Source organism: Xenopus tropicalis, chromosome 1, assembly GCF_000004195.4.
Source record: "Xenopus tropicalis strain Nigerian chromosome 1, UCB_Xtro_10.0, whole genome shotgun sequence".
Classification (NCBI taxonomy): Eukaryota; Metazoa; Chordata; class Amphibia; order Anura; family Pipidae; genus Xenopus; species Xenopus tropicalis.
In genome coordinates this window covers 130,283,328-130,571,685 of record NC_030677.2, presented here as the reverse complement: position 1 = coordinate 130,571,685, position 288,358 = coordinate 130,283,328, and the positions used below count along the sequence as shown (strand labels likewise).

The 288,358-nt window shown below is 38.5% G+C and overlaps 5 protein-coding genes across 9 annotated transcripts; 3 read left to right on the top strand and 2 right to left on the bottom strand.

Moving 5' to 3' along the window:
- Nucleotides 1-30,012: 30,012 nt before the first annotated feature.
- Nucleotides 30,013-46,944, top strand: zfand5 (zinc finger AN1-type containing 5). 3 transcript variants are annotated; one of them, XM_012963336.2, is made up of 6 exons: nt 30,013-30,427; nt 34,634-34,790; nt 39,057-39,165; nt 41,580-41,683; nt 43,532-43,657; nt 44,672-46,944. In XM_012963336.2, the coding sequence occupies exons 2-6, from the start codon at nt 34,643-34,645 to the stop codon at nt 44,818-44,820; spliced, it is 636 nt and encodes a 211-aa protein (XP_012818790.1). In that variant the 5' UTR covers nt 30,013-30,427; nt 34,634-34,642; the 3' UTR covers nt 44,821-46,944.
- A 7,562-nt stretch (nt 46,945-54,506) lies between these two features.
- On the bottom strand, nt 54,507-77,866 carry gda (guanine deaminase). Of its 2 annotated transcripts, none has more exons than XM_031890864.1 (14): nt 77,549-77,866; nt 74,427-74,502; nt 73,398-73,569; nt 69,898-69,985; nt 69,236-69,341; nt 67,277-67,304; nt 65,582-65,689; nt 61,851-61,958; nt 60,956-61,053; nt 59,259-59,326; nt 57,423-57,665; nt 57,008-57,126; nt 55,975-56,002; nt 54,507-54,759 (listed from the first exon to the last, which is right to left on the bottom strand). In XM_031890864.1, the coding sequence occupies exons 1-14, from the start codon at nt 77,601-77,603 to the stop codon at nt 54,689-54,691; spliced, it is 1,368 nt and encodes a 455-aa protein (XP_031746724.1). In that variant the 5' UTR covers nt 77,604-77,866; the 3' UTR covers nt 54,507-54,688. The 2 variants fall into 2 exon arrangements, with proteins under 2 accessions (XP_031746724.1, XP_004910825.1); XM_004910768.4 differs by having other exon boundaries at nt 74,427-74,515; nt 77,549-77,865.
- A 33,493-nt stretch (nt 77,867-111,359) lies between these two features.
- c9orf85 (chromosome 9 open reading frame 85) lies at nt 111,360-124,483 on the bottom strand. Its single transcript, NM_001016681.2, has 4 exons — nt 124,372-124,483; nt 122,005-122,111; nt 114,710-114,823; nt 111,360-111,792 (listed from the first exon to the last, which is right to left on the bottom strand). The coding sequence occupies exons 1-4, from the start codon at nt 124,471-124,473 to the stop codon at nt 111,600-111,602; spliced, it is 516 nt and encodes a 171-aa protein (NP_001016681.1). The 5' UTR covers nt 124,474-124,483; the 3' UTR covers nt 111,360-111,599.
- Nucleotides 124,484-124,847: 364 nt separating this feature from the next.
- Nucleotides 124,848-147,646, top strand: abhd17b (abhydrolase domain containing 17B). The gene is given in 4 exon segments (NM_001005065.1): nt 124,848-125,271; nt 136,433-136,907; nt 144,471-144,650; nt 145,476-147,646. Coding segments are annotated over 3 exon segments (867 nt in total). The 5' UTR covers nt 124,848-125,271; nt 136,433-136,440; the 3' UTR covers nt 145,696-147,646.
- An 11,618-nt stretch (nt 147,647-159,264) lies between these two features.
- Nucleotides 159,265-272,156, top strand: cemip2 (cell migration inducing hyaluronidase 2). 2 transcript variants are annotated; one of them, XM_012971706.3, is made up of 24 exons: nt 159,265-159,305; nt 229,754-230,096; nt 234,972-235,112; nt 236,047-236,602; nt 236,999-237,168; nt 237,910-238,098; nt 239,011-239,180; nt 243,615-243,824; nt 244,463-244,668; nt 246,437-246,506; nt 247,943-248,071; nt 248,335-248,423; nt 253,217-253,348; nt 253,970-254,005; nt 255,742-255,897; nt 256,298-256,475; nt 263,320-263,535; nt 265,196-265,404; nt 266,056-266,235; nt 266,410-266,629; nt 268,723-268,824; nt 269,774-269,922; nt 270,766-270,872; nt 271,557-272,156. In XM_012971706.3, the coding sequence occupies exons 2-24, from the start codon at nt 229,766-229,768 to the stop codon at nt 271,751-271,753; spliced, it is 4,143 nt and encodes a 1,380-aa protein (XP_012827160.1). In that variant the 5' UTR covers nt 159,265-159,305; nt 229,754-229,765; the 3' UTR covers nt 271,754-272,156. The 2 variants fall into 2 exon arrangements, with proteins under 2 accessions (XP_012827160.1, XP_002935631.1); XM_002935585.5 differs by lacking the exon at nt 159,265-159,305 and adding an exon at nt 207,097-207,622.
- Nucleotides 272,157-288,358: the final 16,202 nt, after the last annotated feature.

Below are 288,358 nucleotides of genomic sequence, written 5' to 3'. Positions count from 1 at the left end.
TAGTCGCAGCCGGGGGGACATAGCTTAAGGTGATCAGGGCGGGAGGTTAGACGGAGGCTAGGGATTACAGCGTTAGGTTGGTGGGAAATGGGGCTGTGGTGGCTAGAGATAGGGGGTTCGTAACCTCAGGGAACTGATTACGGTGGGGACAGATACAGCTTCCACAAAGCAGCCTTCAGCGGCTTATTGTTATTATGTTACCAAGAGACTGTTATGTTATTTATTCACATTAATATGTTATTGTTTAAAAAAATTGATAATGTTGCAAATAGGCTGCGGCCTTTTCTATCCACAAAAGGTTGTTGTGTGAATGTTTTGGTAGGAGCAGAAGAGGTAAGCAAGAGGGTGAAGGGTTGTTCGGGAGGGCCACAAAATTGACGCTGCCCTTATCAAGAGTTAGAAATACTACATTCTGCAGCAAATGCTGAACTACAAATATTGTCGCCCAATAAAGAAAACTGATTCACAGAGACACCAAAGAAATTAATAGGTATATGCTATATTGGCAGTACTTATAAATACACTGAAAAAAAAAACATTTCATGGGATATAATCTATTATCCAGAATGCTTGAGACCTGGGGTTTTCCAAATAAGGGGTCTTTTAGTAATTTGGATTTCCATATCTTAAGTCTGCTAAAAAATAATTTACCCAGTAAGTGTTTTGTCACCAATATGGATTCATAACTATCATTCTCACAGCATTAGACTGATAAATGCTACTGTCTCTCTACAATTTTTCAATGAAATTTTAAAAAATGACAAATGTATACCCATGTTACTACATGACAACAATTAATTTACAAATACTTAGAGGCATACCAATTTTCACTTTTTTTAAATTTAAAAAACTTGAACATGACTCCAATCTCAAAAACTTTCAATCAATCAATTATAAACATGAAACTTGAATGCAGCAAAATCACATTCTACTGATCTATCAAAAAAATTCTGCTAAGACACCACCCCATGATTTTTCATGAACTCACCAACTTTTAGAAGCTGAATTTTTGCGAGCTTTTTGCGCTTATTAAATTGCAAACACTTGAGTTTTAGAAACTTTAATTTGTGTTTGTGAGTTTTACCTCAAAAAACCTTGAATCCTCATAAAAACTGGAATTTGAATGTTGATGTTTTAATGCTCTGACTCGCTGCAAGATGATTATAGCTCTTTGCAAAGTAGATGGACATTGACAAACATCATCATCATTGCTGTCATTTATTTATATAGTGCTAGCAGCTAACACAGCACAATAATTTAGAACAAAGAGGAGGTCTTAAAAAATTTAACAAACAAGAATTACAGAATAAAAATGGGATCAAGGGACCTTGCTCACAACCTAAAGGGCACATACAATAAAAAGTAATTAATTACCATAGACACTAAAGCTGTGGAATTCTCTTTCTTTGAAGTAACACACGGCCTTGGTGAGATCTTCCTTTCTTCCATGGAGACACATTTTAGAAAACACACAAATGCAATAAACAGTAACTAGGGTTAGGATGAACTGTACTTCACTGTTTAAGTGACAGTCATTCCAATATATAATTTCGAAACATGATATCAAAACAGCCTTGTGCAAAAGGAACATGTAGTTGCATTGGTATTTTGATGTCCACCCACAGGCTGAATCAGTTTTGCATTGTGCATCCTCCACTAACAGATAATAATGACAACAGTTACCAATAGATTTAATGCAGAGTTAGCAAAGAATGGCATATCAAATCCCATTGATTTCGAAAAACAGGGAGGAACAGGGTTCATACACTGTATTAGCATGATTTAGGGTATATGCTATATTGGCAGTACTTATAAATACACTGAAAAAAAAATTTTTAGTAATTTGGATTTCCATATCTTAAGTCTGCTAAAAATCATTTACCCAGTAAGACTGTTTTGTCACCAATATGGATTCATGCAGCTTAGTTACCATCAAGTACATGGTACTGTTTATTATTACAGAGAAAAAGGAAATCATTTAAAAAATTGTTATTATTTGACAGACTTTATAGGAGATTTATATGCAGTTATTCTGAGCTTACCAGATGATAGGGTTTCTGCATAAGGGATCCCAGTCCTGTAGTAATAAAACGCTTGCTATTAAATTTTTTTACAATCAAATGAGTGTAATATGATTTCCTCAGCAGTGCAACTTTTTACTCGTTGTATAAGGACAGGTGTTTTTTCCCACAAGGTTTTTCCATTAGAACAAAATGAAGTGGCCAGTGTTCTCAGACTGAAACATGTTTTAAACAGATATGGGGTAATAAAAGAAACAAAGTTTGCAAGTTTGCGCTTGCTTTCAGCCAGGTAAATAATAAATGTTTCCTGCTGATTGGTTGCTATGGGTTGCAAAAAGTGGAGCAAATGTTTCCACTGTTATAAACCCTATACTGTCAGAAGAAGGATCAACTAGAAAGAACAGCTGCTCTATAAAAGTATATTGATTTTTTTTTTTCCTCCTTCACTCTAAAATATCTAGTTTTGTTGGATTTCCTTATAGCTATTAGCTTAATAACTATAATTTATGATACTTAAGGCAGCTGTGTCAGTTCTGGAGGGGAGAGGGTAACCTGTGCTGGGGCTCTATGTTGGCTAACTGGGTTTAGTTTTCCTTTAATTTAAGGAGTGAGTGCAATGGGTAAATGTCAGGATGCTTAAAGAATTATTGAGCCAAAACAATATTAGCAATATAACACTGATAATGACCTTAAACCCCTTAAAAATATAAAATTAAAGAGTACCCTGAATAACTTTCCTTTCATTTTATATCCCCTTTAAACAACGCTTTTCCATTTCTCTTCTGGATTGGTCATGGTTACCATCATTCTGGCCCCCTTCTGGCACAGGAAACCTGCTGGCAGCAATTTGATGTATTGTGGCTGGCAGTTTACAAAGCTTCTATTGTTTAAGTACTGTTCTTTAACTGGAAATATATCAATGCATTTTCTTTATATACACGAATCTAAAAAAAAAATGGTAAATGACACATTTGGCATAGACCCACATACACACTTGAGGTTGCAGGATCTACATACCATACATAATTACATGCTAAGTGCTAGCTGCTGTTGTCTTATAAAGCAAAATCCTGAGATATGTTGTTGACATGCCTGGAAAAGAGAACTCCTCTACATGTGCATTTCATTTAAATAACTTGTTACATCTGGTTTCTAACTAAACCACTCATTGTAGTGCTGTATATATCTCATACTGTAGCCCTGGAATACAAAAGCAGCTTTAGCTGATTCCCATATATAGTTAATTAAAACAATTTCCATGGGTTCCCCCAATTTATAAATAACAGAAATTAGCAAAATACCCAGTTAACAGTAAAAGCTCTTTTTATGCTGGCTTTACATGGGCCTGATAAAAGCTACTGACTTGGCCCCTTGGGATAGTCAGCACTCATTGGCCCATATATGAGGCCCTAGTGAGGTCCTGTCTGGGATTTACCCATAAATCACCCCAATTTGGCCCACTGCATTGGTGTATAGAATGTGATCCACACCTTACAAGATTTTCAAACTTGCCAGATATCTGTCAGCTTGGCAGTCCAGAGCACCCCATACTGGGCCAATAAGTCTCGATTTGGATTGGCCAAGTAGTCATCTTGAACATCTAAATGTTAGGGTAAATTTCATAGAGTTAAAGACTATTTAGGTGCTGCTCAAGTAAAAGGGAATTGATGCTGCGGCATGATAAATGAAAATATAATCAATTCAATGCAGATAAATAGGGCAATGCAATTCAAAGACAGAATATCTATATATAAAAATAGATTTAGAATAAGTAATGAAAAGATTTGTGTGTGATAGGCTGACATTCAATCAGATTGCTGTACCTTGCTTCTGTAGATACATTTTTAAGTATTCAACAGGATTATTCAGATCTTTTTACAAGACAGGTACGACCTGTACTACCTCATAGTGTGGAATGGAGCTGGACGGGCTAACTTCTGATGTCCTTTTAGCTTCATTTGATATCTTTAAAAGGCTATTCAGTTTACCCAAAAAGTCAGCTATATCTTTCACGCAAGAGACTGACTTTTTTAATTAAAATGCTTGAAACCTAATCAAGCAAGGAATCTAAGGGGAATAATCAAAATGAGTCCCATTCACAATGAGGCATCCTGCAGGATGATATTGGTCCTTATGGATGTTGGGTAGGGTATAAAGGTTTGGCACCTGTGGGAACCACACTAATAAATGTTCCCTCATCTATAAAACCTTTGTTAAATACTGCCTCCACATCTTCCTTAAAAGGTTGTGAGATACGCTGAACTGGGTCATAATCAATCTGTTAATAATATTGTATGAGTTGCTATCTCAACAATTTACATCCTGATTATCTTCCCGATTGACTTTAACCTTATCAAGTAAAAAGTGTTTTGAAAGTACCTACTGCTCATCATTCTATTGATAAGAATAGATACTGTAACAGGATTCCTTGTCCTTTGCAAAGATTTTCAACGATCTTCTAAATCATAGCATTTTTTTATTATTACTGCATATTTGGTTATAAAGAAATGTAAAATTTTTCCACTTATGTGCCTTAAGAAGAAATCCCAGTGTAGCTGTTAAGTGGGCATTTAAAGGAGAACTAAAGGTTCACTAAAGAAGTATGGTAGATATTGTAAATTATGTTTTGGGCTTCTGTACCAGCCCAAGGAAGCCACAGGAAGATCTGTGCCTCCAAAGATGCCCCAGTAGCTCCCCATGCTCTTTTCTGCTGATTCCCTGCACATACTCTGCGCTGCTGTCACTTACCTGAGCTTAGGGGGCCGACACACAATATACTGTATATAGAGAATATAATTGTCATAATATAAGGCTGATTAGTAATTTATACATACAATTACTACATGGCAGCTCAGAAACTAGTGCAATTAGCATCAGAATTTAATAACCAACCCTGTACCATCAGCTAATATTACAAGCCAACCTCATTTTCTGCTTGATAATTTGCAACTACGTCTAACCTTAGCTTTTCAACAGCTTCCCAGAGCGCACTGAGCATGTGAGTGTCACGGACCCTTTCCAAGATGCGAAGCTCCTGTGACAAGTTTGAAGTAGTCATTACTACTATTGAGATTCTGAAACATTAAGCTGGTGCAGTAAGTACAGTATATAAAATATGGGCATGGGCACACTAAGTAGATTCATGCATACATTAGCATTTTTGTGCCAATCTGCACTCTGTGTACCTCCACACAAGCTGTAGTCTGGCCTGCCAATGGGAATACGGTGGTGTGTGCATAAGAGCAGATCCAATTTCTTCCATGTTTATAAAAAACCGCCTGTGGACGAAAGGTGTAAATCTGCTTAGTGTGCCTTTGCCCTAAGACTGGACTGTTAGAGTGCTGCTGGATTTTTAAGCAATCTAAAAAGGTACTGTAACTCTTATAATTTGGCATTCCAACTCTAAAAGTAGGAGATCAGCAGAGGCACTGCAATAGGGAGAGTTGAGATACTAGCCCCAAGCAGCAGCACCCCTGAAGTTGCCAGGGGCTGCAACTAGTCGCTACTGGCAACTTAAAGAGCCAAAACTCTGATTTTTTAATTGGAATTTTGGCTCTGCTAATGCTATTGCGCTCTCTGCACTAGCAGTACAGCCCCTCTTGGATCCAATCCACTGCGAAAAAAGAGGGGGGGCAGAATCTGATAAGCCGCCTCAGGTCATTAAGGCTGGAATGCCCCTGGGGATCAGTCCTAGAAAGGGACACATTGCTCTGTTTTAGTTACTGCAGTTGTGACAGACTGGACTCAAAGGACTGTTTGTCCACTTGACCCTGCTTAAAGAAATAGAGAAAGAGAGATAGAGACAATATATATATGTAAACAGAGAGAGAAAGAGAGATAGAGAATAGTCTATTATATATATATATATATATATATATATATATATATATATATATATATATATATATATATATATATAGTCTTTTAGGAAACCGGCACTCACGTTTAAAAGTCACTGGATGGCCGGGTGCAGTATTGACAAATCAAGATGTGTACCAAGTGAAAGATACCGCACTCACAGGACTTACTTGAGAAAATTAGTGGTTTTTATTCACAACATAGCACTGACGTTTCGGCTGTCTCCACAGCCTTTTTCAAAGTGGCTGTGGAGACAGCCGAAACGTCAGTGCTATGTTGTGAATAAAAACCACTAATTTTCTCAAGTAAGTCCTGTGAGTGCGGTATCTTTCACTTGGTATATACAGGTATAGGACCCATTATCCAGAATGCTTGGGACCAAGGGTATTCCGGATAAGGGGTCTTTCCGTAATTTGGATCTCCATACCTTAAGTCTGCTAAAAAATCAATAAAACATTAATTAAACCCAATAGGATTGTTTTGCATCCAATAAGGATTATTTATATCTTAGTTGGGATCAATTACAAGGTTCTGTTTTATTTCTACATAGAAAAAGGAAATCGGTTTTAAAATTCTGAATTATTTGATTAAAATGGAGTCTATGGGAGACAGGCTTTCCGTATTTCGGAGCTTTCTGGATAATGGGTTTCCGGATAAGGGGTCCGATACCTGTATATATATATATATATATATATATATACATGCTGTATAATGTTTGGTTATTCATGTACTCACTGGCATTTTTTCTTTGCTAAAATTATCAGTAGTGCTTAAAAAAATATGGTAATGTAAATTCACCCAATGAAGCACCAAATGACCTTATCTAATGTGTTATTTTCATCATCAACTGTTTGCTTCTGGTCAGATGACAACTGGCATGCCTGGATGCATTGACACCACCAATACCTCTGCCATATGAGTTTGGGCAGCTGTCTCTGCTTGCTAATCTCGTTTGTCAAGTATCTCAGATTTATGACTAGCAGGCATGGTCTGATTTTTTTTTTCCTTTATCCTGATGTTACCCAGAAAGGAGTCAGAATGACATGTTATTGAACTTCTGCAAATGTTCTCAAGCGTTTCTTTGCTAGGTAGAAACATTATTATGGTACATTCTGTTCAAGGAACACATGGGGGACAAAAATTAAACAACATGAAAGGAATATCTAGCTCCTGCTAGTCTCTGTTTTCATCAGTGTTTATATAATGTCTAATACAATGCAATAATTGGCTCCCAAAAACAATCTATCTTAATTTTACAGGGAAAATGTACTCTTCACTGGTCCAAATTGTGTTGTGTTACAACCTGGAATAAAACGCATTTCATTGGGATATTTACCATTTGATTAGCAATACATATTTAAAACTTTAAAGATGCAAAATATTTTATACTTTAGTATAAAAGTTGATTCAACAAAAACAACCCAGACATTTGTCAGTTTCTAGTATTCATCCTGCTATGTCATTACTTGGTAGAACAACTTTTGGGGTAAATACATTCCAGCTTCGGGAATGATTTTAGCCCATTCTTCTTGACACTTTATATACTGTATGTATATCTTACAGCAAAAATAGTAAAAGTTGTGCTTACCATTAAACAATTTTAAACCAAAACAAGAGGCCCTCTGCACTCATTCACTGTCAATATATATAGGACATTAAGACATTATGAGCAATTAGCTACTAAGAAATGTCCTCCCCTTTAAACAAAACAGGGATTGTTTGTCCATTTATTGCAATATATTTTCCTAGGCTTGTCGCTTGTATCCAATCTCTGCCCACACCCCCTCCCCACCACTCAAAACCCCTCTCACCTACTCTACGCTACACTCCTAACCCCTCTCTACACAGCTTTGGTTCCACTGGTGACTGGGCAGGAGATTTAAAAGGACAGGTGGGTGCTAGCAGAGTAGGAATGTGCAGGAAGCAGAGGGGAACATACTATAGGGAAATAAAGAAGAAGACGGGGTTGTTGAGAACCTAGAGCAATGGATACGAGCTCCAGGAAGACAACTATTTAAATATAGTATTGTATATAATAATGAATAATGTACACCCCTTTAAAATTAAGAGGCACTTCAGAGTTATGTGACCTGTATTAAAGCACTTAACTTCTCAGTGAGTTGTAAAATCATTAAAACTTTCAGTAGGGATTACATTAATTGCATCTTGAAAAAAAAACTGTTTTAAATATTTGCACTTTTTTAAAAACTATTAAACTCTTTGTACTGCTATATTAAATATAGTGGAGTAGGACAATCTTATAAAATACTATATTAATACTATATTACTACCGAAGACAGAATACTAACATACAGTATATACAGTGCCACTAATGATGGGCAAACATGTGTGTGAATTTCAGCTAGGGGTCATAGATTTCCACACATCTACAAGTACATTTTCAACTTCAGAGCTGAAATGAAAATCTTGACACTTAGCTGCAAGAGACAGGGGAGCACAGGGAGATGGATACAGCGTAGATGTTTGTCGCTAAAAATAAAAGACATAGTACACAGAGTTTATAAATATTATCCAGTCATGTGATATTTTACCCTTCTCTTTTAAACCAGTTAACTGCAAGAGAGAGTTGATGTTGACATGTGATCAGTGACACGGTTTCTTTCAGTTGCTGGAATGTAAAGAGTTAAAATAATTTGCTTGTTTTACCTTACAGAATGTTTTAGAGCAAATATATTTATTCCTAAATTTTTTTTTTTTTGGTAAACAGCAGCATAAATGGAACTATGTTCCCTATTCTAGGAACAGTCAGTGACAAAAATGGGGCAGGTGCGACTGATTTATGGCAGACTTCTGCAAAACACTCTTCTCTTTGTCTGGCAGTGACACTTTGTACTCCCCAGGAACTGACCTTAAGTTTCTACCCAGCTTTCCTTTAGTAAATAAAAAACAAGCCAAGAAAACAGGTGCTAATCTGATGCTGTAAAAATCTGGTTTCCTATTGTACATTATGGCATTCCTACTGTTACAGCAACACAATGCAATTTCCCACAATAACAAGTTAGGTACTGAAGGTTTTGCCTTTGTTTCCATACAGCAAAAGTGACTAAGCATGTCACAGTGTCCTCTGTGCATTGTCTGTTGGAGAATGAGTAATTTAGTGCTAGTCACAGCAAATATCTGATATCATAAAAGAAAATGTTAAAAAGATCATATTGTGGGATGATAGAACGGTATGCCTATAACCACATTTACTTCACAGAAAGGATAATTAAATGTGATTTGTTGTGTGTGGCAGTTGTGTTCTGGCATAAAGTGAAGATGCCAGGTGGTAGATTTCACATTGTTTTGCCTCAGAACACACACAACCTTTAAAATAAGCCCTGCAACTGTCATACAGTGGGTTGTGGATCCACCTATATATAAAAATATAGATATGCAAAGAAGGAATGTTCTATTCAGTCAATAAATTATGCCCTAATACTTTACTGAAGGTGTGAAAATAAATTCATAAAAATCTACTTTTCTAAGGGATGCATTTTCCCTGTTAAATGTATGCAGTAATATACTATTGTTGGTATACTATATTTAAATGATTGTACCCTAAGTGATGCATTGAGGGAGGTGTTATTATATATAAAAAACATGGCAATTATCTAAATAGAGGAATATTAAAAAAAAAAGAATAAGAAATCTCCCTTGACATTATTTCATGATTTACTATTACAACACAACCTTCTATGTCTGTTTACAGTATTCCCTTTGACCACCCCTATTGGCTCATTCATGCTACTGACATTTACTAACCTAGTAAGAGCTGCATCTTCCTGTACGGCTTACAAGCTGCCAAAACCGATCACTCCTTGCACAGAATCACGCGCACTTCCAAATGTTTATCCAAAGTGCACATGATTTGATGTAGGAAGTCAAGTAACTTGTAAGCAGCACAAGGAAATGTGCATATGTTCCTGCCAGTAAACTCGTGCACCACAACCTTGCTGCAGCAGCAACTTCGATCCATGTGGTGATAAGAAGAATTTAAGTCCTTTAAGGGTGAAAACACATGGAGATACTTCATTGCAGTTAGTTAGACGTAATGAAAGATATAGTACAGAAAAAATTTTTCTAACAATGCAGATTTAGGATGTGTCTGTGAGGGTACCTGGGGGTCGGCGGGGACGCCCGCCGCTTCCCGTGCGGGGACGCCCGCCAGCTGCTTCCTCTAGGCGCGCGCGCGCATCTTCTCCGTCCTTTTGATGCGCGCGCATGCGCGTTCCTCTTCCGGGTTGCGCGCGCATGCGCACTTGCGTCTATGGTCCTTCTCGGCGTGTGACGTCACTATGGCGCCAAATTTGAATATATAAAGCGCTTCCTGTAGCAGAATCATTGCCCAACGTAGGTTTTCCTCCTGTGAGTTCCTGGGTGTGTTATTCCTGTTCTGCTGATCTGTTTTGACCTCTGCCTGTCCTTGACCTTCCTGTACTGCTGCCTGAACCGACCCTTGCCTGTATTTTGACTACTCTTCCGGATTCTGTTTGGTACCGCGCTGCCTTTTTGTTGTTGACCCCGGCCTGACCTCTGACTACCCTTTTGGACTCTGATTTGGTACTTTACTCTCTGTATGTTGCTGACCCCGGCCTGATCTCCGACTGTGTTTTCTTGTGCCCATTCTCCCTTTAGAACGGTTCTGGTTCCCCTGCCTGCTCAGAACTCTTTCTTTGGGCTCCTCACTGTAAGACCTGGCGGCATCCGAGTAGCGAAGGGCTCCTCCCGACGTGAAAGGCGGCGGTTATAGGCAGAAGCGTGAGCCGAGACCAAGCCCTTGGAAACTGTTCTGAGTTTTGGGATACCGACCGTGACATTACGTTGGGCCAGATATGGATGCTGAAGGGCCTGCTGGGTCTCCTACTTCCTCCAAGGCATTTCGGGCGAGCCTCCTTCAGCGTATTGGGCAACAAGAGATTCAACAGGATCAAATCATCCAATGCCTTCAGAGACTCTCTGCGAGGTTAGATGAGCTCCAGCAACAGCCGTCCGCTGCTACTTCTGCTCTTCCTGAAAGCCGATCCCCGTCTCCCGCTCCAGGGATGCAAGTAGTGGAGCCAAAGGTACCGTTCCCCGAAAAGTTTTCCGGGGAGCGAAGTAAATTTTTTGCCTTCCAGGAGGCTTGTAAATTGTATTTTGGGTTCCTCCCTCGCTCTTTTCCCACTGAGGAGCTTAAAGTTAGCTTTGTCATGACTCTTCTTATTGGGGATCCTCAATTATGGGCATTCTCCTTATCCCCTTCTGATCCAGCCCGTACATCCCTAGACTCCTTTTTTAAGGCCATGGCAATAATCTATGATGATCCCGATCGTACTGCCTCTGCTGATTCGGCTATTCGTAACCTCAGACAAGGCAAACGACGGGTTGAGGATTATTGTTCTGAGTTCCGCCGCTGGGCGGTTGAAACGGGCTGGAATGATACTGCCTTACGTAGTCAGTTTAGGATTGGGCTATCTGATGCTGTAAAAGATAGTCTGGTAAATTTTCCTGCTCAACCTTCTTTAGACTCCCTGATGCATCTTGTCATTCAGATCGATAGGAGACATAGGGAGAGACGTCTAGAGAGGGTCCCAGGAGTCGCTCCCCATACCATTCCTGCAGAGTATATGCCCAAACCTGAAGCGGTTTTCTCTAGGTCCTCTGAAGAGCCTATGCAGTTGGGTTCAACCCGTTTATCTTCTGAGGAAAAAGCTCGCAGGCGGTCTAATGGGTTGTGTCTTTACTGTGGGGATAGGGGTCACTTCCGTGGTACCTGTCCCAAAAGGCCGGGAAACGACAGAGCCTAAGCAGGTCTGGGGAGTTCTGCTTGGGCAATGTCATTTCTACTCCCCAACAATGTTCTTCTAAAATCATGGTTCCGGTCCTTTTGGGATGGGGTACGCACTCTGTGGAAACCCTAGCTTTCATTGATTCTGGGGCAGAAGGGAACTTTCTGGATGGTGATTTTGCTCATAGGTGCAGTATTCCCACGGTTCCTTTATTCCCTTCAGTTAAGGTGCTTGCTATTGACGGAACTTCTCTAGGCTCCGGTTTTATTTCCTCCAAATCAGTAGAATGTTCTATGTCTTTGAACCCTTGCCATGCAGAGTCAATCTCTTTTTTCATCATTAATTGTCCCATTACCCCTGTGATTTTAGGTCTCCCCTGGTTACGTAAGCATAATCCACAAATCGATTGGCCAACTAGTAAAATACTCCAATGGGGAGATAAGTGCCAGTATTTTTGTACCCAGCCTTCTCAAATGCTTGCTACTACCTCTATTGAGGGATTACCTGCTCATTACTCCCCTTTTTCGGACGTCTTTTCCAAAAAAGCAGCCGAAACCCTTCCCCCTCATAGACCTTACGATTGTGCCATAGATTTGGTTTCTGGTTCTACTCCCCCTAGAGGTAGAACCTACCCCTTATCTCTTCCCGAGACTCAGGCTATGGAAGAGTACATTAAAGAAAACTTAGAAAGAGGATTCATAAGACCCTCCTCTTCTCCTGCTGGCGCAGGCTTCTTCTTCGTGGAGAAGAAGGATGGGGGGCTCAGGCCATGCATCGATTACAGGGGTCTAAACAAAATCACTGTCAAAAATCGTTATCCCCTTCCTTTGATTTCAGAACTCTTTGACAGGGTGAAGGGAGCCACTGTCTTCTCTAAACTTGATCTTAGAGGAGCTTACAATTTAATACGAATTCGGGAGGGGGACGAGTGGAAAACGGCCTTTAATACCCGTGATGGGCACTACGAATATCTAGTAATGCCCTTTGGTTTATGTAACGCTCCCACGGTTTTCCAGGAATTAGTAAATGACATTTTCCGTGATCTCTTAGGCCGAACTGTGGTAGTTTACTTGGACGATATTCTGATTTATTCTAACAATTTGTCTGATCATCGTGCCCATGTCCAGGAAGTTTTATTTAGATTGAGACAAAATCATCTGTATGCTAAAATTGAAAAATGTGTTTTTGAGGTCTCGTCAGTTCATTTTTTGGGGTATATTATTTCCAAAAGGGGTCTGGAAATGGATCCTGCTAAGGTTCAAGCTATTCTAGATTGGGTGCAACCTTTGTCTTTGCGTGCCATACAAAGATTTTTGGGTTTTGCTAATTACTACAGACAATTTATTAAGAACTATTCCTCCCTCATGGCTCCAATCACTGCCCTTACTAAGAGAGGTGCTGATCCGACTATGTGGGCTGAGGAGGCCTTGCTTGCCTTCAAAAAACTAAAGGAAGCTTTCATTTCTGCTCCTGTACTACAGCATCCAGATACTACTCTCCCATTTTTGGTAGAGGTGGATGCTTCTGAGATTGGGGCAGGAGCAGTTCTGTCCCAGCGTCACCCAGTCACCAATAAGGTCCATCCTTGTGGTTACTTTTCTAAAAAATTCTCTCCTACTGAGACGAATTATGATATTGGTAATAGGGAGTTATTGGCCATAAAGTTGGCATTTGAGGAGTGGAGACACCTTCTGGAGGGGGCTAAACATATGGTTACAGTGTTTACAGATCATAAGAATCTCCTATATATTGAGTCTGCTAAGCGCCTAAATCCTAGGCAGGCCAGATGGGCTCTATTCTTTTCTCGTTTTAATTTTATCATAACTTATAGACCAGGGGACAAAAATGTCAAAGCAGATGCCCTGTCCAGGAGTTTTGACTCCAACCCACGGGAAGAGGGGAACCCTGGTCCTATTATCTCTAAAACTGTGATTATTGCAGGCCTGAGTCCGGATTTACATTCTTCCTTGTCCAAAGCCCAGGGTAATCCACCTCCTAATTTACCTCCAGGAAAATTATTTGTGCCTGAAAACCTTCGTGAGGCGGTTTTGTTGGAGACCCATGATTCTAGGGTGGCCGGGCACCCGGGTCGCAACAAAACCTGTTCTCTCCTATCCCGTACCCTCTGGTGGCCTACTTTGAAACAAGACGTTGGTAATTATGTTGACTCCTGCCCAGTCTGTCAACGTTCCAAACCATCCAGGTCTTTGCCCCAGGGTCTGCTACAGTCACTTCCTATTCCTGAAAAGCCATGGACTCACATCTCCATGGATTTTATTGTAGATTTACCCCCTTCCAATGGGAATACGGTCATATGGGTGGTAGTAGACCGCTTTAGTAAAATGTCGCATTTTATTCCCCTTCCCGTCCTCCCATCTGCCAAGTCCCTTGCTGAACGCTTCTTGTCTGATATTTTTAGGCTCCATGGTGCCCCGCTAAATATTGTCTCTGATAGGGGGGTTCAGTTTGTTTCCAGGTTTTGGCGGGCCTTCTGCTCTTTGATGGGTACAGATTTGTCCTTCTCCTCTGCCTATCATCCACAGACCAACGGGCAGACGGAAAGGACAAATCAGTCTCTGGAACAGTACCTCAGATGTTATGTTTCCGGTAACCAATCCCTTTGGGCAGATTTCCTTCCATGGGCTGAATTTGCGTTCAATAATTCCACGCACTCATCCACTGGGGAATCCCCATTTTTTATTGTTTTTGGGTACCATCCCAGGGCATTCTCTTTTTCTACCGCATCTTCGGATGTGCCTGCGGTTAATTCCTTAGTCGGTCAGTTCTCCAACATTTGGCAAAAGGTTCAAGAATCATTATCCACCGCAATAGCTGCTCAAAAGAAAGCCTTTGATAAGCATCATAAAGCATCGCCCGAATATCAGGTTGGTGATAGAGTGTGGCTTTCCTCAAAAAATGTTCCCTTAAAAGTTCCATCCTCCAAATTTGGTCCCAAATTTATTGGTCCTTTTTCTGTGTCTGAAGTTATAAACCCCAACACTGTCCGTTTAGAGCTTCCTCCTGAACTCAAAATTTCTAACTCTTTTCATGTTTCTTTGTTAAAGCCCGCTAGAGTAGTTCGGCAGAGAACTCCTCCTCCTCCTATTTCAGTGGAGGGTCAATCTGAGTATATAGTACAAAGGGTAGTGGACTCTCGCGTCTCAAGGGGTAAACTTCAATACCTGGTGCATTGGAAAGGGTATGGTCCAGAGGAGAGGTCTTGGGTGGCAGCATCTGATGTTCGGGCTGATCGTCTTGTACGACAGTTCCATACCAGGTTTCCTCATAAACCTAGGGGTCCGGTGGCCCCCTCTGGAGGGGGGGGTAATGTGAGGGTACCTGGGGGTCGGCGGGGACGCCCGCCAGCTGCTTCCTCTAGGCGCGCGCGCGCATCTTCTCCGTCCTTTTGATGCGCGCGCATGCGCGTTCCTCTTCCGGGTTGCGCGCGCATGCGCACTTGCGTCTATGGTCCTTCTCGGCGTGTGACGTCACTATGGCGCCAAATTTGAATATATAAAGCGCTTCCTGTAGCAGAATCATTGCCCAACGTAGGTTTTCCTCCTGTGAGTTCCTGGGTGTGTTATTCCTGTTCTGCTGATCTGTTTTGACCTCTGCCTGTCCTTGACCTTCCTGTACTGCTGCCTGAACCGACCCTTGCCTGTATTTTGACTACTCTTCCGGATTCTGTTTGGTACCGCGCTGCCTTTTTGTTGTTGACCCCGGCCTGACCTCTGACTACCCTTTTGGACTCTGATTTGGTACTTTACTCTCTGTATGTTGCTGACCCCGGCCTGATCTCCGACTGTGTTTTCTTGTGCCCATTCTCCCTTTAGAACGGTTCTGGTTCCCCTGCCTGCTCAGAACTCTTTCTTTGGGCTCCTCACTGTAAGACCTGGCGGCATCCGAGTAGCGAAGGGCTCCTCCCGACGTGAAAGGCGGCGGTTATAGGCAGAAGCGTGAGCCGAGACCAAGCCCTTGGAAACTGTTCTGAGTTTTGGGATACCGACCGTGACAGTGTCTTATCGAGATTTTTTATGTTTCCCTTAGTTAACTGAAATGTTGCCAGTAAAACATTTGGATATGGTATGCCTACAAACCCAACTTTTTATGAGTGCATTTTTGGAAGCAATATATCAATACAGGTATGGGGGCTGTTATCTAGAATGCTCAGAAACCTGGGGTTTTCCAGATAAGGAATCTTTCCACAATTTGGATCTTCAGTCTACTTAAGTCTACTTATTAATCATTTAAACATTAAATAAACCCAAATACAAAGTACTGATTTATTAATACAGAGAAAAAGAAAAATATATTTTTTATAAAATGTTAATTATTTGATTACAATAGAGTCCATGTGACTACTAATAACTAGTTGTACCTCTGGTCCATCCAGAAGAATTGTTGAGAAAAATGGAGGGCTAGGACTGGCTTTACAAGGGTATAATTGAGGTCAAGTGACAGTGAACAGAAAGTTTTAACACATGGGAAATATAATAGTTAGGTCAAAGTTGCAATTGGAGAACCTAAAGCAGGACCACCATGAGAAACTCAAGCGGCCTTCTATAGAGGATTATTTATATCTTCTGCTGCCCTAGGAGGATTATGCCCCCTAGCTTTTGGAATGCACCATCAAGTTCAGAGATGTCTCTGTGAACTCTGTGACCCTTGCAAGATATTAATATTAGGTGTATATTAGGTGTTGAATCTATTTTAATTCAGGTATGAGAACTGTTATGCAAAATGCCCGGGCACCTGAAGTTTTCCAGATAAGGGGTCTTTCTGTAATTTGGATCTTCATACCTTAAGTCTACTAAAAAAATGTAGGATTAATTTGCCTCCAATAAGGACTACTTACATCATAGTTGGGATCAGGAACAAGGCACTGTTCGATTATTGCAGAGAAAATGCAAATCATTTTTATCATTTTGAATTATTTGATTAAAATGGAGTCTATGGGACACACCATGCAGTTTTAAAGAAAGTTTCAGTAGTTTGTATTATTTCTTAAGGTTGATGCCATAGTACCTTTCCTATTTGGGTTTATGGTAATATGCCAATGGCCTTTTGGAACCCATATGGTATCTGGGCCATATTTTCTGTAAAGACTTCCAAGGAGGTTGTGGCTAGGGTAGCAGATTTAATGTGGTAGCCCACAGGTACCTATGTATAAGAAAAACCTCCACTATTTTACTAGCCTCCAGATCATTTCTGGACACTTACTGCAGAATCCAGCAGTTAGGTAGTCTACACCTTTAATAGAAGGAAAACTTTTGTTTATCTAAATTAACAAATTTAATTTGGAATATAAAAATGCAGTGGTGGCAATAAAATGGCTGCCTTGGGCCCATAATTTCCAGGTGTGCCAGCTGGCATAGGGTGGCATAACTGCAGGAGAATGGGGGAGGGGTGCTGCCAAGGACCATCCCACATTTGAATCCATCCTTTCATAAGTTTTCAAATATATATACAGGGCTGATATACAAATATGTGTAAATATATACAAGGTTGAAATTAAAAAAAGTTTTTTTTCTGAGTGCATCAGAAGGCCAGGGCCCATTTAAGGTACTTATTGGTCCAGGGCAATAATCTATTAGTGTACCACAGCATTAGCCTAAGTTATTAGTCAAGTTATAAAATACAAAACAGCTGAAACGTCAATGTCTCTGTATGCAACCCAGCTAGGGCCCTGCTGCATCAAGAAGGGGCAGCAGATGGGGGGGGGGGGAGAGCTGGCCAGACATGGCCCAACCATAGCAACAAATCCAGAAAGATGTACCCCCTTTTCAAGCTGTGCACATTCTGTTGAGAATTAGTTGCCAACCATATTTCCTATGGTCATTTTTGATACCATAGCATCAGAGTTTAGTGAGTTGTACAGGGGCCTCACACATGAACCACTGGTCTGCCAATTCATTTGTAAATAAATTTTCTCACCCTTCCTTCTTATTATCAAGCACAATTTTTAACAAGACACTTAAAAACACATAAGTAAATAACAGAATGCAACCATGGGTGTTGATCATTTCACATTTGTAGATGGAAAGGCATTGCTGTGAGACACTTCAGTCATTCTTCTATCTCTGTAATAAATCTGCAAAGGCAGCTGTCCACAAGAAAAATATTTTGTTTTACTTTCAATGAGTTGGTTACAAGAGAGCATATGCTGTTGAAGCCGATAGATACCTGACTTCAGCTGCACATGCTGTAAGGTTGGCGAAAATGTAACAACATGTAGTCAAACCTGCTGGGCTACTCTGATTTTTAAGAACAGTTTTGGCAAACGGGGCACTAAATGGGGGTCCGCAGAGGGGCAGTTTGGGGAGGGAGAAATTTAGAGATGGCCTAAGGTTTTAAACTGGCTTTAGACTTCCTTTAAGCATGGGGCTGCATTTACAGTAGTATATGCCCCCAAGGCAGCTGCAGCTAGAATCAGTATGATTGCAGTCAACATAACCTCGTAACTATCCCATCTGCCTGTTGAATTTTACATCTCATAGCAGTGCTAGCTACACTGCCACAAGTAGGAGTTGCTACTGCTCTGTGACTCAGCCTCTTCCACTGAGTAGTGTTTATGTACAAAAAGTATTTATTCGATGGATAAGGTTAAAGAAGAATTTCACCATAATTATCTGGTTTCTGGGATTTTTAAAACATTGTGAAAATGGGGGGGATAATAGGTCATCCCCCTAATGCTGCCAACCCTAATCACATGCCCTCTGAGACCTATATAGAAAATATGGCCCTGAGTCCACCAAAGGCTGTCAAATACTCTTGCAGTTAGTTTCAGACTAAAGCAAATCAGTCATATTATATAACAGTTGCAGTTGTCATAAAATCATTTGTTTATTAGTATTCTTTGCATGTATTTATCTTTCTTATCTCCTCACACTTCTGGTATAGAATGCTTTCTTCTGTCAGTAGTACCAAAACTGCCTCTCACTTCTAACCCATTCTCTGGTAAAGGGACATAATAATGATCAATAATTTTTGAGAAGTAAACCAAGGGTACTCCCAAATGTGAAAGGTGTGGCCTTTAGTAGTAATCTCTTGTTTATTTAGGCAAGCTTTTCTCTATGTTACATTTGAGTTTGTGAAAAGTGCAGAAAGGGGGTCGTATAACTGATATGCATAATACTCCAACTGATATCATGATGCTTTTTAAACACCAATAGTCCTGTGGTGAGTAACAGTTTATCAATACTGCAAAATGTACAATACTACGTACTCCAGTATTAAATCTGAGGTATTTATTCTTATACTTTAAGGAGTACTCACAATCTACTCCTTCTATTCATTCAGGTTAGCCACGGTAGCTGCCACTACACTACTGGCCACATTACTGCTCCTTTGTGAAGCTTTTGCTACTCACTAGTTATGAGCGAATTTTTTCGCCAGGCATGGATTTGCAGTGAATTTCTTCATTTCGCCATTGGCGAAACTTCCCCGAAAATTCCCTACAGAAAAATTCAGCGCGCTGAATATTTTGACGTACTTCAAATTGGGCGCAGTCGCGTAAAAAAAGTATGCGGTCATGTAAAAAAAAAGTGTGCGATCGTGTCAAATTGGGCAACAAAAAATAGACGCTTGCGACAAAAAAATCGCACAAAAAATGCGTTCCGCAAATTTTTTCACCAATTCACTCATCACTACTACTCACACTACATAGTGTAAATATTTCATGCTACCACTGACTCTCCACAGTACATCTAGTACTGTCATTCACTTGGTTGCCCAAACCAACTTCCGTACTACTTTCTTTTCTCATTATGATGGTAAGACAAAGAGGTTAAATAACAATTTATAAAAACAATGGCTCCCATGCAATATGATTCAGCAGATCAATATCTCTTGGGTACCATAATCCCAAGGGCAAGTAATCAATGCCTGATTATCTTCAGCAAACATAATGTGCTGCAGGCATAGTTGCTGCAACATCAGCACATTAAAGAGTAAAACAGTGTTCCTTAGAAGGCTTGACTGGCAGGCATAATCAGAAACTAAAACTATTTTAGTACCTTGCTTCACAGGAAACCCAAGTACCTGCTTCAAGAAAAACTCACTGGATAAAAGATCAAATGACAAAATATTTAAGAAACTTTAAACACTGCTCTACTTTACTAAACATTACACACTGCTTTAAAGGATAATAGTGTGCAGTGTCCAATGACAACATATGCCTGGCAGAAAGTCAACTATGCTGTTATCGCTATCTCCCTAACTACTTTATTTGCTGCTTTAGGGCTCCCAAACTAAAGCTGGCCAAACACTGAAAGATCTGCTCTTTTGTGGACCTCTCCAAAGGAGCGAATCTTACCTGATATGCCCACCTTGATATGCCCACATCTCAAACGTACACCTGTGTGTAAGAGCTCTAACACTCCTTGCTGGGCAAGTGGAACTTCTGAGGTACTGAGCTGTTAGGGCTCTGGCACACGGGGAGATTAGTCGCCCGCGACAAATCTCCCTGTTCGCGGGCGACTAATCTCCCCGAGTTGCCATCCCACCAGCGAACATGTAAGTCGCCGGTGGGATGGCACACATGGCACACACGAAAATGCCTCGTGAGGCAACTTCGGCGATTTGCCGAAATCGCCTGCGCAGAGTGTACCATCCCACCTGCGACTTACATGTTAGCCGGTGGGATGGTAGTTCGGGGAGATTAGTCGCCTGTGACAAGGGAGATTTGTCGCGGGCGACTAATCTCCCCGTGTGCCAGAGCCCTTAGGCAAGGGGTAGGAGTATGTAGCACCTTGGATCACCTAAGTTGTGACTTTCATTTAAACAGTTTAGGCTAATGCCAGATGGAGCTGAGAATCAGCCCCTCCACCAGCATCAGTCTTCTTTTTTGCCTACACCTGAAAACACTGTCGGCCCAGATGCAAGTACACACTTAAAATCTGGTAAATGTTTTTTCTGTTTAGCTGTTTATCAGAACAGGGGTTTAAATAAAAAAACAAAAGTCTAGTCTATTACTAGGTAAAGAAAGGTTTTCGCGTAAAATACTTCCACTGCAGAATACACATTTCTTGAATGCATTGAATAGAATATTACTGAAAATTATACCTAGCAGGGCCACTAGTTAAAGGCTCCAGTACAGGTATAGGACCCGTTATCCAGAATGTTTGGGACCAAGGGGTCTTTCCGTAATTTGGATCTCCATACCTTAAGTATACTAAAAAATCAATAAAACATTGATGAAACCCAATAGGATTGTTTTGCATCAAATAATGATTATTTATATCTTAGTTGGGATCATTTACAAGGTGCTGTTTTATTATTACAGAGAAAAGGGAAGTCAGTTTTAAAATTCTGAATTATTTGAATAAAATGGAGTCTATGGGAGACGGGCTTTCCGTAATTAGGAGCTTTCTGGATAACAGGTTTCCGGATAAGGGGTCCGATACCTGTATATCACAGCTGGGCTGTTTGATTCTATTTGTATCAATGATTAAGACAATCCTTATGGGCTATGCCATATGGTGTGTATTTTTTTTACAAATGTTCTGAAAGTGGACACTTGGGGCCTGATTTGTGACAGTTTGAACCTCTTTTGCCCAAAGGCATAAGCCTACATAAGCAACAAGCAGAGACATTTATAAATGATAAACAATGACCCCCCCTCCCCCTTGCTAATGACCTACCTTCCTCTGGCTAGGGTTGCCACTTCTGCAGGCGTTTGTCACCAGGCAGGAGGCAGGCAGTGATGTCACAGGGACAGGGAAGAGGCGGTCCGTGACATCACAGGGCAGGGAAGAGGCGGCCATTTCATCACTGGGGCTAAGACACAGTGATTGGCACTTAGCCAATTACCGCGTCAATCTCAGAGGTTTAACGTACATTAAAAGTTACCTATAGGTCATGTTGATCATTTTTCGCTGATAGCACTGCTTTTGTAAGTGTTACTTAAAGTTCCTAAACCTGACTGTTTTGCCAACATGACTGTCCCTTCTGAACCTGCCAGTTATAGCGTCTAATGCTAAAGGACTACTGCTGCACAAATATGGCAGCCCCCTCATAGGAGAACTTGGGGGATCTATTAGGTAATGTAAAAGCACCAGGAACTAGTTGTTTGGCAAAATTATAACACAGAAATTATAACACAAAGACAAAATTATAACACAAAGACAAAGTTATTATATATCAAAAAAACTGTTTCATTTTAGGTGTCAGTATCACTTTAAACAAGTCTTAGGTCCCCCACCCCAATCCACACATGCAAACTAGCGAGCAGGGCCATGCTAAAGACGGGGGAATGGAGGCATTTATGTGGTCTTGGGAAAATGCAGGTGGTGGGGGAACAAGAAGTAGGTGAAAGTGGTACATGCCTAGCGCCCCCCCTGGTGTGCCCTAGGCATTTGCCTCTTCTGCCTACCCCTAGTTCTGGCCCTGCCCCAGTGAAACAATGTGTTTGACAACTTACACTTACTGTGTTTATATTTAGCTGTATATATAAGTGTAATGTATTTTACAGCAGTGTTTTTTAGAGTAATTCTCTGAAAGATTTGAACTAAAGTCCAATTTAATAATCTTTCAAGTAATTCAAACTAATCTAATTAGCTATTTGTTCTCAATTATATAAAACACAAATGTTTAAAAAAATAACCACATTTCTTCATAAAGAAGTATATATATATATATATATATATATATATATGTACAGTATATATTATTCAACCATGTGTCACACAAACAGTTTCTGGATACAGCAGAAAGACAGCTGTCCACCATAAATGACTAAGTCATGACGATACAATATAGTAAGACAGCAACGTGCTGCAAAAGGCCTTGTAACCCCTAAAGCACAACAGTAAGCCCGCCTCCGATAGGCTTCCTGTTGTCACGTGATGTTTCTGCGCTTTACGCAGAGTTTAATATGAAATGTCCACAGGCACACCCTGTCAGGGCTACCCTGTGCTGTAGTGCTGGGAGAGAATGGCACCCTCCGCAACATCTATCCACAAACAGGACCAGCACACAGAAACACTTGCCTGGGATGTTTCCCTCCACTTTATTAGTCAAAAGTGGAAACACAACATTTTGGGGGGCATACACCTTCATCAGGTGTACAGCAATCAATTACTGAGTACCCTAAATAGGTGGTCAAATAGTAAACAATTTCCATATAGTTTGACAGTGGTTTGTTCTTCAGCAACACCCTTTTAACACCAATTTCAAAACAAAGTGCATTATAATTTGAGTCCATTATTACAATATCCATAGGCATACTGTATAGCTGTTGTTAATAAACAATTTACGTATAGTGCTGGTGGTTTGTAGTCCAACAACACCAATATAATAGAAATTCCAGTGAAAAAGTGCATCATATTTAGAGTCCATTATTACTGTTTTCATTGGAATCCTGTACAGCTGTTTTTTAATAACACTTTAGGTATAATGTGGGTAGTTTGTAGTGCAACAATAGTCATTATAATAATGGATTCAAAATATGATACACTGTTTTCGCTGGAATTGCTGCTAAGTTTGTGTTGTTAAACTACAAACTACACACACTAGGGGGCACATTTACTAATCCACGAATGGACCGAAAGTGTCCGAATGCGTTTTTTCGTTAATGATCGGTATTTTTGTGACTTTTTCGTCGCCGCCGCGACTTTTTCGTATATTTTCCACAACTTTTTCGTCGCCGTCGCGAAAAAATCGGATTGGTTATAATGGACTCTTAACCCTTTTACTGCCAGCCATTTTGGTCAAAGCGGAACTTGTATTGCCAGACAGTTTTTGAACATTTTGCACTGTTTCACTTTAGGGGCCTTTCCTCGGGGGGACTTTTAGTTTACCAAGGAAAACAATATATCGTTTTTTTCAGAACAACCTAAGCTTTCAAAATATGGTAGAATTTTTGTGTAATTCCAATTCTGTAACAAGATATAGGCTTCTAAATGTCTAAAAATGCAAAAAAAATCAAATTTTCCATAATATAATCACACATACTAGAAACAAAAATTATTTTATGCACGAATATACATCTGATTTGGAAAGTCCCATGTCTCCTGAACGTGCCAATACCAAATATATATAGTTTTATGGAGATTTCTCACTTGTATAGGTCAAAAACTCCCAGCAGTACACTACCAAATTCCCAAAGCACTGCTCCAAAAAAACTGCATACTTTGGATTTCAAGGCCAAAATTCCACTAACAGAAGGTTTATCCCAGAAAATTGTACATTTTTGGAAAGAACAGATTCTGGGGAATACAGAATAGGCACAACTGTCTGTCTACTCCAAACTATCAAGTCGCAATGCTTTCCTAAAGTTATTGGTTTTTATCAAAATTTGTGATTTTTTTTAAAAATCGCTTCAAAGCTTCCAGTCTATAGTATCTTATCTCCTACAGGTCATAAAGTAACCAAATAAAACACCCTAAATATGAATGCCTGGGGTCCACTGAACAGTTTGATGCCCAATATGTATAGGTTTACCTAAGTATGTGGCATGTAGGGGCCCCAATGTGAACATACCCCATATGAACTGTCATTTCTGTCATTTCAGCTTCTGCAAAATCAACACATTTACATCATTATATGTGGGATAAAGCTAGTAAAAAGTATGCTCACCCCAGAAAGTCATATATTTTTGGAAAGTACACATTCCCCCGAATCTAAAATGGGTACCCATGTCTTTCTACTCCAAAGTACCAAGCCGCACAGCTTTTCTAAAGTTAGCAATTTTGATGACATTTCCAAAAATCCCCTCAAAGCTTCCACTTTGAAGCATCTTATCTCCCACATAGCATTAGGTACCAAGATAAAACACCCTGAATTTGAACACCAGGGGTCCACTGAACAGTTTGATGCCCAATATGTATAGGTTTACCCAAGTATGTGGCATGTAGGGGCCCGAATGTGAACATACCCCCATATATACTGTCATTTCTGTCATTTCAGCTCCTGCAAAATCAACACATTTACATCATTATATGTGAGATAAAGCTACAAAAAAGTACGCTCACCCCAGAAAGCCATATATTTTTGGAAAGTACACATTCCCCCGAATCTAAAATGGGTACCCATGTCTTTCTACTCCAAAGTACCAAGCCGCACAGCTTTTCTAAAGTTAGCAATTTTGATGACATTTCCAAAAATCCCCTCAAAGCTTCCATTTTGAAGCATCTTATCTCCCACATAGCATTAGGTACCAAGATAAAACACCCTGAATTTGAACACCAGGGGTCCACTGAACAGTTTGATGCCCAATATGTATAGGTTTACCCAAGTATGTGGCATGTAGGGGCCCGAATGTGAACATACCCCCATATATACTGTCATTTCTGTCATTTCAGCTCCTGCAAAATCAACACATTTACATCATTATATGTGAGATAAAGCTACAAAAAAGTACGCTCACCCCAGAAAGCCATATATTTTTGGAAAGTACACATTCCCCCGAATCTAAAATGGGTACCCATGTCTTTCTACTCCAAAGTACCAAGCCGCACAGCTTTTCTAAAGTTAGCAATTTTGATGACATTTCCAAAAATCCCCTCAAAGCTTCCATTTTGAAGCATCTTATCTCCCACATAGCATTAGGTACCAAGATAAAACACCCTGAATTTGAATGCCAGGGGTCCACTGAACAGTTTGATGCCCAATATGTATAGGTTTACCTAAGTATGTGGCATGTAGGGGCCCCAATGTGAACATACCCCCATATATACTGTCATTTCTGTCATTTCAGCTCATGCAAAATCAACACATTTACATCATTATATGTGGGATAAAGCTACAAAAAAGTACGCTCACCCCAGAAAGTCATATATTTTTGGAAAGTACACATTCCCCCGAATCTAAAATGGGTACCCATGTCTTTCTACTCCAAAGTACCAAGCCGCACAGCTTTTCTAAAGTTAGCAATTTTGATGACATTTCCAAAAATCCCCTCAAAGCTTCCACTTTGCAGCATCTTATCTCCCACATAGTGTTAGGTACCAAGATAAAACACCCTAAATTTGAACGCCAGGGGTCCACTGAACAGTTTGATGCCCAATATGTATAGGTTTACCTAAGTATGTGGCATGTAGGGGCCCCAATGGGAACATACCCCCATATGATCTATCATTTCAGCTCCTGCAAAATCAACACATTTACATCCTTTATGTGGGATAATGCTACAAAAAAAGTACATTCACCCCAGAAAGCCATATATTTTTGGAAAATACACATCCCCCCGAATCTATAATGGGTAAATATTTCTTATTGCTACAAAGTACCAAGCTGTAAAGCTTTCCTAAGTTTGCAGATTTATATGACATTTCGAAAATCGCATAAAAATGTTGCAATTTGCCGCATTTATCTCTCACAATTTCTTGATAAAGATCAGATAAAGACAAATCACCCCAAAAAGGAACACCAGAGGTCTACTGAACAGTTTGATGCCCAATATGCATAGATATACCAAAGTCTGCGGTATGTACTGAACCCAAAATGAAAATAGCGCATAAGGATTTCTCGCCTGCCAGCTCAGCTTTTGCACACAGAGCCCCCTGTCAGTGTATTATGTGCCAAAACTTTCCCTAACCATACAGTGACCCCCACAAAACCATATATTTTTGGAAAGTACACATTCTGACAAATCCAACAAGGGTAAAGAGTCCTTTCTACACCAAAGTACCAATCTGCAGAGCTTTCCTAAAGTTATTGGTTTTTATGACATTTCAGAAAATCGCCTAAAAATGTTGCAATTTGTCGCATTTATCTCACACAATTTCTTGCGTACAAAGGCAAGTCACCCCAAATAGGAACACCAGAGGCCTACTGAACAGTTTGATGCCCAATATGCATAGATATACCAAAGTCTGCGGTATGTACTGAACCCTAAATGAAAATAGCGCATAAGGATTTCTCGCCTGCCAGCTCAGCTTTTGCACACAGAGCCCCCTGTCAGTGTATTATGTGCCAAAACTTCCCCTAACTATACAGATCCCCCACAAAACCATATATTTTTGGAAAGTACACATTCTGACAAATCCAACAAGGGTAAAGAGTCCTTTCTACACCAAAGTACCAATCTGCAGAGCTTTCCTAAAGTTATTGGTTTTTATGACATTTCAGAAAATCGCCTAAAAATGTTGCAATTTGTCGCATTTATCTCACACAATTTCTTGCGTACAAAGGCAAGTCACCCCAAATAGGAACACCAGAGGCCTACTGAACAGTTTGATGCCCAATATGCATAGATATACCAAAGTCTGCAGTATGTACTGAACCCTAAATGAAAATAGCGCATAAGGATTTCTCGCCTGCCAGCTCAGCTTTTGCACACAGAGCCCCCTGTCAGTGTATTATGTGCCAAAACTTCCCCTAACTATACAGAGACCCCCACAAAACCATATATTTTTGGAAAGTACACATTCTGACAAATCCAACAAGGGTAAAGAGTCCTTTCTACACCAAAGTACCAAGCCGCAAAGCTTTCCTAAAGTTATCGGTTTTTATGACATTTCAGAAAATCGCCTAAAAATGTTGCAATTTGCCGCATTTATCTCACACAATTTCTTGCGTAGAAAGGCAAGTCACCCCAAATAGGAACACCAGAGGCCTACTGAACAGTTTGATGCCCAATATGCATAGATATACCAAAGTCTGCGGTATGTACTGAACCCTAAATGAAAATAGCGCATAAGGATTTCTCGCCTGCCAGCTCAGCTTTTGCACACAGAGCCCCCTATCAGTGTATTATGTGCCAAAACTTCCCCTAACTATACAGATCCCCCACAAAACCATATATTTTTGGAAAGTACACATTCTGACAAATCCAACAAGGGTAAAGAGTCCTTTCTACACCAAAGTACCAATCTGCAGAGCTTTCCTAAAGTTATCGGTTTTTATGACATTTCAGAAAATTGCCTAAAAATGTTGCAATTTGTCGCATTTATCTCACACAATTTCTTGCGTACAAAGGCAAGTCACCCCAAATAGGAACACCAGAGGCCTACTGAACAGTTTGATGCCCAATATGCATAGATATACCAAAGTCTGCAGTATGTACTGAACCCTAAATGAAAATAGCGCATAAGGATTTCTCGCCTGCCAGCTCAGCTTTTGCACACAGAGCCCCCTGTCAGTGTATTATGTGCCAAAACTTCCCCTAACTATACAGATCCCCCACAAAACCATATATTTTTGGAAAGTACACATTCTGACAAATCCAACAAGGGTAAAGAGTCCTTTCTACACCAAAGTACCAATCTGCAGAGCTTTCCTAAAGTTATCGGTTTTTATGACATTTCAGAAAATTGCCTAAAAATGTTGCAATTTGTCGCATTTATCTCACACAATTTCTTGCGTACAAAGGCAAGTCACCCCAAATAGGAACACCAGAGGCCTACTGAACAGTTTGATGCCCAATATGCATAGATATACCAAAGTCTGCAGTATGTACTGAACCCTAAATGAAAATAGCGCATAAGGATTTCTCGCCTGCCAGCTCAGCTTTTGCACACAGAGCCCCCTGTCAGTGTATTATGTGCCAAAACTTGCCCTAACTATACAGAGACCCCCACAAAACCATATATTTTTGGAAAGTACACATTCTGACAAATCCAACAAGGGTAAAGAGTCCTTTCTACACCAAAGTACCAAGCCGCAAAGCTTTCCTAAAGTTATCGGTTTTTATGACATTTCAGAAAATCGCCTAAAAATGTTGCAATTTGCCGCATTTATCTCACACAATTTCTTGCGTACAAAGGCAAGTCACCCCAAATAGGAACACCAGAGGCCTACTGAACAGTTTGATGCCCAATATGCATAGATATACCAAAGTCTGCGGTATGTACTGACCCCAAAATGAAAATAGCGCATAAGGATTTCTCGCCTGCCAGCTCAGCTTTTGCACACAGAGCCCCCTGTCAGTGTATTATGTGCAGTAACCCCCCTAACTATACAGTGACCCCCAGAAAACCATATATTTTTGGAAAGTACACATTCTGATGAATTCAAAATAGGTAAAGTTATTTTTGTACACCAAAGTTACACCTGGCAAAGCTACGCTAAAAACAGATCAGGAACACTTATATAGGGATAAAATGTGATAAAACCACAAAAATTGTGCAAATCAGTGAAACAACAAAATAAGTTACATGACAGTGTAATTAGTGGCCAGAATATCTGATCCAATAGTTACGCTGTCAAAATAAACAGTTTTTAGGTAAAAGAAAATAAAAACAAAGTGGTAAAATGAAAAAAAAAAAAAAAAAAAAAGCAAAACAAAAAAAAACCAAAGTGTTTGTGTATACATGTGTGTACATGTGTAAAAGTTGTGTGATAGTGTGTAAGTGTGTATATGAGTGTAAATAAGTGTATAAAAGTGTGAAAAATGAAAAAAAAAAAAAAAAAAAAAATAAAAAATGCTAAAATGTGTGCTGTAAGTGTGTGTAAATGTATGTAAGTGTGTATAAATGTATGTAAATGTGTGTATAAGTGTGTAAAAGTGTGTAAATGCAAGAAAAAAAAAACTCCTTACCTGTTCCTGAAGACCCGATCGCTCCTTGCTCAGTTGGGCCGGCGCTGGGGGAGAGGGAGGAAGCAGGAAGCAGCAGACGCGATGCGATCGCGTCTGCTGCTTCCTGGAGGGTCCTGCGAGCGATCGGCTCGCAGGACCCTGATGACAGCCCCCCCTGGCACATTGCCCAGGGGGGCTGTCATTGTTAGAAGCCCTCTGCAGCGGCGGCACATGCAGAGAGCAGCGCTTAAACGCCAACGACGTATGAGACACGTCGTTGGCGTTTAAGCCCTTTTACTGCCAGCACGTATGCCATACGTGCTTGGCAGTAAAAGAGTTAATGCCCATATAGATTGTAAGCTCTACGGGGCAGGGACCTCCTTCCTCTTGTGTCCTCGACTCTTAACTTATTGCAGCTGTATTTATCTGTATTTATTGTTATACTTTGTATTTATCCATTATCTTATTAACACCCTGTTTGTATTAATGTATTCTACTGTACAGCGCTGCGTACATAAGTAGCGCTTTATAAATAAAGATATACATACATACATACATACAATGAGATGCACTTTTCCCACTGGAATTGCAGTTATGTCAGTAATGTCGAACTACAAACTACATACACTATACTTAAATTGTTTATTATCAACAGATATACAGTATGCCTATGGAGATTGTAATAATGGACTCTAAATATGATGCACTTTGTTTTGAAATTGGTGGTAAATGGGTGTTGTTGAATTATAAACCACTCACACTAAATGGAAATTGTTTACTATTTCAGCTCCTCTTTTAGATACTCAATAATTGATTGCAGCACACCTGATGAAGGAGTAGCCTCTAAAACGTTGTGTTTCCACTTTTGACTAATATAACACAGGGGAACATCCCCAGGCAAGTGCTTCCGTGTGCTGGTCCTGTTTGTGTATTACACACAGCTTATTCAGAGCCTGCCTTCTGGGGGTTTCGCCTTCGTCAGCAGCCCAGGCCTGGCTCCACCCTCTGTGACTGTAAAGACAGTTCGAGTAGCAGGCAGCAAGCAGAGAGATAAGCGGCTGGTCTCCAAGGATCAGAGACAGGGGAATAGAGGACGTGTCAGTGGATCCCCGATATTGTTACCTGAATCGGGCAGGAATCACGGAGGCTTTCTGTTTGTTGCTGCCTCGCCATTTTCAGAGGAGGAGGAAAAGGATTTAAGAGGGAGGGAATCTACTAAACAAGAGAAGTGTTGTTTCGGCAAACAAAGGACAGCACACAGAAGCGAGAGAGAGAGAGGCTTTAGCTCCATATCCAGTCCCCTCAGAGTGAAACACCGCGTAAGTATTAAACCCTAGGCAACTGCTTCATCTCTATGGCATGGGATTAGGGAATACGTAACTAGGTAACCTTCAGCTCTCCTGCTGTCGTGGAACTACAACTACCAGCATTCCCCTACAAGCAGAGTTGGTTAGGGGTATGATGGCAGTTGTAGATTCCCAGGTGAGAGAGCAATGAAGGTTGCCTGTGCCATTGACCTGAAAATATTAAGTGAGTGGGGGGGGGGGAGAGCATTTTGTCCCCCAGACTCGGCCATTTCGGTAGAGTCTCCCATATGAAAGTTAGGTTAAAGGTTACTTACTCACCCATAATGGTGATAGGAAAATCTTTAATTGGTTGTAACAATGGCTTTGGCAGCTTAGGGGTTAAGTGGATGTGTTTTTCACAGGGAGAACCTTATAAGGCCAAAACCATGGGCAGGAGGGAGGGAGGTATAGGAGCAGGGGAAGGTGGCGTTACCGGGAGAAGGGGGGCAGTGAGACAGATCCGGCCCTTGTGCCTGTGGGTGTCAGCCCCAAACTGTACAACAGAGTGACAAAGGGGTCTGTCAGTCTCTAATAGGATACGCTTCCAGCAAGCCCTGGTTAGATTGGCTCAGGTCTGTGTGTGGGGCTCAGTAAGCTGTATGTTTTGTGACTGAGATGGGAACAAAGGGCAGGTGGTGCTTGCATAAAATGATCGGTGCTCTCTATTCAGAGGGAGCCGCCATTGCTCTGTTAGTCTTCTTATGGCTAATATTGATATATTTAGGTGTCTCGGGTGGTGGTGCCTTCTCCTTGGTTGGTTACAATGACTCAGTGCTTTTGTACAGGCCTGAACTGCCTGAGGCCTTGCTGTCTTGGGGAAGGGGGGAGGGGGAGACAAGTGAGGGAGGATCAGAGGGGGGTGGAGATAGAGGAGGGGGAAACAGATCTTTTTATTTTTCCACCTACCAGTACAGTTTGACTTTTTTCTCTGTCCTGTTTTGCACTGGGTTTCCTGTCTCCATGGTAGAGCAAGGTCTGCCTCCTTTGTTTCCAGCACACCAATCCCATGCTCCTCCTTTTCTTTGTTTTGGAGGACAAATAGTGTTACTTCAGGATGTCAGCATTGGGCTGGAACGTCACCATTGCATGTGATTTACCACATTTGGCTCTTTCTGTTAACATTTTGTTTTGTACTAACCCAGAAATACTGTTACACATGTCCATGGCTTACTCCCTAGTATCTGAAGGGTATTGCAATTCCCCAGCAGGCTTAAGCTATATAGTAACTGCACTTCAAACATTGGGAGTATATTGTGAACAGACCCCATGCTACTTTTCATACTGACACTACAGTGTAAACCACTTTAGAAGTGGGGCAGTGTGCAGTTTTACAACATTGTGTATAATTATGCTGCACACTATTTTAAGAGCAACTTATTCCTGTGGTAAGCCATTTGAAATATACATGTATTCGAGAAACCCTTGGGTAACAGTTACCTTCAGGAAAGAGCCACTTTAGCTTGAACCACTACACCCCTGTACTATCTATGTGGCTCTTTACTGGTTCCCAGTATCAGTTCAGGGCTGAATGTCTGTAGAGCATATGCCTTGGGGACCCTGTGGCCCAACAGGAACAGAACATGTGCTATACCCCTGATACTCACAAGGAAGCTGGGCAAACAGAGCTGTACAGGACTTGTATTCAGGGTACATTATTGTCATAGATCTGCTGTGCCTCTGGAGGGCTGAGGGCTTTAGCAGCCAATTTAAATGATTGAATGACATGTTCTTGTAAAACTCATGTGTTAATAATTCTAATAAGTCCTATTAACACAAAAAGAATGTAAATTATTACAGCTTGTGGTTTTTTTAGACATATTACATTAAGTGATAGTGGTTGACTTTGCATTATTGACCCTTTTATGTCAGTTGGTGATTAGGTTCTTCAGATGACCAGGGAGGTTAAGGGCACCAGCTCATGTTACAACTGCCTTTAAAATACATTATATATGCACAAAGACTTGCACCTTTTTTCATAATTCCACTTTTAATATCATGGGTTATTTTATCTCTAAATCTGAGCTTATATTTGAATATATATTGTGTTAAAACAGACACATGCTCTTTACTGGCTGGTTAAGAGACAAGTGGTTGTATTTATACAGTATCTTATGTTCCCTATGATGCTGTGATAAAGAGACCTCTGTTGGCAGTCTGTAATACAGTAAGTGTAAGTGGTGCTTATCCTTGCTATATAGGAGTTGGCAGGCTCCATTCTATTAATAGAAGCTGATTTCAGAGGCCCCTGTTGACTAGGTTTTGTGTCTGAGCTTGCAGATCAGCCTGTCACATTGCAGCCTTGTGACAGGCGGAATAAAGTACCCACCCATGTGACATAAGCTGCTGAGAAATAACGCAAGCACGACCCAATGCATTATCGTAGGTTGCTTTAGAGTAAGATAGGTTAGAGGATTTATTTATTTTTGCCTGTGTTAAAGGTATCCTCCTCTATAAACCAAGCGAGGTAAATATTTAGGGCATTGCAGTGTTTGTATGTGCTTTACCCTGATTATTACAGCTACCTTCCTGCCCCCCATACACACCATGTTTTTCACTTCGGTAGTGGTTGTTATTTGATTGAAGGACTATTTGCTTGCACTGTACACAGAAATAATGTGAAAACATGATGTGCAAAAATAAAGCTGTCAAGCTTCAGTCAGTGTGTAATACTTGCTGTATGGTGCACAGTTGGTTCTTTCTTTTATTCGTGCATGACTTATTCCTATTTTCTAGAAAGTTATGGGGTGTTCATTCATGGCACTGACTAAGTTCATTGGTGTTTGGTAACATCTCAAGCTATATCTTTCTTAGGAAACAATGTAGGTAAACTTCTTGGTTTAAACTTAAGTTCAGAGCTTAATTGCATTGCAGAAAAAAAAATAAAAAAATCACCAGTTACTCTATTTAGAGCATGGCTGCTATAACATAAAAGAATTCCAGTCAAAGTGAGGGTTGGCACTGTGGTGAGCAGTAAATGGCACGCATCCCTGAGTATTTTACATATGAAGGTTGCTCAGAATGTGGCAACTTTAGCTTTTGCCTAAAACTTTGCCCCCTCCCCCACCCAGTGATTAGACTTTTCCTTCTCCAGTGATATCTCTGCTGGAATGGGATACAGCTAGCTGCATGTGGGTTTGCACAACACAATGGGTGCACTGTAAAATAATATGTGTACACACATTTACATTTTATTGTCTTGACATGCAGGGCAATTTTAAACCGCCTGTTATCAATGCTACCTGCTATTAGTTTGAATGTGCATGCATGATTTTATGGCTGAAAAATGCCAGTCCTGGTCTTTTCAGGTGTATTCCATTCAAGTGAGGCATGGTTCAACTCAATTTTAAGCCTCATAAAGTTAATTTGACATGGTGTATAGCTTGTGATACCGTTCAGTATGTTTGTTTTTTTAAAACGTGTATGCAAATTATCTTATCCCATGTAGATGTTAATTACAGATGAGGGTTGCCAGTCTAACCATATTCCTTATATCAATGAATATATCTATAGGAACTCAAATATTTTATGTCCTGCTTGTTTCAGGACTAGACTACAGTAAACTGATTACACCAAACAAAGTCTGTGGAGTCCTTGAGCAGATAGGGGACCACATCTTAAGGTGGCCATACACATGATTCGGCAGCTTATATGTCCCTGACCAATTTTATCTGGCCTAAAATTTGCCAGATCTTGATTGGGCAGGTTTGATTTTCTATCGGATTGAGGACCGCAACGGGCAGCACCGGATTTGAGTTTGCGGCGCCCAGAGGTCGCCTTCCCTCACCTGGATCACGCACATGCGCATACAGAGCACTGGGAACTGGACACACTGAAGTTTTTTTGCACACCCTGTCCCCATTGCTCCGTATGTGGCATGCCGCCCTAGGCCTGGGCCTTTGTGGCCTGACCACAAATTCAGGCCTGCCAACGATTGTTGGTCTCTACCTAGTCAAAACCAACCCTTTTTCCAGCAGCTTAGCTTAATCCTATTGTATGCGTTATTGGAAGAGAAATGAGCTTGCATCCAAAGTTATTTATGTACCTTGTGAACAGGGATATATACATGTTTAAATTAGAAATCCATCAATGCATGCTTAAGTGCAGTTATATTTAGATTAGCGATTGATTTTGGCTTAATTCCATATTTTAATGCTTCCTTTCTTCTGATTGTGTTAACAGCATAGAAAAATGGCTCAGGAGACAAACCAGACTCCAGGACCCATGCTGTGCAATACAGGATGTGGTTTTTATGGGAATCCTAGAACAAATGGAATGTGCTCGGTTTGCTATAAAGAACACCTTCAAAGACAGAACAGTGGCAGAATCAGTCCAATGGGTAAGTGGCTAAGTGTGTTAAATGAATAGATGCAGAAGGTGATGGCAAAAGGGTTGGAAGAAGTCCTTTTTAACTTTTTGCCAAAAATACAGAGAAATTGCATAAAGAAAATATCCAATAAGGACATTTTTAGTAAAAAAAAGGAAGTGAAAGCAGTCATTTGAGTATCAACATATACAGTCCCTTGTGGAAGTGCAAAAAAGTTATGGAAGTATTAAAAGTGCACAAGCGTTCTAGGCTTCTTTGGTCTGCTCGTTATAATGGTTGTCGTCTAAAGGCTAGAATTAAAAAGTAATCTCTTGATTAAACAGCAGAATTTTAGATATAGAAACTGGTATCATTTAATGAGTTAGACTGCTACTATATCCTAACTGTGCTTTGCATAGCGGATGAACTTCTTTAGCAGAGAAATGTAGGTCCCATTACAGGGTATGAGCTGTCCCTTGCTATGGAACTTGCCATTTACAGACTTTACAGAATTTACAGAACTGGACATGAATTCTGAGAATTTACACCACACCCTCTGTATTTCTAGTCTCTTCCTATAATGGCATTATTAACACAATCTAAACCCTGTGGGAGGGGAAAAGTAGTTGTGGTGAGCCCAGTGGGGGATAAAGGTTAAAATTGGAAGCTCAAGCAGCAATACCTTCAGAGAAGCTTGAAAAAATAAAGCATGAGGAGAATTAAAAAAAAAAAAAAAAAAATCAGGGTTACTTTTCAAAATAGGTGTTTTGATTAGTCATCAAGTTGGGAAAAGAAAGCACTGATTGCTATTGGCAACTGCAGTCATATCATTAGGTGCCTTTGTTTTCAAATCAGCCCCAGACATTCAATTTAAAAGCTGCATGTTCACTATATTATAGTTCTCTTCAAAATCTAGTGATGCAGGAACTAATGATTGTAAATGCATTACAGCAATTAGAATCTTTTCATTCTTCTCTTTATCCTACCTAAAAGGCACACCCGGTTTGTGTGCTTAAGGGCTCTGGCACACGGGGAGATTAGTCGCCAGCGACAAAACTCCCTGTTTGCGGGCGACTAATCTCCCTGGATTGCCATCCCACCGGCGAAAATGTAAATCGCCGGAAATCGCGCCGCCGCGTATGCCATCCCACCGCCGATTTACATTTTCGCTGGTGGGATGGCAATCCGGGGAGATTAGTCGCCTGAGACACGGGAGATTTGTCACGGGCGACTAATCTCCCTGTGTGCCAGAGCCCTAACAGTATTTAAACACACTTGTCTATGATGCCATACAATGTCTGTATCCAGTAGACAAGCTGTCCTTTATTAACAGATTTAACTTTATTAACTATTTTTTTTTTTTAGCCACCCCAATAGAAGTCTGTTGAGTTCCCCTTTTAGCCTATCTCTGGGCAGTGTTTACTGTAAGAATATCCTGTGCAATATACAATAAAAGAGTCGAGTGTTGTTAGGTCTCAGTATAGCTTACTATGTAATAGACATACCTCACTACTTTCTAATTCTTTTAATGCTATATAATGAACAAAACACAAAACATTTTATGTGTATTCCTAGAAAATGGCTTGTAATTGCTTTCTAATGCTTTTGGCATTAATCTAAATCCCTAACTGTAATGTCAGTTTTTTCTGTTAGCTGTGTTAATTTATGGACTGCTTCTGTTTGTAGGGCACTTTCATACTGGTTTACTATTGGTAGCTCCTCCACTCTTTTATGTTTCTATAATCTAATTCAAATAATTGTATTGGTCACATTACAAGGTCTTCTTGTTTGTGTTAGATTGGAATATCTATAGTGCTCTCCATAATTTATGGTACAAAGATATGTTTTTCTTTGATTTACCCCTTTGATCCTCTGTGTAAAATTTTAAAATCAAACCATTCAGACGTTAAATGAAGTGTACATTCGACACTTTAAAGTTATTTGCATACATTTCGGTTTTACCATGTAGAAATTACAACACATTTTTTTTACATAGTCTCCCTCATTTTAGGGCACTATAATGTTTGGGACAATTGGCTTCACAGATGTTTATGATTACTTAGGTGTGTTGCATTGCTTCATTAGTGCAGGAATAAGATACCAAGGCTGCTTCTACCATTTGGAGTCTGTATTTGCCATTGTTCAACATGGGGAGAAAAGCTGGGCCAACGAAAGTCAAGGAAACTATTATGAGGGTGAAAAACAATAATAAAACCATTAGACATCGGTCAAACCTTAGGATTACCAAAATCATCTGTCTAGAATATCATTAAGAAGAATGAATGCACTGGTGAGCTTTCTTAATGCCTGTCCAATGGAAAAGAGACCCTTTTCAGGAAACAGGTGTGTCTTTGTCAGAGAATTTTATCTGCAGAAGACTTCATGAACAAAAATACAGAGAAGTTTACTCCAAGATGCAAACCACTAGTTAGCCACAAAAATGGGCAGATTACAGTTTGCAAAAAAGTACTGGCACACCTATCTTCTTGATAATGTAATTGCTGGCAGCAGTTGCACAATTCAAACTCATTGGACGGCACTTCATCCTGCAACAAGATAATGACCCGAAACATACTGCTAAGGCAACACGGGAGTTTTTAAAAGCTAAAAAATGAACAATTCTTGAATGGCCAAGCCAGTCACCTGATTTAAATCAAGTTGAGCATGCCTTCCATTTGCTGAAGAGGAAACCTAAAGGGACAAGCCACCAGAACAAGCAGGCGTTAAAAGTGACTGCATTAGAGGCTTGACATCACTAAAGAAGATACTCGGCACCTAGTGATGTGTATGAATCACAGACTTCAAGCAGTCATTGCATGTAAGGGATATACAACAAAGTACTAAACATGACTGTTTAATATACCTACCATTACTTTGTCCCAAACGTTATGGTGCCCTGAATTGACGGGGGTCTATGTATAAAAAGTGTTGTAATTTCTACGTAGTAAAACTGACATTTATGCAAACAACTTTAAATTAGAGTCTGGAACGTGCACTTTAATCAAGTTTGAATTGTTTAATTTAAAATCTTACATTTTTCTTTGATCTACCCCTCTGCTCCTCTGTGTATCTTTTGCCCCAAAAATTGAGGCACTGTTTACCCAATCTTTGTTGCATTCCCCAAGGTAAAAATAGAACGAGATCACAATGGGAAATAAGACGCACACTGCAGTCCAAACAGCTGCATCAACCATGGGATTAGGACCTGGGTCTAACAGCATGGGATTAGGACCTGGGTTTCACAGCAGAACATCTTTACCGCTGTTTGTACTGTTTTTTTGGGGGGGGGGGGGTTTCTGTGCCTGTAGTGCATCACTTCTGCCACTACTCACATTAAAAGCCACATTCTTTTTTTAAAGAAGTAGAGAGGGGAAGCCTAGCTCTCTGGTATTTGAGGTCCTTTAGGGTGAAGACACATGGAGCTACTAGTAGCAGCTATTTGTCAAAGCTACAGAAACAGACAATGCAAATCATTTACTGATAATTGTCTGTGCGTTTTAGCAGAGGCAAATCTCAGTCTTGTCTATAGCAGGATATTTTGTGGCATTTAAAAAGCTGCTACTAAGTAGCTCAGTGCGCCTTCACCCTTAGCGCTTTGGCACACGGGGAGATTAGTCGCCTGCAACAAATCTCCCTTGTCACGGGCGACTAATCTCCCCAAACTACCATCCCACCGGCGAAAATGTAAGTCGCCGGTGGGATGGCACTCGCTGCACAGGCGATTTCGGCAAATCGCAGAAGTTGCCTCGTGAGGCATTTTCACTGATTAGTCGCCTGCATTAGCAAAGATTTATCGTGGGCTTCTAATCTCCTTCTGTGCTACGGCCCTAAATGCAGCTATAAACTGACCACTCATTACACTTTTTGGGTGACCGGCCCACAGACCAAACAAGAAGAGAGCATACATGAGGCTGCACACAATATGGCCACCCTAGTTTTGTTCCAGTATGAAACTGGAGAGAAGCTGTGATTCTTCATGTTCTTATCTGCCCATGCTTCATGCACTGGCTGACATGGTTTGGGTAGGTTTGAAAATTGAATCTGCTGACGCCATAGTACATCAGGATTTTTGATTACCTCTGACTGTAGTGGTGATCCTTCAGGGAGATATAAACAAAATAACATTTTGGAAGCCTCTTGTTATTTCCTAAGAAATTATGTAAGCATGATTTTTGCTTCCCAAACAGAGTTTTTTGGGGTTTTTTGGTTTTTTTTTTTATCATCGTAAAATGTGTTATTGAAAGTCAGTGTCGGTTTTTTACCCCATATGATAAAGATTTTATTTTCTGTGTTATCTAGGGGCAGCCAGTGGTTCAAATAGTCCATCTGCAGAATCTGCAACTGTACAGAGAGTAGAAACTTCCTTGAACTGTGAAGGTGCTGCAGGCGGTCTCTCTGATAAATCAAGGTAAACCATGGGACAGTAGTAAAAGAAGTTTGATTTTTCCATTCATATAAAATTAGTATGGATTGAAAAAAAAAAACAAAAAACTTTAAGGACATGTAAAGCCTACATTTGCCTACAGTGTATATCAGTTGGGCACCTCTCCCTTACCCTAATGGCATCATTTGTACTGCATATATCCCTTCCGCTTGCTAGCACCATCACATTTTCCTAAAGCAAATAGCAGCTTTCACCTGGTGGCCATTTTTCCTGATACATAATCAGATACATTTAAATCTGCAAACAGCATACATACACACAGACCCTCATTCAGCATACATTTCATCAAAAATACAGGCTCACATAGGCAGAACTGTCTGATAAAAGTTCTGCTTTGTTTGAGCTGAGCGCAGGAGAGGAGGTTGGGAGAAAAAAAAACTGAAGCAGAGAGCTAGAGCTGAGTTTCTATGGGAGCCAGCAATGCCATCTCTTCACTGGCTGCTAGACTGGGGGGCGTGTTTTAGTTATCTGAGCTTAGAACAATTGAGCATGCCCACAAGCCAACAGCCAAAGCAAATTCCTGAGGGAGGGGGCCGAGTGGGTTACAGGAGGAGAAGCAAATCTAAGTAATTAAGGGGATGTTGCAGCCTTATTATTAACCTCTGGACAACCAGTGTGGCAGGTATTGAAAGATTTCAAATAGGTCGTTCAATTTTTGTGTGTGGGGTTTACATGTCCTTTAAGAAAAATAAGGAAGAATACTTAGCCTATGAATAAGTGCCCTTGGGTGGCGCAAAACTTGGTAAGCGTATAAGCTTTCTGTATTGTACTGGTAGTACTTGAGAGAATTTAGAAATACCCCTGGCTAATATATACACTTCCAAAATCTCTTGCATTTTCCAGACATGTTACACTGCAATATAATTATGTAATAACATGACAATAGCTCTGAGCTTTGAGTCCATTAATAGTAACTGGTCTGTATGGTGGCCCTGAGTCTTGACAAACAAAATGCCTCTGATGACAGCTATTATCCTGTAAGCACCATTTTCTTTGGGACAATTCAAACTGAGGCAGCTAGTATGAGCCTGCTAAATCTTCTGTTACGTAGTTTCTCAATGACAGCGGCACGCATTTATGGTTGGCTTCCATCTATTCTTGCATGGATAATATGCCATACAAGTGCATTTCATGCCATTTTATGCATTTTTACGGTTTGGATGTCCTGTGTTCATGCAAATCATTCTTTGTAAAAGTCCCAAAGGGTTTGATTAGAATGGCTTTGGTTATTCTGATCAGGCAATCCCTGGCTAGTATAGATTGTAGAGGTCCCTATTTGGCACACTTGTGGGGTTCTTAGTCAGTATAGCATGCTTGTATACATACCTGTTTATAAATGCAGACCTGTTTTGAAAGCTCCACAAACAGCTAATTGAGGGGAAGTAAAATGATTTCACTATTGGTGCAGAAAACATGCAGTGTTGCATTACTGCACCACTATGGCAAATGTAATAAAAGGCAAATTTTGGCCAAGGGCAGTAACCAATAGCAAACCAATAATGTTTGTTTTTAAACAGGTGAACATTAAGTACTGCCTACTGATTGGTGGCTATAAGTGGCAAGACCTTTAACAAACTTTGCACCTTTTATTTTTATATTATGTAACCCCATTTTTTTTTAAGACATCCTATGCTTACTTTCAGTTCCTGTGAAGCTTAACAGTGTTGAATCTAATTGAAAAACACCCCCACATCACTTCTTAGTCTTGGAAAACCCAAACATTTAAATCCAGCCATTGACTGAAAGATCTACTTAATTGGCAAAGTCACCAAATGAGCATTTTCTCTCCTGATATGCCCACCTTGAAGTGCACCAATATTATCGTACAAAACCTAGTTTTGTACAATATTCAGTGCATGTATGGTGGATCGACAAGACAACCGGTCATGCAGGAGCATCGGATATCGGTCGTCTTGTTGATTGGGCGGGACAAAAGATTTTGCTCGGGCGCCATTGAAGGCAATCAATGGTTGCAGGAAAGATCATTATTGTAAGGTATATGGCCACCTTAAGGGTAAAGACACGCACAGCTACTAGTAGCGGCTACTTGTCATGGCTACTAAGATAGACGATGCTGATTATTTACTGATAATTGTCTCTACGTGTGTTTTAGCAGAGGTAATTCACAATATTGTCTATGGCAAGGTATTTTCTGGCATTTAGTAGCCATAAAAAAGTAGCTTCTACTAAGTAGCTGTGTGTGTCTTCTCCCTAACGGAGAGAAATGCAGTTTTTGGGTTGGGTATCCATAGTGTTCCTTTCTAATGTAAAGCTCTATGAATTTTTAAAACCAATAAATGAAAATACTTAGTCACTAAAGTAATTTTGATATTGTATAAAAAAAAAAAAAAAAAAACACACTTTATTTTGCGTTTTAGAAATACACCCTTGGCTGCATTGCCTGTAACCCAGCAAATGACAGAGATGAGCATTTCAAGAGAAGACCACGTTGCCTCTCCTAAAACAGAAACGTCTGAGCCTGGTATGATATTTTTGTCTGTGTATATTTTAACTTGTTTGACATAATGTACTTGCTGATGTGATGGGGAAATAGCAGAAATGTCTCATTTTGTTAGAAGGAAAAAGTTAAGCGTGTTCTCTCAAAGAAAATGTTTTAATAGTTGTAATACAAGGCTTTGAAGAACTGTTTAAGCATAGCAGAGATAGAGAAAAACGTGTTTGTATGGAAAATTAAGGTGTACACGTGTGTAAGACATTGGTCTTTGTCCTTAAATGACCCTTCTATCTGTTTGGTAATCCTGAAGTACATAATTAGGCTGGGATTATAAAGGTGCCCTTTGCCCTAAGTGTATAGGGTTGAGTCATTCTGTAATTTATCTCCTGCTGAAATAGTAAGAACTAATATGCATTTTGAACATTATATTCAATATTGTTTTATTATGTTTATGCTAATGCTTTTAGTTCCTTCTATCTGCATTTTACTGGGTAATAAACAGTGGAAGGAGGAACAATCACTCCTGCCTGTTGACAACATAGTTTGGTGCCATCACAAAGCATTATGTGATTGTCTGATGTCTCCATAGCTTGATTTTAAAATGCAAGCACTTTTACTACATTTTTCCCCTTTCAGTTTAAAATTCAGAATGCAAATACATTCCCATACTAGAGCATGTACCATGCTCTAGCCATAAATAAACAATATTCACCTGTATTAGACATTTACTGTTTATTTAAATTTAATTCTTTATTATGCTGAAGGCAACAGAATGGTAGGAAGAATGCTATACTTCCTGCATGCAGAAGGAGAAAATAGGGCCAGTTTATCACTTCCACAGAGTTTTCATAGCTAAATATGTATAATTTGCTTTTCATACACACACTGCATCTTATACAGCAGATCACTTGCCTATTGGACTCCAATAGAACTTGCAAAATGCATCTTTGTTAAAATGCACATTCACAAGAAATTTGACAGTCATGTGCCATAAAAAGCTTTTGTTACGAGTGCAGGTAACTTTCAGTGGCTTTGCATAGCAAATTCAATTTAACAAAGATCCAGATTTGTTTACATGTCCGTGGAGGTTGGACCCAGGGTTAGTTGTATGTCTGGAAATGTCTTGACTAAAGAATTCTCCATAGAAACACATCACAGAAGCACAATAAAATGTGTAGGCAATGCAGTTTATGCAAGCTCCAAAGCAGTTCATAATCAAATAGAATTATAAAGCCAAGTAATGTATACTTACAGTGCACTATGAAGACATTCAATGTACAGTTGTGTATGTAGGGATGCACCGAATCCAGGGTTTGGGATTCAGCCTTTTTCAGCAGGATTCCGATTCCACCAAAGCTAAGTGCCTGGCTGAACTAAATTTGCACATGCAAATTAGGGTTTATATTTGTTTCGGGATACAGCTGGATCTTTTGTGCAGTATTTGGCGTTCAGCTGAATCCCAAAATGGATTCGGTGCATCTCTACGTGTATGTACTTGCATTGGGTTCCAGTTTACTTTTTGCCAATCTTAAAAAGCTTTCCTCTTTAATTTATACAGTAAACACTCCTTAAATCCTTCTTCTAGATGGCGGATTGAACTTACATTTGCTTTTGCTCTTCTGCTAAACAAGTGCTGCCAAAATTGACTGCACTGGCAACAAGGCAGTTTAAGCAGGTCACCATTTGTACAAACAGCACAGGATCTTACTTGTTTCCTTTGTTGTGATTTAATATCGTTTTTGCTGAACAAAACTAAGGAACGCGTAACGATAAATGGATGCTTCTTTTTTTTGTGTTTTACTTTACTGTATTTGTTTTAATGCTTCATGATGGCAAAGGACATTAACATTTTTTTTTATTATTATTTACTCTAAGTTGTGACTCAGCCAAGCCCTTCGTTATCCCAACCCAGTACTTCTCTGAATGAGGAAAAGGCACCAGAGCTTCCAAAGCCAAAGAAAAACAGATGTTTTATGTGCAGGAAGAAGATTGGCCTTACAGGTAAATATGTTTTGTGTGCAGAATGAAAAGCAAAATATAAATATATTTAAGGAAACTCCCAGAAGGAACACAAGCTGGTCATGACTAAATAGTACGCTGAGCTGACTATGTGCTATGAAATAAGTAATTGGGTGCGTGTATGTGCCTTTACCAAAGAAGAGTTTGTTCACCTTTGAGTTAAAACTCTTAGTATAATGTAGAGAAAAATATCCTGAGACAACTTGCAGTTGGTCTTTTTTATTTGTTTTTTAAAATATATCACTGTTTGTAAACAGCTCTCCAGTTTTGAGTTTCCGCAGGTATCTGGTTGGAAGTGTCAAAATTACCTTAGCAACCAGGGAGTGGTTTGAATAGAAAAATGAGTTTTATAAATAATTAATAAAATGTAGGCTGACTGGGCTACTGGCTGCTGGGGTCAGTGACCCCATGAAAACTGGAAAGAGTCAGAAGAAGAAGGCAGATAATTAAAAAACAAATAATAAAGAGACCAACTGAAAAGTCACTTAGAATTAACCATTCTATAACATTCTAAAAGTTGACGGTGAACCACCCCCTTAAAGAGAAACTGACACTAGAAATTAAACTTTGTTTTACATCTGTCATAACATTTTCTTTGTATGAACTTAATTTTGCCATAAAAGCATTTGCCTGATGCTTTTACATTACCTGTTTGATCCCTCATGTTCCTTTTTGAGGGGGCTGCTATATTTGTGCAGCATTAGGCCATTAGCATTAGAAGCTATAACTGACAGGCTGAATAGGAACAGTTAGGTTTCGGAACTTCAAGTAACAATTAGTCACAAAAGTAGCACTTTCAGCAAAAAACAATCAACATGACCTATAGGTAACTTTTTATGTACATTGATATTTTAAAGGTTTTTTTTAAGTGTCAGTATCACTTTAATCTTAATATGCGTAAATTAGAATATTATTTAGTAACTGCAAATAAAATTTAAAAAAAACTTCCGCAATCTTCACATCTAATCTGAGCTCTCCGTTTATTTTTCCTTTAAGGTTTTGACTGCCGTTGTGGGAATCTCTTCTGTGGACTTCATCGTTATTCAGACAAGCACAACTGCCCATATGATTACAAAGCAGAGGCTGCTGCAAAAATAAGAAAAGAAAACCCTGTTGTGGTGGCAGAAAAAATACAGAGAATATAAACAATGATACATTTTGTGAAGACAGACTATTATATTTTTTTCTGGGTTTCTGATTTTAATATATCCTAGGGAAATATGAAAGAGCAGATGCATGTCCATTTTTTCCTACTGATGTTATCCACAGTTTCTTTATGTGATGTTCCCCTCCCCCCATCTTATCTTGAACTTAAAGAATGTTTGGGTGTTTGTTACAGACAAAATTGGATGAATACACACAGCCCTTTTCCAACAGAAGCACCTGAGCCCAAAATACATGGATTGTCGGCATTGGACTAAGCTTCACATTTATTGCATATCTGGTGTTATGTTAACAAGCGAATGTGCCAAAAACTGTAGGCTTTCATTCTGCATGCCTTCACCTGATCCTCTGCTTGTAGTAATATATTTGGCAGCTGGCTTAGGGATATGTTGAAAGGGAGATCCTAATACTCCAGGATAAAACCAGTAATGCATCTCCCTTGTTCTAGAATACTGACTTTTAACTCTACTGTATGGACTGTATCAGACTGTTTTGCAGTAAGATGTTCTTATTATAGTAACTTCAAAAAACTGCTTTGTAAAACTCTTTGCATGCCATAGAAGAATCCAGGTGACAGCCATTCTTTATGTTTTCTGAATGGTGGAACTTTGAATTGGTCCAAACCATAGCACTCCCAAGTAAAGGTCAAGAGTCAAGCAACTGCACCAAATAACCCAGGAAACAAATAGGATCCTTTTATACATACATCTGGTGTCATTCAGCTTTCTCAGCCATTCTTTAGCTGTTGCTTTGAAACAGAACTTGCAATATTTTGGTGTTTGGGGGGGCCTATAAACAATATGCAATATTTTACTGAAATAATGGCTGCCCCTTTTCCACCTGTTCAGTGTCGAGTCACACTACAGTTAATCACGTGCTGTTAGCCTTTGTTAGTTCTTGTGAGGTTTATGGGCTTCACACATATTTGCACAAGGAGTATGTTGTCATTTTTCTGTAGCTCGTGGATAATTCTAAAGATCGTATGCGGCGAGCATTAACTGTACTAATCCATGCATCGTACAGATGTTGTGTCTTTGTCACAAGTGAAAGACCCTTCACCATTAAAAACTAAGGATACCTAAAATAATGCCAACTGCTATGTTGGTATTATTATACAGCGTACTTTGCTATAGCCACATCGTCTCTTTTGCTGTGCCTTTTTTTCCCCCGACTTTGGCCTATGAGAGGTGTTCCAATAGTAATTTCCTTGTTTTGGTAAAATTATACAGCAGTGTTTTTACAGGACGGATGGCATCACCTGTTATAAGAAGCAGCCGGTAGCAGTTCTCAGGGGATGGGGCTTCATTTCTGGTATTCTTGTCTTAATAGTATGTGTGGTTTTGTTTAGATGTACTGGGGTGTGTGTGTCTGGGTCCCCCCCCCCCCTCCATTTTTGTGAGGTATTCAAGAAAATGGTTTTTTGACCATTGAGACTGAGGTTTTACAATGTGATTCAGTTGCACAGATTTGCATGTAAACTATACCTTACATAGCTGCTGATTGATTCTTGGTTTTGGGTGTGTCTGATAACTTCCATGAGTGGTACCAGGAACCACGCAGAGGGCTGCTCATCTTAACTCTTCTCAGTTTTACTTGGGTTTAGGACTTTAATGTTCTTGGTTGTATTGCATGGGCTGCAGTATATACAGCTTTGTACAAAACCAACTCTACAGAAGGCAGTATACTTCACTGATGCTTGTCTGGTAATATCACTTCTGTGTTCTAATGGAAGGATTTCTTATGTATGAAAATTTTAACTCTTTTCTTTCCTGTTTTAGATGAGAGAGTACAATTTTTAGAGTAGAGTTGTGGTAATCCTGTTCTCGTCTGTAAATAGTTCTGTGTTCACTCAGACTCACTTTACGCTTTTACTTTGTGTGTTCTGTCTCTAGTTTATTCTTCACTTTCCACACTTTCCAAGCATCAGTTTTTCTTTTTTTTGTTTTTGCTTTTTCTTTGCTTTAAACCTTGTATTTCTGTTCTGAGTTATTAGATATGCAAATGTGTACAGATAGTTAATATTTATGTATTGCACATAATCATGCTATTCAGCATTTATGCTATATTGTATTATGTAAATAATAAAATTATGTACAGTGGGAGCATTTTCTTGGACTTTGTTAAAGTTCCATTGATTCATAATATTTATCAGCTAATTTGGAAAAGATAATATTGAATGTTTGACATGGGCAACAACTCTCCACATATTTGCTGTTCTTCTGTTTTAGTCTGCATTGGTGCTAATTTTGCCCATCACTGTCTTCGGCTGTTTTTAAAGTCCTTGTTGATTGCTGTTTGTATTGGGCTTTGTGAGATCTAAAATGTTATTACAAGGTACTTAAGCAATAATCTGATATGTGATTGCACATACAGGTATGGGTACCGTTATCCACAATGCTCAAGACCTGGGGTTTTCTGGATAAGGGGATCTTTACATAATTTGGATTATCATACTTTAAACCTACTATATAAAAGCATTTAAATGTTTATTTAACCCAATAGGATTGTTTTACCTCTAAGGATTAATTTTAATATCTTAGGGTTAAGTACAAGGTACTGTTTTTATTACAGAGATAAGGGGAACATTTTAAGAGTCGGTGGGAGAGGACTTTCCTGTAATTTGGAGCTTTCTGGATAACCGGTTCCTGGGTAAAACATCCCATAACTGTATAAAATTAGCATTGCTTGTATACATACATAATTCAATTTTAGTACTCTGCCTGTATGGCTTAGACATTCAAGACCTACAACACTCACATTTAATAGTATTTCTACCATGGACTATGGATTATGTATCGCATAAACCTCAACTTGAACATCTTGATAAATCGAGAAAGCCTGTCCAGGAGCTTGTATTGCTGCTAGAGTGCTTTGGAGCTATGGGACATGTTGTATTTTGAATGCCACTATAAAAATCACAAACATGAAATATTTAGACTTCGAAGTGCTGAAAACTGCCCTTCATAGTCTCAAAATGCCATGTGTGCCGTTGCATCTAAGCCCATTGTGCCTATCTATTCTGCAATATTTTGTTTAAGTAAATACAAGGGTAAGCAGAATATAATCTTAGAAAAATTATGGTTATGGTTATCAGACCTGCAGAATTGCCATAGAGTATAAAAGAAAAAACATATGCTGCATCACATGATGGCAAGGCAAAGCAAAGAGTCAAGCTGGCTTCTGAGATTGCATCCTTATATGTTTTGCTAACCTAATTCTTGTCATTCCCAGAACCTTATGAGCTTGGAATTACTTGAATGCATAGCCAGCTGAATTTATATACCCATCTCATTTTATCCAAGCAAGAGATGCTTTTATCCTCTTCTACAAACAATTTACTTGGGTTAAAAAAAAGACAGCTGTCGTAAGTTAAACACTTCCGAAAGATCTCTCTGCATCACTGACCCACATAAGAGGAGGAAATTAAAACATTGAACACTTTGCAACTAACTGTCCAAAATGTCAGCTAAGTCAGTCACTCTTAAGGCTAATGTCACAATGGGCAGACAGAAAAACAAAAAAAAAAACCCTAATTTCCACCTGGTGCTACACACAAGGTGAATTTTGGATCAAGACGCATTCCTGTGAAATCTATGCAAGTGTATAGTCAGGCAGATACTATTTCTACATGGGATGTAAGCTGCCTGGCGTGACATTAGCCAAAGGGCATTAAGGGAAGCTGCCCTCATATCCCATCTCCACATTCCGCATTGTCTTCATAGTGAAGAAACAATTGCATTATATCAGGTGAATACTCCTCTAAAAAGTGGTGTCCTTTGTTCTTTATGTAAAAAATGAGCTGTACGTCTAGAACTATATTATTGTGTGTCTTGTTGTAACGTAACATTGTGTGAATACCTTTAAAGAATGACAATAGTTAAAGGAAATTGTTAATGACTGGGGCACATCTCAGAAGATATAATGGTCCTTATACAAGCTGTTTATTTACATGATGACTTTAATATAATGCATTTCACTGCACCAGAATGCATGAGCAAATAGATTTCATGAACTGTGGAGCACAGAGGAGATCCAAAATACATTGCCATGGTTACAGTGACAGTTGAATGGGGAAAAAATAAATAAATGTCCATGTGAGAGGGCCCTAATCGCTATCAGCATGATGGTTCTACCTAAAAACATTCTGGCCTGGGATACTATTCTGCTGAGCTCAGCATCTCCATCTTGTGTCGTATCCCAGGGATCACTTGTGTGCAGTAAAGTGAATTTAGGATGTCACTCTTAGGAGCCTATTTGTTATACTGTGTAAAATTAAATTTGCCAAAAAATGGTGTAAAATATATGAAGTTCACCATATGAATGCCAGATTTAATTCCCAGTATTTCCAGTGGAAGAAAAAATGCTTTACAAAATTATGCTGATTTTATGTGCTGTTTTTTATGCAGTGATGCGTGCCAGATTTTGTCACTGCATAAGAAACACAGCATAAGAAATCTGCCTCTTACAGTTCCAATATTGCTCTGCAGCGCATGCTTTTACCATTATATTTACATTATATTATTCCCCTCCCCGGGGGTGATGAACTCTTTAAGGCTGATCTTGCTGTGCAATCTGACAAAATCCAAAGAAGACAAGTGCTACAGTAATTGTCTACCTGTCAAAGTTGTATTGTAAAGACTGAACAGAGCATGGAGTGTTTATTGTCTGCAATCCTTTGTTCTTGACCCAACTATAGGAGCAACAAACTAGAATGGCTGCCACTTGTGGTAAAGCTATAATAAATTGCAACTCTTATCTAACCATCATTGCTGGATCATATAATGGCAATATAGCGTTCAGTTTTCAAAGACAGGAATTCATTTGATATGTTTATGCAGATACATAAGAATACCAAAAGAAACATAGTACAAATACATAAATCATGGGGTGTTGACTGTAGAGTTTCTTTCCCTAGTCATCTTGCCCTCCACCCCTTCTTCTTTCACTCTCCCACCGACCCCTGCAGTTGCCAGTCTGCTCTGTGGTTTGCTGGACTTTTTCCTTTTGAAAAACACCCACTGTCTTACTGTAAGAACGTAATGGGGAACATACTGTGCTTGCTACGCAGAAGGACTGTGTGGCCAGATCTTGAAAGCTTACAACATCCCAGCCACAGAACAGCGCAATCACAGCAGATCTGCTTTTCCCCAGCTAATTTTACAGCTCCATTCATGTAGGAGTTTGCATAACCCAGCATGAGAACTTTGAATTTCTGGCATATGCAATTGCTCTGCTTCATGCTGGGCTTGCTCAGTAATCCCACAGTAACTCATCATCTAGTCACTTTAAAACCAAATCAGACTGGTTGCTTTGGGTGACTAGACCTGGTGCAAATATGGATAAACCATATCCTAAGAAGTCACATATTAAAGATAAGTGAAAATAAATTTTGTTGTCGTGTTTTCTTATCCTACAGGGCTATACTCCCTTGTGGATCCTCCTACCTGTTATAAGCTTACTAATTACCTGGAAAAGTGCATGTTTATGCATGTACATTATTATGCATGAATTTTCAGCCTGTGGATTAGCGCAGAAGACTTTTTAAGCATAGGGACGACTTGTCAGCTGCGCTTGCTAGTTTTACTACTGATTGTTATTCTTAATTTGTATTGCTTAGTGTTCTGTTCAGACTCTCTCCTATTTCTACCCCAATCTCTCAGTTTCTATCTCAAACCACAGTAACAAGATAGCTCCTGAAATTGCAGGGCAGCTGGACAATAAATTAATTTTTTAAAAACCACAAACAAAAAAAATGAAAACCAAATGCAAATTGTCTCCATGTCTCTGGAGGCACTGAAAAAAGATATACATTTCAGAGAGAGGTATATTAATAATAATAATAATAACAATATGACAGTCATCAGGCTCCTCTTATGCAAGTAACTAGTAAAGCTTTATGATTACATTGTAAATTCTTGTGTGAATTGGGGGCTTCTTAAAAGCCAGATGTTAAGTAGATGCCCTTTGAATCTGTTTTTTTTTTTCATTTCTATATACAGGCGAAGATATATAAAATTGGAAGGAACTGGTGGGGTCACATAATGACTCACACTGCCAACTTCTACCTAGGCTGATACGTCTGTGGAGTAAAGTTCTGCTGTTATTGTTAACCACAATCTTTGTGGCTTATGGACCAATGCAAGACCACCTGCTGCCCCTGCCAGAGTGTCACATAAGCAAAGGTTGTCACTCTCTGTCTATTTGACCTCTGTATACTCAGTTGGGCTAAATACCCATTCGTTGACAAGAGAGAATTTGCTGATTGCATTGGACACTCTGATATTTAACACAAGTTGAATCAGTAAATGAATAAATCTGTGACATGCCTGCCATTGCTAATACCTTCTTTTGTGCTTATGCATTTACCCTCACAGTTTGCATTATCTTAAGAAGAGAAAGTGGACAATTCTGGACCATAGAATTACTGTTACAGGAGTAACCTAAGCTGTACACACTTATCCCCACCCTAGTGGGGAAACAGGCAGCTCAGGTGAGTCAATCAGTAGCATATACACCTTCAGCATTAGGTCTTTGTGCATGAATACTGTGTGGTTCAGTTAACTTTTAGTATGTCATAGAATAACCAACTCTAAGAAACTTTTCAATTGGTCTTTATTTTTTATTTTTTATAGTTTTTAAATTATTTGCATTTTTCTGACTCATTACAGCTTTCAAAAGGGGGTCACTGACCCCAGCAGCCAAAAACTATTGCTCAGTAAGGCTGCAATTTTATTGTTATTGTTACTTTGTATTACTTTTCTTTACTGGAGAGTTGCTGAACAAAAAGTGAAATAATTACAAAACCACAAATAATAAAAAATGAAGACTAATTGCAAATTGTCTCAGAATATTACTCTCTACATTATACTACTCAAAGGTAAACAACCCTTTTAAAGGATTATAGCCACATTTTGGTTAGGCAGATACTTGGCACTTAAAATAGATTAAATGGTTAATATGCCCAGTAACGTGTGTTCTGATTCAGAAATCCCATTGCTACTTATATTTCAAATTACCTGTTGTATTGCCACCCTGTATTGGTACTTTTTTTCCCGAGTGGGCCCAACCATGGGGTACTTCACCATACAGTTATTCAGAAGCACTGTGTGTTGCTTCTCTAGTCTCCTTCCATGCAAACATTTTGCCCCATGGCAGCAGCTAAGCATATACCATGGAGTTGCAGGGTTGTTATATATTTAGAAAACACTGACATGTAACATTTGACTTTTTCTGGCGGTTAAGTTATCTCTGGATGAAAAACTCTAGCAGGCCATGTGAGTGCCAAGATAAATACAGTAGATAAAAATGTTTTTCTTTAAAAAAGCATTGGGCTTGTGAAATATCTTGTTCTTATCACTTTCTGCTATTTCTTGCTACAACAGATTACAGTAGTCATAAGCATGAAAGCGTCACTATGCATTCATTTTTTTATCTTTCTTATTTCCACCCACGGGACTCCTGTAATGTCATAATCACCTTATGAGAAACCAGCATCCAGGGGCTGCCTTTTTCATGGAATATCAATATCAATGCAACAGAGTCTAATTTCGGTTCATTGGAATATTCATTTATTATTAGGGTGTCAAAAGGGATTAAAGAAAATATATATATGAATCGATCAATATTTCAAAGTAATCTTAGATAAAGGCTTGTTTCACTTACACTGTGATGCAATGTTTCACCACCTCATTACATTTGATTTTAAGTGGGTAAAGAAAAATTGTAGTGTCTCACTACAGCCTGTGGCCTTTTTTCTTTAAAGTGCAAGTCAAGCTCAGAATAAAAATAACCCAGTTCTCTTTGTGTTAGGGCTAGGCCATACAGCGCCAGATTTGTTATTGGGGCACCCTGAGGCTGCCCCCATTCGCACCCCCCACCCCCTGCGTGCGCATGCGCATTCACGCTCCTATTTAAACTCACATATGGAGCAGTGGGGAGAGGTCCCCATTGCTCCATATGTGAGCAAAATTTCAGTGCAGCTTGGGCGGCATGCTGCCTCTAAATTTGTGCCGCCCACTGGCCTTTGTGGCCTCGCCACAAATCCGGGCCTGTGGCCAGCAGTGCATTGAACGCACTCTGTGCAGCCCTTACCTTTAGTTTCTTTGTAGCAGATCTAATCTTTCTCTGAGCCCCAAAGCATATGTGTGCAGTTCAATGCCCATTAAGTTCACTGTACCTGATGGACCTGCATGTGTACTGGTCCCCTGACATTGGACTGTGCATAAGCTACTCCATGAGATAATTGAATAGTCAAATCTGAGGAACCCAAATAGCGTGGCAATTTTATAGGGGCTGTAATGTAAAAGGCATTGAGCTCCTGGCTGTCAGTATAGAAGATAGAATTATGGGTAACTGGGCACATATGGGCAAAGCTGTTGCTGCTTGACCATGCACATCAAGCCTCTGGTCTATGTCCAAGCAGCATATGCAGTACATCTCAGCTCAAACTGATGATCCATTTAAGAGGAAGTATGTAAGTGCAAACAATGTTTTGGGGTTGTCTGTAATCACCTCAAAGTCTTTTATCCACAAAAAACAGTCAGTTGCCAAAAGATACTGCATGCCCTATAGTGTACAAACTTTTGGCCAAAATTTTGATTGGGGAATAGATTAAACAGCTAACTGGATTATATGTGGAGCGAATATATATTTGCTTTTCTGGGTGGTATTGGGATACTGTAGGAAAGTAAATATATTCTCTGTAAAGTGAAACATTTCAAACCTACACTCCAATGTAATATGATAAGGCTTGTGAGTGTTTTAGGGTAAATAAACACTCAGTTATGAAAACAGGGCAATTTAATGTTATTGTGTCATCATTATGTGGATGATTCATTTTGTATATGTGATGGGCTGGTAAATAAATTGATGTAATGCTACAGAATCCAAGCAATGCCCTTCACATAATCACACTATGAAAAGAAAATGTCTACCAATTTAGCTTCCTAAATAGCTGAGTAGTGGGTTGTTTCACTAGTCTACAGACAGCAAAGTAGAAATTGACTGCCATCTTCTGGTTAATATTGAATCATGCATTTAGCCTGTTGGAATACATTTCTTAAAAGGGATGTAAAGTCATTTCTTAAAAACACATATATATATATGTTCTCAGTACACGTTATACAACTTTGTAATGTATGTCTGTTAAAAATGTTGTACCTGTTTTGAGATACAGGCAGCTTTCTTATCTCTCACTTGATTGCAATTCCCCTTGAAGTTCAGCGGCTGCTGTCCTTCCCACTCGCAATTGATTTATATATTATCGGCAAAGCAAATTCAAGAGTAAATAACATAGCAGGTATTATAAGTTATTCCCTTTATTGCTAGTGCTCTATAACATGAACATGTCTCTTATTTCTTGCAGAAGGATAAACTGACATTCAGGGGCTGTTTTATTACCATTCAAGGCTGAGTTTTTCTACGTTTTGCAGCAAAAATTGTGTTTTTCTTGTTGATTGTAGGTTTTTTTGGTGTCAAGATTTTTGGGTGTTTTTTTGCAATTATTTTATGGGAAAAAAAGTGATAAGAAAAATGGCCACATCAGGAACTGCAAAACCCAAAATCAAAAGTTAATAAATTGGCCCCCTAGTGTTTAAAATGAAGAATGTAGCTTTTAAAGTGTAGCTTAGTTGAATACAGTAAGATTAAAAAAATATTTCTCATAACATTAGTAAAGTAGTAAAGTTTAATAATGGATATTCAGTTGGCCTTGTTCTGGGAGAAAAGATTGTTGGTAATATTGGTAGTATTATTAACATGATTGCTTATACATTTATTATCATGATGTTACATTATGACATAATTAACATATGTTATAATGCGGTCCTTTAAAAAATAAGTATTGTGAAATCATGAATTGTTCTGGAAAGGTACCACGCGTCTTCCTGCGACATACACTGCTTTGATGTTACGGTCATCACCTTAAACAACAAAAAATAGACTATATATAAAGTACTGAAATTGTTTATTTTTATAACAAGTTCTATAACTTGTTTAATATTTTAGCTAGATAGCACTGGAGCTTCAATTGTAAAAATAGGCAAATGTCCAGATTTACCGTTTCTATTGTTGTGATGTAACAAAATCTTTACAATGTGCCACCCTTGAGTAAACCTTAACCTGACTGGCCCGAGAACTGTGTTATGCAATGCCTCACTGACAAGTTTCTGAAGGCACTGGTGTAACCTGTCACAACAGAGGCTTGCATTCTGTTGGCTGGCTTGCCTCTCCAACAGGAGACCATTTTGAATGGAGAGGAGCAGAAAGCATGGGCTATTCCTAGTAAAGGGCCTGGTGGACAATAGAGAGTTTGCAAACGATCTGAGAGGAAGTGCTGCTACTAGAAGTGTTGGATGGATCAAATGCAGTTGGCGCATGGTGTGCTCCTTGCCGTGCACTGTCCGGGTGTAGTAGCCTGGGCAGAACTGGGGTCTGGCAGAGCATCTATGGCCAAGAGGCATGGCTCTAAAGGAAACCAGGTTAGTATTTATGTGTATGGTACTTTTATTCCATAGTTTTGCTTTGGTTCTTGTTTTGTGTCTCTCTTGGAAAACTAAGCAAAAAGTAGTGTCTGGGTGTTGCAAAAGAAATGTTCCTACTTAAAGTCAACAATCACTGGGGAGGAGGTGAAAAAAGTAACCCACACCAAACAATCAGTTATTAGCAATGGTTAGTTATAATAACCAATGCTGGGATAAGCTGACCCGGCAGCCTAGGCAACCTGGTCAGTTTGGCCCTGCCCCAACCAGCCCCCATCCACCGTGTGTGCACTCGCGTGCGCAAATGAGCGCACAATGCACACAGGGTGGCAGGGTTGCCAGGGCCGCTGCAGTGGGGGGAAAGGGTCCGAAACAAGAGGTAGGTAAAAGAAGAGGTACCTGCCTGGTGCCCCCCACCGTTGCTCCCTAGGTGCCTTTTTTGCCTACCCCTAGTTCCGGCCCTGATAATAAATAGGGATGCACGGAATCCTGGATTTGGCCAAATCCAAGCCATTTTTAGCAGGATTTGGATGTGGCTGAATCAGGAAGCCTGGCCTGGCCACCCAATTCTTTTGTTGAAGATTCAGTATTTGGACAAATATAACAAAATATGGATTCACTGTATGCCCTGAAAATATATTTTAATAAAATACTTACCTAAATACAAAAACCTCTGAACCATGTCCTGGAAAAAAATAAACATGAAATGTAATCATTAAATCACTATTCATATAATTGTACTGCAAACTTAATATGCAGTATATAAATCAGTAACACCAAAAAACTAAAGTGTATTAAAATAATTGAAATAAAATGTACAGTTGTCCTGCACTGGTAAAACGGGTGTGCTTGTTCCAGATACTTTACTATGTCATTCAAACTGGATAAAGGAGAAAAGGCACAGGTTACACAGCAGATAACAGTTAAGTCCTTTAGAATACAATGGTGTTTTATTTGTAATCTACTATGTCACCTGTGCCTTTTCTCCTTTTTTCCAAATTGAGTGGCTGCCCCCATGGCTACACAGCAGCTTATGTATATTAACTATAGTAGGGTTTCTTAAGCAAGCATGCAACTTTTACCAGTACATGGCAACAGTACATTATATTTAATTACTTAAATAGATTTTCATTTCCTGGCATTACTGTTCCTTTTAAAGGAGAAGGAAAGGTAAAAACTAAGTAAGCTTTATCAGAAAGGTCTATGTGAATACAGCCATAATTTCTTATCGAACTGCTGCTCCTCATTGAAAAGAAACACCACATTTCTTTCCCTCTATTCTGAATATATGATCTGTTCTCCCCTCTCTGCGGTGATCTGAGCCCAGAGCACTGAGATACAGGCATGAAAGTGAAGTCAGACCAAGTTTAAATGGCAGCCATTGTCTTTAACAGAAGGCACTTCTAGGGCTGTTAACTCAGGTATGGTAAAGCATGTATTAACTAAGGGACATTAGGCTTTAATTACAGATCTAAAACTGAAGAATTCAGGCTGGCCCCCATGCACACTTGAGCTGCTTTTTCACATAATAACAGGCAAACTATTTCTGCAAATCTAAAGTATGACAAATGGAGCAGGAATTAAGTTCTCTGTGAGTCTTGCTCCTGGATTTTAATGTCATAAAAACAACAATTTTATAATATATTATTTGCAGATAATTCATTTAATAATATATATTAATAGTAAGTACCTCCTTGGAGAATTGAGAAAACACATCAAATGGGCTGTTGTGGATTTCAGGACTGATTAGCAAGGCATCAAATTCCTTGTTAATTTCAAAGTTTCCAGTTATGTGGTCAATATTCAAAGCTGTGGGAATAACAGGCTCATTCATTCAGTTATTTTGCTTTGTACAAAAACAGATCTCATGAGAAGATATTTATTCATAGATACAGAGAGATTGAATTAACATTGATACAGAGAGATACATGACTGTCTGCCAGAACATTCTTTCCAGAGGAACAATGCCATCTTGCCATACAAAAGTAGAGTCTGTGCTAGACACCCATATACATATGGGTCCATACATATTTTAGCCTTTTTCTCTTATGTTCCACATAAACTCAAAAACCTCAGTGGTGGTTAATGAACAGATGTTTAACTACCTTGACTTCCTCCAAGGGTTGCAAGTCGGAATGCTTCCTGATCACTTAATACTTTTTTTCCATTGTTTTTTATTCTGCAGTTGCATTCTTTCTCTGGTAGCATGCCATTCTCCTCTTGGAGGTGATTGTGTATTGTCTTGCTTTCTTTTCGTCTCTTCTCTCGTTCCATGAATAAAATTTTTGATGTTTCTATTGCTTTGCGAATAGCATCAAGCATGGAGATTGAGTAACCTCCTGCTATATCTATTGGAGAGAGATATATGTTTGGTTTTATGGTTACTGTTTATTCAGTGGAGAACAATCACAATACTTATAATCTTAGAGTTATACTGACACTTTCCTGTGCATGTTAGATTTTTTTTAAATATTGTAAAGGCTGTTAACATTTCCTTAGCTCTCTGGTATAATAGTGCCGGGCCTCATTCGCCTATCACTCTAACTGCTACTCTTAGCATGCAGAATTCATAACAGGCTAGTGGTAGTAGAACCAAAAGTATCAGATCTCATTGTGCCTTGGCAAGGCTACATCCTTATAGCACAATAGCATGATGAGCCACCTGTCCAATTTTCACCTGGTTTTCAGAAGAGCTGTTCAGGTGAAAATTGCCTAATTTCCAATTTAGTGAATGGAGTCATAACCTGCACCATACCCCCTGTCAGAGCTTTTCTAAGCACTTTTGCATTTTTCATTTTGTTTCCACGATATAGGCAATTTTTGACTATTTTGATCTACTAATATAATGAATTTTGTAACAATTCTGTACACAGTTAACCAAAATGACCAGCAGGTGCTGTTGTTACAAAATTGATTATACAGGTATCGGATCTGTTATTCAGAATGCTGGGGACCTGTGGTTTGCTGGATGAGGGATCCTTCTGTAATTTGGATTTCCATCCTGCTAATAAATAATTTAAACATTAATGAAACCCAACAGGATTGTTTTGCCACCAGTAAGGATGAATTACTGTATATCTTGGTTGGAATCAAGTACAAGATACTGTTTTATTATTATAGAGAAAGAGGAAATACATTTTAAAAATATCAATTATTTGATTAAAATAGAGTATATGGGAGTTCTCCTTCCCATAATTTGGAGCTTTAGTATAAAATTGCCTATATTTTGGGAACAAAATAAAAAGATAAAGTTAAATAAAGTAATTTGCAATTGTAAGTAAATTGCAAAGGTGCTTAGAAGAGTGCTCTGAGCAATTGTACAGCAAGTTGTTTTAACTGTTTACACATACAGGTGGAGACAAATTCACTCTGAATATCACAGCACAACATGTCACAGCATTCATTTCAAAGGAAAAGGGTATGATAATTAGTGAAATTGGTGAATTGTTTCATGAAACTTATGCAAAATTTTGGTGCTAAAAATTGTGCAGTCTTGTAAAAAAAAAGTGCAGTCGCGTCACAAAAAGGGCATAGTCACGTCCACAAAAGTTGCGCATGTCAAAAAGTTATGCAGTATCTGCATTTTGCAAATTTTTTTGCCGTTTCGAGAATTTTGTCGCAGTTTCATACATTTTTCAACGAAGTGCAACCAGACAGATTCACTCATCACTAATGATAATGATTCCTTTAAACTAAGTGGCATAATGAGCCAGGTTTCCACCAGAGTGCTGCTCCCCTGACCCAAACTAATACATCTATACCAGAATCCCAGTTGTACAGCTTGAATTGTATCAAAATGGATTTATTTGAATATGTTGACATTCCATCTCTTATGAAGTTCCCAGAGTTTGGATTAAGTCATTATAATTCTGTAAATGTAATATTTTGGTGCAAAGAGTAAGGATTGTGCCCAGTTAGTCACAAACACATATTCAACTAACCTGTTCCAAGACCCACTTTAACTTTCTGTTTTATTACATTGCTGACATCAAGATGACCACTGCACAACCTATGATAAGCAAAAAGATGGCATTAGCTACCTAATATTCCCTTTTATCCAAATACATCAGCTTTATAGAAAAAAACATAGTTTGGTAAAGTATTTCTTGCTTATTTTAGGAAAATATTGATTCAGCCAGAATGTTTTACATTTTGTCTCACCATGTCCAGACACCATTTTTTGAATGTTAAATCCTGCCTCTAGATGGTGCAAAGACTTGCCAGCAAAACACAATAGGAAATGTCATAACTTTTGGTATTCTTTCCCTGTGTTAACTGGAAGAGACATAACGCAACAACATGGTAAAGGAACTTGTCTGCGTCTGTATATTGTATGACGTCTTAAAGGACAAGGAAAGGTTAATATCTAAAGGTTAATGTCTAAAGGCATTCTTTTCAAGTACTTACTGCATATCTAAATTCCCAGATCCCTGCTTGCTTCTCTGAGATATGGTGCTGGCAGCCTACAGCAGTGTGAAAACTACAGTGACATCACTGAAATCTCTCTCCTCTTCCTGTAGGCTGCCAGCTGCAGCCTTCAGTAGCAATGCACATGTGTGTTACCTGTCTCCTGTTCTGAGCTACACATGCCCACCGGCCAATAAGAAGCATATCTGCCAGAGGTGGGGGGGGAGGGAATGAAACACATGTGCAGTATGAAGCAAGGAGGGAAAGGAAGGGAGAATACCTTTTTAAAGATAACAGATCTAGTTGGACAGACTACACATTGTCCCTCTGACCATATTATTTCTACTGCAAGTAGCCATCTAAAGAGAAAAATGAAAAGAATGCTAAGAGCCTTAAAACAAAGGCAGATGGAGGAGACCCTGCCAGAAGTGCTGAAGCAGTAGCACAAGATGAATTCTGGCAGGAAGAGGACCATAGCTTGAAGGCCTCAACCTGAATAGCAACTGGGAAAGGCAGCAAGAGCAGCTGATCAAGAGAGGTTCCAGAAAAAAAGAGTAAAATATGTCTGTATCTGGAGAACTGACCCCATCAAAGATTTTCAGAAGGGCTGATAGCCCTGGGAAAGGGAGCTTGTTCAGTAGGCATGCCTTAATATTGAAGGAGAATCTTAAAGTGACTGATTAGTAAGTAAGTACTGTCATAAGAGAGAGAGAGACTGAAATGCTATTACCTACAAGTATTCATTAATGTTCTGAGAAATATTGTAATATTGATTAAGTAACTTATATTCTTATGTGAAATTACATGTAGTGTTTTTTGTTGGGATATTTAAATGGCATATGTAGATCTAGTAATTTAAGCCCCAGTCCCTGTTTTAGGTGTGATAATCTCTGTATTAACTGATATTTATTGTTTACCTGCAAAGTTTCTGGTTGGCTATTTGCAATAATTGTAATTTCTGTCCAACCATATCACAAGGCGCAACAGACATTATCAAACACTAGCACAAGAACTTTAATGGATGGAGTTTTCATGTGTGTTTTAAATGGTTCAATTTACAGTAGCAGTTCACATCACCCAGTAATACTTTTATATTGTGTAGTTTTTTGGTATGTGTTGCACCTATGTTCATTACTGGGACCAGTCTACAGTTCTTGTTGGACAAAAGCATGTTGGATAAATATCCTTGAATGTTTTATAATCAAATATTTGAAAAAAAAGCTCTCCTTACGAAATGTTTGAATTGGGGCAATGTGATATTGCAGATCCATTGCTTCTAAACAAATGCAGTTCTTCATCTGTGAGATAGCAGCCATGAGCCATCACTGTCTATGGGTAAAAAAACAAAACATTATTTATTGCAATGAAGGCTGTTGTGCAATTCCTAAATCTAATGCATGTTTCCTATGCATGGGTTGCAATTTGGCAATAAAAAATGCCTTTGTAGCCATCTTAATTCAAGTTAAGTATTTTATAGAAATATATGTCAGTATTGCTGTTAAGTAACCTAAAGAGCCTAGCCCACTGGTAATGCCAACAATGAGCAAGGACCAGATTTATGATTGCTTGAGCGTTTGGGCTTGAGCAATTATATAGGAAACCTCACGGGTATTAAGATACTCACTCTGGGTTTTAGGGGATAATAACTTTAAGGTGCCAAACTTTGTTTTATTTAAGATGGTGCACTCAGGGAAAAATACCTCAACTAATGTGTTTTTTTCCCCAAAACCTTTCCTTAACCAAAAGTCTTGAACAATCATAAATCTGCCCATTTAGTTATTTACCTTTTTTTTTATTGCTATGATATTAAAAATGGTACAATAATTAGGCAAGGAAAAGTAGAAATTAGCCAAACCATATATATATTTGATTAGCATCATCTTATTTTTTAATCAGCATATCTGATCTAAAGATTTCTTAAAAGAAGATGAGTTTCAAAAAGCATGAACTGAATGATACACCTAAATGCATTTATTATGTGTACAGAGGGCAAAAAGGGCTCTCTATAGCGATGTTCAATAGTGATGTATCAGGGTTTTGCCTTCAATATGAACAATTGTTTTTTTTTCTTATACACAATTATTATGAGTAGATACTAATATTGTCTCAGATTAGACGTGACTCACCATGTTTGTCAATAATTTGTTTTTACTGTACACTTCAGTGTAATTATTGTATTCAGGGAATAAATTCAGCACCTCTTGAATCTCTGCCACAGACTCACTTATATGGCTCTTAAAGAAAAATATGAATGTGTTGATAAAAGGCTAAAATAAAACATAGACACAGAAGAGAATGCAGTAATAGACAATTGAGCAGGATGTGATCAGAATCTTCTCACTAACTAATCTCAGCACTGAATAACCAAACAGCTGTGCACATACATGTCAACATTATTTCCTTTTTTGTTAGTCTCTTTTGCTTTTATAGAGCAGGCTCTATCTAAATTCACAAATGTAAACAATGCATGTACATTATTAAATATACTGTATATGCAATATATAGGTAATATTATTGACAGCCTGTTGTAAAATATAAGTATATTAGTAGTCATCAAGGGGTTCCCTAACCATATAATTGCACAAGGCCTCCAGCTAATTGCCTTTATACAGGTCAAGAAACTCCAAGATGGTACCCTAATATTCTTGTAGTTTATTCTGGGTTGCATGTTGTGGTGCTCGAAACCTTGTAATTACTAGACTTTTCAATTTTCAAGTATAAATGTGACCTAAATGTGACCTAAAAATTGATCTGTTTTTTTAAGACCCCAATTGAACAAATGAGTCAAAAACGTGCTTGTTTTTTTTATTGAGGAGAATGATCCAAAGTTACTTATTTGTGTGTGGCAAAGTATGTAACCCGCTAGGATTCTTGGTTTATATGAGGTGTTTCAGCCAATGGGATGAGTGTGGAAGGCCCTACCTTATTTATAGGAATCTGGATCTTCACTATCCATGCCTGATTTTAATAACACAATTTTGTAGAAGTGTGTGTCATGGCTTGAACAAAGGAGAGGACCTGGATGTGGATTCACAGATGAGACCAAAATAAAGATTTTTTGGTTGAAGGAAAAGCATTAAGTTCTATCTCTGAAATATGTGACTTGCCATCATTAATAGAACTATAAATTCAGAATTGTACCAGCAAATTCTGCAGTAAAATTTTAGGGTATCCATCCGTGATGCAGCAAGATGACAACCATAAACACAGAAGTTGATCTACCAAAGAATGGTTGAAGCAGAAGAAAGATAATATTTTGGAATGGCCTGACCTAAATCCTATAGAAATGTTGAGGAAAGACCTAAAGCAGGCAGTTCATGTGAGGAAGCCCACCATCATCTCTGCTTTGAAGCTGTTCTGTAAGGAGCAAGGGGTTAAAAATTTCTTCAAGCCAAAGTGTAGGACTGATCAGCAGTTACTAAAAATGTTTAGTTACAGTTATTGCTCCCAAAAGTTCACATACTTTTGCCACACATAACTATGTATTTTCGACTCATTTGTTTAGCTGGGTTTTCATTATGTATTTTTAATGCTTGTGTAAAAAACAGATTAGGTTTTAGGTCATATTTATGCAGAGGGTTCACAAAATTTCTGGCACCACTGTAATTTCTTATAACACACACATTTTAAATTGTCATGTGACTTAAGTGACATCACTAAACATACATTGTTAACTAGTAACATTACTAAGCAACATTTATAAGATGAGCATTTACAGCATATCCAAAAGCAAATTCTGTCCAATAAATTTTATAAGTTTTCATATTGCATTAATAATATTTACAGTTTTTTGTTTGTAAAGATTTTTTGGTTATGTTCTCATCAATACAGAAAGGTCAAACTGACCCAGCAACTGATTAACTCTCCAGTTTTGCATTCCTGTTTTGGCTAGTTATATAGCCAAAAATTTTTTTACTTTCATACTTTCAACCCAGTTTTACAGTTTAACAGGCCTTGTGCACATAAAGCTATAACATGGGCTCACTCTTTGCTCACAGGATATAGCTTATTTAGGTGTGGGGATCTGTTTCATGCAACTTGGGATGATAATGTCTACAATAGAATTTTTAGCTTCCACAACATCCGTCTATACATCTATGACTAACAGGATTAGCCAATCACAGAAACCTAAGGAGAAAAGGTATAAATAAAATGTTCTCTCTGATTTTCACTTCAAGACTTGCTACAAGAAACAGAATGTTTTGCCAACCTGCGTGTTCTTCTCAGTACAAAACATGCTAGATATTACCCAAGATCCCTTGAGTGTGTGCAGAAGCAATTTCAAGTCAGGGCAGTGCCAGTAGAAGGAAGGAATATAGGTGAATTTTAACACATTTTTCTCTCCTACTAATAAACAGAAACTATGGGGTTAGACTAGACAGGTTTAGTCCAAAATTTAGGATTTAGCTGTCATATCCCCCTCTTTCCTCCACAAGGTTTTTAGCCAGGGCTACAGTTCCAATAAAATGGCAATGACGCCTTGAGTGGCAGCCTCTCAAATGAATTCTCTTACACAAACAGAGGCTTCACATTTGATACTCTTTAAGATCTGAATGATTATTGTGATTTATCCAGCAGCAGGGGATGGGAAGTATCCAGCAGCAGAGGATGGGCCTTTTTTTTTTGGAAACTTTAATTTGCAATATAGGCATCTGAGGGCCACCCCCCCTAAAGCTGCTGCCCTAGGTTACAATGATCACAACCTTGTAAATAACAGTATAAGCATGAATACAAGCTGATAGTGGCAATGTAAGTGTAGCCCACTTTAATGGATTCAGTGCTGCTACCTGCTGATTACTTGTTACTTGGCGCTACAGGAGTCCTGAGCCCCCGCTTACTATGGGGGTTAACAGGGATTTCTCCCTTAAACGCGTGGCTCCACCCAGGGATGATCTTGTGGAACTATAATCCACCCCCTGGGAATTTACTGGTATTCAGTACCCCTCAATGGGACGCACTTACTCCTGGCTGATTTGCCCCACCCTGGGGTAATTCCTTACCAGCATGTAGTGGTCCTGGGTTATAGAAGATCCAGACACAATGATATATGTAGTGAAACAGATGCGTTGGTTTATTTTGAGCAGAACCTCTCCAGGAGTGGCATACAATTCATTCACAGCAGGGCATATCTCCTTACTTCTCATTGAGAACCTTTTCTGGTTGGGTAACCTACGGTACTCCCACCAAGTGCTCCCATCTAGGTGATCTCCCCGGTACTCTCGCCAGGAGACACTCTCTGTTAGAGTTCTCCCCGGTACTCATGCTAGGCAGACTCACCACAGGGACCCACCCCGGTACTCACGCCCAGGCACCCTCAGATCCGGACTCCTTCACTAGTAGTGACTTGATCCACCTACCTAGCCACTTCGTGCCCTGCACTCCAGCAGATGTAATGCTGGGGGGTCTTAACCCCACTACCACTCCTGGAGAGGCAATTTTCACCCATTCTAGCTTAGTCTTCCTACATGGCACTCCTACAGTGTCCTATCACATGAACTTCTGTCTATTAACTGTGCCAGGGGTACTCCTTTACTGGAGCAGTCCCTGGACTAAAATGTCTGCCAGCACATGGCTGCTTCCCTTTATATAGTGCTATACACCACCCTGTGGGTATAACCCAAACTGCAGGAATACTCCCTCTTAACTATTGATAACCTAGTCATCCCAATGTCCCATTAATCAGCACCACCCTGTGGTCTGTCATAGGGGTGTCTATCCTAAGGGGCCCATTTTTGGCAAACCCCTACACTAGTTCTATTTCTGAAAGCTTATGTTGTATATAAATGATATATGAACAGATACAGTACCTTTAGTTGTGTTCAAGCTGTGTTTATTGTAAACAATTCATTTGACATACCTGAATGTGAAGCCCATAACTGTCTGCAAGCCTACCAAGTTCACACAGCAATCTTTCACTGCAAGAGACTGCAAAGCGAGGCGTGATTATAGGCTTAACCCTGTCATACTAAAAGAAAAAAAAAAATTACGAACTATGACATTTGAGTAACAAATAAAATGTGCAACTTTCATATATATTGTAAGGGGCTGATTTACTAACCCACGAATCCGACCCGAATTGGAAAAGTTCCGACTTGAAAACGAACATTTTGCGACTTTTTCGTATGTTTTGCGATTTTTTCGGATTCTGTACGAATTTTTCGTTACCAATACGATTTTTGCGTAAAAACGCGAGTTTTTCGTATCCATTACGAAAGTTGCGTAAAAAGTTGCGCATTTTGCGTAGCGTTAAAACTTACGCGAAAAGTTGCGCATTTTTCGCGTAAGTTTTAACGCTACGCAAAATGCGCAACTTTTTACGCAACTTTCGTAATGGATACGAAAAACTCGCGTTTTTACGCAAAAATCGTATTGGTAACGAAAAATTCGTAAAGAATCCGAAAAAATCGCAAAACATACGAAAAAATCGCAAAGTACCGATCATTACGAAAAAAACGCAATCGGACTCCATTCGACCCGTTCGTGGGTAAGTAAATCAGCCCCTAAGACTCAACAATGTATAGTTATGAGATAGCTCTGACATAATTATTGAATGCTCTCTGCTGTCTCCACATCCTACTTCACTACTGTTCATCTGCCTACCGCCAACTCAAAGGCAAGCATTTTCTATTAAAAAAAAAGTTCTTGTATCAGGTTCTTGCATCAAGCCAATATATATTCTCTTACAGAAAAGTTCAGGCTAATAATGGCTAACCCTAATGAAAGGTGCCTCTTAAGACTTACTTTAATTAAAAAACCCAGTATGGGACATTACTGTTGCACAATTCAGTGTCCAAGTTCATTGAAAGCTTGAATATAGGTGTTTAGCAATCCTTTATATCTCCTTGAATAAAGGTGTTCAGCAACCTTTTATCTAAGATAGAGGAGGCATGTAGGTGCCCCCCCTCAACTTGTGCATCATTCAGTGTTTTATGTAAAAAGCACTACTGGAAATTGTATTTTTGCTATGCTTTTTACACCATTTTTCATAACAGGCAAAAAAAAATTGTGTATAAAAACTGCTGTGCAGGGTTGGGCCAAGCCGGCTGGGTAAAGTGCGCTGAGAAGCGCTGGTGCAACTAAGGGAGTGCAGTCTAGGGGTAGACTGAAGAGGTACCTGCCTAGCGCCCCCCATCGCTCCTCCCTAAGCAGGTGCCTCTTCTCTCTGCCCCTATAAAGGTGAAGATACATTATTAGAGCAGGGGTGCCCCCTACAGTGTCTTGTTTGGGGCCACAAGCAGATGGCAACTCCTGGCAGAGTCAGCGATGTTGCAACAAATGCATGTAAACACTCAATAGGGTCCCTGGAGCCAGGATGCTTACTAAATATGCACAAGTGTGTACATTTTTGTAATTATAGCATTAGATTAGTGAATCCAAGAACAGAATGCTATATGTGGAGGATAAGTAAACATTTATTTAACTGAAATGTTTTCAGATAGCTTTAACACTAAATAAAATTCCTGGGTGTGGCCCATGGCAAATGTGACAGGCCTTGGGGGAAAAACTAATTCAGTGTTCTGAGAAAATGTTTCACACATGACTGCATCCTTACCTTCATATTTTGCATTGCTTCAACAAATCTATAAACAGGTATAAGAAAAAGAAAGAATTAATCATCTGTATCTCTATATCACTCCATAAAAAGTTATTAATTTTCTTGGTAGGGACTAGTAATGAGTGATTTTTTTTGCCAGGCATGGATTTGCTGCCAATTTCTGCATTTTGCCATCGGCAAAATTTTATGCGAAAATTCGTGCACATCAAGAAAGTCGTGCAGTAGCGCATTTCTCAAATTTGTCACTGGGACAGATTTGCTCATCACTAGTAGGGAACAGAAATAGGTTTACTGGCATGAATTGCAGTTAAAAAATCATATTGAGTTCAATGCAACATGTTGCATTTTTGCGGTGTCAGATAAGGCCCCATCCTTCCCTGATTCCCATTAACTGGTCTAAATGTAAAATCCCTCTTCAGGTCAAAAACATCCCTGAATTCAGTCCCAGACAAGTACTCAAAACTAATTACTAATTTGTTATTATGGACAACTACGCTTGTGGAATTTAGCACCTAATATGATTATGGATTTATGCAGCTTAGTTACCATCATGGACAAGGTTTACAACAAAATTAATCAAACTAGTGAAAATATAACAATTGTTTGTTTAAATATACTGACATTGCAAGTATTGCTTTATGGATAATGTGTTTCTGGATAATAGATCCTATACAAACACTAATACTCCTCCAATTTAATATCCACAAGGGCCCCATACATAGGCTAATAATGACATCATAATAGATAATTACATAATCATAATGACAACCAAACCGAGCATCAAGTAAGGTACTCATTTATGGAAGACCAATGTCCCTTCCATTTATTTCCCTTTTTTTAAGGGCACATAAATATAATTTACATCTCTAAGTAGCATTTCAGATCTGAAATAGAACCAATGTGATAAGCCAGAATTCTCACTTAAATGATGGGCAGATATTCTTGTCTAATCTCAATCTAACAACAACGATCAATGTATTGGATTCAAGGTAGCATTTGCATGGATATTACACCAAAAAAGTATAATATACAAAATAATTCCAGTGTGAGCTTCTGTAGGGAACTCAAAAGTTTTATACCCCCTATTGCTCAGGAAGTCCTATGCAACCAAATATCTGTGGGATGGAGGTATTCCGCATCCACCTAGAGATTCCTACCTAATTCTTGTCCATAGTTATAAGGAGAGGGAGCACAGGGCTTATTGTCTTTGCTCTCTACCTAGTACCAGGGGTGAATGTGCTGGGAGCCTGGAGCATAAGGCCCGCTATTAAGCTTTAAGCTCCAAGGTGACCAACACCTTAGAGAAGTAGGGTCCCATGACAGAGATAAAGGCAGTGGGTAGCAGGTTCTGTGAAAAAGCACACATAGGCATTGTAAATCAGACAGGCCAGCTTAGCAAGACCAGCTTCCGCTCCATCAAGAAGACATAGTATTGAGTTAAAACTCCACAGCTGACATCTGTCTAAGCAAAGGGACCAGGCTATTTTCTTCCAAGATAGGCTTCCATATGAGAGGATCCATTTCACTGAGTTGTCTCTTTACTGGTGAAACTATTTCTTCTTAAACACATTCAAGCCAAGACTAGTTTGTTCTTCTGTGGCTCCACACACTTGTTTCCTTATTTTCACATAAAGGCATGCTTTATAGATAACCCTTACAAGTTCATGGTTCAGCCCATGCTCCTCTTTGTCTAGTATATACTGAGAAGACAGGGCCACCTTTAGTTAGGAAAATTCATTTAAAAAATTAGTACTTATACTTGGTGAAAAGATATGCAGAAAAGTGCAGCATATTTCTCAGCCATAGATCTCTTGCTACTGTAGCACTGAACCACTGTACTAACTATGATTTAAAGTGATACAGTAGGCTGTATTTATTCAGCTGTGAAAGTGACTCTTTCACTTTCCTGATGCTATTAGTAAACAAGAAAGAAGTAATTTCCTGTAAGAATAATACCTTTGTGTTTCTGCAATGGACTCTTCTGTACTTTCAATATATTCTGGGTATGCTGTATTGCTATCCATGCATACTTTTCCAATAAATGCTCTTTGACCATAGCGATCTGTGAAAAAAAAGGCATATATAGCACATGTGAACATAATTTAGCACCATGCAGTATAAGGTTTCATTATAAAATATTGCAGTATTTGAGAATTTTGCAAATAATATATATGTATACATACATTATATATATAGTCTTGAGAAAGTTCGGGGTTTGAGAGCGAAACGTCAATTTTTTTGCACTAAATAAAGGATTTTTCCTGTGAGTGCTGTGCCCATCCGTTGTCTATAGATAGATATAAAACCTTTCAAACGCTAATGTGTTTTCTAAGTCTGTATCCTTCATGAATGATGCCATAAATATCATCATTACAATAAAATCATGTAAAAAAGTTGGGTTATGTTAGGTTTAGCCAGCAGGTGACACCAAACCCTTTTTGGTTAGTCTGCAAGGCAAATGCCCAAATGGTGTAGAGCCACCACTCTGCTGAAAAAAGTATGCCTGGTTCATGGCATCCCTGTGTATAATGACTGCTTTTTACATTAAAGGCCGGGAACATACACCTGACAGTAATGGGTGTCTGCCAGCCATGGGTAGCCTGTTATACCCTTCTTACCTGCAATATCGGCCAGCACAAGAGAAGCATCTGTGTGAATTGTTGCAAAGTAGCAAGCTGTTGTTGTGCCATTTTTCAGTGTTCTTCGCTATAACAAAAAAAAGTACAAAGTAATGCATATTGCAGTACTGCACAAGATGAATAGGATAGCTTATATGGGAAAACAATATATATATATATATTCTTTGCAATAAAGGGGAAGTCCACATTTGATATAACTTTTAGTATATCATAAAGTAACTTGTTATAAGAAAAGTTTCATTTGGTCATCATTATTTATTTTTTATGTTTTGTTAATAATTGACCTGCCTAATTCCAGCCAGCAAGTGAGATTCTCATTTATTGTTGATCCCGCTATAGGATCCTTTATCTGGAAACCTGTTATCTAGGAAGCTCTGAATTACGGGAAGGCCATCTCTCACAGACTCCATTATAAGCAAATAATCCACATTTTTAAAAATTATTTCCCTTTCACTGCTATAATATAGCAGTACCTTGTACCCAACTAATATCCCAACTAAGATATTTTGAATAGTATATTTTTGAAATTATTTGCGAAAGAACGAAAATGACGCACATCAAAAAAAATTGTTGTGCGCTCCAAAAAAATGACACACATGACAATTTTTTGTTGCGTGGCGAATTTTGTGACAGTGAATTTTTGCACCTGTTTCGCAAAAAAGTCCGCCAATGAAGAAAAGTGGAAATCCATGCCTGCTAAAAAAATTTGCTCATCACTAATAATGCGTCCTTATTGGAGGCAAAACATCCAATTGGATTTATTTAATGTTTAAATAAAGACCCCTTATCTGGAAAATCCCAGGCCCCAATCATTCTGGATAACAGATGCCATACCTGTATTATTTTTTTCATATTTCTTTAAATTCAGGTATTTTGCTTTTCGACCGCTAAACTGGTTTCTGGCTGCTAAGTTAATTTAGCCCTAGCAACCAAAAAGCAGTTAAAATTCAAAGAGAGTTGCAAGACAAAAAATTTTATTATTTTAAAAACCATATATTAAGACCAGCTGTAGATATGACTTGTTGGTGTAATGAATTATGCCATATTACACATTACATTGTTGATATAGTACTGCTGACATTGACCAGTAAATGTGCTCAGTAAATGATCTCAGTAAGGGCCACTTTTATATTCTGCCCTGGGCTCATTAAGGCAGGGGTGGCCAATACGTCGATCTTGGTCCACCAGTCGATCCCCCGTGGATTTCTGGTGGACTGCGATAAAGCCGCGGATGCTGAACTGTTGCGTGAATGCATACGTACGCGACGCAGCGTACATACACATTCACGCTGCACTTCCGCGTTCCCCGGTCATCGGTCAGACAAACTCTTAAAGGTTGTCTAAAAACTATGCTTGTCAGTTGCTGGTTCCCTAATTTTTTAAACGTTTTCAGATGGGATCCAAAACCAGGCTTTGTGTGGTTAAGAATAAAAAATGTACAGGATCTGGACAATTTATGAAACTTCCTAACTAAACAGTAATGGTGGCTACTGCTAAGTATCATGATAACTGAAAACAAAAGTTTCATATAATAAAATGTATTTTTATGCTAGAGCAAACTTCTTCAGCATGAAAGAAATGTCCTAATTTTTAATTCCTGCTTGGAATTTGCAGTGGGGATTAATTATTCAGATGGACTTGCTGCTGATCTGTAACACCCCACAGAGCAGAATGGTGCTAGACTTCTTGAAGCAATTTAACACATTCTTATGCATTTCACTAAAATATTTTCCTGATTGGATCCTACTAGAAAATGTTTAATAAATGGGGATTCCATTCCACACCTATTTCCTTTAACACTGTCTGCTATTTTTTGGCCCCAGTTCACAGGTAAGAAACCCTTGTTTTAAAAGCGCATTTTAATTCTTTCTAGTTTCTAATACCTACTGAAAACTGAATATGGTGCATTTAAACAGCAGAATACTATAGCTAGGGTTTTTTTCCAGACCCATCCTTGCCTATAGCCACCCCAAGCCTACCCACCCTCCGTCTTTAAAAGGAACTATTACTTAGACCAGTGCTGTCCAATTTCTGTGGTACGGAGGGCCGTAATTTTTCCGGCCTACATGATGGAGGGCTGATAATGGAAGCCAGTTTTGACCACTCCCCTTTTTTAAACCACACCTACTTGAAACCACACTTGTTATCACATGTCCATACTCATATTAATGGTGGTAGTACAGCAAAAACCTGCCACACTCTGCCTTCCCTACCCTGCCTGTGTGTGCCATACTCTACCTGCCCTATGTTGCCTGTGTGCCATACTCTGCCTGTCCTATGCTGCCTGTGGGTGCAATACTCTGCCTTCCCTACCCTGCCTGTGTGTGCCATACTCTACCTGCCCTATGTTGCCTGTGTGCCATACTCTGCCTGTCCTATGCTGCCTGTGGCTGCAATACTCTGCCTTCCCTACCCTGCCTGTGTGCCATACTCTACCTGCCCTATGTTGCCTGTGTGCCATACTCTGCCTGTCCTATGCTGCCTGTGGGTGCAATACTCTGCCTTCCCTACCCTGCCTGTGTGTGCCATACTCTACCTGCCCTATGTTGCCTGTGTGCCATACTCTGCCTGTCCTATGCTGCCTGTGGCTGCAATACTCTGCCTTCCCTACCCTGCCTGTGTGTGCCATACTCTACCTGCCCTATGTTGCCTGTGTGCCATACTCTGCCTGTCCTATGCTTCCTGTGGGTGCAATACTCTGCCTTCCCTACCCTGCCTGTGTGTGCCATACTCTACCTGCCCTATGTTGCCTGTGTGCCATACTCTGCCTGTCCTATGCTGCCTTTGGGTGCAATACTCTGCCTTCCCTACCCTGCCTGTGTGTGCCATACTTTGCCCGCCCTATGCTGCATGTGTGTGCCATACTCTGCCTGCCCTACCATGCCTTTGTATGCCATACTCTGCCTGCCATATGCTGCCTAGGGCAGGCAGAGTATGGCACACACAGAAAGCATACAGTGACACACTGCTGGCACTGCTCCTACGGTCTGCACAATAACTGTATATTAAAAAAACTTTTTAATTGCAGTACCACCTCAGTTTATTTTCTTTTTGTAGTGTAAATGGTTTATTTGTGGGTTTCTACAGCTCCTACAGCCTGTCTGAGGTGTGAACAGGTGAACAATGTGGGTGCTTATAGTCTGAGCCTGAGGTGTGAACAATGCAGTGGATGAACAATGCAGGGATTAAAAGGTGTGAACAACACAGAGGATTACATTTTTAAACAATACAGGGGAATTACATCTTGAATCTGAGGTGTGAGCAATGCAGGGGGCCAGTTAATCACAGTACTGATACCATTTAAAGCTTAAAGGACAAGGAAAGGCTAAGTCACTTGGGGGTGCCTAACATTTTGGCACCCCCAAGTGACTTTGCCTTTCCTTCTCCTTTAAACAAAGGTAAGTCATCAAACAGCCAGACAAGTGCAGGGGCCACAGAGAGGGGGGTAACGGGCCGCCAGTTGGACAGCACTCACTTACCACAACTGTTTCATAAATGTTGCTAGCAAGATCTAGATCAGAGAACTTTTCTTCTGTTGGGAACGTAATGTGTTCTAACCACTGCAGAAGTGGTCGGTCCATTCCTGATCCTATGAATGAGTACTGAGGGGCATGAATGTGAGTGTCTATCATTCCAGGCATGAAGAACTCACTAAAAGTAAAAAAATATGCAGGTAAATTAGTTTGATGGATAGATAGAAGATCAGTTTTTTTTTTTTTATCTAGCAGCCTCTTTATAAGTAAAAATTATGTATTCTGTTCTAATTTTTGTTTTACGTACTTATGTTATTACTTTCTTATGAACCTCATTTGACTCCAAAGCCAGGCCAAGTAGTACTGGCGCCTATAAACTGTCTGCCCTTTCCCCAGAAGCAAAAATATATTCTGAACAATTTGAACAAGACTTTCCTAGAGATGGTAGCTTTTTAATGCAATCATTTTTGCTGGAAGGCTTCTTCTACTGTTGCCATCTTACATGGCATAAACCATAATAAAGTGTTAAAACTGATAAGTGCTTCAGTAAATTGCAGAAAAATTCAGAACTACATTTTATAAAATTGAACACAAGGAGAATATTCCATGGGCTACAGCTCTTTCTACTGCTCCTTCTGTTATGTCTTGGAGAAGCAGGGAAGACATGGCAGACTGTGTGTCAGTGTAATATTAAACAAAACCTGATTATTTATCATTGTAAACATTTTATCTGACGATATGCATTACATACATTACATACATACATCAAATTTGCACTTTACTAAATGTTTGAATTTGTCAAAAATACAAACTGCATCTTGGAAGTACACAATTGATTCTGTCTGACACTAAAAAGTGCATGATTATTTCTGTTTAATAAAATATATTGGTTTTTGTATAGAATGATGAAACGTTTACTTTGAATTTGTGCTGCAAAAAGATTAATGTTGATGTAAATAAGCAAACATTGATAATCCATTCACTGTAACTGGGAAAGATGTGACAAGTAATAAATGTAAATATAGAGAAATTTACTTCTTGCCAAGGTCTTCAATTTTGCTCTCATCAAATTTCCACTTCAGAGCCAATTGCGCTTCCTTTTCAGCATGTTCTATAAATAAAATCTAAAATTAAAAAAAGAATCATGAATATACTGCCATATATCACAGCATAGTGAAAATTAATAGGGAATAACCTACCCCTATTGTACAACATAAGGAAATGAAACAAGTGCTTTTATAAAAGTTCTCAGGAGCCTTAAAAACCTTATAGGTAAATAGATGTAAATATTGCACTTATTGACACCATTCAATATAGGAACTTGGCATCCAATCACACTTCTTGCACTTTTCTCCATCCCGAACAAATGTGCAAACATGCGCATGCACAGTTGTGTTAGTTTTGACACATCAGCTGCAGTTGCAGCAGAAACAACTATCCCTGATAAAAAAAACAGCATTTTGGCCATTTCCCTGTATATGTAAATGAAATGAAAAAAGAGGGAAAGTAACAAAGGTGAAGGTGAAATGGGAGTGGAGCAAAATGGAAACAGGAATGAAGCAAAGAAGAGATGAGGAGGGGGCACAGAGGAGGGAAACATACCCTGAATGAGAGAGGAAGGGAATAGAACCAGAGGCCCACACCCATAGGACCCCCGTAATGCACATTAATGGAGCCTCTGCTTCATTTCTTATTAAACCCCCTCTTTGTGAGACTCCTAGATTATAGTGAATGAGACATAAACTTGAGCACAAGAAAGCCCTGTTCTAAACATCTGCCTTGACCCAGTAAGCTCTGTCTGCTTATTGTGTGTATCAGTAAAAGTGAAATTGTAATTTAAAGATAGATATACCATTTTTCTACGTGAACTGACAACATTCTTTTTCACCAGGAAATGTGCATAGATCTTTTTATACATTTGTGGTAAAACTGGCTATATCAGTTGTACTTTCATTGTATTTTACTTTTAATTTAATTAATTTTATTTGCCCTGGAGTTCCATTACCTCCTTTGTGTATTTTTGTACTTTAGCACAGTTATTCTGCAACCATGTTGCAGCGCCCCTACACCCATCCCTTTAATGTCAGTCTTATGCCTTTAAAAATCTGTATGACAACAATTTTGTAACTAAAAACACCTATTTTTGAAAAATGCATGCATTTGCACAGACTAAATTTTTAATAATACAGGGGGGCTGTGAATTGATTATCCCCTATCTTCCTTATACAAGTAACTGAATAGTATAAATACAAAAATGTTGTGATGATTATTGATGTGGCAACCATCTGTCTAAAATATTGCTCCTGTGTGGCCTCAGGGGGCATTAATCATATATACAAACAAATGCCAACTCCATATTTCCATAAGTCATGCAAGCTGAGTCTTGTATTTGGAAAAGGCATTAGTTTGTGCCCTGCCAAAGCTCTATTGCTGCCCTCTGCAGTCATGGAACAAAATATTAACCAAAAAGAGATCAGCACTGATTGTAGTAGGAAGCATATATCATAGCATCATGCTGTGAGCAAGGTTCTTCTACAGAAATCTGATATAACCTGTATCTTGTTAGGAAAATAATGCTTTTAAACAGTTGACCTAATTAATAAAGTTTGTTAAATTAATACTATAAGCTGCATACTTCATATTTTTAAATAAATGCTCCAAAAGCAACAAACCCTGCCTTCCATAGCACAAGGCTGCATGCCATGTGTATACAGTATGACCCTTTCTATTCCTGCTGCAGTTGGAAGTTGCTGCATGGCTGTGACCCAGCCACAGATGTTCCACCATTCTGAATACAAAACTTGAGAGTCCCAAACTGGATGTGCCCCCCTTATTTGATGTGCTAGTTATTTGTGCAGGCTGAGCCTGTAGGCTCTTGGCTGAGTCAAGAATTCTTTAAGCAAATTCATGTATTAAGCTAAGCAAAATGCTTCTGCTTTACACTAACTAAGGGTCAGGTTTAACATCTGGGGGCTGATTTACTAACGCACGAATCCAAATCCGAATTGAAAAAATTCCGATTGGAAAACGAACATTTTGCGTCTTTTTCGTATTTTTTGCGATTTTTCCGTCGCCGTTACGACTTTTCGGAAATTGTCGCAACTTTTTCGTAACCATTACGACTTGCGCGAAAAGTCACAACTTTTTCGTGGCCATTACGATTTGCTTGTATATTGTCGCGACTTTTTCGTATTGAGCGCTCGTAAGCGGCGGGCGAAATTTTCGGAGACTTAGCATGATTTTGGAAGCCTCCCATAGGACTCAATGGCACTCTGCAGCTCCAACCTGGCCCAAGAAAAGTCTCCATACTGAAGCTTGAATGAATCCGAAACTTTCGTACTCGGCGCGAAAGCTGCGAAAAAGTCGCGACTTTTCGCGCAAGTCGTAACGCTACAAAAAAGTTGCGACATTTTGCAAAGCAATCATAATGGCTACGAAAAAGTCGCAACAATTTCCGAAAGTACCGATCATTACGAAAAAAACGCATTCGGACGCCGTCGGACGATTCGTGGGTTAGTAAATGTGCCCCCTGGTGTAGAAACACATCAGATACAGAGTTTAGAAACATAGGGGATGAACGCACAATGAGAGTCCTTTAAAAATGCTCAAATGACTATCCTTGTCTAATAGTAAGTGATAGCCATGATGGCCATGGCATTTTATATCATTTTTTGGATTTTTTTTTTACACTGCTTTTACTACACATGGGCACATCTAGATGGATCACCAAATCTGTCTTCAGTTTGGCCAAATACATGTAGAGTCAGAATAATAGTGCCAAAATGGTTTTACAGGAGTTGCCTGAAATAATATTGAGGAATTGGAATTTTAACTTGCCTATTATTGGGCAGAAAGAGAGTTTCTTGTGTGCCCAGGTTACAACGCTCTTCTGGAATGACATCACATTTTGGCATGAACTACTGACAGACAGCTGCAAAGGACAGATACACTTTGGGAGAAAACCAAATCTAAAGTCTACATTCTCATGCTGCAGAAATACAAAATGTTTTTTTCTGCAAATAAATTATAGACTATAAGGAGCAGATAAATACACCCAATCACACAAATCAGATCAGCTCTTAGATATGCTACAGTTCAGACATTTCTTAATGCATTATTGCATACAGGAAAAACAACAATAAAACAAGCAAACTTACTTTTCCAGTGCTGCCAACCCCCAGTATATGGTTTTCTAGGACCTCCATTGGACATGTCTGGGTTGAATGTACAAAAGTGCCTCTGAAGACATGCTGCACAGTGTCCATGGCTCAGCAGCAGGTGTCTGTGCTCTGACTCAAAGTGAACGAAGAAAGCTGAACGGTATTAAAAAAGAATCTGCCTTTATACAAATATATGAAGGGAAGATGTCTGGCCACACCTGCTTGAAAGGCAGAAGCCAAGCCATCATACAAACAGTACTTCCCTTTAATATTCATTGCTTAAATTGTCAGACCCACCCACTTTTAAAAATTGCACTCGCAATATCAGCTTTCAGCTGATACTTTTTTTGTCCAAGATACTCCACAGGAATATATCTCTGTAGGGCTAACTTGTTAACCTGTATGCTGATTAATTATTAGCACAGTTAAGGCTAGGAGTGACTGACACCAGCAACACTAGAGACATGCATGAGCCAACATGGAGTACATGCAGTCCAACACTATAAATGGTCACAGAAATAATTTTACATCAACATTCATTATACATTTCCTACATTAAATAACATTGATGAAGCTAATTTTATGTAAAATGAAACACTAGTTGAAGTGAAACCCAGGTCATTGGCAATTAATATATAGCAAGTCAACCATAACATTTGCTTCAGCTTCATCCACTCATCCAGCTCAGACTATCCGCACCCCATATAAACCAAATTATTATTATTTATATAGCGCCATCAATTTACGCAGTGCTTTACAGAATAGAGGGGTACAAAAGACAGAACAGTTAACATGTACATATAAACAATTCACAAGAATGGTTTGCAGTTACATTGGATGAGGATCGGAGACACTAGGGGGAGGGCCCTGCTCGCAAGAGCTTACATTATAAAATCATACTGCCCAAGGTCCCCTCTTGCCCCTTTGAGTGGTTTATTCCAATGATCATCTCTTTCCATTAACTTACTTCTTTTGCCAAATCTATATCCATCTTCCATAGCTTTTCCTCATTGCCATGGATTGCCACTACTTTAAAGACAGCCTTTTCTCTCAGCTGTAAAATGCCTGGGCACCAACTGCCTGCATTAGGTGATGGCCAAAACGCTGCCCATTTCTTAGCACAATAGTTTTATTAGAGTTCGGCTACAGTTATTTTCTACAATTCCATCTCCAGTTACACAGTCCTCTAAGTCTTTTAGTCCTACAATATTTCTAAATACTCATCAAACTGATATCTCGCCTAGCAGCAAATTACAGCATCACATGCCAGTGAGGCTGGTTTGCAGTTCTGTCACATGGCCAGCCACAGTATTAATAAACATCTTTATATTTAGGCTTGCTGAAACCTTTAGTAAAACCCTTCTGCATTGACCTCTAAGACAAGTAGGCCTCACATTAATATTGCTTACTCTCTTCTTACATACAAGTTAGCATCCAGGAACCATAAAGAAGAGGCTGAGTGCAGTGAATACAAAAGAAGCCCCATAAGGGCTGTGTGGCTAATAGGCCGGATGAAATCAGTCTGGGGGGGTTTATTAACTGATGCACATTGGGCAATGGGAAATAAGAGGCTTAGTGCAGGGTCTGCAAAAGAAGCCCCATAAGGGCTTTTTGTTGATTTAGAAAGAATAGGGTGCTGGTAAGGCACTAAAATAGGGAAACAAGTCTGGGGGTTAGTTTTGTTGATTAGAAAACAATAGGCCCTTGGGGGAGCACTAAAACAATCAGACTAGTCTGGGAGGTTAACTTTGTTGATTAGGAAATAATAGGCCTCTGGAAAGGCACTAAAGCAATCTGGGAGTCTGGGAGGTTTTTTAACAATAGGCTGTTTAGGAGGCGGGGAAAAATCTGGGGGAGGGATTTGGTGTATCAAGGGTGCGTAAAGTGGTGGCACACAGAAAGGGATCATAACTAACTTGTGTTTTTTCTGTGCAGACACATGCATCGACCCAGAGCTAAAAACTACCTGAAGAATGGAGCAGCAACAGCAATAAATCCAGTTTGGTCAGAAGCTGAATGTAAGTTCTCCTTAAGAACAAGCAAGACAGTGGATTATAAAGAACACAGGAATGTCCCATCATTTCAAGGAAGCTCCTGGAATCCCAGACCATCCAGTAGGCATAGAAGGATATGGTACAAAGTGTATGTGTAAGTCTAGTTATCATGTTAACCCCCTTTTAACAATAGCATGTGTACTTGCCAACACATAATATAATGATTACTATAGCCTATGCATGGTAGTTGGTGATTTGTATTAATAGACATATAAGATTTTGTGTGCAACTGTGGTTTTTATGTGCCAGCTTACTTTTTCCTATAGTTTGGACTGATTTATATGCTTACATTGTTCTGTAGTGAATAGTTTGTTAGGCCATTGTATAGAAATTGGCAAATTATGTTTATAGGCATATCAAAATGTTTGCCATGGCAGTTGCTCTATCAGAATGGGTGTGGTCGGCTTACATGTTATATATTGCTATATAGTTAAGATGGTTTTTATAACCGCCTCAGTTGTGTGTAGTATAGGGCTGCGCATAGGAATCAGTTCTTTTAATTACAAATATAAAAATGTGTGTCACTGTGGTTTTCATGTCTGAAAATGTGTGGCCAGGTTACGTTGGCTGTACAGTTAGGGTTTTTTATAATTGCCTCCATTGTGTATAGTACAGGACTAGTTAGGGCTATGTACAGCAGTTTGTGACTTCCATTTATTGGACATCAAAAGCGTATGGCCACAGTGATTGTATGTTGCACTGGATCTGGCGAATTTGAGTTATGCAACAAACACATTTGTAGGTCAGCAGTGGTTTTGTATTTATGTATTATACATTTTATTTGTTATACCAGTCTTGTAGGCCTCATGATCAAGCTAGTTAGCCCCCAAGTAGGAAAATGTGTTGCTCCAAATGTCTTGTTATTTGCCAGCATGTTGGGCTGCTTGGGGTCCTTAAGGAACACAATGGCCTTAGCTCACCACTGGGCATGGAACCCTTATACACAGTCAGTGAATGCAGTCAGGCTTTGAAGTCCTGGAGTGGTGCTTCTTTTCCCCTCCCTAACTCTCATTACAGGTCCAATCCATACAAGCGTATTGCTCAGAAACATTCAGAACAGCAGGTTGCAGCATTAACAGGACAACAGTTGCAGCTACAAGCAAGTCCTCAGTCATCGGTAAACAGTAGGACAAGTGAGTGGTCCTGTCGAGGAGAGGGAATTTAGGCAGTTTAAAGGAGGGTTAAGGGCCAAAGGGCAAGACTCCTCACGCAGTGAGAGTAGAGCCACTGCAACAGTCTAAAGTCTTTTTAAAAGTATGTCTGGGGCATCTGTCCCTGCACATAAGGCAGGCAGATATTTTTTTTTTCCCTCAAAAATGTTTGTGGTTAAACCTACTAGAGATGTCAGAGCGGCTGCCAGATTAAAGGGATGGGCTGGGCAGCTAGATGCAACCAGAGAGGTCAGGAAACCCTTAACTAGAGACAGGCTGGCAACTTTAGTTTTACAACAGGTTTGTAGCGACACTTTTAGGTAACAACTCTTTAAAGCTGTTTTTTGGGGGGTTTTTTGCATAGCATATCCTTGGCATATTGCAAAAATGCATTATCAGCTGGAACACAGTTGGCCAAGAGAAACTGCCACTACTTGGGGTATTTTTTTCATAGGGAAAAGACTGATGAGCTGAGTAAAGGGTTTTGGATTAGTTTAAAAGCTACTGGCAACATATCCGTTTTAAGCAGTACAAGACCACTTAAGGTGGCCATACACGGGCCGACTATAGCTGCCGATATCGGTCCCTTGGACCGATTCGGCAGCTAATCGGCCCGTGTATGGGGAGAGCAGATCGGCCTGGCCGACCGATATCTGGCCTGAAATTGGCCAGATCTCGATTGGCCAGGTTAGAAAATCTGGTCGGATCGGGGACCGCATCGGCTCGTTGATGCGGTCCCCGATCCGACTGCCCCATTGCCGCCCACATAATCCGATCGTCTGGCCCCAGGGCCAAACGATCGGATTATTATTTTTTTTACCTAAATGGTCCCCGATATCGCCCACCCGTAGGTGGGGATATCGGGGGAAGATCTGCTCGCTTGGCGACATCGCCAAGCGAGCGGATCTGCTCGTGTATGGCCACCTTTAATGTCCAGGCCAATGGTGCAAGGCCCCCCTTTTTGTTAGTATTTCAGGAGGAATCACCCCTAATAGTAGAATAACTACAAAGTCATTTAGGATAGGAGCAGCAAATAATAAAAAAAAACACTGCTGCCAAGAATGGGGCATCTGAGTCGCAGATAAAAAGGTTAGGGCTTTAGTGCTCAGGCAGTTTTTATATCCTACATCAAGCATTAGTTTTGTATTATAAGAATTTTTTTTATCATCCTTTTAAATTGTAATAAGAAAAAGGAATTCTGACATGGGGTGGTGCTGTGACACCTGACAAGTAACCACAGAGAGCACAAGAAGGGAAAGTAACAAGTCAGTGAATAGGCTCATTTGTTCTGGTTGGGGTTTCTCAAAAAAAAAAAAAAATCATGAGAGTTAAGTTCCTGGATTGTATGAGATTGATGAGATGGTGGCCACCTTTTAAAATTAGAATGATTTCTTTATCCTAACCATCATGGAGCATGTGATAAAAAACTTGGAGGTCATGTATAGGCGTTACTTTGTTTTGGGGCTCAGAGATGGAGTTTTTGGCAAACTCCTCTCTGTTGGTGGCGGCAATGCAGGCCCCATATGGTGGTTGGCAGGCCCTGGAACTGTGTGGGGGCAACCGCTGGGAATCCACCTGGCACGGATTCTGCTTTCTGGCCTTGGGGATAAACCAAGCAAAGCCCATTTTTAATGGAGGGGCAACCACTGAGGGGCTCACTGGCACTGGTTCTGCTTCCAGGCAGGAGCTATCCCTACAGGAGAAGCCCAAATGTGTTTTTGGAGGGGCAACTACTGAGGTGCTCACTGGCACTGGTTCTGCTTCCAGGCAGGAGCTATCCCTACAGGAGAAGCCCAAATGTGTTTTTGGAGGGGCAACTACTGAGGTGCTCACTGGCACTGGTTCTGCTTCCAGGCAGGAGCTATCCCTACAGGAGAAGCCCAAATGTGTTTTTGGAGGGGCAACCACTGAGGGGCTCACTGGCACTGGTTCTGCTTCCAGGCAGGAATCCCTACAGGAGAAGCTCATATATGTCTACTATGACAACTGGTGGTGGGCCTGCCCATTTGCAACGGTGCAAATTGTGTTCTCCCTTAAATGGAAATGATTTGGGGCCCCCATTTTATTCGGTCAAAAATTTTAATAAACACGACCTCCCCATTTTTTCCAAAAACTAATTATGTTGTCTGAGTGGTTATTATGATTACTATCATGTGATAGAATTTGGTAGTTGGGGGTTTTGCTTTAGTGACAGGAGACCAATTACACGCTACAGACCTTATTAGTAATAGATCTTCTGTACAATGCAGGACCAGAGCTAGGGGTAGGCAGAAGAGGCACATGCCTAGGGTGCAACCATGGGGGGGGGGGGGTAGATCCACCCTAATTTGCTATACAGAATGAAGTGTTTAGTTGAATAAGATACAATTCCTGGTGTTTATATGAGAATGCAAATCATTTAGAATTTTTGTGGAAAAAAATTGTAATTTTAAATGCAATACTATTATGAAGACACAGGAACAGAAGGTGGTTAACCCTTTGTATGGCAGGCTAGGGTACAGCATTGGCCACACCTGCAACTCTCACTCAGGGCTGGGTCTTCTGTTTATAGTGAGAAGATCACCAAAAAATATTGTGGTCAGATGGGAGAAGCAATAGAATTTTTCTAAGAAATTGTCTTTATCAAATACTCTGGCCCAAGCACTGAGAGGGAGCTCCCAGTGCAGACAGCTTTGTTGGGACACACACACAAATTCATTGAATAAGTGCCCCAGCCCACTTGTTGTGTGCATGCGTGTGGCAGAAGATTTGGGGACGTGCTGTATGGGCTTCTGTTTCCTTAGGTCTGGATGGATGACATTTGCGGTCTCAAACCTGCCCGCATTCTCCACAAGAACTGTCTGGGAAATTCAGTTACTAAAGGCCACTTAAAGTTAAAAGATAATGAAAGTTTATTTGACAGTTTTTTGCATGGTCATAGCACACATAAACATGCTTATAAGGAACTGCTCTCAGAATGTTACACTGTAGTTCAGAACTTAAGCACTGATCATGGGCATCTTGAAACCGCAATAACTACTTTAGGGGTGCTGCAAGTGAACTCTGCCTATACAGAATGCCTTGGTCACCAATAATATAAAGTCCATAACACTTTACATAGTAAAGAAATACTATATTTGTTGGTCATTACAAAGGATGTGACACCTTTACATATGGCTGGCTGACATAATTTCTTACATATGTTGATTTCCTGTGTCTCATTTACCAGCAAGATCACTTTCAAATACCATAGCTGCTCTAGTTTAGCCCTAACATGGCCAATAACATTATATAAGGGTACTAGCTGCAGAAGTATTGCTCAGCTAGAAGGATTATAAAAGGGGCAGGTCTTGATTAGTAGCTGCATTGCAGCAGCTTCCATTATTCATGGGAAAGGGAGTTTGGAAAAAGGTAACTACCTATTTGCTGTTACATGTTCTTTGTGTAGGACATAAACCGAACTTTGCCTTTACTGTTACTTTTCAGAGGTAAATGACCTGTGTTAGACAGACAGTCAGTTTACTTTTTGGGTAGACTCAGTGCTTCCCTATCTATCCAGATATTTTTTTAGGGTTAAATATAGATTGATAAAATAAAGTCAAGCAAAAGGTTTAGAAAACTGTGACAGAATGGTGGAGAGTTGAATTAATTCTGTATAATGCCTTTAGATCCAATGTATAATGTTGAACTGTAGGTCCCTATAACTTTTACACACAATAGTGCTCATATCATCAGGAGCCAATTAACCTGCCTGTATGTTTGTGGAGTGTGGAAGGAAACCAACACAGACAGTTAAAAAGATTATCTTTATGATTTTTTAATCTGTTTAAATTTGTTTGTGTGACCCCTATGTTGACACTATCTTCTGATTTATAGGTTTTCACTTTTTATTATTTGTGTGTTTTTTTAATTATTAAGCCTTTTGTTCAGCAACTCTACAGTTAGGAATGTCAGCAGCTATCTGGTCGCTAGGGTCCAAATTACCCTAGCGACCAGACATTGGTGTGAATGAGAGACTGGAAGGTAAATAGAAGGACTGAAAGATAAATAAAAAGTGACAATAACAATATAACTGTAGCCTCAAAGAATAATAGTTTTTGTGTTTCCAGGGTCAGTAACCCCTGTTTGAAAGCCAGAACGAGTGAGAAGAAGTAGGCAAATAACATAAAAACTGTAACAAATAAAAAAGTTGCAGTTCATGGCAAGCACAGACGATCCATCTGTCAAAACACTTTATGCTGTCTGCGTGTATAGCCCCATGCCTCGAGCTATATCGCTTTGGGGCCACCAGCAATGTTTGTAGATAATGTTATTCCATTACCCATGTATCCCCAGTCACTGGTACAGCAATACATACTCATTATCTATATGAATATAACTTATCATTTATTTATTATAAAATAAAACCACATTGCAATTCGTTGGCAAATCAGGTTTACAGACACACATTTTTCAATTATGGAATAGTGTGCAAATAAAAGAACACTGTTTTCTGTGACAAAACTACATAGATACCAATAAAGCTCTTAAAGTGTAATGCAGAATGTGTTTAAACAAGCAAACCTGAATTTATAATTCAGTGAAACAAGTACAAGTGAATATTCAAAGTTCATGGGATTTCATGCTTGGTGAATTACTTAATCATTAATTAACTTTTTGAACTTAATTTTCCTAGAGTTGCAATACCTTTGTGCATTTTTAATTGCCTTTCCTAAATTATATTTGTGCTTTTTGAATTGCTTAGGCCTGCAAAATGGTAAAAGGGGAAAAAATGCAAGTACCTTGGGCTTCACCTTTCCACAGATCAACTGCAGTGCTGAGAACTAAAGTCTTACATTTATTTTATATTCAGATATTGTGCTGCAGGCAGCAAACTAGCTAGCAAAAACAAACTTGAATACTGACAATACAGCATATCATGTGGCTTAAAAAAAAAATGTGAATTGGGTGTGATCCAACCTGAAGATATTTAAGAACACATAACAAAAGATCAGTGACTATTCTGAAATCTATAAATCTCTGAGAGAAAAAAACCACAAGCAATCTAAAAAGGGCTCCATTAGTGCTGTAAGCCAGGCATAGAGTTATATAGGATAAGCACATGTTTGTACTAATTATATTGGGTGTACTCAGTAGAATATACTCATTACTGCCACACAGTTAGCAGTTCAACCATATAGCTCCATTAAATATCTATATGGAAGCAGGAAGCTTTTTATATTCATACACCACTCACTTCATTATTTTGTTGACCTGGGTGCATTGCTAGGAGTCCTTCTCTATGAACTGCGTGTAAAGTGTGCAAAACGCATCAAGTGTGCTTTGTCCTGAGATGAGATTGGTTTTTATTCTGGCCTTACAAGTGGTCCAGTTTGTTAGCCAACTAAGAACTTTGCCAGTGTGAAGTGTACTCTGTATAACATTTTTTGGTTGTTTTTTGCCTCTATAAAATCATCCAGGGAAACTGGATCAAAAAATCTACTAAACTGCAGTGCATATTAATACATCTCTTTCAAAAATAGTCTTTATAATTGTTCTTATTGCTGTTTCTTTATTTAATACAGGTATGGAACCTGTTATCCAGAAAGCTCGGGACCTGGGGTTTTCTGGATAAGGGATCTTTCTGTAATTTGGATCTCTATGCTATAATTCTACTAAAAATCATTATAACATTAAATAAACCTAATATGATGGTTTTGCACCCAATAAGGATTAATTATATCTTAGTTGAGATCAAGTACAAGGTTCTGTTTTATTAATACAGAAAAAAAGGAAATCATATTTAAAAATTCAAATTACTTTATTATAATGGAGTCTGTGGGAGATGACCATCCCATAATTCGGAGTTTTCTGGATAATAGATTTACGGATAATGGATCCTATACCTGTAATTTATTTGTACCTTTCTCAACCTAATATTATTTTTCTTAGCTGCAAACACACTCATGCTGTGGGTCATTGACAGATTTCACTTGCTCCTATTGGCTGATTTGAGCATGAGTCCACAGTTTGTAATGCACTATGGATAAGAAGCATGTTTCAGTTAGTTGTTGGGTTGAGGAAATACACTATCAAACCATTTATATCTCAAAAGAACAAGGAAAAAGTAATGAAACTTCACTGCAGTTTAGGTACTTGTTTTACACCTCCCTTTGAAAAAAAGCCTGATTTAATCCATTAAAAAGGAATATTTTTCTGCCCTACAGTAGCATCAGCTTTGAGTTCAGTCTGCTGTCATTAATGTCAAACTAAGCAGAGGTCAATGGAAACTTCAAAATAAACTTTAACTTTTTGAAAAATATTATCAGGAACATTGCTTTAAAGAATGAAGCTTCCTCTTTTTCAAGGTCCACTGTTTCTACAGCAAAGTTTAATCAGTAAGTAGTATTTGTGTCCACAAAAGCTAGCAAAAGCAAGATGCAAAGTTCATAACCTGGGCCAAAAGTACAGAGGGCAATGACTTCTCCATGGCTGGAAACTATAGGAATTTCTGGAATAGGGCGATGGGTTATGAAGCGCAAATAAAATGGGCTTATTCTGAATATTGCGTCTATTTCTAAATAAAAATGATTTAATTCTAGGTATGTACATTAAAAACAACTAGTCAGCCTAAGCTGTACACTGTACAGTTTGCAAACAGCTTCACACCACAAGATATAAAATAAACACTGTAACTTACCTGGCTTTGTAGAAACCTAGGAAAAAAACTGATGATTTATTTAGCAATGAAAGAATTAGACAAATATTTTATATTCAATCAGAAAAAAAACAAATATCAAGAACTTACTGAGATAGGTGCTAAAGATGTTTGGATGAGATTCATTCAATATCTTATATCTGGGATACTTTCCTAGTCCTTATAGTATATTTATTTATTTATTATTATTATTTATATAGCGCCATCAATTTACGCAGCGCAAACAATGATTTATAAAGATCAGAGGTTGTCAGCAGGGCAGTTTAGGTTTGGTGCTACCCTAGGCACCGCCCCCCCCCTCGCTGATCATGACATATGTAAACTGAAGAAAGGGTTAACCCATAAGCTCCACTGCCAGATTTAAGTGCAAGAGTCTGGCATTTGGCTGGGCCAAATTTTTAGCACCCAAAGGCAAACCCTTAAAGCTGCTGCCATAGTTACAGTCCCTCAGATGCCCATATAGCAACATAGCCCTGGCTCCACATAGTGTAAATTTAAATCTGACCGGTATATTATTACATTATACAAATTAACCTTCTCAAAAATATATTAGCAGTTAAGGCCTTAATACCCATGCACTAGAGAGAAACAAGCTTGTCTAGTATAGAACATAATATGTGTGATCAATATGCAGAAAAATGGCAGCCATTGATCTGCCTGATTAATTATAACAGCTGCTGAAACAACAACCAACTAGTGTTCTCATCAAAAGAAATAAACATATCATTCAAGGTTAAATCCCCTCTTAGAATAACCTTATAATAATTACAATAACTTGGTTAAGAAAAATAGTGAATACAGTACTATGAACAAAGCGATAACAAGTTTAGACAATCTCGCTGCTACTCTGCATCCTCCTACCCCACCTTCAAACAAGTTTAAACACACCTAAATGTTACTGATCAATGTTTTTTTGTAATTTTTTATTTCATTTATTGAGCACAAGATTGCTAGCACTAGATTACTAAAAATGATTAAAATGTAGCTCTATGCACTGTCATTATTAGGTGTACATTAGCCACGAAATGGCGCATCCTGTTAGTACCGGGACCATCACCCTGGTTCTGCCTCTATCTCTGGTAAATTTAAGGTATTTATTTGTGTTTTAAATGGTGGGTTAAAATTGATTCAAACTATAAGAAGTGGTAGGATAGGCTGTTGCTGCAGGATATTAGAATGGGGGACCTTTTAATAGTGCTATTAGGCTTTGCTGGGGTTTCTCTTCCAATGTGTTTATGTTCTGGGCTTCGTGACATCACCCCAGTAGCCTTATTGGCTAGGTGGGGTCAGCCAATCAGGGCTGACTCTGCCCTATTTAAGCCCAGCCCTCCTCACACACTTTGCCTGAACATTGGTTAACGTTAAGTACTGTGGCTTGCCCCTAGTTTGTGTTCCCTGTTCTGGCTCCTTTGTCTTGCTTCCTTGCTCCTTTGCTACTTTGTCTTGCTCCTCACTCCTGCCTTTGCCTTCACTCCTTGCTTCACCCATCCTCTCAAGTCTACACCAGCTCCGTCCTGTCCGGTCCTCTCAAGTCTATACCAGCTCCGTCCTGTCCTGTCAAGTCTACACCCGCTCCGTCCAGTCCTCTCAAGTCTACGCCCGCTCCGTCCTGTCCTGTCTGATCCTGTCAAGCCTACGCCCGCTCTGCAGTGTAACAACCCCTGCCTCAAGGACTCACCTTCCAATCTCCCACTTGTAACAACTTCCTGGTCAATTCTAACTTGTGCCAAAGCACACTGCACCTTGTGGTAGAATAATAAGAGTAAATCTCTTGTTAATATGGTTTCTCCACTAATGCAAATGATTACAGTACATTTTGAAAGTACTTTATTGGAGTTTATTCTAATGCAACTTCAAAACTTTTTATGACATTTTCATAAAAAAAGATAGATCCACAAACAAAGACTGTAAAAACCTAGATCCTTTTTTATTAATGTTGTCTACACAGCATAACAGCCAAACAAAGGAATGCATAATACTGCATGATGAATCATAGTCTACTTGAAATGTTAACTATTCACATGACTTAAATCCAGAAATAAATTTGTCATTTTATAAAAAGGGTCAATGAACTACACATTTCTCATTTGCAAAGTGCAGGACACTTTACACCACACTTTTTCCAACAATAAAGGAGACCATGGATATTGAGGGTATCTGCGGTTATTAGAATTGCCTTTAGTCCTGCCTGATTATCTGTAAAACTTGAAAATAGAAAGGAATGTATGGGTAAAGGGAAAATAAATAGTAGAAAATCTGAAGCAGGATGCCGTTGCACCTGCCTGAGGACAAACAACCAGATGTTGAAAGCTGACTAGATGGTTGGCTCCATCTCTCAACCAGACAAAAAAAATTGTCCTTTCAAGGTTTGTCAACTGTTATAGGTAAGGAAACTTAAGATTTTGTCTCTATGGCCTTCCAAAACACATGGATCCAGGGTAGTTTCTGGGGTCTATGCCGCCCCCCTTGCACCCCACACCTATCATTACGAGTGATGCAGAAGGGTAAGGGGGGGCCCATCTCTAATGCAGAGAGCATAATCAGCTCTCAAAGTTACCACTAGTGGCTTTTTGCTGCCCCTGGTAACTTGCAGGCTGCTGTCGCTCAACTCCTCATGGCAGCAGCATTCCTGCATGGGTCTATGGAAAAGTCACTAGCATTTAGGTCAAAGTTCTGGGATATATCAAAAAGCATAAGAGAAGACAACTGCCCCACTGCAAGTAGAATAAACTGTTGACGTGTTGCTACAGGGATATTAAAAAAAGTGTCTTTGACAAAAGACAATCCATTTTCTAAATCACAAAGATTATTATATAAATCAATTTTATTTTTAACTGAATTAAAAATTATTGGTCTCCATATTTTGGGTACATTTTCACAAGTGTTTCTCCTAGAAAGAGCAAATGAGATACAAAATAGAGGAACAGCTTATAATATTTATTTTGACATACAAGAAAGTTGCAAAAGTCAATGATACAAACATATATTAATGGCAACTAACCTTCTGACCAAGAATTGTGGTGATTCAAGGGCGATAAAAGAAATAATAAATCGCCTCATCAGAAAAACGGGGAGAAATTTACAGATAGAGATGAAGCTGCATCAAGTCTAGAAATTGCAATTGAGAAACTGGATGGTTAGTGAAATTTCTATGGGTGGGACAGAATAATTATTACTTACCTAGTTTTTTTTTGTCATTGTACCTCATTTTTCAGTTGTTCCCCATTTCTTTGTGAATTTCTTGCCTCTCCTTCTGGTTTTCTCATGATGATGGATGTAAATGCGTTATTAATTGTGGAGGTCAGTACTATTTGATGCTGAACTTAATGTGCTGTTTAATATTGAGTGGTCAATGCCATTTAATGTTGGACATTATGTTGCTGTTAAGTGTTGGGTAAGTGTTGAGGGCCCACCAGGCTCACCACATCATCTAGAGAGTAAGTAAACAGAAAAGCATATTCACAGCAGTTACGACAGCAAAGAAGGTAAACGTTAAAAACATTGTTACTAACGGAGCCACTGCATTGTGCATCAGAAGGGTTCATGTGGCAATTCTTTGAAACTGACTGAGATGGTGATTTGTTCCTAAATGCAAAAAGATGTCTGGAAAGATTTTTTGAACTTTGTATTTAATGGACACAAAATGTGAATCTACAATATTAAAGCTACAAGTGTTAGCTTTCTAACAGCTCTTCCTTCTTGGCTGATATAGCACCCATCTCTGCATTCAGGAAAACGTTACACTCGCCAAAATGTTTCACACTTTAAAAGTTGCCAGGAAGTGTAGGCAAATAAAGAGATTTTAAAATTCAGTCAATTTGTTCCCAAACTAGACATTCTTACTGATCAATTTAATAACAGATTTCATGACTTTGAGGCATGAAGGATAGTTTCAGATTATTCAATGACCCATTTAAAGGAACAGTAACACCAAAAAATTCAAGTGTATAAAAGAAATTCCAATATAATGTACTGCTGCCCTGCACTGGTACAACTGGTGTGTTTGCCTCAGAAACACTACTATGGTTTATATAAAGAATGCAGCTGTGTAGCCATGGGGGCAGCCATTCAAAGGAGAAAAGGCACAGGCACATAGCAGATAACAGATAAAACACTATTGTATTCTACAGAACTTATCTGTTATCTGCTATGTAACCTGTGTCTTTTCTCCTTTTTTCCAGCTTGAATGGCTGCCCCCAGGGTTACACAGCAGCTTATTTATATAAACTATAGTAGTGTTACTGTAGCAAACACACAACTTTTACCGGTGCAGGGCAACAGTGCATTATATTTCTTTTACTTTAAAACTCTTTAACTTTTTGGTGTTACTGTTCCTTTAACACAGGTTCTTCAAACTGCTTTCCAAAGACAGATATCCTGTCCTTATAGTTTTTTGAATGAAAATGGCATCAGTGTTTGGCAGCACATTTATCTGCATGATGGCACATTCATACATGGGCTTCATAAAGGCAAAATACTGTAGAATATATTATATATATATGTGACTCTACATTGCAGCAGATTATGCGTATTTTCACACCATCGATTGCAGTAGACATGATGAACTTGTTGTACAGCAGCTGCCCCAGCAGGCATCCCATTAGCAGCTTTATGCTCTGATATTCATTTGACTGGTTTTGCTGTATGGTTTGTGGCTGAATTTTTTCTCAGTGCTGCTTTCCTTGCGTGTCCTGTTTGTCCAGCTTATCTTCTGCAATAGTAAAGAAAGGGTGCAAGAGGATGGAAACTAAGTTCAAAAGATGGGCAGAAATAAGGAGACCACATTTGCTCCATGACTGTTGTCCTTCTGTTTTGCTCCCTATTTCAGGTACACATTAGCATTTCCCTATAAGATGCTGCAAGATTTTGCATCTGTAATTTTGGTTTTGGTTAATGTTTGCTCTCTGTGCACATACTGGTTGCTGTTACTACTTACGTCTGAAAAATTGTTTATCGTTTTGATCATGCTCCAAAAATGTGTTTATTTTTTTGTTTTAAAAACTGGGAGTGGTCAACACTTACTTCTATATTTGTCTCTTCCCCAAATACATTCCAGGCCTCAGTACCACAGATGTTGGATAGCACTGTCACCACCAGGTGACTAATGACTATGTGACCACATCCTGCCTAACCTAGTTATCATACGACAGTATTGTGTGATACTGAGGCACAATTTCATATGGAGTATTCTATTGAACTGTATCTGACCTGGGACACGAGGAGAATACACTGAAAATTGTTCCTATTTATATTTGTAAAAGTTGCTTTTGGTGGTACTAAGTGTAAAAATGTATGCATTTAGACACAATAAGAATTATGATATGGATGATATATTTGGAGAAAGTAATGGTAATGACACTAGTAATATTAGTAATTTGGTAGATATTGAATTGTATGATACATATGGGGAATTAGAGAAATTAATGAGAATTGAAATTATGATGGGACCAACAGACATTGGTGAGATATTTAGAGAAAGGGCACATTCCTCGAGGTCTGAGAGTAACAAAACAACCCATATTCACATCCAGATCTTGGAGGAATGCAGCTTTTCTCTTATGACACTACGGTAATCATTAAACAACATGCTAACAACTTACAAGAGGTAGATCAGAAAATAGGAGAAATGAACAGCAAAATAGAAGAATACAAAATGGAAGAAAATAAAGGTTTGGAGAAACAAATAATAGAAAGGTTAACTGAAATGGAAAATGAGATAATTTTAATAAAGAGTAAAACATTTTTAAGAGATAAATAGGATTATAAAAGAGGGAATATATTTGAAAGAAACACAAGTATTAAAAAAATTACAGTGGAAAATTGCAGTGGTGACAAACAGAGGAGGGAAGAAAGGAAAAAGGATAGGAATGGGGAGGAAAGAGGACGGAATAAAATAGTGAAGTGGGGTTTGAGGAGAGAAGGTAATGAGAGAAATAATCAAGAATGGCGAATAAATAGTGTAAGTAATTTTTTATGAGTGGGACAAAAAGGACATCAGAACAGATGGAAAGGGGGAATGGCAGAAGGGAGGAGAGAAAGGGAAATGAGATTGAGTTGGGAAGAAGGGAATTGGTACAAATTGGAAATGACAGTAAAATCAGAAGGAAGAAGTAGAATCCCGACAAAAAGAAAAACACAAAGAAGAAGATAGAAGAAGTAGATCTCCCCCCCAATGAAGTACAGATACTAAACAAAGGATTAACCTTTGCACCTACTAATAGGGTTAACCCTTTTAACTTTTTAATCGATGATCAGAAATTCATTCAAGGAAATTAACATTGGAAACAACATTTCATGAAAAATGATGGAATAATTAGAAATTATGACATAAAATAAGGGAGGGGGGATTGTAATAATGGATAAGGAAAAGTATGTTGCAGAATGTGAAAGACTATTAAGTGATAAAGAAACCTATCAAGAATTAAATCGAGGTCCTATTAATGTGTTAAATTAGAAAAAATGGTAGGAGAAGCAGAAAAAGAGAAGGTAATAACAACAAATGAATCACAACACATCGTAACGAAATACCCTAAGCTATCGGTATTTTACACAATTCCTTAAAAGACCCTCCAGGACGCCCAATCATCTCTGGAATTGAATCACTTACAAGTAATTTATCCCACTTTTCTACCTTCGACACTCTACCCAAATTCTAAGGGGTATATTTATCATGCATGTGTAAAAAGTGGAATGAAACGTTACCAGTGGACATTTTGAACTGTGGGATATAAAAGTATAGCCATGTAGTATAGGATGTAGTGAGGTCATTGCTCAGGAGGAAGCCGGAAGTGGCGAAACGCTTCAGCGGTGAGAGAGGACGCAGAGGAGGAGCACTATACAGGGCAGGACTGCTGAACCCAGGAACAACACTGCAGGTCGCGAACAGGGAAAGAGAAAGGAGCAGCCACCTGATCCATACCAGTGACTCCTAACACATGCATCCCATATGAGTGTAATAGGAAGTTTTATTTGTATTAAAGTAGTTAATAAGGGGAAGGGAAATAAATAAGTCGTAAAATGAACCTAAAGTTGCTAAAGTTGGAAATTTACCTATGTGAAGTGGTTCCTAACACTGCCTGAAACTAAGAGGTGGGAAAGCAGAGATTCATGAGCTACAAGGGAACCAACTGCATGCTATTTAAACCCAAGGGGGTCTGTAAGTAGATTGGCAATCAGAAAAGGATATCACAACTGGGCACAAACGGGTGATGCAAGTAAAAGTTATCACTGGTGTTAAAAAGCACATGGGAGTGCACATTGCAAAGTAATAACAGTATTAAACTATATATTTTTTTTTCTATTGTCCCTAAGTCTAAAGCAGAAGAGGGCACTTTGGAGTATTCTATTGAATTGTATCTGACCTGGGACACGAGGTATCTAAAGTAAGGAGCATACACTGAAAATTGCACTTACTTATATTTGTAAAAATCATACCACTGGATGACAAATCAACAGTGTGATACTGAGGCATAATTTCATAGACATCCATGTGCAAACCGCCAGCCCATGTGCTTGCCTGAATGTCAGCAGAAGAGGTATGATCCTGAAGAAACACAGAAGAAATAGCAGTTATTAATCCTATGTAAATCTTATAGATTTTTGGTCACAGAATTAAACCTTTATGGTAGCTCACAGGGTAGACACATTGCCAGTAACGCTGCAGGATAAACCACTTAATTTGGAACACAATATCCAATGTGGTGCAAAACCAAACTGATCTTTGCCTGTGGTTCTAAACTTGTCATGCACTGGCTTCTTTCTAAACAGCTGCATTATCTAGTGCTTCTAGAACTTCTAACTCCTCTAGTTACAGTAGGTCTTGTTCATGGGTATATCTTGCCCTGATTTAGTGCTCCTACCTCAACACACAATTCTGTAGGTCCCCCTACTACAGGTCTATACTACATCCTCTTTCACTGAAGATTTCCATGGCACTCATCTCCTCCTACCTTTTATACACTAAGGGGTCACCTGATACCAGTGGGGCCTTCCTAGCACTCTCTTTTCTTCCACAGGGAAGTACTGTTCTGGCAGGAAAGTTTTATCACTTTTTACTACAAGGAATTACATGTTAAATTGAGACAGGTATCTGCTATCTTTAGAAATGTCTTGAACAATTAACAACAGAGGAAAAGGATGTTAAGGAAGAAATGAACAAAATTGCATTTCTTGGTTACCCATTATAGATAAGTGCTCTGCTATCTTATATTATTGATTTGAAAGGCTTTGATTTTTAATTTGTATCCATGTGGTAAGTAAACCACATAATTACAAATGGGTTATTATACCATTAAAGAATATCCAAACTCAATTCAGTTTTAAAAATAGCAGATTTATTACTGATGTATCTATTTTACAATATGCTGTTTCCTTTTTTTCACTAAAAAAGTATAAAACTCAATCCATGAAGGTTTATAAAAATATGTCCTTAACTTAGCTCAGCTTACTATGGTTGAAATCTGTTTCATTCTACTGCCACCTAGTGTCCAGCGCATTACTAGAGGTTATCCTTCAAAATAAACGTACAGCATATAACATAACATTTATCATCCCTTGTTTTATCACTTAACTAATACATTTTAAAAAGAGTAGTGCTTTCTATTAACTATGTTTCTATTACAGCATACAGTAAAACACTCAATAACTGCAGAGGTTGCTGTCTGGCAACTCATAGTAACATAGTAACATAGTAAGTTGGGTTGAAAAAAGACATACGTCCATCAAGTTCAACCATAATGCCTATATATAACCTGCCTAACTACTAGTTGATCCAGAGGAAGGCAAAAAACCCCATCTGAAGCCTCTCTAATTTGCCACAGAGGGGAAAAAATTCCTTCCTGACTCCAAGATGGCAATCGGACCAGTCCCTGGATCAACTAGTACTAAGAGCTATCTCCCATAACCCTGTATTCCCTCACTTGCTAAGAATCCATCCAGCCCCTTCTTAAAGTTATATAATGTATCAGCCAGCACGACTGATTCGGGGAGGGAATTCCAGAACCTCACAGCTCTCACTGTAAAAAATCCTTTCCGAATGTTTAAATGGAACCTCCCTTCTTCTAAACGGAGTGGGTGCCCTCGTGTCCGTTGGAAGGACCTACTGGTAAATAAAACATTAGAAAGGTTATTATATGATCCCTTTATATATTTATACATAGTTATCATGTCACCTCTTAAGCGCCTCTTCTCCAGTGTAAACAGACCCAACTTGGCCAGTCTTTCTTCATAACTGAAACTTTCCATACCCTTTACCAGCTTAGTTGCCCTTCTCTGGACCCTCTCTAACTCAGTAATGTCCCGTTTGAGCACTGGAGACCAAAACTGAACAGCATATTCTAGATGGGGCCTTACCAGCGCTCTGTAAAGGGGAAGAATAACCCCCTCCTCCCGTGAATCTATACCCCTTTTAATACAGCTCAAAACCTTGTTTGCCCTTGCAGCTGCTGCCTGGCATTGCTTGCTACAGCCAAGTTTATTATCTACAAGGACTCCAAGGTCCTTCTCCATTATGGATTTGCCTAGTGCAGTCCCATTAAGGGTATACGGGGCTTGCATGTTTTTACATCCCAGGTGCATGACCTTACATTTATCCACATTAAATCTCATCTGCCACTTAGCTGCCCAGATTGCCAGTTGGTCAAGATCCTGCTGCAGGGATGTCACATCCTGGATAGAATTGACTGGTCTGCAGAGTTTTGTGTCATCTGCAAACACTGATACATTACTCATAATACCCTCCCCTAAGTCATTTATGAACAAATTAAACAAAAGTGGACCCAGTACAGAACCCTGAGGGACCCCACTGAGGACCTTATTCCAAGTAGAGAATGTGCCATTAACAACCACCCTCTGTACCCGATCCTGTAGTCAGTTTTCTATCCATGTGCAAACGGCTTCACTAAGACCAATAGACCTTAGCTTAGAAAGCAGTCGTTTGTGGGGAACGGTATCAAATGCTTTCGCAAAATCCAAATAGATGATATCTACTGCATCCCCACTGTCCAGCTTCTTACTTACCTCATCATAAAAAGCAATTAAATTGGTCTGACATGACCTGTCCTTCATAAAGCCATGCTGATTACTGCTCATAATGCCATTCTCCACTACATAATTTTGAATGTGATCCCTTAACAAGCCTTCAAATAACTTGCCCACCACGGATGTCAAACTTACAGGCCTATAATTGCCAGGCTGAGATCTTACTCCCTTTTTAAATATGGGAATGACATTCGCCTTCTTCCAATCCCTAGGTACCATACCTGATGAAAGAGAGTCTGAGAATATCAGAAACAAGGGCCACTGCAATTCTGCCCCTAGCTCTCTCAGTACCCGAGGGTGTATTCCATCTGGCCCAGGTGCCTTGTTTACATTTATCGTGTGTAACCCTTTAAGCACCATATCCTGTGCCAGCCACTGTGTAGTTGGAGCTGAGGCAACAGTGCAGCTATTGGGTGGGACTTGTCCCACTGGCTCCTCTACTGTATACCCAGAAGAAAAGAACTGGTTAAGCACATCTGCCTTTTCTGTATCCGCTGTAACCATATTGTTATTATAACTCAATGGGGCCACACCCTCAACCTGCATCTTTTTACTATTAATATACTTAAAAAACTTTTTGGGGTTAGTCTTGGCCTCGGCCGCGATGCGCTCCTCATTTTCTATCTTTGCCTTCCGGATTGCTGTTTTACAACACTTGTTATAGTGTTTATAATCATTAAACGCAGCTACTGTCCCCTCTGACTTATATTTCTTAAAAGCTTTCCTTTTTCTCCCTATTAACTTCTTTACCTCAGAGTTAAGCCACATAGGGTGATTCTTAGTAAACCACATAATTACAAATGGGTTATTATAACTCATCACTTTGTACATTCCCAAGGACTCATGGAACAACATCTGAAAGGTTAAATATGTGCATCTTTGATTTACATACATTTATTTTCTTTTAAGTTGCCTTGCAAGAGCCAAGCCTTTCTGTAAAGCGCATAAGAGCCTGTTTCTATAAATGCATGTTTTACTATTAGGACTGAGTCAGATGGCAAAGCTTTTTTGCGTTGACTAAAAAACAGTGAGAAAATCTCCAAAATTGGATTAAAGTGGCTATTCTCCTTTCGTTTTTAATTTTTTAATGGTTTTTAAATTATTACTGTTCCTGTCCTGCCAACTTTCAGCCTCCAGCTGACAATATTGTCAGGGTCACTGACCCCACAACGACAAATCAAATGGATTAAAAGAGTTCAGTTACATTGTAATTGTTTATATTTCTTTTCAGGATCTTCCATTCTGACTTTTACACTGACAAGGATAATCTTTTCATACAAAATCATACTAAAAAGTTCAACTTAAGGTGAACTACCCTTTTACTGGCAGTTCTATGGGGAATACTGCAGGGAACTCCAGTAAATGAACAATAACCTGCCCTGTGATACTTGGCAGTGCAGCCTGTCACATGGCATCAGCAGCATTTACATGTGGGCTCTTACTGAGTCTTTTGATGCAGTACTATGAAGGATTATGGTATACTCTCTTTATAAGTCGACCTAGGTGGGTATTATACATGTATAGGTATGGGATCCCTTATCTGGAAACCCATTATCCAGCTCCGAATTACGGAAAGCCCGTCTCCCATAGACTCCATTTTAATCAAATAATTTAGAATTTTAAAACTGATTTCCTTTTTCTCTTTAATAATAAAACAGTAGCTTGTAATTGATCCCAACTAAGATATAAATAATCCTTATTGGATGCAAAACAATCCTATTGGGTTTAATTAATGTTTTATTGATTGTTTAGTAGACTTTATGTATGGAGATCCAAATTATGGAAAGACCCCTTATCCGGAATACCATTGGTCCCGAGCATTCTGGATAACGGGTCCTATACCTGTACAAAGACAGAGAGAAACAGAGCAAGTTGCATGCATAACCTTAATGTCTTCCTCTAATTACACTAGGGAGGTGACTATAGAACATTATAGAGACAGCCAGGATCAGTAATTCGATATATGTGGCACAACATGTGGTTCTTTATTTCTGGTGTTTCTATTAACTTTCTGCTGCTCTCCAGTTTCATATTTGTTATCATGACACAGAAGCCAGAGGCCAACGTCCCACTGACCCTAGTCGCATTTTAAACAATTATAGTAAATATCATTAATCTGTGTTCTGGTCACCAAGGTCACTGCCCCAGGTATTGGCAGCAGGCAGAAGAGAAAAGCAATTTATTTAAAAATCTTTAAAAACAAAGAATGACTACAATCTTCTCAGATTCCTTCATACCACAAAGTACTAAAACTGTGAAAGTGAACACTAAAAAGTAACCATCACTTAAAAAAGACGTGCTTAAGTTATCTGTCGTGGAGACTCAGGGCTCATTTAGTTTCTTTAGAGACACTGCTAAAGGGGTTATAGCTACTCATTAGGCACTCCCTGAGTTATTTGCCCTGTCAGATGCATGGTAGATGGTGCACATAAGCAATGCTTTTTGTTCTGTATTACAGTACAGGTATGGGATCCCGTACTGTATGGAAACCCATTATCCAAAAAGCTCCAAATTACGGAATGTCTGTCTCCCTTAGACTCCATTTTAATCAAATAATTCAGAATTTTAAAACTGATTTCCTTTTTCTCTATAGTAATAAAACAGAACCTTGTAATTGATTCCAACTAAGATATAATTAATCCTTGTTGGATGCAAAACAATCCCATGGGGTTTAATTCATGTTTTATTTATTCTTTAGTAGACTTAAGGTATGGAGATCCAAATTACAGAAAGACCCCTTATCCGGAATACCCTTGGTCCCGAGCATTCTGGATAATGGGTTCTATACCTGTGGAAAAAAAGTAGGCCCAAAAATTGTTTGGTACAGATTTGGTTGGTTTTAATTAGTGAAGTATACTAATGTGAGGCAGTGACCCACCAAGCAACAGCAGCCAGATAGATCCCTCAGGTCTTAGGTAACTGTGCAACTAGATTTTTCTCTGGTAAGAGAATGACTCCAGCAATAAAACATGATAGGAGTCTTCCTTATAATGGTCTCTCCAAGGTATGTCCTTATTTGCAGTGCCTCCTCTTGGGTCTTATGTCTCCAAGGTATAGTCATCCCATAAAACTATATGTAGGGATCATTAGCAATGTTGTTAATTTGGAAAATCTAAAAATTGTTAGGGTTATGTGTACTACTGAACCATTTTACAGGTCTGCAGTCGCTTCCCCTGGGGGCCCTGTGCAGGCACCTGGCTCCACCCCACCATCCTCTGCCTCCCCCTTACCCAGCTCGTCTGTATCTCTACCCATGCAATTCTGAACTGCACCAGGCAGCTCCTCTCTCTCATCTGATACTGGAGCCCCCACAGGAGCGGGCTGATTCCACCAGGCACACTGGGACATTCCAATGTGACTGAGCCACCACGTATGGTTCTGGCTCCCAGAAAGGCAGCAGTACCCCTCTGTGTTTGGATGGTGTTGTTATAGGCCCAAGCCACATTGACCACAAACTCCAGCCACCTCTCATGATAGTCCTCACCCAGTGTCCTCAACAAGTTTAACAATGTTTGGTTGAATCATTCAAATACCCTGTTGCCCGGGGGTGATACGGGGAGGTATGTGACCTCTGCACACCCCTTGATAACTACACAGTTCGTTTAGTAGCTGGAGCTCAAGATTTGATCATACAAAACTGCTGGGTGCACCTTATCTTATCACTTGGGTCCACATCAGATGGTTTGGTCTTTAGTGAGGACCACTATGGTAAACCAGTGGCCAATAAATACCAGGGCATACTTATACCCTGCTGGGGCCCCTTGTCTTATCACAAAGTCCATGGCCACTAACTCAAAGTTCTCTCTAGTGTGAATATGCATGGGGGCAACACCATCTGGCAGTGCCGGGCCAAGCCAATCGGGCACTCAAGGCAACTCAACCAGCTTGCACATGCACAAGTGAGCAGATGCACGCGCATGGGGAGCAGGGTTGCTGGGGACACTGGAGGGGGGTGATGCAAAGGGTGGGGAAGGGCCCGGAACTAGGGGTAGGTGAAAGAAGAGGTACCTGCCTGGTGTCCCCACACCATTGGGCCGCACAGAACTGGAGGGTTCCATCCTTCTTCCGGAAAAGGACAATAGGAGCGGGCCAAAGACTTTGGCTATGCCTGATAAATAATACAGACATCCAGCATCTTGTGGAGTAACCTCTTCACCTCTTAGTACAGTAGCACTGACTGAGGGGCCTAGCGCTCAGCCTTGGTCAAATCAATACGGGACAACCTCAAATGCTGCATAATGGCCTATTGCGCCTGCTGGTGTGGGCAGCCCCTGGCTACTGTGGGCCTATTCACGCAGTAGCTCTGCTAGGCCGGGTTTACTACATTGTCTGCAGTAACGACATATACTTCAGCCACTTCTCTGTTATGGTTCTGTAAGGATAAATTCATACATTTGAATAATTGTGGGGGAAATGCTTATTCAGGTTTTATTGTCCAAATTCATTACACTATCAATAACAGTTCTCTTTCTCTCCCCTTTCTTGTGTAAGTTGGTCTGTATCTGATAGATCCTTTAACTGGAAATCTATTATCTATAAAGCTCTGCATTACTGGAAGGCCATTTCCCATAAAGTCCATGAAACCCATACTAGTGACAAAACAAACCTATTGGGTTTATTTATTGTTTAAATAGTTTTTTTTAGCAAACTTAAGGTATAAAGCCCCGGGTCCCAAGCATTCCACATAACAGATCCCATACCTGTACTACTTTACAAGGCTGGCTCTGGTATCCATATATGATTTCTTATGTACAAGAATACTATACCAGTTTGTTATTCTTCACAAATTAAAGTTAATGTCTTAAACCAAAACCAGCTATGAGTAAATTACATAAACAAATGCCTTTTTGCCAGTCTAGACAGAAAAGTGCTTCTAATCTGTTCTTAAATAAAAAAAATTCCGTGTGTATCATAATACATGGAAACGTTTTTCAGCCATGAAAATAGTTAAGCAAAAAAATAGTTAAGCAAACTGAAAATGCTGAAAGTGGAGCAGTTTTTTTTAACATAATTATAATTTTTTTTAAAAGGCAGCAAAATATTTTGCAAGGTATGTATAAAATAAAAATAATAAACAGGTCATTTACATCATTTCAGTACAGAACAGTTATTGCTAAAGCAGCTGTCTTCCTGTATGGTAACACTGTTAGCGTGTATATATACGGTTCATTTCAGGACAATGTACAGTACATTCAATATGATGCAATGTCACTATGATGTATATGCACCTGCAGAATGCATCCTGGAAACAAAGGGTATTACTTCTAGCACATGCTTGATCCAAATGCCCCACTGACTTCCTGAAAGGAAAGAGTTTAGGTACTCCCCTGTAGCAGAAAACAACATGCATATAGTGCACACTTTATTGGGTATCAGAGTGATGGGTTTGACAAAATATACTTTATATAGCAACTGTGACTATTTGAGCCTCTATATGTCCTTATTTGGCCATAATATTGTGCTTACTATGTTTAAAAGGAGTTTGAACGATTTGTTTGTAGGGTAATGGTACTTGTATCATACAAGACTGATTTACTGTGACACCACAGTGAAGGTATACAATATGCTGGAGGTCTACACAGTTCTGCAACAGATTTCTGGGACACTTTATTAATTTTACAGAGTTGTCAGTAGCTTCACTTTACTCCACAGTTGCTCACACAGCCTTAGTGGAAAATAAAAAACAAGGCAAAGGTGTCCTGCCGACAACAGTTTACCTTTCTAGTCCTGACCTAACTAATTGGTGGATTTTTAAGAAAAGGATAGGAAAGACTAACCTCCCCTAACCAAAACCTATGTAAATTACAATTGGCTGGACACATCATAATTGCAACCCCAGATACTGCACATGTTGCAACACATTTACTCAGGTGGGCCTTGCTGCAAAGGAAGAGAAAGGGATAACCACGCTGTATCACTCACACACAGAATGTCATAAATGCTTCAAACACTTTCATCCCTTGGATGAAAGTTAGAATTACCTTTACTGGCCTATAATTCATTAATTACAATAAGTCATTGCCATAATTAAATCATTACCTATACTGGCAGGTGATACCCCAAGGTACTAAACCTTAAATCCAGCCTATTTCGGCTCCACATGCTTGAGTGGGTGAATAGTGGGCGTGAAGTATGGGCATGAAGACCTATAAGTTGGTAGGACTACTAGTGCAATGGGCTTCTGTAATAACTCTAGGAGCATCCACAGCAGGGGCAAGGGGGGCACTGAAGTCTTTGTTTCTCTTATACAGGGTAGGGGTCCCAGGTCGCTAAAATGGTGTTTAAGATCTCAGTAACTGCTGATTACATGCATCTCAGCTGGTAACACTGCTGCTCTCTTTCTGCCCAGTTCCTGCCTCATACTTGTTATATTGTAACTAGTTTTAGAATGGCTGTGGTAGAATATGGCTCTGCTTTAGTTTAGTGGAGAGGAGGCCCATTTTCATTTTCGTGGTTTTAGAGTTTTTTGAATCCATGACCAAACATGACCTCGACTGCTTTTAGATGGCAAAGGTTTGCATGAGTGGTTTTTATATGAAATGTGAATAGTGAAAAAGAAGAAATATGCCCCCAAAGCTGATTGAAAAGCTGTTGAAATTTTGCTCCGATACAGAGCAATGGGGACCTGTCCGTATGTGAGTTTAAACTTCTGCCCACTCACAGGGCGGAGGAAAGGGGGGAGGTGCTGTTCCTTGGGGACGATGAATAGGGGGCCCTGAATACCCCTAGTTCTAGCACTGGATATAATTTACAGGATATTCATGGCGTATTATATATACCGTATACATATGTATAAGCATCTGTGCAATACATCTATATGCCCTCTTCTTCATCTTTGTTTGCAGAAAGTGTGGTTGTAATATTCTATATAGAGTTTGCAATTAAAGGCATTACATTTATGCCGCAAATATTTTGGTTTTTTTTTAATCCTGACACCTATCAGGAGAACAGTGGGCGGTGAATGGTGGTTGAAGGTTGAAGGACCCAGTAAATAAGAACTAGCAAGTGTGTGGTGTGGTTGTACTGTTTGAGCTACTGCATCAGCACGAGATGGTTAGTGAGAATACATAGGGGCTGATTTGCTAATCCACAAATCTGAATTCCGAATGGGAAAAAATCAGATTGGAAACGAACATTTTGCGTCTTTTTCGTATTTTTTGCGTTTTTTTTGTCGCCGTTGCGATTTTTTTGTGAATTGTCGCGACTTTTTCGTAGCCGTTACGACTTGCACGAATTGTCGCGACTTTTTCGTAGCCGTTACGACTTGCGCGAATTGTTGCGACTTTTTCGTATTGAGCGCTAGTAAACAGCGGGCAAACCTTTCCGATTTTTTCGCACTGGCTATGAAAAAATCACGACAATTCGTGCAAGTCGTAATGGCTACGAAAAAGTTGCGACAATTTACGAAAAAGTTGCGACAGCGATGGAAAAATCGCAAAATACCGATCATTATGAAAAAAACGCATTCGGACGCTTTTCGGACGTTCGTGGATTAGTAAATCAGCCCCATAATGTTACCTAGTAGGACCCTTAGTAAAGTTTTTTTCTTAGAGTATGGCTCCTCTGGATAATCTGAAAATGTAAAGTGTGTTAGACTTCCCTTGAAAATCAGCATTAGATTTCAAAGTGAACAAAATGGTACTGGTAATCATTAAATAATGTCACATTTAATTGTTCTTTAAACTGTATTGCTATGTAATTAAACTACTTAATCCAATAATGCATGCAGCTGTTGTTTAAACAACCAATCCCAACCTATCCCAATATTCCTCAACAGGATTTGGATGTGGATGGGTGACTGGAGTTGTACAGATTTTACAACAGTAATGTATGATTCTGCCCTTCCATACCAGCTATAACATTTACTTGCCAGATACTCTTTTTCCCCCTGCTCTAGGCAATACTTGCACAGCCAACATTTGTGCTGTGTTATATGTCTTTAGTAGCGCTGTTCAGCACTATTGCTTATTGGGTAACTGGGAGTTTAATTCCAGCCTGGGTATTTTCATTAAGTCTGTATGTTGTCCTTGTTGTACCACATTCCAAAAACATATTGTAAACGTGTAAGCACTATATAAATAACACAGTGATCCCCAACCAGTGGCTCGTGAGCAACATGTTGGTGCCCCCAAACCTGGTAGCTATTTTTGAATTCCTGACTTGGTGGCAAGTTTTGGTTGAATAAAAACAAGATTTACTACGAAATAAAGCCCCCTGTAAGCTGACAGTCTAATCGCCAATCTTAGCCCTTATTTGGCACCTCCATGAACTTATGATGCTTGTGTTGCTCTCCAAGTCTTTTTACATTTGACTGTGGCTCACGAGTAAGAAAGGCTGGGGATCCCTGAAATAACAGATAATATATAGGAGTCTTCATCAACTGATGCACAGTGGAGTCCTGGGATGTCCAGTTACATGGATCCAGCAAAAGGCAGCTTTGAATAGGCTAGCTGACAATGAGGGGCATTTTCTAAATGCTGGAATGGCAGTACCCTGCAGTAAGGACAGGGATCTGTTTTCTGCCTCTACCTTATATTAAGACATATAAGTTGGGGTGGTGGATGCCTAAATGCCTGCCCTCTCTTCATAAATACAGCGCTGCTACAGGTAGTGCTGTATTCATCAGAGCCAGCAGAGGTATCTGTGCTCCGAAAAGGCTATTTGTGAAGGGGGGAAGGCATTGTGCATTGTGCCTATTTTTTGCACTCTGACTTTCTGTTGGTAAATGACCCATAATATCTTAAAGGTTATCAGTCAGAGAGCAAATGAGTTTAAGCAATTTGCAGCTGAGTTAAAGGAACAAATAGGGGTGAGGGAGCAGATGCCATAGAGAAGGGTGAGCACATAGGAAGGAAATAAAAAGCAAGTGATGATCAGTGTCTTGTGCCAAACATACACATGACCTATACGCCTTGTTTTTGTTGCTATAAAAGTTCTCTAGTGCATAGATCATTTCCACGTGACACTTGACAGTATCCTTAATAATTTATCTCTTGTTCTAAATACATTGTATAAGCTGACAAACATAAAATGTATGAATGAAAGGATATGAAATAAAAAAAACGTTAACTTCTTTGAAACACTTTTCTATGGAGGAAAAGTAATTCCAGTAGGATACGGGAAAGTAAAATATGAATCATGTAACAAAATCCTTCTCGTTGAAAGACAGGTCAAAGCAATAAAATAAAGCCAGTTCCAAAAAATATTCAAAGGTTTCCTGTTTTCTATATTCCTTAACGTCATCTATACATTGTGTCCAGCACTGGTTAAACCTGGAGAAGATTAAGTACTGTACTTTGTGTCACCACCCCACTATCAGCGGAGATTTCAACAAACAGGCCGGACAGCGAGTATCAGTCGCAGACAGCTCTGTGACATCACATCCTTCCTTCGGATTTTTTTATGTGCCCTATGATTTCCTCTTGTCCCTGTGGTATAAGGGCTAATCAGCAGCTATTGTGTACCAAGGCCTGCGCTTAGACGTGGTTTTGCAGATAATATCCCTGTGCCCGGTGCCAATTTCCAAGCTTCCATTTCCCCTAGCAATGTATAGTGACACATTAAATGGCCCAGATCTGTGATAAGGGAAGCACTAATCAACTGCATGCAGGCAAGGCCACTCTGGAAGCTAAAAAATATGTGTAGTTTGTACTGTTGTATTTTACCTTATAGAGAGGCATATGCTCTCTCCTCTGTTTTGTGTTGTACAATGGAATACAAGGGAAATGAGGCCCCTCTTACTTCTGGAACAGCCCGTATCAGCTCAGTGTGCTTTCCTCTATGAAGGTTTTCATTCATCCAGATCACGGTATATCTAGTAGAAGTTAATCTAGAGCAGCTGGACTTGCTGAGTAATCATTGAAGACATTTCATTACTCATCCCCAATCAAAGTCCATTTGCTCTAGGTGTAATTCTACTACATTCTTCTACATGCTTTTATTCTGGCCAGAATGTGATCTTGTGGTCTAGTCTGTCCACACTGTCAGCCAAGGAGCATGTTTCCTACACTGGCAGTCAGACAGTACAATCAAAATGATAAAAACACCTTTGCAAATGTGTGCATGTATGGCCACCTTGAGGGTGGCAAAAGTCCCCTTCTTTTCTCACCTCAAGGTGGCCATACATGCACACATTTGCAAAGGTGTTTTTATCATTTTGATTGTACTGTCTGACTGCCAGTGTAGGAAACATGCTCCTTGGCTGACACTGAGAGTGTGGACAAAAAAAGCAATATTTTTTTCTCACTGTAGTTTTAAAACCCGACAGGGGTTTTGTATTAATATAGAGAGAGTTTGGTCAATGTACTCATAATTAGGGATGCATAAAATCCAGGATTTGGTTCAGCTAAGATTCTGCCTCTTTCAGCAGGATCCGACTAAATCCACGTGCATGGCCAAATCCTTAAAATTACATGACATTTTTGTCGCATAAACACAGAAGTTGAAATTGATTCACCACGCGCTTTGTGCACGCGGATCTTTTTAGCCCCTTCCTGGCCTAATTTACATTTATAAATTATGATTTGGTTCAGTATTTGGCCAAATCTTTCACAAAGGATTCGGGTTCGGTCGGATCCCAAAATAGTGGATTTAGTACAAATTGGGGGCAAATTGTGCTTTTATCACTACATAAATACTATGTACTATATCACTGCTGTCTAATATTTTCCATGCCAATCATTGACCAGTCGTGCAATGATACTTTGCACTAATATTTGCTATATGTGCATGTTCTCTTATACAACAATTTTAAAAATCCTGTTTTTCTAAAATTCTTTCAATAGTTTGTATTACATATGGCAAATATTACAAACCAATTTTAAAATCGATGGTGTGTTTTTGATGGGATATTAAGCGAACACTGAGAAGTGCGCCAGGTTTTGAAAATAAGAACAGTAGATTTATGACCCAGGCACAGAAAAAGTCATTTACCTGCCATTTGCCACTAGATGGTGCACATTGCTTAGAACAGTCTTATTCCATCCACATCTTATTCTAAAGTTACAGCTGCAGTAAATTGAAAAAAAAAAGGATGTATTTAAAATGTAGAGTTTCAATTATTTAGTTTACTGTTAATGATGAGTAAATTATAATTTATATAATGATAGTGTATATACTATAATAATAGTTTATATAGCACAGTTTGGGTGTGAATTTTAGTATACATAATAAAGAGAGCAGCCACTAGCTGCTTTAGCCAGCAGAAGAAAAAAAGAATGGGCACTTGGTAACATCTATTGCTCATTTATGTTAGAACAACACAGAGACAGGGTTGGGTGCGGCTAACATCAAAGGAATATTTTAGACATGGAGATGGGAAATACTCCTTTAACGCAGAGCTGTCAACACAGACCACGTATGTACTGGGGGATTGTGGGCATGGCTACTACAAGTTAGAAAATGAAAGCAAAATCTTATTGGTTGCTATGATACAATTTAGCCCCATGTTTATAAATCAGCCCCAGGTATGTGTAATACATATTTTTTCCACCATTTGCACTGGTGTAGAGATTCACTGTGCCCCTGTGTGGTATGTGCATTGGATCCAGGTCACAGAGCAAGGACAAAAGGTACTGGCGCCCCAAGCAAACTTCTCCGCTCATCACCCCCCCTAGCCCTGTCCTGAAGTGTTTGATCCTGCCTACGTGTCTAAAACACTGCAACAAATTTGGGAACACCCCACGTTTGAACTTTGGGGATTGTTGCCTTCATTTTTGATTGATACTTGTACTGACGAGAAATACCCTTATCATCATACCTGCATTTTTCTATAGGCTCTAAAGCTCAGGACAACTGAATATGACAATTTTATGTGCACAGATAATACAATTTGTTTGCAAATTAGAGCCCCTTATGTTTGGATTTTTCATGCAGTTGTTTTCCAATAAAACAGCATGATCACCTGTCTTTGAATGACCTTATCAATGCACACACAGTTGGCCAAAGCATAAAAACACAAATCAGAACTGATGACCCAATTTGGATCACATATCAGGTTAAACATCCAATGCACAATTCGTGCTTCTCATATGAGTAAGACAACATATTGGCCTACAGTACAGACAACTGCAGCCTAAGCTGGCTATCCATTGTAAGGGTTTTGGGTGTGGTCTAGTGTCATTGCCAGAACTAACCATTTTTATAGAACTGATATCTTTGTATATATCCCTCCCCCCCACCCTTGCACTGCAGCTACGAAGCCGCATTGTGCAGTGCCTCTATTTAGGAAAAAAAAAAAAAGGTAGGAGAGGAGCAGGGAGGAAGTACTGCAATACAGCAGACCCTGTGGTCTGGCCCCCCTGCAACTGTGGTGTCTGCTGTATAGGTAGTTTCACCACTGACTTTTAGCATTTCACAATGAAGACACTTTTGCAGCACTATACACATTGGCACAGGACTGTAAATCTCAGTCTGGAGCAGTCATTTTTAAACATTTATTGGTTTAATCTCCCCCCTGAGCCAGGGCCCTGCTTAGCAAGTATATGCTCAATCCCAAATATCACCCTACCTGTCTTTTACACTAGGAAAGTAAGATTTTTTTTCCCCAAATAACCTAATTTTCCTTCTGGCTGGCACCCCTCATCTAGGGGTCTCAGAACTAAATTTGGAAACCACTTATGAAGGGTAAGAGAAAGCAGTGACATTGAGTCCACCAAGGATATCAAAGAGTGCACTAAACAGGCTTGGTTTTGGTAGTTGCTGTAATGCTGTGTAAAGTTTGTAAAAAGCAGCATTTTTGTTTCAGATACCTGTAGTTTACTATATGTTGTATTTTTTATTTCAGAGAGGGGCCTGCATGCTTACATTTAAACAGGTTTGCCAGTTTCATGCCTACATGCTGTTTGGTTTGTTACTTTGCCGAAATGAATGATGCAGAGAACACAAGCACTTTGTGGTTATGCTATGACAAACAAGCTTGCATAAACATCCAGTTTGTGTAGTAAAGGATACAGGCAGATGTTAAGTCAGCTGTAAAAAAAGGTGGTAATTTACCATGCCATTGGTACCCTGTATAGCACGGGTTCTAAATTGAGCAACCCATAACAACCACTCAGCACTTTACTTTCATTTTCTGATCAAAACTAATTGCAGATTGGTAGTTATTGAACTGCAATGGGGGAATTTAGGACTTATGTTATCAGATCGATCTCTGTGTTTTTTAATTATTAGGCACCAAAAGTATAGAATCCGCACAATTACAATGCAATTCTCTTTCTAGGTTAAGGAGGCCAAATGTAGGCAATATATAGGGGGTCACGGGCTAAACATCATTATGAATGAGTGACTTTTTCACACAAGCCAAGATATGATAAACCAATGTGAGCGAGCTGGTCAACTTGTTAGATTGTAGCAGATATGTTGTGTTTAAAATGTGGTACGTATAGCAAAGAGTAACGTTCTGTGTAGTAAATTTCATATTACCTTTTGTCTCATAAACCAGTATTTGGATTTCCCCATAAGTTTGATCGAAAGGAGGGTAAATGGGTACATGTGATCTGAATGTACTAATACAACACTAGCATAACAATAAGTTCCTTATCCTCCAGAACAATGCTCTTTTCATTAGAGCTGTTTTTTTTCGTTTGTTCAATAAAATGTTCTACTCATTTTTCATGCACATATTTCCTTGTATCTATATTGCTGCGTGCGTACAAGTATATTATATTTACAGACACAAGGTTTGTAATGTTTACACCACTGGAGCTTGAAGAGACCTTACTAGAAAAATAATAGGAATAACAGTTAAAAGGGAAACAATACTCTCTCCTCAACCCTAGGCCCACTTTATTGGCTTCCCTCGACACTAACTTTTACTGTCAAAAGTGTCCCCATCTTTGTACCTGCTATAAAAATGCGGCTACACACATTAATACACACATAAGCACGACAGCTGTACAAAATGTTTATTTAAAAATGTCCTTTTTAACCTGTGGCTAGCACCATTAATAAGGAAGAAGGAAATAAGCCCAAGGGTTTCTTAGAATAGCTGAAAGAAGCATCACTTATAAAGAGTATGTAGGATTCAAATAACTTATTATGTGATGCCAAAGTGATATTTTGCTGATGTAAGTGTCCACAAAAAGAGCCATCTTGTCAGATCTTCTAAGTGTCACAGCTATTAAAAGATGCTAGCTTCCAGTTGGAGCCTTATTTTTAGAAGGCTTTTTATTTTTATTCTTCCCTTCTTTGAATTCATCATCAGAAGCTTCCAAATCAATGTCAAAATCTAAATCACTGCCCGCTTCTTCTTCTTCTTCATCACAACTCAAATTCTCTCGATTGCTAGCTGTATTGTTTGAAGCCTCTTGTCCTGTGCCAATTCTAGATATGAAATATAAATTTAGAAAGTATAAATGCAATGTAAAATCAATCTTTATTTATACAGTGCTTATGTACAAGCAGTGCTGTACACATAATTGAATGAATTATATACACTGTTACTTTTTTAGGACTGTATTTAAAAAGTTGTATGGTTTTTGGCACTGCATATTACACGGCACTTCATTGATTTAAGGCAAGCAAACTTATACTGAACTGAAACAGCCAAAGTAAAAGATTCAGAAAAAAAATTACTAACTATGCAGGTTTTCATGCAGGATTACTAAACATGGAGAAGTTCATTGAAAGTCCACTAAAGAGAATGTTTTTGGTGTCAAATTCAGTGTTTGCTTCTTTTATAAATATTGCACCCAAAACCTTTATATGGGAATTAACTTGGCTTCAGTACTAATGCTGCAGCTTTATAAACATTTAAAACTATACAGCCCTCACTTTATAAAGGCTTGTACTGCATTCCTTCAGGAGAAAACTTTGTACTGAAAAGTACAGGTATGGGCCCTGTATCCAGAATGCTTGGGACCTGAGGTCTTTCAGTAATTTGGATCTCCATAACATAAGTCTGCTAAAAATAATTTAAACATTAAATAAACGGAAAGGATTGTTCTGCCGTCAGTAAGGATTCATTCTTAGTTGGGATTAAGTACAAGGTACTGTTTTATAATTATAGAAAAAGGAAATCATTTTAAAAATTAGAATTATTTCCTTATAATGGAGTCTATGGGAGATGGGCATTCTGTAATTCGGAACTTTCTGGATAATGGGTTTCCAGATAAGGGATCCCATACTTGTACAAAGACTGAAGGAATGCAGTACATATAAAGAAGGTGTCTGAAATGTGGTATAAAAAAAAAGGGGGGGGGGCTTTGTATCCAGTTTTTGCACTTTGAAAACTGTCTCATCTTTCTTAAATGAGCCCATAAGTGTTGTAGGCAAGGCTAAAGTAGTATAAATGTATACGTCCCCCTGCTGCGCACTATAATATACTCCTCAGACTCCTATTATATTGCACCACTACCCTTCATAAACTCCATGGGAATGCAGTGAACCCTGGAACTTTTCATGCCTAATTCCTTTATTTAAATGCTCTTTTTTGTTTTCATATAATATACAGTGGTGTGAAAAACTATTTGTCCCCTTCCTGATTTCTTATTCTTTTGCATGTTTGTCACACTTAAATGTTTCTGATCATCAAAAACCGTTAACTATTAGTCAAAGATAACATAATTGAACACAAAATGCAGTTTTTAAATTAAGGTTTACATTATTAAGGGAGAAAAAAAACTCCAAATCTACATGGCCCTGTGTGAAAAAGTGATTGCCCCCCTTGTTAAAAAATAACTTAACTGTAGTTTATCACACTTGAGTTCAATTTCTGTAGTCACCCCCAGGCCTGATTACTGCCACACCTGTTTCAATCAAGAAATCACTTAAATAGGAGCTACCTGACACAGAGAAGTAGACCAAAAGCACCTCAAAAGCTAGACATCATGCCAAGATCCAAAGAAATTCAGGAACAAATGAGAACAAAAGTAATTGAGATCTATCAGTCTGGTAAAGGTTATAAAGCCATTTCTAAAGCTTTGGGACTCCAGCGAACCACAGTGAGAGCCATTATCCACAAATGGCAAAAACATGGAACAGTGGTGAACCTTCCCAGGAGTGGCCGGCCGACCAAAATTACCCCAAGAGCGCAGAGACAACTCATCCGAGAGGCCACAAAAGACCCCAGGACAACATCTAAAGAACTGTAGGCCTCACTTGCCTCAATTAAGGTCAGTGTTCACGACTCCACCATAAGAAAGAGACTGGGCAAAAACGGCCTGCATGGCAGATTTCCAAGGCGCAAACCACTTTTAAGCAAAAAGAACATTATGGCTCGTCTCAATTTTGCTAAAAAACATCTCAATGATTGCCAAGACTTTTGGGAAAATACCTTGTGGACCGATGAGACAGAAGTTGAACTTTTTGGAAGGTGCGTGTCCCGTTACATCTGGCGTAAAAGTAACACAGCATTTCAGAAAAAGAACATCATACGAACAGTAAAATATGGTGGTGGTAGTGTGATGGTCTGGGGTTGTTTTGCTGCTTCAGGACCTGGAAGGCTTGCTGTGATAGATGGAACCATGAATTCTACTGTCTACCAAAAAATCTTGAAGGAGAATGTCCGGCCATCTGTTCGTCAACTCAAGCTGAAGCGATCTTGGGTGCTGCAGCAGGACAATGACCCAAAACACACCAGCAAATCCACCTCTGAATGGCTGAAGAAAAACAAAATGAAGACTTTGGAGTGGCCTAGTCAAAGTCCTGACCTGAATCCTATTGAGATGTTGTGGCATGACCTTAAAAAGGCGGTTCATGCTAGAAAACCCTCAAATAAAGCTGAATTACAACAATTCTGCAAAGATGAGTGGGCCAAAATTCCTCCAGAGCGCTGTAAAAGACTCGTTGCAAGTTATCGCAAACGCTTGATTGCAGTTATTGCTGCTTAGGGTGGCCCAACCAGTTATTAGGTTCAGGGGGCAATTTCTTTTTCACACAGGGCCATGTAGGTTTGGATTTTTTTTCTCCCTAAATAATAAAAACCCTCATTTAAAAACTGCATTTTGTGTTTACTTGTGTTATCTTTGACTAATAGTTAAATGTGTTTGATGATCAGAAACATTTTGTGTGACAAACATGCAAAAGAATAAGAAATCAGGAAGGGGGCAAATAGTTTTTCACACCACTGTAGTTATTGTTCAGCCCACCTTCCCTTTGCTCAAACTTAACAGAACATATTGCACACACTACATCACGTCAATCTCAAGCAAGAATGTAGATTCAAATCAATCTGCCATTTAGACTGCATTCAGCTGCCGCCACAAAAGGTATGTACAGTAGCTCGCTATTGTTTACTCACGGTAAAACAATCTCCTCCTTTTTTCCACATTTGGCACAAAGTTCGTGCTGAATGGCACATGGCTTGCAGATAATATGATAGGAATCCTTCACGGTCTTCTGCAGACATTTCACACTGTTAGAAATAAGGAAGAAATTAAAAAAAATAAATACATAATGTAACCTAAAGCTACACAAAGAAAATATTAGAAATGTTAATGTAATTTATGGCAAGGCGCTGACGTTTCACTATACACAGAGGTATAATTGTGTGCTAAGGAACATAAACTTTGACTAAAGCTTATCACTTTTACACTTCTCAATTCTAGCACCCAGTCTAAACCAGCCCAACATTTCTTGGATATTTTCTGACCCGCAACTATTCCGATCCTAACCAGAGACATCACTGACGATTGAGAATGGCATGTTAACATCACAGGAATGCATGATGTTTGGCTCACTGCACCTACGGCAGCTTCTTGGCCCGACGCCTCTCTACCTGCGTGCTTCAATGCGACCCACTCACTACTAAACAGCTACTGTTGAAGGAAATAAAAGAGATCAGAAAATCCATCTTGCCATAAAGAAATCACAACATAACAATGCTACTACCCAGTATTCTGTTTTCCTTTATAACATATAAAACTTTCGACAGTTAGCTGCACAACTACAAATATCATATATAATAGTAACATGCAAAGAATCTGTCCTCTGTCTACTATTCAACATACTCTTCTTCAAGAAACACACTGGAAGATTATTCTATCCCTGAGAAAGAAAATACACCAATGTAGTTAGCCCTTGTTGCACTGCGAGTGATATTTAGTATGCAGAACACACCATCAGCAATGTATTGTGCTTATGTCAAACATTTATCAGCCCTTTAATTAGCAGAGACATCACAGAGTGAAAAATAAACCTAGCAGCAAGAGAGAAGTTAATACTGTTAAATTGGCTAATCCTTACAAGTAACATATTATTCTCCCTCTACAGATGCTGCTATTGAAAGTGCAAATGTTTTGTTTCTAGGATTAAAAAATTGTAATGAAACTCCCTCTGAAGAATGGAGAGAACAAAATGTGGATCACTCTGTAATCTTCCAAGATAAAAAGCAAGGATGGGGATGCGGGGCATGCTTTAATAGTGATTTCATTATCGTTTAAAGAATTAAGTACAATGCTTTGATTCATAATCTTACTGTGCCAGATGACACCCTAATTATTATATACAGAAGCTAAATGGCAGCTGTAGCTGTGGAGAAGGATTTACATTTTTTGACATAAATAGACCAGAATACAAAAAAATCATCTTCGTTTTTAAAAATGTAGTGTTTTATGTAGCCTGAAATAAAGTGTATGTGCATTTAGCTGTGGAACCACTTCTAATGGTATCCAAGTTATTTCCCTATCACCTCTGCTTACCTCCCATGTATCCTAGCCAAGCGTTTAAGTAAGGTACGGTATGTAGCAAGTGTTACAGCAGCTTTGAATTTGGCAAACAAATTAGGCATAAATCTTAATAAGATTTAGTTTGCCTTTAGAGCTATAGCACACAAAGTAGTTATCAAATACAGTACTATACATTATTGCAATAAAAACAAAGAAAACCATTTCTCATTGCCAAGAAATGACAACCTTCCAATTGGTATAGGATCAGCAATTACCAAAGCAGGGTGCAAAACACAGGCTGCATGAATTCCGCAGGCGCATGTACGCTGTGTACTCTTTGGACACCAGTGATTGCATTAATGGCATTAATAAATAGGTTTCATAATTATGCAAATGATAGCCAGAGCAAATATAATGCTGGGAAAGAGGTTGTTTCTTCAGCATCTAAATAGGACACAAAATGTCCTGCCTTACTATGTACAATCTACAGTAGGCTATGGAGGCTCAAAAGTTTGCAAACAAATCTACATTTAGAGCAGATGCATGAGAATAGCAATGGAAAAAATATTGCTTTTATTTTGCACTAACTGCCTATCGCAAATGTGCCCCCTGCCACCCCAAGCTCGGTTCCTGGCCTTGGTCTGTCACCAACATGGTTTCAAACAGCATAGTCTTGTGAATAAGATCAGACTTGGAGAGGCTGGTCAAAGTCTTTATAGGCTGGAGAATTAACATTTATTATTCAGCCTATGGGAACATAGCCCTGCTCTTTCAAACCTAAAGTCACTCCGAAGACCTTAGTGTTATAAGCTTTAAGAAAAAAATCTCCAAGCAATCATCTGCTTGGGGCAGTTGCTGTTTAAGCCTCACAGAAGGCTTCCAATAAGGACAGAGAAGATTGCTTTTATTAAACTGTGAGTCACAGTTACACCAAAATATGAGAAGGGTAACCACTAATCATGTACATTTCCCTGTGTTTAAAAACTGGAAAACCAGGCAGACAGTTTTGACCCTGACAACCCTAGTTACAGTCTGATTTATGTAAAACCTTAATGCCTGAGTGCCGTCAACTGCTTTCTCTTGCTATATGTTCCTACATAAAGACATTTATCAGTCAGAAAGTTGGCTAATATGTCCCTGTGCTTTACCAAGAAAGAGTTGAGTCTGTGTGTTTTGGCATAAGTATTCAGGCAAAATAAGATAATAAGTCCCCAGCACATAATCAAGCCAGACCAACTCAACCCCAGAAAAGCACACCAAAGAGAGCTGCTGCTGCTGCTTACCTGCCAATGGATTAGGAAGGAAAAACAGTAAAGTAATTTTGCAACTTGGCTTCAAGTTAAACATTTGATCAGCTGCCATGGGTTACTGCCAAGATGGCAATTTGGGCAGTTTCAGTAAATAAGACCCACTACACTTGCCAACCATCATATCACAGTATCCTGGCTGACATACAGCAGCCCAAGTCCACTATCCAGGAAAACCATGGGCTACTTTGTCCCTAGCACTTTATTGAGGCTAAGGATAGGAGGCTTCTTGCCTCCTTACCATGTCAGTATCAGGACAGAACTAGTACTGCTTACCCTAACTTTCCTGTAGCACAATATCCTCCTAGCACAATTGGCTATCTCCCTAAACAGATCCTCTCCTAATTTCTACTCTAGATATTTATTGCTTTCTGGTATAGTTGGAAGCCCAGAATAAACATACCAGGGTCACAAGTAGAAAAGATTACGGTTACATAGAATGTGATTTGCTGTGAAATATTGACATTAATATTGTCATTATCATACAAGCTGTTTTCCTATACCAATCATAAAACTGTAGTACAGACCAGTACAGACCTATTATCCAAAATGCTCAGGACCTGGGTTTTTCCGGCCTTTCTGTTATTTAAAGCCTACTAGAAAATTATTTAACCATTAACTAAACCCAATAGGATTGTTTTGCCTCCAATAAGAATTAATTATATCTTAGTTGGCATAAGATACAAGGCACAGAAAAAAGGAAATAATTCTTGAAAAATGTAATTATTTGATTAAAATGGAGATGACCTTCTTATAATTCAATACGTTCTGAATAACGGGTTTCCAGATAACAGATCCCATAGCTGTATAAGTAGTGTCGTTTTGGAACTACACTACTTATTCACATTCTAGGGATTTTTTGTTCCACGAGAATGGAAAAGAAATCCCTAGAATGCAAGTTTTAAAACACCTTATTGATAGGAAATAAACAGATCACTCTTCAAACCTGTATAACAAATAAAATGGCACTATGAAAGGAAAATAAGTCAATTACATGTTGACAGTTCCCTGTTAACTTCATGGTAAGCTTAACCTATAGCAAGTGGATAAAAGTGATGTTAAACTGTGCAAGATTTAATGACAGGCGTGCCAGGTAGTGCCAGGGAGAGACCCAAACCCATGGGAACAGCATGGAAAATAACTGAGGTAACCATCAGCCTGTGAGCAGACATGCTATTATGGCATTCCCTTTGTTTGTAAGTATGCTGTAACAGCTTGTTATATATTATTTTGCATAAAAAGAGCTGTGCCAAGTTTTTTATCTTTAAAATGTTACTTTCATAGGGAATGGAAAAAGAATAGCATATAGTCCCATCTAGTGCAGAAATGGTTAATGTGCATATCATTATCAACACTGAATAAATGCTAACCTAAGGCACTGTTTGAACGCTGCCTTGTTTAAACTGAATTGCTTTTATCTATTATAAAATTGGTCAGTTGGGGATTCCAGTCCTAGCATATCTCTGTCTGTAATGTGCAATAAGCAGATTTCACCCGATTGACCTTATCAGGTTAATCCACACTCATGCGATTTTGTGCAAAAGGCTTTACCTACTGACACACTTAATCACTTTACAAAGTTTATACGGGTCCGGGATTATGCTACTTGCACTATCCAAACCAGGTTACCATTTCCTTGTTCTGTTTTATAGCCTTAAACAATCAAAATGGGCAAATGCATTTGCACAGCTTAGAATTAAGCATTAATTGATTTGAATAAAAAATGCAATGCTAACTATCAAAGCCAGTTATTTTTTTAATTTATTAAAACACACATATAACACAGATAAATACCCTGTAAATGATGTCCTTATAAACGGTCAATTGTCTTACATGATTCACTCAAACTAGTGAATTGTAATATCATGGATATAAGACTTCAGACTTCAATTACCTGTAAAAAAAGGTTATTTACCCTTTATATGGCCATGGTCTCCCTCTCTCTCCTGTGGTTCAGCGGGTTCGGGCTGACCTCGCCACATCAACTGCGGGTGGGTTCGGGTTGAGCGCTTCCACTCCCCCACCCTGCCCACAACCTAACACTGCCGGCTTCCTCTTCCAGTTTTATTATTTATAGACCCCGTCCCCTTATGTGACGTCATTTTGGGGCGGGGGGGCACGGGCCTATAAATAGAGGGAGGAAGCCGGGTCACATAGGGAGTGGGCAGGTTAGGGTCGGGTTTTTTTCTCGACCTGCACATCACTAGTATATTTGCATATAATTGTCTTTGACTCTTACTCAATTGTCTTGAAATAGGTTTCAAATTGAAAGAACACAAACCTTAATTTGTGCTTAAATGTTGTGAATGGCTGGTAAGCAATGACAAAATAATGAAAAAAATTCTAAATGACTTAAAGGGGCTGTTTACCTTAAAAATGAACTTTTAGTATGTATGATGTAGAGAGTGTTATCCTAACACAATTTGCAGAAATACCATCCCACCGGCGATTTACATACTCGCTGGTGGGATGGTATTTCGGGGAGACTAGTCGCCTGTGACAAGGGAGATTTGTTGTGTACTAGTCTCCCTGTCTGCCACAGTCCTTAGAGTCTTGTAACCATTTCCAGCTTTATGGGTATCAGCAACTCTTAAACAAATGTGTTGTATATGTGATCAGGCTTTGCTGGATCCCCGTTCTGTAAATAAAAAATGGTCTCTCACTCACACCCGATTGTCATCCCATTGACTTAAAACAACAGACGCTGATTTCACTTTAAATTATGATAATCCTAAGGATTATTTGATAATTGTTTTTTTCAATAAATACATGACCATTTAATAATTGTTGTTTCATTTGTTTAACTAGGTTTTCTTTATCTACTTTTGTTTGAAAAGCAGATGACGTTTTACACATTCATATAAAATATAGAAAATTTCAAAGGGTTCACAAAACCTTTTTGGGGTCTGCCGAACCCCCGAACCCACCCTGATTCCTGCCGAATACTGAACCGAATCCAAATCCTGATTAGCATATGCTAATTAGGATCGCTGCGCGCGGCTACAAATCTACCCCCCTAAATTTTAACCCCTTCCGGATGCTAATTTATGCTAATTAGGATTCGGTTCGGCCGGGACCGTGGATTCGTCCGAAACCGAATCCATCAAAAAAGGGCTGGAATCGGCCCGAATGCCGAACTGAATCCGGGATTCGGTGCATCCCTAGTACAAACCTTATCGCATCTGTGAAACATGGTGGGTGGGAATGTTTTGGTTTGGGTCTGTTTTGCTGCATCTGGGCTTGTATGGCTTGTCATCATTGATGGAACAATGAATTCTGAACTATACCAGAAAATTCTAGAATAAAATGTCAAGATATGTGTCCGTGAAGTGATCATGACAGTGGGTTATGCAACAAAACAACGATCCTAAACACACAAGTCGTTCCACCAAAGAATGGTTAAAGGAGAAGGAAAGATAAAAATCACTGGAGGATACCAAATGTTAGGCATCCCACAATAACTTTAATCACTTACCTTAAACCCCCGGGTCGTGCTCCTGTTAGGATAAAATTGCACCAGCCCAGGGTAGCTGCAGCATGTGCTTCCTACTGTCTTCTGAATCCCGAGGCCGGTGCATGCGCAGTAGAGTGAAACAGCTGACTTTTTTTGTTAAAGTTCGACTTTTCACTCTACTGCACATGCGCGCAAAGACAGAAGAAGGAAGGAGAAACTCACTTGCAGCTACTCCGGGCTGATGTGGTTTTCTTCTCACATGGTTCATTTACTTTTGCTTCATGCAGAAATGTTATTGGATCTTTTTTTTTTCAGTACATAACCAAATATAATATTTTTTGCTTCATTTGGTTAACTAGGTTTTCTTCATCTACTTTAAGGACTTGTCTGAAAATCAGATAATGTTTAGATCACATTCAAATAAAAATATAGAAAATTTTAAAGGGTTCACAAACTTTCAAGCACCACTGTAGTTCATTAACACCGTTTCTTGTGCAGATTAAAACTTCTCTTTCTGGTATTTCAAAGCACTTATTAGAACAGGGTGTTTTATGGTGCTTAAACAGGGATAAACCTTCCCCCCCCCCACATGGGAGAAACTAGGAACTTAATAATACAGGCACAGAGGTTAGAATACTGCACTGGTGGTATAACACTAGATACTAAGAACCAGTACTTTAGTCCCACCAATTTATGATGCCAGACTTCCCTGTTGCTCCTTCTTCCTCTGCTCTCTTGAACACAATTAGTTGCTCCAAACTAGTTTTTAAGATTGTTACTACTGTCTTTTCACACTATAATAAATATGCACCTTAGTGTATCAAAAACAATTTTTGCAGCTCTTTGCTTCTTCTAAAAGTATTTTAAGTGTAAAATTGCCAAATGGGCTTTATTTATGGGTATTAGAAGTCAAGGATTCCACAAGCTTATAAAGGTGTGGAGGGCTGCAGGTAAAGTATCTCTGAGGTGTCATTAAATATTAAATCTTAGAGAAGAGGGTACATTATTCTTATACTCAACGGCACAAATGACATCACTGAGCATCAACTGTAACAGGTTACATCACCTGACCATTTACATGTGTGTATTTTCACCAAAGAAACATATTAATCGTATTCTTTTATGTCTCTATTATAGTTACGTTTTCTTCCAGTCTTAAATAGCTTACCATTTTTTAGGCTGAGAAAGGGGCTTATATTTGCTAAACTTTACACGCCATTCTAGCACATCCTTGCAGTGCTGACAGACACCATCATGTAGCTTTGCATTAATTTTCTAAAAGTAGAAAAAAAAAGTAGAAAAAGAATGAGTAATGTGAAACTTAACTCAATGCCTAAAACAATATAGGGCTAAAGTAGTTATGTCTGCTAAAAGTTTACACTGAAAATACAGTAAATCGGTTTTTTACTCCCATTTGCATTTCCTCCTATATGGGGCATTCCTTACTGCTTGAACAAGTCTTTTAGCATCTATATGAAACTAGCAGTCAATTGGGCATTTTGCTTTGGCCAAGAGATTCTCTCACTTAAATCCATAGCCAAATAAATGTTCATAAATAGTTGGAGCAATTACTGCTGATGTCTGAGCAGATGTCTGAGCAGATGTATGCATTTGCCGTGTGTTTTGATGTCGAAATTTGTAGGATGTACTCAGCATTCAAAGAACAGTGGTAGCTGAAGAAATAATACCAAAGATTTTCCTTGATTAAAGCAATAGGCAAAAAGTATGTTCAGAACAAGCCCTGTTCACTGAACTCGTGTTAAACAAGGGGTTATACTGCCCCTTGTGCCCCAGTAACAGGCTAAACCGACAAGGTTGCCTAGGGCGTCTGGCTGGCATGGCCCGGCACTGCTGGATGCTTATCCCCTGCATGAGAGGAGATCTTTCTGCCTGGCAATGAAACACCCAGCTCGACAGGGCCCTTAAACTACAGTGTATTTTTTATTCTAAGCTAAAGACCCCTCTTCCACATATATTCCAACTGCTGTTACTAAACCTTCAACCCCTGTAGTTACAACTCTGGTGTCAGTACAATAGTTGAAAGTTAAAATTGAGGAGGAGATTCAGGCATGCTACAAAGCAGTTTCTATAAATAATAATTGTGGCCTATCAGTTTACATTTAAATAAATTCAAACATCTCAATTAACCAGCAGAAATGTATTTCTGAAATTGAACTTAATTTCATAACAGTAAGTTAAACATCACCTCTATGCTGTAATGGTGGCTTTGGGTACTCAATTGCTAGACTGAAAATATAAGTAGAGAATAACCAAAATATCACTAGTAAGATCAAAACTGGGAAACAACTTATTATGTTGTTGCGCTTCTTTATTAGTTCATGGTTTTGTTTATTTTGTTTGTGTTGCATTGGTACCCTTATTCAGTACATACAGCCTTGCATTAAAAACTGGCAAAGGAATTTTTGGAGGCATTTAGAGTTACAAAATGTTTGAGCTACACAATAGGAACACATCATACGCATGACTGGAACTGTATAGCTGATTCATCTGGGTGATTCATATGGACTGCTGGTGCTAGTAAATGTACTGTGCCAACCTACTGTTTCAAGTTTTATATTGGAATATGCAGCAGTGCTTTAGAAACTTACTAATAAAAAAAAAAAAAACCCCCATAAATCACTAGGTTGAAGAATAACTGTCCCATGGTCAAGAAGACTCTTCCTATTGAATGCAAAATCATTGGGAGAGGACACGCTAAAGGACAAAGAAAACATAATACTAAGAAACGTTCCAGTGTTGAAAAGTCAGTCTCCTTCAGCAAGATAGGTCTGTCAGTCTGCTGGCTTGTGTTACATGGTTTCAAATGCCAGAGCCACCAGGACAGAGAATAGAAGGACAGACACATATTGCTTTTCATAGCAATTATATATACAAATCACTAAAAAAAATGTTGTTTTCTTTTATTAGGCGAAAAATTATATTTTGGGTTGACTTGTCCTTTAAACCTTTGAAATGAAAACATAAGCAATACTGAACAAATCACATCCCTATTCAACATTGCAAGTTTAACTGTGGAGACAAATTTTACCATGTGCCAGCTCCATCACATAGGCTGTTACTGGGGTTTGTTTATACATATCTCCGTATTTCTCTTTTAACAAATTACCTTGTCAGCAATCGGTGGGTAGCCATTTCAATAAAAAACAAAACAATTTTCCTTTAGTGCTTTATTCCTCATATGTAATAAAAGGCTCAGGTGCTGTATCCCATAGCAACCAATAAGATATTTGTTTCCAGTAAATGTTACCTGCTGATTGCTATAGTCGATTAGACCTCTAACAAGGTTTGCATCTTTTATTACATATACTGCTATAATGGCAAAAAATAAATGGATTTTTGTCAAGATTAGGCAGAACACATTCCAAACTCAAGTTGTATTTGCTAAGCTCATGTTTATCAAAGCTGTATAGTTGTATACTGTCCCTGCAAATGAACTCTAGTCCCAAACATGTGAGTTTCCAAGGCAATACTGAATGCCTTAATATTTTGCTGCTTTCCATAAGCAGCCCCTCACCTTGGTCCGGCTGCTGCTGTCATACTTGTCATTTTTAAATACCGTCGCGTTCTTATGCTTTTGTGCCCGTGATCGATTCACGTTGCCCCTCTGGGAACTCATCTTCAGACTTCTGGCTCATTACGGCTTCCGTACATAGGTTCCAACCTCTTTTTCTCCATTGGTAACTGGTTTTCGCATACTGTCTGCTGATAGGCTCTTGCACCTGTCCATAAAACATTGGCAGTGGCGGAATTCACAAGCCGCCTAAGGCTTCTCTAATTGGATAGCGGCTGTTTCCTCCCTCAACTGGTTGGTTAAAAGAATGAAGGCCCCGCCCACGTTGCTTTTGTTCACAACCCCCATGCCTGTTGTAAGGCTTGGGTGATTGGGTGACGTCACCCTGGTTCCCATAACCTGATTGGTAATTAGAGACGCTAGTGTTTCTCCTTGCGTTGGGAGTAGAGTTTGAGCTCGTGATCGGCTCTTCCCCGCACCGCCTTCCCTTCTGTCCCTGTGGCTCACTCGAAACGGCTTCATATATCGGTTGTGTCTGTGCTTTGTTCTGTGTTTGTCTCTGCAGTGCGTCTTCTTCCTGGATGGACTCCGGACTGATCTTACAAACTGAGAGAGGGGATTGCGTTAGAGCGCAGCTGGGCGTGAACAACTGATTTATATACTGTGTGGGGGCCCGTCGGCTGATTGCAGTGCCGTGCCGTGCATGTGTTCGGAAAAGGGAAAGCTGTCATTCGGGCTATGACGTTTGCTGATGTGAGGACTGAGAATCATTGCTGACGTCATTGTTCCGCACGTAGTGGCCTTACGTTTGTTGCCTAAGACCCCCACGTACTGCGTGAGAAGCAGCTGAAGCCAGCCCACCCTTCCCTTCTCTGTTGTTTTTCCTGTGCCCGGGCTCCTCAGGTCAGTCATAGTATTTGCTGCTAGTACACACGGAATCGCATAGCTTTCTGCTTCTGCATCTCCCTGCCAGGGGGGACCCTCTCATCCAATAGGGAAATCACAAGCCTTGTGTGGAGGCTGCTTGTCAGCATTAACCTCTAACCTCTATTCAGTTCCTTGTTTTATTGTGTAAGGTCTGCTACATGCCTTCAACTAAACGATCGTGGGTAGATCATTTTTCAAGCAGAGGGATACTGGGAAAGAAACCCCATATTGTTCAAAAAAATTTCATTTTATGGAATACTATGTAAACTAAAGGTTGCTCACTGCATGCCCAAGGCAGCAACTGATCAGCTATAGACAGGACTATAGACAGGATTTGCCTTTATTGTCCTGATCTGATAAGCGACTACCTTGACTGTCCTTTAAAACCCTGCTCTGGGTTATCCCTAGGGTATTCCATAAAATGAACATTTTAGGTTTAAAACTGGGCATTCTTCTAAGGATTCTTTAAACTAGGATAGCATAAATCCATGTTGATGGCAAACCAGTCATATTGAGTTATATTCATATTAAGTTATATAGAAAGAAATGTCTAGAAACCCTTAGGCCCCATGCATGTCGAATAATAGATAACATAATACAAGTATTACATTAACATCTATTTATAAAGCGCCAACATATTCCGCAGCGCTGAATATGGTATGGTATGTCTCCAGGTACAGTGTAATAACTAGCATGCATGCCAGTGACACCAATGAGGAATATTACAGCATTATTTAAAATCGTTGGCATTACCTAGTATGTATCCTAGTATGTATTGCTTTTCAGACATGATATCATCTTTGGTTTTAATCTAATAGGAAGAGGAAAACCTGATTTTTTTTTAAGTACCGCTTAACTAGCAGAAGGGAAGCAGTGCTGGTCACGGTTTGAGGGCATCAGACTCGCTAAGGTGTGGTGGTATAAGCATAGTTGGCAATTTATCACCAACCCCGATAGGCACCCGGTTTTATTTTGGACTAGAGCTTAATTTAAGGAAGAAAAAATAGGCACAGGCACTTACTAAGTACAGGTATGGGATCCCTTATCCGGAAACCTGCTATCCAGAGGTCTGAATTACGGAAAGGCCATCTCCCATAGACTCAATTATAAGAAAAAAAATTCTAATATTTTTAAATGGTTTCCTTTTTCTCTGTAATAATAAAACAGTACCTTGTGCTTGATCCCAGCTAAGATATAATTAATCCTTATTGGAGGTAAAACAAGCCTATTGGGTTTATTCAATATAATGATTTTGAGCAGAAGTTATAGAGATCCAAATTACGGAAAGATCCCTTATCCGGAAAACCCCAGGCCCTGAGCATTCTGGATAACAGGTCCCATACCTGTTTAAGTTAGAAGTATAGGTATCAACTTACAGATTAATATCGCCAACATCTAACACTGCTTTATAGGGTATGTTCGATAGCATACATTGGTCTCTGTCCTAGCTGAGCTTGCAATCTTATTTCTCTATCATAGTCACATGAATGCACATACTCAAGGTTTAATTTTAAATAGGAACCAGTGGTTTACATTGTTACCTTGTAGTGCTGGGATCCTAGGTTTGATTTTAGTCAGGGCACTATCAGGAAGTAGTTTGAATGTTCTCTCTGTGTTTGTCTGGGTTTCTGCCAGATTCTCTGGTTTTCTCCCTCATGCATATGTAAACATGTACATGTATGTATGTTTTGAATAACCTATGTAAAGGTTAGTGGAATATGTTTGTGCTATATAAATAAAGCACTATAATACTTTATCTAACATTAGTTTTTTGGAGTTAAACTGTAGCACCATGAAGTGCAAATAGTGCCTTGTTCACGGACAAACCCTGCACTCCAAGGTAGTAAAATTAACCTCAGTGTACTTCCATAGTAGCAGGAAGGCTGCAAGTTGGTTTCTTTTGTTATTGTCACAGGTTAAAAAAACAGTCTATTGCAGTGTAGTGCAATAGATTGGCACATAAACATAACATAGGCATACCAACCGATATAGGAGGTAAAGACGGCCTGGATTTTGAGTTTACTTTGTTAATGTTTTAGAGTCTTGGTACCCTTACTTTTTGCTGTTTTTGTGGAGGTCACCATAGCCTTGTGGTGTTTTTATAAGTTTGAGTTTGTGTACTTTTAACTGTTAGGGCTGTGACACACGGAGAGATTAGTCGCCGCGCGACAAATCTCCCCGAAATGCCATCCCACTGGTTAGAATGTAAATCGCTGGTGGGATGGCAAATTGTGGCGCCGGTATGGTTTCATGGACGATTATAGCAATATATTGACTGTCCTGACTTTGTTCTTTTTGTTCTTCAGACTGTCCAAAAACATACTGTTATGTTTTCCTAGAATCCAGAGTACTTTAAAAAGTATAGATTGAATACATTTAAAAAACACTTGGAACAACACTCTGCCTATGAATGCTAATGCTTTAAAGGGGACTTTTTTTTAATTAAATTGTTCATACCCGTTTTAAATTCATTTAAAAGTCTGAGCTGTCAATCCTATATTGCCCGCCTCGCCTCTATGCTCAGGTTTTTAATTACAATTACTTTAACTTTCCATTCTGCACTTCCTAGATATCCCCTAGATGGTAAATGCATAAGATTTTGCAGTGATACAAAGCTTGCATTAATACCAGTGACCACAAAATGGCCCCTGCTTGCTGTGACTGTAAACTCCAAGACTGATGGGAAAACAAAATTAAATAATTGATATAGTCTAAGTAAAGTTTATTTTGCTCAAACTAACATGATGGCAAAGGATTTGGGATTATTCCTTAGGATGACTGGTCTCCTTTAAGGTGAAAACACCACCTTTAGGGTCCTTTGCCAATATGAGGCTAGTGGCACATGGGGCATATTTATTACCACAATGCTCTTAGGGTCAATCTTAGCAATCAGAATACCATTTCCTGCCTGAAGCTACTTCACAGGAACAGGAAGCATGCTGCCAGGATGGAATCATTTTGCCTCACTCAGTTCAGTGTTTCTGAGTAATCCAAGCCTGACTATGCTGACTACGGTGCAGGCAGCACATTTCCTATTCTTATGAATGGGAAGTAGCTGCAGACATGAAAGAAATCTGGCGCAGCCCCAGAAGCAGCATTGATCTCCTTCCACTGGTGCTGTGTTGGATTTCTGTATAGGCATAGAGTACTGCTCTGATGCAGCAGATTTTGGAGGCAAGCTCCTCTTACTGTTCTGCTCTGGCCATCATATTAAAGTCAGATAAGTACAATAAGCAGGGCACTTGTCTCCTGTAGTTGGGGGCAAGATCTATACATTAATGTAGTAAACAATCAATAATTAGCATTTCTCTATTATGAAAATGCTAAGTTTAACCTGTTAAAATGTCTAAAAGTAAGTTTGGTTATGGTTTGCTTCTTTGACTCCAGAGTAGTTTCTGCATGTAAGAGTAACTTTTCTTGAGCCGATGCTTGCAGCTGGAGTTAATTCCCAGCCAGACACAATAGGAAGCATTTCTGCCCCAGGCAGTGGAAAAATATGCAAGACAGTTTGTTCCTGTGGCGTAAAAAAGCTAGGCTCTCAATGCTTTTCTGCATCTTGCTATGATATTTTCTCTTTTGTCTTAGCTCAATCTCCATTATTATTCTAATCATAATTATTAACCACATAGAAAACCCTGGACATTGCAAACTACACAAGAATCTTCTTGCCCCTTAAAATAATCTTTATTACATGCAGGTGCTAGGTATTTTCCAAATCTTCCACTGAGCTACTATTCTCACATGAGAGTGACTGAAGAAGCTGTTTTTTTGTGTGATCAGTGGCATCTGTCCAATATGTTTTCTGTTTTCCGGTTGGGTCAGGTCAACCTCTTTTGTATGTATATATTGAAATTCAGAATTCATTGTTACATTGACACTTTAAAGTACCAAATGTCTGCCTTCTATTGTACAGATGTCTCGTTCAAGCTCTTGGCATTGTGTGCTTGCAAGTTATTGATTCCTATGTTTTTATATAGTATTGATGAAGTGTGGTCTCCCTTCCCCCATCGCTGTTTTCTGGCATGATTATCCATGGGATGGGATGTGGGGGTGGGTGAGTTGTAGGTGGCAGGCTCAGACTGCTTCAACCTCTCCTCTGTCTGGCTCATAGCTTGCAGCAAAAAGATGCCAGTAAGAAGCTGGTCCCTTAAAACCATTATTATGGCTTGTGTGATTGTAAACGCTTATCTGAAACCCCCGGCCGGTGCTCCTGTTTAGGAGAAAACTGCTGTGGCCTGGGGTAAATGTGGGTGATCCTCTGCCCTCCTTGCTTCCTTCTCTTTTCTCAGTGATCCAGGGGCTTACACATGTGCAGTTGAGTAACAAAAAAAAAGCCAGCTTTTTCAAAGTTCGGAGGATCGCTTACTTACATACACTCCGGCCAGTGCCGTTTTCTTCTAACAGAAGCACTAGCCGGTGGTTTCAGGTAAGCAATTACAATCACTGGGAGTGACTAATATTTTGGCATCCCCCAGTGATTGTAACTTTCCTCCTTTAAAGTGTTATAAAGTATATGCTTCTTTATAGGATAAATATAATTCCTTTCATTGGCTGATATAGTGCAATTTTAGTCCTTATGTTTCTGGTAATCGATTAAACTAAATAATCTATCCTGCAAGAAAGCCAAACAGCCATGTATTTTTTTATTTATTTCCCTGTTACGGTAACAACACATTTCCACTGTGCTTTACAGAGATTATTCATCATTCACAACAGTCCCTGCCCCAAAGGAGCTTACAATCTAAGGTCCCTATCACATTAACACACACTATGGTAAATTTAGTTAGAAGCCATTTAACCTGGCTGTATGTTTTTGTAGTGTGGTATGTGGCTGAGATTGAACTCAGGACCACAGTGCTGCAAGGCAGATTACCGAAAGATCCCCAATATTTAGAATCAAGTTAATACAGGTATAGGACCCATTATCCAGAATGCTCGGGACCAAGGGTATTCCGGATAAGGGGTCTTTCCATAATTTGGATCTCCACACCTTAAGTCTACTAAAAAATTAATAAAACATTAATTAAACCCAATAGGATTGTTTTGCATCCAATAAGGATTATTTATATCTTAGTTGGGATCAATTACAAGGTTCTGTTTTATTTCTACATAAAAAAAAGAAAATCCGTTTTAAAATTCTGAATTATTTGCTTATAATTGAGTCTATGGGAGACGGGCTTTCCGTAATTTGGAGCTTTCTGGATAACGGGTTTCCGGATAAGGGGTCCGATACCTGTACCACCCTTTCCATTGTAGCAAGGAATTCCATTGTTTTGGACCATAGAGACCCACTATAAACAGCATGGGGCTCAACCCATAGGTTAAAGATCCCTGGTGTAATGCAGCAAATTTGTGTAGGAAGAGATCCTTTGTTCTGTTTTAAACTGGTTGAGAATTTCGGCCAGCTAATAAAAAAAATGTATGCTTGTATTTTGTACAATACGATACGATATCCTTGGGGGACCTACAATGGAAGTCCCTTTCATACGATTGGTGTCTGCCAACCATTTCATGTTCAGAACATACTCCAGTTTGTATTTTTAGGGCTACTATCCTACAATTTCAGTCTGAATGTTGGTTTCATTAGCCAACCAGATAGATATCATGTTAGATATCATTGGCCAACCAGGCATGATATCAGAACAGTTGGCAAGGGGCCTGAATGGATGAATACCAGATGACCAGCTGTACACCTATATGAATGTCTTTGTATTGCTGTGTTCACACAGGCTGATATGGATGTGGTTTTGTACTATTTGCGCACCTCTGTTTTTATATTTCTTTTTGTAAATTGGGTGACATGGTTCTAAATGTGATTTTTACAATTCATCTGGCATACATATTCAGTGATCACTTTCAATAAGGAATTGGAGGCAGTGGATTTTTACTTCAGCTATAGAAAGCAATGCCCCAAGACATCTGAACAGTAAAGATGGACATTCTAAGTTTTTAAGAAGTCAGTGGTTTTGTGAGTATTTCTGAATGCTTAATAATAGGCTCTGTGCTTTCCCTGTGAGAGTGTGATCTCACAAAACAGTTTTTTTCAGAAGTGAAGGAATTCCTGAGATGCTGGGATAATAGTTGTCATTGCAACCTGGCAACAAATTCCAAAGATAATGTGCAGCTATGGAAAACAATCCCTGCCATTTAGCTTGCCTACTCAGGCGTTGGGAACAAATGCAGCAGGCTTTTTTTTGTCTGCTAGTGTAATTCTCTTATTTAAGATATTAACTAACATGTTTATTTGAAAAACAATGCATTTCTGCGTTTATTTTCTTGGCTGAGAAACTTATTTGGCAGTGTTGTTTCAGTCAATAGTTGTATATAATCTGTATGTATAATGTGGACACCCTTTTTTCCTACTGCTTTGCAGAATGTTGGTACATGTTGTATAAATACATGTTAATGGAAACCTATTCTGCTGAAATTGTTTGCCATTACACCATACTCACCTAAATATAAAAGGAATGTGCCTTTGAAACTTGCCTTTTTGATTAAACTGTTTTTTATCTGTAAAGATATTATTATATGATCAAATCGCTCTGTGGACTCCAAACTTCCTTTGCCTTCTTGTGTTACGCATATAAACTTACATGATACTTGTCCCCCCCCCATGACCTCCAAGCCAGTGCTGCCCAGGGAAAAGGTCTTATTGGTGGACCCCAGCATCAATAAATTTGTGGCAGTACTATCCTTAAGCAGAGAAACTTAAATACAGTTATTGGATTCACCTTGCTATAGTTTTTGCTAGCTTTGTGAAAACGTTAGTGAATCAGTCCATAGTTTATATGTTCTTGGACACAACCGTCTTATCTCCTAATACAGCCGTTTTATACTGGGTGGTGTGGCTTGACACCATTGATGGTGTGGCTCCAAACCAGATACTGTTCTTAGTCCTTGCACAGCTCTGAAAAAACCTTCTTGGTTTGCTTATACCACAATATGCATAGATAATATCTGGGTACATCACCATTCTTAAACTAAAACTCATCATTACAGTGTTGTACAGGGAAGAGGTACAGCGTTTGGACACTTGCACATTTTAGGGCTGTGGCACAGGGGAAGATTAGTCGCCCGCGACAAATCTCCCTTGTCGCAGGCGACTAATCTCCCTGTGTGCCACAGCCCTTATAGCCACCAAAAGACTTTGCACTATATTTTAATTTATATAATATTAAATTTGAAAGTCATAGGCAGAATACTCATTCCGTTGGTTGGCTCAATAACGTTAAACTACGTCAAGTGACATAAGGTCAGATACAGGGTTAGTTGTAGGAGCTAATTTATCAACCCTTTAGTAAAATATTAGCAAGCGTTATAGACTAAATAGGTAACTTGCAGCACTGGAATGATCTGTTCCTGCACCAGAAATAATTTTTTTGAATCCTTTTATGCAGTACACAAGGATTCAGAAGGGTGATAGTTCTCAACAATGCTATATATATTACGCATATGCAACACTGGCACCTTGTCATGTGTACTTATACACTAGTCTTGTGTATTTTTATGTAATTTCTTAAATTTAATAAGATTATTACATAACTTAATGACGATATTAAAAGTTACATTTATATGTTTTCATATCCTGCACACTTTCCCCTTTTGCTATTAAAAGTACAGATTGCATTCAGCAGTCTGGTTTTCTTATGACCTATGTCACCATAGGTATTTCCTTGTAACACAATCAGTTTGCGTGTTGTTTCCCTTTAAATACTGTATTTTAAATATTCTTCTTCAGATGTGTTTATAATGTGGTACTTTATATGCAAATCATGGAATGACTGTTTATGTATCAACTTTTGCTCACTGTATTTGAATACAGAAGCAGATAATGCATCTTAGAGACTGGAGTTGGTCTCGGTGCAATTACCATGTGAATAAATAGTGACAGCAGATTTCTTAGGCTTGTCACACTATAAATAGGTAGAGAAAGCCAGAGAACACATGCACACTGCACTGATCTAACACTTGTTTGTAACATGTTTCTTTTGAATTGTTCTCTTATCCTTGTTTTGCATCCCACTTTATTTCAAGTCCATGTAAGAGATCAGTTTAAGAGCTGCTGATTTTTGGATGCCTTTTTAGAGTAATGTTATCAGATATACTTACAAATTAATCACATTTCTTAATTTCAATTGGAATTGCATGTTTAGCATGTGATAGGTATGTTTGCATTATGAATGCTACTGTATACTTTTTGAGGGGTAATAATAGCTTTCATGTGCTATTCTGATTGATAACTGTCTACGAAGTGATGTTTTACATTTTAACTTTTTGTTGAAATCTCATGACACAGTACCTTAAAGGGCCTCTATGCTCTATACTTTTTGTGGAATTGTGTTTATTACAAGAGAATATATGTGTTGGCACAGATCTCTGATTTCTCTCTGTATAGCCTGAGAGAATCGGGAATTGTCCTGTGCCCCATTGATCTCAAAAAAGTTTATATTCCAATTATTAGAAAAAATAAGGACATAATGTATAATACAAGAAAAATGTCAGACATGGTGAAAATGCTGATTCGGACCCCTATTGCCCCGTGTGTATGCAGTGGCAGGAACAAAACCTGCCAGTTGCTGCACACAAGGGGTAAAATGTTAACATTTTTTATTAGACACCACCATAGGAAAAAAAATAAAGCTATAGTAGACATTTCAAATGGGTATTCAGTCTGGCAAAGTTGTTTTGTAAACTTTGCTCAAGCATAATGCTTTAATATGTCTGACCTTGTTCATAAAAGATTTCATTCTACATACCACTGTAAGTGGTTTCACCCTGGGCCATTGCACATGAATGCCTTTTCATTTATGCTTAACAAACCAGCTAATATATCAATATAACCATTCAGTGTCTCTGGAAACTGCACTCTCTACAAAACTTTTCACTCTTTTCATTGCCTTTGGTGCAACATTTTTCAGTGTCTTTTGTGTTCACTGGTTTAGAGAGTAACTACAATAATAGCACATATTTATATAGTGCTGTTCTACAGATGGATTCCTGAAATTGAGCTCAGCATTCAGTCTAAGTCAGTGATCCCCACCCAAGTGGTTCATGAGCAACATGTTGCTCACAAACCCCTTGGATGTGGCTACCAGTGGCTTCAAAGTAGTTGCTTATTTTTAAATTCCTGGCTTGGAGGAAAGGGTTGATTGCATAAAACCCAGTGTAAAGCCAAACAGAGTCTTCTATAGGCTGCCCCATGTGTTTTTGAAAACTGATTTGTTTTGAAAAAAAAAGTTTTCCCTTGACAGCATTCCTTTAATATCAAGTCTATACAGCTAATGTCCCACGGAGCGAGTTAGTTGCCAGCGATATATCTCTGCTACTGTGGGCTACTAACCACTCCGAAATGTCTTTCCACCAGCAACAATAAGTTTCACCAGTAGAAAGGCCTCTGCCTCACTTTCACTTTCCAAAGTTGCTTGAAGTTGTCTGCAGGAGGAAGCATATCCTTTCCACCCTCGATTCCTATTAATGCCGGTGGAAAGGCATTTCGGAACGATAAGTCGCCCACAGTAGCAGATATCTATCGCTGGCAACTAACTCACTCCGCGGGACATTAGCTTAAGGCTTAAACTGATATGCAGCTTTATGTACTTTATGTTGTAGATTTACAAAAACATAATAATAATAATAGTTGCTGCAGGCTGTAAAGGCCCATTTAGAATTTCTAAGTGATGGTGATTAATGTCTCTTTTGTGAATGGCATCTGTTCGGTGGGTAATTTGTGACACAGCGCATCCCAATTGTAAAAACCTTTGATGAAAGTTTTTAATAATGTAGTGACAAGCCTGTCCTTTGGTACAATGGTGTTTGCCTAAAGGCAGCAGAATATCATATTCTATTTTTGTTTCCGCCAGCTGTATAATTCCATCTGTTTAATGTTTAAAAAATAATAAAAGTAAAATCTCATGTAGCCATGGTAACCAGCCCTCTGTTGAGCTTACACTGTACACATAATTTGTACATATAAATTGCACTATGTTCAGAAGGGCGTTTGCACATAAACATACGTTCCTGTATTGATTTTCCCTTTCATAAATTTTATATGCATCAGCAAACAGATGTGCATTCATGTGGATGCTTAAGTATTTAGTTACTATTACTACTGACTGTTTTTTTTTTTTTTTATTTATGGCTTTGGATTAGTTGCTTTAGAATTTAAAACTGCCACCTATATGCAACAAATTGATGACTGAAATATATGTGTATGGTTAAGGTGGTCATACACAGCAAATCTTTTTCCCTATATACCCATCTTGGGTGGGCGATATTGTGCCAATGCGATCGTTTGGACCTAGGGCCAAACATTTGCATTGCCATGAAGGGGATAGGAAAAGTCAAAGCTAGGACGATTCAATGAGCTGATGCAGTCCCTGATCCAACAAACAATGAAGCCTGTTCAGTCGGCATATTGGTCATATTGCCCCATACACAGGCAGATAAGCTGAGTCAGCCTTAAGGACCAGAATTGGCAGCTAAAAGTCACTTTACATGAACTGGCCTGGGGAATTTTCCACAGGTATCCCTTGCATACAAATAATGGAGAAGGAAAGGTAAAAAGTAAGAGAGTAAGTAAGAGTCCTCTATTGATAGAAACACATGATTTCCTGTCTCCTTTTTTTGTAAAATGTTCTTCAGTTTCTGACTTCCTCTCTCAGAAAAATCCTTCATTCCTGGGGCTGGAGTCTGCACAGCTATCTCCTTATATAATAATATAATTAATATATAATATAATATATCTCCTTTATAAAAAAAAAAAAAAGGTTAATTTTTTTCTTAAAAAAAACTTATTTCCATCATGTTTTGATAATGATTTAGATACTGACTTGGCCAGATTAGGGGCGGGCCAAGCTGACCAGGCACTCTAAGCAACCTGGGTATGTGCAATGGCGTCACAGTTGGTGGTGGTGGGATGTAATTGTCCCCTCAGTACAATGACAAGGGTGTGCGGACTAGGGGGAGGCCGAAAAGGTACCTGCCTGGTTCCCCCCCATCGTTGTCCCCTAGGCAAGTGCCTCTCCTGCCTACCCCTAGTTCCGGCTCTGGGCCAGATAAACTGACAGGTTGAAATTGAGTTGAAACATGAACTAAAGCATCTTGTTTTTTTTTGTTTTGTTTTTTTTCTTCCCACCAGAAACCAAGATGAATAACCTGTCTTTCAGTGAGTTGTGTTGCCTCTTCTGTTGCCCTCCATGCCCAGGAAAGATCGCCTCCAAGCTTGCCTTTTTACCTCCTGATCCAACCTACACCCTTATATGTGATGAGAGTGGCAGTCGCTGGACACTTCATCTCTCAGAACGAGCAGATTGGCAGTACTCTTCTCGGGAAAAAGATGCAATTGAATGTTTCATGACTAGAACAAGTCGAGGAAACCGCATTGCCTGCATGTTTGTGCGTTGTTCTCCAAATGCCAAGTATACACTGCTGTTTTCTCATGGCAATGCTGTTGACCTGGGTCAGATGAGCAGCTTTTACATAGGTCTGGGCTCTCGGATTAATTGTAACATTTTTTCTTACGATTATTCTGGATATGGGTCAAGCTCGGGGAAACCATCCGAAAAGAATTTATATGCTGATATTGATGCTGCTTGGATTGCTCTTAGAACACGGTAAGGATGCAGTATGTTAAACAAAATTCATATTGTGTAGACTTATATCTCTGTATAAGTGACAAACCAACATTTCCCTATATCTTTCTAAGCAAGTCTTGAGGGAAGGGTGTGAACTTGTGTGCTAGAAGGCAGACTGCCCAGATCAGTCCTTTTGCTCTGGGGTGTGAATGGAATAGTAATTATGTAACCTTTCATGTTAGGGAAATGTTTCCTCACATGGCCTTGTTTTATTGCATTCTTTATCATATCACAAAAGAAACTACATATGATGCTTTGTGGATTAGTAAACCAGGAGTTTCCTTCAATTTCTTTGGAATGCACTCTTACAGCTTTGCTGTATCATGGCGCAATTTGCTGTGTTTCATCAGGCACACCCTTGCTTGCAACTGTAATTATATCTGGCAGTAACATTTGAATTAAAGCCTAAGGCTGTGAGCTAGATAATCTCCTTAAGGGTATTGGTACGCAGGGTTACTTCAGTCTCTTAAGTGTTGTGTTTTTCAGTAGCCCAGAAATGCAGTGCCACTCCATCCAAATCCGCTCCCCATAGACTTGAAAGGAATTTGGCTGACATGTGTTTGTCAGGTTATAGTAGCCTGGAAAAAATTGCAGTGACGCATTTCCAGGCTACAGTCGCCTGACAAGTCCTGTCACAAGTGCTTGTTAGACGATTTGCATTCAAGTTTGGTGTGGGGGTGATTTGAATGGCTTGGAGCTGCGTTTTTAGGCTACTGAAAAAATGTAGCACTTGAAGCTCATGAAGTAGCCCTCTGTGCCATTACATTTAAGCTGGAACACATATACAAATTGCTGTTGTGAAAGCAGGGATGGTCTGAGACATTTGACATTATTTTCATACAAATTGAGTATTGTTGAAAAACTGGTAATATTCTAATGCTTTCCCAATCAGACTGTGACGCAAATCTATTTGAAAATTATAAAATGGATGAACTCCTTTAAATTTTAAGACTCACTGAAGAGCATCCACACTTTTGTAAATACACAGAATCATGAAGCTGTTTTAAAGTACTTCCTATACCTCTAACAGTTCTCCATTGTTGACAACCAACCAGCTTTGCACATTTTGTTCTTAATATCGCTTGCTTTGGTATGCTTATACAATCCCAATCAGACGACATCAACATCTGCCACGGGCAGAGCATTTTTCCTTCCTTTGAATTGGCATTGGTCAAGCAGGGCCGCATGCATTTTGATCACCACTGATCTAACTAATAGCACTGTGGCAATTAAATGTCCCATATTCTGTAGATCTAAATGGCAACTGAAAATTAATTTTAGCTTTAGTTAGCAGAAAAGAATGTGTTCATTTTCCTTTTTTCAGCAAACCTTTTTACATTTTCTAAAATATGACTGAATGTTTACAAAATCATATTCTTAAAAAAAACCTGCAAATCCTGAGCTTGATCTGTTCAAGGCAGAACTGGAATTCTGGAAGATATTCAAGTGTTACTAACATCAGGGTTATGATCTTAATTTAGGCTTCCTGTTTTTTACCATGGGAACCAAAGTGACTGTACCAGCTATTCTTAGCTAATATATTGAACTATCAAATATGGTCATTAATACACTAAACTAGCATGGCATAAGATTATCCCCATTGCTAAAAAAGCTTTGCCTGTTCGTGTAGTCTTATGTATAACATTTGGCAGATGCCTGAGTACATGTCAGCATGCTCCGTGGATTCCGAAACCAGTTGGATAAGAATATAGTTAGTGGAAATGCCCACAACACAAGTGACCACAACATGATGGTTTGTTATCTCCAATGGGAAACAATTCTGTGTTCTCTCCTGAATGTTTTTACAGCCAGCTATGAAAAATCTATATTGTAAGTATGGGTGATCACGCAAGATTACTGTTTCTTGACACCAATGTGTGCTGAAAGTTTTTAACAACATGGCAGAGTATTAAGGGGTAGCTGGGAAACCCTCCAGCCACTTGGGTGGCAAGTCACATGGCAGAGAGGTGGGAATACAGCTTTGTAGCTTACAGAAAAATGATTTGTGGAGTTTCTTCCTGCAGGCAGCTTTATACAACTTCAGATTACCGAAGTGATGTGAAGGGCTTTCCACCGGCGACTCCGATTGTTAAGCCTTTTTGGAGCAGTTTGTCGCCAATTATAGCAGAGATCTATTGCTAAACCACTCCGTGGATTCTTTCCCTAACAGTTCCTACCGTTTGAATGTAGATTAGATTAATTTAGATTAGATTTCTTTTCTAAGAAATGTCGTTACAAATATGCCTGTGAAATTAGATTGTCTATACTGTCTCCATAGCAATAGTCCTAACATTTTTCTGTTGAATTCCCCGACTAATTCATGAATCAACAGTTCTTCTGTATCTTTCAGTTTTGCTAGTCATATCTCCGATCATCTAATAGCCCTAAGGCTCTTTGAACTTCCTCAGACATACAGGTGCAGATGTAAACTTTAGTTAAACCCTCCAACAATCCCCATACAACCTTCAAAGTTTCTTGTTCTACTCTTATAGGGTAGTAACATTAAGGGAGAAATTTTTCTCTGCAAACTTTTTTATATTGTTGCACAAAAGCCAGCGTCAAACCACCCAAAAACCACAAAGCAAAGAAAGATTTGCCAATAGTAAAAGTCACATCTGCCATTGACTTCTACATGATATTGACATGTTTTATCTGGAGTACTTTCAGAAACAAGTTGCACAACAAAAATCCCTACCTGAATTTGCTGTTAAGTAAATGCCACCTAATGTGTCTGCTTGTATTTTTCTTTAACCTGTAAATGGCACTTGTGTGCCATGACTTATCCAGTAACTTTGGGGCTTTGGGTTTACCTGGTAACTAGCATTTTTCTAATGTGGATAACCATGCCTTAAATGACATGTAAACCCCACACACAAAAATGTAATCTGCGAACAGCCTCTTTGAAATCTTTCAAAACCTGCCACTATGGCTCTCCAGAGGTTAATAGTAAGGCTGCAGCATTCCCTTAATCACTTAGATTTCCTTCTCCTCCTGTAACCCACTCGGCCTCCTCTCTCAGGAATTTGCTTTGGCTGATGGCTCCTGGGCATACTCGGTTCTTCCCAGCTCAGATTACTAAACACACCCACCAGTCTAGCAGCCAGCGAAGATGTGGCATTACTGGTTCCCATAGAAACTCTGCTCTAGATGTCTGCTCCTATATTTTTTTCCTAACCTCCTCTCCTGTGCTCAGTTTAACCATAATAGTGCTCAATCCAAGCAGAACTTTTTAGCAAAGTAAGTTCTTCCTGTGTGAGCTTGCATTCTTTATAAAATGTACACTAAATAAGGGTGTTTGTGTGTGTTTGCTGTTTGCAGATTTAAATGTAACTAATGATGTGTCAAAGGGAAAATTGCCACCAGGTGAAAGCTGCTATTTGTTAGAGGAAAATGTGATGCTGCTGGCAAACTGAGGGGATATATGCAGTATGCATTATGCCATTTGGGTGGGGATGATGTGCATATATATGTTGGAGTAAAATGTAGGCTTTACATGTCCTTTAAGTCATTTTAACAAAATTATTGTTTTTTCTTCAGTTTAGATTAAAAGTAAAGGTATACGGGTGTTTTCTTGCATGCCCCATAGGCTGCAAATACACTTGCCAGTAGAATCACATAAAATGTAAAGCTAAAATGCTTCCTTCTGCATTATGCCCAGACAGGAGATATATATATATTTTTTTTTGGCCAACAATACCCTTTCTAACTGCACCTATAACCACCTTACTGCATGTTAGATTAGTGGCAGAAAGCTTTTAAACATGATACTGGCACATTGCTGTGAAACTCTGGAGCCTTAAATAATTGTTATGCGCATATGAAGTTAGCAAATCTGCTTCAGCGTGTTATAGGCCATAGTGTCGCTGTCAGACAGCCAAATGCTAACAGGCTGCTGTGTGAAAGAACAGCCACACTCCTTGCCACTTGGCACCTAACTGAGCTGCAGGCGCAAGCTCAATGTAATCTTTGCTGATGACACTAACTAATACGGTGTTTACAAATCTGCATGTTAGAAATTAGCATGTTCAGCATCAAACATACCTGTAACAGGTACTAATAATAAGTTTATAATAAATAATACATTTAAACCTTTTACTGGTCTAAAAGAAAAATGTGCATGACCTTTCTTTTGGTATCTGTTTGATATGTAAATAATGTTCTAACTGGTTTGTCCACATTTCACTCTGTACAAGAAATGAAAATAGTCTTATTGTAATTGAGTATTTGCGCTGTACTAATAGCCTGAAAAGTATGTTAAAGGGATACTGACACATTCTTATCAGAGATCGGCATTGGCCTCCTTCTTTTTCCCATTCATTAAAGTCACTTTAGTCCAGTGATGTGTTTTGAGTTTTAGCCTCCAGCATTTTTTGTGCTTCATGTTGGGCAGACAAAGGGGCGGCACAAAGCACTTGTTAACATGGCTACTCCAGTCTGTGGGATGCACCACATGAAGAAGGAACATGTTCTAACACAATATTCTTGTGATGGGCTTAAGACACTGCTGGAAACTGCACATTATTGATAAAAGCTACTAGAGTTGAAATACAGATGTGATGATGTCCCACGCTTTTCTTTTTACTTCTCTCTTCTAAGAAGATCTTGGCTGTAAGAAATTATAAAGTGGACTTGATCTTTGGGGGATCATTTTGGAGGAGAACTTACCCTGGCGCTTAATCTCCTGGTGTGCCGGTATCCTTAGGTTGTCATAGAAAAGCAAATGGAGGGAGCTGAGAAAAGTACTATCCCCAGTATATGAGGGCTTGATAATGGCATAACCGCAGTATCCCTAAGATATTCCTGTAACCATAGTGTGGCATATTTTTTTTTTTTACACAAATAGTCTCCAATACAGATACAGCACACAGTTTGTTGCAAGCTAGATTGTATACAATTGAATGACTCCTTTTCAGGAATTTTCTAGTTATTTAAACATTTTTGAAGGAACAAAGTACATACAAGATGGAATTTGTAACTCTATTACACCTAATGGAATTCAACATTGTGAAAGGTAATATAACCTTTTATATGGTTTTAGACTAATACAAGATCAGGTATTGCCAGACAGGCATTTCCTGCACAGGGGCAGCATTCTTCTTGGAGCTTAGGTTTAAAACTGCTTTTCAGTTTTAAGTAGAGTAAAGGTTTTTTTTTTTCTAGTTTTGTATATGTTAACGTGACATTTTATGCAGAGGGGGTTCTGTCAATCAGTTGCCTGAAAGTAAAGCAAGACAGGTTTAGTGTGGACTTCAAAGACATTCCAATACAATGAGTCAAGTCTAACGAGAAATCAAGTTTCCCTCTTTTAAAAAAAAAAAAAAGCAAAACTTTGTCTGGCAAAGCCAACTCTCCTGTGCAGAAGGAAACTTGCTTATAGAAATTGCATAGTGGGGCTAATGTACTAACCTGTGCTGAATTGCACCTATCCATAGCAGTTACTTGGATGATTTTCTAACAATCATTGCTGATTGGTTGATTTGGAAAATTTTAGAGGTGCAATTTAGTATGTATGTTTGTAAATAAGTATTGCAGCAGTGGGTCTACAGTAACTGCTTTAAAATTCATACTTACAACTTACAGCAACAAGATTAGTAATCAGTTAAGTAATTGAATATGTTGGCATCAGATTTATGTATGGAATAACTAGTTGGGGGGGGGGGGGGGAATAAACTATTCATCCTGCCTGTGCAAGTTGCACATGACCAGATTTTCAGATTTGCAAATTTCTTCCAGTCCCCAAGTAGTTCATCTAAATTAAGACAGATACTTGCTGCTTATATTGTGTGTGTATATGGCTATTACATTACAGTTGCATTACTGGGTCATTGTGATCTCATTCTGTTTCTATTGGGTACTTAGGTCTTGGCATCCTCTTGACATTTAGCCTTCCTCTGATGTAGAATTGAAGTGAATATTATGGGGCACACGCATACAGTAGGGCATGGTCCATTTTTTTCCAGATTTACTATGTTTTATGATAACTACTTCTGTCTTTATAATTTTAATGCAAATAAAGGCTGACGGCACCTTTCTGCTTTTTTCTTTTAACAGTGTATCAAAACTTGATCTGCAATTCTAACACAAGTTTTCTAGCAAGAATTGCTTGAAATTTGCTGCCATTTTTTTTTTTTTTAAAGTTCATATTTTCCTGAATTGATGCTGTAAAAATATAAAGCGCTAATCGGTTTTTTTTTTTTCCTAAAACAGTTGGTTTTCAGGCTAATTTAGTGTTAATGGAGTTGAGCTATGCATAAACAAACCCTGCTCCTAAGCTGCGGACTTTGAGATAAGGAGCATCTTATTAGATGCAGGGCTTATATGTTAGCTGGTAGTTTACTTGCCTGCCTTGGCAGATGCAGGAGGTTGAAAAGTATGTTTAGCTCTCCTCAATGTTTGACCCAGAATTGTCCTTTAATTCAAATGCTCAAACATTGAGGAGCGCTAAACATACTTTTCAACACATATGGTGGCTATAAAAAAAAAAGGGGGGGGGGGGGCAAATAAAGATGTACCTAGGCTTGAGCCAAATTGGGAAATTCTCTAGTGGTCTGGCAGGCCTGTCTAACCCACAATTGTCCTTTAATTCAAATGCTCAGACAGGCCTGCCAGGCCACTAGAGAATTTCCCAATTTGGCTCAAGCCTAGGTACATCTTTATTTGCTCCTTTTTTTTTTTTTTATTGCCACCAAATGTGTTCTTCTCTCCAATATCATTTAGCACTTACTACACCTAATGTAAAGAGTGTAAGAGTGGGCCCTATTGGGTTTATTCAATATTTAAATGATATTTAGCAGATTTAAGTTATGGAGATCCAAATGGAAACGGAAAGATCACTTATCCGGAAAACCCCAGGTCCCAAACATTCTGGATAACAGGGTCCCGTACCTATACACCGTGTAGCATGTGCAAAATTTGTTGTGCGCACAAAGGACATGCAGCAATTACACATGGTTCAGAGTTGGTTCGGCCAGGATCTTGGATTCGGCTAAATCCAAATGCTGCTTAATTTTAGATTCGGCCAAATCCGGGATTCAATACATCCCGAATTTGCACCGTGATTAGAACCTTTCAGAAAGAGTATTGCTTCAATTTCTGTAGTATATAGTGATATAAGTGATGTTTATCTATTATCTCTTTACTTTTCTGTGATTTTTTTTTTTTTTTCCATTAAGGGGACAGGTCCCCCTTTAAATTTATTGAGGCAATGTTGTAATGCTTTTAGTTGACACCAAGGCGAATGTATCTAATGCTGGGAACATGGGTGTTCATTTGACCACTGCACAAAATGAACAGTGAAGGTTCTGTTACTAAATAGATGCTTGCTGCCGTCATGCAAAACATCCATATCATCTGCATTCATTTCTAATTATTTTAACTCTGATATGTTGGATTTTGTCTATACTGAAATCTGTCTTTATCAAAAGAATTGGACTTTCCTAGACTATACCAAGATTAAGATGGGATTATTTTTATTTATTTATTTTGAGTTGCACAGTAAACCAATTTTAATTCAGTCTATAATCATTACATTTATATTATCAGGTATGGAATTCGTCCTGAACATGTCATTATATATGGACAGAGCATAGGGACTGTGCCATCTGTGGATCTTGCTGCTCGCTATGAAAGTGCTGCTGTTATACTACACTCTCCTCTTACCTCAGGGATGCGGGTAGCTTTCCCCGACACCAAGAAAACATATTGTTTTGATGCATTCCCAAAGTAAGTACATTGGTTTTTTTCAAGATTGTCCCAGTAATGCTTTGAAAACTAGTCAAAAGCCATGGAAGATAACCCTGTCCTTTTATCAAAATCCAGCTGTCCTATTCTTACTATAGGAACACAGAGCCCCCAATGAATACAGCATTGCCTGGCATTGCTCGGCATTGATGAGGGGCAGGAAGGCATGTAATCCTCCCACCCCCTGTGAAGTTCGTTAGGCACCACTGCAGCCCACAATTGGGAACTAAATAGGGCACGGCTTTGCACTCTGCCTCTTGCTGGGTTTTTTTTCTCTTTGATTGTGCTCTTCATTCTAGACCCCAAATGCTTTTTAAATGAGCACGAAGAGGTGTGCTTTGGTGCCCCGTAGTGCTCACACTTGCTAAAATCCATCTCATGGGGAGGTGTTGAATAACATTGGCAACTTAAGTTAAGGGTCTTAGGGGAAGCAGTCCTTGTGAGTCAGACAGACTATCCTGTTTCCCTCTGATTTTGGAAGTTGTATGTATGTATATATCCCACATACATGACTCAAAGTACCCCCCACCCTCTTAGTGAAATAGACTTTACATGTCTTAATACTTTATCTGGAATATTATTATACTAGATTAGTTATTAATTTAACTAGAGGCTACATTCTTCTTAGCCTGATGTACTATGGGAGATGCAGCCTGGATGTTACTGCTTTTTAACTGCAATTGTTGGTTGCTAAAACATATTCTTTCAGTAATGTGTAAACTCTGAAGCTTTGGTGTGGTGGAAGATAACTGATGTATGCTTATGCTTGTGCCATTTTTGATCATTTTCTCTCTTTTGTTTTTTTAGCATTGACAAAATATCAAAGATCACTTCTCCTGTTCTGATCATACATGGCACAGAAGATGAAGTGATAGACTTTTCTCATGGGTTGGCACTTTTTGAGCGCTGCCAGAGGCCAGTGGAGCCACTGTGGGTAGAAGGAGCTGGACACAACGATGTGGAACTTTATGGACAATACCTTGAGAGATTAAAACAGTTTGTGACACAAGAGCTAGTAAACTTGTAAACTACTTTGTAAAAAAAAAAAAGCCAACTAGGGCAAGGAAGGTTTGCAACACATTTCCCAACAATGGATTGCAGCTCTCCATAGTCACAAAAGGGTTTAGCAGACCGTATCTTTCTTATTCTTCATTTGCTGGACTGTGAGCCATAGAAAAGTACTTTAAGCCCTGAAGGTCTGTTTGCAAATCGTATTGGTTGCCTTAACAGATGGACAGGTAATGATCTGTTAACATCGGTAATGAAGTTTTTATACCAGTATTACTATCTGGAATAACACTATTGTTCAGTCAGGCTTGTCTAATTTACTTAATTGTGTGATACTTTACTACTTAATTTCCAGGCCACTATGGGGATATGGGCATCAACAACCTACAAAATTCACAGAATAATGTCAAACATATATCAAGGGTGTGCAATATTTAGATACATGCAAAGAATTGCCCATGACGTCACTAAATCTGTAAAAAACTATGTATTTCTACATATCATCCCCAAGTTAATTTAGGATTTTATCAATTTGATGATAGATTAAACAGAATGTTTTCAACGGCTGTAGATGAAATGTATGTGTTTTTTTTTTTATTATTATTTTAACCTGTGAAATATGAAACATATCAAGTGTAAAACTTGCACATGTTGCCAAATGTTTAAGAAATGGGGAAATTGCATGTGATTTTAAATAGTTTTCAGGGTCAGCCGGGCCCTTGCATAACTACAAGCAACATCTCAAGATATGTTGTCATTTCATCTACTGACTTGTGCAGCTGTATAAAGGAAACGTACCACTGATGCTGTGCTTAATAATGGTAGCTAAATCATTTGTATACATAATGAATTCAGTTTACAGTAGGCAATACTAGTTTTTTTAATACAGGTAAAAATAGTTAAAATGTCATTAATTGCACTTTTTACTGCTGGACAAAAATACTTTTCATTTTAAAAAATCCTGCCTGGTTAGGGTTTTTTATTTTCAATATATTGTTTGTCATCATTTAAACCACAGCGGAAAGATCAGTGCAGGCTAGTCTTTCTAGACACCACATACATAAATCTAACATTTTTATGTTACAAATGATGGTTTGCCGCTGTGGAAAGGACTTGGTACATTGTATAGTTGTTTTGTGCTTCCCTCCCTTATTGCCACTGGTGCTAACATCGCATAAATGATTCCGAACCCTAGTGCCATGTTAAGTATAGGGGATGGAGAATTCTACTGCATAGTCATTCCCGTTGCCAAGCAACAACATGACGGGCTCTAAGATTCTTCATCACTTCCCCCTGTTAAATGAAGTAATTGGCTGAAATTTCTTACTGAGGACAGCGGGAGACTTTTCTCAGCACTGGGCTGTGTTCCTCAGACTGCTAAAATGGGCTCTTTATCTGCAAAACCAACTAGAAAAGTTGCCAATTTTTTGTTTAAAGCTGAGCAGCTAGATTGAGATGGTAATTAAGTCTCTCTTAATTGTATTTGCACTGATAGCCACAGTGTAATAAGCAGCTGCTTTATAAACGTTGGGAAAGGGTAAAAAAACGTTATAGGAAACAGGTCTGGCTTCTTGTCAGTGCACGGTAACAATTCAGTGTGCGTTACACGGCAACTTGCTGTTACCCCCTGACAAACTTTTTAGAGCTTATAATTGCATTTTCTTTTCTCTGGAGAATTCCTTTTCTTTCTTTCATATCAGTTGGCACAGGAAGGGTTAAAGAGTCATGGTTTTTTTTTATTAAATTGTAACTTGCCTTTCCCTAAATGAGTTTGCTTAAATAAACTTGTCAACAATGAATGCAACTGAAATAAGACAACCTAGTCTAATTTGTGAATGAATACAAGACACTGTGGTTATATATTAAGGCCTTATTTAGTGTATCAAGTGTTGTGGATGTCTGGGATTGTATACAGTTTATTAATATATAATATTCAAATTTGCCTTGTTACCCAGTAAACTATTACAAATCTATGTGGCATTGTTATTTTCTCTTGGCATGGTCGGAAGAGAAATAATTCCATTTTTACAATTTATATTCAGTTTGTTTCTTATAATTGTATGGTATCATATTGACATTGGGTTTGGATTGTAGGTAGTTATATCTATATGAATACAAGCAGCCACAGTTACTTTAAGGAATGTGTATATATAGGTAGGTAATGGTCACAAAACGTAGAAATATGTGACAGTCCTTTATAACCACCTATAGTTCCATTAATAAAATGGTGGAGAAGAACTGAACTCAGAGGTACTTGCCTTGCAGCTGTAGGAATATTTAGAACTCTAAATAACTCTGCCAGGTTTCTACCATTTCCCCTTCCTAGTGGCCTAATTTTATGCACTTAATCTATTATGTTGGAGTGTCAAGAGCTTTAATGTAATCTAAATATATAATATCATCTGCCTTGTGCTCAGGGTTTCTGCTTCATGTACCACCTAGTTCCTTGAGCTTTTGGCCAGTGCCATAAACCTTGCAGACTTAATTACGTAACATTGTCACTTGCAAACACTGAATTAAATTATATATTTAAAATGTCTTTTTCACACACCTTTACATTACTACTGAATAACATTTTTTGTAAATGCATTTTGCCATAAGATGTCAGAGAAAGGTATGGTCATATCATGATATTCATACCCAGGGTCCATGATTAGTTCAGAGCCCACCTTAGCACATGAAACGGTTTCAGATATATGAAGTCACTTTGGGGGCTATGTAGAATTGTTTTAGGGATTTTAAAATAAAAATGCTTACTTATCCTTAAAGGAGAATGCAAGTCAAAATTTAAAAAGCATACTGCCCAATAGTCCTCCTATTGTTTAGTAAAAACGCCACACTTTTGGCTCACCTAATCAAATATTTACTCAGTCACACTTACTTCACATTTTCTAGAACAGGCAGCCATCTCTAAAAAGGTATTCTCCCTTCCTTTCCCTCCTTGCTTCATACTGCACATGTGTTTCATTCCCTCCCCCCCCCCCTCTGCCAGATCCGCTTCTGATTGGCTGGTGGGCATGTGTAGCTCAGAACAGGAGACAGGATCAAGTTACACACATGCTCAGAGAATAGGAAGGCTGCCGCTGGCACCTACAGGAAGGGAAGAGAGATTTCAGTGATGTCACTGTAGTCTTCACACTGCTGTAGGCTGCCAGCACCATATCTCAGAGAAGCAAGCAGGGATCTGGGAATTTAGATATGCAGTAAGTACTTAAAAAGAATGCCTTTAGACTTACTTTTAATTTATATTAACCTTTCATTGTCCTTTAAAGGACCTTTTTAAAAGCTGTGAAGTTGTGGAATGCTTTTGCTTATATAGCACTACTGGCAGATATGTTTTAAGAAGGGGTCGGATGCCTGTAATACTGTAAGTACTATGTCTATCCAGAGACAATCTGGAAACAATTTTAGATTTTTTTTCCCTGCCATCTTCTATTTAAACTACAGGTAAGGAAGCATTTCCTTGGGCAGACATAGACTGTAGCCAAACGTATTGGGAAACCTGCTTAACATCTAATTCCAAATCAAACGTATTACGATCTTCCCTATACTCCTGGGAAGGCTTTCCACTACATTGTGAAACAATTTCCCATATAGGCACAGGGACATTATTGAGGTTGGGTACTTATGCTGGGGATCAGACCTCGCTTGTGGTTGACATTCCAATTCATCCCACAGGTGTCACTTGGTTTGAGGACAGAGCTCTGCAGGCCAGTCACATTTTTTCATCTCCGCACCCTCATTCTGTACAGACCATGTTTTGTGCATGGGGTCCTTCCCCAAATTTTTCCAGCAATGTAGGAATTGTCTAGAACAGTGCTGTCCAACTTCTGTGGTATAGAGGGCCGGAATTTTTCTGGCCAACGCGGTAGAGGGCCGATAATGGAAGCCAGTTTGACAACTCCCCCTTTTTAAACCACACCCACTCAAAACCACATCCATGTTATCACAAGAGCTTTTAAGACTATACCCACATTAATGGTGGTAGTGCAGCAAAACCCCAAATGGTTGGTGCTTACTGTAGGGATATCACCCTTCATTAATATGTGAAAGAGTTATATTATGCCATATTAAGACATACCATTAAATCCATATGCCTCCTCTTCCCCTGTGGATAGCACAGCAACCCCCAGCACATAATTACACATCTTAGGGACCATATAATGACTATTTTCAAATGCTATAAAACTCCCAGAACAAACCCCTGCCAGGTTCACCTCCCACAGGCAGCATAGGGCAGGCAGAGTATGGCACACACAGGCAGGGCAGGGTAGGGCAGGCAGAGTATGGCACACACAGGAAACATAGGTCAGACAGAGTATGGGGGACACAGACAGCATAGAGTATGGCACATACTCTGCCTGCCCTACCCTGCCTATGTGTGCCATACTCTCTCTGCCCTACCCTGCCTGTGTGAGCGCCATACTCTGCCTGCCCTATTCTGCCTGTGTGTATGGCACACACAGACAGCATACACTGACACAATGCTGGCACTGCTCCTACAGTCTGTTTGAGGTGTGAACAGGTGAACAATGTGGGTGATTAGAGCCTGAGCCTGAGGTGTGAACAATGCAGGGGGTGAACAATGCAATGATTAAAAGGTGTGAACAGTGCAGCAGATTACATATTTAAACAATACAGGGGTATTACAGCCTGAATATGAGGTGTGAACCTTGCAGGAGGCCATTTAATCTCAGTACTGATACCATTTAAAACTTCCACAAAGGTAAATCATCAAAGCAGCCAGACAGGTGGGGGGGGCCCACACAGAGGGGGGTTGCGGGCCGCCAGTTGGACAGCCCTGGTCTAGAATGTCATTGTACAGTGTAGTTTTAAGCTTCAGCCATTTAAATATCAACTACAGGTATGGGACCCATTATGCAGAATGCTCAGACCAAGGGTATTCCGGATAAGGGGTCTTTCCGTAATTTGGATCTCGGTACCTTAAGTCTACTAAAAAATCAATAAAACATTAATTAAACCCAATAGGATTGTTTTGCATCCAATAAGCATTAATTATATCTTAGTTGGGATCAATTAAAAGGTTCTGTTTTATTTCTACATACAAAAAGGAAATCAGTTTTAAAATTCTGAATTATTTGATTAAAATGGAGTCTATGGGAGACAGGCATGCCGTAATTCGGAGCTTTCTGGATAACGGGTTTCCGGATAAGGGGTCCGATACCTGTATAAGTTTATTGATCGGTCATCTATTATCCCAGTCAGCTCAACCTATGTGGTTTCTGCTAGCACTGTGTATGTAGTGAGCAGAAAGTATCGTCTGTATTGATATATGTGAATCCCATTCTACATATGCACAGTTGTAGCTGGAGACAAACATCAGCAGTGATATTGCCCATAGTAACAAATCATGTCTTAGCTTTTACTTTCCAACTTGTAGGTGACCAATTAATTCTAATTGCTAATTGCCTCCCTATCTCCAACTACTCACTTTAGAGTCTTCATATTAAAGGGTAACTTAGATGTCAATGTGGCCCTTGCTTTATATACTGATATTGGCAACTTGAGCATGAAAATAAAAGGGTTTTTTTTCCCCCTATGATAAGGAAATCATTATGTGGTAACACTATAGGGCCAGGAGTACAGACAAATGATTACATAGATAATATGAAAGATAGGCATTATTAGGTTATATCATGTTAAAAGAAGCTTGGGAAAGCCCTGCAATAGGATTATCAATAATTTAATTTTTTTTTTTTGGCCTCACCCTCTTCTTCATTTAATATAAGCCTGTTTATATCTGCACTGTTTCAACATGTCATAATGATTCATCTTGTGATTAATCTGCCTGTACAGAGATGTTGTGCCATAAGCAATCCTAGAGGAATTAGGGTGGGAACTCTGTCAATAGCTGGTTTTAAGCACTTCCTTACATTAGAATAAATAGGTTAATCATTTATAGCTTTGTCCTTGGGAGCATATAATTAATGCAATAAATAAATCACCCATTGTAGTATATACTAGTGCTTAATGGCATACCATGGTTCACTTTTTTGGCTTACTGTAAGGGCTCTGGTACACGGGGAGATTAGTCGCCCGCGGCAAAACTCCCTGCTCGCGGGCGACTAATCTCCCCGAGTTGCCTTCCCCCTGCCATCCCACCGGCGAACATGTAAGTCGCCGGCGGGATGGCAGACGCGGCGGGGCGATTTCGGGCGATTTGCGCGAAATCGGGCCGCCGCGTCTGCCATCCCGCCAGCGACTTACATGTTCGCCGGTGGGATGGCAAGGGGAAGGCAACTCTGGGAGATTAGTCGCCCGCGAGCAGGGAGTTTTGCCGCGGGCGACTAATCTCCCCGTGTACCAGAGCCCTAAGGGGTCCCCAACCTTTTCCACAAGGGAGCAACACAAGCATTAAAAAAAAGTTCCAGGGGTGCCAAATAAGAACAATAATTGGCTAATTGGTAGCCCCTATGTGGACTGACAGAGGGCTGTGTTTGGAATTACACTGGGTTTTTATGCAACCAAAACCTTGCCTCCAAGCCAGGAATTTAAAACTAAGCACCTGCTTTGAGGCCAGTGGGAGCAACATCCAAGGGGTTGGTGAGCAACATGTAACTCACAAGCCACTATTTGGGGATCACTGCTGCAAGGTTAGAGGGGATGGTAGATTTATAGTACTATGTAGGTCACTTTAATGGTAGAATCAAAAAAACAGAACCCAGGGTTATTAACACAACACTCTTGGCACCAGGAATGATGACAGAGCATAATGTGGATCAGCATGAGGGTCCTGCTTACATGGTAGCAAAGTTACACATACTGTATAAACACATGAGGGGTCATTTATGACTGCAAGTGCAGTAGTGCATTAGACCCCATTTATAAAAGATAACTGAGTCAAAATGGACTCGTCACACTGCCACCTCCTGACCAGCTTTAGGGTTTCCTTCTTGCCCAGTGTCGTTAGGTGCAATATTTTTGCATTCTGCCGATTTAGCCTTAAAAGTAGATTTTGCTCGGGTGCCTTCAACGGCGCCCAATCAAAATCTTTTAACCTGCCAGATGACGATGAGACGACTGATATCCACAACCTTTGCGATATCGGTCCTCGATCCACCATACACACACCAAATATCGTACAAAATGAGGTTTCTCATGCTAATATCAGTGCGTGTATGGCCAGCTTTACAGACTACTGCTGCACAAATATGGCAGCCCCCTGATATGGCAACAATTATAAATAACATTTTAATAGCTAATGTTATGATAGATGGATTTAATTTCAGTATCTAAGGTATTCTTTAGCTTAGCGAGGTCTCTGAGAAAGTGCGCTGTCACGAAAAGCGTAAGACCTCAAGCTGTTTTTTAGATGTGCAAATAAAGGTTGATCGATTTTAATACTAACAGCTTTTTATGCTGACCTGGAGGGCACTGCCAATGTGTGAAATTGTGTGACGATTCTTTAGCTTAGCAACCAGACAGTAATTTAAACGAGAGACTGAAATGTGAATAGAAGAGGGACTGAATATAAAGATAATGAATAAAAAGTAACAATAATAATAAAGCTGTAAGATCAAATAGCAATAGTTTTTTGGCTGCCAGGGTCAGTGACCCCCCATTTGAAAGCTGGAAAGATGTACAATAATAATAATAATAATAAAAAAAAACAATAAAAATATAATTGAGAACAATTTGCATTTTCTGGTCAGCTGTGGGAAAGCAAACTTCTGATTGATTGCTATGGGTTACAAGATGTGGGCAAAATTAAGACCTTTTATTACATTACCCTGGTAGTATGATGTAGTTATATTTTGTGGTGTTTGAATCTGGCTTTTTGTTCAGCATCTCTATACCATTCTATCTTCTGAAATCAGCAGATATCGGTTTGCTGGGGTCCAGTGTACCCTAGTTACTGGACAGTGGTTTGAAGGAAAGTCTGGAAGATAAATAGGAGAGAAAAAAACCATCAATAACAACAAAGTAACTACAAAAATGAAACACTGTTAATAGTTATATTAAAGACTTTAATTACCTTGTTATTTAACATGGAAATGAGGTATAATATTTAATTGTTGTCATTAGAGGCCATTCAAGTGCTAAAGGCATCATATATATATAGCTATACATATGACACATCATTTATTGTTATGAAAATTCCATATATATAATAAAACAAATGAATTAATAAAGCTCCCTAGGTAAATACAGTCATGCTACTGGATGCAGTGTAAACAGGAGATACTATCTACATTGCAATAAACTAAGGAAAGGGATGCACTGATAAACACTGGCTTCCTGTTCATATCCATTGGTATTGGAATTTCCTTCATTGAGTCAGTAGCACATCCTTACTTCATTTCTCGTACAATGTTTGTTGCAGCATCACATGATGAATGATCGCTGTTATATTATTACTAATGAATCATTTTTCCCATGATTCAGCTGCATCCCAAATCTACCTGATTCTGACTGGAGCCATCACATAGAAAGGATTCACTGCACAAAGAACAATGAACATGGCAGCTCCAATCTTTCCTGTCAGCTGGGACAGACAAGATTGTGGTGTTTGCATAGTTTTTATTGTCTGCCCACTTCAAATATTTCAGTTGTTTATAGGTTTGTTGCTTTAGTGGTTTTAATAAAAACTTCAACCATACATACTTCAAACATATTTGCAAACATAACACCTCAAATAAATGTCTACAATTTGTTTTAAAAATGAATTTGCCTCAACCACCCCTCCCACCCCCCTGAGGCCTGCCACTATCAGCTCAAACCACATTGCTAAATTGATTGAAATATGATACATTAATGCTAAAGCTACTAAGCATTTACCAGTGCCTTTTGCAAAGCAGCAGTTCCAGTTGATACATAAATTGATACATTGCTCAGCAGCAGCCCCCTACTGAGCATGCTCTGGAGCTTTACAACTCTCTCATACTCACAAAGCAACTAATACAATTGATACCTTAGTTCAGGGGTGCCCAGACTTTGTCACCCTGTGATCTACTCTTGCCACCTGACCTCCGTCATGAGATCTACCACAGTTAAAATTGTGCAATGTCTATCATTTGGCGTAATAAGCAAGAAAAATTATCAATCGATGTTTAACAAATACACATAGCAATATATAAATGCATTGCCAAATTCACATTTAATGCCCACATAACATTATTCAAGTGCCAAATTCAAGTTTAATATGAAAGGATTGAAGTAGTTTTTACTTCCCTACTTTGTGGCCCACTTTGTAGTCAGCACACAGAAACATATATAAAGTGGGAACAAATATATACAGTGGCCCGGTGAGGACAAACTTCTATACTGGGATGAAACTACAAAGACGGATGGCTTGAGCAGCTGCACTCAAAAGCTTTAGTATGCTGGGGGGAAAAAAAGAAGTGGCGGGATGTCACCCCCTGCATTCCACCTCGAGGTCTACCAGTTACTTTAAAGTGATCTACTAGTAGACCACAATCTACCTTTTGGGCACCCCTGCCTTAGTTGAAGGGGTTTCTGCTGAGCAATGTATCTAGTCTATGTATCAAATTATAACACCTCAAAAGATCAACAACCTAACATTTAGGGGCACATTTACTAATCCTCGAACGTCCGAAAAGCGTCTGTAATGAGTTTTTTTCGTAATGATCGGTATTTTACGATTTTTTCGTAAATTGTCACGACTTTTTCGTAGCGTTACGACTTGCCGTCGCGCCGAGTACGAAAGTTTCGGATTCATTCAAGCTTCAGTATCGTGACTTTCCTTGGGCCAGGTTGGAGCTGCAGAGTGCCATTGAGCCCTATGGGAGACTTTCCTTGGGCCAGGTTGGAGCTGCAGAGTGCCATTGAGCCCTATGGGAGACTTTCCTTGGGCCAGGTTGGAGCTGCAGAGTGCCATTGAGCCCTATGGGAGACTTTCCTTGGGCCAGGTTGGAGCTGCAGAGTGCCATTGAGCCCTATGGGAGACTTTCCTTGGGCCAGGTTGGAGCTGCAGAGTGCCATTGAGCCCTATGGGAGACTTTCCTTGGGCCAGGTTGGAGCTGCAGAGTGCCATTGAGCCCTATGGGAGACTTTCCTTGGGCCAGGTTGGAGCTGCAGAGTGCCATTGAGCCCTATGGGAGACTTTCCTTGGGCCAGGTTGGAGCTGCAGAGTGCCATTGAGCCCTATGGGAGACTTTCCTTGGGCCAGGTTGGAGCTGCAGAGTGCAATTGAGTCCTATGGGAGGCTTCCAAAATCATGCAAAGTCTGAAAGTTTTGCCCGCCGTTTACGAGCGCTCAATACGAAAAAGTCGCAACAATATGAGCAAATCGTAACGGCTACGAAAAAGTCGCGACAATATACGAGCAAATCGTAACGGCTACGAAAAAGTCACGACAATTCGCGCAAGTCATATCGGCTACGAAAAAGTTGCGACAATTAATGAAAAAGTCGTAACGGCGACAAAAAAATCGCAAAAAATACGAAAAAGTCACAAAATGTTCGTTTCCAATCCGAATTTTTCCCATTCGGATTCGTGGATTAGTAAATGTGCCCCTTAGAGTTTATTTAAATGGCAGGAAATTGAAACCAGTTAAAGGGGTTGTTCATCTTTAAATTAATTTTCACTATGTTGTAGAGATTGCTATTCTAAAACAATTTGCAATTGGTCTTTATTTTTTTTATTTGTGCTTTTATAATTATTTAGCTTTATATTTAGCAACCCTCCAGTTTAGAATTTTAGCAGCTATATGGCAGCTATATGGTTGCTAGGATCTAAAAAAAACCCTAGCAACGAGGCAGTGGTTCAAATGAGAAACTGAAGTATGAATATGAGTGTGTCTGAATAGAAAGATAAGAAGTAAAAAAAAAACAATAACAGTTACTGAGTCTGAATAAGGAGCTTTGAGCTTTGGTTTAGTTTCCCGCTCAATAGACTGCTTGTCAGAGTTCAGACTGGCAGCACACCAAGCTCCCAACAAATGTGTGAATCTGTCTGCAAATCTCAGAAGGGGCGATTCAATCATCTTGAGATATCATTTTCATTTTTTTTCTTAATTGATGATAATTGAATTTGACTAACCTTTATTTTAATGAGCCAAGCCAGGCATACAAAGCTGTGTCTGAGTACTAGGTCAGAACCTCTGTGGCCTGCATTACAGAGAGATCTTTCAAAAGCAAAAAAAAAAAAAAAACATTAACAGCATTTTGGAAAGAAGGCTATTTCTCACCAACAATAGCTGTTTTTATTAGAATTGTCACCTCACTATTTTCACAGAATGTTTCATCTATGCGTGCGTATGGTTCTGCAGATGTGAAACTAACTGGTAGCTGCACACTGAGCTGCACCTCGCCTGTATCTAGCACATATGTGTTTGTGCATTTTGAGTATTTTTGTACTCACTTGAACTAGTTTTTGCTAAACTAATAATAATTGTGCACATTATATATATATATATATATATATATAGTAGACATTTTCAAACACAGCTCTCTCAGGGATTTACACAATAAATAAAGTTAAATAAAAATGAGGTTTATTGAGTCCAACGTTTCAGTTCGCTGATGAAAGTTCCAGTAGGGAACTGAAACGTTGGACTCAATAAACCTCATTTTTATTTAACTTTATTTTTTGTGTAAATCCCAGAGAGTGCTGTCACTGTTTTTGAAAAAAAAAATATGTGTGTGTATGATACTTTTTACTTGTTTGGAAACCATCAAGGCCTTTTCTAGGTAAAATGTTGAAATCAATACAATATTCCTTTGGGGATGCTTTGTCATTATGTAATCCGTAGGAATGATATACGGTTCCCAGTGTTACCTTAACTTATTTACATCGCCCTAATTAATCATTAGAATCTTATTCTTATATAAGTTATCTAAGAAATGTATTTAATCAACCGAGACTATTATAGATATTTATATTTTCACTTATAAGGATAAGAGTCAACAAAACCAAGATTGCAAGAACAACAGAAGATGTCCTTGTAAGATCTTTGGAAATGTGGGGAACGAAACTTGGGAACAAAATATGGAAACGTGGAAAACATGGAAAAAAAGATTGGCAGCTATCGGGGATGAGGTCAGAACTAGTGGAGAAGCCAACAGCAATATGAGTTGGGGTGTAACTTACAGGATATAGGAAGACTATGATTATAGAATGAGATGAGATTCTGGGTGCTAAACGTGGCAGATATCTTTTGGAACTTATAGCTGCAGATTTGGCAGGATGGGATCACAATAAGACACAGGCAAGCAGTCTGGAAATACTGGAAGGGTACCATGAAGATGGTGGTAGTCAGATATTAAAGATAAAAGTAAGCTAGCCCAGGGTTTAATACATTTTTGGACTGCAGTATGTCCAACACCAATTATATGGGGAAACATAATCCTCCGACAAACTTGTGCTGCATCCTGAATGATAGACACCACTACATGACTACTAAAAATATGGAAAGGGTGGTTATCCCAGAGTAAATTAAATAAGGTGAAAATACACTGCAAATTCAAGCTGCCAATTTGGTCCCTGCAGGCCAAGTTGGCATCTTATCTGCCCGTGTACAGGCCCTCTCTGATGGCCTCCCCAATAGAAATCTGGCTAAATATTGCCCATATATCTCTTCCCTTGGTTTCACTCATTTCCAATGGTTTTAAAATGATTTAAGCAGCATCTATCTGGCTGTTTACATTCCGTGCACTACTGGTTCTGACTGAAACACAGTTGCAAGCTGGATTACCAAACTCAATAAAGAGACCTGGAGCAGAACAGAGTCCTGCTGCATAGTTTTAAGAGTCAGTTCCAGAGAACTGACATGGATAAACAAACACTGCTTTCAATAAATGACATATACAGTATACAACCCTGAAGTGTTCACATTAATGTACATTTGAAAGTTTCTAAGAATTATATTTTCTTTCAACATGTAGTAAATTTGTTTTTGGGTGTAGTACCCCTTTAAATATTTTATATAATAATACAAAAGAATAACAACTGCAGGAACAGCATGCAACTTTTGTGCCCTGTATACAGATAAGCAACTCTTTCCGGAGCAGATACTGCCCTATCATTCTGATCTCAGTAGTGACAGCAAAGCAGAAGACAACTTTAATAATATTTACAGTCTGGAAATGTCATTTCTGCTCTTCACTTCTTTGTGTTTCCATGTCAGTTCCTGTTTTTGTAGTTGACATATACACAGGCCAAAAGCCATCTTGCATGCAATCTGAACCTCAAAGATTTTCCTGCAAACGAGTGCAGTAGAAGTCACTGCTCAGGGTGAGGTTTGCTGGGAGCACGAGCCTTGTATTAAAGCCATATATCTGCTGTAAGAGGAGTGTGCTGGTTATGTTACTGTCATCAGTTCCCAAACAGATAAGCACCCATTCCAGAATCAATTACTCACCCAGAGTCACATTCTGACATCAGAATGCATCCTTCATGTCTATTTTAAGCTAAAGGGATACGACCCACAGTTATTGGTGTAATAATTATTTATGTCCTTTCAATTCCTGTTTGTGTCATTTAGAAAAATACAGGCCAAAAGCTATCGTCCTCCCAATCTGCAAAATGATAATTCTTTTCCTGGAAAGGTTCATATAAAGTCTGCTTTCTCTACCCTGCAGAGCTAGTTACTCTAGCAGCATTCTTCGAAATACTGTGGGAAAAGTATTTTCTTGACATTCCTGAAGGGTAAGTCCTATATGTTTCCTCATTCTGTTACATCATTATTATATAAGGTATAAATCAGCCCTGCTATCATACGCTACCCAGGAATAAGTCATGTTCCAAGCAAATTATTTTATTGTATTATGGCTTGGTGTATTCTCTGTATTTTGTGGACAGGCAACATAGTTGAGGACTGTCTAACCGGATGCTGATAAACATGCCTCTTCAATTCCTAGCCTCCCAACAGGATTTGTTGATTTCTATATACACATACATGCTAGGTAACATCAGCCAATTAATGAACAGAGTTCCTTCCTACACCAAGACTTTAGCCACGCATTTAGCTCCCTAAGCTACCGTTGTCTCCCTAAACTTGCACGTAGCACCAGCAAAACTTTTTTTGGCCTTTACATTGACTAAATCCCTGAACTCACTCTTTAAAGGAACAGTAACACTAAAAAATAAAAATAAAATGTTTTAAAATAATTAAAATATAATGTACTGTTGCCCTGCACTGGTAAAAGTTGTGTGTTTGCTTCAGAAAGACTACTGTAGTTAATAGAAATTGCTGTTGTGTAGCCATGGGGGCAGCCATTTAAATTGAAAAAAGGAGAAAAGGCACAGGTTACATAAGAAGATAACAGATAACTGTGTAGAATACAATGGGAATCTATGCTACTTATCTGTTATCTGCTTAATAACCTGTGCCTTTTCTCCTTTTTTCAATTTAAATGGCTGCCCCCATGGCTACACAGCAGGGTATTTATATAAACTGTAGTAGTGTTTATGAAGCAAACACATAACTTTTACCAGTGCAGGGCAATAATAAATAATATATTAATTATTTTTATACACTTTAATTTTTTGGTGTTACTGTTTCTTTAAGTTCCTCCGCCTACCATTCATTTTGTCATTCGTACCAATATGTACCAAGACAGCTGGGTCATGCCCAGCCCCTCCCAATAATTTGTCAACCCAATCAACCACATGCCGAACCCTGGCACATAGGAAGACAGCAAACTGTTCGGTTGTAGTTATACGATCGACTGATTACCCTGTCCACTTTCCTAATGATTGAATCCCCTATACAATCTGTTTAGGCCTAGCTCTGCTCTCCTCCCCACCACTACTAGAGAAACTGGTCTCCTGGCTGTTTAGAAAGATCAGCCTCATCTAGAACCGCCAGTCCAGAGTTCACGCTCCCATCTTCTTCACACAATCTGGCAAATCTGTTGGGATGCACAAACCCTGGTGTAGCCTCCCTCTTCCTTTTTCCTTTTTTTATGTTTTTAAAGTGTGGGGGGAGACTGTAGTTTCAGGAGGGCACTCACACAAACACTGCTACACATGTAAAGGATTCAACCTTTTAAAAGTTGCAAGATGCAAGGAATACTGACACAAGAGTCCTTCAACAAGTATTATATCGGTATTTCAGACTATAGTTGGGACCATTGCCAAAGTGTTGATGTAAAACTGTTAATGCACCTTTTTTATATAAAGAAGAGTTATGTTCACATCTTTTTTAATATCAATAATTTAAATACACCTCCTCCCATCTATAGTGTATAGGTGGCATACTATGTATTAATAGAGTTCTAATTTATCTGCCTATACTGTATGCTGGCAAGCAGAGAAAAATCTCAGCTGTTTCTATGTAGCACAATATATAGGCCAGCTTATGCCATTTGATGCTCATGCATGAAAATCTTTCCTTGCTTCAGTTGTTTGAATACTGAAATTCATTCAGGTGGATTTGCCCTGTCGTGTGTTTATGCAAAGACTAAGGGGCTGATTTACTAATCCACGAATCCGAATCCCGAATGGGAAAAAATCGGATTGGAAACAAACATTTTGCGACTTTTTCGTAGCCGTTCCGACTTGCGCGAATTGACGCGACTTTTGCATAGCCATTATGACTTTCGTGAATTGTCGCGACTTTTGCATAGCCATTATGACTTTTGTGAATTGTTGCGACTTTTGCATAGCCATTACGACTTTCGCGAATTGTCGCAATTTTTTCGTATTGAGCGCTCGAAAAATTTGTGACAATTCGCGAAAAATTCGCAAAATACCGATCAGTACGAAAAAACCGCATTCGGACGCTTTTCGGACGTTCATGGATTAGTAAATGTGCCCCTAAGAGTGCTTTAAGCAATATTTTTCATTGTCTGATAAAGCCAAGTTGTATACAAATGGAACGAACGTTCAACCACAGCTATGTATAGAGAGGCGCTGTATGTACTATAGCTCATTATAAAAAACTGTTATAGCAACATGTTATAGCAACAACAGTATATGGCAGCATTATTATACCGGGAATAATCTAGTCCATAAAAAAGAAGTCACAGATGAGTCCACATTAAGGCACATTAGCAAAGTTCTTATACACAAGTCTTGAAAGGCGGTGTCTCATGTTTTAATGTAGTAGGTACAATATTTCATATAGTAAACGCATTTAAATATGAAATGACAAGTGACTGGTTATAACTAGTGATAACAAACCTCTGTAAGGTTATAGTTAGCGTATTCATGGCTCTATGTAGAAAACAATTATATTTTATTATACTGTAAGCATACATTACACAGACTTTCCATAGCTCACCCTTTATAGGGTAGAATGTGCACACACCATATAACAAGCAAAAGTTTTTTTTTGTATGAGTGTTTATATGATTGTATAGCTGGTCTGCAAACTGTGTTTGAACCATGGTAAAGCTTGGCAGATGCGTTACTTTAATTTTATAGGCTCTGATGACATTTTGGAAAACATGAACCTGGTAATATTGCAGATATCACCTCTAACATAATGCCAGAAAGACCACGTAATAAATTATTAAAGGGACAGGTGACAAGTCTTTTTCTCTCCATTTATATCCTTTGCAGTACAGGATAGAACATTGCAGTGTTGTGAGTTAGATACCATTGCTTTGGATTGATGATTAGGCAGATATTTCTTCTAGAAGGAAACACATTTTGATGACAAGGTTTGCATGGCTGAGTGCTAACCCATACATTTCTATAGATTATTTAATTTTCATTTTGCTGGCGTTATATGATTAAATGACTATGATCATGACAGAACTTTCATATGAATCAGCACTATTTGATAATTTACATACTGCAGGACTCATTTATGAATAGACCCCATGAAACTAACTATTTATTTTACTGGGATCACAATATTGCCCAACATGCCATCTGTGTTTGTTACGAGTTGCTGCCCTGTGCCACATGTAAATTAGGCATGGGTATAGATGCTAGGGGCAAGGTATTCCAATCCACTTACCAGTTTTAATAAAGGCAAGTTGCTTGGATGCACTAATGGCAATGATTGCATTTAAATTAATGCAGCTAGTTCCATCCTTCTAGACCTTGTTTTTTTTTTTACATGACCTGCTAAACTTTTTCAAGAGGCAGAGCAGAGAATTTCCTGGCTGGCAGTAGAGGAAGCAGTGGAAACCCTGTTTTTACTTACAAGCTTTGACTGACTTTTGACTGAACAAATTGGTGCAGGTTTTGGTAGTCACATATTTTAATAGGCTTTATATGAGCTGTGACTTCTTTAATAATAGATATTCCTCGCTGGCCTTTAGATCATAGGGTTAAAAAACTGGGTGTTTTGTTTCCCCCTTGGGGGGGCTAAAGCACTGAAAACAGGGGCTCAGTGTAAAGGCAAGCTGAATGCCTGATTATCGCCTTTTTTAAAAAAATTGTACACTGCTTTCTGTATTGTAAATGACTCCTACTTTGTACAGAAACCTGTGGCTTACTTGGAAACAATTTACTATTGCACACAGGAATGACTTGTAGCACATACTAGTGAGACAGTATAAAGTAGCAAGAGTCCTCTACTTTCTGCCGGGCAGGCTTAAGGTGTAGGGTCAAAACAGTAAGAATATATGTACCCTTTGACAATAGTGTTACACACCAGTGCTAAATGGCAACAGCTGAGATATAGTATGACACATATATTTATATAATTATTTATTTAAAAAAATAGGGAGAGAAATATATAGGACAATAAGACATGTTCATTAAAATGTATAATGTACACATTCTACGCAGTAGAATTCTTAATGAATCAGATAAAAGTGAGTGTAGGACTGGCCAGACTGGGGATTACTTTGACACAGTTGGCCTGCTTAAATATATTGCAATACATGGACAAACAATCCATGTTTTGCTTAAAGGGGAGGGCATATCTTAATGTCCTATATATATTGATAATCTGTAAGTGCAGAGGATCTCTTGTTATATATATATACCAACAAAAAATGGGCCACTTCACACAGGAATTATCTAGAAATGTTGTAGTTTATTAGGTAACAAAAAACTGACGTTTCAGCTACTCCTGCAGCCTTTCTCAAAGTTTATTCTTGGTAGCTTAATGCACATGTCTTAATGTCCTATATATATTGATAATCTGTGAGTGCAGAGGACCTCTTGTTTTATATATATATATATGTATGTATGTATAACACAAACATATGTGTGCTTGTATACCATCTGGATGTTGCCAGTGGCAAGTACTGTACTGTATAATGCACTGTAAGTGTTTAATGCACTTATAAAATAGAGGTTTTTTTTTTCATTTTGCCAGACATTCAGGTGCCATCTATGCTTACTATTGCTTTTGTTTCCAGCAGAAAACATCTAATTCATGCAGTAATACAAGTATATACAAGTGAAATGAACATTGCCCTAGACCTATATGCTTACAAAGGCTATTTATTGTGTATGTGAGGGAAAAAGTTGCAATTCGATGCTTAATGCCACACATTATGTAGTTTACATAATTAAGAAGTACTGAATGTACAACCAGGAAATAATTACTCACAGTATTGGGAAACACTGTATATATATATACAAGGGCAGTAAGAAATTATAAAAAGGAAGCCCATGGTACTAAGAGCTTGACTGGTTATGGGGATCTGTAGGGCTCATTTACAAATGCAAGTGCAAGATTGTGTGCACTTAAACCCTATCTCCAAAGATACTTATGCCGGTTCAGCTTCCTTTGAAGAATTTGCAGCAAAGCAGGGAACCCAGATGCCAAGGAGCCCTAGAATTTGAATATGTGCCTTGACAATATGGTACTTACAACTGATCACACAACTGATTGGCATCTAGTGATCTGCATTTTAATGCTATTTTTCACAACACACATGGATGTAAAACCATGTTCTGGCATCACAACTTGGGTGCAATTTGCCAAGGCAAATACTAATTTCCCAGAGATAATGATGGACAGCCTTCCTTTATCTGTAACTGGGCAGTGCTTTAAAACTTCCCACAGTTCAGTTACTGTGCAATAATACGAAGTCAGTATCCATAAGCCTTTAGGCTAATGTCCCATGGGTAGATTGCTTGCGAGTTCCAGTGACAAGGGGATGTTCTTTTTTGCCATAAAACTACCAGTTTACCAGAGGCCATCCCTTTAGATTAGAGGAACAGAACTTGCATATGAAGCAGCGAACGTGTTTTTTCACGGTGAGGGCAGTGAGGTTGGGGAATGCCCTTCCTAGTGATGTTGTAATTGCAGATTCTCTTAATGCCTATAAGAGGGGCTTGGATGAGTTCTTGAACAAGCATAGTATCCAAGGCTATTGTGATACTAATATCTACAGTTAGTATTGATGTTGGTATATATGGTTTATGTATGTGATAGTATAGATAGGTAAGTATAGGTTGTGTGCTGAGTTTACTTGGAAGGGTTGAACTTGATGGACTCTTGTCTTTTTTCAACCCTATGTAACTATGCAACTATTTAAAATTGTCATTTGTTTTGTACTGCATGATATTTTTGCATCATAGCATAAAAATTGTTTTTACAAGAATAAATCAAATTCTTTCTCACACATTGTACTTTTGTAGCACTGGAAGGTCCCATAATGTAGGGTTAATGGCTTTAGCAGTGATTCCTCATCAGGCACTTCATGAAAGCAACACCAAACTGGGCCATTTTCTTTTTAAGGTGGAGAATAACCTCACATATACTGTAGCTGGCAGCTGACCAGGAATATGCCAGGCTTTTGGAAGTATTGCTCTCTACAACTGCCTGCTCACAGAATCATTATTTAGCTTCTTTTTCAAAGAATGGCCAGTAAACTCTTTAATTTAATCAGAAAAGGGCAAATAGTCCTTCCTGACTCCACAATCTAGCAGTCCCAGGATCAATATCCCAGAACTGAAATCGGTACATTTGATCATGCATATCCTGCTGTTCCTGCTGTAATATAATGTTTTTCAAAGTAGAAGATGCAACATGTTTTTCTCTAATCACAAGGCACTCTTTAGTGTCCTCTGACAATTTCTCTTACTTAATAAACCCCTTAATTGTTTTGTCTATCCCATTTATAGAACAATATGAGAAATCACCCCACTAACCTTTTTAACAAATGAAATTCTATTTTACTTCTTTGTATCCAGATTCCTATACTTATTTAATACAGGATGAACAATGTTCCCCTAAAATTCTATTCTTTATTATTATTCTTTAACAGCAGGTTTTGTTCTGAGAATTATTGCTGCATGCTGTTCATCTTGTCAGTGCAAACTCGATATAAGGCATTGCAGGTTACATGGGGAACTGATATATCTTTTCAGCATGAAAAAGTAGTATGACTCAGAATCAATACAATTCTGGGAAATTAAGATAGCTCATATATCAGTTGAACCAAATTCATTCGTGCATATATAGTAGATAACACAGGAAGGATGCATTTTTACCCATCTTATAGATTAAAAAGAAACCAAATAAGGTTAACACAATATTATTTACTGTGTTTGAAGAATAAGCAGTGTGCAGTACAAACAACCTAAAAAACATATAATGCAGTTTGGTGCTTACTGATGTGCTTTTTACAGTTTCATTGAAATTAACGTAATAAAAATGTAACCCTCAGAATAAAAATGATATACACATTCAAGGTTCTTCTAAAGCTGCTTTTTAAAATAACTGCAGGTCTGCATCTAAGGTAGGCAGGCAAGGCTGCTGTTGTATATATCTGCAATCACTTGAGATGTTGGTGACATAGGTCTTCTTTTTTACTATTTACCCTCTCTTCCACTCCCATAGACTCCAATTTAATCAAATAATTCAGAATTTTAAAACTGATTTCCTTTTTCTATGTAGAAATAAAACAGTACCTGGTAATTGATCACAACTAAGATATAAATAACCCTTAATGGAGGCAAAACAATCCTGTTGGTTTAATTAATGTTTTATTGATTTTTTAGTATTGAGATCCAAATTACGGAAAGACCCCTTATCCGGAATACCCTTGGTCCTGAGCATTCTGGATAATGGGTCCTATACTTGTACTAGTAATCTAAGTAAGAATATAATTTTTAGGTCTCATAGAAAAATGTTCTTGTTTTCCTTTTATCTGCTGTATTGTTTGTGGTTAGGCACTTTTAGGGGCACATTTACTAACCCACGAACGGGCCGAATGCGTCCGATTGCGTTTTTTTCGTAATGATCAGTATTTTGCGATTTTTTCGGAAAATTATCGCAACTTTTTCGTTACCAATACGATTTTTGCGAAAAAACGCGAGTTTTTCGTAGCCATTCCGAAAGATGCGATTTTTTCGTAGCGTTAAAACTTGCGCAAAAAGTTTCGATTTTTTTCGTAGTGTTAAAACTTGCGCGAAATGTTGCGCCTTTCAAGTTTTAACGCTACGAAAAAAGCGCAACTTTTTGCGCAAGTTTTAACGCTACGAAAAAATCGCAACTTTCGGAAAAAATCGTGTTTTTTCGCGCAAATCGTATTGGTAACGAAAAAGTCGCGATAATTTCCGAAAAGTCGTAAAGGCGCCGAAAAAATCGCAAAAAATGCGAAAAAGCCGCAAAATGTTCGTTTTCCAATCGGAATTCTTCCAATTCGGTCGGAATTCGTGTCTTAGTAAATCAGCCCCTTAGTCTACACATACAGATATGGATCCTGTCCTTACATGCAATTTTCAGAACCAGTGTGTACAGTGAATGATTGGAGCAGACATGTTTGTACTGTAGCAATTGGTTCTTTCCCTGAATCGGAAGTAGTGAATATTTTGGAGGGGTTGGCACAAACCAACATTAATCTCTACATGTTCAGTTAAATGCATTATAAAGATAGTTACAAAGGATGACATATTTGTATTCATGGCTGGACTGCCAATTGATCCTTCCTACAAACAATAATACTGCAGAGATTTCATGTTAATTCATTATTGCTCTGTATGCTGAACATTACAACTGATCTTAATGAGTTATATGATAATATCCTGATTGCCTTTACTGCAATAATGCACCAAGCACAAATATATAATGCTGCTCTGTGATGGCAATGAAATACATTCTTAATAAGCGAGAAAATTAGCCACGATTCCAATCTCCAGTGTATTAGTGAGCTCTATAGAAGTGAACAAAAACATTCTCTGGTTGATCTGATTTTTAAGCTCTTTGTATTACTCCCAAACCCATTTTTATATGGAAACCAAACAGGTGTATCTGCTCTTACATGAGGCAAACTTACTATTACATTTATTGGTATCCTTTTACTTCCTAAATATCCATACCACATTCCGTATTAATCATAGACTTCTGCAATGCAGTTGGCATTAAACTCACAGTTATGTAATAAATATTTCATGAATAAACTGCTTTTTTTTGTTTCTTAGCTCATTCTAAGTAGGCTGAAGGTAATATCAATTTATATCTTGCATCACTTTAAATCTTCAGACATAACTGAATATTTCTGGATTAAACACGGCATCTTATATTGAGAGCTAAAAAATACTTTGCTGATCAGGACCAATATATTGAGTACAGGTATGAGACCTGTTATCAAGAATGCTCAGGACCAGGGTTTTTCCGGCTAAGGGATCTTTCCGTAATTCGGATCTCCTTCCTTACGTCCACCAAAAATTAATTTATACATTAATTAAACCCAATAGGATGGTTTTTTATTAGATAATATCAAATAAAAGGAACTGTTTTATTATTATACCGAAAAAGGATATAATTTTTAAAAATCTGAATTATTAATGGAGTCTATGGGAAATGGCCTTCCCATAATTTGATGCTTTCTGGATAAAGGGTTTCCCTTTTGTACCTCTGTCTTCTAAATAGTTGATTGACTTGACTACATCAGCCATTGTTATCCAACACAGCCATCTTGCTGGAAGATATATACAGAATCAAATCATTATCATAAATGTAAAAGTGTGTTATTTCACATTAGGGGTGCGGATTTGCCTGTCTGTTTTCGGGATTATTCTGCAATATCTAGAAATGAGATGTCTTTTTTAAAACCAGTTGCTTTGGAAAACAAAAAAATACAATTTTTATGGTATCTGTGACAGGTTATTGATTAACAGTAATGACATCCTACCATCATGTGGCTAATGAGATCTAACAGCATTGATTTAGAAACAGCTGACAAATCTATTTGCACCTCGGTGCTCAACCCAAGTTCATAATTATTGAGATTACTCACAAGAGACTCTGCCTTTATAAATCAGAAATGCTAAGTGCATATTTGGGTTCCAGATTTTTGTTTTTGAGTTTTTGTTTTTGAGGAACAAATACAGTATTATATTATAATTATATTTTTATCCTCAGTATAACTCAGTTTAGAAGCTCAGTAAATGCCTGCTGACTTTTTATTTTGAGTGAACTGGAACACATGACTTGAATTTTTTTTATTTTATTTAATGACATCTAATAATAATAATAAATATATGTATAGACTTGTGGCCTGGCATTTATAGTGGGCTTTGCACAGACAATAAATATGCCACCAAAATGCTACACTCTGGGTTAGACAGAAACCCTAGCATCTATTACTGCACTTGTTTCATGTGGTCAGGGATCTTTAAAGGAACAGTAACACTAAAAAAATGAATGCGCGGCCGGCACGCCCTGCCCCCTTTTGTGACATAGTTGCAGGGTGGGTGTGGGTCTATAAATAAAGGGAGGAAGCCGGGTGGGGTAGGGTTTGGGTTGGGAGCGGGCGGGCGGGTTAGGGTCGTGTGTGGGTCGAGTATTTCTCGACCCGCACATCACTAGTAAGCTGCTATGTAGCCATGGGGGTAAGCTATTCAAACTGAAATAGGGCTAAATGGCGCAGGTTACTTATCAAATAACAGATAAGCTCTGTAAAACACCACTACAGATCTTATCTGTTATCTGCTACGTAACCTGTGCCTTTTCTCCTTTTTTTCAGCTTGACTAGCTACCCCCATAGCTACACAGAGTGTATCTATATTAACTATAGTACAATAGTACATTACGGTTAAATTATTTTGAAATACTTTAATTTTTTGGTGTTATTGCTCCTTGTACCATGGAGTGATTTAGTTGCTTGCAATAGATCTCTGCTACCACGGGTGACTAATCGCTCCAAAATGCACATCACTTCGGTTTTCCAGAACCGTAGGCCTTTCCGCCAGTGATTGCCTTTGTTACCTTCAGTGGAAAGGTATTTTGGAGCAATTAGTCACCCGCGGTAGCAGAGATCTATTGCAGACGACTCAGTCGCTCCTTGGGACATGAGACATGTGTGTGAGATTATTAAAGGTAGCATCCCTTGTCTTATTCTGTCTTTTTTGTTTTATTACCCTTGTGTATAGTATAGAAACAAGATAAGTTCTAGTACAGTTTCTAATACTGTAGCCATAAGGGTATCCATACTTTTCAGCATAGTCATGGGTAGCTAATAAGTCAAGCACCATTAATTTGTAACTCTGCATGCAAAGTGGAAAATGATTAACATATTCTATCTGTATTGCGGCATATCTTTGTAACTTCAAGGGGGGTTGTGGCAGCACTCAGAGGCTAAAGGTGGCCAAAGGAACCCCAGAGGAGTGGATCATCTCCCGATATGACCATATAGATATCGGGCTAATTTGATCGTTTGGCCCTAGGGTAATGGCAGATATACACTATTGGCCTTCAAACCAAGAACTGCATCAACGAGCTGATGCAGTCCCCGATCCGTCGGGAAAACCGAGTTTGTGCCAGATATCAGTCAGATTGGACCACTAGGGGTGCCCATACACGGGCAGATAAGCTACAGAATAGGTTTGAAGGACAAAATCGGCAGCTGAAATCTGCCCATGTTTGGCCACCTTAATGGCTGTCAGAAAACTTGCCTAAAAAATGAATGTCATTTCAAAGGTTTGAATTAAAGTTTGAAAGAGAAATATGAGACAGTTTTCTCAACAGATATGGAAACCCTTTGCACTATGAATGTAAAGGTCTGAACTACCAGTTAGCTTCCATATGCTCTAGAATGTTACTGCTCTATACAGACAGCAGTTACAACCCCATACTTAAAGAAATCTTTTCACTGGAAGGGTGCCTTTTGTTGGTTTGTCTGTTGAGTCTGTTTATTATACAAAATAGGTTTCAAGCACAGTTCTCTAATGAAAGAATGTTGCAACATATTATCCTTCATTTGTGAGCTAACATTATGGTTCCAATGTTGTGAAAGAGTGCTTCATTAACACACTACTCAAGGCCTTTTTCCATTTCAGAAGCACTCAGTCCCTTGTACTCCATCTGTTCCATCTTAATCTTGTACTTCCTTCTAGGTACACAAAAAAAATCTAATGGGTAAATGACACATGTTATACAGAAATGCACATACCACCACTCCCATTGCAGGGGCACACAATATTTCCTGTAGTTAAAAAGAACACTTTAACTATTATCCTCATGGTCACCATGGGGGAGTGGAGGGGGGGAGAAGGGGGGACTGTTGTGTCGGTCCTGGTGAAATCTTCATCTAAAGGGGGGCCTGGCTGCAGCATGAAAATTCCTTATTAACTTAACATCCACAAAAAATGTGCTAACTTGCCTAGAAACATACATAGAAACTTGGGCAACGTATCAAGTAATGACAATGCAGAGATCAATGCAGAGGTAAACTCAACTGACCCCCAATGAACTGACTGAATTATTATCACATTAATTAATAGAACTATTTATATGACCTACTTATTATAGAATAACATACACTTGTTATATTGGGAGCTATTTACTGAATTACATGAACATCACCTACATTAACTTTTTAGCAGTGGAATTACTGGTTATTGGGCCCTACAGCAGCATCACTGCGCCCTTACATATATGCAATTTATGTAATTTATGCAGAAACTTACATTTGCAGCAATGATAAAGATCAGCATGACAAGGGAAGGTAGGTGGGGATAGTTTAAACTTAAGGCAAAGTACAGTGACCCCCAATTAATTAGAATAACAGTTAATTACACTGACCCTTACAAAACTGACTAGCTTTATAAGCACATTAATATTTTTTACTATTTATATGAACTACTACTGACTAGATATTGGGCCCAACAGTAATATCATTGGGCCCCTAGGCCATTTACTTAACTTATGTAGAAACTTACATAACTTCCTTACCAAGCCATGACAACGCAGAGCAGTGTGATGGGCGAGTAGGACTTAAACTTAGGGTGAATTTCACTGGCCTCAATGTATTGACTGACTTATTAGCACATTAATTAATGGAACTATTTATATGAACTACTTATTATAGAGTAACATCATCTGTTTATATTGGCATTTATTTACTGAATGATATGAGTATCTCCTACATGAACAACCAGTGGAACAACAGGTTATTAGGTCATAGCAACATCATTGGGCCCCTAAACTTTGGGAACTAATACATTTTCCATAAACATATATAATGAAGCTGCTTATGAGTCACATCCCACAGGTCCCCTTATAGCTCTTGGGCCCCCAGAAGTTGCAGGGCTTCCTTTATAGCTACCCCTCTGTTTTCAGTAAAATGATTGTTGAGTTTGTACCACTGTAGCATCCAACAAGTTAAACTTTTTGACCTTGAAAAACCTACCTATAACATACTATGGGTTCCATTTAATAACACTCAGATTTTTTTTCCGATTTGGAAAACTTGCCAAGTTAATGGCAGATGTCCCTTCCCTGGAGGAGTCTTATTTTGCTTCATACTTAAGAGGTTTCGGAATTTTGACACTCTTTTTTTGTGCAACACTTTGAAAAAGTAGAGGTTTCTGTGCAAAAGTCACAGTTTCACAACTTTTTTGTGACTTTTTCCAATATGGACTATTTTCAGTCCAGACTTTAAGTAAATGTCAGTCATTCATGGAAATGAGTTTATTTGAACTTTTAAAAATAAAAAAATGAGAAATGTTAGAGTGTTAGTAAATGTGCCCCTAAATGTTTATTTAAAGGTGAAGTACCCCTGCTAGTTGATCATTTCTATAGCACGCAAAAGGAGTGTGGCCAAGATATTTGGTACTGTGCACTTGTACATAATGTGTTATTTAAAGGAGAAGGAAAGGCTAATAAAGAGTTAATCTCAAGCTGCAGGCATACCTTCAGTTGTCTCAATAGTGCCTTAAGTCTCCCCATATTTCACCTGTTCAGATGATTAGAAGCCAGACAGGAAGAAAAAACGCTGAGCTATTAGATCACACATTCCTAAGGATGGGGGGGGGGGAGTGAGTTTTTAGCATTCTTGAGGGAAGGGAAGCAGGAGAGGGGAGAGAGGAGAGAGCTGCGTGTCACTGGCAGAGGAAAACAGATACAACAAATCTTTTGACAGAGAACTCAGTGCAGCGTTTCTGTGAGTGCTTATGGCTGTATTTACATAGACCTTTCTGATAAAGCTTACTTAGTTTTTACCTTTCTTTCTCTTTTAAAGTTTTTGTTGTGTTTGCACAATTAAAAGCTGTAAACGAAAGAATGAGAAATGTCACTGGCAAGCAACCAAAAAAGGAATGAGTCAGGAGGCAAGTCGGGGCATTGTACAATAAATGCCACTGCGTGAGGTTGTACACATATTGTTTTTTACAGCTAGACACCCACAAAATAAGGAAAGTTATGTTTGCAGTCTGACTTTGTATTTACCATCTTCTTATTTCTGCTCACATTTTCTCTTTTGTAACTGAAAACTAATGATTTCATCTTTAAAAAAAAAATGCTTCAGCAACATCACTGTCCTTAGCTTTGAAGGACGCAGAGAGATTGTATGTTCTCTGCTTGTTAAATTTTAATGGCTGGGGGAAAATAACATCTCTTGCACTTATTTGCTGAGCCACACAAGATGAAAAAAATCTTAAAATAACCTCCTGTAAATACATATAGCTTCCATCCGGACCATCCCAATTTAGAGGAATATACCATCTTTTTGTGCTGTGCTTATGAGTTAGTACTGACTGTGCTTAATATATTCATGCACCAAACCATGTTGTCTGCAGAGGTCAAATCTTCAAGGGGAAACAATATCAAAGCTTGGGACTTTTAGGAATTGAAGCAAAGCAATCAGCCCGGGCACTGCTGCATACCTTTTATAAATATGTACAGCTCAATTTCATTTTAAATTGGAAGAAGTCTGTTACATGAAGGCATGAGGCTGAATGGCTTTTTCTATTCCATCATCCTGGCTATGCAAATAACGTAGATTATTTGACTGTTTTATATCCTTTTGCCTGCCTGAGGCAGTCCTCCTTGCTGCTGCACCCAAAGTAAACAAATGATTTGCGCTGTAATGAAATCACGCCTATGCTCATTTCAACGTTTCTAAATTGTTGCATTTCTTAGTAATGCCATGATCAATATTGATTAGGACCTGGCAATTGATGTCAGAATAATTGCTTGAAATAGATACAAGTGGCAGTTTGCAAAGATCTCTGTTTAAAGGGCAACAGACCATAGGCAATAGCATACATAAAGAATTGATACAATGTGCAAGGTATTCTCATAACACATTAAAAAGGAAAATGCTAGCCAGGGTCTATCAGGGTCCATTATTTCTAGGTTGGTGCACAAGCAACCATAGAACATGATGTTTTATATAATGTAGTCTGCATTCTTTCCAAAAGAATACCAAATAAGAGACGAAGGACCTCATTTATGACGGTAAGTACAAAATGTAAAAAAAAGTCTAGGCTCTCTTGCAGCTGTGTGAATTGTGCCATGCTAAAAGGAAAGAGAGAAAAATACATGCAATGCTTGATGTTTAAACTTTTCTCACAGGCAGACTTGCATGTGTCTTTGTGTCTTGTTCTTGGCCTGCTGTTAATAAATAACACCTTCAGTGCTGTTAATCATGAGGCCCATGGGCTGGATTCCGAGTGATATTGTAATGGCAGATTCTGTTAATACCTTTAAGAGGGGCCTGGATGAGTTCTTGGACAAGCAGAATATCCAAGGCTATTGTGATGCTAAAATCTACAGTTAGTATTGATGTTGGTGTCAGGACCTGCCTGTACTGGAACTCTGGACTCTATTTTAGGCAGGTTCTGCATTACCTCACTGAGCCACAGGAGACCTTGGGCATCCAGCCCTAAACATTCTGTTAACCCCTCTTCGCTTCTGTGTTTATGCTCACCTTCTCCTCCCTTAATTAGCCCAGGTGGTTGCAATCAGACAATTAACGGGCTTTATAAGCCTGTTACAAGCAACGCCTGGTTGCTTGATCATTAAGCCCTTTTGCGATCCAGTGTCCTTACCTGCTTGATTCCTGCTTGTTCCTGCCCCTGTTCCTGCCTGACTCCTGCCCACGTACCTGCCTGATTCCGTTCACCTTACCCTGTTCTACAACTCCTTTGCTGCCAGTCCAGACCCCCTGCCTGCTTTACGGATTTGTTTTGTCTTCTGCCTGCCTCTGACCACTGGCCAGTTGTAAGGACATCCATATTTCTTATCACTCATTCTCATTGCTTACTTAATAAATCATGTTTCAGCAACATAACTTGTTTCCTGCCTATCAACAAGCGCAGTACCCCCTTTATCCATATTACACGGCATATAAGCTCCTACCTGCCAGCCACCCACCTGTGGCTGCTCCTGACAGTTGGTGTATATAGTTTATGCATGTGATAGTATAGATAGGTCAGTATAGGTTTGTGTGTGCTGGGTTACTTGTAAGGGTTGAACTTGATGGACTTTGGTCTTTTTTTCAACCCTATGTAAATATGTAACCAAACGTTTTTTAAGACCTCTGGACTAGTGACGAGTGAATCTGTCCCCTTTCAAAAGATTTGCGAAACGGCAGGAAAATTTGCGAAAAGACGAAAATGGCGCGCGTCAAAAAAAATTGTCGCTCGCGGCTATTCTTTCATCGCCCGGCTATTATTTTGTCACCCGCGGCTATTCTTTTGTCGTGGGCGACAATTTTTGGATGCGCAGCAAATTTTTCCGCAGCAAATTTTTTCATCCATTTTGTGAAACAATACGCCAATGGCGAAATGCGGAAATTCGCCGCAAATCCCTGCTTGCCGAAACATTTTGCCCATCACTACTCTGGAACAATCAAAGATCTAAATGGACCTCTTAATATAACATTATTATTGCATACAGGTTGTCACTAAATATTTGATATATTGGATATTTGAACCATGAAATGTAAAAAGCCAGTCACTGGTTACCAACTTTTATTCACCTCTCGTACTTATCAGGCCTCATCCATTTGAAATACAGGTATAGGACCTATTATCCAAAATGTTTGGAACCTTGGGTTTTCCAGATAAAGGATCTTTCATTAATATGGACCTTTTAACCTTAAGTCTACTACAAAATCATTTAAACAATAAATAAACCCAATGGGGGAGGGGGGCATGGCTAGCTGCCTAACATGGTGGATGCAAAGTAGAGAGGCTCAGTAAAGACCCATCCAGTTTTGCAGCACAGATCAGCCTACAAGTATGGGGAAGCACGGAAAAAGTAAAGATCAGGAAGGACGGAAAACACCTAAAACAAGAGTCAGCGCTCAAACAATTCTTCATAAACAGTGTGGAAGACCCTTGCTTATTTAAAAACCCTCCCAATAAAATTAAACTTCTTCCTTTGAAGGAGGAGGTTGCTTTCCTTAAGACAGAGATCACAGCACTACATACCAGAGTGTCTGATATAACTAATTTCAGCCTCTACAGCACATGATAAAACTATATATACACTACAGAGACGTTTAGATGACCTGGACAATAGGGGCAGGGGGTGCAATATATGAATAAGGGGTCTACCTGAACTAACAGAAGGGAGCAATCTGCAAAATACTGTTACGCAACTTTATAATCAGATATTAGAGAAAGAATTCACCAATTCCAATTGGCATTGAGAGGGTGCTCAGGCCTCAGGGCTTTCCCAGTGAAAAACCTAGGGATATAATAATATGTTGCTTATCCCACTTCTTATTAAAAAAAGAGATTTTACAAAAAGCAAGGAAAATAAAGCCACTAATGTACATGAACTCTGAAATAATACTACTTTAAGACCTATCATGATCTACATTACAACAGAGGAAGTTGATAAGACCACTAACAAACAGTTTGCAGGAAAAAGGGATAACCTTTCGCTGGGGATTCCCCTTCAATATTTAAGTAAACAATGAAGGGAAATCAGCAACACTTAACTCACCGGAAGGCCCGACACCCTTTTGCAGATTCTGTGGTATTGAAGAACCGGACTTATCACAATGGATACAATTCGCAAACTCAGCAGATCCCACAGCTCTGTGGAAAAGAAGACTGGATTGAAGTTACAACACCAAAGGATAAAAAGAGGAGCAACAGACAGACAAGTGAAATCCTGCAGGAGATTTAAAAAGAAACAGAATCCAAACCAATAACTCTGTGGATAAGTATAACTCAGGGCTTATCTACATACATATGTTTTTTGATAACAGTTGACTGGATGGAGACTTTTAAGGACAGGTACACCACTCAGGAGACGTAGCAGAGAACCAGAGAGCAAATATCAGACGGAGAAATAACCCCATTGATTATACTGACATTGGTAAATATATTTACAAGACATGCTTCAAAGAAAGCAAAGATTTTATAATGGTTTAGACGGTTGTGAAGTTGTTAAGATGCATACAGATATAGATATCGGTACCAAGATCAATATAAAAATGGTAAAGGTCAGATTCCATAATAAACATGTAAAGAGGTACATACTTACCTTTTGATCCAAGAGTGATGTAAAATGTAATATCCCTAAATGTAAACAGGATAAATATACCTGAAAATAGATGTCAAATAATAAGTGATATGTATAAAAACAAGGGAGATATATTGCTGTTACAGGAAATGCATATTAGAGGTACAAATCAACTATTAAAGAAATTTACAAACTACAATAAATGGTATTCAAGCAATAACCCAACCCAAAAATTTAAAGGGGTGTTAATATGCATCCATAAACACACTGATTTCCCAGAACAGGAAATAATGATTAACCCTTTAAGTGCCAAGGGACGTAGATTCTACGTCCTAGGTACCAAGGGACCAAAGTGCCATGGGACGTAGAATCTACGTCCAATGGCACTGTCGGGTTTACAAGCGCTGCGCTCGCTTTTAAAGCAGCGCAGCGCTTGTAAACCCCTCAGATCCCCCTAGGCAACGAGCAAAGCTAAGCATACTCACCGATCCGGGTCCCCCAGCCGCACCGATCGTCGCTCCAGCCAATGACAGCAGTGGACACGCATTGATGACGTGTCCACTGCTGTCCCTTTAAAAGTCGCCGCCTACTGTCGGCTCCCTCACTCCTGCTGCGCACATTGGACCGGATGGAGCTTCCCTGCTGCCTTCCTGCTGGATTTATCGCCCCTGATCGCCTCTGATCGCCTGCCTGCCTTGGGTAAGCTGAACTACAACTCTCTACCACTGTTTATTTTGCTTATTTCTATCTCAACTGTCTAAAATTTTTTTTTTCAATTTTTTCTTCTATCTTTGTCATTATTACACTTTTGTACACATACACACTTATTTACAACTTTCCCAAGCACACACAGACACTTACACACACACTTACACTTTTTTTTTTTTTTTTTTTTCTTTCTTTCTTTTCTTTTCTTTCTTTCTTTGCTTTCTTTGGCAGTCTTTTTTTTTTACTAAAACTTTATTTCTGATCTTGCTCTATAATTATCTGATTTATTTGGTTGCATTTTAGTGTTTTTTTGGCATTTTCATAATTGATTTCTGTTTTTGAATTATTCTATTGCACTGTAACTTTTTTATTGCTATTGGGTGCTGAATTTGCAGTGACGTTGGTGGATCCAGGGCTCTGACCACCGATTTCATTGCAATTATTGTTCTTCTGTTGGTTTAGGTGGTTTTATTGGATTTTACTGATTTTATGGTGTTTTATCTTTGCATTGTTCTTTGTGTGTTTAGTGCCCCCAAAAAGGTTGCTTTTGCAGTGACATTGGTGGATCCAGGGCTCTTACCGATTTCATTGCAACTATTGTTCTTTGATTGCTTTTAGTGGTTTTATTCCATTTTAACTTCATTTGATTTCAGTTGTTCTAGAAAGGTCCAGAGGTGCTAAGATTGTTCTGGTAGTTTCTATTGCCAAGGGTTAGGCTGATGCCACACATGGCGTAGGGCTGATTTTTTCAGCAAGTGGAAAAACGCTTGCCGAAAATTCAGCCCTACGCTTGCTACTTGTGCCTGCACCCGAATGAATGGGATACGCTCGGGTGCAGGCACATGTAGCCGATATACGCATGAAAACGCGAGACTTTGCATTCTCACGCGTTTTCATGCGTATATCGGCTACATGTGCCTGCACCCGAGCGTATTCCATTCATTCGGGTGCAGGCAAAAAAAAAGGGGTGCATAGAGTGCAGCCCCAATATTATGCATTTTCAGGTTTGGTGGCCATGTACTTATGCGCAACCAGACATAGGTATCGTTTTATTCAGGGGAACTTGCAGATTGATGGTTAGTAAGTTTTTGGTAGTTGCCATGGAGATTTTGGGGAGAAATCTAGGTTTTTTTATCTGGTTTTTCCTTGATTTCTGACCAAAATCTAGGGTTGTATCTGGTTTTTCCTTGATTTCTGACCAAAGCGCTGACTTCTGCAAGGGACTGCGGCCACAATTTTCCATGTAGAAAGAGAAGAGTGGTGTCTCTGAATAGCTGAAGGTGTGCACTTTTCGGAAATATATAGATTGTGGGGGTTATCTCACAGGTAGGGGGGGTTATCAATGAAAAACTGCAGGTAGTGCACATAGAGCGCAGCCCCCAAAATTTCAACTGAAATTGCCCTTATGCATTGCCCCTGTTTTGGGGCATTTGGTGGCCACGTCTTTATGTGCACCCATACATATGGGGTATCGTTTTATTCTGGGGAACTTGCAGATCGATGTTTAGTAAGTTTTTGGTAGTTGCCATGGAGATTTTGGGGAGAAATCTAGGTTTTTTTATCTGGTTTTTCCTTGATTTCTGACCAAAGCGCTTACTTCTGCAAGGGACTGCGGCCACAATTTTCCATGTAGAAAGAGAAGAGTGGTGTCTCTGAATAGCTGAAGGTGTGCACTTTTCAGAAATATATAGTTTGTGGGGGTTATTTCACAGGTAGGGGGGGTTAACACTGAAAAACTGCAGGAAGTGCACATAGAGCGCAGCCCCCACATTTTTAGCTGTAATTGCCCTTGTGCATTGCCCCTGCTTTGGAGTGTTTGGTGCCCATGTCTTTATGTGCACCCATACATATGGGGCATCATTTTATTCAGGAGAAGTTTGTCTTTCAAATATGCCTTTGTTAGAAAATTTTTATGAGATTTTTTTTTGTCAAATCCACATTTGATCATGCGTCCAAGTTTACGTTTTAGAAAAAAAAAAAAATGTCATAAAAAGTTCCAAATTTCACAATGCACTGACAAAAGGTATTTGGCTTTTGAGTGAAAACTACATTGCACCTAGAAACCTGAAGGTCTGTAGTTTCTAAAGATACCAAACATGAGGGGATATTTTAGATTTACATATAAGTTATGCTGCATCAACTGTTACAAGCGCTTTTCTGCTTTGTTCTGGTGTGATATTGTACTAAGTATTGCTTTAGTTTGGGGGTTACTTCTGGACAGGAACTGTGGGGTACCACCACATATTTGGTATCGTTGGAATTGGGAGTATCAGGGCTTTTACAAACAATAAAAAAAAGTGAGTAAAATTAACTTTTCTATGGAAAAAAACCTCAAAATATACAGAAATTTTTCATAATTTTATTTTTTTTTTACATATTTCACCCAAAATACACATCATATCTCCAGAAAAGTTATAAAATTTGGTATGTATGTCGAATCCCAATTAGTGACGAAAAAAACGATATATAATTTCCCTAGTTTCGTGGAGGTTTTCCTACCAAAAAACATTGTTAAAGTGAATGAGTACAAAATGCTTAAAAAACGTCTGGCACTGGGGGGAACCGAAATGACGAATTCGGCTGGCACTTAAAGGGTTAAGGGAGAAATGTGTTAGTAAAAGGTCTTTTATGCCACACAAAATGCACATTAGGATCCATCTATCTACCGAACAGGCACCAAACAAATAGTCTAAAGAAATTTCTACAGACATTAAAAGAATTTGCTAAAGGAGTGGTAATAATAGGGGGAGACCTAAATATGACCCTATACCCAATTTTAGATTCTTTGAATGGTAAATCCTCCCTACCCTTCTCAGCATTAAATATGGGAAAAAAAAGAGATACAACAAAACTGTCTGGTGGATACATGGAGATATTGTAACAATAAGGTAGAGGAGTACACCTTCTATTAATATGCCAAACAAGTGTATACAAGAACAGATTATATTTTTATGTCACAACACAAACTCAGTTGGCTTAAAACCAAAGTTGGATTGGCAGTGGAAACAACCTATTAGACTAGGATTGTCTACTAAAGCTACAAAAAATATTAAAATTGTACAAAGAGAACATTCAGACAGATAGCTCAACTAAAATAGCCAAATGGCAGGCCTTTAAAGCCCTTGCCAAGGGAATTCTAATTAAGCATGCCTCAAGGTTGAAAAAAAGGAAAAAAACAAAAAAATAGAGATGTTCATGGACAAGATACATGAGCTAGAGACTAAACATAAGCAGAATCAAGATGGACAAGAGCTAAAAAAACTCACAAATGCGAGACTGGAACTCCAGTCATTACTTAATTTACAAATAAAACAGAACTATGCCAAGGCCCAGCAATCTTACATGGAACATGGTAATAAAGCAGGTAAAATGTTGGCCAAAACTCTTAGAAACAGACAAAACAATCTGAATGTACATAAAATTAAGGATTTTACTGGCAAGACTCAAGACCTGTTACCCAGCATGCTCAGGACCTGGGGTTTTCCCAGATAAGAGATCTTTCTGTAATTTGGATCCAGGGCTGGAACTAGGGGTAGGCAGAAGAGGCAGCTGCCTAGGGTGCAATGATTGGGGGGCACCAGGCAGGAGCCTCTCCTGACTACCCCTAGGCTACAATCAGTTGTGCGTTGTGACACTATGCACATCACCGCCCCCCCCCGGCCGAACTGCGCATGCGCGTCAGACAACACAGTGGGGGTGGAGTTCGCAATGCAGGTGCAGGGGCGAGGTGGCCGGTCGGCTCGGCCCGCCCCTGTTTGGATTTCCATACCTTAAATTTACTAAAAAGTAATTTATAGAGTAAAAAAACCCAATAGGATTGTTTTGTCTCCAATAAAGATCAATTATATCTTAGTTGGAATCAAGTACAAGGTACTGTTTTATTATTACAGAGAAAAAGGAAATCAGTTTGCTTTTAATGGTGTCTGTGGGAGATGGCCATTTCGTATTTCAGAACTTTTTGGATAACAGGTTTCTGGATAACAGATCCCATATGTGCTATGAAAAGCTGTATAATATATATAATATAATATATAATATATATAGAGAATAAACAGAGCAAAACAACTAAACAACAAATTAAAGACAAGATAAGATAATATCTGCAAGAAAAGAAACTCCCCGATATACCACAGGAAAGGTTAGACAAACTAGAGACCCCCATAACAGAGGGGGAACTTAAGGAGGCCATTAATTTTCTAAAACCAAATAAAGCAACCAGGCCCAGATGGCTACTCGGCCAAATTTTACTCTCAATTAATCTTAGCACAAAGGTTAAAACATTTTTACCCAAATGTATACATATCGACCAAGTGGCATTTGTGATGGGAAGGGGTGCAAGGAAAATACAAATAAAGTGATAAACTGGACAATACGAAGTGCAAAAACCCAAATGCCTTCTCTGCTTCTCTCAACGGACACGGAAAATGGGATTTTATAGCCTAGCCTTGTCAGCAATGAGAATTCAAAATAAAGACAAAATCATGGCAGTATATACAATGCTATCAACACAAGTAAGGGTCAGTAGATTACTCTCTATACTTTGACATCCGTAACGGGACAAGGCAAGGGTGCCCTCTGTCCCCATTGCTTTATGCACTATGTATAGAATATTATTCGTAAAAATATAGATATATCAGGCCTCAGGATATGATCAGTAGAGTACAGTTTTGGAGAACTCTCAAATTGCATTATTAATATTGACAAGTCTGAAGCCCTAATACTCAACATTCAGGAAAAGGACAAACTTAACTTGATGTCCTCTTTTAAATTTAAATGGCAGACTAGAAGCATTAAAGGAGAAGGAAAGGGAAAGTCACTTGGGGGTGCCAAAATGTTAGGCACCCCCAAGTGACTTCAATTACCTACTTTTTACCCTGGGCTGGTGCCCCTGTAAGGAGAGAACAGCACCAGCCCGGGTAGCTGCCGACGCTTCCTCCTTCCGTTCTCGCTGTGCGCGCATGCGCAGTAGAGTGAAAAGCCGAGCTTTAACAGAGAAGTCTGCTTTTCACTCTACTGCGCATGCGCCGGCCCCGGGAAATTCACAGCAGCGCGAGTAGGAAGGAGGAAGCGGTGTCTACAGGTACCCCGGGCTGGTGCTGTTTTCCCCTAACAGGGGCACCAGCCCGGGGTACAAGGTAGGTGATTTAAGTCACTTGGGGTGCCTAACATTTGGCACCCCCAAGTGACTTAGCCTTTCCTTCTCCTTTAAGTATTTGAGCATACAAACCCCAAACAACTATTTGACATAAATTATAAGCCACTCTTAGAAAATACCCAAAAAACACTAAAAGAATGGATAAACAAAATTTTTACCTGGGCTGGCAGAATAAATTCTATTTAAATAAGTATCTTATCTAAATATATATACCTCTTTTATACAGTACCAATACCCATCCCCAAAACATATTTTAAAGATTTAAGGAAACCGCTGGACACCTATATAGGACAGTAAAAGTAAAAGAATCGCTAAGGCCGCCTTACATAAGCCAAAGCTACGGGGGGGGGGGGGGGGTTAAGCATGCCAGACTATGAGCTGTATTACCAAGCTAGTGTATTTTCTAAGATTATTGAATACAGCAATTGTAAGTCTCTGGTTTAATGGCGAGATATTGAAAATGCATGGACAGGAGGGCTCTTGGAATCTCTGCTGTGGACGCAAAAAACTACCCTACCTTCCTCAACACAGGGAAATATGCTTATAGGAATATGCATAAAGACATGGAATGAAGTCAGAAATAAGTATGATCGAGCCCCGTTTCCCTCCCCAATAATGGGCAATAATATGGAATTTGTTCCAGGAATTATAGATAAAGGTTTTACAACAGCCTTTGGGATACAGGATCTTAGACTTAAACCCACTTATTGATAACGACAGTAGGAAAAGACCCTGCTATTAATCAAAATAAAACAAATTAGTCACAAGCAGACCAATGGAGGTCAAATGGAGGACAAATACAAGCCTGGCTGAAAGCAAACACACTCAATGAGATTTAAATATAACCCTAACAGAAGAGAAATGGGAAAGAATCTTTAAGACTATTGCAAAATGCTCCATGAGTAGTAGATTCCAGGAATCATCCTATAAACTTGTATCTAGGTGGTACAGAACACCAGTGGTTCTTCATAAAATGGGACTAATACTAAATAACATATGCTGGAGATGTACTCAATATACAGGGATTCTAGAACATATATGGTTATATATATATATATATCTGTCCGAGTTTTACCATGACAACCAGATAAAATCTCTGACAGTACTTCTTTTTCATAGATATGAACCTTTGGACAGAACAAAAAAAAGCTTACTATTACAATTACTCATGGCGGCTAAATCGGTAATACCCATACACTGATGATCAAACAAAGTTCCTACAAAAGAACACTGGTTTAAAGTAACCAATGAACTATGCCTGATGGAAGAACTAAAAGCATCCATAAGAGATAATTACTATGATTATCTAGGAGTTCGGCTAGCCTGGAAAGAATACATTAACGCCAGTGTAAATAACAAACTAAAAACAGCAATAAGATCTCACACTACATAATACTCTAAGCATATTGCAATATACAACCTACCAGGACATAATAGGAAGACCTGAACGTATCTACCGAATCTATAAATTATTGTTAACTTGTTGGTTAATCTCTAATGTTAACTGTTAAGATAATAGGAAAGAAGTTATCACTTACCTGGAAATCCTAGAGAATGTACGTTTGATGATTGAGAAATATGTAAAGTGTACTTCTTGTTTGCATTATTTGAATTAAATCTGGAATTGAAAAAAATAAATAAACCCAATAGAGTTGTTTTGCCTCCAATAAGTATTATTTATTTCTTATTTAGGATCAAGTACAAGGTAGTGTTTTATTACTACAAAGAAAAAGAAAATCATCATAAAAATTTGTATTATTTTAAAATGGAGTCTATGAGAGAAGGCCTTTCTGTAATTCGAAACTTTCTGGATAATGGATTTCCGGATAATGGATCCCATAACTGTACCTTATCCAAATTTCAGTATGAGTTATAGGTGTTGGCAATTTATGATGTGTTATGTATTTCTTTTCTTTGGCTTCTACAGAAAATAATATAACTAGGAGATTTGCAATGTGGTATTATCACAGGAGTCAGGAGCCACTGTAGTGCTGAAGATGAAACAACTTTTTCCTGTCTAACTTTTCTAATATAGTGTGCCAATTATTCTGTATACCCATATTTGAGCCCCTAAGCCCATGGGCAGACTTGGGGCCACAAGAATCCACATTTGACTAGCAAGCCTTTAGAAACATATGTGTAGTAACTGAAGAATCATGTAGAGAATGAGGAATCTATTTACTTCTCACCCCGGACCCCTCACCGGGGGCCCCCCCATGTCTCTCACTATTTTAAAGGAATGGTTCACCTTTAAATTAACTTTCAGTATGATGTAGACATTGATACTCAAAAACTATAAAAAAAATAAATAATGTAAACTTGCAAAATTTACAAAGTTGCTAGGAATGGAGCATTCTATAGCATACTAAACATTAAAGCTTAAAGTTTAATGAATACCAAGTGTTTTTCTAATGTAAATGAACTAAATATATTGTTTGTCAGAATCATAGTTCAAATATCAGTGGTTTAAAATCACACAGGACCAAGCTTGAAAAACCAATTATGCATGTGATGATAATGAAACTGGGTATATTTAGAGCACTCAGCAAAAGAAGATCATTGATCTGATTTAATTTGGCACTGAGGAAGTTACGACCACAGGATGAAGTCAACATAGATTAATGTAAAGGCTTGTCATAAAGCAGAATTTTACAGATGTCATGGCTTGTTATTTATTTTATGACTGTCTATCTTACGTTTTACTTTGCACGCCAACTTACATTCTTTAGCTAAACTTTAAATATTATAATAAGATAAAAATTAAGATTTTCAGAGACTTTGCACTTTCAGAGGACTGCCAGCCAATGAAGCAGTGCACGAAAGAAAATAGTTTTCATATGTGCTGGATTACACTTAAACAGGTTGAGGTTTGGATAGTTAACTGTGCTAAAACAGCTGTAGTAGAGAGTCTATGTGGCTAGCAGGCTAGGTAGTGCAAAAATATCCTAAACTTGTTCAAACTTGAAGCGTACAGGTAACTGAAATTTTGCCATATCTACTTATCATATTACTCAGAGGTTAGTCCCACAGATAAGTAGAAGAATATGTAGGGCCTACCAGATTTAGTTCCCCTTTATTTAAACAGTGTCTTGATAGCTTGGCCAGCTAAGTCGGCCTTAATTTAGAGCAGACACCTAAGATGGTCCAAAACCCTGGGAAACCCTTTCTTATTTAATATTATAGTAATTGGTTGGTAGTCTTAGGAAAAAGTGATGTACCGTGTTAGCGAGTCAAAATGTTTACAGGGTAAACCTTTTGAAATAAAAAATAACAAAAGTGGTATAAAGGTGATACCTTTATTGGCTAACTAAGATAATCATAACAAGCTTTCAGAACATTTTAGATCCTTTTTCAAGCTTATAACAATGAAGGTGTGGTGCTCTCTGATATATATACAACATTCAGCTCATAGATCAAATAACCAGAAAAGAGAAATATCTGTGTGGAAGGTGTTAACAAAGTCATATAACTGGGGGGGGGGGGGGGTTTAAAAACAAATCATATATTTAGCCTTAGACTACTATTCTCTACACTTTACACTACCTTAATTTTTAAAATAAGACTACCTTAATCCACCGTGTCCAGCACTTCCCCCTGGTGTTTTGCAGTCACATGTGCCATGTTTGAAAGTCTTCAGAAGGAGGGGAAGCCCCCACCCTCCTGGGAAAAAAAAGCCTGCTCATCCACAGGCTGGCTCCTGCTGCCTCCAGGCATGCGCAGAAGGGGCTCTCCACACCCACAAGTTGTCGGTGTAGTGAGAGACCTGAACAGGAAGTGGGGGCGGAGCTTCACTCTGAACAAGGAAGGAGTGGAATAGTGCAGAATATAACTCAGTAACCAGGTAAGAAAGAACAGATGGACAAAGGCAGGCAATCTGGGAAGCTGTTTAGATTAATTTTATTAATAGAAAAAAAAAAAGGTTTACTTATTCTCCAAGATTCTCAAATCGTTTATGAAGTGGTGAAGGCTGTTAAAATGGTTCCCTACTGGTTTGTCCAGTTTTTTATTTGTTATGGTAAAGGGGTGGTGTGTATTTCTCTTTCTCAGGCTTTGGCCAGTCTCTCCTATATACAGTCCTCCTGTTGGGCATTTAGTGCACTGTATTAACAACACCACATTGGAAGAAGAACAGTTGTACTGTCTATGGATGCTGTATTCCTCTAATAGGTAGTCTTAGAAATGCCCACTATGTGACAGTACATTTGTGTATAAAAGAGAGAACTCGAAGGTGCTCAGGCTCTTCCCTGGGACTTCACCTCACTGAGAGGTGGCTACAGAGGTCAGAGATCAGAAGTGCATCCAACCGACCTCAGTGTATAAGTTCAGGGTCCAGATAGGACCCGAAAGAATTCATACTTTGTATGAAAGAGGTTTGCCAAATTGGAGATGGGTGAGAACATTCATGTCTACTTATAACATTGTTGATTTATTTGGAGTTTCAATAAATGAATTTCATGCTTGCAAGAGCTACTTGTGAGGGTAGCCATGTTATTTAGCGCCCATGTGCATAATGATAGAGAATTCCCGCTCGCTCATTATGCACATGCGTGTGACATAGAAGTGGTGAATGCGACTCACCCACCTATGCCACACACATGCACATAATGAGTGAGTTGTGGCACTCACTCCTAATGCAGATGCAGGTGCCACAAAATGGCTACCACACTTGGAGATCCCTCCTGGTGCAGGCAGCCTAGCACTGTAGGGGGCTTTTATTTTTAGAAAAAATATTGTTTCCCGCAGCTGGAATATGGGCTCTGTTAGCCCACCTCTGGTTGAGGAAGCAATTTGAAGGTTGCCCTTTAAGAGCAACTTTTCCAATGGATTATATCATTCTAATGATATACATCCTCTACTGCCTTACACCAGTCAACAAGCTACTGCTTTCTTTTTCGTTCCTTTGGAGTAGTTCTTATCCCTGAATTTGGCTTTCCTGAAAAAAAATCTCTTCAAGACTTTTTCCCATGTTCTGGCTTGTTAAGTTATCCTTATATTAGACAGAGTTCTTCTCCTTCTACTTATTAATGCCAGTTTTCACATGTAATTCAGCTTGTGTTCCACGACATCACTAACCTAATGCAAGCCATGCTAAGCAGTGCCAACACTTGGGTTATTGTATCCATATTCACCTACCTATAAGTTACTGGGTCACACCAAGCAAAGTGGAAGAAAAAGTCATTTCCTATTACAAATAATTCCTAATTATACTGCGTAACATCACTTAATGTTTTAACGCACCCTTTAGTAATGTACTTCAGATTTGAAATGGAAAAGTGGTATTTTGAGTAAAATCATTTGCTATATAATAGGTTTTCAATGGAGACAATTTGAAGGCAGTTTCACTGGGAGGTGACCTGATTAGCAGAAAATGCCAAACAATAAGTTCATGCAGAATGGATCTACCTGGAACTATGCAATCATTATTCCAGGCTCATTTCTAATTATAGCACCTGAAACAAACTCATTAGGAATGTCAGTGCATTATCTTTGAAAGAAAAAACCTAATTAGAAATAAAAATAAAATAACACAATAATGTAAAATAAAAAAGGTTATTTAATTTGCATTCATACAGTTATCACTCAGATCATTTTTTTTCCACAATCCATGTTCCCTGATTGAAAATGCATTTTACAAGCATAACTGGGACTACAGAATGTGGTGCTCCATGACTACAAATACTTGCTTTACCGTAAACCTGTTTCTTAGCAAGATATACACTAGAACTGTGATACTGGTAACATTGTGCTATATATACACACATATATACATACATATATATATATATATAGAGAGAGAGAGAGAGAGAGAGCGAGAGAGGTGACAAATGATCCTTACGAGACAAAGATGAATACAAATAGGTCAATTCTCTAGCCACAAATGGGTCAGTGCTCTAGCATTAAATATATTTGTGGGCCTTCAGGATTTGTGATTTATACAATAATTTTAAAGACAAAAAAGTATAAAAATATTGACATGTGTTATGATTAAATACAGGTATGGGATTTATTATCTGGAAACCTATTATCCATAGTATGTAGAGGTAATTTACCAATGCCTCATCTGCATCTGGGGCATTTGCTCGACAGCATAAAAGGACAAGGCAGCCCTGCCTTTACCCCCTGTAAGGAATATAGTGCAAGTTAGGGGCTAGGATGGGGGATACCTATATCCACTCGCAGCTTCTCATTACAGGGAGCGCTATTCAAAAACCTGCTGTAACTGGAATGTTCATGTTCTAATCTTTGCAAATACCTCTTTGAAATAGGAATGCTTCCAGTTTTAGACTTTAGCAGGGTTAATTTAAAATTGCAAGTGCAATGTTCAAAGGTCTTTGTGCTTATACAATCTCCTTGCAACTTATGGCTAGACAAAAGCATCATTTAACCTTTCTCTGGTGAACTGCATGTACGGTGCAAAGTAAAAGGAGTTTAGCTGCAAGAAAGCCCAGTAAAAACCACCTGCCTTGAGGTTTTTAATAAGCATCCACGTTAATAAATTAAAGGAGAAGGAAAGGTAAAAACTAAGTAAGCTTTATCAGAAAGGTCTAAGTAAATACAGCCACAAGCACTCACAGAAACGCCGCACTGAGTCCTCTATCAAAACAAACACAGGATTTCTTGTCTCCTTTTTTGTAAACATGTTCTTCAGTATCAGACTTCCTCTCTCACGAAAATCCTTCATTCCTGAGGCCAGAGTCTGCACAGCTATCTCCTTTCTCCTGCGCCTCCTCCCTTTAGAATTCATAAAACTTACTCCCCCCTCCCTTAGGAATGTGTGATCTCAGCTACCAACCGCTAGATCTACAGCAGGAAGCTAGGAAGACCAAGCTAAATGGCATCTGCATTCTTAAACAAATGGAGGGAGCTTCTAGGGCTCTTTACTCAGGTATGGTAAAGCTTTCTGCTGAATAAATATAGTGTTTTAGGTGGCACAAATGTGGAGAATCTATTGGCAGTAAAATGCCAAACTGACATTCCTTCTCCTTTAAATGCACATTATATCTTTCAGGTATCTTTTTAAGGTGGGTTGCTTGAAAACAAATTCTGCATTGTTGTGAGAAATGATACAAAATGCATGTATTTTTTAACAATAGTTAATCAAGATTTAATTATCTACTATGTTGGACCTGAAACTGGACTAACTTGGCCAAGTATTATTGTTCCATGAATGCCAGTTAAAAGAAACAACTTATAATTATATATTAATATAGAGAAGTAAGCCTCTTTTTCTCTACCTGTTGTGACACCTTTCTTTTAAAGTCATTTTTCAAATTCAGCATAAACACTTTAATTTTTCTCATCCTCTCAGACTTTAAAAAAATGTTAATTTTTCATTTTGGTTGGGTTGGAAAAAATATATGATACTTCTTTTTTATTGATTTCATGGACATTAGGTTACTTAACCATATATAGGCCAATATCTGAGAAACTGGCTTACAGTTCGCCCTCAGATACAGTATAAAAGGCCTATGTACCTATGTCAACCAGTATATGGCACTCTGGCAGATGTGGAAGTGAAGAGGCAAGGTGACTATTCCAGTAATGCAGGGCTGTACCATATATGGCCCTACATGGTATGGCCCAGAATTATCAGAACAGTTGACTTCCCTTTTTGCTTCCTCATCTGCCAGTGCATTCACTATATACTGGTTGACATGGTGCATAGGCAAATAACATTTTCAAAGCTGCTCAATCTTAGTTTGGTGTAAAAACATGCTTTATATTAATCAAATTTCACTCCCATGTCTGTCACTGAGCGCGAAAATAAATATGGGTGCTTAAGGTGGGAATATATGTGTGCTTTTATACACTGTTTTAAGTTGGGAATATATGGGCGCTTTTATATACCGTATAAAGGTGGCAATATATGGGTGCTTTCATATGCTGTATTAAGGGTGGAATATACTGTATGGGTGCTTTTATATACTGTATGAAGGTGGGTATATATGGGGTCTTTTATGTATTGTATGATGGTGGGTATATATGGGGGTTTTTATATACTGTATGGAGGTGGGAATATGGGGACTTTTATATACTGTATGAAGGTGGGACTATACGGGTGCTTTTATATACTGTATTAGGTAGGACTATATATGGGTGCTTTTATACACAGGTATGGTATCCATTATCCGGAAACCCATTATCCAGAAAGCTCTGAATTACAGAAAGCCTTCCTCCTATATACTCAGTTTTAATTAAATAATTCAGATTTTTAAAATTGATTTCCTTTTTCTCTGTAATAATAAAACAGTACCTTGTATTTGATCCCAAGTAAGACATAATTCATTCTTTATTGGATGCAAAACAATCCTATTGGGTTTAATTAATGTTTTATTGATTTTTTAGTAGACTTAGTATGAAGATCCAGATTACGGAAAGACCCCTTTTCCAGAATACCCTTGGCCCAGAGCATTCTGGATAACGGGTCCTATACCTGTACTGTATAAAGGATGGGAATATATAGGTGCTTTTATATACTGCATGAAGGAGAGTGGTTAAAGGAGTAGCCTTCTGTGGCAATGGGTGCTTTCATACTGTATAAAAGTGGATATATATAGGGACTTTTATATACTGTATTAAAGGAGAAGGAAAGGTTAATAAAGAGTTAATCTCAAGCTGCAGGCATACCTTCAGTTCTCTCAATAGTGCCCTCTCAATAGTGCCACTCCCTATATTTTGCCTGTTCAGATGATCAGAAGAAAAAAAAACACTGCTGAGCTATGTAAACCAAATTCCCATAATGCCACGCTCCTGCACCAAGACCAAGACCCCTGTACATGCACAGTTTGTAAGACTATGAGGAAGCTTCCTGCTGTATGGCTCAGATCACACAGGGAGGGGGAGGTAGTTCTTAGCATTCTTGTGAGAGTGGGGAGCAGGATGGGAGAGAGCATGGAGAGAGCTGTGCAGTTTCTGGCACAGGAAAAAAGGAGACAAGAAATCTTGTGCTTCTTTTGATAGAGGGCTCAGTGCAGCGTTTCTGTGAGTGCTTATGGCTGTATTTACATAGACCTTTCTGATAAAGCTTACTTAGTTTTTACCTTTCCTTCTCCTTTAAGTTTGGAATATATGGGTGCTTTTATATACTGTATGAAGGTGGGAATATATGGGTGCTTTTATATACTGTATGAAGGTGGGAATATATGGGTGCTTTTATATACTGTATGAAGGTAGGAATATATGGGTGCTTTTTAATACTGTTTGAAGGAGAGTGGTTAAAGGCGTAGCCTTCTGTGGCATAGCACATTGGTATTTTAGAGCATCTTCTGACAGCAGTGATATTTTAATGAACACAAATAACCCAGTGATATTTTGACTTTGAAATGCAAGTAATCCCTATAGACATAGTATAACTTTGACTCACTTCCCCACAGACTTTCCCATCATTATAGACAACTACAAAAAAATCCCTTTTTGCTAAAGTTGTCTGTTACTTAACAGAAAAAGTAAGTGCAGCTTGGCTGAGAACAAGTTCTTTATTAATCATGCTTCATAAATGTTCTAAAATAAATCATGCCTGATATTTATGTTGATCTATGGTGTAAAACTGCACCTTGAAAACATGTCATTAGGTTGATTCATCTGGTGATTCAGGAATTGTCATTCAATTATTTGCAGAAACAGGTCAGGTTCCTATTTGTATGCAGATTAACCCTACAAATTATCTTGCCAGTGGGAAAATATTATGTTTAATATAGAAAGTGTTTTTATACAATATATAATTTAATTTTACTTGTGCTGGAAAAAAATTAGTTTGCAGTCTTGTGACTCAAAAAAAGGAAGGCCCCAAATTTCCCCTGCCCCAAAATTCTAGTTACACTGCTAATAAGCTGTGAAGAATACAGTGGTTTTAGTTGTGCAAACTAAACCTGCTGCAGGACTCTACCTAATGGGCCACTGTACCTTTTTTGAAAATATTTTACTTTTTATTTGCTTAAAAGGTAACTATTATAGAAAAATTGTCTCCCCTACCAGAAGTGGGCAGAAAATGCCATTAGTGCGTGCTGTGAGCGAGCTCCTGGTGCGGGTGGCCATGTTTGATTACATGCATGGGTATAATGGGTATTAATGAGCCCCCATGTCACACACGTGTGTAATGATCTGTCTTACCAATGATCAGTCAATAGACATTGTGGAGCTCATTTATAGTTGCCTTTGGGATACATAAATGGCTCTCCTTTAGATAGACTCATGAGGTAGAAATATTCAAATTAGTAACGGTAATAGAGCCTGTCTTGACAGGAATAACGGATGTTTCCTTGTTTTGCCTATTGACAAAGCAACAATTCCAGACAGACAGTGAAGTCACTTGTAAACCAGAAAAGCAGATTAAACAGGATGTAAATTGGCTCTGTGTAATGATATAATATTTCTTTTCTTCATAGTGTTAGGGAGGGGGGAGAATGCTCGGCTTTCATTCTTTAGTTGTGCAGTGCAACTAATCCTCTCTCCCTGGTGTACAATAACAAAGATGTAGGTGGTTTGGTTTTTTAAATATTGTCACACATAGAAGAATTATTTTGACAGGGCTCACCCCACTTACCAGATACACTATGCAGAAGGTGCAGTATACATACTCAAGTATGGGGAGGAAATATTAAATTAACACCTAACTCAGCATACATGGAAAATGTATATTTATGATATTGCTACACATACCACTGGCTAATCATCTTGGATTGTACTAATAAATCATCGTCCTATTTGAGGAACCTCTAATACATACACTTGACCATACACTGTAAGATTCGCTCATTTATTGAGGTTGCCAAGTGACCGTATCTTTCCCGGATATGCCCACCTCAAGGTGGGTGATATTGGACTGATCTGATTGTTTGGCACTTAGGGCAAATGATTGGATCACATTGCTGGCATAGAGCCCACTGTGATGAGGACCACATCAATACACCAATTCGCTCCTCGTCCTGAGAAGATTTTTAAACCTGCTCGATTTTCAGCTAATAAACTACTAACTTAGCTTCTATCAGCCCGTGTATGGCCACCTTAAGACCAAAAGGCTGATTTATGGCCGCTACTGCTTTCATGCAAATTTCCCTGCAGTCAGTTAAAATCCCCATTCATTAGAGATATATGCTTAAAATGCACTTCCATATAGTTGCACTTGGCACTGCTCAGTCCTTTCAGCCTGCTGACAAGGTGGTAGCTTTCTGGGAAATACATTGTATTATAGTAAGAAAAAAATGACAGTTGCACTTAAAATTGCACTTTACTCATTGCACTTGCAGATATAAATGAGCCCTCAAGCGTAACGTCAGGACGCTTGAGATCATTAATACAGTACTCCTAAAGGAGTGTCTATAAAGCTTCCCTGTTGTACAAGTTCCCCACCTTTTTTTCTGTGGTTGGGAGATGTAGTTTGTTTTACCGTCTTTCAGAAAGCTGAATCTACATAGACAGCATCCAACAGGAAGTAGTGAATGAGAGGGAAATCACCAGCATTAAACCAGAATGTTAAACAGCTAAATCAGCTAAATACCTGTACTACAGAAAGCTAGGAATGGCTTTGCTGCCCCTGTGGCTACACAGACCTTAAAAAAAAATTGTATTATTTGCTTATAATGGAGTCTATGGGAGATGGCCTTTTCGTAATTCAGAACTTTCTGTATATTGGTTCCAAATAAACAATCCCATACCTGTAGTTTGAAGGAAACACACAATTGTATCAGTGCAGGGTAACAGTACATTATATTCAAATGCATGTAAAACACTTTCTTTAACATAACACAGTTAAACAAGACATTCAAAGGTAATTAAACAGGCTTGAGAGAAGGATTAGAAAGGAATATGCTTAACTATTACTAAGGTTTAATTTGTATACAAATTAATATGATTAAACAAAATATCTAGAAAATGTGTACTACTGAATGATCTTTTGTTGTGTGCAGACAAATTAAGTCTCTTTCAATAATAGGCTTATTTATCAATTTTTGAGTTTTTGAATTTTAGTTTGTTTTTCTGAATAAACTCGCGTATCGAATGCTTGTTTAATTATTATTGTGGTAAAATTGTTCAAATAAAAAAACTTGAATACCTCGAATTTTGCAGTTTACAAACTCAAACTGAACATATGGCTTGACTTTGCCTTGGGCAACTCCCATTGACTTCTACAGAAACTCGCAAGCTTTAAGATGGCAAAGTTTTACATTCACGGTTTCATTTTTTGCACTTAAGAAATACCAGACATTTGACTTTTTGAACCATAATTTTGAATTAGAGTTTTTTTAGAAACAAAAAAAAACTCAAATTGTGAACAAAAAAATCAAACTCCAATATTGATAAATCGACCCCTAAATGTAGCATTATCAAGAAAAGACCTTTACAAAATGCTGTGTATGCTTGAAAAAGAGGATTAGTGCTCCATCTACTGGTCACTTTTTAACAGTGCAAGATTTTATTACCAAATCTGAAGCTGAGAGTATGTATTGTGTTATAATTGTTATTCCTTATTATACAGTGTCAACATATTCCCCAGCTGAGCAATGGTTAGCACATTGTTAGATCTTGGCTATAAGCAATGAGACAATATTTTCTTAAAGTCATAGAGGTGTGTATTAGCTCGGAATTCTGCCCAGGTTAGACACAAACAAATGCCAATTCCCTTCCAAAAAAAACCCTATAATAATACATACCGTGTTCTGTTATTATGTTAATACATTTGCTATATTATGCATAAAAGCAAACCCTAATTTAACACACAGCTCACATCTTAAAGTAAAATGGGAATATAATTATGTCCTAAACATTTGTTTGATTAAATCTCTGTTTAATAACTGTTTAATAAATTCTTATGGTAAACAGAGGCCAGTTCTCTGGCTTGTCTTATCATTCTGGCTATGTTTCATGTGTGAATTTTTAGAGGTAGCCGTGTTGTCAAACACACTTGGCAATCTGTTGTGGCCTAGGTGGCCAGCTTGTCCCTCTTACTGAGCCAACAGAAGTGCCAAAGTTTTGCACTCTGTTTAGTGTGGTCACAAAATAAGGAAACAGGAAACCCTTGTGGCTGTACTTACTGCACCATCTAGTGGTTATTAAAATACCCAGACTGTAGAACTTGATCATCACATTTCATGTAACTTTTGCATAATTGAAGAAAATGTTCAAGGTTTAAAATTTTGTGTGTGCATTTATCCTTTTCTGTTCTCTACAACCACCTCTTGCAGCAAAAAAGTCAGTGTTTGCAGGTCTGTTAATCAGCTGGCTTCTGTTACATTGCCAGAACCAGCAATACACATAAATATTGGTTACAGTTCCAATTACAAATCACTTTGAAATTATTATATTTTTTAATTTAATTAACTCTGATACACTTTCAGTACAGATTCCATGTAATTCTTTAATGGGGTTCTCCACCCAAAAATTGATTTTTTATATAATGGAAGAAAATGTAATTCTAAGCAATGTTCCAATATACATTGAATACAAATGTTCAACTTATTTTAAACAAATAATTATTTGTAAATGTAGTTGCAGTTTAAAGCAGTATGTTTTCAACAGAAGTTGAAAAAAAAAAGAAAAGTGAACCACTGAAAATGCTAATTAAATGTATATCAATATGTTTCTGACCTGACTTCTAGTGTGTTTATTGGATTTGGCCTGACATCTATTTACCATGAGCTGTTGCTACTGTCTGCCCCTTTAATAAAAGCTGCCATATCATAATTTATGTTGAAACCATTCTGATGTTGGTGTTTTCAGTCTTCTAATCCACTACTTTTCTTTTAGTTTTTGCTGTAATGCCCCTCTATCCGTGGCAGGTGGCCCTCCAGCCTATCTATTCTGCACCAGTGTTCCATCTACAGTGTGTGTGTGCACATTATGTAAAAGCATTCTTGTATGTACCCACATAACCTAATAATTACTTGGTGTCAACCACTGTACTGCAGAAATGGCTTTCAACATGAGTTTAAAATATACTTCTTGTGCAAGTGACTTACATAGATTAAAGGGAAGTTAGCCCATTCCACACACACACAAATACACACAGCTGTGTTTAAAAATAAATTAACTTTATCTGTACCTATCATATGGCAGCATATAGTCTAGCCAAGGGTTGCTCTTTACTTGATAGCTCAGGATATATCATTGTTGACCCTACCTCTAACCACCCTGGATTACAGAACTGTGGTTGCCACAGTCGGGAAGCAATTGCATTTTTCCTATGCAAAACTACCATAAAAACAACATGTTTTGCAGTTGGTGCTCATTCAGTTTCAAGTTCATCTTTTTTTTTTACTTCTTTTAGCCTTCTTATGCCTTCATAATGTAAAGAAGGCCTAAGGCTATGATGCTGCAGGTACAAGTAGACTGGGCCCAAACACATATTTCTAAATGTATAAATATAAGGTGGTTTTCCAGCAAATTTAATCCGAATTTCATTCATATTGGAATGTTCAAGAAAATGGCCCTAGTTTTGTTTTTAAATGGACCTACTGCATCTATTAAAGTGATACTGACACCAAAAAATTTCTTTTAAAAATATGAACCTACTTACAAACCTACCTATAGGTTATGATGACTGTTTTTTCCTAAAAGTCCTGTTTCTCTACATAAATCTTACTGAAGATCCTGAACCCGACAGTCTGGCAGCCTGACTTTAGCTTCTCAATCTGTCAAAAGGACTACGTCATAAACTGGGAGAATTCAGCTTGCCGTTTGCTTCAAAGAGTTCCCCCTCCCTCACTCGCTCCTCACAGCGCATTGTAAATTAGATAGCAGGCAGGCTTAACCTTTCCATTGCCTGCCTGCTTTAAAGGGCTGTGCCCCCTCTCTGCTCTTCCCACAAAGCATTAAATAGCAGGTCAGCTTAAGCTCCCCAGTGCCTTTCTGTCTGCCCCTTCCCCATTACACACAGACAACAGAGCTGAGCGTGTCACACCGGCTGAAAGCAGAAGGGGCGTTGCAGGTTTGTGATTGGGCATATTTATTCACTTGGGAGGCATTTAAATTAAAACTCGGAAGAGGGGAACAAACATGACTGCTCTGTGGGTCTGTAATTTGTGCTACCATAATTATGAAGTGAAAAAACTTTGCAGATTTAGTTTAGAAGGAACTTAAAGCTGATACAAATTAAAACACAACAGCAGGTGAAAAAAAAAATGTAATTGGCTGTCAGTATCACTTTAATCCACTAAATTGAGAGAATTCTTGACAGTTTTGAATTGCTTCATTATTAGAGTCTGGTAAAGTCTAAAAAGTAAAATAAACCTTTCTGTATCTTAAAATGGAACTGCCTTTCTTCTAGATGCTCTTGCATTTGCTAGAAGGACCAACTGGTTAATACATAGTTATCATGTCACCTCTTAAGCCCCTCTTCTTCAGTGCAAACAGACCCAACTTGGCCAAACTTTTTTCATTATTGAGACTTTCCATACCCTTTACCAGCTTAGTTGCCCTTCTTTGGGCCCTCTCTAATTCAATAATAAACTGTTTGAGCACTGGAGACCAAAACTGAATGGCATATTATCTCATAACTGAAGCTGCTTTTCGAACATCTTAGTACATTATTTTAGTTTACTAAAGAGAGCTCATTCAAAATTATATCTTGTATTTTTCTCAACAACTACAGTTTTATTTTTTAAGGGTTCCAAAGGCTGCCTCCTTCGAAACAATATATTGTTCAGAGGGTGAGGAACACCCAAAATACTCAGCGCTTCTTGGTGAAAATCAGTGTATGTATTGCCCTCAATACAATATAGCCAATTGTGAAGATATGCTGCCTCCTCTTGATATCAGCTCCCCTTTTAGATGAGCCTCGAAATATGTGTACAAAAAAGTTGATGGAAGCGCATGGAAAACAAAACAAAAAAAATATATGGTGCAGATCAATAAGAAAAAGAATATATATAATGGCCGCTGCCGTGAATACTTTAATTAAACACCACAGTAGTGTGTAACCAGGACTATGTATATATTATAACTGCTCACCAGAACGATTCATAATGGAACAAGTAGGCAAACCCAGCTGAACATTGATTGGAGCAGGGATCCGTTCAACAATGTATACAAGATAAAAAATATAAAGCAGATATAGTGTGAATCTGTTTATTGAGAATAAAAACCCTGCACAATGCAGGCTACTTACAGTGTAGTAGTATTGTAAAAGCAGAAAACTTTTTATACCCTGATTGTAGGGCTATAAATATCACTTATAGTAACGCTGTTTACACACTTTACTTCATTTGCTCCTGAGGAATCGTGCAGGAGGCACGCGAAACGCGTTGAGCCACGATTGATTTCTTGAATGTTTTCTGATTTTACAATACTACTACATTGTAAGTAGCCTGCATTGTGCAGGGTTTTTATTCTCAATAAACAGATTCACACTATATCTGCTTTATATTTTTTATCTTGTATACATTGTTGAACAGATCCCTGCTCCAATCAATGTTCAGCTGGGTTTGCCTACTTGTTCCATTATGAATCGTTCTGGTGAGCAGTTATAATATATACATAGTCCTGGTTACACACTACTGTGGTGTTTAATTAAAGTATTCACGGCAGCGGCCATTATATATATTCTTTTTCTTATTGATCTGCACCATATATTTTTTTTTGTTTTGTTTTCCATGCGCTTCCATCAACTTTTTTGTACACATATTTCGAGGCTCATCTAAAAGGGGAGCTGATATCAAGAGGAGGCAGCATATCTTCACAATTGGCTATATTGTATTGAGGGCAATACATACACTGATTTTCACCAAGAAGCGCTGAGTATTTTGGGTGTTCCTCACCCTCTGAACAATATATTGTTTCGAAGGAGGCAGCCTTTGGAACCCTTAAAAAATAAAACTGTAGTAGTCCATCAACTTTTTTGTACACATCCTTCGAAACAATGTTTTTAAATTAAATCTGTTACTTTATTTGATGCTTTATTATAAACTAGACTAGAATCTAGTCCATAAAACACAACAGCACTTCTATTTTCTGAGAGAAATAATGAAGACACAGTTGCATGAATAAGAGGAAGACTTGCTCATGTAAACCTGAATAGACTTAGGGGCACATTCATGAAAACAAGAGTCGAATCCCAAATGGGATAAATTCGGATAGGATAATACGATAATTTCTTAAGATCGCAAATATCTCGAATATGCTTACGAAAAAATCGTATTAGTCGCGATAATATCGTATTGGCGATCCGAAAGTCAAGAAATTTTCGTACCGAACGATCGTAAAATGCAGGAAAACCTTTCCGACTTTGATCCTTCTTTGCATGATTTTGGAAGCTTCCCATAGGAATCAATGGCACTGTGCAGCTCCAACCTGGCCCAAGGAAAGTCACGATAACGAAGCTTGAATGAATCCAAAACCTTCGTACTCGGTGCGAAAATACGATTTTGTTGCACAAATTTGTCGCAAATTACCAAAAAGTCGCACAAGGTACGAAAAAGTTGCGGAAAATACGCTCGGAGCGTTCATGGATTAGTAAATCTCCCCCTAAGTGTCACACTGGGTTTCCTAGGGCCACCATAGAACTGACCACCAGGTCCCATCCCCACAACAATTAGATGGAAACAGTGCCAAATTAAAGAAAGGGCCAGTGGGAATGTTCCCTATTATTTGAAATCAAAATCTTAGTCCTCCTGCTAAAATATAGGCACTCGAGAGTTTAAATAACTCTCTGTTGCCAATGTAAAGTTCTGTGACAGATGACATAAAAGGGTTATATAATAGAGTCAAAGTTCCAGTAACCCACAGCAAACAATCATTAGATATCATATACAGTCTGCTGTTTGACAGAAAATATCTGATGGTTGCTATATGTTAATAAACCTGAAGCACACTTTGTACTTTTGACTGTGTTACCCCTTACAATCCATACTGTTTAAAGATTTATTTTCCCCTTACGCCTAATTTCTAGATCAGTGCTGTTCAACTTCTGTGGTACCAAGGGCCGGAATTTTTCTGGCTTGCATGGTGGAGGGCTGATAATGGAAGTCAGTTTTGACCACTCCCTTTTTTAAATTTACACCCATAATAACACAAACATTTTTAATGCCACACCTACATTAATGGTGGTAGCACAACAATAAGACAAATAGTTGGTGCTCACCACAGAGATATCACCCATCACTTATATGTGAAAAAAGTTTAAGTCATGTTAAGCCACACCCTTATATACACATGCCTTCTCCTTAACCATGGATAGCACAGCAACCTGTAGCACATAATTACACCTTAGGGACCCCCTAACAACTATTTCCAAATGATAACAAAGCCCTGCTAGGTTCACCCCCCACAGGCAGCATAGGGCAGGCAGAATATGGCACATAGTGGGAGCAAAGGGCAGGCAGAGAATGGCAAACACAGGCAGTGTAGTGAAGGCAAAGTATGGCACACACAGGCAGGGTAGAGCAGGGCAGGCAGAACAGGGCACCCAGGCAGAATAGGGCAGGCAGATTATGGTACACACAGGCATGGTAAAGAGGCAGAGCAGGGCACACAGGCAGCATAGGACAGGCAGAGTATGGCACATATTGGCAACACAGGACAGGCAGAGTATGGCACACAGGGAGTATAGGGCTGTCAGAGAATGGCACACACGGGCAGGGTAGAGCAAGGCAGGCAGAGTAGGAAAGGAGACAGGGAAATCTATCATGACTATACAAGTATCAGATCTAAGGTGTGAACAATACAGGGACTTACAGCCAGAATCTGAGGTGTTAACCATGCAGGGACCAGTAAATATCAGTACAGATTTACATTTTACACAGAGATAAGCAGTCACAGCAGCCAGACAGATGGGGGGGGCACACAGGGGGGCTGCAGGCCACCACTTGGACAGCACTGGCCTAGATTAATTTCAATTAATGCCAATGCCAAATGCCAATGTAAAGTGTTTCCACTAATGCAGACAAGCAGAAGTCTACTATCCATGGAGATTATTTATGCATGTGTAATCTAATTATCTATGTTGTAAGGGCCACCAATTAAGCACCTTCAGTTCCCATTTTTTGCCCTGTTTAGCTCAAGAAATAAAAAGTACAAAGACTTTTTATAACGTAAACAATAGGCAAAAAATAAAATTAAGTGCAAGCAACCAGATGGCAGTTGAAATTCATATTCAAAATACACAAAATATTAAACATTGGTGATTAACTTCAAATTGATTAAATTAAAAGAATAATGTTGTCTATGTCATACTTGAAGTTAATTTCTAGGTTAATTACCTTGCAACTTAGATGTTATGGCATGCTAGATTGTGCACCATGATTACTGCATCCCCTCATCATTACTTTACTGTTTTTCTGTGGAAAGTAAAGAACTTGAAATTATTTGGTTCATATCATTTTTAATAGTGTCAGATAATTTTTACAGTGAATTATCCACAAGGCACCACATCACTAGCTCTTTGCATACTAGCAAAAACAATAAATGATCAGAGGAAGGGGTTTGTTCATTAGAGCTTACAATCAGGCTTAGTTTGCTGTAGTGACCCTTTAGGATACAGTAGAAATAAATATGCACCCTTAAACATCTGGCAAATGTTGGCTTTTTTGAAGTTGAGTATTTTTATGGGATCTATAAAACAGGAGAAAATCATTATAGATTCAATCCAGGTAATGGTATACAGCTGTGTGTCCCTGATCTTTAAAGGGATTCTAAAGTAATAAGGCACCAAGACCATGCTGAGTTACTGCAAAAAATGTATCTATTAAAGTGAACATTAAAGGCATTAACGTCACAGTTTAGCACCAATAATTCCATCTGTCATAATAAAGGTTCTCTGAAAACTAATTTGCACAAAAACATCACCAGGCATACAAGCTGAAATAAAGAGTACTTGCTTGCCTGTCTAACAATCTACCCTAGAGCATGGGTAGGTGAAGAGAAGGTTGATAGTTTGAAGGGCAAATCAGCACAAGAACACTTTGCCTAATAAAAAAACATAATTCTAAGGAACTTTGCAGTTCACATTCATTACAATTTTACATAGTTACATAGTTACATATGGTTGAAAAAAGACCATGAGAAGAACTTGAGTCCATCAAGTTCAACCCTTCCAAGTAAACCCAGCACACACAACCTATACTTACCAATTTATACACTCACATACATAAACTATATATACAACCACTAATAGTAACTGTAGATATTAGAATCACAATAGCCTTGGATACTATGCTTGTTCAAGAACTCAAGTTCTTTATATGTAATCTCTACTGAAAGCAGAGTTTGTCTGTCTCTTTCTATTTTCTGCTCTGGTGGCTCTGACTTTTGAAACAATGTAACACGGAGGAGGAGACTTTTTTGAACATTGTTTAAAAAGTCTTTGGAGGTCCCCATAAATTTGCTATGGTCCCTGTCTGTTTCAAATGAGGGGAACAGTCCCTGCCAGAAAAACAATAGTAGGGGATAGGCAATCACACAGCCCTTCAGTCACACAAACAAGAAGGAAGGAATGAAGATAGGCTTCAGTTCCCTATCAGGTCCATCTAGACTAGTGTTGTCCAACTGGCAGCCCGCATCCAGCCCATGGCCTCCATGTATGGCCCCCATCTCCTGGCTGCTATGACTGTGTACAGGTAAAATTTACTATCAACCCAAAACTGCTGATGACCACTCATTACAAAGGTCATAGCCAACTTGGCAGAGTTGGCAATTTCCCATAGCATTTATGTGTGGGCACACACAGATAGGTAGCCATCCATGTTATCAGTGCTGGCTCAAATGGAGGGCATGGTCAGCACAAGTTCAATCACCAATAGCAATTAATTAGTGGTTTAGTTATATACACTGTATGCATCTGGACTAACAACAAATGTTTGGTTCACTTTAACATTGTACTTTGGCACCAAAGTTAGAAATGAGCCCCTATGTGTACAGAAAATCCTGTAAACACTAGATTTGTATTAAATAATATTATTATACTTCTTACAATAAATACTTGGTTTTCCGAGACATCAGCAAATACATTGCTCCAAGAACATGAGTCATCGAAAGGACCAGATGGCTTTAAAATATAGGGGGCAGAATCAACAGTTCCTTTTATGGTAGAGTTGTCCCATTGAACTTAATTAAATAGAGTGTTGTGCTGCTGGCAAAACACATTCTTGGAATTGGTATTAGCTAACCTGTGACTCTACAGATGTTGAGCTACAACTCCCAGGAATCTCAGCACGCCGCTAGTAAATTATTTCTGTCCACAAATCATGTTTTCATTAGCAAAAGGAAGTATTCTCTAGTATTTCTTGTGGGGACTGTAAGAAATAAATTCAATCCTTATTTTCTTCAAATTATCTAAAATGTTTAAAACAGTGATTTAGGTGTGAATCTAAGGCAGGGACATGCCCTGCTAATGCCCCTGGGACTGAGCTTTTTCACAATTGAAACGGTGCTTGTATATCTTGCTGCTCCATTTGTGAAACAGCAGACAGGAAAAAGTCTCTCTGTCCCCTGGCTTATGCCCTCTGAAGGGGAACAAGAGCCCACATAATAATTTGGAGGATACAATTAGGATTGTATTTAAAAGGCTTTACTTTTAAACAGGTGACCAGAAAATGCTACCTATAAGCATTAGAGCTATTATTATTTTATTTAACTTATATTTAAAAATTGCTACTAATCCTGTAGTAAAGTTTGCACTATTTACTACACTACATTTGTTGTCTCTTTGGGGGAATGTAATAAAACTTGCAAACATAGGAAAGAAAATTGCGTATTTTAGACATATTTTTTTAATAAATTTAACAATACCCCAAATGATAGCAAAACATCTGTCCTTTAATAAAAATCCTTGAAAAATCATACAGCATCACATTACTTTGTAATTACAGAATATAGGTGAGTACCGGTATATCATTCTACTTAATAATTTGTTAGTCATTTTCTGTAATGTAGGGCAGGCCCTGCCTCTCAACCTCTATTTTAGTCCAAAGTATAAAACTCTCACTGTACAGACAAGTGTGTTTTAACATTGTCATCAGAGCAGGGTGTAGACAGAAATTATCTTTATCTGCCCTGTACATTTTATTGCATTCAGCAGGTGAATGATTAACTACTGTGAACTTTGAGTACAAAGGGAGGATAGGTGAAAAATGGAAAAGGGTTGGCCTTTCCAACTGTCATCTCTGGCACAGAGACACAGGAGATAATGGGTGCTGCACATCTGTTGCATTATATAATCACGCAGTAAGCTTTATCTGTACAGATTTAGAAGTATGTGCTCAATTCCAACAAAGTCTGTTTTCCCAGATATCAGCCATTCCCGACACACCTAATTAAGTTGGAAACTTATTGCTACACCTATAGTTTCCTTTTGCTCTGTACCCACAGCTGTTTGAGCATTTGTTTATTATGTAGCACAGCTTTAGGGCTCTGGCACATGGGGAGATTAGTCGCCCGCGTCAAATATCCCTGTTTGCGGGCGACTAATCTACCCGGATTGCCATCCCACCGGTGAAAATGAAATCGCACCGCCGCGTATGCCATCCCACCGGCGAATTTACATTTTCGCCAATGGGATGGCAATCCGGGGAGATTAGTCGCCCGCGAACAGGGAGATTTGTCGCGGGCGACTAATCTCCCCATGTGCCAGAGCCCTTAGACATTTCACTTCACAACAAGGCAAAATGTTCAATAAATTCTTACATTTCTTGCAGATTTATTAACATTCGGATTTTCATGATTTTAGAATTTTGTGAAACCGCATTTTTGAAACTCATTTCCACAAAAATCTAGTCATTTAATAAAAGATCTGAATTAAAAAAGGATGGACAAAAAAAGACACAGAAAAAAATGTGAAAACCGCAACTTTTTCGTTTTGATGCACAAATGCAAGGGTCAAAAAACCTCAAAGCAAAGAAAGAACCCCCAGTTGTAAAAAGGTCACCTGCCATTGACTTCTACACAATCTCGACAGCTTTTAGATGGCAAATTGTTTTCTTTCGGATTTGTTGCGGTTTTGACCCATAATAAATGACGAAAAAAATCATGTAAATGCTTCCCCCCCCATTCTCTCTGCATTCACAGTTGGTTCTTTATTTACGGCTAGCTAAACATGGGTTTGCCTTGCCAATTTTATGTATTCCATTCTGCCCTCTGGGTCTGTAATAGTACAGGTAGGGACCTGTTATCCAGACAACAGGCATAGGAGCAAGGATCAGATCAATAAGCCAAGTTTAGGCCAGGTATTGGTCAGTGTTTCCATCAGGGGTCCTTATACACTCGCCGATAAGCTGCAGAATCAGTCTGAAGAACTTGAATAGGCAGCTTGAAGCTGCCATGTATGGCCAACTTTAGGGCTCTGACGCACAGGGAGATTAGTCGCCCGCGACAAAACTCCCTGTTCGCGGGCGACTAATCTCCCCAGACTGCCATCCCACCGGCGAAAATGTAAATCGCTGGTGGGATGCCATCCCACCGGCGATTTATATTTTCACCGGTGGGATGGCATTTCGGGGAGATTAGTCGCCTGAGACACAGGAGATTTGTCGCGGGCGACTAATCTCCCCGTGTGCCAGAGCACTTAGGGTGAAGACATACAGAGCTACTAGTAGCAGCTACTTGGTGTTGCTACTATGCTATGCCGATCATTTACTGATAATTGTCTCTACATGTGTTTTAGCAGAAACAATTCTCAGTATTGTCTATGGCAGGGGATTTTCTGGCGTTTAGTAGCTGTGACAAGTAGCTGCTACTAAGTAGCTTCCGTGTGTCTTCACCCTTAGCCTTGTAGCCTCAGGTTTACTTAGCCATTGTGTGTTGAGTTTCTCACATTAGTTGAACCTTCTTTTGCCCAATTAATATTTACCTGTTGCTGTTTTGCTTGCAAGCCTGAGCAGTTTTATTTGACGTTTCATCTAGATATTTTTATAATTATAATAATTTAAATACATTAACATTTGGCGATATATTAATATATATATGTGTAATTTGAATTTGGACCATAAAAGGCATTTGCGAGATGGAAATCCTCTCAGCTGGGGGATATGAGTCAGCCCCCAATGTGACTGTAGGGGGCGCACAGGATATGGGTCAGGGGACGGCAGCGTCGAGGCCCCTCCTTTCGTGCTCCATACACACACACATATATATGGCAAGTCCCACAAAAGTGCTGCTCTGGAGCGGAGACAAGGGATTTTCTCCGAAGCCACCCGAGCTGAGCCTGCACCTCTCTCCCTTTGGTGTCGGCGCTTTTCTTTTCAGTCAGTGAGAGCAGCCGAGGGAGGCGGGGGGGGAGTCATATCGTGGAGTCCCAAAGAGAAAACAATAAACTAAATCACAGAGCAGCTAAAGCGAAATCATAAGCGGCTGGGAGCTCAGCAGCACCTCCTTTTGTTGTTCGTGTATAACAAGCCCCAGGTCGGGGCGGGGAAGGTACAAGAGACGTCATTTCTGGGAGGAAAAAAACTTGTGGTACCTACTGAAGGAGCTGTGCCCAGCGCAGAGAGCGGAGAGTTGGCCTGGGCGAGTGCCACTGTGCCATGGCTGGAGGGAGACCCGCAGCAGCAGTAACAGCCGGCTTCTTGCACATGTGAGCGCACTACTGTACTACTGGCTGCGCCGCGCAAGGTAAGGGCTCTGCTTCTCCGCGGTCGGTGCGTGTATGGTGGGGTACGGGCATTAGGCACATCACGTGGTACGGCTGCCTGCTTCTGCCTTCTTATGGCACAGGCTTCTCTTTCATCTCTGCTGGTATGTCTTGTGTTTGTTCTCCTTTATAATAGTCTGTCAGCACTCTCTTTAAGTGCCCAGCTAGTGACTGTCACGAGTTATAAGTGGACTATTGCACTAGGATAGTTAACTTGTTGTTTTATTTCACTCCAGCTGTTACAGGAGTGCATTCTTAAGCTTTCAGAGAATGCTGGGAGTTGTAGTCGATAGATTGGGCGCCCTAAGTGGTAAATATTAATGTGCCTCAAGAGTAGCACTCGGCATCCATTTATCAAATGCAGTGTCACCACTTCTGTCTTTAACCCATGTAAGCCAATGGTTTAAACCACACCATTCACTGTCACCTGCTGCAGTGTGTGACAAATCAGTATATGGGAAGGCATAGAACCACAGTGCAACTATTCTAGGAAACTCATTGCATTATGTGGACATTCCAAACAAATAACTATATATTATTTGCTATTCAGGGGCTGTTATTGGATTGTTCTTGCATGCTAAAATAGGGTGCATAGGAGGGAACATAATGAGCATACTGACCTGTATGTTTATGTTGGAGGGTGGCTCTCAAACAAATGTTTAAAAATTGTGTGCTGATTTATTGCTGAAAATAACATTTTGATGGACTGATGCACTTCCAGTATCTCTATAACCCACAAACAATATGGCAATCTACTATTTTTGATTGTTCTGCAGTCATTGGATTGCAGAAAAATCACTCTATGTCTAGCTTGAATCTAACTTGCGCTAGACCTAGTTGCTGATTCATTGATATAAGTTAATTTATATGCGTATTTCTTTTTCATTAAGCCCCTTGTAATTAAGTTGGCATAGATGGGGACTTTGTAACAGTATAACGGCTTTGCAGGCCTGTGACTGTACAGAAGAATCCCCTGCTTTGTGGAGTAATAGCCACCAATTCAGAAGTGAAGATTTCCCTTTAGAGTTTTACAGTAGAGAACTCAGCAGTTTATGGGAAGATGTCACTTTTGGCGCACAGTCATCTCTGAGTGCGCCAGCAGGCTGAAAGGAGGGCGTGATGGACTTCAGATGCAGCATGTTACATATGAGTAAAATGACGTTTTAATTGTGAGTGCCTAGCAAAAGGATCAGCTTGTAAGCACATTAACTACTGGCGTACATGGAACCTAATCCCCTCCTAGTAAGGTGACCGTACCCCTTTAGTTTGTGTGCTATCTTAGATCTACCCAGTACTGTCCACTTGGAAGAATAGCTGCCGGCCTGTGGATCCCTGGTATGCCAAGGATATACACTCACCTGCCTCTCGCCCATCCAGTCTTTTACCATCAGCGCCGCCTACTGCCAGATTTAGCATCCATACTGGAGTGACTCCAGTAGATTTAATTGCTGATTGGAATAAGTTGTTCTAAGTAATGCTGATAGAGTTGTGGTCTCTGCACACGATTACAGTAGCTACATGGGGCTTGTGTTATTTGGAGACATCTGTTATTTGCTGTTTACAATACATGGGCACATCTCTCTCAATGTATCACATATGCCCAAGTCAAATTGCATGAATTATATATGTTTGCATAAAGTTTTAGTTTTCCAAGATGTTGCCCACTTGTTGCAGTAGATTCCTTTAAGTTTAGTACTGTACTAGGTTTGCGCTGGTTAAATGTGGATTCCAAGCTAGAAAATATGCCTAGTATTCATGTCTTATTTACTATGGACATTGAAGCAAATGCTACTGTGCAAATGAGGACACAATAGGTCTTCCAACCCTTACCCATAGTTCAAGTTCAGGCTGTACTTTGTGCTTATTCAATCCAATGTAATTGACAGCGTACATCACCCAAATGTGCAAGGGACCCAAGTATTTAGGATCTGCTCTGACCAGACAGCTTCAGAGTGCCTTTTGTCCCTTGGTGCTCCTGCCTTGCACATTGTTACAGTAAGGGCGATACCCACATCCCACCTCTCTTTGGTTCAGCACCAGCAGCCACAGCAAGCAATTCCTTAAACAGATAGGCACAATTGTTGGTGCTCCATTAAAGGTAAGTACATGGGTACTCCCATATTGTAAATTAGCCACTTTTGCCTGTTGCAAACGTGCATGTTTACCTATGCAGGACAAAAGAGTTAAAGAGTTTTTGTTTAATTTACCACTACCAATGCTTTTTTTGCATCTTCTTCTTTCTTCTGATTCTGCAACACATTCACCCTGTCATGAATTGTTTTGTTGACCCGGCCTTTTGTATTGTTGGGAGATATAGTACTGATGTAAGATTTCCCTAGTGACTACTTTCCTCTGCAACAGACATCCATAAAAGCTAGGGCTAAGGTTTCAGTAAGAAGATATTCCTGTCTCCTGCCTAGTACGGTATGCTCTAGAAACCCACAAGCATTTGCTGTACCATGTTTTCCATAGTCACTGGAGTTATTCTATTTCTCGATTCTGGAATTAGGATGTATCCCCTGCCTGTTTGCTAGACGTTATACTTAACTGTGAATTGATTGGAACTGATAATCGTCTCTTCCTGTAACCCACTACCGTGTAATATTTACTGTTGGGTATTGACTCAGCAAGCAATCACCATTTTGCTTTTAGCAGTTCTACTGTATTTGGCATGTCTAAAAGCAAACTTATTTCTGCAATAAAGGTCATGGTGTAAATACTTTACATTGGAATTTTTGGAAATAGCACTGCAAAGTGAGTAAAAAAAAAAGCAGTTTGTGTTCCATCTTTATTGTGCAATTTCTTTGCAGTCTTGCATTCATTCACATCTCTCATCAGCCAGTAGGATAAATTAGTTGCCTATAGTCTGCTCCAAAGGAACCTGATTGTAGAAAGTTAAAGGGCAAGTTTACCTTTACCTAAGCAACTATTCAATTGTTCTTGATAAGTTCTTTTGTATGATTTCTGAATGAGTAGAGTTTCTATCCCTATAGTTTCCTGGTTCAAGGGTAATAAACCTCCTACCAATCAAAAAACCAATTGCAAGTATTCTTGTAATTCTTAAGTTAATATTAAAGTGGTGTAACCCTTTAATTGCTTGGATACAATCTTCAGCTGAAGTCTTCTGATTTATGGCTTTGGATTTTGGCTCTGAAATGCAAATTTTTGTGTTTCAATGCTGATATCCACTGCGTGTACCTGCACTGAAGCAATAGTTCGGGTGCAGGCAAGGAAGAATGCTGATGCCTGCATTTTTACATAGGCGAATAATATGCCACTTATAGTTAGAAACCATATCATAAAATAGAATTTACAGTGCTCCATCTAGTTTGCTTTAAAAGGGTGGTTTACCTTGGCGGGACAGTCGCCACGGTTCGTTGCCTTGACCAGCTTTGTAAAAGAGTCGCAGCAACTAATCGGCGCGTGTGTCTTTGCTCTAAGTTAACTCTAAATATTTTATAGAATGTCTAATTCTTAGCGACTTTTCAACTGGTCTTCATTATTTCCTTTTTTATGGTTTTGGAATTATTTGTCACCTTCTTCTAAGGCTTTGCAGCTTTCAAATATGGGTCAAAATAAAAGCTCTGTGAGGCTACAGCTTTATTGTTGTTGTTACCTTTTATAATCTGTGTTTCAATTCAGTTCCTCTACTATTCAAATGCCATTCTCTCAATCAAACCACTCCCTGGTTGTTAAAGTAATTTGAGCCCTAGCAACCAGATAGCTGCTGAAAATCCAAACTGAAGAGCTGCAGAACAAAAATTCAAATAAATAAACAACTACAAATAATAAAAAAATTAAGACCAATTGCAAATTGTCTTGGAATATTACTCTGTACGTCATACTAAAAGTTTAACTAAAATATAGTAATGTGGATATGCTTTAGCTGGTACAAGTGCAGTTACTTCTGAAAATCATATTCAAAATCATATTGTGATTTCATGGTTTTCCCCCATGTGGTTTCATGGGATCGACTGCTAGTTTATTTAAATTATGGAGCCATGAACTGTAAGGCTTTACATGGTGTTATGCATGAAAACATACATAGATTTATGTCTTGTACAGCATGTATAATTGCCTGTGCTTAGTAAGGTATCAGCTTACTTTGAGTAGTCACGTTTCTCTATTTCAGTTAAGGCATTTCTGGACAATATAAATATGGTTGTAACATATTGCATAGTGTTTTTATGTAATTTTTTCCTTTTGAAGGTTTTGTGCAACAGATAAATCTTTTGGCTACTCAGACAAAGGAGTTGGTTACTTCTAACATTCTATGAATATGTTTGAGTCCTCTTGTAGGTTTAGCCTTATTAAGATAAGTCTTGTGTCCTCCTATACCTTAATATAGGTGATAACTTTGTAAGGAGGAAGCCAAGAAGAAGTTAGAGATGACACCATTGAGTGTGTGATCAACTGGAATTGATGGACCCACAGAACATACGATTATCTGTGCTTGTATGGCGGCCCACTGACCCCAACCAATATATATGTACTACCGATGTCCTCAGTGCTGTCTATCGGCTCCTACCCCAGTGGCAATTACAGTGTATGGCCTCTATCAATTTGATAAATGACATAGGCTATTGTATCAGCAGCCAGTTCAAAAACATAAAAGAAGTTAGAGTATATGAGGAAACTTAAATGCCCAGAGGAGAATGATGTGCCATGTATGTTTATTTTTTTGGCCTGCACACAGAGCAAGAACACCATGTGTATAAATGTCTTTGCAAACAGTTTTGCTTTTAAAAGCTGCAGAACTTCTATGAGCAATTTCCTGTAAAACGTGTAAAGCTCAATGTAAAGCGATAGCTGTAAAAACTCACATTTGGTAGCAAGTATATCTTTGCACTGGGGGAAGTAATTACTGATATTCTTCTGGAAAATCTGTTCTCCTCAAGGTAAGAGCCAGTAGGGGTAAAACTTTGCCTATGTGCATGTATTTGTGCCAGTTGAGCTCAAGATGGACAATTTATTTGTATTGTTATTTTTACTTTATGTTGACTGCGTCTGGGTAGTATGAAGAACATAGTTTATGATATTGTAAGATTTTAGTGTAGGAAACCTCCTGTGACAGTATTATTTTGTGGTTTTTTTGGAGGTTGACTGGCTTCTGAAGAAATTAACCCTAGTGTGTGTGATATACTTTTAAGCTGCACTAGGGCAGAAACCTAACGCAATGATGTAAATCACTGCCTGGCATGCATGTGCTCAATTAGTAAAAGATAATAATTTTATCAGTTTTTGATAGCATTCTATATTATAAACCACTGTTTCTCCTTAGGTGATCCAAGCTGCATAATTGGAGAGAACCTGTAAACCTGCTTATATCTTATGAATTTTATGAACTAGCATCAAGAGTAAACCACAAAGTAAGCTTATGGGAAATGTGCAGAGCTAAAAAGAAGTCCTGCTTCATATTAGAATTAAAGGGGCACATTTAATATAGTGTGTAAGCCAACATTGTCTGTAATGTTGCCTATAGCAAGCAATTAGATTTTAACCCAACATATACCTAACAACAGCAATCAGAAGTGAAGATCTGATTGGTTGCTATGGGCAACATCACCAGTGATGTTGGCTTACACACTCTAATAACATGCCCCTAAGTTGAATGTATTTTAAGTTGATGTATAATTAGTTGGAAGAGAGGGCCTAGACTGCAAGAACTTCTAGTTGTAGTGGGAAATAACCAAAGGTCCATGACAGATGAAAGCTGATCCAAAGTGCAGTAACTTTTGAGGGGTAGAAGCTTATATGAATTTTATAAGTAAATGTTGGAATGCTGAAAAGTTAGATGAGGATCCATGAGATCATGGTCACACATTCCAAGAAAGCATTAAACCAGGGAGAGGTTTTTGAGTAAGAGGATATAGGTCAGTGCTAGCAGAAAGCCCTCCAGTGAGCAAAAGATGGTCCAAGAATTATTCTGATGCCATTAAAGAAAAACGGAAAGAATCTGAATTGAACTAATATCAGGAGTATGCACAATCCAGCATAAATTTAGTATCTCTCAGTTGTCCCCAGTAATGCCGTATTACATCCATCTTTTTTGAATGGTGATTAGCAAAAAAAAAAAAAAAAAAAGCCCTTTGGATGGTGATGAAGAGATGTGGCCAACCTAACTGAAAGAAAATGGATAATATATGTATGTGTTTGTGTGTTCAGCTTTTAATATTTCCATTTGGAAAACACATAGGAAAAATTATAAAAAGAAGGTACGAAATATGCTTGGGTTCCATTATAGAGTGTGTTAACTAAAGGGTGCACAGAGGCTGAAAAACAATGGGAAGGCAAGGCAAGTTCATTATCAGAGATGGTCCTTAGACAGCAAGTGCAATGTGCTGTAATTCCAGTTTTGTCAGGAGTTAGGGATATCTGGTATCTGTAGAGATAGAAAAGGGAAATATAATAAGCTTGGCTTTTACTATCTTTAGTAAAGTGGTGACAAGACATGAAGCATATGATTGGAGTGCCTCATGAGATTTTGAGCACGCAAGTGCTTTTGATTGAAAGAATTTTTTTTTTTTTTTTGTAGTAACAATTGTGTCCAATAGAAATTAATAAATAAAACTCTACACAGTTTTGCTGAATTTGGTTAACGCTTTATGGCTCAATGGGGCAGATTTATTAAAGACTGAAATTAAAGCACACCAAAGTAAAATTCCACCACTCTCAATTTCTATGGTATTTTTAGAGGTGTATTTTTCAATAGGCGAACGTTACAGTTCACTTTGTCATTAATATGCCAAAATCCCATAGAAATAGAAGTGGTGGAATTTTACTGTGGTGACTCTTTTATAAATCTTCCCCTGTGTGTATGAAGGCTTTCCTCAAGTAAGTTTATCTACTTTTGACCAGAGAGTCTCCACATCTCAAATATAGGGTTAAAATCATTTTATATCTTAATATGTAACTGCCACAAAAATAGTTAATAAAACTGACCTGTGTGTGTGTTTGGCATATATGTGCATTGTAGGGACCTTAGAGTATAGATTCCAATATGTCAGGGAATTATGGGGAAAATAGTCTGTAAGTGTATTGTAATGTGCTGACAGTATGCACTAGAAGTAGTAAGTAGTTTAGTTTAAGCAATATGTTTTGTGGGGGTTGTTCAATATGTGCCCTATTCTAATCTGATTTGATCTAATCTGATCGAAAGCAGTCATGCAAAACTCTCTTAACCAATTGCCATCATCATCTGAGTGGTTGGTTACGCGTGGTGAATGTGTATTGCAAAGGCACCTCCCATATGGGTACAGGATGTGCTGTTTTCATTTGTTTTGACGTAGGCTTGGGTGTGAACATATCTGTTACTGAAGGTATACTTTAGTGAAGGCCAGTTAGAGAATGCGGTAGAGATCAAGGAAAATAGTGTCTGTCTGCCAAGTGAATAACAGGAAATATGTCCGTTTCTCTATCAAGGTGTTTGAAAAATATTTTTAAAAAAAGTTAGAGTATGCCCTATGCTAGACCTTGTTTGATGGGCTTCTTCTTATTACTGAAAGTGAAACAGCTGTTCTGCCCTATTTATTACCAGGACATCTGGCCACTTTTAAGTTTGAAATCCTGGTTTGTTTACATTTGGCACTGCTGCATGTGTCTATATTGTCACAAATGGCTGAAATGGAAGCAGCAGAACCTTTTTCAGTTGACTTGATGCATAATGCCTCTGGAGCCTTAGGCAATCAGAATGTTATTATAGTGAAATATTAGATAAAACCGCTATTGTGACCTAACCTGAACCACTTTGATAGGAGTTTGCAAGTATGCTTCAAATGATGGAAATATTAGTTATTACTTTGAGGGCCAATGATGGTGTTGGTTACAACCACAGAACACATTCTTGCCTTGTTGATTCATTCCTCATGCTAACTTTCTCCACATGCCTGATGTCTGTAATGATCAATTCCTGTAATATGCATCAACACTATCATTTATACTAGAACCAGACAGAAGGACAAGTGAGCAGACTGTTTAATGTAGGTGCTTGCAAGCGTAAATTCCACTGGACATACTTAATACAAGCAGAATGCTCTCTTAATTTCCATTGCACATTCTTGTGGCAAATTTGGTTTATATGAAGTCAGAGAAATGGAGTGGTTAAATAAAACACTACAATAGAAGCCACAAAATTATTCTATTTTATGGTAACTTGAAGCAGCAATGTATTATATTAATTTCCAAGGATTTGGTCACTGAATTCTATAAATTTCCTTGTAAAGCTTTAGTTTATACATTATATAGAAGCACTTACCACGAGATCCATGACATTTAAGTTACCAAATAAATAGGGGTACCCAACTGAAGTTACAGATATGTGAATACAGTTATAGTGTATCCACACTGCTTCTATATATTATCTAAGAAAAACCAGAACATGGAAAAAAGTGCAGTCATGTGTCACATGGGCATACATTATAATTCCCAAAGGTTAGTAAGTGATAGAAGCATAGGATTGCTTACTAGCAGAATCTAGAGAGGCATGCAAGTGCAAATTTACCAAATCTTGGTAAATGAGCCCCACTGTGTTTTAAAGTACAGCAAATCACAGCTACAGGCTAGTAGTTTTTATTTGTTGGTTCTTATTGGTATAGCACACTATTTCTGATCATAATCACAACCTATGATCTTAGGGGGGCCTAATATATTTTGGTTGTGAATGTGGAGAAGAGGTGGGATTTGGTTACTGAGCTCTGGCTCATGATATGGCTTGAAATGGAAAGCATGGAAGCCAAATGCAACTTCTTCTTTTTAAAGGTAGCTAAATACAAAGAAAGTAAAGCCTTCTTCACATGTTCTCATCAGCATAAATGTACTGTGACTAGAATGTGCAGTTGCAGGCATTCTGTTGCACCGATATTTCTCCTAAAAAGTCACTATTAAATTTAAAACAGGAGACAGAAACCTAGAATCATAACATTCTGGTAGCTTCAAAGGTTACTTACCTACTAATTGTGATTGGAAGTCCTGCCCTTTGAAACTGATGAACTTGTGGTGGAGTTAAGGGGCATAGAATTCCCATGCTATAGCTTTTAATTTAGTGTAAATGCTGCTTGTTTACCAATATGATTCTTTTATTATATCAGCTTTCCTATATAAAGGCAATGAAAATGAAATGACTCAAACACTGGCACTAGTAGATTCAGCCCTAGGTAAAAGCGGCACAGTCATTGCGACCTAGTTACATAGTTAGTTACATAAGGTTGAAAAAAGACCAGAGTCCATCAAGTTAAACCCTTCCAAGTTAACCCAGCACACACAAACCTATACTGACCTATCTATACACTCACATACATAAGCTATATATACAAACATTAATACTAGCTGTAGATATTGGTATAACAATAGTCTTGCATACTATGCTTGTTCATCCAGGCCCCTCTTAAAGGCATTAACAGAATCCGCCATCACAATATCACTAGGAAGGGAATTCCCCAACCTCACTGCCCTAACCGTGAAAAACCACCTACCAGAGAAAACCACTCTAACCATGACAGTCTGACCTCATATTTTAAATCTTCCATCCCCTTTACCAGTTTAGTTGCACATCTATGCACTCCAGCTAATTAATATCCTTTTTGAGGACTGGAGCCCAAAACTGCTTTGCATACTCAAGGTGAGGCCTAACCAGAGAGTCATTCGTACGAATATGTACCAAGACAGCTGGGTCATGCCCAGCCCCACCCAATAATTTGTCAACCCGATCAACCACATTCTGAACCCTGGCACCAGGAAGATAGCAAACTATACTTTACTAGCAAAAAGGTGTTGCACAATAGGCAAGTTATTTTAAAGTTGTAGTAGCATATCGGCAGCAGGGTTACAGGGATTCTCATGTCGGCATGTAGGAATAGTAGTACAGGTATAGGACCCATTATCCAGAATGCTTGGGACCAAGGGTATTCCGGATAACGGGTCTTTCCGTAATTTGGATCTCAATACCATAAGTGTACTAAAAAATCAATAAACCATTAATTAAACCCAATAGCATTGTTTTGCCACCAATAAGGATTAATTATATCTTAGTTAGCATCAATTACAAGGTACTGGTTTATTACTACAGAGAAAAAGGAAATCAGTTTAAAAATTCTGAATTATTTGATTAAAATGGAGTCTATGGGAGACAGGCTTTCCGTAATTCGGAGCTTTCTGGATAATGGGTTTCCAGATAAGGGATCCCATACCTGTACATAAAAATAGTTATCCTTGATGCTGAACCTTGTGGGGTGAGCTCCTGGGAGTTCCCTATCTTTGTTACCCTGCAACACAGATGGAGCATAGAACATATTGGCAACCATCAAGAGTTCCTAGCTTGATCTGTTACACCTGCATTGACAGCTATGCAATATGTATATGTGCAGATCATTCCTGTCAGATGTACAAAACTATTGTATGCAGTTGATACAAGGATATGATGTATGTGGCTTGAGAATTGCTTGGCCCCCAGAAAGGGACTACTTTGTTATGTAAAGTATAATATCATTTTATCTTGGTTATATCACATTGGGTCATATTGACTTCAAATTGATCAACCTTTTCCCTAATTTAGTTCCAGTGGAAAAGATCTTCTGAATTGATTCTTGCGAGTTAACCTATATTGAACAAATAGACTGGAAAGGGGTCATAAAAGGATACATCGTAATGCAGCTGACTAGGTGCAAATAGTTGCGTATGTACTCTGCACCTTATGTAGCAAATCGGACACAAATACTATTTTCACGCGAGCAGTATAGAGGAGCGTGTACTGACAGAAGTAACTTTGTGAATAGTATTTGTGCTGCATTTTAAATTATGGATGCAATTGTGTGCTTTGTATTGCACTTTCATTAGTAAGTGAACTCTATTGTACCCAATAGAGCATGTAATATGCTTTACAAATTCATAGGATATTTCTGGAACCTGTCATTGGATTTACCTTTTAATTATGAAATGTGTCAGTACCATACTTTGTTCCCAAGGCAAGTGTGGCTGGTGGTTCTGCTTTCTCTCTGAATTAAGGAATTCTGTAATGCATTATGGTTGACATTCTAGCTATTTCTATAGCACAGAATACCTTACATATGTCATAGGTTTTATATGAGCCTAAATGTTTTAATATGATTAAAAATTAGTTAAAATAACCAAACCGTAGTGTTGAACTCATTAAAGAAAAAGCAAATAATGGAAATGCTGAGTGGAAATGCTATTGTGTGCAGCTGAGCCTAAATACATTTTCAAATGATATTTTCCCTTGTTTTCCCCAGAGGTGAATAAGTATCTGCTTTTGCATTATAGAGAACAAAGGCGCACATGCTTTTTTTTCTCTCTGAAAGATTACTCATGGCATTTCCCTCCCCCAACTACATAAATAGTCCCCTGGCTTTTTATGGCATAATGCAATTTCTTAAGGCCAGAATAGCCATTGATTTTGTCTGATTTTTCTTACTTTTGCATGCAGTATGTAAATCCATTTTTGGGCTGCTGTACATATTGCCAAATAAGGTTTTTAACAATCTAGTTTTGAACATGAGTGTTTACATTTTTCTGTGAAATTCTATTTCCTCATTTTTCTTCCACATTGCAGATTTACATTTTAGAGCAGATTCATTGCAGACCTTTATGATACAGGTCACACATCATTATGAGGCTTAGTCTCAAAACAATATTCTGAACAGGATGCAGTTGACCCACCTTTGGGTTTGTCTGAGACACACCTATAGGATAACAAAGGGGTGATGCTTATCATAGAAAACTGTGCTAGTGCACATGAGTTTCCTGTAAAGGAAAACTATACTCCCAAAACAGGATGGTTTAATTACATTAAAAATGCTGTTTCCATTGCACATTTTTTTTACAACCACATACATTATATGGCCAATAGCATAGGGTCACCAGATCACTTGAAAATTCACTTCTAATGAATGCATGTTGCAGAGCTGTACTGATTTACATTTAAATGCAATTAGTGCAGCCTTTCTGGCTGGATTTTCTAGACATGTCACTGAATTTTGAAGTGATCTGGTAACCCTACAGTAGCATTCACCTTCCTGTCCAGTAAGCTATTCTGAAACAAAGCAAATATGAAGTTGATTGTGCTGTAACCTAGAAAGGTTTTACATGTTATGGTGCAACAAGGATAGTTTCATTTGTTCCATTCAGCCACAAGAGTAAGATTGAACACTGATCTTGGGTGGTCAGGCTTGGCTTGAAGTTCCAGTTCATACCACTGGTGTTCATACAGAGTCAAGGTTCTGTATAGGCCAGCCAGTTTCTCAGTTTCAGCAAACCAGTTCTGTACAAACCTCATGTGCATGGGGCCATTATAATACATGCAAAGGGCCATCCCCAATCTGTTGTTGCAAAGTAGGAAATACAGAATTGTCAACAATGTAAACTTTTCACTACAACCTTGGGCCCTAACCTAAACTAAAACAAAATACAGCCCCAAACCATAATTCCTTCTCCACCAAACATTGCAGTTGGCATTATGGTTAGCTCTGTTCATCTGGGAGGTGGCCTTTCAGCAACAGCTTGTTGGAAACATGAGTTTCAAATGCATTTGTGTTTTAATGGGGAAGACTAGTTCTGCACAGGTTATTACAGCGCGGGAGCTTATACAAGAATCACATTTTTTTTACCTAACTATTAAAAAGCTAATTGGTGTTTATCATTCAGCATCCTAATTTGAATGTTGCTCTAGTCTTAGGTTGAACATTTTTATTCTAATTCTGGAATTTTTGGTTTATTTTAAAATTTGTCCTCCTTACATAGCAACAATTATTGTGCCCTTTCATGATGGGGGTATCATGCTATTACAATATCCTGATAATAATAATCTTGACAGTTCTTCAGCTTTCCCAGTACACACAAGCACATTGGCAGCTACCAGCAACAGGCACCAGACCTCTTTTTTTTCTTCTTATCAGGGTTCTGGACTAGCTTAGGCAGAGCAGGCAGACAGAAGAGGTATGTGCATAGCACTTCCTATGGTTCTGCCTACCCCTAGTTCTGGCCCTGATAAGCACTTGTCAGTGTATGAACTTCTGCTTGGGGTCTACATAAAGAACCCCACTGTCAAATGTCATGTGAGTTTGTTAAAAGTGGCGCACATGTCAGTCAGTGGGGCTTGATCAAAGAAACACAGAGAAACCACTCACACAGAAACACACAGGTGTATAACAGTGTAACATGTACACATTTTATTTATTTCAATGGCTTTATGAAAGTCTGATCCAGAAGTGATGAGTAGAAGTATTTTAAAGGTTGATGTTGCACATATTGCTTATATACGGTACAGGTGCCGATTAGGAAACATATGTATATTATATTATTATTTATTATTAACATTTATTTATAAAGAGCCAACATATTCCGCAACGCTGTACATTAAGTGGGTTTCATACATTGGACATACAGAGTAACAAATAAAGCAATCAATAACCCCTCAGGGTGTGCTGTGCCTTCCCATGGGTGCCCAGAGCTGCAGCAGGCACTGAGGGTACTTGGGGCACATGGGGCATCAGGGCAGGAGCTGCCAGTCAGTCTGTAGGTGGCAGCTGGGGGGAGATGGGGAACTGGTGCACAGACGGGACAGGGATTTCTAAGGGCAGTTAACCCTTTACGTAAGCTCATCAGTATTGAGACCTTGGTGCCCAATAGGTGGCATTTAGCTTTAGCTTTCTTTCCCTTCCGTGTGGCTACAGAGACATCAGCTGCCCCACATCGTTGGGGACATAGTAATTAGGGATGCCCTGAATCCAGGAGTCCAAATTCATACAAAAAATTGTTGGTAAAATGACAATCTGAAAACTGTCTGTTTAAAAGACAAATTCACAAAAGTGGAGATAGCGGTTTGGTGAATACGGTAGAAAATCCGACAAATCTATCTCTGTCACTTTTATTTTGTCTCAATATCATCACTTGTGTGAATTCCCGCCCCCCCCCCCCATTGTATATGAGTGTATAAAAGTGCGCCAACGTGCAAAATTAAAAACAAAAAAAACCCTGTTCTAATATGTGAGTGTAAGTGTGTATAATAGTGTAAAGAAAGGTCACTTACCTGGAGTGAAGCTCAGTGTAACTGTCAGATCAATTGTAAGCTCTGCTGTTTTGATTGGTTTCACAAAGTCTCCAATTCACACCTCTGGTGGGGGCCCCATTGAGGGATCATTAACAGGTTAACAGGGATTAGCAGACTCATTGTTAGGGCGCAAGTCTCTGTCTAACCCTAGAACAATAGGGGCAAAAAGTCCAGGGGCGATTCTAGACATATCGCCGCCTGAGGCGGCTCCTGGATGCGGTGAGATCGCTCTCTGCACTAGAAGAGCCGAATTTCCGGTTTCAAAACCGGAAATTCGGCTCTTAAAGTTACCAGGAGCGGCATTTTGCCGCCCCTGGTAACTGGGGAGAGTTTCTCAACTTGCCTAATGGCAGAAGCGCCCCTGAAAAAGCCTCATTAACATTTTATAAACACGTAAAACACTGATTAAACAAAAAGTTGAATTGATATCTTGTATATAAAACCTTTTTACTTCACATTTGCATTGTTATGGGAGTTTTAGCTTAATAAATGAGGCAATAATAATATTTTGAGTGAATATATTGTATACATTTTTATTTAAAGGAAAAGTTAAACCTCCCAGGCAAAATTTTAGTTTTGGCAGCAGTGCCCCCTCTGTTTAAAAGACAAATTCACAAAAGTGAAAATTCACAAAAACTGTTTGTTTGGTGAATACGGTGGAAAATCCAACAAATCTGTCTCTAATTTTGTTCTGTCTCAGTATCACCCCTTTTGTGAATTCCCCCAATAGAGTCTGTGAGTGATGGGCTCAGTAATGCAGTGGCACAGTTGGCTGTTGACTGGTTGCTAGGATCCAAATTATCCTAGCAACCAGGCATTGATTTAAACGGGAGGCTGGATTGTGAATAGGGGAGGGCTTTAATATAAAGATATAAAGCAATAGTAGCAATAACAATACAACTGTAGCCTTATAGTGCAGTCAGTGACCCCTATTTAAAAGCTGGAGAGAGAGGAAGAAAGCAAATAATTCAAAAACTATAACAAAGAAAAAAACAAAGGCCAGTTGCAAAGTTGCTTGGAATTAGCCATTCTATAACATAGTAAAAGTTAACTTAAAGGTGAAATACCCCTTTAGGAGATTCCCACACCTTGTGTCTCAACCCTTTCTCCTTGTAGATTGTAAGCTCTTTTGGGGAGGGCTCTCTTCACCTCTTGTATCAGTTATTGATTGCTGTATATGTTACTCTGTATGTCCAATGTATGAAACCCACCTATTGTACAGTGCTGCGGAATATGTTGGTGCTTTATAAATAAATGTTAATAATAATAATAATAATAATAACTGATACAAGAGGTGAAGAGAGCCCTGCCCAAAAGAGCTTACATTCTACAAGGAGAAAGGATTGAGACACAAGGTATAAATCACTTTCCATAAATAACCACACTGGCTTTCATCAGGACTGGAAAATGCTGGACCAGAGGTATGCAACATTGCCTTTGGTAATTATGGAGTAATAAATGTATTTTTCTTAGGCTTGGTATGATCCATTTCTTCCATGCGATCTACAGTTTTCTAATCATCTGGAACTGTTTGTGTTCCAGTGATTTATTGCAACATCCCATTAGTTTTGCTAAAAGCCCAAACTTTTAATTTTTTTTCTTTATACAATCCTTTACTGTAAAACATAGGTTTTTTTTGGTTTTTTTTTTTTTTACTACTACTTTGGAATTTATGCTGTTAGAAAAATATACTATATAATACAAATGTAATATTAACTGTAAGGAGAAAGCAAAGGAAATTCTGTACAATTTGCAGATAGTGGTACTAGAGTTTGAATGACTGTAATAATTACCATGGCACGCAAGTTCAGTTCGCATTGGGGTCCTGTACTAATGCCTGCAGGCACTAAGTACAGGGCTGACCTGTGCCGACAAATGCTGCACTTTCCACCTAACTGGAATTTTTTTGTCCAGTACAATGTACAGAGCACAGCCAGACCCTGGGTAGAATGAAGTGATTGCTGTATGAGCACTGACTTGCTCTTGCGCCCCATAGTGCCATTGCACTTTTGCACAGGGTCTTTGTAAATGACCCCTTCTTTTTTCATAGGAAAGGGCATGGAAAAAAGTGGAGCAGAAATTTTGCCTGTGCTATGGGTTTCCCAGACAGCTATTTATCTGCGTGAAATTATTACATGCATCCTGCACATCAGTCGTTGGTTGGGCAGTGGAAGGTGAAACGTACCTTGAACTCTGTTCAGTAATGAGTATTAGAGGGGATGGACAGTAAACTGCATTTTAATACAGTTAAACCTCAATTTTAAATCCCCTAATTTGAATTATTTTCAACATTTTACATTGTTTTTTGTGGTCCCACCAATATATAACACATAATAGATTTTCCCAGATTTTACACCATGGTTTTGCGATCACTTGAAAAAACAAAAAATGGGAGTTCTACTGTATATAAAAAAATCACAGGGGTTTTGTACTTTGTTTTTATCCAAGCTGCATAGCTGTGCATACTTGATATTCAGTGTACACAGTCATTAGCTAATATTACAACACCCCATTTCTGAGTCACAACCAGGACAACTGAATTAAGTAAGGATTGCTTAGTACATGTCTTGACACAGTACCATTTTATAACAAACTAGGGAGTTTATTTAATTTTTGCACCAACTTTGACATAATGTTTTAAGTTGGACATTATCCGTGAAAAGTAATATCCACTCAGGGTCCTGCTTTCTAGCAAGCCCTACTCAGGCTAATAAATGTGTATCTTGCACATGTTCTCATGTTGCTTGCTGCAGTTAAAATGTGGTGCATAAGAGAATTGCTTTCCTTTCTTTTACGAACATGTTCGGATTTCTCAACTTCCTAACTCTGGACTATGTAGCAATTGCCGGCATATACTGGTTTATAAAGCTATCAAGAATCTTTTAACAGGAAGCAACATTTTCATTGTCAAGACCTAAGCAACACAGGAAGTAGCTGTTTAGTAATTATAGTATATTTTTTTCTTTAAATTCTGACAGTGTGCATTCTTTAACCCTGCCTGGTTTATTTATTTCTTTTTTTGTTTAATCTGATTCTATAACTCAGACTCAGCTGTGTCAAATCTTTGCCAATTTAAGGCAACTATAAGTTTTAGAATTCCTCAACCACCATGTGCACACTTATCAAGTCCCAGGGAATGCAGCACTCTGCCCCGAGCCCCAGATTGGATAGGAATTATCTTCAGGGGGTGCAGGCCATCCCTGTTCTTATCACGTGCCATAGAGCAGGCTGTAAGGACAGGGCCTGCTTGCAGCCTGTGCCATCTGCCACTCCTTAACTTCCATGGTTTAGGTGGCAAGCCACCAATGAGTTTGTCTTTCTTGCCTAATTGATCACATGCAGTTCCTTTTCAATTTAAATCATGCATTCTTGGTAAATTGGGTTTTGCATAAAATGTATACTCTAAAACAGTAAACAGTTTGTTTTTTGGGGGCGAGTGATAGGCTAACTACATCTGGACTACTGTGGTGTTGTGCATTACCCTGTGGCTTAACCTTCATCTTTGGCCTGTAACTACTAATAGAGCTTTGTAGCTCAGTGTTGAAGGTGGGATGGGACCTGCAGCATTTGCAGCAACATATAAGCTTTGGATCATTGACTCAGCATAGTTTAGCAGTGTCCACAAGTTTAAAAATGCAGTGTTGCATACATTTGAATAGATGTAAATTTGTCCTTGTATAACTGTTTGTTGTTTAGTGATTTATAGAAACAACATAATAAGACTAACCTAATGAAGTGCATCATTTGTAAAGTATGCATGGGAAGATTAGTCCTTGCTTAAAGGAACAGTAACACCAAAAAATGAAAGTGTATAAAAATAATTACAATATTATGTACTGTTGCCCTGTGCTGGTACAGCTGGTGTGTTTGCCTCAGAAAGACTACTATAGTTTATATAAACAAAGCTGCTGTGTAGCCATGGGGGCAGCCATTCAAAGGAGAAAAGGCACAGGCACACAGCAGATAACAGATAAAGCCCCATTATATTCTACAGAGCTTATCTGTTATCTGCTATGTAACCTGTGCCTTTTCTCCTTTTTTCCAGGTTGAATGGCTGCCCCCATGACTACACAGCAGCTTATTTATATAAGCTATAGTACCGTTACTTTAGCAAATACACAACTTTACCTGTGCAGGGTAACAGTACATTATAGTTTAAATACTTTAATACACTTTCATTTTTGGCGTTACTGTTCCTTTAACTATTTAGTTAAGGAACTGTTAAGGTACTGTTAATATTTAAAGGCTCCAGGGGGGAAGATGTTTGTACAGCACAGCATACGACCCCAATGGGCCGGTTGTAGTTATAAATATGGCTCAATATATACAGGACTACTGGGGCAATGGTTCTTGAAGATTTTGGCTACCTTGTAAATCATTTTGGGCTTAATTATTGCTCTTGCCTCCACAGAGCATATAGCAGAAGTGGTAAAACTGGTTGTTGGGACTTCCTATTAGGGATAGGATTGGGCTTTTTGAATGGAGGTTCCTAAGTATTGTTTACTCTGTGATATTTTTTTAATATGATGTATTCACTTTAATGAATTTTAGGATGTAGGGTTTTTATATGTCTGGATTCTATACCTGTTCCTTGTGGTGCATCCCTGATGGTGTTTATACTAAAGTCAGTATTGGTAGTAATTGTCTGAGTTCATTTTAGGAAGGGATTTGTCCAATCAGCATAGACTTCCAGCCTTCATTCTTTGTAAAGTAGTTTCCTTGTGCTTGATTGAATCTTTGGTATATAGAGCGATCCCAAAATAATCTGGAAGTTGCTAATGGGTGTTCCTACTTATTACTGTTAATACTTATTACTGTTAGTAGCCATGTGCTGCTAATTCTGCTGCAGAGGATGACTGTTTTAATTGATGTATGTTGTTTAAATGGCATCACAAATGGGTTTAACCATCTGAACTCATTGCACGTGATTTTTAAGAATACTGAAATCTTTTTCATACGGTTCAGGAAAACTGATCTGCCCTAAATGCTTGCTCAGCAAATATCTGAGGACAGGATGCTCCAAAGATTACACAGGAAAATAAACTTTTGTAAATATAACCAGATGAGGTTGTCAGAATATATAAAACTACATCCTGTAAGCAGATTTTTTTTTTTTTGTTATTAGGTCAATTTTTATATACATAATCTGTATATGTATGGTATAATTTCTTTCATTATAGTGTTCACTTGTATGTACTATATGTTTTGAATATCCAAATTGAATGTCTCGTCTTCTCACACTGTCCTTCTTAGACTGTTAAAGGAAGGAAATGCACATTGTAACTGTTTTTACACATGCTCTCCTTCCCATTAGTAAACTGAAATTCTGCTTTTCGTGATCAAACTGGCTTTTATTCTTTATGTGCTTTTGCATATAACTTTTAAACTTCTTAAGCAATAGGGATGAATGAATCTGTCCTGTTCCGCTTTGCGGGAAAATTTGCAATGCAGTGGGTGTTTTTTTTAGCTGCAACAGTACAATATATTTATGCTTTTTCAGCACACAATACATTGGAATCTGTGGGTGTTTTTCTTAGTAGTGATGAGCAAAATTTTTTGCCAGGTTTCACTAAGTGGATAGAGATGGTTTTCAAGTCCCCATGTTAACACAAGTTGCAGGTACATGTAGTTTTTCCCATTATGAAATGTTTGCTTATCTACCTCAAACACAAATTAAAATGTAATTAATGTCATTCTGTATGTGGTGCTGCATGCTATTAAATCTTTAGCATGGGTAGGGAATGGAAACTTGCAATGTGAGTATGCATTTTGTTCTCAGTACATGGTGACATAGTGGTTAGCATTGCTACCTTGCAGCACTTTTTGTCCTGGGTTTAACTTGGACACTCTCTGCACAAAGTTTATATGATCTTCTTGTGTCTACTTGGGTTCCCTCCAGGTACTCTGGTTTCCTATCACACTCCAAAAATATGCAGGCAGGTTATTACTGGCCTGTGAGGAAACTGACCCTAGTTTCTGATTAGGGACTTTACCCTGAAAGCTCTACTGTGGCAGGGACTGATGTGAATGATGAACAGTCACTAAAAAGCACTGTGTACAGGTGTATGGGAGCTATTATCTGGAACACTGTTATTTAGATATGAGAAGTTAATTTCCCACAGAGTGCATTTTAAGCAAATAATTCCTATTTATTTTAAACATTTCCTTTTATCTGTGTAATAATAAAACCTTATCTTGTAGTTACCTTGGTAAATAAGTTGCACTAATCCATGTTGGTGGCAAAACAATCTGATTTTTAAAAAAACAAAACATTTTTTAGTTAACTTAAAGGAACAGTAATGCCAAAAAATTAAAATGTATCAAAGTAATAAAAATATAATGTATGTTGCCCTGCACTGGTAACACTGGTGTGTTTGCTTCAAAAAGACTTTATTTTATATAAATACCCTGCAGTGTAGCCATGGGGGCAGCCATTCAAGTTGGGGAAAAAAGATAAAAGGTACAGGTTACATAGCAGATAACAGATAAGCTCTGTAGAATAGAGTGGTCATTAGGGCTCTGGCACACGGGGAGATTAGTCGCCCGCGGCAAAACTCCCTGTTCGCGGGCGACTAATCTCCCCGAGTTGCCTACCCCTGCCATCCCACCGGCGAACATGTAAGTCGCCGGCGGGATGGCAGGGGTAGGCAACTCGGGGAGATTAGTCGCCCGCGAACAGGGAGTTTTGCCGCGGGCGACTAATCTCCCCGTGTGCCAGAGCCCTTAATCTGTTACACAACCAGTTTTACCAGTGCTGGCCAACAGTACATTATATTTTAATTACTTTTGATACATTTTCATTTTTTGGTATTACACGCTGAGCAGGCGATTTCGGCAAATCGCCAAAGTTGCCTCGCGAGGCATTTTTGGCGATTTGCCGAAATCGCCTGTGCAGCATGTGCCATCCCACCAGCGACTTACATTTTCGCCAGTGGGATGGTAGTTCGGGGAGATTAGTCGCCCGTGACAAGGGAGATTTTGTCGCAGGCCACTTATCTCCCTGTGTGCCACAGAGCCCTAAAGCATTTAGACAATAGATCCTATACCTTTTTAATACGTTGGTTCTCTATAAATAAAGGATAATAATATGCTATGACATCATGCATTAAACATTATACAGTATTAAGGCGTTTGGCACATTGACTCATAAATGCTTTGTGTACTTTGTTTAGAGAAACGTACTTATAATTATGAATGCTACTTGTTCTTTTTATTACTGCAATTGAACTTATAACATATATATAATTGTGACTTTAAGCCCTTTTAAATGTTTGACTGTCATCTGCAGAGACAGGTGTTTGCGGCATATTGTAAAATATACAGTCTGAGGCACTTCTGGATTCTGAAGCACTAAGCCAGCATTATAAAACCGGTTTAGCATTTCTGACTTGTTGCCCTGCCCCTTATCAAAGAGCAGAGCAAGTCCAATGAGTGGCCACTAGGGGAAACAGATGTGTTTAAGAAAGGATTAGTGAAATTACTGGTGCAGATTTCTTTATTAGCCTATATGTCAACTAAATGAAGGCTAGTACAAACTAGTCTGTAAATGGCATACATATATGTGCAAATATTATATTTTCACTTGCAAGTTGCTTCTTGGTGCATTAAACCTCTTGTATATTTAGTGTAAGCTGTTTCTGTTCTATGCAAGTATTGTAGTATGAAGTGGAATGCATTAATTTGCCCTTTTCATCTTGTGACAAATGCTGAATTCCTTATTCCTGCAAAATGTTATGTCTGGTACAATCCAAGCTTTAAGAATGAATGTCTGTCTGTGCCTGGACATGTTTCTTTGTGCTTTAAAAGAACCCATGGCTCCCGTGGTATTCTAAATCACTCATCTATGTGAGCCTGCTGGATGTTCCATCTGTAATTGGGGGGAGGGTGGATTACACAGAAGGAAGTTTCACTATGAAAGTACAGGCTGACAGAACTGATCTTCCTTTCTTGCTTTTTAGTTGTGGTTAAGAAATCTAATATTAGTGACAATAAGGCTTATTTTTCCAAATAATCTAACTTTGTTGTCTCTGTGGTTTTTTTTTTGTATTTTTAGTGACACGCTGTCATGCAATCAAGTGACTACAGAGGGGGATCTCCCCTTTTCCTTCCACCGCACAATGGCAACAACCTCAGATCGCCAGGCTATGTTCCTGGAAGAATAGTTCCATTACGTCCACCCCCACCTCCAAAGACTCAAGCAGCAGCCAAATTCAACTCTGCTGGTCAAGAACCACACACAACCTTTGGGTTCTCTGCAGGCGACCAGCTCCATCATGCACATGTTATCCGCAGGAGAAGGCACAAAAACACACTTATCTGTTTTGCAGTTTCTAGTGCTACCCTTTTCATTATCCTTGCCATTGTTTTAGGAATATCATCAAAGTATGCACCTGATGGTAAGTTCTTCATGCATGTGCATGCATGTTAAGTAGTATTGAGGATCTTATTCCTGGGAGCACTTTGTTCAGAAGACCTTTCAAAACGGCACATAACAAATTCTTTGAAACTCTAAATGCATTTGTTTATGTATTGAAACCTATATGTAAATTCCTGGTTCATCTGCACCCCACCCGACCAACTACCATGACAGGAACATGCAGAATCCCATCCTAGCAAATGTTTTTGCTCTGCATACCATAAACCAGTGCTGTCCAACTTCTGTGGTACCGAGGTCCGGAATTTTTCTGGCCTATATGGTGGAGGGCCGATAATGGGAGCCAGTTTTAAAACCACATCCATGTTATCACAAGAGCTTTTATGACCATACCCATATTAATGGTGGTAGCGCAGCAAAAACCCAAATGGTTGGGGATCACTGCAGGTATGTCACCCTTCACACACAGGTAGCATAGGCAGGCATATTATGGCACACACAGGCAGAATAGGGCAGGCAGTACATACAGTGACACAATGCTGGCACTGCTTCTACAGTATACAGGTGTAAACAGGTAAAAAATGTGGGCGCTTTACAGTCTGAGCTTGAGTTGTGAATAATACAGGGGTTTACAGCCTTAAACTGAGGTGTGAACAAGGTACGGGGGCGGTTAATCAGCAGTCACAGCAACCAGACAGGTAGGGGCCACACAGGGGTCACACCACTTGGACAACACTGCCATAAACCAAAGACATGCTCTGGGATCAATCCATTTTGTTGCTTGATGGGAAAGGAAACAACAATATTTTTTGCTTGCTGTAGTTGTAGATGTTCATACAGCAATTCCCCAGCTGTTGAGCAATGGCATTCCATTCCAGGGTGAAGGGAATTGTAGTTTGACAGCAGTTGGAGGGCTGCAGGTTTCAGCAGCTTAATCACATGCAAACATTTATGAAAAGCCAACTGCAATCGCTTTTGGGTATTGAAATATGCAGAAGAAAATTATATGATTATTTTAATTGTTAGTGCTCCATTTTTAAGTGAAGGCTCCAGTACTTGTGGTCTTCTGCCAATGTATTTTCTTTACTAATGCATTTTCTTGTAGATGTGTTTGTGGTATTTGCTTCATTTGTAAGACTGCATGAACTTCTTGAACTATTATAAAGGAAATGTGAGCACTGAATGTTTTTCTGTTATGCCATTATCTGAGGTTAGAAGGCCTAAGCAGAGAAATTTTAAGCAGAATTTGAAAAAGAGAAATTTCCAGGGAAAAGGCATGGGTAATTAAATTTACATTAACGCTTGCTCTTTTTCAGAATCCTATGGATAAATGTGTCTAAAATTGATGGAGTTGATCGCTTAATATACTATGTTGGCAGCAGGCTTGCTTAGAGAGTCTTAGAAATAAGCACCATATATTCTTTGAAATAATCACCAGCCAATAAATGATCTGTTGTTGTCACTTATTGTTTATAGAGTTCCTTTAATAGTTGCTCTCATTCTCATGGAACTGATCTCATGTGAATTATTTAAAGACCAGTTAATATGTAGGGGAGGGATCCAGTTATTCTTGACAATATCCTTTTGAATGCCCTCTAACAGCAGTCATTCTTTAATAATACCTAATTTAGGGGGTTTGTTAGTACACTTTAGTAATGATGCAAGTTAGTTTGGAGGGTGTGTATTTTGTGTAAAGAAGTGCTGCAGGAATATGTTAGTGTTGAGAATATGCCTCCAATACTTTATTTATCTTCTCTTTTTTATCTTCTATTTTTTTAAAGAGCAAACAGTTTTTTTTCTAATTTTGAAATTGCACATGGTGCTATCAATATTCTTCATTCCCCAGCGTGCTACAGCCTTGTGACCTGTGCTCTAATAAACTTCAGTCACACTTTCATGCTGAGCTGCAAGTTGGAGTGATAGCAGCTGAACAGCAGAACAATGAATGTACAACACCTAACGAGGGGTATATCTGACCACTCCTCGATCCTGGTTGGAATCCACCTAAATAATGACCCCTTCAAGTATGTAAGCTAAGCCAATACTGGATCAATCACAATGAGTTTACCGCCCCCCTAAAAAAAATTGAATATCTGAATTCATTTGTATCAATGACCAGTCAGTTGAGTACCCTGTATTATGGGATGCTTTAAAACATTTATCAGAGGAGAATACGTCTCCTACATCAAGCGCCTCAATACCCAATATGCAGGGAAGGTAACCACTCTCGTCCGAGTAGTGTCCCATAGTGAAAGTCAATACATTATAAATCCTATGAGGACAACCATACTGTCTGACTGACCGCCCAAACCAAGCTTTCAACAGCGCAAACTGAACTGGTCAACAAATCACTACTTTATCATAGGGCGTAAATCAGGCAAATTATTAGATTTGCTGGCCAGAGACCCCTCGCAGACCACTATGATACCAGAACTCCAGGATGGTGCAGATGATATCTTAACACATCCAGGGCAAAACAGTGAAGCTTTCTATAAATTTTACTCTGAACTGTATCACACAAAACTTACCTTAGACGTAGAAGCAGTGCAGGACTATGTTCACAATATACCTATGCCATGTCTCAAAAAACCGTAAGTTAGGAACTGGGCTCCCCCTTTTCAGCTCAAGAAGTGGCGGATGCCATAAATTCCTACCCATCTGGGAAGACCAGGTTTGGATGGTCTTCCAATGAAGTGGTGCCAAAAATATAACCCTCTTTTAGCTCCCTGTCTGGCCAAGCTATTTATAAATTGTGATGCCAAAATATTTGCTAAAGTACTGGCCAGGCACCTCTCTCGAGTTCTCCCCTCCATTATTGCTCCGATCAGTCCAGGTTTGTCCCGGGCAGGTCAACAGATATATACAGATTCATAGTGGCTCTTGACAACGAGAAGGCCTCTGACTCGGGTGAGTGGGCATATCTGGGTCACCATTGAACACCTAGGCTTCAGGGCCAATTTTATAAAGTGGACTAAAGTTCTATATGGCGCAACAAAAGCCTGTGTCAAAACTAATTTCACTCTATCACAGACTTTTCTCTAACCTGGGGCACCAGGCAGAGATGCCCACTATCCTTTATGTTGTTCGCTATAGCCAGAGACCCCCTAGCCTGTTAGTCAGAACTTGAGGCAGCCCAAATTATAAATACCCATACCCATTACTTAGGCCTCAAAATTAACTAGGTGGAATCCGCCCTATTCCCAATAGATCCACGCACCTCCCATTTGCACCATATGCATGAGAGCTACATATCTGTGTTAAGTACTAATCGGCCTTATAGTGTGACATTTATATTCTATATACGGTATACAGTATATTGTGAGTGGGTCCCTAAGCTCAGTAACAAACAGCAGCACAGAGCATGTGCAGTGAATTGGCAGAAAAGAAGATGTGGAGCTATGGGGTGCATCTTTGCAGGCACAGATCTTTACTGATAAAGGGCTGTGGTTGCCTTGGGCTGGTACAGAACCATAATACATAATGTTCAACATTTATGCCCTACGTTTAGGTAGACTCTAGGTCTCTTTTAATCAACAGTTTGATTCCCATTGTAGTATTGTAAAGTCCATATGCAGAGTTTTGTTGTACTGTATAAAATACAGATGTTAATGGAACAACCTAATGTAGAGTTAAGCAGAGATAAGTTTAAACTCATAAATGTAAGACTTCATTATGAATAAAGCCATTTGTGTTATTTTGCATAATAAATCTTAACATTTCCAACCCAACTCCTACAGCAACATACATAATCAATTATATGTAGTAATTCCCAGCTGCCTTATATTGTCCATCAGTTTGTTAACTTGCCACTAGTTGTGGAACTCTGGGTTTGGCTGCAAAGCCTGCAAAGATCTCAAATCCTTTCTGCCTCCTTTTTTTCTGTTACTGTTAATCCTTTTTTACATTGTCCATTTTTTGCTATGTATATAAATGATAATCATGGTTTATTTTAAAATATCAAATACTGTGTGCATCTTTTTAATATACTTATTTATTTAACGCCTCCAGTGAAGAAAAAAAATTAACTTTTTTTTAATGTGGCACATGGGGATTTTACAGCTTTTTGCCAGGAGATGTGGCATTATAACTTCAGAAATAGCCCCCCCCTCCCATTGCTGGATGTTTTCAGACAAATATTGCATCATAATTGTTCCTACTGGCTTTTAGAACTATACCTAAACATTTTAATGCTGTGTTTATTTAACAGGCAAAATACCCAAAAAGTTCTGTTGTCCTAATGTGTGACACTGAGCAGATAATGAGAGTAAACTCTTTGGGTTGGTTGGTGTTTGTTGGGAGAAAGACCATTAAACATTAGGATGTAATATGTCATTCCACTTTCAATCTTGTTGTCATAAACAAGTAATTTTTATCTCCAGCTCTAAACCAATATGCTATTTAATGTCTAAAGGAGGCCATACTTTGTCCAGCACTTTAGGATATCCGATCTGTTAGCCCATTGGCTGAATAGGGGTATGATTCACAACACAGAGGGATATGAAAAGAAGTCAGTAGGAACTGTTATCCATGTCACTTCCTCAGCTGCTATAGCATCCTGCATTCACTGACAAAATGCATTGGAACATGAAATATTGTTTAAATATTGAAATATTGGTTAAGGGGGCACTAACAGTTGTGTTACTTACAACTTGAATTTGCAGAAAGGGTATACTGGCTAGGAATGTTGGTAGTTCTTGCTTTTCTTAACCATCTGTTTAAGACTGTCTTTTTTCTTATTCATGAAACCAAGTTATTATACAATGAAAAGGCCTGTTTCTTAGGTGTCATAAAATCAGAAAATGAAGTGCATAGGATTTTAAAATACTCTCTAAAAAACTGACGAGTTTTACATTGAGTTTATAAAGTATAATAATGTTTATGTTTGTCTTTATTTTAGAAAACTGTCCGGATCAGAATTATATTCTTACCAACTGGAATCCTGGACACGATGCAACAAAGAAAGTGATCATTAAGAAAGGAGACCTTTTTCGCTTGCAATCAGATGCAACAGTGCACTCTATAACTATACAAGACGGGGGTGGGTGTTTATTGTCATTTGTCTAGGAATAGCTTTAGATACAGTAATTGAATGTGTATTTGAAAAACATATGATAAATGTTATAAAAGATGGCTGTAATCATAACAACCAATTAGACACTTGTAAGGTGATGCCTTTACAGAGTTTTCTTCATTTTTTGAAACCCATAGCAGCCAATTAGCAGATTGCATCTGTCAGACTGCTGTGCAGAAGCAAGGGTTACTAGACCTAGGCATCTTTGTTTTATTCATCAACTTGTGATTTGATGTCCAAGTTGCTAGAAAACAATTAAATATCGTATCATTAATGCACATTACCTGATACAATGTTTTATTATTAATTTAGTATATGTAGAATTGCAAACATTTACATTTTATTTACAAGGTTATGGTCATAACATTGGCAGGCTGTCTACCACTTCAAGGCTAGCCCCATATGATGGGCCTAAATAACATTATTTTTTTTTTTTTATAGACTGCAATCTTCTTTCATGGTTGCATTTCCTGGGAAAAGTGTGTTCTAATGAAAGCATTGATCTCACAGGCTGATCCTCTACCCACTGTAGCTTTAATAGAGGAGAGGTTTCCCAGTCCAAAAGTCCAGTTTTTAAAGGAAAAGTGCCATTAAAGGAAGGTGTGAGAATACTGCAAAAAAAAAAAAAAAAAAAAAAAAAAAAAATGTAAAGACGTGCAAAAAATGCTTTTATTTCCAAAATGGTTTCAAAAAAATTGTATTCATAAAAGGTTGTAAAAGATTTAATTCTTTAAAATTGAGTTTTCCTGTACAGGTCAGAATTTTTATGGTTTTTTTTGTGTAATTTTCTTTAAACCAAATTGTGAGCACTTTAGAAAAATGAGAGAAAAAGTTTAGTTTTATTTCTGTCTGTAGTCAGACATATTCTACTTTATTTACTTATAGATCTCTCTTTTTGCAGGGCAGCTAGTTTTTGAAGACAATGGCTCCAAAAATATTACTTTAAGAACTCGTTTTATCCTGATAAAGGATGGTGGTGCGCTTCATATTGGAGCAGAGAAATGCCGTTATAAATCCAAAGCAAATATTATCTTATATGGTAAATCAGATGAAGGAGATCATGTGCCAGTTTTTGGCAAGAAGTTCATTGGTGTATCAGCAGGTGGAACACTGGAATTGCATGGATCAAGCAAATTATCTTGGACATTGTTAACAAAGTCCTTACATTCATTAGGTCTTATATCTGGATCTTATAGTTTTGAACGTTCTTTCGTCAGAGGTATGAATGTGAGAGTTATTGATCAAGATACTGCACAAGTACTAGAATCAGAAAGATTTGATACTTATGTACATCAAAATGAGAGCAAGAAGTTCCAGGAATATCTTAAAGCAATAAAGCCTGGTCGAATTGTTGCTATTGCTGTTGGCGACTCTGTTGAAAAAAACTTGTTGGACGAAACACGGCTGACGATTCAAAATCTTCTTGGAAGTAAGCTTGTCAGAGGATTAAGCTATAGGTAAATAACATCAACATTTTTATATTTGTTTTTATGTTTAATTGAAATCAAGTTTGATTTCTGTTGACTTGGCCTTTGCCATGTGCTCCCTTGTCTCATATTTACTGCTTGTATGAAAAATTAAGCAAATTAAGTTCTTTTTAAATTTGACACTCAGATCTACATAGAAATATGTCCATACACAGTAGAAGTAATACTCCTGTAGTGCGTTTGTATCCTCATGGAAGTCTATAGCTACAGTATGTAGGATATAGACCAATTTCATATGTGTTCATATTTGTGCATGTATGTAAATTATATAACAGTTTTCAGACCTTTTAAATGTTTTTTCTTGCTTATTATGATGGTGATAGACTGTACACACTGTATTAATGTCTTTAATGAATTTTATTTCAGGCAAGCTTGGGCTTTTGTTGGAGTGCTTGGCGGAGGAAACGATTCCTACAGTGAATCCGTTAAAGATTATGAAAATCATAGCTCTGGGGGGAAAGCATTAGCTGTGAAAGAATTCACTACAGTGGATGGTCAGAAATTTGCTGTGAAAGCATACAGTGAATGGAAAGAAGGTAGGAATTTTGATTTGATGCAGTTATTTCCTCTAAACCAGTATAATTTCATGTAACTTTGCACTGTGATGCAGGGTTGGTCCCATGTAGCCATTTTTAGGACTAATGAATTTATATTAAATACTGCCACAAGATAAAATCCTGCAGGGGGTCAGGTACCCACAGGTTACCTGCAAAAGAAGTGGGTAACCTGTGGGTTGCAGGTAGGATTTTCAAATGTGGTTATAGAAGTGGATCTTGTCTATATCTTATATTATCTATATTTTACTCCTTTAAACATTTTGTAAATGTGTTTTTTTTTTTTTTTTTTTTACCCCTGCCCACTTCTGATGATGTCACTTCCAGTTTGCAGCAACAGCACTTCCTCTTTAATGGTGGTCAGTGTGTCCTGGGTCAGGTTGGGTAGTGGGTACAAGCAGGTAAAACTGCAGGTTTCTGGTTTGGGTTGCAGGTTGTGGGCTGCAGGTCCAGGTCTCAAAATTTTTTCCGTGCATTTACCCGGGGCTGGTTCAGTTTTCTCCAGCCGGGGGTTTCAGTTAAGCAATTACAATCACTGGGGGATGCCTAACATTTCTAAAACCTTCCTCTTGTTTCTGCCTTTAATCCAATAAATACTTTAACTGGCAATAAATGAGGATTTCTGTTTCTTTGCATGTGTCATCTGTAGCTCATTTTTTTCATTTTATGACTCTTTTAACTTGGCCAGTCTTACTGATCGTTTGTCCCAATCTTTTTGTTCAGGCAAACCAATTTTTGGTTTCCAAGTTGAGGCTGTGGGTGGTGTTGTATTGGATCTCTTGGACGATGTTAGCTCCTGGCAACCAGGAGACCAGATTGTTGTTTCAAGTACTGACTACTCAATGTACCAGGCTGAGGAATTTACTCTCCTTCCATGCCCGGAGTGCAGCAAGTACCAAGTTAAAGTAAAAGGTACATCATTCTTTACTAAGTCTTGCTGAAACCTGTTTTTTTTATTGCATTTTTAAATTTACTGATTGTTCTAAAAGGTTTAGAAAGGGAATTATAAAAATTACATGGCAAGAAAAATTGCTTTTATAGTGGGTTCTGTATAATGTATTGTTATTATTAGTAGTACCAGCATTATTTTTCTTTATATAGCACTGTGATACTCCTCAGATTTTTTATACATCATTCACGACAGTTCTTGTCTCAATGAATTTTACAATATATATTGACAATTCTTTAAATTTTGATGAATAGTAAGCTAGGCTTACTAACCCCAGCCATTGGACATTCTTTTTATGTCTAAAAGATGGGTTGTAAAGTGCTCATGTCTACAAATATGAGCAATTAAAAAAACATAGGTGGGCTTTTTGATTCTGAAGGTAGGTATCCTTTCCTTAGCTGGCCTCAGGCCTGCATGCATTTCTACAGCTGCATTAATGCTGAGTGATAGGCTTGGCCTTTATGCATGTGCAAGGGGCACTAAAAATTAGCCAGAGTAAGGGTTCCAAAACTATATTTTTGCAAGTATGGGATCCGTTATCCAGATGGGATTCCTTATGCAGAAAGCTCAGCATTACAGGAAAGTTATCTCTAATAGACTTGGATGTTTAATACCCAAATACATATAGCAATATATGTGCCAACATACCCGTATATAAATGCAGTACCAACTTCAAGTGTAATGTGAAAAGCATTGCAGTACATTTTAATTCCCTTCTTGTACACAGCCCACTTTGTAGATTGCACACATAAATAAAATGCCACCCCCTCCCAACCAGCCTCGGATTCTATTAGAAACTTTAAAGTGATCTACTGGTAGACCACAATCTATGTCTTTGAAACCCCTAATATAGTTTCTCTGTTTTCTGTCATTAGAAAAGCCTCTTTATTTCCACATGGGAGAGATCACAGATGGTTTGGACATGAGGGCTGAGGTTGGAGACCTTACAAGGAATATTGTAATACAAGGGGAAACTGAGAGCACCTGCTATGGAGATAACCAGTGCCAGTTCTTCAGCTATGACACTTTTGGGGGGCACATTAAGGTATCTGACACATTTCTTTTTCGCTGTTTTTTATTTTCATTTTTTATTTTGCAAATATAAAAGTTATTAGTGCTTTCTTGGATATTGCAGTTTTGTATTTTAAACATATGCTTTAGCTGGAATAGACTGAAATGGATAGTAAACTCAACAATAACATTTTGCCTAAATAAAATAAATTATAATTTTAACATCCAATAAATGTATTTCAAGTGGTTCTACAGTTATTTGTAAGTATAATTGCCACTGAAAACAATATCTCTTTGCCATCCGTCTCTTGCCATCCTCTACATTTCTGGTTCTGATTTTTGAAACTATGTAACAGAAGCCAACTTATTAACAGTCCTAAGAAGAAGCATGAAAGGCAATGGAATGTCGTATTGATGGAGGAGTGCTGACTGCTGATAAGTTTCTTTAGTTAGAATCACCAGTGTTGAAAGAGATTTAATGTGTGTTGGAAAGTTGCTTGGAATAACATGGAATTTAAAAGGGAAGATTTTATTTTAGGTTTGATAATGTAGCTTCTCTGTGCCTCACAAGAAACACGTTTGTACATGTTATGATATTTGCTTCTAAAGCCCGAACTGCAGGTTTTAGCATCTCTATTATTACTTTATTAACATTTATTTATAAAGCGCCAATATTTTGGGGTTATGGCATTTTAGGAAACGAAACGATTTGCACTGCTAGTGGGCAACTAATCTCTGGAAAATACTTTTGCACTGGTGCAAAAGAGAATCTTTCTTAAAATATATGAATCCTGTACAGGTATTGGACCCCTTATCCGGAAACCTGTTATCCAGAAAGTTCCAAATTACGGAAAGCCCATCTCCCATAGACTCCATTGTAATCAAATAATTCACATTTTTAAAAATGGTTTCCTTTTTCTCTGTAATAATAAAACAGTACCTTGTACTTGATCCCAACTAAGATATAATTAATTCTTACTGGATCCTAAACAATCCTGTTGGGTTTAATTACTGTTTAAATAATTTTATTAGCAGACTTAAAGTAGGAGATCCAAATTACGGAAAGACCCTTTATCCGGGGTCCCGGGGATGGATAATGGGTCCCATACCTGTAATTCTGAAAAAAGCAGCAGTAGGCAATTCATTACCCAATTCATATGTTTTCGGGATGGAGATTTCCAGTGACGCCAATGCAAAGGTATTTTCATGAGATTTGTCTCCCACAGCACTAGTAGCACTAGTTTATAAGCATAAAAATCTCCCTGTGTGCCATAGGTCAAAGGCTTCCCTGGTGACTAGATTTTACTTGCACAGTATAATGGATAACTTAAGTTCATGCTTAACATCATTTACCTTAATGGGCTATGGCAATTTTATGCTTGCTAAATTCAATAATAGCTACTGTCCCTGGGCAAAGACCTGAACACCTATGTGCAGGCATTTTGTCTCATGCGTGCTGGTCTGTTGCCAACTGGGCAGACTAAGAAGTATCTCAAGTAAATACCTTGCTATCACTTTCCTGTCTTTTGTAATGTATTTGGAGATACATGTCTTCATACAAAAATAAGACATGTTAAACTGGTCACAAATGCCCTATCATTGTATAGCTAAAATTTTCATAATCTTGTTTTATTCTAGAAGGTCCATAAACATCATTATAAGAGCTTGCATAATAATCCCCTGCACCAGTTTTAATAGCTATGGCAGCCAATCAGCATGTGTTGTTTTCAAATAGCTCACCAGTAAATAAGAGTTCCCAAGCCATCTCTGCTTTATATTGCCTGCTTCTGGCACAAGTAGTACATTTCCTATCTGTACAAATGGGAAGTGGCTGCAGATGGGAGTGGGCGTGTTGTCCACCATGATTCTCCCTGGGAGCACTGTGGCAGTCAAAACACCCTGTGCTGATAGTTTTTATCTAAAATAATGTGGGTTGCTGGTGAGTAATGTTGATAACTGCATTTTTCCTGCATTATGAAATCATTTTTAAAAAATGTAATCTCTAAATTCTTATGACTTGATTTTTCATGAATTTAAGGGCTAAACTCCATGAGTGCTTTTCATCAAATTGTGTGGGTTTCAATCTTATCTGACCACCATGCAGCACCACGCAACAGGCAACAGTACAGGTATGGGATCCCTTATCCGGAAACCCATTATCCAGAAAGCTCCAAATTACGGATATCTCCCATAGACTCCATTTTAATCAAATAACTCAGAATTTGAAAACTGAATTCCTTTTTCTCTGTAGCAATTAAACAGTACCTTGTAACTGACCCCAACTAATACATAAATAATCCTTATTAGATGCAAAACACTCCTATTGGGTTAAATTAATGTTTTAATGATTTTTTAGTAGACTTAAGGAAAGACCCCTTATCCGGAATACCCTTGGTCCTGAGCATTCTGGATAACGGGTCCTATACCTGTACAAGATTTTATAGGATCCGATGGAATCTGATAGGCTTTAATGTAATATCTGATCATATAAAGTCATGCGTCTACATCCAACAGTCAGTGTATTTCAATGACAAAAACACCACAATCGGTTTTTATCTTGTTGGATGCAGGCGAAGCATGCAGCGTTTCCTGCCGACAGCCGCGTCATGTCAGATGGCAAAAGTGCAGGGCTGTGGAGTCGGCAGATAAATTCTTCGACTCCTCAGTTTCTGATACTTCCGACTCCACGACTCCTCTGTTTTTAATATGCTAATGTATTTTATACATTCATACAGTCAATGAAAAGCATGCTTCATGGTCACTCAACGTGTTCATTTATGCACTGTGTGCACTGGGCTTTATTCTTATAGCAGAGAAGTAATTAATTATGACTGTTTGTGAATTGGGACATTTAAACTTGCTTTAAATTTATTTTTTTTTATTCCCATTTAAATTTAGTAGGAGTCGGAGTCGGTTCATTTTTTTCCGACTCCAGGTACCCAAAATTGCCTCCGACTCCGACACAGCCCTGCAAAAGTGTATTTTTGTATCAGTTCCATTATATTGTGACCCACAATACTTGTTGACTTGTTAGATGCGTTTTATGAATCCAATGCCATCCGACAAAAGCACTCTTTGAGTTTAGCCTTAAGATTGCAATATATATTGGAAAGGTGCCTAAATATTTGTTACAGTAGTTTTAAAGTTCTTTTTTTCTTTTAAATCTATTTACAACCCCTTTCTGCACTTCTGTATCTGAATATTAATAATAATCTGAGTAATTGGTTACAGTTTTATTCTACATTTATTTTCCATCCTATATAAAAGATACAGCACAGTTCTTTTTAACAGGGGTAGAATGATAGACTATAAACCCTGCTTCTGCTCAGTCTACATGCTGGTCATATCCTTAGAATTTAAGAAGATCCAAATTTATTAACAGAGAACTAATTTTATCAAAGGAGAACTAAAACCCTAAAAATGAATATTTTTATATACTGAACCAGCCTAAGGTTTCAGCATTTTTATAGTAATAATGGTCCTGGTCTTAACAGCTGTTATAAGAGCTCCCTATTTTGCATTCTGTTGGATGTGTCAGTGACATTCACATGCTTGGTGTTCTCTGAGCAGCTGTTGAGAAGCTGAGCTTAGGGGTTGTCACAAATCATCAAGCAGAAAATGAGGTTTGCCTGTCATATAAGCTGATGCTACAGGGCTGATTATTAAATTATGCTAATTTCACTGGTTTCTGGCTGCCATGTAGTTATTATCTGTATTAATTTCTAATCAGCCTTATATTGTGTATATACAGTAAGTGACAGCAGCACAGAGCATGTGCAGTGAATCAGCAGAAAAGAAGATGGGGAGCTACTGGGGCATCTTTGGAGGCACAGATCTTCCCTGCTAAAGGGCCGTGATTGCTTTGGGCTGGTACAGAAGCCCAAAACATAATGTGCAACATTTCTAGGCTTCTTCTTTAGTTAAACTTTAGTTCTCCTTTAACAAAAATGTTCCCTTTTTGAGAGTTTAATTTCCCCTTTGTTTTCAATTTAATTTCAGATGTTGTATCCCCCATGCTGTCACTCTTTTCCCTAGTTAACAGCTACTAGTTTGTTCAGCCTCTTGTTTACAGTAATAATAAATAAGCAATTGTGAACGATATGAAATAGATTTTATTGACCTTTGAAGTGTTTTTCTGCACTGGGCTGCTTTTCCGTGCATCCTACGTGTCATTCTTCTTTTCTCACTCATGCCTTCTGGAAAATGAGTCATAAAACTGTACAATTCATTCTTTATTTGTCAGGCAAACGGAAGGGCAATTTGGGTATTCTATTCAATAATAAAAACAGCAAAATCTTTCAAGCAATTATGCTTTATTACAGACTTGAACTAGAGAATCTGAAACACACAGCAAATTTTAGAAAACTTGCATTTTCTCCCCAGTTTTAGTCTATAAACAACATACTTTGACTTTTTTTATTAATCCTTTTGCAGTCATTTAGTTCATATGTAAATTCCATATTTGCAGATTCTAAGAAATTTCACATCTGTTCATCTGTCTAATGTGGAAATAAAGAAAATGGGTCAGCAGTTAATGGGACATTACCCTCTTCACTTTCACCTTTGTGGAGATGTTGATGAACTAGGAGGGTACAGCTCAGATACCTATGTAGGTGGACTCTCTATCCATCACTGCTTTTCCAGATGTATTACTGTCCATGCTACCAATGGTTTGCTTGTGAGTATATTAAATTATTACTAAAAACAACATTGTTTACTTAAGAAATTCCTGCCAATGACAGCATCCTTTGATCATCAAAGTTTTCTGTTGAGATTGTTCCACAAACGCTTGAAAAAATATTCAAGAGCGTGAAATAGTTTTGGAAGAAATTCCAGTAACAGTTGATTTCCTGAAATCTAGGCCAGTTGTTAAATGGGGTATAAAGCTTAGGGCATCTGCAGGAACTCTAAATCACCAGAGTATGAGCTTAAAAGGTTGTCAGCAGTAGAGACAGAATGGCAAGAAAGGAGAGGCAGGAAACATAGAGATGGGTGAGTGGGAAGTGATGAAAAGCAAAATATAGGCTTATGGTAAGAATTGGCTGTGATACAACAGGAGGAAAAAAGAGAGCTGTTAAAGGAATAAAGAGAAGCTAAAGCAATTAAAATGAAAGGAGACAGAGCAGATACCATATTTGTCCTGCCCCAGATCCAACTGTATGCATCTGCACTCTAATGGTGGATCGCATAATAGGGATAGCACAAATAAAGTGCAAAAAAAAATGAATTGGTTGAATAATTAAAAAGCAAATTCTCATTTTTACTTTCTGCAACATTAATATCCTTATTTGCCTTAATCAACCTCTGTTCTTGCAGATTAAAGACACCATTGGCTATGACACCCTAGGGCACTGTTTCTTCTTGGAAGATGGCATTGAACAAAGAAACACTCTGTTTCACAACCTTGGACTGGTTACCAAACCAGGCACTTTATTACCGACAGACCGAAATAACAGCATGTGTGTGAGCATTCGGGACAAAGTCTATGGGAACTACATTCCTAACCCAGCAACTGACTGCATGTAAGAGTATCACTCAAAACTTCTACCTTTACTGGGGTTGCAGTATAGAGAATATTCTCCCATTCTGAATTAGTGAGAAGTTGTTCAGATATCTCTCTACATTGCACAAGTACAAATTATGATTTATTTCTTAACTTGACCTTTAGGCTTTTTTAAAAAAAAATGTGCAGTCTAGAATTTACTTTTAAGTAGAGTATAAGAACTTTTATTTTATGTCAAAAAGAGGCAAGCATATGAACTTTATAATTTTCAGCATTGTGCCACCTGTTTTAGTAAAAGTTGTAGTTCCACAACAGCTGAAGTGCACAAGCCAGATGTAGGCATATTAATCATTTGTTGGACAGTTTGCACATGCAGCATATAAGAACCTTTCAAAACATATTATTCATGTTTCTTAGAAATCTGCAGAACCAAGCTTTGCCTGGTGCGTTGGTTCCGACCTTTTGATAGTCTTCCAAGAAAAGTTTTTTTGGCCTTAAATTTCTTTCCAGGTTAATTCAGCATTTTCTAAGGATCACATTTCTTTCCAGTCCTCTGAACATTTAGTACTGTTGGAAAGTTAGAGTTCCCAAAGCTAGGCAGTATTTTTCTTTTCAAATTGACTTATTTTTTCCCCCTATCCCGTTTCCTGTATTTTCCATCTAAATTCTCCATTTCCCTAGAAATCTGCATGCAGGAAGCACATGATTTTGATCTGCCTGGGGCAAAGCCTTTAATGCTGTACTTAGGCAATAACTGTATTGGAAAAATAAAAGTGATACTGGAGTGCTTCCATGCCTAAAAATAAAATTTGGTTTATTTTTTTTTTTTTTAGCAGGACGAGCACAGTTTTGCTTAGGTTATATTTGTTGTGCAATATGACACTGCACTATCCACCTTTTCTGTTATATCTTGAACTAAACAAGGGAAACTGGAAGACTGAAGCTACTCCATGCTGGATCCTTGTGGTGTCAATTATTAGATTACCAGGGCACAGATAACTGAAGTACAGAATGCAGGGGGATTATCTGTGCTTTGGTAATCTAATTGTCTTCCTCGAAATATCCCATAGATTATTTTGTGACTGAAATCATAGTTTGTTCAGCTCAAACCTTATTCACTAAACTCATAGGAATATGTTGTCCCTTTAAAATCTGTATTACTGGACTTTTTTATCTGTTACATATAAGTGATAAGTAGCAATGTGCCATCTTTAGTGAATCCTAGCCTTTAGCTGTATATGCAGCAAGACTGGCAGAGACAGGCCTTTAACCGTATTCATTAATGCTCCTGTGATAACACTGCAAACAGTGAGTCATGCAGTGGAAAGTTTGCCTCCACCAGCTTGCTAAAAACATCACATGTAAAATCACATTTCCAATTATCTATATAAGCACAAATGTAATTTTATAAATGGCAAGAGCAGAGTTTAACCTTCAGAATTCCAGGGAAAAGATGAAAGCGTGTATAACATAATCAATGAACAGAGGTTTAAAGTACCTTTAAATGGTTTTAAAATCCAGTGGTACTTTTGTGCCATTTATCTTGTGACCCAATACAACACAGCTCATGCCAATAAACATAGAAAAGGGATCTGTTATGACAGTAATACTATCTTAATTAGAAAAGCTCCTAGTGCCAGAATGGACGCTATGCGTGGGTTGGGGTTGTTTTTTTTTTGTGTGCAAAAATAAGGCATTTTTTTCTGATTTTCTGAAGTGTTAACCCAGTTTATAACTGGCGCTGTTTTTTTTAATATAAACTTAATTTTAATCTTTCCTGATTTCAGGGCTGTTTCCACCTTTTGGATTGCTAATCCTAAAAACAACCTAATAAATAATGCAGCTGCTGGGTCTCAGGTAAAGTGTTTGCTTTTCTCTGTATATTCTCTTCCATATTCCATATGCATTGAATTACAACATTTTAGACCAATGGTACACATAGTGACTATCAAGTGTTTTACTGGCCTCAGAACAGACTAAATCCCCCCCACAAATTTCTTTTGGCATTAAGTGTTGTTTGAAAATGTTAGCCACTGAAATTTTCAAACAAATTTCTCTTTTAAGGACAAACAATGAAGGCAGTGGGGAAAACTACCAAAATATCAGAATATTTCCAGTTTGTTGGCAAAAGTTTGTTCTTCTCTTTATAACAAGTGTTTTTTTTTTTTTTTTTGTGGCAGCGACTCACTGCAGAGGTGGTAGGTTGGTAGAGCAGTGGGGCAACAATGAATTTGTTAGTTGGTCAGAAAGTGAAATAAGAAGGGCAGGTTTTCTCTGAATTTTCTACTGCGTTTGTCTTAAATGCTCAGTTATAGCTCTGCCACATGTGCATAGGGGTCAGCATGCTGCAGCTTCTCATTAATGCCATTTACATCTTCTGTGCTTTGTTCTATTTTCTGTCTTAAATAGGATGATTTAGAAATTTAGTGCTGTTTCATTCATACAAACTGAAATTTCTTAATTTCCATATTGTACTGTTTCCCCTCCATTTCTCCAAACATCTGTGCAATTCTTTTCTTTTTACCAGCCATGTGGAATTCATGCTGTTTTAGACCCAGTAATGTATCTTTCTCAGATGCTTTCCAGATAGTAACACATTGTTAAGAATCTGAGATTTGACTATTCACTGTTTTTTTTTCTATGGCTTTAATATACAGTTGAAGTGTTAATAGAACAGAGATCTCACTGTATTGCTTCCTGTGTCCTGCATTCTGTTATGACCTATGATCCTACATGCTTTTATCCTCCTCTATAAAACAGCTAAGATCTTCTATTACATGGCAAAATCATAAGGATGCTATTGTTGAGAGATAGCCACTAGTGGTGTTTTATGTGTCATGGCTACTCTCCCTCACTTTGGGATGAGATGATTGATATTTCTGAGCAAGTGTCATTTCACAAAGGCCAGAAAGTGAATTCTTGCTTTCAACGCACAGCTATTAATAACAATAAAAAAATACTATATAATAGCTCTGTCATTTGTTGAAACTTGTCTCTTGCAGAAAGATGCATGAATTCCCTTGACCAGATCTCTCAGTTACATTATTAAAGATTATAACCTCTCTAAGATATTTCAGAGCTCTGAAACCCCTGACTTGTTTGATGCTGTTTGTGACAGATAAAAAATATTTTTAATCCTATAAAGATGATTTTTGCAAATACCAACTGATACTAAGGATCAAGCAACCTACATTCTTTTAGAAGTAATACCTCTTCCTAGCATTAGGTCCTTACCAAATAACACCTAAAAGCATTATGAATTTTATTTATTTATTTATTTTTTTAAACTCAAGGATGCTGGGATATGGTATGTCTTCCACAAGATGTCAACAGGTGATTCCCATGGAATTTATCCAGAAACCAAAGCAGAACTCACTCCTCTGGGCATGTTTTATAACAACAGAGTGCATTCAAATTTTAAGGTAACACATTTCTAAGCAAAATTGTAATAACAAGAACAATTGCCAATTGTATTCTTTGTGCGCCAGTTCACAGTTGTGTTTACCCATGTTAGCTCTTTATTTTAAAGTGAGAAAGAGTTAGTGGAGCACTCACTAAATTTCTTGATACACATTTAAAACTGGGTTTCCTTTAGTCATTGAATACATAATTAAACGTGTAACCATGCGTATTAAAAAATAAGCAGTATAATAATTGATGAAAATATGTAAATTATATTCTTCAGGCAGGGTTATTCATCGATAAAGGTGTTAAGACTGTAAATGCCAGCTCTGAAGATCCAAGAGAGTACTTATGTTTGGACAACAGTGCAAGGTGAGCAATCATATCTGAATCAATTTGATATTGTTTTAAATAAGGGACCTTTTGCCTAAGTTGGCACAATGCTACTTTTACAATATTCAATGCTTCTGCAATAGGTGGCAACGGTAACATAGGCAATTTTATTACTTAAATAGACAACTTAATTGTAATAAAATAGGGGTGTTAGAAGCCTTGTCACAAAGGCATAGTCTTCTGAACCACCTGGTTTCTGCCCATACAGCTTATTCATAAATGGTGTAGCTTGGACCTGGCACGGACATTTTTGAAGAATGTCACAACCTTAACAATGTGTTATTGTTATATTAATGTAAAATTTTTATTTATAAACTTAGCAAGTATATTCAGCATTGCTGGTGTCATGCATAGGCAGCTTTATGCAATTAGTTTAAAATTATATACCCTTAAATAATTATGACTAGAAATGCCAGTTTTTAAATACTGAACTTATTCCACCAGTCTTAAGGTCCAACATCTCAATAGCAGCAATGATCCAGGCCTTTAAATCACAGGAGCTCCCCATCTTGGAATTTGTCAGAAGTTTCAGTGACTCTCATGCTCAGTGTGCAGCTGTTAAAAAGCTAAGCTTAGGGATCCTAGCAAATTATCAAACAGAAAATGAAGTTTGTCTGTCCTAGATATTACTCACACATTGATCAGTCCTTGTGTCAATTGTATACGTGCTTCTCGGCAGGCAGCAACCCTGTGCTGGTTGCAAAACTTCAAAGTACTTTGAAAAAGATAACCCAGAGTGCAGATGAGTAGCTTATGATTTTCCTATAGTGACTGCTGTTGCAGCATTCTCAGCACTACATGTTCTGGTATGACCAGCCTTCCTCAGGTGAACCTGAGGGGAAAGTCATAAGCTACTTTGTCATAGAAACTGGTGCTACAGGGCTGATTATTACATTTTGATGCAAATTGCACTGGTTTCAAAGCTGCCATTTAATAATAATCTGTATTTTTTATTATATTGTATATATACAGTATATTGTGAGTGGGTCCCTAAGCTCAGTACTGACAGCAGCACAGAGCATGTGCTGGGAATCGGCAAAAAAGAAGATGGGGAGCTACTGGGGCATCTTCAGAGCCTAGCCTTGGGTTGGAACAAAAGCACAGAATGTACAACATTTCGGTTCTACTTCTTTAGTTAAGCTTTAGTTTTCCTATAATCTTGCAGGCGATTGCAAATTATCAGGCCAAAATCATTGTTCTTAATGATTATCTGATCCTAAACAATTAAGATATCTTTGCCTTATAGAGAGTGGTATTCTGCGACAATTATGGATTTTTTTCAATATTTCCAGGTTTTAAATAAGATTTTTGTTGCATGGCTCTCTAGTTTGGAGTTTTTCATCTAGTTGTAGAGGGTCCCACTAAACACAGCATGGCAGACTAAAACATGAATAAGGTGTGGGCCATGTATCATAATATTTTAAAATAAAAACCATACTATACTACCTTGCTTAAATTGAAGTTAGAAGGGACAGAATAGAAAGGCAACCGTTACAATTCAACTAGTTTTCTTTCAATTAATTTATCTTTGAGTCTTAATGTTTACATGAAATTAAAAGTTGACACTTGTGTAATTTCCCATTAATTACTCTGACCAGAGGATGTGAAACTTGTCAGATTTATGACTATATGACCTGACTAATATGATCCTGTGTAAAATGTATTCTCCTGCAGCCTCCTGGACTCTGTAATAAATGCATATAAAGATAACTGTCATGACTGGATGGAATTAAGAGAAAAAATTGCTGCCAAAACGCTAGTGTGCTGCTTGCAATGCTGAGTCTGTCATCTGTTCAGCTCTACACTTTTTTTTTTTTAGAGAATAGTTAGAATCTGCTCTGGCTGAAAAAGCACAGCATTTTATATAAGTAACCCAAACACTGGCAGACATGACACTTTTCAAATTCTACTCCATTTTGATCACTAGAACAAATTTCTATTTAAATGACCAGTAATCATTTAAGTTGACTAAAACCATTGTATTCTGGGTTTATCTGTTAAGTAATTGTGTATTGAAATTGCGCAGGCTGCTAAGGGTTCTGGCACATGAGGACATTTGTCGCCTGCGTTTTTTCCCTCCTGGCGCTTTGGCGACTAGTCGCCACGACAATACCCATGAAGAGATTTCATGCGAGTTGAGCTCCAGGCGATCTGCTACCCATGGTACCACTCAACAGTTAACCCCCCCTCATGTTTACTCAAGTCGCTCAGAAAAGGGTCTGTGTGCGATTTGAAACAGCAGGCCATTTGAAGTAGCCTCGTATGTTTTGACGCTGGCGATTTCCATTGATTTAGCATTGGCGTCTTGTCGCTCGTCTTGTCGCCAAATCGCTCTTTTAAAAATCGCCGGCGACAAATCTCCTTGTGTGCCAGAGCCCTAACAGAATCTACAATTGTTACCAGTGCATTCACAATAGCCTGGGTGCAGGTCCAAGTGAATCATTAGATACAGCAGTGAAGAGATCTGCACTCACAGGACTTATAGAATTACTCTGGTGTTTATTGAGAAGACTAATGTTTCGGCTACCTCAGTAGCCTTTTTCAAAGAGAATCACACAGCTAAACCAGTGCCTAATTAACATTCAGGGGTGGGAAAAGTGGGGAATGACATCATCAACACAAGTCAATCATTAGGGGAAAACACCAAAGTTGTGAATAAACAAAAGAATTTGCAAAAAAGTAAAAATAAAAGGGAATAAATACACAGAAAATACGGCATATAACAACTATATACAGGAGATTCTGAAGCACTTGTGTCTCAGGAAAGCGCAACATTGTATGCTGTTAAATGTAAGAAAACTGAGCTCAACTGGTGAGAAAAAAACATCAGCTACATCATGGTCTTTTTTATATATATATATATATAAAATATATATAATAAAATAAGGGGGGAAGTAAAGTATACTTTTTTTTTTCACAACAAATATTAGTGTGTGTATTTGAAAACAATGGTTTTGTACTTGGATTTTACTAAGGATCTTCTTCTTCTAGTAAATATGTGTAAAGAATTGTCTCTTTCTGACAAGTCTGCCATGTGCACTGAACCATTGCTGCATGAATTGAATCATTAATGCTTCAAAGGCAGGAAACAGAAGAGCATATTAAATATACATTTATTAAGAGCAATTTTACGGAAGAAAAAAAGCCAGTCAAGATAAAAAAAGACAATGGGCCAGCCAGGAAAGCCTCCTTTAACCAGAAATGTTTGAATATCTCATATTATATATCTGTTACTTTCTATACCATCGCAAATGCTGGATTTATATCATGGATACACCTTTACCATTCAAAGCCATCAGTCCAAACTTTAGCTTTCCGATTGGTTGTACAATAAAAATGCAAAACTTTGAACAAACTCTTATGCACAATATAAACCTAGAAGTGCAGAATAGGTAGCAATAATACAGTATATACCTCTGTTATATTCAGTAACCACAGTGCAAATTATATATGATCCAACCAACAGGTTTATGTGGATAATGACATCTGTAGTGACTTTTATGTGGGGCACATCAATCAAAGTGTGAAATTAGGCAAAGAGAGAAAAATTAACCACTTTCTATTCATTTCAGTGGGATTTTTAGAATCATTTTTAACACACTTCTAAAAATCCCGTAGGAATGAATAGAAAGTGGGCAGTGAGCTCTAATTTCACACTTTAATAAATCTGCCCCTATGTATCAGATACAGATTATAGAACAATGTATACTCCTTTTCTGTCATACTTATTGCTCATCACATGGATAGAAGCAATATTAAGTGACTGCATGTATATGCTCTGATTTTGGCCGTCCATGTGGCTAACCATCAGCTAAACAAGCAGATTTAAATGAATGTGAGAGGCCGCAGCTGAGCCAGAATCTGGATCTGGCTATGTCCCATTCTAGGACACAGAAGAGAAACAAATGACAATAAGGGGCTGGTGCCCCTGTTAGGAGAAAATTGCACCAGCCCAGGGTACCTGTATCGAGCGCTTTCTTTCTTCTGCAGCAAAATCCCTGGGCCAGTGCATGCGCATTAGAGTGAAAAGCTGACTTTGTTGTTAAAGTTTGGCTCTTCACTTTAATGCGCAAGCGCGCCAACATGGAAGAAGGATGTGCTTGCAGCTACCCCAGGCTGGTGCTGTTCTCTCTTAACAGGGGCACCAGCAAAGGGTACAAGGTAAGCGATTAAAGTCACTTAGGGGTGCCAAACATTTTGGCACACCCAAGTGACTTAGGGGAATATTCTCCAACAACTTTTTTAGTTTATTTACTATTGCTGTTTATAATAAACATATGAGTTATTCACCTTCATTGAAAATGAATAAAAGAACAAGATGCTCACTTGTGTTTGAAAAAAAACACCTGATAATATTCTGTTGCATTTAATAAGACCCTAAATGTTTGTCCATACTGAGACACCCATACATACATCAGTGCATGCATGCAGTCATACCGTTAAGTGGCACAAAACCATATTGTCAGTGCTGTTATAACATTACACACTATACCCACATGACCAATCAGAATATGTAGCATTTTTCGCGTATACCTTAGGGTCTTATAGATAGTCTTATAACTTGGTGCTTGATGTTTACGCTTACGCTAGTACACTCTTTTTGTTCATCTTATTTTAAATGTACTGTTGCTCAACAGTGCATGGGAATGCTTGATAATTGGGCAGAGACTGAAAGGAGTGAATGAAAATATTCTTAAAGTGGTTAGTAATATGTTATTATATAGGATAAGAACTAGCTTGTATAATGCATTCCTCTCATTTTCCTGATGAAGGTTTCGACCGCATGCGGATGCTGATCCAGATAAACCTCGAGTAGCAGCAGTAATTGACCGCCTTGTTGCCTTTAAAAATAATGATCATGGTGCTTGGGTTCGTGGAGGAGACATTATTATACAGAACTCTGGGTAAATATGAATTGGTATCTGTTTTACAATCAGTGTCATGCATAGTACTAATGAACAGATTTCTCTGCCGCTTATCCATTTTCAATATATGCATTTTGTGCTATATTTGTGGAACCTTCGCCCTAGTAATCTCTTGGCTGTGGGGGTCGTTGCTGAACAGCTGGAGAGTATTCAGTTGCATGTGCATGGTGATCACCTTTACACGAAGCAGCTGTAAAATGTATCTCTTCCTGTGGCAAAAAATGTAAAATCTGAGTATTTAAACAAAGCAACAGTACTACAGAAAACTATTTTAAATCTCACAAATATATTTTTTATGTAGGTGCCTATTGCCAGAGAAAAGACAAGAGAAAAAATGATAGCATGTCTTTTGGCTTACTATGTATGCTGGAAACCAGGAAATTGCATGGCTTGTCCAAAGTCAAATTATTTTATGTCTAGGCTAGCAGCTCTTCCTGAAGGGAGTGACTGTCACAGGTTATCGGCAAAGAATATGCATTACAGATTTAGTCCATCCCATTGGTCCCTCATAATTTAGTGTGACACTTTGTTTCTAATGTTTGTGTTACGAGTTTATCTCATATTTCTAAATAACCCTATTTTTTTTTTCTTTCTGCACAGGTTTTCTGACAATGGTGTTGGATTAACATTTGCTAGGTTAGTACATTTGGGTAATGTTAATTTTAATTTTATGTTTATATGCATAGAAATTATTAATGGCTGTACCACATCTAAGGAAATGCAGCCCCTTACCAATCCAAATCCTTATCTGAGTGAAGTTGTACAGACAATCAGCTTCAGTGGAAAAATGTTATCTTTGTGAATCAATGCAGTCATGTGGAAAAAAAGGGTTTGGATTGAATTTTCCTTAATAGATGTCGCAATCTAATTAAAGATTCCTGGGTGGATTCCAGACAGTGTCCTTGGATTTGGTGCCTCCTTAGAGAAATGCAAAATTAACTGCAAAAAAAAATATGTAGAGTTTTGCATTTTACTGTTTTAAAAGGGTTTTTCACCTTTTAAAATATATTTTAGTATGATCCAGACAGTGAAATTAGACAGTTTGCATTTGGTCTTCATTTTTAAACTGTGGTGTTTTGTTTTTTTTTTTTTATTTGCTTTTTGTTTAGCAGTTTTCCAGTTTGGAATTTCGGAAGCTATCTGGTTGCTAGGGTCCAGTTTACCTTAGCAACCATGCAGTGTGTTTGTAAAGATTCTCATTCATCCAGGTCCATGTCATATCTGTAGTAATAAGTCAAATCAACTGGACTTGCTGTGTTTCTTTATTTCTTGAAGACATTTCGCCAGTCATCCAACCGGCTTTCTCAATTCAGAATGGAGAAAGCAAGTTGGATGACTGGCGAACCGTCTTCAAGAAGAAAAAAAAAATACAGCAAGTCCAGTTGATTTGACTTATTACTACAGATAAACCATGCAGTGATTTGAATTTGAGACTGGAAGATAAATAGGAGAGGTTCTGAACAGACGGATAAGTAATCAAAAGTAATGAAATGGTAACTTCACAGAGCAATAATTTTCTCGATGCCTGGGTCAGGGACCCCCATTTGAAAGCTGCAAAGAGGCAGAAGTGGGAGGCAGTTAACCCGCAGGTGAACTACACTTTTCAATGTATTTAAGCAGATTTTAGAGGCACTCTAAATTATGGTAAACCCTTTTTGGAATGTTGGCCCTGTGTTTAAAACATTTATTTACAATATATACTGTGGATTTGCCTTTTCATGTATTCAAATATTTTATAGATGTTAAATAGATTGCAGGCATTGAAACAGCATTAGAGGACTGTGCAGTAAATGTTTTTTCCAGCCTGCAAAAAAAAACAAGCAGACTGTACCATATGGAATTGTGTGTTACTCCCTTTAAATTTATGGAAAGGTTTAAACTCAAGCCTACTGCTTACTCTTCTCATCAGAGAAAATTATCGTTTAGCATTTAAAAGTATTGCTTAGCATTTAAAAGGGGGGTGCTTTACTCCGAGAACACCCAAAACAAATTAGGCAGCAGAAGTGATGTTTTGAGCTGTATGGTTTTTTTTTTATTAGATTCAAATTTTAATAGGTATACTTTACATTTTCCTAGAGTTTCTTCTTGAGACTGTGTATATATCCCTATAACTGTCTCTGGTCCATCCAACAATGGGTTCATTGTTACAATTTTGGATTCCAAGTCTACATAGGCATAAAAATCGACCATATGTTTATAAAATTGAAACCTATAAAATGTATTTTAGTGTATCTGTTACTTGAATGAAAAGTTGAGAGTTCTTGTAATAAAGAATGAGTAGGATCTTACTTTTATGCTAAAAATTAAATCATCAATTCATTCATCAAGTATATAATTGGGACAAAGTTGTTTATTTTTCTTATTTTCTGTAGTGATGGAAGCTTCCCTAAAGATGAAGGATCTAGCCAGGAAGTCTCAGAATCTCTCTTCATTGGAGAAAGCAAGAATTATGGATTTTTAGGAGGCCAAAATAAATACTGGGGTAGTGGAGGAGTAGACAATAAAACTCGCACACTGCCTAGAAACAGGTAACAAATATAGTGGACTTTTAACATAAGTGCAAATGCGCTAATATCCAGACTCTGGCATGACAAATTTCAGCTAAAGCAGCCTTCTTCGGATTAGACACTCTAATAAGACAGTATCCTTTTTCTTTATTTTAGACTGACCTGGAATTTAAATAAATGGTGAGGGTCAGTGCATGATATGGGTGTGAATACATGTGCATCCCTGCTGTTGTGAAAGCTACAATAAGTTCAGGGATATGATGTTTGGGTAGCACAAAAGGGGTATTAAAATTAGACAAATGGCAAATGCTTCTGTATGAAAGGTATGAGGGGATGTTTTTTTTTTTTTTTTTTTGTTTGGTTTTTTTTAAATCATTAGCACAATTTATGTATTGTATCTTAATTGCATCTTATCCAACAGAACCTTCCCTATAAGAGGATTTCAGATTTATGATGGACCAGTTCGTCTAACAAAAAGCACTTTTGCAAACTTTGTGCCAACACCTGATAGATTTACCAGTGCTATTGGTTTTCTCTTGAAAAACCCCTGGCAGCTTACTCCAAAGAACAATGTTTCATTTCTAAAATTTGGAGCCAATGTAAGTATATGTTGACATGTATGAAACTGCATGCATGCAGGTTCTGCTACAGAAGTAATATGAATGGCAGTTGTGATATAAAGGGGAACTATTTATGAAAACAAAAAATTATTATGAGCTTAATGGAAATAAACTTACTACATATAATCAGAAAATGTAGTACTGTTTCTGCAAGAATCAAGTTACTCTTAACTGTCTCCCTCTCTGCAGTCTATCTATACATGTAAGCTTTGTGTTGTAGTATTTTTCTGATAAACAGTTAGCTCTTTGGTCTGCACCCTTTTGGCCAACTGCCTGTAAAAACATGTCTGCATGTAGAGAGACAGGTTGCTAAGAAGAAGGTAATGACTTGATTATTTCTGAAATGGTGCATCATCATTATTTAGAAAGTTTCCTATTTCCACAAGAAGCTTGAAATAAATTGTTTTCATGATGGTTCCCCCTAAAATAATGGTGCACAAGTAGGTGATAAGATACTTGAGGGGTGAGGTAGAGTGAATAGTGTTTCCACATGCACTGTAACTTTATATTTGTTTTTTGTGTGCTGATTATACTGTCATACAAAAAATAATTTGGTATTGGTCAACCTCTTCAATACAGTATAAATATACAATCATGTGTTATGGTGTAATAAATATAAACAATATATGGATAAATGGAGCCATTACCTGGTCAATGCATTTCTTATTGTCTCATAAATCCAATATGTAGTACATATAATAAAGCCATAGATGATGACCAACTATTAAATGTAACTTGCACAGATGATGATTGATTCACATTTCTGATAAAAGTCACAGGTTTACATAAAGGTGGAATTTGGGAATACTGATGACATGCAGCTGCAGAGTTGTAATGCACTATACCGACACGTAACCAGCAGAGATGATATTAGAGTAGATTTATGTCTGTGTACATTGGCACACTTCCAGGACCTGACCGTGTCTTTCATGTAGTCTATACAGTTTGCACTTCTTCCTTCAACCAGTAAAACCTTATCTGTGCTTCTCCAAAGTTTCACATTCCAGTACATATGAATATGCAAAGGTATTGTTGAAAGAAAACCTTTAGAAAAATACACTTTAACCAAAAAAAAAAAAAAAGATGGACACTAAATCATAAATAGTGACTCTAAAGTGTTGTTTTGTTATTTCAATTCCTGGGCCAAGGCTCCACTTCTTCCAAAAATGCACTGGCCGGTGCTGCTTCTTTTCTCCGCACCATACTTCCATAGGTTTCTGGTGCCCCAGCATACTCAACTCAACAACTAGGGTCACGGGGTGGGGTTTTCCCAAACATCGGCACCCCCAGGGATTGTGTCTTTCCTTGTATTTTCTTTTGTCCTTTACCATTTTGGGTCTTTCAGACCAATTTAGCAACTTATATGCCTGTGTAAGGGTCCCTTCAGTGGCCTAGCCAACTGATATCTGGCTGAAATTCGTGCAGATGTCGATCAGGCAGCTTTGATTTTCCCGTATGATCAATGGCCAGAGGGCCAAACAATTTAGTCAGCCTGATATTGCGCACCTCAACATGGGCATATCGGTGAAAGATCTCGACCTTGTCAAATGAAAGGATTTTCAACTGTGTTTGTCCACTTTAAAGAGAAAAAACTCCCACTTTTTGACATGAGCTCATTCAGTATGTCTTATGTAGAAAAGATGCATAAACACTATCTGAACTTCCAAAAATAAATATATTTATAGCTTAGGCAGTGTTTATGCACATTTTTACATAGACCCTGGGCAAATTTGTGTCATAAAGGGAGGTTTTTTTCTCCTTTAATCATGATACCAAAGTCAAAAAGTTCAATAGTAGACTCTCAAAGTTATACCCAGATATAGGTAAGGTTTAAACTAGGCATATTAACCTTTCTGATGATAGCTGACAGGTTCATATACTTACAGTGGCTTGCAAAAGTATTCGGCCCCCTTGAACTTTTCCACATTTTGTCACATTACAGCCATAAACATGAATCAATTTCATTGGGATTCCACGTGAAAGACCAATACAAAGTGGTGTACACGTGAGAAGTGGAACGAAAATCATACATGATTCCAAACATTTTTTACAAATAAATAACTGCAAAGTGGGGTGTGCGTAATTATTCAGCCCCCTTTGGTCTGAGTGCAGTCAGTTGCCCATAGACATTGCCTGATGAGTGCTAATGACTAAATAGAGTGCACCTGTGTGTAATCTAATGTCAGTACAAATACAGCTGCTCTGTGACGGCCTCAGAGGTTGTCTAAGAGAATATTGGGAGCAACAACACCATGAAGTCCAAAGAACACACCAGACAGGTCAGGGATAAAGTTATTGAGAAATTTAAAGCAGGCTTAGGCTACAAAAAGATTTCCAAAGCCTTGAACATCCCACGGAGCACTGTTCAAGCGATCATTCAGAAATGGAAGGAGTATGGCACAACTGTAAACCTACCAAGACAAGGCCGTCCACCTAAACTCACAGGCCGAACAAGGAGAGCGCTGATCAGAAATGCAGCCAAGAGGCCTGTGGTGACTCTGGACGAGCTGCAGAGATCTACAGCTCAGGTGGGGGAATCTGTCCATAGGACAACTATTAGTCGTGCACTGCACAAAGTTGGCCTTTATGGAAGAGTGGCAAGAAGAAAGCCATTGTTAACAGAAAACCACAAGAAGTCCCGTTTGCAGTTTGCCACAAGCCATGTGGGGGACACAGCAAACATGTGGAAGAAGGTGCTCTGGTCAGATGAGACCAAAATGGAACTTTTTGGCCAAAATGCAAAACGCTATGTCTGGCAGAAAACTAACACTGCACATCACTTGAACACACCATCCCCAAAGTCAAATATGGTGGTGGCAGCATCATGCTCTGGGGGTGCTTCTCTTCAGCAGGGACAGGGAAGCTGGTCAGAGTTGATGGGAAGATGGATGGAGCCAAATACAGGGCAATCTTGGAAGAAAACCTCTTGGAGTCTGCAAAAGACTTGAGACTGGGGCGGAGGTTCACCTTCCAGCAGGACAACGACCCTAAACATAAAGCCAGGGCAACAATGGAATGGTTTAAAACAAAACATATCCATGTGTTAGAATGGCCCAGTCAAAGTCCAGATCTAAATCCAATGGAGAATCTGTGGCAAGATCTGAAAACTGCTGTTCACAAACACTGTCCATCTAATCTGACTGAGCTGGAGCTGTTTTGCAAAAAAGAATGGGCAAGGATTTCAGTCTCTAGATGTGCAAAGCTGGTAGAGACATACCCTAAAAGCCTGGCAGCTGTAATTGCAGCAAAAGGTGGTTCTACAAAGTATTGACTCAGGGGGCTGAATAATTACGCACACCCCACTTCGCAGTTATTTATTTGTAAAAAATGTTTGGAATCATGTATGATTTTCATTCCACTTCTAACGTGTACACCACTTTGTATTGGTCTTTCACGTGGAATTCCAATAAAATTGATTCATGTTTGTGGCTGTAATGTGACAAAATGTGGAAAAGTTCAAGGGGGCCGAATACTTTTGCAAGCCACTGTAGATGGTGGCTTGGGCAAACTTTGCCTGTGTTTATGCATAACTAATTTCCACAGCCAGCAGAAGACCTTTTCAGTCAGATTGCAAAGCCTGTAATATGCAGTTGTGTAAGGAAAGGCTATAGTTGCTTAATATATGCAACCAAACAAGAATTAAACAGTATGATTACTAACATGTTCACCTTTAATAATACATACACACGATTGCTGAACTGCCTCATACCCGTGTCTATGTAAACTTTAGAACTTTGTATTTACAATTAAAATTAATCAGGTGTATTATATGTTAATATGTTTTTAGGTATTATAACTGTATTTCTAAAGTGCTATAAGAATACGCAGTGCTGTATAATCATACGATCGTTTGAGTGTGCTATGAATACATTATTGTTTAAAAATTCCAGCTATTTTATTCTATAATTCAGCTATGACAATGGAAAGTAATTTGAGAGATTGTAGTCAATTTTCTTATATCAAGTGTATCATCTTATTTAAACTTCATCTACTCTTTGATCTCATCGGTACTCATTTGGTGAGGCATCGTGTTTTTTCTTTTGAGAAACACAAGGTTTAGTTTATCAGCCTAAGAGGGAGCCATCCCAGCAATCTTCCAGTAATTATTCCCATAAACTTCAAATGTTCTTAGGCTCCAAATCTTGCTTCAAACCTAGAAGAAAAGCATTCTTAGCTCTTAACAACTATATACTAGTTTTTAAAGGCAATGAGATTAATGCTAAAACCTTCAGCTATGTTATGTCTGTATTTGTGCACACTTGAATTTTTGTCATACTTGTTGAGGGCTGTGGTTAATTTGCTGAATTCTACTGTAAGGTTCACGCCTCATCTGGATGTGCTTAAATTGTTCACACCAGCAAATTAATCTTTAATGTTAATTTTCTTAAGCTGCTTGCCAGTGTGGTGAGGTTTTGCAGTTCTGTTTAATCAAACTACAACCTAAGTTTCAAAAAAGTTTTGGGTAAAATGTAAATAAAAAGAGAATGGGATGCTTTGCAAATTATTTAAACCCTTTATTTAATTGCATACAGTACAAAGATAACATGTCACATGTTGATATTGAGAAATGTTATTTCTGAAAAATATATGCTTATTTTGAAAATTGATGCCAGCAAAGTGTTTAAAAAAAATTGGGGCAGTGGCAACAAAAGACTGTAAATGTTTTTTAATGCTAAAAAGAGCATCCCAGAGAGGTGAGATGAGGAGGGGTACCCCACTCTGCGAAATACTGCACAGGCAAATATTTTGGAATTTTAGAATAACATTCCTTAATGGAAAACTGCAAAGAATTTGGAGATTTTATCATCTACAGTAGATATAATACCATTAAAGGATTCAAAGAATTCAGAGAAGTTTCTGTATGCAAGGTTAAGGCACATGGGGCTAAGGCTCAGGTTTCCACTGCCTATGTTTTTGGTGTCAACCCGTGTTCAGGCACATGGAGCGGATTTCAGTTTAAAATTGCATACTGTTGCATTTTCATGCTGAAATCTACTCCATGTGTTAACACACAGGCGTCATGCAGGTATGGGAAAGAGTAGATAGGAGCCAAACCTCAGCCCTGTGTGTTATTAGCCTAAAGGATGTGGTAGCATTGGGGTGGTATAGAGGCACAGGAAATAAGACATAGCATTTCTATCTATTTCTTTATTAAGCTTATCCTGTAAATCAGTGATCCCCAACCAGTGGCTAGTGAGCAACGTGTTGCTCACCAGCCCCTTGGATGTTGCTTTTAGTGTCCCCAAAGAAGGTAGTTATTTTTGAATTCTTGACTTGGTGGCAAGTTTAGGTTGAATAAAAACAATATTTACTACTAAATAAAGCCTCTTGTAAGCTGTGTGCATAGAGGCTACCTAATCGCCAATCTTAGCTCTTATTTGGCACCTCCATGAACTTTTGATGCTTGTGTTGCTCTCCAAGTCCTTTTACATTTGACAGTGGCTCAAAAGTAAGAAAGGTTGGGGATCCCTGCTTTAAATTAGTGCACTTAATATTAAATTGTCAAATGAAACAGGTATGCTTTCTTAATTTTCTATCATTCACTTGATGATATGAAATTTGTAAACACACACTTGTAAACTTGTAGGTTCTTTGGAACCTAGGCATGTGTCTTCATATGTAACTCCTCAATAAAATCATGCAGAAACGTGTGCAAATATTTCGATACATAAGGCTGGCTGTGCAGAATTACCTGTAGAGGAGATTTGCTTCACCTACAACTGTAAAAACAATTATCCTTGAAGTTATGCATTATAATTCAAAGAATAACATGTTTTAGCCCATGATGATGACATTCCTTAAGTGGATGTACAAATAGTATTTAGAAGGGCACATCCATCATGTGGGAACTTTCTAGCAATAGAAAAAAAAACATTGTATGGTAAAAATATACAAGTAGACAGTAATTTCACTGGTCATCAAAACCCAACTCTGTAACAGGATAGAAGGTCCTAACCACTAATGATTTGGAGCTGAGAATGAAGTGAGCAAATCAAAACCGCTGATTAATAATAATAATAAAGAAAAATATCTTTCAGTGAAAACATGGCATCTGTTTCTTTTTCTTTTTTTTAAAGACTTGGACATGATCCAGAATCTTAGCTTGTCAAAATCTGCAGCAAAGCAGACAATAGTTCTTTTGATTACAATAATGTGTCCCTTGTGTATTAAAGTACCAATCAGGGCAACTTTTTTCACACACAAAAGACTATGGAGGTCTTTTGTCACTTACAGCAAAACCCATTTATCTGTTGAAATATGTACTCTCGATGAAGTAGATATTAACAGACTTCAGTAATTTATTCTTAAACTTTCCTTTTTATTGATATGCCTCAGTGGATCAGAACTGGCCTGAGGACTTTTTGTCCAGTGTGACGTTATTAGCTGCATCTGTAGTAGCAGTTTTGACCTCTATTGGGGTTATTGGTAGGCTGAGCCATAAGCCTTGGGGCTTTGGACCTAGTGACCTAAGCAGACTTACTGGGACTGGCTACTTGCCAACACTCTCAAGCAGCCTGAGGCTCCTCACCTTACAATTTAGTATTCTATAGCTGCCTGTATCGTTCCAGTTATAGTGATTTCATCCTGCAATGTTCATAATTTTCTATGCAGCATTCTTATTCTTGATGCTTCATAGGGCTACATAATATATTTTGGGAATCAGTCTAGTCCTCATCTTATTCACACTAGCCAAAATCTGGCAATTGATGTTTGCAGGACATTTTTTCCCTAGTGGTATTGGTCTTGGTCCTTTTCTGTTTACACTGATCTTTTTGAATACATATGTATTGTTTACTTTTCTTACTTTTTCTCCCCCACCTAGGTATCATTGAGAGCATTTTTTGGTCAGCCGGGACCTTGGTTCGAAGACAGTGATTTGGATGGTGACAAAAATTCAATTTTCTATGACAAAGATGGATCTGTGACAAATTTTAAAGATATTTATGTGGCTCGAATAGACAACTACTTGGTCAGACATCCACAATGTATTAATGTTACAGAATGGAACGGGGTCATATGCAGTGGCACCTATGCACAGGTTAGATTGCATGTCTCATAACCGTAAGAGTCCGTTTGCAGCAAAAGACCTCTTTGTTTAGCAGTTTTTCACCAAACTGCAAACAATTTGTCAGTGACTGACGCAACATATCATACTTTAATTTCTTAAGCAAGATTAATGTGAACAAGGTCTTTGGTCCTGATGTGATAAACCCTAGAAAATTAGTTTAGCTTTAGCCAGGCCACTTTTTCAGGTTTTCTCAGACTCAATTTCTTCAGGTTTGGTATCTATAGATTGGAGGAAAGCGGATGTATTTCCAATACTTTAAAAAGGTATTTTGATTTCAGCCTGGCACTTAGGGACCTGTAAGTCTGACACCTGTTGTGAGCAATAATGTGAGGTAATAATCAGCTTGGCTCTATGAAGGACAGATCATGTCAGACAAATTTGATTTTAGTACGTTGCATATATAGACGTTTGCTTTTTATGACATGGAATGTTGTTATTAGTAACTTGGATAGGAACTGACTTAAGGATTGTATACAAAGGGTGGTTGCCAGTGGTAGATTTGCTTATTGGAAATGGGTTCAAAGTGGAGTGCTGCAGAGTTTTGTTTTAGGCCTGTTTTTATTAAATAATTTCATTAATGACTTATGGAGGGCTTTTAAGCAATGTATCTGTATTTGCTAATAAGAAATAGAAAGTCCAAATAAGAGCTCCAAACTGATAAAGGGAATAAAAGTTATGGGGAAAGGTTGGCTAAGTTGGAGTTGCTTAAAAAGGGACCAAACAAGTTCACTTTAGTAAAAAGTTAATCCAGGGACTGGTCTAATTGCGCTCTAGGGAAGTAGTTACCCACCCCCAAGGCAAATTAGAGAGGCTTCAGATGGGGCTTTTGCCTTCCTCTTGATCAACTAGCAGGTAGGTGTCACTTAGGCAAAAAGGTAGAAATTGATGGACCTGTTTCTTCTTTTTTCTTCACCCTTATCTACTATGTAAGTTACTATGTCCTTGGGACACTCATTCATGGCCTGACTCTCTGGCTTTATAAGAAACTACCAACTTCTGTCAGTGACTGTATAAGTGAGCTTTTAAACAAACAGGTGATCATACTGTAAATAAATAGGTGCAAATACCTGTGTGAAAGCAAACCTTTGTAGCACAATTTAAATTAATGCAGTACATGATAGCATATTTCCTAAAATTTCCAAAGAATGTATACATTTGTATATAAACCACTAAGGTGACATAGTGTGTAAATTTTGTCATCTATACCAGTGGAACTGAAACTGCTGAAATGGAAACATTTCAGACTTTTAAATATTCTCACATTAAGTGATGTTCTCCATTTTTAACCTAAAACTGAAGGTTTATGTTCTCCTATGCAGTTATTACACTTTACAAGTTCTGTTATTTCCTTTAGACTGTTCCCTTACCCCCAGTGGTGATTTTGCAACATATTTGGCTCACAGCTCTTAAAACTGTTGTAATGTTAAGATGATATAAGCATTTTTTTTTTTACAATTTAATGAAATGAATATTGAAATTGGAGCTCTAGATCTGCATAGGTCTTGTACTGAAACTTTATAGCTAATATTATAACCTTAACAAAGCGTGTTTGAGTCACCCATACATGCATTTACATTAATGTGCTGCTGCTGCTGCTGCTGACAAACTCCTCCTTTTTTCTGTTTCCTAGGTCTATATTCAAACTTGGTATCCTAGTAATCTCACTGTAAGCATTGTGAGGGATGAATACCCATCCAGACCCATGACACTCAGAGGAATTACTCAGAAAGCTCTGTATCAACAATACCAGCCGGTGGTGATGCTGCAGAAAGGATATACCATCCACTGGAATGCACAGGCACCACAAATCACCTACTTGTACCCCATAAACTTTGATAAGTAAGCTCCTTCTTTCATATAGTGGCTTTCCGGTGATAGCTTACCTTCACAAAACATAATGCTTTCAAATAGTAAACCAAAAATGTGCTGCTACTGCTTTGAGGGTTGTGTTTTTTTGCATAAGCAAGTTAAAAAATGATTATGCATACTGTACTACATTTAAAATATATGTTTTGTGAAAGTGAACTACCTCTTTAGAGCACTGAATATCCTGAATGATAACAAAACCTAGCATAACAGCTGCTTACCTTAAACCGAGTCTGTGTCCAAGAATTACAATTATGAAAGATGCAGTAGGCCAGTGAGCAAAAGCAATCTTAATATTCTTATTGTGTGCTTTTAGGTCTGAGGTACATTGAGGCAATATATGTTACTTTTTCATAATCTGCTATAGGGTTACATAGTTACATAGGGTTGAAAAAAGACCAGTGTCCATCAAGTTCAACCCATCCAAGTAAACCCAGCACACCTAACCCACACCTACCAATCTATACACTCACATACATAAACTATAAATACAACCACTAGTACTAACTGTAGATATTAGTATCACAATAGCCTTGGATATTCTGATTGTTCAGAATTGATTGGGTTTATGTTTCAAATTATTTACACTATTTTGTGAATCTTTTTTTTTTTTTCTCTCTAAAGGGACAATTGGATCAGGGTTGGTCTCTGTTATCCAGTAGACACAAGCTTCCAGATAACTTCACAGGTTGTTCAAAGACAAACTGCTACTGTCCCCACTGGAGAGGAATACCTGCCTGTGTCTTCCATGGAGGAATTGCAGAATAAGCGCTCAAAGGGATTTTATTTTGACAACAGCACAGGGTATATTTTTGGATTACTATCTGTCATCTTCTCAAAACTATGCTTATATATGTTAAATTAGTTCTTAACTTTGTAATTTTTATTTTAATGCTGAATTGTAATGAACTTTTTATTGTTATTGACTCTGTAATCAGTATTACTATTATTAAAGCCTTTTTCTTTAATTTTATGCAGACTGCTTTTCCTCTTTCTCCAAGCAAAACACAGTCGGGATGGTCACAGCTACTGCTCAACTCAGGGATGTGAAAGAGTTAAGATTCAGGCTACTATGCGATCCAAAGCCACCAGCAACTGTATGGCCAAAGCATATCCAAAGTATACCAAAGCGCCAACAGCAACCAAGCCAATGCCAGCGAAAACAACTGCCCCTTGCTCTAATTGTGGAGCTTCTCAGGTAGTTGAACAATCGGCATAATGATGATGCATTACCTCAAATTAAGAGAAATATATCTTTGGAATCCTTCTAAGAATACTTTTTTTCCCTGTGAAAACTATTTGTATTGATACAAATGCTCTGTTAGCTATCTTCCCTTAAGGAAAGCCGGCATTTACATATTTTGCCTGAGTAGTTCTTAAACCAAGGCACTCATACAAACTAATGCCATATTTTGTTATCCAGCTTACAGATTATGGCATAAATCTGCAAGACTTGGTAGAACATGTGTATGTATATGCGGTGTGTATAAATACATACCTGCATAGATACATGTGCATAATTTAGGGTACAAAAGTGTATCTATATATTTAAAAAGGTAGTCAAGGTATGCCATTGGTTCCTGTTTGCACCATATAAAACACCGGTAGGAAATGCAAACAGGAATCAATGGTATAACTTGGCTTTTTATCTCTTCCAAATATACTGTTGTGCTTGTGAAACTGCAGGAGCATACATCAGGTGAAAGTGTGCTAGTTGTATTTTTTCTTTGCCATGGTGACCCTTTCTTACAGATTTTTATGTTGTCACTGTTTTGCTGATGGCCACTTTTAGGCAGCTTGCTGGCATGTTTTTCTGTCTTTCAGAGTTGGCAATGAAGCATTATTATATACCACATATTCACCCTGGAACACCAAGACCTTGTCATACACTATTCTACCATTACATAGTTGTGGAACTTCATGCTGACTTCCAATTACATTATCCCATATATATATTCATTTCATTTTTGGCCTGTGAAACAATGGCAATCTTTGTTTTCAACCACTTAGACAAAATAAATCTCAGATAAGAAAAAGTTTACACTAGTCTTTATTGCCTCTGTAGCTTTTATCTATTTTTCTTTTCAAACATAGCTGGGTTTGGGAGAGTAGACTTACTTGTAGAGCCAAATATAATGTCATCAAGCTTTTGGATGCCATTTTTTTTGTCTAATACATGTGTTGTTTATTTCCTTTTTTCCAAGTCCAGAAGACTGTGTAACTTGGCAGTACAGTACAATCTTATTTTCTGCTCTTGGAATCCCTGCCATGTTTTGAATGGGTTACTGTAGGCCTGTGGGGGAGAACCTTAAACTATTCTTAGTACTTTTAGCATATACCCTTATAAAAGGCCTATATATCGATTACTATTTGCAATATTGTTTTTATGGGTTGATGCATTTGTATAATGAATAATATTTGTGTCAGCTTTCACTCTAGGCTAAAAAGGTTTATTATCTTCAAAAATGGTCCCTTTATTGGAGCTCCCCATAGATATGCTACTGTCCCTGTCTGAGTTTCAGATAGGGGGAGGGTGTATGTTAATGGTCCCTGCCTAAAGCATAGTGGAAGGGGGATATCCAATCACACCCCTACAGTAACACAGGCAAAGACGGGCTTCAGTTCCCAATCAGGTCTTTCTAGCTGCTGATTGATTTTTTTTCTACAGTGCAGTGTGCTGAGTGCTGCGGCACCCCTGCACAGCCTGGGACAAATTTTCAATAAATAAGCCCAAAATACACGCATTTAAACACATATATATATATATATATATATATATATATATATATAGATATATATAGATATAGATATAGATAGATAGATATAGATAGATAGATATAGATAGATAGATATATATATAGATATATATATAGATAGATAGATAGATAGATATATTTAAAAGAGTATAATGCACTGGCCTATTTTTATTTTTTACACAATATGCCACCTTAAGAGGTATAGGAGAAGAATATCATGTACAAAGGATAGAGACTGGTTAGTATAAAAGGTGAGCAAGTATGTTGTTGCTCTTTGGCTGTAAAGGGGATGATGGCACCAAGAAAGTGAGAAAGTGTGTTTACAGCCACGACAGAACTGAACTGTAGTAATTTTAGCCATGGCAACAAAGAGAAATTATTACTAAGGCTTTTTTTAATCCCTTTTCTTTTATGAAAAGTATTCTGTATATATTGTATATGATCTGAAGTCAAACACAGCGAAAATGTCTTATAAATGTTTTAATACATAACATTGTGTACATTTTATAATTCTGATTTTCTGCTTTGGCATTAGATGGTATTCACCAGTGACCCTCATAATGTCTACCTCCCAGTGCAGCTGCAGTCTCTTAGCAAAGAAGAAATTCAGCAAGGTGCCACAGAATCATTTATATCTGTAAGTAGTGGGCCATTTACATCCAGTAAACTTATTTTGGTTTGTAATACTGTATAATGGGTATTGCTCCCTTCCAGTTTTGTCAGCTGATGTCCAGTTATAGTTTATAGTGGGCTTTAGTATAATTTGTGTATTTAAATAACCAGCAGTGTGTGTGTGGTGTGGGAATGGTGGGTAGCAAATGCTCTGTTTTCCTTAACTACTGGAACAGATCAACCCTATTTAAGTTCTTGCTGTACTGTTAGCCTAACTGGAAAATAAAATGTGATTGGGGTTTTTTTCACTTATAGAATCCTTCCATCCAAAAAAAATGTAAACATTTAAAAAAAGGGCCCTGTCTACCAGAGCCAAACAGTATGGCAGCTTGCACATATTTATAGTTTTAAGAGTATAAATGCACAATTTCTAACTGCATATAAATCAATAGAATAAAGGGAAAATATACAGTGTTTTAATGAAACACTTTTAAAAACAGCAGCTATTTTGTTGTATGTATTTCCAGTATCTCCCCCATATTTCAGAATAAATGTTCTCTTTGTGCTGTACTGATAAATGTACCCTAATAAAATTAATGTGGCACATGTTTGGAAGCATTGCTGAAAATGCATTCATTTGGAATTGAAGCAAAGCAGGAAGAATTTGTACAGTACTTCGGAAGACAAGCAGCCAAAGGAATATTTGCTGACCTGCTATTTGTTGACTTAACTATCCCTGTCTGTAGCACAGTCCAATGGTACTTCCTGTTTTTAAAAAGTCTGTATAAATTTCGTACCCATCAGTTCACATCATTTCTATCCAATTAGTAGTAAAATATAATTTTTCTGCAGAAAAAGTGACCTCAGAGAGTATTTACTCGCTTGTGCCAAGTTTTGAAAAGCAAATGCCTGTGAAATTGTCCAAAGCTCTATTGCATTTGGCAGCCCTTTATTTTTCTCTCATATGTTTGCAGGTTAATGGCACCAAGTTTTCATTCCAAAAGGACGGTTTATTCATTGTTGTCATCGATGCTTGCACTGGCACCGTGAGGGAAAACATGCACTTTCCACAAGGTGAACTTCAGCAACTGGAAACATATTTAAGAAATAAAGTTCCTCAAAGGTAATTAAGTCCCTCAGTGAATACAAATGAACTCCTCGTTGCTGCTATGTGCTCTATATTGTAAACATTTTTATAACCTGCAATAGATGTTAAGTTTAAAAGGAGAAGTCCTCTGTTACCAGCAGTGAAATAAGATTTTCAGAGATTTTTCCAGAGAATGTAAAGATTTGAATACAGTATCTTCAACAATTTTTATTTTACAGGATTTTTTTTTTACTTTTGCTTTAAAAGAGAACTAAAACTTAACTTAAACTTAACTTAAGTAGGGCAGCAATATTGTACATTATATGTTAGGCTTCTGTACCAGCCCAAAGCAACCACAGCCCTTTAGCAGGGAAGATCTGTGCCTCCAAAGATACCCCCAGTCAGGGCCAGAACTAGGGGTAGGCAGAAGAGGCTCCTGCCTAGAGCACAACGGTGGGGGGTGCCAGACAGGTACCTCTTCTTTTACTTACCGCTAGTTCCGGACCCTTTCCCCCCCTGCAGGGGGTCTGGCAACCCTGCCACCCTTTGTGTTCGCATTGTGCACTCGCTTGCACAAGTGCACACACGGGGCACAGCAAACTATATTTGTGGCAACCCCCTAAGCTCAGCTTCTCAACAGCTGCCCAGAGCACACTGAGCATGAGAGTGTCATTGACACTACTAAGAAAGGCCTAAACCATTTAGTTCTCCTTTAATCTCAGAGTTTATACATTTATTTTACATGCATAAAACATGTTGGGAACATATTAAGAATGTATGTGCTTTTAAACCCTGAGTTCATACTTTGTACTAAACAGATTGTTCAAAGATTTGCACTGAAGAAGCAGCATTAATTAAAGTATTTTCTCCATTTATCAGTTCAATCATTTTACTAGCATCAAGAGGGAACATCACAGACTATGGTAACCTTTCTGAAGAATTACAGTCCTTTGGTACAGCCAAAGCAGCATATCTCCAAAACAAGGGTGAGTGAGAGCAGAGCTTAAATGTCTTCAAGTCATGCATATGGTGAAGGGACTTTAAATTACATATTCAGTACAGGTTCTACTGGAAATCTTATTTACAGGGCTTCAGTTGTGTTTCAAAAGAAATTGTCTGTAGTAGTGGTCCCAAAATGTATTTGTAAAAGTACTGGTGAGCCACTCTAATAATACAAGCATGGAAAAGGTTCCTTGGCATTGGGTGCCAGATCAGTGATGTAATTGATTCTTGGCTAGAACCCCATAGGCTACTAGCATGCAACAGCTTCTCATTGTGTGAATATTTATGTATTTGTTTATGCTCTGGTTCAATAATGCTACTACTCAGACTGTGCTGCCTACAGCCAAGACTGTATTGACAAGTTTGCTGTGTTGGAGCAACATCTGAGGTAGATGATAAATCTGGCTCTGGGTTCAATGGGAATATTCAACAAGTACATAAACTGCAAATGCTGATAAGAGTCTGTAATGTTATCTAGGACTGGATTATGGGAAGGGATATTGCAATTTTCAGTGAGTCTTAGAACACTTGATTATTTCTCTTCCTTCATTCTATGGGGCATGTGTCTGTTTTAGATTCCATTCCTGGAAACCAGGGAATTTCCAGCTAACCTTGTCTTCTTTATTCTGGAGGGCACAAGCCTTACTTTCCTCTTTTTGTTCTCCTAGGGTGTATTGCTTTCTCTGGATTCAAGGGAAACTTCAAACCATCATGGGCCAAGCTGTTCACGAGTCCTGCTGGGCAGGGCCTGGGGCTGCTAGAGAGATATATCCCTATACAAATGGAAACATATGAGTGCAGCAGAATCAGTCCTAAGAAAAGAAAAGATATTGATCTCTTGAATAAAGCTTTAAAGATGCATTAGATTAATATATGCCTTCAATGGTGGGGAAAACAAAAAATGTGAACTAACTTATTTTTATTTATGGCAATTACACTGTTATCCAGCGTAAGTTCTGTTAATGGCTAAAACAGAATTATGCCTAAAATCTACGCCCACATGCCAATGCACCTTCTAGTTGTATAAAATCATGAATGAATATACTTTTTTTTTTTTTTTTTGTAAAGCTAGATTATGCTGATTTATTGTTGTGATGGAGTTTTGTACGTGTTGCAAACAGATTGTTTTTGTACTTTTGTATTATTGATTATTGTAAGGTTCTTTTTTATTGTTTTTGGATCAGACTGGAAAATAATTTTAACGTGTTTTGTTTCACCGTGGTTTACTTGAAAGATATTTATCATTAAAATCTTTCTATGTAGAAAAAGGAGTGTGCATTCTGTTTATTTCACATAAATAAACCAGTTCACGTGAAAAATCCATCAATTTATAAGATCCCTGGAAGATTCTACATGAACCGTATGATTAAGTAACTGAAGCTATTGGACAAGGAAAAGGAAAGTTATTCACTGAAAGGGTGCCACTTTTTTAGGCATCCCCCAGTGAATACAATCACTAAACTTGCACCAACCCAGGGTATGTTCCTGTGAGCGCCATGTCACTATATTTAGCGACTTCCCAATAGTCCCTCATGGCTGCCTGCTGCCATGTGCTAATGATAATATTGAAATATTGGAAATGTCATTAGACTATTGCACAGCTGTAATAATGTAAGCAATTCATTCTATTGTTTAAAAATCATTTTTCTATGTAATAATAAAACAACCTGTACTTGTGCTTGATCCTGACTAAGCTGCATGCATCTATATTGGTGGAAAAACAATTCTACTGGGTTTATTTTATGTTTAAATTATTTTTAGCAGATTTAAGGTATACAGAAAAGCATGCCTGCAATTTGAATTAGAATTCACTGGCCATCTTAATGTTAGCTACTATATTATCATTTTAAAAAGGGTTTGCCTTTACAAATAGTTCTTTCTTTGAGGTCCCTCAGTGCAGCGTTTCAGTGAGTGCTTACGGCTGTGTTTACATAGACCTTTCTGATAAAGTTTTCTTAGTTTTTACCTGTGATGTGTTAGAAAACTCAAATCTTTGCCCTTGAGCAGGGCTGTACAACTGGTGGCCTGCGGCTCCCCTCTGTGTGCCCCCCACCTGTCTGGCTGCTGTGACTGCTTACCCTTTGTGTAAGCTTTAAATGGTATCAGTAATGAGATTTACTGGCCCCCTGCATTGCTCACACCTCAGATTCAGGCTGTAATCGCCCTGTATTGTTTAAACATTGTTGACTTATTACTACAGATATATCATGACCTGGATGAATGAGAATCTTCACAAACATACCTTTTCCATTGTTCTGCTGATCCGCTGCTGGGAGGGGGGTGATATCACTCCAACTTGCAGCATAGCAGTAAAGTGTGACTGAAGTTTATCAGAGCACAAGTCACATGGCTGTAGCACCCTGGGAAATGAAGAATATGGCTAGATCCATGTGAAATTTCAAAATTAAATATTAAAAACATTGTTTTTGAAAAATGGATTTCAATGCAGGATTCTGCTGGTGAAGCAATATGAACTGATGTTTAAAACATTTAAAAATCAATAATCATGTTTTTCCCATGACAGTATTCCTTTAAGCCATATTTTTAATACCCGGTAATAAATATTTTCAAAGCGGTAGTAAATGTAGCCTTAATGTTGGTGTTAACATGAAATAAATACAACGTTGTTGAGTAGATGGACAAAAAAGAAAATACATGGGCATGCATTAAACATAAGTTACTGGCAGCTATAAACTGCAGAGGAGACCTTGTATATTTTAAACAAGCTGGCTTTATAGTAAATGCATACCATATGTAATAACAACATGCAGTCTTACTGTATTCCTTTAGATATCCACACCTTGAACTTGTGGGTGGTGAACTCTCTAAAAAATAAAGTATGATGTATGTCTCATCCTACATCTTCCTGTACATATATCTTTTTCATTAAAGGTATATGTACAGAGACAGCACCCCCTACAATACAAAATAGTGCAATATGTTTCAAAAGTTAATGAAACTGAAAAGAAAGAGTTATGCCTATAACTCTAAATAATGGCAAAGTGCAAAAAAAATATACAAATGACAGAGTGGTGTAGTTGCACACTCACCAGATGGTAGTTAAGATATGCAGAACATAGGTGCACATTAGGTATAAACCAATGGGGAAAGGAGGAGGTTAAAGGAATTAATGGTAAAGTGAATAAGGGAGGGAAATAGAGAAAAAGGGAGAAAGAAAAAAAAAAATCTGGTCAGGGGGGGACTCATGGGATTTGTATGGTGGGCGGATCACAACCACATTGATTATGTCACTACTCCCTCCTCCTTTCCCCATTGGTTTATACTTAATGTGCACCTATGTTCTGTGGGTCAGCTATATCTCATCTTAATTACCATTTTATGCATGTGATTTGCCAGTATAAGATGTTGTTTTTACATTATATTTTTATTGCTCCTGATGAAGCGTGGCGGACACGTGAAACGCGTACCTACCTCTATCAACAGTGGATTTTACTTACCTCTGCATATCTTAACTACCATCTGGTGAGTGTGCAACTACACCACTCTGTCATTTGTATATTTTTTTTGCACTTTGACATTATTTAGAGTTATAGGCATAACTCTTTCTTTTCAGTTTCATTAACTTTTGAAACATATTGCACTATTTTGTATTTTTATTTTTTATTTTTCATGCGCTTCCAACACACTGGGTCTGCACATGTTTTAATACCCATCCAAGAGGGGTATTTTCTTTGGAGGAAGCAGCAGGAGATTTGAGCACCACGCTTATTGTCTACATTGAAGGCTGAAAGCAATTAAGCACGAGGACACCTATAGCGCTGAGTATCACTCACAAACCTTTTTACCCCCTACAATGCAATGCAAAAATATTCCCTGCATGTGGAAGAGGTTCTTCTCTTTTGCTTATTATGAAACCGTTAATGAAAGATTTCTTTTCAGTAGAAACAGTTCAGTAAGTTTATGTTTTAAGGTGACTGGTTGTTTCTAGAACATGTTTAAAAGAGACTGCATCACCTGGAAGTGAAAATAAAACGACATATAGATGCAGAGTAGTGCAGTGAAGTTCATAGGTGCCATCTTCTATATCTTTGAACCTTCTTTTATCAGTTGACTGACTGACAGATGCAGGCCCAGATTTGTGGCAAGGCCACAGAGCAGTGGTTCTCAACCTTCCTAATGCCGTGACCCTATAATACAGTTCCTCATGTTGTGGTGACCCCAACCATAAAATTATTCCTAAGACGATTGGAAATATGTGTTTTCCGAGTCTCTTGGGCGACCCCTGTGAAATGGTCGCTCTACCCCCCAATGAGAACCGCTGCCACAGTGGCTCGGCCCTAGGGCGGCATGCCACCCAACCGCACTGAAATTTTGCTCCCGTACGGAGCAATGGGGACCAGACTCGCAGAAACTTTAGCACATCCTCTCCCCACTGCTCCGTATGTGAGTTAAGTGGCATGCATACACACATGTGTGGTGGGGGGGGGTTGTGGCCTAGTGACATCCTATTCTCAAATCTGGCCCTGGACAGATTCGCAGTTAGAGCTAGTCTGGGATCAGCTCCAACTGCACAAAGCTCTCTCAGTGGAGTGACAGATAAGGAGATCCCAAGATACAGAAGTTGGCGCCTGTAAATCCAGTGCACTACTCTGCATCTATATGTCAGGTTTACAAATAGGGACAGGCAGAATTTAATTTGATAAAAAGTTCTACTTGACTTGAGCCCTGTAACCGTTAAAATTACCTCAGGAGAGGAGGTTGGGAGAAAAAAAAACATGTTTCTGCAACACGGCTACACGGCTAGAACAATGTTTCTATGGAAACGCCAGCAGTGCCATCTCCATCTTCATTGGCTGCTAGACTGGAGGGTGTGTTTGGTAACAAGTTGAGAAGAGCTAAGACTGCTCAGTAAGCCGAGAGCCAAAGTCACTTCCTAAAGGAGGGGCCAAGTGGGTTAGAGAAGGAGAAGGAGAAGGAATCCTAAGTGATTAAGGAGATGCTGCAGCCTTACTATTAACCTTTAAACAACAACATTTCAAGGAGGCAGTTTACTGATTATATTTTTGTAGGGGGTTTACATGTCCTTTTTAATAGAAAATGAACTGCAAGTTCTCAGAGGACTGTTCTGAGTTTACACCAATTGATATTTTTTTTTTTGGATTAAGATCCACGTTTAAGTATACTGCTGAATGTAGTCATCACAGTATTAATTATCTGATGTAAATGTGTGTAATAATGCTGGTAAATTGGAAACAGGTCCATTTACAAAACCCCTGGAATGGAATGTATTATGTTATAATAGTTTCCATACCTTTGCTACTATCAGAGGGATACCAAAGGTCAGTGTTTACTTATGAGATATATTGCTTCAGATAATTGCAGACGGCTCAGATGAACAAGTTATGATAGAGACAAACTGATTGCCACTAGGGCTAATGTTGTAGGTTTGAATAAAGAAGCTATTAAAAATAACTACTAAATCTGAATGGACTCAATTAGTCTGTGAATGTGGACCTGCAAGTAATAAAGTTCAGGTCGTAGTAATAATTGCCATATACTGATTTACAGTACTGTGTGTATGCATGTGTATGCATATCTTACTTATATAGCGCCACCTGTGCATGCAGCTCAATACATTACATACATTCATACAAGAAACGGGGTAAGTACAAAATAAAATATGACTAAAAACAAACTGCAGCTATATTTAATATTAAAGTAGACATATTGGATAAATGAAAAACCCTATTCTTGTAATTGTAAATAATATAAAATGCTGGTTTTACTTTGAACTAAAAATTAATACTATCTGTAAAAATGAGCTCCCTATAGATCCTATCAGGCCCCTGTATGTGTTTCAAATGAGGGTTGGTGTCCTAATGGTCCCTGCCAGAAGCACAGTAGGAGGAGAACAGCCAATGACAGTCGTGCAGTCTCACAAGCAAAGACAGGCTGCAGTCCCCTATCAGGTCGGTCTAGCTGCAGATTGGTTCCTATCCTACAGGGCCAGGTACGGAGTGCCCCTGGCTCCCCTTCACATCCAGCAGGGAGTGGAACAGATGGGCGGGATTAGTGGGGTTTTGGAGAAATTGCTCAATACATCAGTTCAAAACACAACTTTTTTTAAGTACAATCCTATATTTAGAGGAGTATTATGCACCGGTAGGTTCTTAATTATCACATAATATGTCTACTTTAAGTACGTATAATTAAAGAGACAAGAGGAAGGAGGTCTCTGCCCATGAGTTTCTACATCCAAGTGTTATCAAACTAGTTCAAGTATGTCAATGTAAAATATTCTTACATAAGCGCATGGGATCAAGTCCAGTAGGCTTTGTAGGAGGATAGGCCTAAAGGCAATTTTCTAGCTTAAGGATTTTCATGCCTGGTTATTAAAGGGAGATGATGGGGCAAAAATGCCTCTAATACTTATAACATTTCAGTAGTTCTGAGAGATGAAGAGCACAACCACCTCTGGAGAAAGGACCAGAGGCCAGTAAAGATTTATTGAAACATGGTTTACCTGATCTATCCAGCAGGCAACTTCTAAGCACTAATGATTGTTCAGGTGGGACATAGTGGCTATAGTGTTTTGGTTGAGGAGAAATCTACTGGTTGAATCTGACATGAGTTTTTGTTTCTGATGTTTTTGTTTTTGGCAACTTCTCTAAGGAAAAAGATCTGCAGAATTAGTCTTAGAGAAAAGTAACACACTTATGGGACAAAATGTTTTGAAATCATCCCCAGTTGACTATGAATGGAAATTGCCCAGCAATAACATTTTGCTTCTACCCACTCCAGCCTTTCCTGTTTACAGGTTGTATTTAATTAATAGTCCTTAATGGTGCCAATAGTGTTGGCTTAGAATTGCATGTCCTATTGCATCAGTTCCTGACACAGGAATATGATTCTGCATGGACATCTCCACTGAAACTACTATTTTCCCAGGATTGGACACAGGATGCAACATTTTTAAACTGGAAAATAAAACTATAAAATGTTGGATTCACGCAGTTTTGTGAATCAGATTTCCTGTAACATTCTGATACGCATGAACATTGCATTGCTATTTTATTACTTTGTTCCAATTAATGTTTTGTTGAAATTGCTATGACTAAACAGCAATAAAGTTATCGCACGGTAGGATATCCAACATTACTGTTGACAATGTATTATGGTAATAATACTGGGAACGGAACTTATTAGGTTTGCTATGTTTTATGGAACACTGGATTTATAATGCGCCATATGTAAGTTTCCATAATAAAGGAAAGCAAAAATGTCTCAAGACTTTGGGTTAAACTAGAATTCTATAAGTAAGGCCATAGCTTATTTGATTTTCTCTAGGGAAGCATACAAATGGAGTATACTATGGTATATCTAGAGCATTTGACAGCTCACAATGTCCCCACTATGTCCCTCTCAGCTTGCTCCGGAGAAGGTAGCCAGTAAAAGAAGTTATATAAGGTAATATAAAACATGCAGTTTTGGACTTTTAAAGTTACTTTTTTTGATGGGAGAACTTTTAATTAAGCACAAAGGACAAACATATAGTTAAGCAAAGAAAGGTGAACAACCCCTTTAAATTGTGCAGAAAGAGTAGAACTCTTTTGCAGCTGGATTTCAGCATATAAAAATGGTATTTATTTATACTTTCTATTGGAACATATTACAGTGATAAGTATATCAGGGGTTTCTGGTAAATCTGGGCAGAGAGGCAGGGGGGCGCCTTTTGTTTTTGTGGAGGATGAAGCATTTAGTCTTACAGACCAGGCGTATGGTGTATATTTTCGTCAAGCTGAAAAACGTTTGCCGAAAATACCGCCATACGCCTCCTTCATGTGCCTGCAGCCGAATGAATGGTATACGCTTGGGTGCAGGCACATGTAGCCGAAATAAGCATAAAAACACGATGCTTAGCATTCTCTCGCGTTTTTATGCGGATATCATCTACATGTGCCTGCACGTGAGCATATTCCATTCATTTGGGTGCAGGCACAGGTAGGAGGCGTATGGTGGTATTTTCAGCAAGCGTTTTTCAGCGTGGCATCAGCCTTACTGAAAATGTTATGTGGCCTTATCCAGGTTCACAAAGGAGCATTGAGAGAAGATTATTTAATTACAAGAGCAAATCAAGAGCACGGCACATGGGTGAGCATTTGGCTTTCTCTCAAAAAATGGTGCATATTATATTCAGCTATAAATTTGGAACCTGATTTTGTGGACACTATAATAAAAGCTTGTTGTGTTCTACGCAACTTTGTTTGTGTTTGTGATGGATACCATTTACAACACTCTCTAGCTGATGAAATTCCTGATGTTAATTGGGCCCCTGTTAGAGGTCCCACAGGGGGAAGGAGAGTTAGAGCACATTTTACAAATTATGTAATGTCTCCAGATGGAGCAGTATAGAATAGAATTTAGTATACATGCTCATTTAGAATAGAATTTAGAATAGAATTTAGTATACATGCTCATTTAGAATTTAGAATAGAATTTAGTATACATGCTCATGTCTATGACATTTTCTATTTATATATTTTTAAAATGAGAAAAAAACTTATGCCTATGAGGCAGCCAGGTTGCTCCTCAAACATAGTATAACACTTGATCAGAGCACCCTGCAGCAACTGTGGTGCAGTTTTAAAAGGTGGGAGCTTGTTATGCTGCATAAAAACCGTGAGTATTTCATATTCTTAACAGGTTCATCCCCTTATTGTATTGGTGGTTATCAATGTTCCAGGCTTACATTTTTTTTTTGTCTGTAAAAAGTAAATCAGTTATTTTATATTAAAAAAAGATTTTTATATATTGTAATATCGTATCATGTCATATATCGTAAAGGGGCATAGAAAGTCTTACTAAACTAGCCAATGATTTTCACTTAGGAAGTTGAACAATAGTTTGCTTGCAGAGCATTAGATGGTTTCCTGCATTCTGCTAATAGTGTTTATTGCCAAAGGTATATGATAATATTATGAAAAGTATTATACATCTTTAGATCTCTCCATTAGGCATGTGATACTTTTCATTAACCAAAAAATGAAAAGTATTAGTTGCACACAGCAAGTCCTTCAAAGACCCTAACAAATGCCTGTTATCCCAAAGTGCCCATTGTTTTCATATGTTCCTGCTTATAATAAGAGGCTGTAGTTTTTCAGCTGATTTTATTGCTTCCTCTATTATTGCATTGCTATACTTCCTATGTTTCACCTTTGTTCTCAAACTGTTCCTAAACCTATAAAAGCTTCCTTATTAGGGAATTCCTTCCTAACGTGAAGTTAATCAGAATCCTTTAATTACAAGATATTAGAACTGGTTAGATCCATGTCTATCTAGTTACCTATCTAGCCATCTGTTAATACAGAATGAGGATTATATGTATTTGAGTTTCACTTGAGGGATTATTATGGCTAACACCATGAAGCAGCATAATGTATATCAAACAGACTCTTAAAGAATGCTGAAGTTTAACAAAAAAGCCACTCTACTGCATATGTGCCGGCTCCGGGATCACAAAGAAAGAAGGTAGGAGAATAGGATCACTTGTGCGCAGGTACCCCGAGCCGGTGCAATTTTCTGCTGACAGGGGCACCAGCCCGGGGTATCAATGAGTGTTGCCTAACATTTGGCATCCCCCAGTGATTGTACCTTTCCTTCTTCTTTCAAGACGTAGAAACATTTCTATGGAGACTTATACAGGAATAAAACCAATTTTGCATACTTGATAACATGAATATGCAAAGACCACATGAATTTTATGCCATATTCAAATTTAAGTTTAAGTTGATTAAATTATTTAATCAGCCCATAGTAGTAGTATGTATGTTTAAAATCCATATGCATGCCATTAGTTAAACAAAACCTGGGGGCTGTCTGTTAAACAAAACCCAGAATGAATTTATGGAAATGTTTCCAATTTATTTAATTTAGAATGTACTTATAGCTACTTTCATAGCTTGATTTAAGTTAGGAAGAAATAGTAATTCATTCTGTTCCGTTCTGCTCTAATCTATTCTTTGGAACCCCATTTATGCAATGTTCAGTATAAATGTAATCAAGGTAAAAACCTGATATTCAGGCAGCAACATTTCTTGTGCTGTGAGATGCACACTAAAGCTTTCCAAACTAAACATATAAACATGGAATTTATTACCCAGAAACCAGATATATACAAAAAGCTCCAAAATACAGCATTGTCTTTTCCCATCCTTTTTAAACCAATAATTCTTCACTTCTAACATTTTTTTTTTTTACAGTACCAGGTACTTTATGGAAACTAAGCTGCATGAATCCATAGTGACGACAAACCAATCCTGTTGGGTTGTAATGTTTATTTTAAGTGTTAAAGCAGTGCAAAGTATAATCTTTGAAAGCTAATTGCCGTCTTTTCAAGCACTTTTTTTCCCAGAATTCTAGCATAATTGTGGACATTTTCGTAAAACAGGCTTGCAGTCCATGTAAGTCATAGACCATAATGTTTTTTTCCCTATACCAAATGAATTAGAGTATGATTGTCTGTCACTGCAGGTTCTTGGAATCAGAAAGGAACCAGCACACTGTACTGCCTGAAAGGAGCTGCTCTTTTCTACATCAGATCTGCTCTCGCCGTTCCATTGAGGCAAAATGTTTAAAAACAAAAGCAGATGAGTCATTTAAATTTGCTTCCACAGATTTGTCCAGTGGAAACGGGAACACAACGTCACAAAGCCCCAGAACATCCTGTAAAGGAAAGCATATTTATTGCAAGTTTGCATGATCAAACAGATTATATTGTGATAAGATTATTATTATACGATGTATGTAAGGTTGGTGTCTGGGATGGGCCCCCCTGATTTCCTATTTGAGAAAGGGAAGGAGAATTGACAAGAGTCTTGCTCTGAAAGGGAACTGACTCATTGTCCAGGAAAGGGACTGATTGCTTATAACGCATAAGAGCAACTTTACTAAAACACGGCTGTTGTTGTAAAAACAACTTTCTCTGAGCCAGATGAACAGATTTCCTTCCTCTTGTCCTGTCAAAGCAAAAGCAAGCACTAATCTGTCTAGTTACCATGGCTACATGCAACTTGATCTGTGCTCACGAAAAATGCTATGAATAAAAACCAAAATGGCAGGTAGGATACGCTGTTATTTAAATGTTAACTTGAGCATCAAACTAGAAAAAACATGTGTTTACAAAACAGGCCAATGGACCATATTAAATCCAAATATATTATTATTTAATTTGCGATCTTTTGTTATGTTTTAAGCTGCTCACTTAAGAAAGAATGAATTAACAAGTTAGGTACAGAACTGAGACAAGTAAACTTGGTACACTGGATCTGGAGGAACATACATCTAGCCTATGTGCAGTGTTGGCCCAGGACAGCAGGACTCCAGGAAAAAACCCAGTGGGCCACTGCCCACCCAATCCTGCTCCCAGGGATGCCAGTGGGGGACACAGTCCTGGGCCTGGTGGGTTTTTTTTACTTGGTTAGCCAACCCCCAGCTGTCAATGAACTGCATAGTTCAGAAATGAGGGCGGGAACTTGGGTACTTGAATGTTCTTTCTTATAACAGGAAGAAAGGTTAAGTCCTGGCAAAGCCACATGGAGATTGGATTAGCTGGAGAGGAAATTCAAGCTTCACCCATCCAATCCGTGTGTGGTTCTACTGGGACTTGGACTTTATTGATAAAAGGAGCAGTAGGGAAAGCTGTGTAAGAGAAAGAACATGTAGGCACAGGAGCTCCTTCCCACCCCTTCCTTCCCAGGTCTGCAGCTCACTGACAGCAGGGGGCCCTGCTAATCAAGTAAGTGCAACGCTAGATGGGTAGGGAGATGGCAGCTGCTGGTAATAGTTGTTGACATCACTTCTGCTCATGTGGAACAGATGGTGAAATGCAGCAGAAAAGGAGATATCATCAACACAATTACTTTGAGCCACAGAACTTTCCTTCATACCCCACATTTGACTACATCCCCAAAAGTGACTTGTAATGTGTTCTTTTTTTTCATCAATAGGTGAATTTCTAATCACTGTATTATATGAGGTTTGTAAACAAATATGATCAGTAATTACAGTATATTGCCACTGTGTCATTTTGACTTAGTTAAAGCTTCTTCCTATAACCTTTCTTAATGCCCTTCTAGGTTCTTTAACTTAGTCCCTGGTACCAATGAGACCCAAAACTAAGATCATCAATAACCTTTCCCAATATTCTTTCTACTTTTTCTTCTACATGCCAATGTGCCAAACCCTATCAACAGGCACTAATGCAAAGCACAACAGACTGGCCTATATAGGTAGCCATTAACTGAGCAGCTCAGTAAGTTAAGTTGAATAAATTGAATTCAGTCTTCAAAGCATACAGATGTACATTACAAATAGATCCAGAAGAATTTCGCAAGAGGAAACATCTATCTGATTGCTTTACCATCTGCCTGCTTTGCGTTTTCTCTATCAGCTTCTTCACTTAAATTCTTTGGTGGATCACCCTTGAAATAGCTCCCCCACTCTGTGAACCCATTTGTCCTTGTAACTCTTAGATGCTGTGTCAGGTTCCCAATCTAGCAGTCCTTGTATGTTTAGATATATTATTATCAATTTACACGCATGTTGTAGAAGTTATTATTATAAAATCTCTGTAGAAACTGTGCACACAGGCAAGCTCTTGTCTTTTACATTTTGCAAGAATAAATTGCCAGCATCTACATTTAACATTTGAGGGATAGTACATATAAGAGAGCTGCTGTGCTAAAGGGCAGGAAACACTGCTGTTGACTGTCTGATAAGCATTTCCATCTGCAAACTGTTACAGACTCAAACTGGAAGTCAGTTTTTCCAAAGAAAAGTCAGTGATATGCACCTTCCACAGAAAAAGAATACTGTATTTCATTTTCTGCCACCAATATTTCTGAAAAGCTCAGATGTAAAAAATCTGGTTTTGTAAACTTAAACACCAGGAATTATTAAAGAATCATATACAGTATCTTTTCAGCAGCAAATGAAATTGTACTTTTATACACGTAGAACAGTGTCAGTGAAACTTGACAGATTAATTCAATGTTAAACCACTTAAAGCTCTCTTAGTATAGAATCATTGGCGCAAGTCTCTCATTAAAGGGACAATTTACTCTGCAGAAGTGAACATGATTGACAAAGTATCCTTATACGCAGATGAAACTCAATTTCCTGTGGCTAAATATGTTATGAATAAAGTATCTATCAGATATGGAAAAACATTTCTTTTACTCAGAAAAGTAAAAACTTTTTTCTTCTAAATATATAATTGTTAGGATATTGCAGGATCTAAATAAGAGGCTCAGAAAGCTATTATTAGAGGAAGTCTTATTCAACTAGCCACACAACAGAAACATGCTAAAATTGAAACCACTTGGCTTACTTCGCAGCTCAGTGATTTACTATCATTTCAGGCTGCTAACCATAATATAAATCTATAAGGTCAGATTCAATGTGCAAGAACTGAGTTAGACTTGGCTCCTACCTATAAGGGCCATGTCACACAAAATGTTTTCTCCACCGGTGTACCTACGCTGGAGAAAACAATGATCTTCTTCCTTCTGCCCCCAAAAACACTATGCATTGAGAGGCACAACATTGCACAGACAGGGCAGATTTCCAGGCAAATGTATGTCAATGCACAGTGGTTTTAGGGAAGAAGGAAGCAGATTGGCATTTTCTCCCCTCCTATTGGAGAGAACCAGTGGAGAGCAATTCATATAGGCCTTACTCTTCTCCTATATTTCCAATAGAAAGGGTACATACCATGGTTGCTGCTTGTTGCCCTACTCTTTGATCTGGAGATGGAGCCTCTGGCTATACCTATACAATGACATGATCCAGATATCTAGGGTCTTAATGTAGGTTTTCATCAACATAAACTTAGCATGTTTGCCAATGATGTTACTCTACTCATATCTCAACCATTATCACACTAATCTAATTTATACAGTATAATCAATAAATCTAGAGTTAAATCAGGTCTTAAAATAAATCACGTTCAAGCAAAGGATTTAAATATTAACTGTCTCTTAATCTCCAATGGAAAACTACTACATAAGGAGTAGTTCAACTCACAAAAACATATGATGTCTCTCTTAGCCACCATGTTTTTGCACTTTGCCATTAGTGCACTCTGCCATTAGTGCCCCTGGCCAAGGACCTGCATTGCCAGGGGTGGAAAATAGGCTTCCCACCCTCTACCTGTATCCTATTCAGATGCACATGCTAGGGAGTGCCAACGGCCACAGGGAATCTCTTGGGATTTTAAAAAAGCTTTGTCCCCTCCATATACATGGCTTCCTACTGCCCTGCTGTTCTGTTCATGAGCCTTTATGTTCTTCAATTTTATTCTTTGTGAAGTCTAGGCACTTTTTTATTTTTCTTTACATGTTTTCATTAATTAAGAGTGGATTAGTGTAATTTATGTAATCATTCTATAAATACAGAGCAGCAGTTACTAAGCTGCACATGAATATGTAATGCCAGTTCTCTCACTGCCTTTTACAGTAAGTGGCAGCAATTCCATCAGATGCCAGCTAGAAGGTCTGCCTTTAGTTTAACACAATTACACAACTTGTCGGGTGTGAGAAAGCAAACAAGCGGCAATAATGGAATGTGCTCATAGTCTAAAGGGAACAGCTGATGTTACTGTAGAAAGAATGAAAGCACAGCTCTGAGGAACCCTGAAAGATGTTGTTTATGAAAAAATATACTGAGTGTATTTCACATTCAAAAAAACAGGTGTGGAATAAGCTGAGTGTTTTGCTGTGATGATTTCTAAATACTGTTTGGTATAATTGCTTTTTGAAGTAGATATAGTTTGTTCCATGTATGATACTTACTAAATGGCAAAATTACCTATAAATGAGAAAGCATTCTGTGACACTGGCTGCCCAATGTGATTGTATTGGATCAATGGGACGCAGGAAGCAATTCTACCTTTTGTCCTCACATCATTAGTATGTAATGTACTAATATGGGACGGGGCTAAAACATACGGATCAGAACAAAACAAAAATAAATAAACAAGATTCAAACAATGGGGGCCTATTCATCAAAGTACGAGTTCGAATCCCGAAATGTGAAAAATTCGGATTAAATACGATAATTTCTGATGACTGTAAATATCGCTTAAAAATGCTTATGAAAAAATCGTATTAGTCATGATAATATCGTATTGGCGATGCAAAACTCACAACATTTTCGTATCCGAATGATCGTAAATGGCGGGAAAACCTTTCTGACTTTGAACCTTCAGTGCATGAATTTGGAAGCCTCCCATAGCACTCAATGGCACTCTGCAGCTCCAACCTGGCCCAAGGAAAGTCACAATACCGAAGCTTGAATGAATCCGAAACCTTCATACTCGTTGTGACAATACGATTTTGTTGCGTAATTTTTGATGCACAGTATGAAAAAGTAGCGCAAAATAACGAAAAAATCTGTGAAAATACGCAAGGTATGAAAACTTAGAAAAAAATATGATTTTTTTATATTCGGGGCCGATCATACATAATACATAATAAACAGGCCCCTAGAAGTAGGCCAAAGAATCCAAATATCTATAGGAAATTTCATTATGATCCTGTCTTGTTATAAAGGCTCCATAGACTCTGGAAGCAAGGACTCTTCAGTCCTGATTCAAATAAGTGCTGGACTTTGGCAATCAAACTCCTTAAAGGGGAGACAGCTGCCTTTTCCCCTAGAAATAACTTTTAAAGGACATAGAGAAAAGTTTATTTTATTTCCTACTTTATCTCTCTGGCAGCAGCTAAACCCAAGACGTTGAATAGATCCAAGTTCTGTACTAAGGGAAAACAACAGCTTATAGGAATTACAGACAGCAATAATCTTTTCGAAAAATCTAGGGCAAAGATTTACTTCAACATATACAAGATTTCTTCATTGTCTAGTGGTAATGGGCCACACTCAATTCCATGGTTTATCACAGGAAAAATCAATAGAACTCTATGGGGAAATTGAGGATTGAATAAGGTAATTTTTTTTATGGATTTGATTTTGATCTGACCTAATGTCCGCGAAAGATAAAAACAACTATATGTCACACACTCAGTAACATATACATGAAAATTGAATGTTGAAAATGGAAAATTGAAAGGTCGAGGATGTTTGCAAAAGCAATATTCATGTTGTATTAGTTTTACTGTATGTTACTCACCCTCGTTCAAAATCTGCAGAGATAATGCCTTTTCAGAATAAAGATCACATATCTATAGTGAGCACAATGAAAATTCATCTTTGGGTGGTACTAGAGAAATCAGTAAAATCTTTTATACATGGCTTCAAACAAAATTTCTTACCGGTACACCAAAACCTGATCTATTAATGGCAGCAATAAAAACCCAGTATTGGACACTGCTTTGTCCAGGAGGCTGCTCAACTATTTTATATATTTTGGGGAGAAAGTAAATATGGAGTAATCTAGAATTTGTAGTTGGCAGTAGCTGGAAGTCTCCTCTGTAACTGCTCCTTCCATTTTTGCCTCATGCAAAATTCATTATATATACAGTGTCAGAACTACTAGTGAGGTTGATGATAATTTTTTTGCCCACCTATCTTTACAACTGGGGCTCTTGGTTCCCTGCTTAGGGCATTTCTTAGTTTGTCTATATTATCTAATACGTGTCTATGAATTCTACCTGCCTGTAACCAACTGCCAGTTTCTCTGCCTTGTAAACCAAAACCCCTTCAGTTTATAGTCTTTGATTTCTAAGCTCTAGTGTTATCATTCCTACTGCCCTTGCCTTAAAGTCATAACCTGTTTCCAGCTTCTGGTTTTTCTTTTTGTCTGCCTTGCACCTCATATAATTTGTGTGCAGCTGATTCTTATTAAGTGCAAATAATATATCTTATCACCTGTTAATGACTCATTTTTTGTTCAGTCTTTGCTGGGCATGTAACATGCCACTTGAAATAGGGGCATGGATACTATATATCAGTATGTACAGCTGATGCTCTAGTTATATTGGGAACCTAATACAGGTATGAGACCTGTTATCCAGAATGCTCGGGACCTGGGTTTTTCCGGATAAGGGATCTTTCCTTAATTTGGATCTCCATAACTGAAGTGTGCTAAAAATCATTTAAATATTGAGTAAACCCAATAGGATTGTTTTGCCTTCAATAAGGATTAATTATATCTTAGTTGGGATCAAATACGAGGTACTGTTTTATTATTACAGAGAAAAAGGAAATCACTTTTAAAAATTAGAATTATTTGCTTATAATAGAGAGTCTATGGGAGATGGCCTTTCCATAATTCGGAGCTTTCTGGATAATGGGTTTCCAGATAAGGGATCCTATACTTGTATTGTATTGATTTACATTCCTTGTGGCCTCTATTTGTTGTCATTGTAAGGGAGAAATAAGACAAATATCTCATAACAACTGGTTTGTGCCCCAACCCCCTTCTTTTTCCAGTATTTTTCCTGTATACTGTAATCCTCCCACTCTTTATATAAAGTTGTTGCTTTACCAGTTC

Bases quoted from the DNA above. Each gene is read 5' to 3' on its own strand.
- cemip2 (XM_012971706.3), top strand. From the start codon at position 229,766: ATGCAATCAAGTGACTACAGAGGGGGATCTCCCCTTTTCCTTCCACCG. The intron at 239,181-243,614 runs GTATCTGACACA...CCATATTTGCAG, and splicing joins CTTTTGGGGGGCACATTAAG to ATTCTAAGAAATTTCACATC. The intron at 269,923-270,765 runs GTAATTAAGTCC...TCCATTTATCAG, and splicing joins AGAAATAAAGTTCCTCAAAG to TTCAATCATTTTACTAGCAT.
- gda (XM_004910768.4), bottom strand. From the start codon at position 77,656: ATGGACACTGTGCAGCATGTCTTCAGAGGCACTTTTGTACATTCAACC. The intron at 59,327-60,955 runs GTAAGGAGAGCT...TGCTTATCATAG, and splicing joins TGCCCCAATTCAAACATTTC to GTTGTGCAGTGGTCATCTTG. The intron at 56,003-57,007 runs GTACTTACTATT...ATTTTTTTCCAG, and splicing joins TTTCTCAATTCTCCAAGGAG to GACATGGTTCAGAGGTTTTT.
- c9orf85 (NM_001016681.2), bottom strand. From the start codon at position 124,473: ATGAGTTCCCAGAGGGGCAACGTGAATCGATCACGGGCACAAAAGCAT. The intron at 114,824-122,004 runs GTAAGCTATTTA...TATTTCTAACAG, and splicing joins CTTTCTCAGCCTAAAAAATG to TGTGAAATGTCTGCAGAAGA. The intron at 111,793-114,709 runs GTGAGTAAACAA...TTTCATATCTAG, and splicing joins AAGGAGGAGATTGTTTTACC to AATTGGCACAGGACAAGAGG.
- zfand5 (XM_012963336.2), top strand. From the start codon at position 34,643: ATGGCTCAGGAGACAAACCAGACTCCAGGACCCATGCTGTGCAATACA. The intron at 41,684-43,531 runs GTATGATATTTT...ATTTACTCTAAG, and splicing joins AACAGAAACGTCTGAGCCTG to TTGTGACTCAGCCAAGCCCT. The intron at 43,658-44,671 runs GTAAATATGTTT...TTTTCCTTTAAG, and splicing joins GAAGAAGATTGGCCTTACAG to GTTTTGACTGCCGTTGTGGG.